The sequence below is a fragment of the Dendropsophus ebraccatus genome, chromosome 2, assembly GCF_027789765.1.
Source record: "Dendropsophus ebraccatus isolate aDenEbr1 chromosome 2, aDenEbr1.pat, whole genome shotgun sequence".
NCBI lineage: Eukaryota > Metazoa > Chordata > Amphibia > Anura > Hylidae > Dendropsophus > Dendropsophus ebraccatus.
In genome coordinates this window covers 48,973,552-49,261,909 of record NC_091455.1, presented here as the reverse complement: position 1 = coordinate 49,261,909, position 288,358 = coordinate 48,973,552, and the positions used below count along the sequence as shown (strand labels likewise).

The window sequence follows — 288,358 nt, the reverse complement described above, 5'->3', positions numbered from 1 at the left end:
GTCAATAGGGATATTAAAATCGCTGACTAGCTGAGTGGCCAGTTCATGCCAGTTCATGACGTGTCAGCGACGGAGATCCTGGAGTCCGGCGGGGGTCCCGAGGCCAGTCCTGCTGTCACTGTCGGCACGGGGACAGGTAAGTTACTTAGTAGGTAAGTAATCAATATCCCCCCTGCCTTTGCCAGATTTTAAAAATCGATGGATTTCTCCTTTAATAAAAAAAAAAAATCTGGTAAAAAGTCATAATACATTATTCAGAATAAACAACAGAGTATGTGTTCATCATAACCAACAAGTTTGAAAATAGAGGACTGAATCCTATTGACTTCTTCTCTATATCAAAACCCATATTTCTTGCTCAGGTTTAGAATTGCTGATTGACAAATGATTATTTCACAAATCGGCCAATGTGTTTCTCGGAATGGGTCCCGGGTAATGGTAATGAGTCAATCAAACATTCCCTGAAAATTGAACTCTAGATTTCTCTATTCAAGTATTGCGTTAAAAGAATAAACAGTTTTGTGTATAATAGTTTATTTTGTAGTGCAAACATTTTACATGTGATTTCCCATGACACACTTTCCCTGGGAAATGTCAGCCAACTTTTATTTTATCAAATTTCAGTAGTGTTTCCAAATACACTTACCAAGACATGAGTCAAAGGCATGTACTCTGTAAAGAGGTAACGTCACATAAATATTCATAATAATTGTTACCGGTAATGGTTGGAAGAGTGAAATAACAAACACATTTGCAGAAAACAAAGCTCTCCAATTCAATCCACTGCAATATAAAGCACAATCCAAAAAGGGGATTTTTTTTCTTCAATAATTTTCAACTGAAAATGTCATCAATGTGTATCCAACTGGCAAACTAGTGAAAACAAGTGACCCTTAAAGGGGAACGCTGGCGAAAATGTTTTTCTTCCAAATAATGTCCACTATGTCAGAAAGTTATAAACTGTAGATTTGTTATTTACGTCTATTTAAAACTATCAAGCCTTCCATTACTTATCAGCTGCTATATGCCTTGCAGGAAGTGGTGTATTCTTTCATATACATATGTATATGTATATATGTGCTGATTAATCACCAACATTTCTATCAATCAGCGACAGTGATTTTATAACCACCAAATCTACAGTCCGTCAACCCGAAATAATAAAACAATTTATATGGCCACTGTTGATTCAGGCATTAGATTCCTTACACATTTGTAAGTTGTTTCATTAAAAAAAAAAAAAAAAAGATAACTCCTCAGAAATCTAGTTTGACATGGTGCTCTCTGCTTCCACCTCTGTCCATGACAGGAACTGCCCCAAGCAGGTAAGGATTTCTGTGGGGATCTGCTATCACTCTGGACAGTTCTTACCATTCAGGAAGACTCTATGTTAATGGTCTCAGCCATTTAATCTTACTTTGCATAATTTAATAGTATAAGCGAATATAGGAAACTTTGGAATGTATCAGAAACAATTGCTAACTTCTCCTTTTATCAAACTTCTTTCTTACCCTACTAAATCTTCATTCAGCCTAATTATGTCCTATGTTTACCAGATAGACTAACAGTTCACTGAGAGATCAGATTGCGTGCTTGATTCACAGCTTAGACTGTTCATTACTGCTTTATAGTGGCCACTATGCTGCTGTTGCTGCTTAATAAGATGTGTAAGAGCATTTAAGAGCAGTATCCTCTTCTGTACATGTGCTATGGGAGCCAAAGTAGACAACAAGACAACTGAGTATTAGAGATAAAGCCTGCAGAGCAGAAATCTGATGCAACATGCCATATACAGGTTATGGAATACAATGTTGGACTGGCCCACCAGAGGACTGGAGGTTCCTCCGGTGGGCCCCCAGCTTTAGAACCTGCACTAACACTGACTGGCATGTACTTTGTCACTGGTTCTTCATTGGTGGGCCCCCAGGATAATTTCCTCTGGTGGGCCCCAGATACCCCATACCAAAACTGATGTAATAGCCAGAAATAGTGCTGTATGTCATGTACACACTACAGCTTGTCCTGAAATGACAGGTATGCTTTACATTCTAACAGTCATTTACAGTGGGAGATACATTATTTCCCATCTCTCTCTTTAATACTTACTTCTCTTTCCAACAAATGAATGACTTGCCCAGCTTCTTCAGGACGTGATAAAATGCACCTCTGCTACTGCAGAACTTCTTTATTTGAATAGCAGTTTCCCAGTCAAAATTCAAAAAAGTCTGTAGTAGTATAGCTCAAAGCCCTCACAGTTTAGAAAGGAGATGGATTATGGATTATAGTATCAATATCCTTTTGACAAGAATCCGGTACTGTAAAAACTCCTGCTGAATGTTTCTTAATCTTCTTTTGGCGCGTACCAAGAATTCACTTGTTGACTTGTTGTCAGCGCTGGAAAGGATGACTCATCTGAATATAAGTTTATTCTGCGCTGATTCTATTGCTGCCTGTGAGTCTTTGCACCTCTATATTCACAGAAGGGAATTGTTAAATGTGAAAAACAGAAGTACTTACTCACAATATCCCTTTGTAAAGTTTTGGTGGATTGGCTGGTCATGCTCCACCCAAGACTGATGTTTGTGAAGTTGATAATTTCTCTCTCTCTCTCTCTCTCTCTCTCTCTCTCTCTCTCTCTCTCTCTATATATATATATATATATATATATATATATATATATATGTATATGTGCTGATTAATCGCCAACATTTCTATCAATCAGTGACAGTGATTTTGTAACCACCAAATCTACAGTCCGTCAACCCGAAATAATAAAACAATTTATATGGCCACTGTTGATTCAGGCATTAGATTCCTTATACATTTGTAAGTTGTTTCATAAAAAAAAATAAAAAATTACTCCTCAGAAAAAAACTTTAAGTCTTGGCCACTCTGTATTTTATTTTATGCAAACTGCTGTCCACTCCTTTGTATTAAAGGATTTCTGTCTCTATCAGCAGAGAGACCATAACAGTACCCAAGAATTTAGGGAGGGGCTTAATTGGTGCTATGTGCAGAAGAAAGCCTGGACTGTGTGACAACCCCTAGAGACAGTCTGCTTCATTCAGAGGATCCATGCTGTGCCTGAAGGGTAAATCAAATCTTCCCTCTCATCTCTTACAGTTCTAGGCAGATGTCCCTTGTGCAGTTTGTCATCAGCATCAGCTGCAGTGTGTTTCTGCTTAGATCAGTGCTTAGACCTGGGCTGCTTTTGTGATGTAACTTCTTTCTTGCTGTAACCCCCTCCCTTTAGCTTGTCAGTATCAGCAGGAGAATTTCACTGCTTAGATATTTAATGACCTTTCCTTGCAGTGAAGCTGTTGCTGTTTTCCTTTTTGCTCACAAAGCACATTGCAAACTTAGTTCCTCAATAACCCTCATTGCTACCTGTACTGTTTAATCCCCTAGCATAGTGCAAACCTATTCAATCCAGTGCACTTTCTCCAGCACTATGCCATGGCTTGGCAGAGAGGAGTAGGTGCTGTCCTGTGAGTGGCCAGAGAAGTAAGGTAAAGGAAGCCCTGGTGTAAATACTACTGGCAAACAACCCAGCTCTGGTCCTATCCTCTGAAGTTAGGACTCACAGGGGATTAGTAATAGCAGCAAGAGCATTAAAATCACCTTGATATAATGCAGATGAAGACAGGAAAAATTTGCAGAACTTACCAGAATTTAGCTTAGAAAAAACTTTTTTTCAGCTTTACAGTTTTAGGACGTGGACATCATGCAAGTACAGGAAATACTGCTGTTTGTACACTCAGGGACAGCTATGTGGTCACAATTGGAAATCACAATATAAATCATCCAACCCTGGTATTAACCCTTAGAGGACCGGGCCAATTTAAATTTTTGTTATTTGTTTTTTCCTCCTTGTGCTTAAAAGGCCATAGCACTTGGACCTAGAAACCCACATGAGCCTTTATTTTTTGTGCCACTAATTGTACTTTGCAATGACAGGCTGAATTTTTTTCATAAAGTACACTGCAAAACCAGTGGTGAAATTGAACAAAAAACGCATTTCTTTTATTTGAGGTTTTTTCGTTTTTACGCCGCTCGCCCTGGAGTAAAACGGACTTGTTATTTATGTTCCTCAAGTCGTTGCGATTATAACGATATGTAACATGTATAACTTTCATTGTATCTGATGGCCTGTAAAAAATTCAAACCATTGTTAACAAATATACATTCCTAAAAATCGCTCCATTCCCATACTTATAGTGCTGTTATCCTTTGGTCTATGGGGTGTCAGGTGTCATTTTTTGCGCCATGATGTGTTCTTTCTATTGTTACCTTGATTGCGCATATGCGACTTTTTGATCGCTTTTTATTACAATTTTTCTGGATTTGATGCGACCAAAAATGCGCAATTTTGCACTTTGTTTTTTTTGGGCGCTTACGCCATTTACCGTGCGAGATCAGGAATATGATTAATTAATAGTTTGGGCGATTACGCGCGTGGCAATAGCAAAAATGTTTATTTATTTATTTTTATTTATAACATGGGAAAAGGGGGTTTATTCAAACTTTTATTAGGGGAGGGGGATTTTTATTAATAACAACACTTTTATTTGTACTTTTACACTTATACTAGAGGCCCCCCTGGGGGACTTCTAGTACAAGTGCACTGATCTCTCATACAGATCTATGAGGTATACATATGCAGCATAGATCGATGAGATAGGCACATCTATTGCTTCCGGCTGGTTCAGCTGCAAGCAATTGAGTGCCAAGCCATTACGGCGCTGACCCCGGGCGGGGTAAGAGGTGTGGATCGCTCCTCCAGGACAACGTCCCGGAGGAGTGATCCTCCCCACTAGACACTAGGGAACGGCTGCATCAAGTAATTTAGTGACTTAGCGGTCCCGGGCTATGAGGGGCAGCCGGGACCACGGCGGTTCAGAGCGCGGCTGCCACGCGGCCCCGCTCGTAACACATGGAGGCAGCATGTCCAGGGTCGCCTAGGGGTTAAAAGAGCGAAGTCGTTAATTGTAACCTCTGAAGATCCTGGAGCCCAGCGATGGTCTGACGGCCATCCCCTCCGCTGACTGTGGGCATGGAGAGAGGTAAGTTAGTACTTGTAATCAATTTCCCCCCTGCCAGCTGCAGGATTTTATAATCCGACTGGCTTTTCCTTTAATGGTCATTACATCTATTACCACTCTCTGAACTTGTGAGGTAGTGATATCTTACAAATTTGTCTTATGTGGTCTTGTCAACATTTGCCACAGGTGATAGTATCTTTTCCTTTGACAATAGCGCGTGTAGATCTAAGGAACCAGCTTGGTATAGCAAAGCACAAAGGCAAACTTCTCTAATGTTCAACAGAGAGTCTATTGAATCCCAGGAATTTCATTATGAAATAGCGGTGATCCTCATGAATGAGATTCACTGATGTGGTTCTTGGAATAATCAGCTTAAGAGACAACTAACAAATACAATATTTGAATGATAATAGTCATGGTCAATGACAAACAAAGTCAAGAACACAAACAGGCCAGCAAAGTCGGGATAAGCTAAGCTCAGGGATGTAGATACTATAGTAAGATCAGACCACTAGGAAAGCATAGAAGGACACATCAATGAGGATGATATTTTTAAGCAAACTAGGTCACGGCAGTAGACTTGCATGTGACAAATGTTCATATCCATTAGACAGACATAGGTTGATGGTTGATATTTGTTCATACTAGCTATGATGAATGACATCGGTTGCAGGATAAACAATCTTTCTCTGAATATTCTGATAATATTTTCCTGAATGTTTACTCGTCTTTCCTGACCAAAAGATCTTCTATCTGACTTTTAGCTTCAAATTTCAAATACTGACTACTTTGTTTCAAAGGATAACAGTGTGTTATCAGCGGGCTATCTTATAGATTGTAAGCACTTGTGGGGAGGTTCCTCACCCCCCATGTACCAGTCGGCCATTTACCTTCAATGTGTTCTGGTCTTGTAATGTTCCTGTTGGTTAACCCTTATCCCTTGTATAGCATTCTGGAATTAAGGGCACTTTATAAATGAATAATAATAATAATAATAATAATAATAATAAAAGGGTCATTTATTGTTAGATTTTACCTGATGAACAACAGTTTTGTTAGAAATTATTTATTTTCATCCACTTTAATTTAATGTGTATGGGTACCTTTAGAATTTAAGTCTAGGGTCAGTGATGAAACATTATGTAACTTATGTTATATACCTGCTATGGTTACATAGAACATAAAACAGTGCAGATAGCTCCATCCATGAATCTTGAATCACTTGTGGACCATGACCCCCAGTCTTGAGCTAAAGATCCCCATATGCTTTATACCTATGTTGGCTAAACCTGCTGCTCGTGGCAGGTTGGGCGATCAGTATAAAGTATGAGGGTCTTCTGACACTCCACCAACAGATGACTGCCAGACCCCTTTGTTCTGAGAGGGATATGCGACCACCAGAGCAGTCTGGCTGCTGCTTATGCCTCCTCATGGAGAGCACTGAAACTATCGCTTATGCCTAAAGTTTATGAGTATGCGGAGGACAGAAGAAATAAATGTCGGCCGACTGACTGTTCTGCTCACAGTTATTGAAGGTATATGGTCATTGTTCAGTATGTTACATAAGTGTTTAACTGGGAAAAAAAAACATGGTTTTACGAGGTAACCAATATGCTTTGGTAGAACCTTCTGATAATAAGACGCACTATGAGACCATGTTCGCATGGCGTGAGACTCCGACCGTTCTGTGACCCGGCCGGGTCACAGAACGGCCGGTGTCAGAGAAGATCATCCCGGACGGTACTGCAGTACCAGCCGGATGATCTTCACTGCTGCTGAATTGGGATGCGGGCGCATCTGTGCACGCCCGCATCCCTATTTGCCGCTACACACAATGGAGCGTGCAGCCGGAGCTGCATGCTCCATTGTGTGAACTGACAGGTTCTCTGCGGCCGCTATTTAATCCTGGCCGGAGTGTATACTTTGTGTATACACTCCAGCTGGGATTTCCTTAGCCTGCAGCCCAATGTAGGTTCTGTAATCTGTAGTAATCACGGCTGTTGTTGAAAAATCGGCGAACAACAGCCGCGATTACTACTGAATTTACGTTGTGTGAACATAGTCTAGGGGTGCATCATGTGTAGTAAATGACTTCCAATCTGCTAATGTAACTTTTATTATAGACATGCCATCATCTCTACTCCCCATGTTATGACATAGATACATATTGCTGTTTTAACAAGTAGGTCTGGTAAACGCCTGGGCTTTGCAGAGTATTACTTTTTCTTTCCTAGGTCACAGAAAACAGACATAAAATGACTATAACAAATATTAACTGCAGTCAAACCCTTTGCTGTTATATACTATAAAAGTTATACAAGCCAGACAAGTGGTAATAGAACTATATTAATATCAAAATTATAACACGTAAGTAAAATCTGGGCTGTAATTGCTCAAGAAAACCCAGTGCTTTATTTCAGATTGACGCCATGCATCATATATTTCTTTTTTCTTTTCTTTCTTTTTTTACTTTCCAGAGACCTTCAGAATATTTAAAATCAAATAGTAAGGGTAGTGACAGAATCCTGACTCATACAAAATGGTTCATTGGAATATATTTTAAGTGCCAGGTCTCAAAGGACTTGCATAAATAAATAGTGAACAGAGGTCTATCCAGCCCTTAGGTTATTATAGACTTTAGCTTTGTACATGGCTCAGGTTACATTTTGTGCTGGAGGTTGCAAATATATCACAGTTATGAAAAGCTTTTTTTTCTGTATTATGGTACGTGCAAAGTTGTATGAAGTTAGAAATAGAACAGAATGCATTATATTTTTAAAGCAATGTATTGTCCACAAACTTTTAAGGAACCATCTTAGTAGGGTAGAGGAGGAAACATAGAGACAGATGAATGAGAGCATGCAGGGATACACGTACAGTCTGTGCCCTTATAAGTCCTATGACTATGCCAACTGCAGTGCCAAAATAACATTATTATAATAATAATAATAATAATAGTATCAATTATTATCCCGTCACCCTTCTTACCTAATTAGTATTTAGTATTATGATTTACAGCAAGCCTCATGGACATAGGTGACAGTAGACATGAGTGAAAAACATTACTAGGCATACTCTCACAATTGAAGTGGTCATTCTCCAATGAGGGGGAGGCTGAGCTGTGAGATTCATCTATTGTATTTCCCATCTACTGGTGTCACCTTTCAATGTAATTATGTACAGATCAATTTCCAGGAGCCCCCTCTTTATATCATGGACAGCAGAAGAAGGCCTAGCCTGGATCTTTGAATCCTGAAAGCTCTCGATTCTAACAGTTTTTTGTTGTCCAATAAAGGTATCACATCTGAAATACTTTTATTGAAATTATCTAGTGTACTTGAAAATGAACTCTGGATCTGCAGTCTAGTGACCCATCAGCATCATTGTTGGTACATGAAACACAATTAAAGAAGAAGTCTGGTGATTTAAAATAATTTCAAACAGCAGGGGGGGGGGACATAATAAACTATCATTACTGAGATTATCACTCGGTTTGGCTGAGCGGGCAATCCATTAACCGGGTCGGACATTTTCCCCTAAGTCCTGATGTCATTGGAACTCAGGGAAAAATGCCTTCCAGCACGGGTGGACGTGAAGGTCAAGCCTGCGAAATGGGCATGAGGAGAGGTAAGTAATGATTGTTCTCCCCTGCCCATGCCAGCTGACAATTTTTTTATATTGCTGGACTTCTCCTTTAATTTAAAAGTGTTTGGTTGCAGACATTTTATATATAATTCTGCATGCCCAGAGCATAGGCTTATTATAGGCCATGGAGAGGCTAAAGTACAGTGTAGGGTCCACCCTGAGCATGAGGCCATCTTATCATTGTTGGGATGATTTACACTGTTTGCAAATGGTAACCAAGAGCCTCATTATTTTTGTGGAGATTTTTTTTTAGCAGTTGGGGGGCTGTTTTTAATGATTTTCATATCTGTATTGGGTCTGCATCTTGCCATTAGCGGTGTTTTTATGTGTTTGCAATTTCACCCATAGTAACGTGCTCCTGCCTAGTGTGAATGGTTTTTTAGGAGAGCTGACCAAATTTGTCTTTTTCCCCGTATTTTATATATAATTTGTTTATATACATTTTCCTTTTATATTTTGCAGGGAGCACAATAAAGTGTACCCGTTATTATAAAAAAATAAATAAAATATAATAAACACTTTTCACATGTCACAGAGACGAGTCAAAAGTTTTGAACGGTGAGTGTTCAGACCACAACCGATCAGGAGAATGAGTGGGGGGATGACCATACTGCTGTGTGCTCCTCCCCCCACTCTGTGTCTGTGTGAGCAGGACAGCCCTATAGACTTACATTATGTGGCCGTCCAGTTCACATGACACAGAGTGGGGAGAGAACATGCTGAGCACAGACGACTTCTCCTGGCATGTTCTCCTGATCGATCATGGTCTGAACACTCAGTCCCCTGACCAATAAAAACTTTTGACATGTCTCTTTGACATGTAAAAAGTTTTTTGTTTTTTTATTATAATGACAGGTTAAAAAAAAGGACAGGTCTGAAATAAAGAGGGGGAGAGGGGACGCCTCCTAATGTGCTATATGAAAAGTTCTGTAAGAACCTTCTAGATGAGAAAGCAAAACACTCACCTGGTGCTACAAGATTACACTATGATACACTTTATGGCAAAGGCACCGCAGCCTGTTGAGAATAACCAACAGAGATTTCCGAGGCATAGAGGCAGAGTTAACCCAGACCAGGCTAGGAAGTACACAAAGGATTCCTCATTAGGTCGAGCGCAGGTGAATATATAGCACCAGCTCAGCGGGATCACAGATCCATAGAGTTTACATAGGACGAACCCCACTGGCGGTATGCCTAATACAACCAATTTATTTTAATAAAAGCAATTTGCTTCAGCTTAAAGATCAAACCGAGCCTTCCTCAGGCATGCGTTCGTCCTATGTAAATTTTATGGATATGCGATCCCACTTGGTTGGTGCTATATGTCGCCCTGCACTCGACCTAAGAAGGAATCCTTTCTTCACTTCTTAACCTGGTCCGGGTTAACTCTGCTATTCTTAAATATGTAAAAGAAGTCATACTAACCTACACCCATCCCCAACAATGTTGTATAGTTACAGAGTTATATAGTTAATACGGTTGAAAAAAGACACATGTCCATCAAGTTCAACCCAGGAGGGGATGGATGCAGGGAAGGAAGGTATACAAGGAGGGGATGGATAAAGGGAAGGGGGACAGATGAGGATAGGTATATTAAAGAAGTTTTGACACGTGAAAAGCTCTGATTGGTGGGCGGCTGGGTTCTCTGCCCCTACATTTCTGATTGTCTCTGCTTGCCTCTCCTTGAGGAGCTATACATGCAGTGTAGACTCTAAAGAATTCTTTAGATCCTTACACGGAAAAGTGATTAGACATGAAGGGGCATCGCATTCCGCCAGGCGCTTCCGCCCCATTATTTTACTTATTGGTTAGGGTCTCCGTATCCAGACCCCCATCCAATTAAAAAATCTGATATATCAATATGGTATGTTAATCTTTTTCGTTTTTATGTTGTGTACCCTTTACATTCAGTTTAAAGTTTCAGAAAAATCATCAAACTCACCTTTTGCCTTACATTTGATCAAATTATTTAACATTGTTTTTGTTGAAAACAAATAGGTACATAATGATTTTTTTTCTTTTTCTTTTTTTTTTTAAGAATACTGAAGGGGAGGGTGGAAATATGTCAGTCTGCCAAAAAATACATTATGTCAGCTGCCATGCTCTATAAACACATTACACACACCTTAAACAAATAATCCGTGGTAAGTTAATCATAGGTGCTGGGCTGCACGCTTTAGGGAAAGTGTCTGTAAAACTGAGTTATAGATTTTTTTAGTCATTCAGGTATGTAATAAAATATAAATGAGTAGACCAAAAATCAGAAAGTGAAGAAAATAAATCAAATATAAAAAAATAATGCTAGCCACTTGTTTTTACAGAGTTGCCCTTACGGCATACAGTGAGCTAACCACTGTGTAAGCCAAGAACTAGTGTGGAAACCATACATTAAACCAGATATTGAGACAGGTGTACAGAGAACACTACTTAGCTTTTTAAGATATCACATTGATGCTTTTTGAAAATTACAACCATCAAAAGTGCCATACGTGAATTTAATTAAATATTTCTTATGTGATTTAAGCATAATTGATTCCATCTGAACGCGAACTTCATTATGTTTTGTAGGTCTAAATGGATCTAGGTGTGATTTGTCCACTTATGTGACCAATTTTTTTTTTTTCTTGATGTGTAAAATATAAGTGTAGTTTGGGATTTTAGATTTTGCCCCAAATATTTCTAGGTCTGTTTTGTAAAACCTGTTTAAGCATTCTTAAACATGTCATCAGAAATGAGCTATTGGTTAGAGAAGTACTCTGGAGAAATTCTTATTTTTTTTTTAATCAACTGGTGTCAACAGTTGGAGCAGTATGTGTTGCTGCACTGCTGTCAGTTGAGTACAGTTATAGCAGTGTTTATTTATTCACTACGGTGTTACTTTACTACAGGTGGAGCAGTATTTATTGGTGCACTGTGGTGTTGGCTTACTACAGGTGGAGCAGTATTTATTGGTGCACTGTGGTGTTGGCTTACTACATGTGGAGAATTATTTTTTGGTGCACTACAGTCCTCGTTTACTACAGGTAGAATTTCTGCACTATGGTTTTAATTAATTACAGATGGGGCAGTATTTATTGGTGCACCACAGTACTGGTTTATTACACGTGGTGCATGATTTATTTCTGCATTATGGTGTAAATTTACTACAGGTGGGGCAGTATTTATAAGTGCACTTGGTTTTGGTTTACAAGGGGAGAGTTATATGTTGTGCATTGCTATGTTAGTTTACTACAGTTAGAGCAATGTTTATTGCTGTACTGTGGTGTTGGTTTACTACAGATGAAGCAGTATTGGTGCACTGCTGTCTTGTTTTGCTGCAGTTGGAGCAGGATTTATTTCTGCACTATAGTGTTCAAATTTTTTTTCTAGAGCCACTGGTTTAGCCTACATTTGTACGAAGTTGTTTTAGACCAGAATTGTGTGTCAATATTTTGGCACAATGAGGACACATTTGGACCATGGCCCCGATTTTTTTTTAACCAAAGCGACAGCCCCTTTTTGCTATACAGAAAAGTATATAAAATGCATCTAAATCTCAAAGTAAACTAGTGGTGCACTAGTAAATCTTGGCCATAGAGTCCACATGTTGTGTGAACAAAGAATAAAATACTTTATTCTAATATAATAAAACGCATAAAAAACAGTGACACAGCCACAACAAAAAGAGAAAGCAGGCATATATATATATATAAATATATATATATGCCTTAAATGTATCATCTATAATCCAGTGCAATGCTTTTACGCTTTTGAATAAGGATGACAGGTCACCCGTAAAGGATGTATGGCATATAATATTATTAGTATTATTACCATTATCTTCTTAGCATAAGCAGAATAGGACAATAGAGGTAATTTTGTCAAGATGAATTCCTGCTCATAGAATCCTTGTCTTTTCTGTAAGAACTAGAAGAGCCTCTGCAAGTCTCCAGCAAGCAATCATTACCTTCTGATCATGTTGTAAATGGGCCTGGCCTGGTAGAATGGCTGAGATGCATTGCTCTGTTATATGCACTCTTCCATTAAACCAATTTGATCCTTTACATTGTGTCCATTAACCTAGAAGTGCACAGGCTGTAGGTTGTTAGTGTGCCTGCATATTTCGCATATCACCGAGTTGTCCTAGCAACTCCCAGAATGTTGACCCTCGAATCGGCTTCACTGAATGACAAGCAAATACAGGAGAGCTGAATAGAAATAAAGAACCATTTACAGAAGGTCAGCTCTGAATGTAGACACCGGAGCACTGCACTTCTGACCCATGCCCAAAGTGACAAAAACATACTTGTACAGTGTATTTACTGTTGTCAAGGAAAAATGAGTGCCTGCCTCCCGCCCCCGTCACCTCTTGTTGTGTGCTGCAAACAGCTTCTATTTTCTCATATATAAGGTTTAAAAATACATTTGGAGAAAAATAATTTGATATCGACCTGTGACCTAATACATGAGATGAGTTCAGAAAGTGAAAGCAGCCATGGTGGAACCATACACTTCAGGACGGGCAAAGTGTTGTCTGCTTATTTTTTTATTTAAAGAAGTCTGGTGATAGCCAAGGGGAAGGGGAGAAAACAACATTCAGAGATTGCTTACCTGTCCCCGTGCCCGCAATGCACTGCTGCACCGGTCCAGCGACCCCCGACGGAAGGCATTTTTACAACTCGTCCCAGCTCATTGACAACAGGCTTAGCAAATCAGAGACTGGAGCGGTGTCCCGCCCCAGTCACTAAGTGGCTGAGTGGGCTGTCCATCAACCAGGTAGTGACTAGAGATGAGCGGACCGCCAGACTTTTGGTCCAACGGCATCGGCGCTCTCTCATTATATACCTGGGATCCCGGCCGCATACCTGCACTCCCGCGAATATGCGGCCTGGATATTCCAGGGAATTCACCGTGGATTCCCTGAATATCCTGGCCGCATATTCCCGGGAGCGCAACTATGCAGGGATCGCAGGCATAATGAGAGAGCGAACTGCTTTCGGACCAAAAGTCCGAACAGTTTGCTCATCTCTAGTAGTGACATCGGCAGCTCAGGATATCTCAGAGCCGGACTGGGGATGCGGAGCTACCATCCATCGCTGCAAAGGCATGGGGAGAAGTGAGTTAACATCATTTTTTGTTATTTTCCCCCCAGGCCCTGCCGCTTCTAAAAAAAAATGTTCTCACCTGACTTTTCCTTTAACCCTCTAAGTTGCTCTCAGTTGTTACTCTCCTTACCTAGTTCCAGCATTGTATCCTGATGATCGGCCATAATACCAGGAAGGTAACCAAATGTTCTATTACTAATCTTGGCCAAGACTTCCCTTCCTAGCTAGCAGCATTGATTTGCCAGACAACTGGTGCATAGACATCAAACGTTACAGCCTATTTAAAGGGGGCTGCATTGTCTGCTGATTAAAGGAGTTATTTGGAGAGCAAAAAGGTCCTTCCTGTTCAGCTCTCTGGCGCTCCACTTCCTTCCTCTGACTGTCTCTGATGATGAGATGGTCAGAGGAAGAAGTGGAGGTAGGATATTTTTGGCCCTCCAGATAACCCCTTTAAGGTTAAAGGGGTTGTATGGGGAGCACAATACAACTGATGCCTTCTGCTTCTCGGCACTTATTTCCTCTCTTCCCACATCTTATAAGTATAAATTCCCAGACGTGAGGGGGTGGGTATAGATCCCCATCATTGCATGTAGGTGTAGGTGCAGACAATGATAATGTTAGATGTTGTAGTGACACCATGCAGCTACTGGACATCGTGTGTGGGTGAAACCACATGAAGTCACTACAGAGATCCCTGTCTGATGAAGAAAGCACCACAATTCTAAAAATGCGTTGTGTGTGTGTCTGAACAGCCATACAATTTCACACTGTACATGACATAATCCAGAATAATCCAGATCCTTCTGTCCTTCTCTCCTCACATTGTGGACCTGACCTGTATTTCTCAAGCTTACTTACAACCTCTTATCAACTACCCCTTCTAGTTGGAGAGAGATTAAACCTGATGAAGAGGGGCGATACCCCTAAAACACGTTGTCCATTGTACTCACTAAATCTTTTTTTTTTTTCTATTTTTCCGGTTGTCCATCTGTGTTCTTTTCTTTTCTTTTTTTTAGTTACTATTCATGTCCTTTATTATTCATCTCTCTTCAATAGAAATATAACTGCTTATAAGCTTTATATTAGTCAACCTACATAGACTTGATCAGTGGTTATAAAGTAGTCAACTGCAAACTGTATTCAAATTCACTCCAGACAGGGGTATAGCTAGGATTCATGGGGCTCTATAGCAAAAGACTGTATGGGGCCTATTGATCCTGTACACCCCCACCCATCCAAACTCACCAGGCCCAGTATTGCTTTATTTTTTCAGCTCGCCGATGCACAAGTGACGTCACTCATGTGGCGGGGAGCTGGGAGAATGAATCCTGGGAGAGTGCGTAGGGCCAGGTGAGTACAGTATGCGTATGTGGCTGGTGGGGGAACTGGTGTGAGCCACAGTTCGGGGAGGGGGGGACTAGGGGTGCTAGTTCTAGCCACAGTCTGGTGAGGGGGGTGCTGTCAGTGGCATACCATGGAAGCAGACCACGCTTCGTCGGGCCCCCTTACCACATGGGCCCCATAGCAGCTGCATGGTCTGCCTTTTTGGTATACCACTTTTTTTCCCCATTTGCTTAACTTCCCCCTATGCTTCTCAGCACTCACACATTCCTTCCCACAGTCCTGTAAAGTGACCTTATACTGTTTCATCATTTCCTTTTACAAATACAGTATAACTAGTTCTATCTAGACAGTCCTGTTAAACTGGGATTTACATGAATATTGGCAAATTACAATATTATTTGTTCTATAAAGAAACATAAAGTAATACCATCCAGCTAATAAATGTCAGGCCTCAGCCCTCTAATGGTTTCCAGAGCCTGTGAGGTTATAGTTAATGTGGTTTTGACACATTTTTGCTCTGACATCTGAAGCACTTCATTTCAGAGGACTTGTTAATAATATGCTGAGATACTGAACAGGAAATGACGCCATGGCGAGTTATCTGAGGTGATGTGATAGGAGGGGGACTTTCTGTATAAATATTTGAGGTCAGAAATGAACATTTTTATTAATTACCTACAGATCATGTATAGAACGTCTTGTGGTTGATCCCTCAGACACCGTGCAAACCAGAAACAAATGTTTCTATGTTAAGTAATAATCGACATCCTTTCCAATTTTCCCGCTAGTCTTTGCATACCTCAGCATAATTTGTCTTCAAAGGTTTCAGGCTTTATAGGGAAATAAAATGCACAGAATCAGGTTTCTGTACTACCGGTGACCCCAGCACACTAAGGTTAGCTAGTGATGAAAATATAGGAAGCGGTATACTACACCTGTGCGTCTATTAATTTATTGTGCTTCAAACAATTATACCTGTTACAGGGGGAGTTTTCATGTGGGCATAGGGCTTCACAATATAATTTGTTTTCAGAGTAGTAAAGGAATTGACTATCTTAAAGGGGTATCAAGGCTTTCAAATGATAGCAATAGATTTGTAAATTACTTTTATTAAAACAAAAAAAAAACCTCAAGCCTTCCAGTAGTTATCAGCTGCTGTATGTTCTGCAGGAAGTAGTGTATTCTTTCTACTGGGACACAGTGCTCTCTGCTACCCCCTCTGTCCATGTCAGGAACTGTCCAGAGCAGTAGCAAATCCCCATGGAAAACCTCTCCTGCACTGGTCAGTTCCTGACAGACAGAGGTGGCAGCAGGGAGCACTGTGTCAAACTGGAAAAAATACACCATCTAAAACATAACTTAAATAGGAACTACTAATATAAAAGTTTAAAGAGTAACAATGTACCATATCGATAATCACATTTACTAAGCAATACTTCAGCATAGTCTTAGAGTGCTAGCACCTAAGGTAGAAGATACAATGGATGATACCAGATGTGAATCACATTATTCAATGCTTGGAATTCCTGTATCTTATCAGGTATGAGAGTTCTACTTCTACATTCATGTTTTTATGCCAAAAAATGTAGTCCATGACAATTCATTTCTGGAAAGAAATTGTACCAAACACTGTCCCTATGGTCAGAGGTGTAGCTAGGATTCATGGGGGATTCAACTGTATGGGGCACCATGAATCCTGTATGAGCCCTTTCCCCCATATACTTACCTGGAGCTGCGCAGTCCTCCAGTGTCCCTTTGTTCTCCCAGTTCCATGCACACAAGTGACAACACTCATGTGTCAGGAACTAGGTGAACAAAGGACCAATGCACCAGGTCAGGGGAATATGTTGGGGGGGGGGGGGTTGTATCCACTTCCCTGCTCTTGCTGGGTTGCTGTCAGTGGAGTACCATGTAGGCAGACCATGCTTCGTGTGTGTGTGTGTGTGGGGGAGCGCAGACCCCTTACCGTCCAGGTCCCGTAGCAGTTGTGTGGTCTGTCTACATGGTAGTTATGCTACAGTCTATGGTGGCCCCATTGTTGCTCATTCTATTAAAGGAGTATTTGCAGAGGGCCTCTTTAAATTCCTGGTACCTGCAGAGGATACAGACTGGGGCTTCATGGCTGTCAAGTCACATCTTTACACAAACCTGCATCCTCAACCTTCATAAGGAACTGCAGCTCAAACTTTGTGAGTACTACATTCTTATACAATCTATCAATTGACAGCCAACCAGTGAAGATCCCTTTAGGGGAGCATTTAAGGACTTATACCAGTGTAGAGGCTAAAAGAGAGATATCTTCCTAATATTCCCACCATATACTTGTCTGCACTACCTCTACAGCCGGGTCCCCCTCATATGCACTATTGCACTACTGTATAAAAGAAACTCTTCTTACTAAAGCATGTGATAATTTCTATTGTCAAATTACTGTTCAGTTCTGGCTATGTCATTGCAATTTACACAATGGACACCCCAAATGACAATGACCAGACTCAGGGTGTGCCCCAGGGGATAGAGACGATCACTACCAATGCACCCTTATTTATCACTGCTTGCCCTCCATCACCCCCAGTATCTGTAAACCCCAAGAATTAGTAGAACAAGTATTCAGTAAGTTCCCTAGTATATCTGCTTCTTTCTCTGGCAGCTGTAAATTCTGTATAGGCCCCCAATAAATACCCTAGTAAGTCTTCTTCCCTCTCTGGCATCCCTAAAGTCCCCAATAAGTTCCTTAGTCAGTCTGCTTACCTCTTGTCACAGCCACAGCTTCCGTCGTCGGCCGAGCTTGCCCTCCGGTTCCCAGCTGCGGATGTACTCCTGCCCCTGGCAGGTACCAGTTATCTTGTCTCCCTCCCTGCACAGCTCTCTCTTCCCCCATTTGGGCCAGCACACGTCCCCGCCCTCTAGGATGTGTGCACCGGCTCTGCTATGATTTAAAGGGCCAGTGTCCTGATTATTGGCTCCTTGCCAATAGTCCACACCTATCTACAGTATTTCCTGCCATTCCTGACCTCAGTGTCAGATCTTCAGTGCTTCAAGCCTATAGAGAAAGTGTTCCTTTAAGCCGTTTCGCTACAATGTGCCAGCTTCCTTTCTTACGTCCCTTGACTTCATTTTCGCCTGCCCATGCCCTGACTTACTTGCCTGTCCCCAACCATGCTTCTCCCTCACATTTCTGTACCTCACCTCACCTTGCCACCTACATAAACAATCATACAATGGAAAGCAACCTCGTGGTGACCTGCCACAGCAAGCCAATCCTGCCTTGCTGTGGGCTCTGGTAAAGACTCTGCTCGCTGTTGCGACTTACCACCATAGTCCCTTCATTTTCCAGCTAAGCCCCTGTACCACACAGCCCAGCAGCATGCTCACCAGAGCTCAAGATGTGCAACTGCAGTAGGACAGCCACCAGCCATTATCATGTTCTCCAACCTGTGGCTTTCTAGGTGTTTCAAACCTGCAGCCTTCATCATGCCGTGACCGCCTACGGACGGAGAGCCACAAGTTGGTGAACACTGAATAACTTACATGAGCACAGTTAGCTATAAAATAAAATAAGCCTTCCAGTCCTATGTACGTAATTAAACAACCCACACCCAGAGCCCCACCAGTTCCCCTCTGGCCCTGCGCAATAATTACATATAAAACATATATTAAACATATGTATACACATATACAAATAAAAGAACTTTAATAGCACAATATACCCTGATCTCATCCCATAAACTGGCAAGATTTTCATTATATAGAATTAAATAAAAGAAATTGGCCTAGGATGGAGGCAAAATTAAACCCCATTGTGGCCCGCCTAAAAGAAACCAATTTTCTGTGGAACCATAGTTCCATACTATTATCCGTAATAGCTGTCATTTGGCCTAATAGCTTCACAATAAAATGGTGGATGAGCGTATTTTTTTCCTTATGATACATTTTAATACACTTCATATAGTCTCAGACTTTCCAGTCAAATCCTTTTGCGAGAAAATAGACATTGAAATAAAATAAACCATCAAAAATACGTTGGGATGTGATATATATTAAAGCAAACATTTCACCATACAGTAAAAGTCATGTTTATTTTGAAGCAGCCATTTAGTTTTGCAATGATCTACAAAGAAGTAGGTCATTGCGCCGAGCTGGGAGGATTATGCTGACATGGCATTTATCTGAGAAGAAAAAATAAGTACTGTGTTTGAGAAATTAGCCATGCATAAAGTAAGCAGTGGCCCTTGTAAAGGATCAGAGTGGAGGAATGAACATGACTCATTTACATTAGGCCGTGAAAAGGAATCGTAAAAGGCTGAAAATCTGCCTGAATAATGTTACCGATGCACCGGCATTCTATTCTACTCATCATCATCCTGACCAGCGCAAATAGATGACATTTTGTAGTCCTTTTTAGCTTTTTAAATATACCAGTAGTCCAATATTTTTTTTTAGGTTGAGCATTTCTATATAAAAATAACTGATTTTTTTTTTTTTTTTTCACAATAAATTTTCACAGTTTTTTTTTATAATTTTTTCACAGGAATTTTAAATGGTTGGTTTTGATGTTTTCTCTTTTTTTTTTCTAGATACCAAGTATGTATAAGGCTATGTTCAGACGACGTTATTCTTTAGAAAAGAATAGTCGCTGATTGCTATGAAATCAGCATCCGTTCCTTTCTGTAGCTGCAGCATTACATTGAATCCAGTGCTATGCTGCCCGCTGTGTTCCGACATTATAGTCAATAGTTAATTGAATTGGGGGCACACCCAACGGTGCCTGCAAGTTCAATTGTAAAGAGATAATTTTCCTGCAGCCGATACAGCGGTACTGGCGGCCGGCAGTATAACACCGGACAGAGTTAGATTTAGTGTTAATATAACCTACAAATTTTGTTTCATGTGTTACCTAATTAATAAAAGCTTATGAAAAAGTTGCCATTTTCTCTACTTAAAACTTCAATTCCCTTTATATTCCATTAGCGATTGTTTATTTTAAAAAAAAAAGGACAAGAGAATGAATTGTGTAATTTCCAATGCCCTAGAAAAATCGAGTGCGTTCATTCAGCATTTGAATAACAGTACCCAAAGAAGTTGGATGCAGCCCTAGAAAGTCATAGGGTATATCATGTTTTCCAGGACTTTCTAGGGGGCTGCATCCAATTTCCTCAGCCATCGGTATTTAACAATGACTCTGTTAGTTGAAAAATAAATGTTCAGAGTGTTAGAAGGTAAGGAAGTAGAAGATCATAAGTAGGGATGGTCCGAACCGACTTCGGTTTAGGTTCGTATGAACCCAAACTCTCGGTAATGATTCCCGCTGTCTGCCCGCTCCATGCAGCGGGCGGATCCAGCGGGAGGACCGGCTGGAAAACTGGGATACAGCCATAGCCATAGGCTGTATACCAGTTTTCCAGGCGGTCCTCCCGCTGTATCCACCCGCTCCACGGAGCAGGCAGACAGCGGGAATCTGATGTCAGGCGTTCGGGTTCATACGAACCCGAACCTCGGAGGGTTCGGCCCATCCCTAATTATAAGCCAAAAAGTATTTATATAAAACCTACGAACCTGCCACATAGAGAACACATGAGTATTCTTCCCTGATAAACGTACATGAGTATGGGGAGGACGGGAGAGATAACAGTGGAATGATATTCACGTGAACTCCCTTCAATGTATTTCCAATAAGGTTACTAATGATCAATATGAGGAAAACAAAATCTCAGACGACTCTTTCACCATTGTTTTGCCTTGGCAAACTTTCCTGTAACCCTCATGTTCTTATTGTTGGAAAGTATTTTGCCAATATTTGCCTCCATCAGATGTGCTTCAGCTGTATGTGCGCCAAGGTATTGGGAATCCAAATTTCCACATAATAAGTGAAAGAAGTTGTCTAGGCCGTATTAATATTTAAACCCTTGTTAACGGTAACATTTTATGACTAGATAATACTCGCATTGAGTTTAATCCGCTTTGAATAACTCTGCCTTTAGTTTCCTGAGGGGAGATGGTTTAATCCACTCAAGCAGAGGAATGAATGGTTTACAGCAATCCAGTTCCATTTCTGTCTGTTTTGAAGTATTGTATTCAAAAGCCAAGTACATCCTACAACATATGTGTTTAGAGTGGTAGACCGCAGCTTCCAATGTGAAGCACAGATGTGCGGTAACTAGCCACACATGCACCTGCAACGTCTTTTCCTAATATTAAAAAATAATGTTAATCCATTTAAAAATCGAGCCAAAACATGAAGTAAGTTTAATTGTTTTTTCCCAATGATTTATGGACATGTTCTGGCTTTAATCAAAGGAATGCACATGATGCTTTTGTAGAAATACTCCATCCATTGACCATATACAACAGGGATGGGGAACCTTTGGCCCTCCAGCTGTTGCAAAACTACAATTCCCATCATGCCTGGACAGCCGAAGATAAACAATATTGTTTCTTGGTATTTTTTTAAGCATACAATATACGCCTATATCAGTATACACTCCAGGAATATAAAGTTATCTGCAGACTAGATTCCCTACATATGTTTCCTGGGAGGCATTTAGACATATCTAAATGTTAGGAGAAGGTGTCGGGAAAGTAGTGTAGAGTGCAAAGCGTAAACCAAGACATATGGAGAGAACATACAAACTCCAAGAACTTGGAGCTAGAAGGAAATGTATTGCATTGCTCCAGTTTAGATGTTTTAAAGCATTATTGTCATTTAAATAAACTCAAGCCATGTTGCACAGATATTTTAGATTAGTTGGACTCTCACTGCTTAGACCGTCAGTCACTATGTCACTCCCTAGCTAAGCCCTCAATCCAACCGACTGCAGGATAAAGGCTCCATAGACTGAGGGCTAGCTGAACTATCCAGCCCATGTTCAGTATTCACACAGCTGACGAATAGGAGAGAATCTGCCTGGAGCATTTCTAATGATGAGGAGGGTGGGGAGGAGGGACAGAGAGGGTGTGCCAGCCTAATGCATACACAATCTAGGCCACAGCCGTTGGGCACGGGGTTGCCAGTTTATAAGTTGTTTTATAGGACAATAACTGCATCACCTGCCGAATGGACCCCAGGACAGATCTTGCATTAAAAGCAGCTATCCGAAGGTACAAGTGGTTTGGGGCGGTCAGATTGTGAGTCGCTTTCAGCCCTGATTCCTCACTGAAAATTCCGCCTGAAAATATAGTGCAGATCCAAATTCCATTGAGTTCATTGGAATTAGCGTTCGGCAGTTCAAACAGCAGAATTTTCACGGCGGATCCAGTTTCTGCAAGAAGAATTGACATGTAAATTTTTTTTGACGGATTCCGCTGGCAGAATCCCATTGAAATGAATTGAGCAGTGAGCAGTGAGTTTCTGCTCTGAAATTTTTAAGCGTGGAATTTTAAAAAATGAATGAATTTGATTAAATGAAAATGAATTTGCATGGAATTCTACCAGAGGTGATTTAGGGCAGAACGCTTTCCTCGCAGATTCTGCGAGAACACTTTTCCGCCCGGAACACCTTCCTTGCTGATTCAGTGCTGATTCCTCAGTGTAAACTGGCCCTTATAATGGAACCTACAGTATGTCCTGCAGTTAGTTGTAGTTAGCACTAAGCCAGCTATATCTATTGATCTGAGGGAGTTTCAGCACTGAGACCTCAACCAATCTAAGCTTTTGACATGTCTGTCAGATATCTGAAAAGTTTATTGAAATGATGTACTCATATAACATGAACAATTACCTTACCATACCAAGATCCTGCCATACTTGAGGAGTAAATCAAAACTTTAACATTTGAAATTGCTGTTCCCAGCAACCATTTTAGGTGATACCCTACTTGGGGTTATTAGGACTTACTGAACTGTTGGCATTTGACTCCCTGGAGAAGTTGGTTGCTGCCCTAGGGCTGCCAGGAAAACATGGATACAGGCTTAGGCCATAGGCTGAATCAATTTTTTCCAGGACTCTCTAGGGCAGCAACCAACTTCTCTGCCAGGAGTCAAATGCAGAGTGTTCAGGTTCTGAGAACGTTACCGAACCTGAAGAGTTTGGAAAGACACTAGTTGTAACCAGTTACCTGCAAGCTCTGTCCATGGACACTACCAGACACATGGGTAGTGCTGCAGTCCTATACCAACCATTGGGGATATTATGTCTCTATAAAATGTCATTTTGGTGCAACAAAGGGAAGAAAGCAACACTGTAACAGAGCAGGAATGACAGAGAATTGATAATACCTGTGGACCCTGACAATGACTGAAGGACCAAGCGAGTAGGTGAGTCTGAGACAATTGTACATGTTGCTCTGTTCAGTGCCATAGAAGGTTGCTGGAAGCTGAGGGGCCTGAGGAAGACAGACGGACCATCTTGCCCTGCCCTACATCAGTGGATGACTAGGAAAGGTTGAACCTGAGAGCCAGACTATCTTCAAACAGAGTTGTCCACTATGAAGGCCAGGATCCTAAATCAAAGAGTGAGATAATCAGGTGAAAGGGATCACGGTGTAAACATTATGGCCGAGCACACCAACCAACCACGGTTGAGAACCATGGCCCAGTTGTGGCACTGTGTGGTTAACGCTAAGGCAATTTTAAACACCATGGGGAGCCATAAATCAGAACTGTGCGCTGCTTATTGGTAGGCCTAGTCTTGGCCTTGGGTTTGCATTGACCATGTCCTGAAGGCCTGGACCATGCATTCTAGAACATTCTACCTCAGATGTAAATAGGTCTAAAGGGAGGCTATGGCTGAGCTCCTCACCCTTACTGTAAGAGTTTCCAGCCACTCTCTTATATGTTGTACCAGGACCATAAAGTAGTTATCAGCTGAGCAGAGAAAGAAGAGACGCAGCACTCAGCCTAGTCATTGGTGGTGGTCTCAGCACCCTAAACCCCAACAATCACTATGACACATCACAATATGTCAAACCGTACTTACCCTTCATCCTTCGCATGGATTTCCCTCTGTACATGTCTGGGGCCAGATATATGCGGATGTCAAGAAGGAAAAATAGTGTAGAAACTTGAAATAAAAAAAGGCTTTCAGGGTTTGTCCCATTCTATTAGGCAGCCCTGCCCATGCTACTCATACATTTAATCACTTTTATTACTTATGTCATTTTTGTAAAATCCAGATAATGACGTATTCCAAGTAATGCATCCGGGAGAAGAGGCTTGTGCCAGGAACCACAGAATTTCATGTTATTTTTAAACCTCTTCCTCATTTACCCTTTCCCTTGTATTACATTATTGTGCAGACCACAGGACATCTTTAATTATAGGGAAGGGAAATTCCAGACATGGTTTCCAGAAATACAAATGAGAAATTAATAAATATGGCAAATCTGGCAACACTTTAGTTTACAAATTCTGTGTTTTATAGGAGTGCCGGAATGTACTGTCCATTGTGGTTTGTTTCCCAGTCGATTTTCCCACGTCACTAAGTGAGTTCCGCTTCTGTCTATAAGCAGTCTGTGCAGACAATAAAAGAACAAAAGTGCACATGTTCTTACTGGCAACCATTAAACCAAAAATATGATGCAGGATCATGAAATAATTAGACAGCAGACAGCATGGAGGGGCTCGCTCAATGCCTCACCCCCACACAGGTGTCGGCTTATTAGTGGTAGATGTTTTATGCTAGATGTCTACAGAGGGATGTGGCTATAGGGCATGCAGAGGTAGCACATGCACCCTAATGGAATTTATGGCCACCAGTATTGTAAATTACATCTTAGGTGTGGGGACTTGCCATTGATTTTTACTGGGTCTTAGGAGCTTTAGGATTTACTTCTTTCATCACATAGCTGTAGGTGCACTGTCCCATAGCAGGTGTGCTATTGCTGTGTTTAGTACATGTAAGTCAGTATCTCTCTCTATATATATAAATCTTCTGGGATGAAGGTCATAGTATGCACCCCCACCACTAGGTGTCTTCACTTTTCTTAATCGAGCACAGCTGAAGGAAAGTTTTTAAAAGGGTTAACTGTATACGTGATATTTCTTCTGTACTTTTCTATTTGTGTGGTGTCCCACCCCTGATGTTTTTCTCTCTCCTGTGCACCTGTCAAAAAGCCTTTTTTTCTCTCAGGTTAAAGTGGTGATTAGATATTCTAAAGTTTCACCACTAGGTGTCAAGTGTTTTATATTTGCATGTATTGCCCAGCTGAAGGAAGTCATGGGTTAATGTTTTACTTATACCATGTGTTTACTGTGACCAATAGGAGGTGCTCTTCTCTTCTAACCTATCCCTTTCCTTCTTGCTCCTGCACACACACATCCACACCACTCACAGGCAGGCATACAGAGGGCCCCTGTAGGGGATTTTCAATGAAGGAGGAAGTGCAAAGTAGTCCTTACTAGATTCTCAGGGAGGAAGGACACAAAATGCAACAGTCCCTGCAGAAGTTAAGCCAGGACCTGGCTTATGCCAGGACCCCTGACAGGAATCAAGCTCAAATGCAGATAAAGACTCTATTCTCTATGAAAGCAACCTTCTTTACTATGCAGTGCTAAGCAACATTAAGGGAGAGCAGTCACCGAGGAACACCCTAGCCCACGCCAGGAGGTCCAGGGCCACTGCTGAGGGACTATTCTCTTTCTCAAAACCTTGTAACAAACAGGAAGAAAACACTGCAAAAAAGCAGGAGATGCATCTTCTCAAATCCCCAGCTGAAGGAACTTACACAAGGCCCTTATTCTTACAGTCTGGTCAGACACAGTCTATACACAAGTACAAGTAACACTTCACTATTGAAGATATCTCCAGGTTCCGACAGAGTACATAGTGTAGCTACACTGGATAGGGGCTCCGCTGGCAAACTCCTCTACTCTACAAGCACCGCTACAACTACCTCTCTCTTACTTCTCTTAAAGCACCCCCTCCAGCACAAAGGTCAAGCACTCCAGTGCGTGTAAAGATTCATCTATTTTGTGAAAACGTGTACTGTTATATTGAAAAGCCTGACAGTAAAGCTGTTATATTTTTATACTACTGGGACTCTGCCATCTTCTATACACACCAGCACCTATACACACAACCGCACTTACCTTTGGTAATTTTTCCCCTTTCTGTGGGTGGCGGTAATGACAGTCCGAGTGGGTCAGTTGCCACTCAGGATTGCCGTGACAAGAGCCCAAGAGACCCACAGCAACCCGGCAGGTTACTGACCATCTTGGGAACACAAACCGGCCATCTACAAAACAGGTACCAACATCACACTTGTGTGCTGGACTAGCACTAGCGTCACGACAACTAACATCCCTGACCATACACCACAGAACTGGTGTCACGGTTAGTTCAACTACTGGCCGAGTACCACATGCGTGCCACTGTTTGTTCCATTGACTGAGAGCCAATCCCTGAACTGGGTACCTCACAATTGTCTTTGTCTCTCTAGCCTATTGTAAGCTGGTGTGGTGTGTCTCCTGATGCCTTCCTGCCCAATCAGATAGCTGTCTGAGGTTATATAATGGGAAGTACAGCTAGTTGGGTGTGTGGTCTAGTCAGTGTGTTTAAAGACAGAGAAAAAGCAAGAGTGTGTTCCTACTCAAGGACTTTGTCCAGGGCTAAGTTAAGTCGAAGTCAAGTCAAGCTTAAGTCTATTAAGTACTAATAAACCATCTTTTAGTAGTAAGAATTAGCGAACGCAAACCATTCTGCACTCTAATCCCTGCAGGTATATAGAGGGGGTAAGATTGCCCAAGCCACAACTTTGCAATTGGGATCATAAGGCTTTAGCTATGCATCACTATACACCATGCACCAACCCTGATGTTCCCCACAAGGGCTGCCATACCTACTTTTAGGAACAAAAGTGTAGAACCTCCAAAATGAGAGAAATGTTTTGTTCAGGACAATTATTACAGACTGTCACTTTGCAACACTAAAAAATGGTTCAGATAGCACATTTGTATATGTTCCCCATCCTATCAGTAGAGAACTGACAAGGCTGAGGTGAGCTATTGCACATTGTGATCCCTCCTGTAATTAAGGAATCAGAGGAAGATTATATGTAATGACTTTCTGAGGATCAAAACTGACAAAGAGAATCTTGGTAATTCTGCCCCGGGTGGTTTAGAGAGATTAAAGGAGTATTCCAAGAAAAATGAACGTGACCTGTGGCTCTATTCATTCCTGTGGAGGTGGAGGTTGTCTCTAAAGAGCTCTTTACTCGTCTTTCTCCGGCATCTCCATAGGAATGCAGATGCATAGGCATCTCCATCCTGTCGATAAGGGACAAGTAAGAGACCAAGGGGGTCCGACCTCCAAACACCCTGGTGATCTTCGTATCGGTCCCCGGTTTCTGTGTTATGAATAGAGCCATGGGTGCGGCTTGAGACCTGCGGCTTTATTCATTCCTATGGAGATGCCAGACAGAGCCGAGTAAAGAGCTCTTCCAGCTTACTCGTCTTTTTCCAGCACCTCCATAGGAATGAATAGAGCCGCAGGTCATGTGGAAGTCAAAATCTATTCTTGCACGACAGGTCAACACTTTCTCTAAACAGAACGCAAAAAGGGAAACCCATAAATCCCATCACAAACGCTACGACTGCAGTTAGACGCACAGGTGAGAACAGTCACACTACACTCCCAGCCACGGACCTCAAAAGAAACTGTGATAAAAAAAACATTACAATATTACTAGGCACATATCCTCCTATTGGTAACATTACAGAAGGGTGACGGGTGATTATTTACAGCAGTTATTGATCGTCATGTCTCTGATGAACCACAGTTTCCATGGTGCACAGGAAGAATGTAAGACCGCTGCTGTACATCTGTTGCACACTGTCAACTTTCTCACTACCTATTTATTCCAGTCAGCTGACCTGCAGATGGTCTAAATGGAAGAAGCAGGCCAACAAGCAGCTGCAAGTGACAGGAAGGAAGGAAAATTGCTTCTTTGGTTTTATTTTATTTTTTTTATTTTCTTATTACCAGTATATCCTCTCTGCCAAATTCATATATAAATCCAATCTAATCCTACATGATGTAGATTTCCTAAATATACTGCTGGACAGCAAAAAAACTGTAAACTTTATAAGCATCATTACTGGCATTTTATGGGTGTGTTCACCAGTTTAGGTTTTAATTGCAAGTTATTGACTAGAAAGCAGAAATGGATTTGGTAGAACTATGACTCGTCCACACATCAGTTTTTCTCTTCAAACCTTCAAAACCAGGATCAATGTCCATATGGCATCCATGGTGCATCCGTTTTTGCAGATCCGTAAAGATTGATAGAATGGTAATAAATGGCCGCTGTGAGAAGCCTGCCTAGGGATTGACGAACAATGCATCAGTAAATACAGAGGGCACACAGTTTTAAAATCAAACCATTGACTTCTACAGAAGCCTCTGTGATGTTGATAAAAAAAAGTCAGGTCCTATTTTTTTGCAATATGGATAGAAACCTCATACAGGTTCATTATACATTAAAGCGAAGAAGGCTTGTTAGGCTGTGGCATTTGAGCAGTTCAGCACCACCTCCTTGACACTTGGCTGAGAAACTAAAATAAGATTTTATACCTTGGCAACCACCATCAGCTACAGGTAAGATACAGGTTACTTTTATATTCTAACAGTTATCCAACCATGTCTGCAAGACACAAACCTGATAGATGGCCTTTAAGTTCTGGTGCCTGTATGAGTGTCCCACGGATTCCCCCGCAACTGAAGTGAAAAACAAAGTATCACCAACACCATATTCAGACTGCAACTATTCAATAGGCTCATTGTGATCTAGAAGCAGCAAGAATATGAGCTGCCAAGAGAATAACACATAGAACTAATAGAAAATGGATAGAAACTTTAGTTTTGGTCAAGTAAGAACTTCAGCACCTAATGTAAAGAATCAAGGAACACAATTTTGCAACATTGAGAGATTTAAAATTATTTAAAATTGTTCTCTTGCAATATTTATGCAGATGGTGCTGCACTCAGCGGTCACTTGCCACCACAGAACTCAACTGTAAAATTCTCCCGGCCTCCTGGCAGTAATAGGAGGGTCTGTATCAGATTGATTTTTGCACATTGTACTTAATGAGGGTTTATATGTAATGAGCTCCTCTTAGTGGCTGCTTTACCAACTCAAGGACAATGTGAAGATAAGCGGGGGATTTGCAGTTCTGCAGCAGAGCTCTGACCTCTTTAAAAGTATATTATGGTGAAGAAGTTTGCACCTACGGTATCTGGGTGACAATTGGATTATTGATACTGTACACCAATGTTACTGCCCCAGCCCACTAAAAATAATACAGTTGGACCTTACCAGAAATCTCATGTATGAATGCAGCTAAGTTATTTTTCTTGCTCTATGCATTTCATTAATAGTGCACATTACAAGCACCATAGGGGCGTATCAGGCTGTCCCGGCAGTGTAAATTGCAAACAGTTGCAAGATATTTAAGAATGTTGCAATCAGGTGATCAGAAATAACCAACTCTTTCTCTCTCTCTTTAGATATATATACATTTTTCATACCTTGCTATCTTATAATTTTAAAAACATAACAACTATGAGGTCACACTTGAGTCTGTCTGAACCCGGGAGTCTTGGCATTTGATTACTGTTGTCTGAAGAAGTTGCATGCAGCCCGAGATAGTGTTGAAGAAGTACTGACCATATTCAGCCATGCTTTAGTTGTGCTCATCTCTAATAAGAACCTAGATTATGAACTGAAAATTGCTCCTTTGCTTGTCTCCTATAAAAAGAATAAAAAGTGAACAAAAACATAAAAAACAAAAACAAGCCATTTAACAGAAAAAAAATTTAATATCATGGGTCACACAGATTTTTCTTTTTTTAAAAAAAGGTGTGACTATTGCACTAAATAAATAAATTGTCATATGTAGCCCAAAATGGTACAAATTAAAACTACAGTTTACCAGCAAAGAACAAGCCCCCGCACAGTTATGGCTCTCAAAATATGGCAACGCAACAACTTTTTTCGGAAAAGATAATAAAAACTTATAGACCATATAAATTTAGTACAAATGAAATTATGCTGTTACATATGGTGTCCTGAAAAAAAAAACTTTCAACAAGCACTTCGGCACAATAAAAAAAAAGAAAAAAAAGAAAAAGTCTTGTCAGCCCTTTGGACTCCTGGCCTCTGGTGGTTGCTGACTCTATCCTCACAGCACTGATAGGAAATATTAGCACATTGTGATGGTTCGGTGGTCAGTGCGAAAGCTATATTATTTTTAAAATCACAATTTATTAAATACTGTAAATATTGAAAATATATATATGGTTTGCCCCCGCGATGCTGTGGTGGAGGTACGGCCGGTTACTTGCTAGATGGTAGAGTGTGACGCCACTCCTATGGTGGTTGGTCGAGATGTAGCCAAACCCTAGTGTATTGTGTTGTGACGCCAGTGTCGGTTGTGCACATAGGTATGGTGGCACACCTGCTTTTAAGTTGGAGGGCCAGATACACCTTGTTCCTCTGTGGTCAGTGACCTGCCGGACTGCTGTGGGGTCCCTTGGGCTAATGTCACGTTGGGCCGGAGTGGTGTAGTGACCCTCCCGGACTATTGGCACTGCCAACCACAGAAAAGGAAAATGTCCCAAGGAGTGTGTGTATACTGTGTTGGTGCTGGGAGAAGAATCACAGACCTCTACACTTCCTCTACCCATGTGATTTCCTATCTACAGCTCCCTGTAAGGCGGGCTGTGAATGGGTGAAGAATGAATAAAGAAGAAGTAAAGTAAGAAATGATAGGACAAAAGAAGAAGATACTCCCATAGGTTGACAGATCCATGTGACATATAAGCAAACAATAACCCTTTTCATACTTCAGCCGTGCAGTACACATACCTACAATAGCGACATCTAGTGGCAAAACTTTATCACTACTACATCACCACTTACTCACAACAAGTACAGGCTTTTGCGAAGGGTGTAACCAATAGCAACACCCGTGGTGGGATATATGTAATGAAATTTTACATAAAACAATTAGCTATTTTGTTGTGTTACATTCCCTTAAAGAGAACCAATCACGGAAGAAATTTAAATTTTTTTTATTTTCTAATTCAATGTAATTATTTATTTAATTACATTTGTAAATACTTTTATTTATTTTTTCGGCCGCGTTTTTGTTTTATTAACTTTTCAATTCACTGTCTCGCGCCGGCTCTTTTCAAAAGAGCCGGCTCGAGACAGGAAGCTCCCGTCATCCACAGCGGCAGCAAGGCCGGCCGCCGCCATCTTGATTACGTCATTTGCGTTCCAGTGGTGGAACGCAAGTAACGTAATCAAGATGGCGGCGGCCGGGCCGAACAAGAGGAACAGGTATAGTATAAGATACAGACTGCAACAGCAGTCTGTATCTTCATTTTGTCTATTTATGAAGATACAGACTGCCTTTGCAGTCTGTATCTTATACTTTACCTGATCCTCTTGTCTGTTGCAGTCTGATGCCGGGCGCCGCCATCTTGAATACGTCACTTGCGTTCCAGCGGTGGAACGCAAGCGACGTAATCAAGATGGCGGTGCCGGCCTTGCTGCAGCAAACAAGAGGAACAGGTAAAGTATAAGATACAGACTGCAAAGGCAGTCTGTATCTTCATAAATAGACTGCCTTTACAGTCTGTAGCTTATACTTTACCTGATGCTCTTGTTCGGTGCTGGAAGGCCGGGCGACGCCATCTTGAATACGTCACTTGCGTTCCAGCGGTGAAACGCAAAGTGACGTCATCAAGATGGCGGCGCCCGGCCTTCGTTCAGCTATCAAGAGAATTGGGTAAAGGGATAAGATACAGACTGCACAGGCAGTCTGTATCTTCATAGATAGACTTAGGGAGAGATTTCCTTTGATAATAGGGACAGTGATTTTTAGGTGATTGGTCCTCTTTAAGGAAACATAGCCAGCCAGATCAGGTCTAATAACTAGTAATTTATGAAGAATATATGATCATCTCAGTTATTTAGGTTCAGACATAAGAAGGAGAAGTTCTTACAAATATCATTTACCGCCATGTCTAGGGAAGTTTCCTTGCTGTGCATTATCCATATACCAATACCTGCAGTTACTATATACATATGCTAATTCCATGCATTCATAGATCAATGTCAAGTAGGTATTACACAGAGACGGCCCTGCAACGGAGCCGAGCTCCCGATGGTTAATCTCATTGTCATGCATCTTTTCTAGGGTTCCCAATTAAGAACATATTTGTTATCCTTATTACATAAACACTATTTGTTTGCTAAATACGTTAACACAAGGCAAGTTTTATTTTTAAAAGAAAGCCCATTTTCCTGACACAAACCTCCCTATTGTGCCTCCCTTGACAGCCTTTCGCTTTCCTCCAAACAGCTCCCGTGCCTTCTAAACTGACCATTGAGCTCCTAACGCCCGACATTCAAACCCTGAGCGCTTTCCTGGACTCGGTAAAATTCCTTTTCATTTCAAGCCGGGTTGCCATGTCTTTTCAAACAGAGACAGAAAAGCCGGCCCTCTGTGTCAGACAGATTTTAATTTTCCATCCTCATCCATTTGTATAATGCAGACAAAGGCAAACAAACCATACTAAAAGCCTAGCAACCCTCCGTTTAAGCAGTCAATGCATATGATCTGCGGGATGAAGGCCGGGACCTGTTCACACATGAATAAAGAAGATTAAGATTTTCTTTCAAAGACGTGAAGCCTTTTTGACAGCCAATGTCAACAGTTCTGTCTGCTTCTCAATGTGAAACAGTCATCTATCACAGGTTCCCACAGGGAGGTCTTGCTTATTAGAATGCTTTACATTACCACAGCTTGTCACCATTTTATGGAAGAATAAGGGGGCAAATTCGACTTGTAAACCAGGCAGAAAGGAGAAATGACAGGGAATTCTCCAGCAGATTTCTGCTCTTATGTACTTGTAAAGCTACAGTATCTGATCTATGGCACGGAAGTATTAAGTGTTCATAATGTAACACAAAGAACAACATTACACAATTTACATATTACTTACAGTTCATCCAGCAGACTTATATAGATAAAAAAAATAGTATAAGCAGGAAAAAAAACCTGTAAACAACAAAATAATTTTTTTTAATTATCTGGTACCATAAAGTTATAAAGATTTTTAAATTACATCTATTTAAAAATACTCAAGTCTTCCCATACTTATCAGCTGTGGCATGTCCTGCAGTAAGTGGTGTATTTTTTCCAGTCTGACACAGTGATCTTTGCTGCCACCTCTGTCCATGATAGGAACTGTCCAGAGCAGTAGCAAATCCCCATAGAAAACCTCTGCTGCTCTGGACAGTTCGTGACATGGACAGAGGTGGCAGCAGAGAGCACTGTGTCAGACTGGAAAGAATACACCACTTTCTGCAGGACATACAGCAGCTGATAAGAACTAGAAGGCTATGGATGTAGTTATGTTCAGTTTGTTGTCACACAAAATTGCCTAGATTCTCTATTGTATTGTTTTCAATAAGAATCTACTGTAATATATTGGCTAGACACCGTGTCCTCTGCCCCCCACCATGCTGGAAACCCTGGGTTAGCCAGTTAGAGAGCAGGGATACTGGGTGAATCACTTTTTTGCCTCAGTGACCCATACTTATAGAGCCTGGTCTATGTAAAACAGTCATCTACCTTAGGCCAGGTTTACACAGTATAAGACACCAGCCTTTCTGTGACTCGGCCGTGTCAAAGAACGGCCGGTGTCAGTGAAGATCATCCAGGCCGGTACTGCAGTACTAGCCAGATGAACTTCATTTATGTTGAATTGGGATGCGAGCACATAAGTGTGTGCCCGCATCCCAATTCACCATTGCACACAACGGAGAGTGCATCCAGAGATGCACTTTCCATTGTGTGAACTGTCAGGGTTATGCGGCCGCTATTCCGGCTGAAGTGTATACTATGTGTATACACCCCGGTCGGGATTCCATTGATTTCAGCGCAATGTATATTTTTAATTAATCACGGTCGTTGTTGCAAATCGCAATTGCAAAAATTGTACTTTTTACTCTGTATTTGTCTTTTGATTGGAATCCCTGTTTACTATTCTGCCTCCCAGTTTGGATCCTGAAGTTACCTCCTGGCTACCGGACAGTGGACTTGATCTGACTATGCAGTGTTTCTTGATTCTGCTCAGACGTGATCTCCTGGTTTACAGATCCTTGGACTGTGTTCAGCCTAACCAGTCTGCTAATCCTGTTACCTCCTTGTTAGTTAGACTCTGTTTTTTCCCATTTTCGCTCGAGTTGTCTCCATTGTTTGAGGGCAGCCTTACTGAGGCAAGTTCATATACAGCTACATCTGTACAGGGGTTCATGTACATTTTAGAGCTGCACGTCCATTTTATTCCAATCCATTGTAGATTATGCAGTGCAGATTTTTATTTTTTTTAGGCTATGTTCAAATAAACTAAAATTATAGAAAAATACAGCTGTAATTTTGAGAATAAAACAATGTTCGAACAGGTGAAAAAAAAACTGTTGTTTTTTTTATATGGTTGATCATACACAATCATGGCCATTATTCTACACAGTGTGTGTACTACTAACCAATTTTCCATTGACTTCAATGGAGCCCATTATTACATTAAAAATACAGCTGTACTTTACCTCAGAATTACAGCCGGATTTTGGTATTAATTTACTGCTCCTGAACATAACCTTTATCTGCATTGCAGAAAAAAAAATAGCAGGTCATTTTTTTTTTTTTAAACTAGGAATCTGCATGGATTTCACGTCAAGCAGCTAGAACGTTGATAAGCTCCATTGAATATAGCAAACCGCAAGAACCTCATCCAAAACCCCAGAAATCTGTAGCATCCAAGCTGCAAATCCATTACACAGACCGACACTCATACAGCTAACATTGTAGCGGAAGAAAATCACATAATGTGCATAGCAAGAAATAATACTACTAAAATATAAGAACAGCGCGCCAAAATCCTTGCCAAAGTTAAAAACTATATTTACATGCAGATACATTCAGAGTAAGTAATAATTTGAGTCAAAAGGAGCAATGTTTCGGAAAATTATCATCCTTCATCAGCCAACAACATAAGCAAAATAATTAGACATTAGAAACAGAAAGAGCATAAATATTATGTTGGAGAAACATGTGGGCACATTCACCAACCACTTAGCGGCATGCCAGGAGATAATTACAGTTTATCATGCTGCGTATTCCCCGACATGGCGTGCGTCTATTGAGGAGCATGGTGCACGCTACTGAACAGGTTGTATACCTTTGTAAAAGCTCTGTAAATGACTCACACAGAGTATGGCTTCCTATGGCCAATGTTCTCCAAAAAGGTTAAAAAATATATACTGTATATGTTGCTATTTGTTATTTGTGATTCACATATCTGTACCTCCTGTAGGCTTGCTTGTACTGTTTAACCCCTTAATGATCTGTGCCTTACATGTAAGATGCACAAGTGGGGGGGGGCTCCTCTCAGCAGCCGTCACTCATTACTAATGACTGACATCAGTGATGATGCTGATGTCAGTCATTTAACCACTTAAATTCCATGTTTAATAGAGATCACAGCATTTAAATGCCTTACTGACTTGGCACATCGGTGTTCGGTGCCCGATCGGTATCTCCACAACATGGAGTGTAAAGGCCCTATTTCACAAAGCGATTATCAGCCGTACTTGGCTGATTACTGACAGTTCTAGCCGATAATCGCTTGGTGTAATAGAGCTTGCTCACTTCTCCATACTCAATGTTTGTGCGCATAATAGCACAGGCAGTGAGCGGGGAACGAGGAGGAAGCAAGCCCTGATATGACAAGTCGGCACTCGCTTCCCCCTTCACATAACTAAACTACCTGTATACAATTAAAAACATACATATATACATACATTGTTAAATAATTACATCGAAGAGCAATTACAATTCAAATTATATATCACATAACAAACATATCAGATCGCTCTGATCGCTCATTTAGTCCTAATGGGCAAAATGCGTCCACTCTGAGTTTCATCTCTGTTTACGGAGTTCAACAATCATGTATGGTGATCTCCCCCTGCCGGTAAATTAGCAACATGTCTATGAGCCATAAACCACATATCTCTGACCGATCCCTCATGTGAATTGCACATATGCTGTATTAATTTGGGGCAACCTTTCCCTGTCCTCATGGACCACAGGTGTTCAGCAAACCTTTCGTATAGGGGGCAGATTGTCTTTCCTATGTAGTAATACCTGAAATCTCATAGGATAGCATATACCAGGGGTCCTCAACTGGCAGACCGCAGTCTGAACCCGGACTGCAGAGGCCAGCTGTCCGGACCCCTGCTGCAGCTCAGTATACCTGTATACTGAGCTGCGCTGCTCCCCTCTGCACACTTACTATGAGCGATCGTAACGAGCGCTTATAGTTACCATGCAGCAGCAGCACTGACAATCAGCTCCCTCCCTGTCAGTCACTCTTGTGACCGCAGCGGTCACAAGAGTCCGCTCTGTCCTGTCTATGGTTTCGGCACTCCAGTGACGTCACTGGAGCGCGGGCGCCAGGACAAGGCCACTGCAGTGCGGCCACAAGAGGGAAAGAGAAGAGGAGACGCCCAGACCCAGGTGAGTATAAGTGTTTGGTTTCTTTATGTTATATGCTATATGGGAGGGGGAGCACTGGGGGGCTATATAACTGGGGGAGCATACAGAAAGGGTGCTATATACTACTGGAAGATCACAGGGGATCTATATACTAAGTCTATATACTACTAGGGGAGTGCACAGGGGGCTATATACTACTGGGGAGTACAAAGCAGGGGTCTATATATTACTGGGGGAGCACACAGGGGGGCTATATACTAATGAGGAGCACAAAGCTGGGGTCTATATACTACTGGGGGAGCACACAGGGGGGCTATATACTACTGGTGGAGCGCCCAGGGGGGCTATATACTACTGGGGGAGCGCACAAGGGTCTATATACTACTGGGGGAGCGCACAGGGGTCTTCAATATACTACTGGGGGAGCAACAGGGGGGCTATATACTGGGTGAGCACAACATGTTTAGTAATGATGTTCAGCGTGGAACTTCACCTGACAATAGACCCTGGTAAGTGGACCTTCACTAAAAGTTGTTAAGTACCCCTGGCATATACCACATAGGTAGAGCAGCATGTGATATATGTGTTTTTCTTTCTTTCTTTCTTTTTTTCCACTTTACGTGCTCGGCGGCATTTTGTTCTTGTGTACTGGTCTGGCTCTATGCACTGGGAGCAGAGGTGGTGCCCCCCCCCAGTGTGACGATATCCCCTCCCTTCAGTGAAGTAGCCACATTGATTTTAATGGAGGTGTGTCTCTGAGGGGAGGGGATACTGTCCAACTGGTGGGCACTGGGCCTGCCTCCAGTGCACTGAGCCAGGCTGGTGCACAAAAACCGAGTGCAGGAACCGGACGGCATTTTTTTTTAGAAAAGGACAATACCACTGGGATCCTTGTGCCGACACAGACTACGTGATGAAAAAACAATGACTTTCCTAATCGTACGTTCATTTTACTACGCCAATGCATTGCGTGCTACAGCATGCCTCTCTCCCCACTACGGTTCTTTGTGAGATGGCCCCATAGACAAGCATTATGTTTACGTGTTGCACAAAAAACTCCGGTCCATGCGTAAAATTTATCATTAGGAGTGTGGGTCTTAATAAATCTTGCACAATTGCTGTGCTTTTTGGGGGGTGAGGGGGGTTAATAGCTTGACTAAACAAGTGACTGGAGTACTGCTGCACAATTTTTTTTTTGTGGGGGAAAAAAAAATTGAACATGATAAATCTGGCTAAAAAAGCAGATTAATTTACCATGGTCTCTCTAAGTGAAAAAAATTTTGAGCAGCCAGCATAAACTGCTCAAAAATAGTGCAAACACCTTGATAAATGTTGTTTAAAAATACACTACAAATACACTGTAAACAAAAACACCAAATTAGCCAAAATAATAGTGCAAAGACAATGATAAGTGTGCCCCTTAGACTCTGACCCATCAAAACTTTTGATACGTCTCTATGACATAGCAAAAAAATTTTTTATTGAGAATGGTCAGTGGGTATTCTTAACTGTTAAAATATTTATATGTTATAGTTAATGCAAAACTAAGCAACTTTGCTAATGCTGTTCAGCAGCAAAGTTGCTTAGTTTAGCATTTTGACTAACTTCTGTTACTATAGAGTTCAGCGGTGGTTCGGCCATTATGTTACTTGGGCGTTTGGGACCTGGTATGTAGGTAACTGGATCTGAGAGGACTGGGGTGTAAATATGATGGGGATCAGGGGTCCTAAACCTTTTGTACCTAGTGAGCCCCATGGTTGGGAGACACATTAAAGAAAAAATAGGGGAGATATACAGATATATCCTCCCTAAACTGTAAAGAAGATATCTGGGGAAAAGAATTTCAGATAACAGTACAAGCAAAGGGCGTCTTGGCACTACTATTCCAGAGGAGCCGGACCATGTGAACAGCCGCTAGCAGGGGCGTAGCTAAAGGCTGATGGGCCCTGGTGCAAAATTTTAGCTTGGGGCCCCCCATCTCACCCGATCAGGCAAAGTCCTATCTAACGTTATATCCAATTACTCTAATGTGCCACCATGTTCTAATGCCCTGTCACTGCCTCCACCTCATGTACTGCACTACTGCCCCCTATAATTAATGGACTGTACTGTGTCATTGTCTAATCATTGTATTCCAATCTTTGACTCTCCAGCTGAAAAACTACAACTCTCATCATGAACTGCCAGTTGGATATGATGGGGGTTGTAGTGCTGCAACCTGAAGAGCCACATGCTGCAAAACTCCCATAATCAGCAGGGCACGATGAAGTTTGAACTTTTGCAACCTGGAGAAGTCACCTGATATCACCTGCAGTCCTATGTAACACCACAGATAACACAGTAATATCTGAGTACAGATAATGTAGTAGTCACCTGCAGTCCTATGTAACACCACAGATAACAGTGATATCTCTGAGTGCAAATAATGCAGTAGATGTCACCTGCAGTCCTATGTAACACCACAGATAACACAGTGATATCTCTGAGTACAGATAATGCAGTAGATGTCACCTGCAGTCCTATGTAACACCACAGATAACACAGTGATATTTCTGAGTACAGATAATGTAGTAGTCACCTGCAGTCCTATGTAACGCCACAGACAACACAGTGATATCCCTCTGAGTACAGATAATGTAGTAGTCACCTGCAGTCCTATGTAACGCCACAGACAACACAGTGATATCCCTCTGAGTACAGATAATGTAGTAGTCACCTGCAGTCCTATGTAACAGAACAGATAACACAGTGATATCTCTGAGTACAGATAATGTAGATATAGACCCCCTTTGTAGCCCCCCCATAGTATAGACCCCCTGTGTAGCCCCCCCCACAGTATAGACCCTCTGTGTAGCTCCCCCACAGTATAGACCCCCTGTGTAGATCCCCCACAGTACAGACCCCCTGTGTAACCCTCTCATAGTATAGACCCCCTGTGTAGCCCCCCTCCCATAGTATAGACCCCTTGTGCAGCCCCCCCAGTATAGACCCCTTGTGCAGCCCCCCCAGTATAGACCCCTTGTGCAGCCCCCCCAAGTATAGACCCCTTGTGCAGCCCCCCCCCAGTATAGACCCCTTGTGCAGCCCCCCCAGTATAGACCCCTTGTGCAGCCCCCCCAGTATAGACCCCTTGTGCAGCCCCCCCAGTATAGACCCCTTGTGCAGCCCTCCCCCAGTATAGACCCCTTGTGCAGCCCCCCCAGTATAGACCCCTTGTGCAGCCCCCCCCAGTATAGACCCCTTGTGCAGCCCCCTAATCAGTATAGACCCCTTGTGCACCCCCCCCAGGATAGACCCCTTTTGCAGCCCCCCCCAGGATAGACCCCTTGTGCAGCCCCCAGGATAGACCCCTTGTGCAGCCCCCCACCAAGTATAGACCCCTTGTGCAGCCCCACCCCCCAGGATAGACCCCTTGTGCAGCCCCCCCTGGATAGACCCCTTGTGCAGCCCCCCCCAGGATAGACCCCTTGTGCAGCCCCCCCAGGATAGACCCCTTGTGCAGCCCCCCCAGGATAGACCCCTTGTGCAGCCCCCCCAGGATAGACCCCTTGTGCAGCCCCCCACCCAGTATAGACCCCTTGTGCAGCCCCCCCCAGGATAGACCCCTTGTGCAGCCCCCCCCAGAATAGACCCCTTGTGCAGCCCCCCCAGGATAGACCCCTTGTGCAGCCCCCCCCAGGATAGACCCCTTGTGCAGTCCCCCCCCCTGGTTAGACCCCTTGTGCAGCCCCCCCCAGGATAGACCCCTTGTGCAGCCCCCCACCCAGTATAGACCCCTTGTGCAGCCCCCCCCAGGATAGACCCCTTGTGCAGCCCCCCCCAGGATAGACCCCTTGTGCAGCCCCCCCCCAGGATAGACCCCTTGTGCAGCCCCCCCCAGTATAGACCCCTTGTGCAGCCCCCCCAGTATAGACCCCTTGTGCAGCCCCCCCCCCAGGATAGACCCCTTGTGCAGCCCCCCACATCGCAACATTTATGTAAACAATGAAAAAAAAAAAAACTAAATAAACTCACCTCACCTGGATCCTTGATCTCCCTCAGGCCTGGCAGCTTCTCTTCAGTTCAGTGAGCTTCCGGGATGCCGGCCCTGGCCGGAAGCTCACTGATGCAGGACCGCGGCGCCCGGATTTCTCCTCTCTACTGCACGGCGGCTGACATGTGACGTGATGACGTCACATGTCAGCTGCCGAGGAGGAGAAGTCCCGGCGCCGCGGCCCTGCATCAGTGAGCTTCCGGCCAGGGCCGGCATCCTGGAAGCTCACTGAACTGAAAGAGGTCCGGCGCGGCTATTTAACTGCACGGGGGGCGGGGGGCATATACCCTGCTGCGGCCCCCCCGGATTGGGGGAGCACAGGAGGAAGTGGCAAGGGGGGCCGTGCCGACCCCCCTAGCGTAGGGGCCCGGTCGCCATGGCGACCCCTGCGACCCCTATAGCTACGCCACTGGCCGCTAGTGATCATACACGTAGGTGGAGCTCTATCATCCCATGTAGTCCACACGGTATCCATAAAGCAACAAAGTCTCTATAATGATGAGGCACTCACCACTCCTTAAATTTCAATGAGCACAAGATTTATTCTAGCAGGTCACACTGGACGTTGACAAGTGAACTGGACGACAGCCTGTTTCGCACTCTGATTACACGCTTCCTCTCGGCCCACAGGAAGAGGCCGAGAGGAAGCGCATAATCAGCGTGCGAAACAGGCTGTCACCCAGTTCACTCGTCGCGTCCAAGGTAGCCTGCTATGAGATGAATAAATCTTGTGCTTATTGAAATTCACGGACTGGTGAGTGCCTCATCATTATTTACAATTTTAGCCCAACAAAAGTTATGAAAATTACTAATAGACACTTATTATGGGAAATGCATTAAAGCAATGTATGGCGTCTGTCCCACCACTGCAGCAGGTGTCAGCAGTTTATGTGACGTGACATCACTAAAGTTACAAAAACCTGAACAGGCCATGCTGTAGTAAGTGCAGGGAAAATACACTATAGATGCGTTTCCTATAATAAGTGTCTATTAGTAATTTTCATAACTTTTGTTGGGCAATAACATATCTTAAAATTTTTTTGGTCGGACTTCCCCTTTAAGTTGGTTAAAGGGGTATTTTAAAAACTAACAATTTTTTTAAATACATTGCTTAAATAAAGGTCAGCAACCCCCCCCCCCCCCCCCCCCCCCGCGTATACTGTATATTCTAATTATAATATATACAGTATCCAGGGGAGCGCTGCCTGTCACTATTGCTATGTGCAGCATCCTTTGCACAACAAGTGGTGATTACTATCATCACTTTCTATACCAAAGCCACTACTAGAGGAGAACTAAAGTTTATTGGCCCAAACCGCAATTTGGACCATAAGCGCACGTCTTTTTGCTGCCTGGACTTCAGAGAAAAGCGCGGACAATACAACCCACAGTGGTGTGCATTGGCCCATAGACTAGAATGGGTCCAATACTGTCCATATTATTCTAAGACCATGTGAAGGAGGCCTAACTAGCATGTGGTTTACTATTACCCCTTTTTCACCCCATTGACTTTGGCTTATAGGCTGTTACTTATATGCATTGGAAAGTATTTGGAATCCACATAAGCCATAACCTAATAGCGGAGAGACTGCAGATGTTTATTAACATAAGGCAAATCAATTTCATTTGGGCTTCGGTATAAAAATAAAAGCGTTTAATTGTGTTCTTAACTTCATATATTCTGAAGGTTACAGTAACTATATTTGATAGATATTCAGAAACAAAACAGAAGGGTCCATTAAATGAATGACAGTCATGGAAAACAGCTGAGAGGCGCATGAGCTATCTCATGTTTTGGATGATCTCCAAGCATATTACCCTGCAGTACTGTCATTTAAAAGCTCTATGATAGATGAAATGGTTCGGGATGTATTAACTGTTTCATGCACATCAAGTCTCTTTTGTTTTATTGATTTATCCCATTTATGCTGCAGAACATTGCTCCTACTCTGTGCATTAAGGAAACAGCGCAGGCCATGCTTAGTGCTTAGTCCTTGGTATGTGTTAAAAACTATAAAGAGTGTAGCTCAGTTAAATAGAGCATTATTGTACAGGCAAACGTAATACTGTATAATGCATTATACAAAATAATATCTCCAGTATACAGAATTCATTTACCTAGAAATAGCTATTCTGAAGTTTGTATTAAAAAAAAAGTGACTTTTGACCATTAGAACGTAAGTCAGATCTACCATATAGTGCATGTGGGGGCAACATGTACTACTGATGCATTGTACCATTTATTACATTGTTGATAGAACGCATCTGCTGAGAGAATGTGTCCTTGGGTGTAGTACACGTTTCATAGCATATACATTTTGAGAGAAGTACAAATATCCTGAATGATTTCCATAGACATGAATTATTTTTTAGTGTTGAGCAAGCTCTAAAATGCTCAAGTGCTCATATACTCAGGCCGAGCATTTTTCAAGTAATAAATCTATTGAAATCAATGGGAGACGAGCATTTAACCAGTTGCCCCCTGCTGAGCAGCGTGGAGGGTGCCCAGTTAACCTTCAAGGGAAGCGTAAATGAAATGTACAAAAATTAGAACTAACAAATACAATTGGTTACTGCAAGACACCGTTGGTATGCTGTCAATTTTTACGTATTCCATATACACGTCCTTTCAAGCGACAAAATATACAAAAATCAGAATAATAGAACGATTTTGTTCAGTACTGCATTTTTACTGTCAAATATCCTGTACCCGCTGGCCATCCCATCTGGGTGCAATTATCTGTCCATGCCACAATATCATAACCCGGTCCAAGGCTTGCTATACATGTGAGACAGCTTTAGCTTCGGCTGTCCAGGCATGATGGAAATTGTAGTTTTGCAACAACTGGAGGGCTGTGAGTTGGACAACTGTGTCCTTCAGGAACAAAGCATTGACCATGTTGAAAGTCAACATGCCGACACATTAGATCATTGGCCAATGAAAAGAATCTTCTAATTCCAATGGGAGGAAACCTGGAATATAGGAATGTAGATCATTGCCTAGTTCATCTACAGTTGGTAAGTACAATAGGTTGATCAGAATGGCACAATTTTCATAGATCACTCTCCATCAACTGTCGAGTGCTCTCTCTTGGAGTTTCCTTAAGGCAAACAACGTGTTATAAAAATTTAAGTTTTTGGAGAAAGCAAGTTTATTTTCATGTTTAATTAATTCTAAGCCGGGCCCCGCACTGCATACGATTTAAGCTGAACTTTACTTGGCCTGAGTAAAATAGCTGTACACTTACGTTCTTCACCTTGATTCAATTTATATTTTAAAGTGATTCCACAAAGGGAGAAGGTTATATGAGCCAACACCTATCAAAATAGATCTGCACTTAAATGCCTGGGACGCTATTTGTTCAAATACACAAATTCCACTAGAAGTGCGCAGTACACAAGAGAATATTCATTAAAACATCATAAAATGAAAGCAAGAAGTAACTCGCTTCTCACCAAAAATGTGGTATTGATGGAAAAATAAATAGAAATCATCCGAGTGTGTCTAGTCTAGGATACAGAATAACATGAATGCTAAACACCAGTGTCTGTATAAAGGCCCTAGGGAATAGCAGGACAGCCTTGACCCTCTATATGTTAGAACAATATTATCATAAAATTATGAAAGAGACGAGAACTACCAGCATTTGTAGTATAGTCAAAAAGGGAAATTGGAAATAATAGACCAAAAAGCAACCTGTGTGAAGTTTCATTACCAAAATGATGATTTGCCACCTCCCGTGCCTTATTATTTTAGCAATTTAATAGCTTCGCTCTTAACTTTGTTCCTACATTTCTTGTAATTGCAGAGATGAGAGGTTTACTTGTATCTTTGGTTTGTTGAGAATTACTGTATACTATGGTAAATTTTTGCAGGGTTTCACCAGAGACCCTGTTCACCTCCAGGGGGTTACACAAAGTTACTACCTGTTAAGGTGGCCATACATCTTCAATAAGTGTCAGATGACAGTTGCTGGAGGTTGCTGCGTCAGTGACTCTATTAGACCTTAAAACAAAGGTAGAAATGCCATTGAGGCACGCAAGATCCTAGAAGTGAGCAGTGTACAAGTTAGGCATATATATAGTTACTTATTATACAGTATCTTGACAATGCTAGATGGAGAGAGATAATCAAGATATTAAATGATGGATAGATAGATAGATAGATAGATAGATAGATAGATAGATAGATAGAGTGGATGGGAAGGACCAGTCTGACATAAGCATGGATGTATGTAGATGAGGATCAGCTCACCCGATGGAGATGATTATGCAGCTCCAAGTGAATAGACAAGATGGGTGGGGTGCACAAGTTCTGGCGTGTGCTAGACGCTGGATTCAAGGAATAGTGGATAGGCTGTGAGTCAGCACTCCCCGAACATAGAGGTGAGATTAAAACATAACTTTTAATTTATAAAAATTCATTAAAACCAACGCGTTTCACGCTACTACGCTTAATCATGGTCACAATTAAAAGTTATGTTTTAATCTCACCTCTATCTGACCTACTCACAGCCTATCCACTATGCCTGTCTGACATAGCCCTAAGAGGCATTTACACGTTCCATGCATGGTCCGTAATTACAGACTGAACAGATTTGGGAGATCCCGGCATCATCATTCATCGGGAGCTCCGAAAATTGAGATTCGGCAGATCATCGCTGTGTGTAATAAAGACAATGATCAGCCGATGACAGAAACCATCTGCTGATTGTGTCTTTAGGTCTTGACCTAAAATCATTGGTGCACATTGCTACGTGTAATAGTGATGTGAAGGCAGACGGCTGATCTGTAAATAAAATAATCTTTAAATAAAATAATAAAGTTCATACATTAACTATGCTCCCTGGTGTTCTCCTTGCTTCTTCCTACTTACCTAGGGGGTCACCTAGGTAATGGTGACCATAACATAGTAAGTTTTCAATTATCCTTCAATAAAATGATTAGTAGAGGGGCAAAAAAAACATTGAATTTCAGGAAGGCTAATTTCCAAAAACTAAGAGAGGACCTTGGGGACATAAACTGGGACAATGCCTTCAGAAATAAAAGTACACAAGAGAAATGGGACATATTTAAGGGCATCCTGGGTAAATCGTGTGAACGACACATACCATATGGGAATAAAAGTAGAAATAGAAATAGAAATCCAATGTGGTTAACTTCAGCTGTAAAGGGTACAATAAATGATAAGAAACAAGCATTCAGACTACTAAAACAAGAAGGTAGTAGGGAAGCATTGAGCAACTATAGACAGAAGAATAGAATGTGTAAAAAACAAATAAAAGAAGCAAAAATTGCAATAGAAAGAAGGATTGCCGCAGAAAGTAAAACGAATCCCAAAATGTTCTTCACCCATATAAATAATAAAAGACTTAAAACCAAAAATGTTGGTCCCCTCAAAAATAATCTGGGTGTAATGGTGGAGGGGGAAGAGAAAAAGGCCAATCTACTAAATACATTCTTCTCTACTGTATTCACAGAGGAGAATCCCATAACAGACGACATGACTAGGGATAATGTAAATCCTGACATAAATCTCACCTGCCTAACACAACAAGAAGTGGGGAGACGCCTTAAAAACATTAAAATCCATAAGTCACCGGGCCCAGAAGGTATCCATCCTAGAGTTTTACAAGAATTGAGTACTGTGTTAGACAGACCCCTATTCCTAATATTTAAAGATTCTATAACGACAGGGATTGTTCCACAGGACTGGCACATAGCTAATGTGGTACCAATATTTAAGAAGGGGTCAAAGAGTGATCCTGGAAACTACAGGCCCGTAAGTCTAACATCTATAGTAGGTAAAGTATTTAAGGGGTTTGTAAGAGATGCTATACTGGAGTATCTTAATGATAATAATCTTATGATGCAGCATCAGCATGGATTTATGAGGGATCGATCCTGCCAGACTAATCTGATCGGCTTCTATGAAGAGGTAAGTTATAGACTGGACCGGGGGGAGGCTGTGGATGTTGTGTATCTGGACTTTTCAAAGGCATTCAATACCGTGCTGTCTGAAAGGTTGGTCTACAAAATGAGGATGCTGGGACTCGGGGAAAACGTATGCAAATGGGTAAGTAACTGGTTGTGTGACAGAAAACAGAGGGTGGTCATTGATGGAACATATTCAGATTGGGTTTTAGTTACTAGTGGGGTACCACAGGGGTCAGTGTTGGGTCCACTTCTTTTTAATATTTTTATTAATGATCTTGTTGAGGGGCTACAGAGTAGAATCTCCATTTTTGCAGATGATACTAAACTGGGTAAAGTAATCAGCACAGAGGATGATAATATCATATTACAGAGGGATTTGGAGAAGCTGGAGGCTTGGGCGGTGAAATGGCAAATAAAATTTAATATGGAAAAATTTAAGGTTATGCATTTGGGCCGTAGAAATAATAAGTACAGTTATGTGTTAAATGATAAAACACTGGGTAAAACTACTTCCGAAAAGGACCTGGGGGTTTTGGTGGACAGTAAACTCAACTTTAGTGATCAGTGCCAGGCAGCAGCTGCCAAGGCTAATAAAATAATGGGATGCATCAAAAAAGGTATAGATGCTAAAGATGAGAACATAGTTTTGCCTCTTTATAAATCACTGGTCAGACCACATATGGAATACTGTGCACAGTTTTGGGCACCGGTATATAAGAAGAAAGCTGAACTGGAGCGGGTGCAGAGGAGGGCAACAAAGGTCATTATGGGAATGGGTGGGTTACAGTACCAGGATAGGTTATTAAGCTTGGGGTTATTTACGCTAGAAAAAAGACGTCTTAGGGGCAATCTGATCACAATGTACAAATATATGAATGGACAGTACAGAGGTCTTTGTAGTGGTCTTTTTACTCTTAGGTCTGTAACCATGACAAGGGGTCATCCTCTACGTCTAGAGGAAAGAAGATTTCACCATCAACATTGACGGGGGTTCTTTACTGTACGAGCAGTAAGACTGTGAAACTCTCTGCCACATGATGTTGTCATGACTGATTCATTAAATAAGTTCAAGGGAGGCATGGATGCTTTTCTTAAAAAATATAATATTACAAGTTATGGGCATTAGATTTCTGGTGATACGTTGATCCAGGGATTATTCTGGTCGCCATTGGAGTCGGGGGGGGGGGAAGAGTTTTCTCCCTGTGGTGGGGCTATTGTGGACTGCCTCATAGGGGTTTTTGCCTTCCCCTGGATCAACACAGTAGGGTTTCCCTAGGTTGAGTGATACAAGAAAAAGTTTGCCAGCTTACCGCCTCCTCCTGAGCCTCGCTGCACGGACTCTCACTCCGACAGGTGCATACGTCAATAGTAGAAGAAAAGATGAGTCCAGCTCCCGGCCAGGTGGATGAATGAAAGAGCTTTATTTTTCACCTAAGCACCGTGCACACACTGCGGCAACCCCCCCAACAGAACCTCCAACGCGTTTCAGCTGCTGAACGCAGCCTTAATCATGGCTGAGGACCCTCTTATAGCTTCAGGTTTCCGGCGTGTGGGGTGCAGGGCGCCGCCCTGCTCTGCACGTCAGCACCGGAACACACCTGAGCTAATTAGTCTGGGCTGCACTTGGGAGTCGTCTGGCAGTGCAAAGTTAATAACACAAACGTGTAAAATACAAATTGCAGCTAACTATACAAATCCATAACAATCCATGACAATTCATCATCATGTGTAAAACAATAACCTAATGCATCTTGCAAATTAGTAGCAGAATAATCCAAACGGAGATTCAGTAATATGACAGCAACCTGAATATCCTAGTGGAGGAAAGCTGGTATCACTGCATACATAATTCAACTAGTAGTGAAGCATCATTTCTCGGCGCAGGTTCATACCATGCGGCACATATGTGTTGAGGCAGAACATCCAGAAAGCCTCTCTATCTCTCAATGATGACTGTACGTCTCCACCTCGAAATGAGGTGAAGATTTTTTCTATGGCAAAAATGCGGAATGTCTTGGTTGAACCTAAGTGTGCCTCAATGAAATGGCTTGACGCGCCTGATAGCGTCCTTCTACCTGGATGTTCGATGTCATGCAAATGTTCGCAGGCTCGAATTTTCAGCTTGCGTGTGGTGCTCCCTACATATAGGATATGGCAATGTGTGCACAAAATAATGTATATTACATTGTAACTGTTGCAATTGAGAAAGGACTTGATTTTAAATGTTTTGTTACCAGCCGTGTCTTTGAATTCTTTACAGGATGATACGTAGGTGCATGTTTTTCAAGGGTGGTGACCACATTTATGAAAACCCTTGACATCTAGCCATGTTGTATGCTGTGTCTGTTTCTTCACTCTACTGTTGGGTACAGACGGAGAGAGTGTATCTCCTAATGTTTTGGCCTTGCGTGAAACTACATCTATCCCTCCTGTTAAGATGTCATTAAGAGTACAGTCTTCCTGTAATATTGGCAGAAGTTTCCTAATATCGGTGAACTGGGGACTAAAACGGGTGATAAACATGGGTTTGCTTATTTTTGATTTGGTCATCAAAAAACATTTTCTTAATGATGAATCTGTGGACCAATCAGCGGACAAGCAGACACCCACCAATGTGTACAGAGGCTTAGATTTTCAAGAACAATTTGCTTTAAAGACCCTCATAGACCTGCAAACTACATCAGACCTTGGATCAGACAAGGTATCAAGGACTGACAAGTGTCGGATACCTAATCCATTATATTACCCAATACAGTCACGTACCCCCCAGATGGATCAATACCAAAACTGTGTTTTTCGTGACCTGAAAATCTTGTCGGAACAGACTGCTACGGCACGGAAAAAATCCAATTTAACGCATAAGCAACAACAAGCTTTGGAAGAACTGATGAATCTAGATCAAGTTGTCATAAAAAATTCCGATAAAGGAGGACTAGTAATTGTAATGGACACTCATATGTACAATTCCCAAATGGACAAATTACTGTCAGATACCACAGTGTAACATAAACTTGCTGGTAATCCCACTAGCGTGTTTAGCAGAGAGCTACAACACATACTCAGCGAAGGGCAATCATTAGGCATATTGTCAGAGAGGGAGGTTGAGTATTTGTGCCCAAAAAATCCAGTTATTCCCAGTACACCAGTACATCTATTCTATGTCCAACCACTTTCTCCGCTCCATACAATGGTATGGGAGGTACATAGATGACCTCCTCATTGTATGGAGACGGTTGAATTGGACCAATTCATACAGTATGTTAATTGCAACACATACAATCTACGATTCACTGCCAACATTAACTCTACCACTATGGTCTTTTTGGATCTAGAATTAGTGGGTACATTGGGACAGACAGTCCACACTAAAAATCATAGAAAAACTATTTCAGGCAATACCACACTACATGCTTTGAGCCATCATCCATCACATACTATCAAGTCCACCCCTGTAGGGGAACTACTACGGATGAAACGTAACTGTGATCAGCAGAGCAGTTACAACACAGAGAAAGCTGTTTGCACCCAGAGACTTACTGATAGGGGCTATAAGAAGTGGATGATAAACCGAGCCTGTAAGATAGCTGATGCAAGGGACAGACATTTGTTGCTACAGGGACAAGAAAAAAAGAAAAACAAACAAAAAATAAGCAAACCCATGTTTATCACCCGTTTTAGTCCCCAGTTCACCGATATTAGGAAACTTCTGCCAATATTACAGGAAGACTGTACTCTTAACCCCTTAAGGACAGAGCCTGAAATGGCCTTAATGACAGAGACAAATTTTATGAATATGACCTGTGTCACTTTAGTCATTAATAACTTCGGGATGCTTTTACCTATCCGGCTGATTCTGAGATTGTTTTCTCGTGACATATTGTACTTTACATTTCTGGTAAATTGGAGTCGATACTCATAACAAATCTTTATGAAAAAAACCCAAATAATGTGAAAAAATGTGAAAAAATGCATTTTTCCAACTTTGAAACTTTTTTGCGTATACAGAAAGTGGTTATACCACATAAATTATATATTAAATAGCATTAGCAACATGTCTACTTTATGTTGGCGGCATTTATTAAACTATCTTTCATTTTTTTTAGACAATAGGGAGCTTAAAACATTAGCAGCAAATTTCCAAATTTTCAGTAAAATTTCAAAATCAGATATTTTTAGGGACCTGTTCAGGTACAGGCTGGGTCACACTATGTATATTTGAGGCTGTATTTGGTCCTCATGTCAGGTCCACATAGCAACCAAAACCAGGAGTGGATTGAAAACACAGAAAGGCTCTGTTCACATAATGTTGTAATTGAGTGGATGGCCGCCATATAACAGTAAATAACTTCCATTATTTCAATACAACAGCCGTTGTTTTAAAATAACAGCACATATTTGCCATTAAATGACGGCCATCCACTCAATTACAACATTATGTGAACAGAGTCTTTCTGTGTTTTCAATCCACTCCTTGTTTTGGTTGCTATACAGCCTCAAATATACAGCCTCAAATATACGTAGTGTGAACATAGCCTTAAAGTGTATTTGAGGGGCCTGTATGTTAGAAAGCCCCACAAAGCACCCCATTTCAGAAACTGCACCCCCCAAACTCTGCAAAAGCATATCCAGAAAGTGTTTTAACCCTTTAGGGGAGTCACAGAAATAAAAGCTAATTGTGTAAGGAATTTGAAAATTTTTATTTTCTGTGCAGAGATTTTATTGTAATCCAATATTTTTCATAATTATAAACCTATTACCAGAGAAATGCACCCCAATAATTATTGTCCCGTTTCTGCAGTTTATAGAAATACCCCATATGTGACCCTATTGTGCTATTTGACGCAACCACAAGCCTCAGATATAAGGGAGCGCCTAGTGAATTTCAACGCCTCCGTTATATTTGGTCATTTTTGACTGTACCACTTCAGGTTGGCAGAGGCTCTGGGGTGCCAAAACCTAAAAAACACCCCTAAAGGGACACCATTTAGAAAACGACACCCCTCAAGGAATGTAACAAGGGGTGCGGTGAGCATCTGGACCCCATAGGTGCTTCACAGATTTTCCGAACAATATGGCGTGAAAAAAGAAAAATTAATTTTTTACACTAAAACGTTGTTCTAGCCTTCAATTTTTCATTTTTTTTAAAGGGATAAGAGGCAAAAAAAGACACAAAATGTGTAGCGCAGTTTCTCCCGAGTACGGAAATACCCCACATGTGGCGATAAAGTGCCAAGGGGGCGCAGGACGAGCCTCCAAAGGGAAGGAGCGCCAATTGGCTTTTGGAAGCTGAATTTCACTGAAAAGGATTTCAAGTGCCATGTCGCATTTACAGAGCCCTCGTGCTGCCAAGACACTGGAAACCCCCCACAAGTGACCCCATTCTGGAAACTACACCCCTCAAGGAATCTAACAAGGGGGGCAGTGAGCATATGGACCCCACTGGTGACGGGCACAAATGTGGAACAATGTGACGTAAAAGTAAAAAATGTCATTTTTTCACTTTCATGGCACAAATGTGCCCGTCATCAAGGGGTCCATATCCTCACTGCACCCCTTGTTAGATTCCATGAGGGCTGCAGTTTCCAGAATGGGGTCACTTGTGGGGGGGTTTCCAGTGTTTTGGCAGCACGAGGGCTCTGTAAATGCGACATGGCGTTCATCATCCATTCTAGCCAAATCCAACCTCCAAAATCCAAATGGCGCTCCTTCCCTTGGGAGGCTTGCCCTGCGCCCACATGGCGCTTTATGTCCACATGTGGGGTATTTACGGACTCGGGGGAAATTGCTCTACACATTTTGTTTTTTTTTCCCTCTTTTAACATCTTGTGAAAATGATAAATTCAAGGCTAAACCAACATTATAGCGTAAAAAATGTAATATTTCATTTTCACGCCACATTGTTCCACATTTGTGCCCGTCACCAGTGGGGTCCATATGCTCACTACACCCCTTGTTACATTCCCTGAGGGGTGCAGTTTCCATAATGGGGTCACTTGTGGGGGGTTTCAACTGTCTTGGCAACACAGGGGCCTTTTGAATGCAACATGGCCCCTCGAAATCCATTCCATCCAAATCCAGCCTTCAAAAACCAAATGGCGCTCCGTCCCTTCGGAGGCTTACCCTGCACCCGAATGGCGCTTTATGTACACATGTGGGGTATTTCCGTACTCAGGGGAAATTGCGCTACACATTAAATGTTTTTTTTTTATCTTTTAGCCCCTTGTGAAAATGAAAAAATCATGACAAGATTAATGATTTAGAGTAAAAATTTTACAAAAATTACACTAAATGTTGGTCTAGCCTTGATTTTTTCCATTTCCACAAGGGGTTAAAAAAGAAAATGAACACAAAACGTGTAGGGTAGTTTCCCCTGAGTACGAAAATACCCCACATGTGGGCATAATGTGCCATATGGGCACAGGGCAAGCCACCAAAGGGACAGAGCGCCATTTAGAGGCTGGAATGGAGGATGGAGGCCATGTCGCAATTACAAAGCTCCTGTGCTGCCAGGACAGTAGAAACCCCCGACAAGTGACTCCATTCTGGGAACTACACCCCATAAGGAATCTTACAAGGGGTGCAGTGAGGATATGGACCCCACTGGTGACGGGCACTTACGTAGAACATGTGCTGAGAAAATAAAAAATACCACTTTTTTCATTTTCACGTCCCAAATGTGGCCGTCAGCAGGGGGCCATATCCCCGCTGCCCCCCTTGTTAGATTCCTTATCGGGTGTAGTTTCCAGAATGGGGTCACTTGTGGGGGGTTTCTACTGTCCTGGCCGCACAGAGGCTTTGTAATTGCATCATGGCATCCTCTAATGGGAATGGCGGCCATACCTACTTAGCTGGGGAAAAGGGACAATTCTAATTTATTTGGGGGTATTGGGCTAATTATTAGTTTATAAGGTTGAAAATGACAGGTGTCCATCAAACTCAACCTGTGTTGATCCAGAGGAAGGCAAAAACCCCTCGTGAGGCAGACGACAGTAGCCTCATCACTGGGAAAAAATTCCTTCCCGACTCCATAATGGCGATCAGAATAATCCCTGGATCAACGTGACCCCTGAAATAGGAATAAGGGACAGAATTTACATAATGTAGAACCCCAATGACGTGTGGTACGCCTTGGAGCGATTCAGTATGCAGAGGCCGGCGGGATCAGGACAGGTGTCACACTGGAAAATGGTGTCCTTCCTGATCCCCCTGTTACGCCACACTCTGCACTTCTTCTGGGGTCTCCCGTTCTCCTGTGTGCGGGACGTCACCTGGAAAATGTTGCCCTGGTGTGATAGGGGGTCCTTCATATCCAGAAGCGCTGGGTCCGCTCCATGGCTGCTAAATATTAGGGCTCTATTACTACTTCTGATATGTTCGGATCGTGCCGCAAGCTACAGGGCAGCGAGGGACTGGAAGAGGGGGTGCTGGTATAAAAGTTATCGCCGTACAGGTGGTGACCTTTATCCAGCAGTGGGAAGATCAGTTCCCGGACGATCTTCCCACTTGTTCCGAGGATGGGGGGGGAGGGGGCATCTGGGGGCATCTAGGGCTGGATTCGGGTGTCCCTTCCTACATACACTCTAAGGGTACGTGCACACTGCGGAATCGCGACAGATAACCCTTCGTGCAATCCGCAGTTGGCACCCGCCGGCGGACTGATGCAGGCGCACGTCTCCATCCGTGTCATAGACTCCATTCTATGCATGGGCAGATTCCGCTCTCCGTCCAACGTGTTCATTCTTTGGACGGACGATGGAATCCGCCCATGCATAACATGGAGTCTATGACACGGGTGGAGACATGCGCCCGCATCAGTCCGCCGGCGGGTGCCAGCTGCGGAATGCACAAAGGGTTATCCTTTGCCATTCCGCAGTGTGCACGTACCCTAAATCTGTAAGTGTACCCTGAGGTACTCTCACAGAGTTTGGAGAATTTCATGCCATACCGTGATCTCTTATTGGGACGGTACTGGCGGAAAAGACGTGTCTGGGAGGCAGCATACGCTACGCTACCCCCAGACACGTCACTGGATGATGAGGATGAATGGAGGAACGAAGGATCCCCCCATTCATCCTTACTGGCTGTTTCGGTGTCGGAGGCAATAATAACGTATGCGTCCGACACCGAAAACACCCTGGGGGCCATCTTTATATGGGGACTAGTATATGGGGTATGTAGTGGTGTAGTGTCAAACTTTATTCAATGTAGTGTGGTGTAATGTAGTTTACAGTTTTTTTACAGTAAGTATAAAAAAAAAAACCTACGCCAACAAAGGAGTTGCTGATAAATGCCGCACTTATGTGCGGCACTTATAAGCAGGCCGTGGCAGTAGAATATAGAAAAAAAACACCCTACGCCAAAAAGGAGGACTTTCGTGCGATGCTGATCAACACTCAGCGGCGATAGGGTGCGGAAAATAGGAAAAAAAAAAAAAAACTTTTTCTACATTCTGAACATCCCTGTAGCTGCTCATAAGTGTATTAAACATATCAGCCGCTAGAGGGCAGCAGAGCGCAGAATACGGAAAAAGCCGACGCTGGAGCCGAAAATAGCCGAGAGAAGCCGAACGTGACGTCACGGAGGAAGCCGAAGACCCGAACGAACACGAGGACGCCGCGAACCCGGAGGACGCCGATCAGGAGCCTGGGACAGGTGAGTAATGTACAAATATCTGCTCTGGACCCCTCGGCTACCCGTTCACGGCGATCGGGCCGGTGGCACGGTGACCACCATTACTTTTTACAGTAATGGCGGTCGGTGCCGTCCTCGGACAGCACCGACTGCCATTTTTTTCCGGGTCATCGGGTCACCAATGACCCGGAAAGGTTCCGATCGCCGCTATTGGCTGATCTGAATTGATCAGCCTATAGCGGCGATCGTAAGCACGGGGGGTGTTAACCACCCCCCGTGCCGTGAAGCTAAGATGGCCATCTTCCCCGACCGCTGTGTGTGAACACACAGCGATCGGGGAAACATCGGGCGTACCTATACGCCCGTTTGCGTTAAAGCCCACCCTGCGGGGGCGTACAGGTACGCCCGATGTCGTTAAGGGGTTAATGACATCTTAACAGGAGGGATAGATGTAGTTTACGCAAGGCCAAAACATTGGGAGATACACTCTCTCCGTCTGTACCCAACAGTAGAGTGAAGAAACAGACACAGCATACAACATGGCTAGATGTCAAGGGTTTTCATAAATGTGGTCACCACCCTTGAAAAACATGCACCTACGTATCATCCTGTAAAGAATTCAAAGACACGGCTGGTAACAAAACATTTAAAATCAAGTCCTTTCTCAATTGCAACAGTTACAATGTAATATACATTATTTTGTGCACACATTGCCATATCCTATATGTAGGGAGCACCACACGCAAGCTGAAAATTCGAGCCTGCGAACATTTGCATGACATCGAACATCCAGGTAGAAGGACGCTATCAGGCGCGTCAAGCCATTTCATTGAGGCACACTTAGGTTCAACCAAGACATTCCGCATTTTTGCCATAGAAAAAATCTTCACCTCATTTCGAGGTGGAGACGTACAGTCATCATTGAGAGATAGAGAGGCTTTCTGGATGTTCTGCCTCAACACATATGTGCCGCATGGTATGAACCTGCGCCGAGAAATGATGCTTCACTACTAGTTGAATTATGTATGCAGTGATACCAGCTTTCCTCCACTAGGATATTCAGGTTGCTGTCATATTACTGAATCTCTGTTTGAATTATTCTGCTACTAATTTGCAAGATGCATTAGGTTATTGTTTTACACATGATGATGAATTGTCATGGATTGTTATGGATTTGTATAGTTAGCTGCAATTTGTATTTTACACGTTTGTGTTATTAACTTTGCACTGCCAGACGACTCCCAAGTGTAGCCCAGACTAATTAGCTCAGGTGTGTTCCGGTGCTGACGTGCAGAGCAGGGCGGCGCCCTGCACCCCACACGCCGGAAACCTGAAGCTATAAGACTGGTTCTCACTAGAGGGTCCTCAGCCATGATTAAGGCTGCGTTCAGCAGCTGAAACGCGTTGGCGGTTCTGTTGGGGGGGGTTGCTGCAGTGTGTGCACGGTGCTTAGGTGAAAAATAAAGCTCTTTCATTCATCCACCTGGCCGGGAGCTGGACTCATCTTTTCTCCTACTATTTCCCTAGGTTGAACCTGATGGACTCTTGTCTTCTTTCAATCTTATTTACTATGTTACTATGTTCCCGGTGTTCTCTTCTCCCAACTCCCCACAGCCTCCGGCACAACTTCAGACCCGGTGTTTGAAGTGATGGGACCGACATGGCTAGTGATTGTCTGAGCAGCCTGCCACTTCAGTTCACACTACGTATATTTCAGTCAGTATTGTGGTCCTCATAGCAACCAAAACCAGGAGTGGATTAAAAACACAGAAAGGCTTTGTTCACACAATGTTGAAATTGAGTGGATGGCCGCCATATAACAGTAAATAACGGCCATTATTTCAATACAACAGCCGTTGTTTTAAAATAACAGCAAATATTTGCCATTAAATGACAGCCATCCACTCAATTTTAACATTGTGTGAACAGAGCCTTTCTGTGATTTCAATCCACTCCTGGTTTTGGTTGCAATATGAGGACCACAATACTGACTGAAATATACGTAGTGTGAACCCAGCCTTAGTAAGGCTGCGTTCACACTACGTATATTTCAGTCAGTATATGTATATTTCAGTCAGTATTGTGGTCCTCATATTGCAACCAAAACCAGGAGTGGATTAAAAACACAGAAAGGATCTGTTCACACAATGTTAAAATTGAGAGGATGGCCGCCATTTAATGGCAAATATATGCTGTTATTTTAGAACAACGGCTGTTATATTGAAATAATGGCCGTTATTTACTGTTATATGGCGGCCATCCACTCAATTTCAACATTGTGTGAACAGATCCTTTCTGTGTTTTTAATCCACTCCTGGTTTTGGTTGCAATACTGGCTGAAATATACGTAGTGTGAACGCAGCCTAAGGCTATGTTCACACTGCGTATATGTCCGGCCGCATATTTTCACGGGCGGACATATACGCGGTAAACTCCGGCCGGAGATTTAAGCTACTTGCGGCCGGCTCTGTACGGACCGCGAACTTACGCCCGTAGTCTACTTACGCTTCCCGAGCGCCCTACGTAGCGATCTGACAGCGGTCTTTTACTTGGAAAGCTTCGCCTAGCCCCGGAAACCCCACAGAACCTTTTGGATCGGCACAAAAAGCTGCAAAAATGAAGAAATCACCACTACGTACGGGACCGCATGTTACGCTACGGGCGTAAGTTACGGCATTTTCGTCCGCAAACAATGGTCTGGTTCATTTTTTACGGCGCCGCGTACGATCCGGGAGTAAGTTCGTACGTAGTGTGAACTGTGCAGCCGTACATCGTATACTTTCCATTGTACGCAAACTACGTAAGTCTCCGGCCGCTTATTCACGGAACGCGCTACGGCCGGAAACTTACGTAGTGTGAACATAGCCTAAAGCTACACTGGCGGCTGAGGGGGGGGGGGCATGGACAAGCAAAGAGAACATCGGGGAGCCTAGACAGGTAATGTATGAATTTCAAAGCATGGGCAACATGGACATTTCTAACGATGTTTATATAAATCCCTTACTGCATGCTTAGTGAGCCATGTAATAGACCGATTTACTTTTATGATTGCACTATGTAATACAGCTTACATATGGTCCCTTCATTAGCTAGAATCAGACGGAGTAAACGATTGTAGTAACGATTATACAGCAACTAACGACTATCGTTCTGTGTAATATGGTGAATGACTTTAGGTTACCAATAAACAATCTCGTTTGTAATCGTTTATCGTTAATTGCTAAAAATCGCTTTGTCTAATAGAACCCTTATGGTGCGTTTACACAGATTTATCTGACAGATTTTGGAAGCCAAAGCCAGGAATGGATTTGAGAAGAGAAGAGATCTCAGTCTTTCCTTTATGGCCTGTTCTCTGTTTATAGTCTGTTCCTGGTTTTGGCTTTAAAAACCCGTCAGATAAATCTCTCTGTGTAAACGCACCATAAGTCTTGTGCTGGCAAGTCTGACTTGTACCATGAACAGGGCCATTATGCATCTTAATTGTCTTGAGTAATTTGATAAATCTTACCATAGACACAATAGACCAGAACGCTGCTGGATGTAGTGAAGCGGGGCTTCCTCCTGATGTTAGTTATGCCATAAAGGGCATCTGACGCTGCCAACTCACACACACTTTTGGACAGTAAATAAAGTAACACCTTGTGAATTAGGGAAAAATACACAATAAACTTTGGTTTCCAAAATAATTTGCCAAGCAGTTTCCTGCAAAGTTAAACGCCCAGTATTTGAGAGCAAAACGCAGTAACTACCTGAAGAAGTGCCAGTGAATCTATGCCAGATATGTAAATTAATAAAGGCCAAAAAATGATTTTTATAAAATGGTTTCCGCCCTTAAATATGACCTAAAATATGCAGCTCTGAACTTCCACTAATCCCTAATAAAGTGGTATTACAGGGAAAGTTTCTTGTTCGGATGCCAGATCACAAGCACAATTAAATCCTATTTCAGAAGTATGCTTTGATTATAATTAATATATCATCACAGGCTGAATGAAAAGTTAAACCACGAAGGCTTGGGCTTAGCCGACTTTATTATACTGTAAGATCAGAGAGCCCAGCTTCCAAGGGAAACACACTGTGGTCTCCTCTCCTGTAAGATTGTCTCTGTATCAGTAACATGTAAAGAAGGAAAAGAGCCCTAATTAAAGTTAAATTGGTTTGGAAATTACCTGTCAGATTCTAGATCTGTATAGTAAATTAATATATAGATGGCGGACATAATGAATGGATTCTAAAGTCACGTCTTTATGAATAAATTCAAGATCTAGCCTCATATTCACTATATTTCTTGATTACAAATTAAGGAACCACTTATTTGTAATGTTGAGTGGACCTGTTCGGGTTCGGCAATGTTATCTGAACGCGAACACCACCCTGAGGTCCGCAGAAATTATTATTTTACAGGAGGCTGGTGCAGGAGGGGGGGGGGGGTACATAAAAATGCAAACTACTTACCTCTCCCTGTGCCTCTGCAGTGCCACATTACTTCTCCCTGACTCCTGCTGGGCTCCTGGATCTCCTTCACAGCTGACATTCCAAATCAGCTGATAGATTGTCTGCTTAGCCAGTCAGTGAGTAGGGTGGGATACCGATCCAGTCACTGATAGGCTGAGTGAGCAATCCATCAACCAGGTCAGGTATGTTCCCCCGAGTTGTGACAAGAATTCTGGTGGGGATCCTAGGGCCTGTGACACAGAGCTGTGGAGGAGAGGTAACTAGCACTTTTTTTTGTGTTCTCCCTGGCCCCTGACCTGCTATGATTTTCATCAGACTTCTCCTTATTGTTGTATTTTGCCTCCTCTCCACCTGTCGGTGATCTCTCCACCTTTCCATCTGTCAGTGATCTCTCCACCTCTCCAACTGTCAGTGATGCCAATGGAAAGAGGTAGAAAAAAGAGCTAAAACAAATATATGCAACACGTAACCAAAAGAATCTTCACAGAATCCATGGGCCAGTTAGTAGACTGAGTTAACCCTATGGTTGCTTGAGAGCTGTCTTGAGTTGATTAACATGTCTATGAGTGCTGGAGACTACAGATGAGCGAATCTTGAAGCACATTTGGGTTCGTCCGTACCTGAGCGTGCAACATTTGATTATTGGTGGCTGCAGATGATCTATGGCTGTATCCATGTTTTCCAGGCTACATCCACTTTCTGCAGCTACCGGTATTCAAATTCTGTATGCGGGATTGGATGAACCTTGCTTGAAATTTGCTCATCTCTATTGGATATCCATCAGCCTTATCAGGCTATGTGGTTAGCACTGGAGAATAATTCAAAGTGACACTTTCACCCCCTTTCTGTATGAGGACTTCTCTACACATCTGTAAATTTATCATTTTTCATACCTTACTTTATTATAAATTTCTTGGTACTTAGTCCAGTGAAAAATGCTTTTTTTCGTTGGTGGTTTGTGCCACCTGGGCGGGGCTTCATGGCCGTAGCGCTACTTAACCACGCACACATCGGCACCATATGCCCCGCCACTCGGTGATGTCATTGGCCTATAAGCCCTCAGCAGCCATTGTAAAGAGATGACCTAGAGCTCTAGGCCTTATCCCCTCTAGGGCGGCCCATTCCAACAGCGGCTGAGGGGGCTGGGCCTAGATGACATCATGGAGGGGCGAGGCCTATGGTGCAGATGTGGCCGGGGCTAAGTGGTGATGCGGCCATGAAGCTCCTCCCAAGTGGCACAAACCACTAACATTAAAAAAAAACAACACATTTTTTACTGGACCAAGCACCAAGAAATCTATAATAAAGTAAGGTATGAAAACTGCAGAATTTAGGCTTTACAGCTGTGTAGAGACGTCCTCATACAGAAAGGGGGTGACAGTATCACTTTAAGTGGAAACGCTATGAAGGTGTGTACTTGAGCAAACTGTCTGTATGGTCATTATTAGTAGAACTTAGAGTATTTCCTACACAAACCCCCTGACAGTCATGAGGATAGTCATGTTATTTGGCACTTACTAGTAGAATTAATAGAATTCATTTCCTCTGTTCATTACTGTTAGGATCTGGCAACGAGGAGGTCAGCCCCCCATGGGACCTGTAAATCTAATATCTGCTTCTTGCTTTATCACATCCTCATTATAATAATTGCAGCAGCTCATCCCTTCCTAAAATAGCTTCAATGTTTTATATTATGTGATAGAAAATCATGTCCTTTATTTCCAAACTTACCATTAACACTTGAAAACTTCAGTCTAAATTTAAGGATCTCTACAGAACAATAATCCAATAAATGGCACGGACCCAGCAGGAAGCGGACAGGAAAACACCTGTCACACCATAAGGCCGCACTGTCCCTGAGGAACTTTAAAGGAAGTTCAACTACTGTAATTGAATGTGGATATAAGTTTCAGTCCTCTAAACTTCTGCACCTGGATAGCTAATGCCTGCAGCACAGAATGAGTAGATACACAGCAAAGGACATTGAAGGACAAGAAGGGATATTCTTCCATTATTATACCTTTGGAAAGAATTTAGATATATGTGCTAGATAAGTACTGGCCAGAAGACATTGATGAATAATAACCTGACAAAGAGGTAGATGATGCATCAATTAAAGTATACCTAGAATTCAAAATAGAAAATCCAGGGTTAGATTTAAAGAAAAGTCTACAACCTGACATGCCCTCCACAAGTATATTAAGAAAAACAGATCGCTGATCTCAAGGAGACCAACCAAGCGATAACACTGCCGGCTGCCGGTTAAAGCACCCAATGCAATAAAATCCTAGGTGCATTGCTTCCTGGGAAACATGAATATGCTAAAGAAAGCATGTGGAGCCTCATATAAGAGTCTCAAAACACAGGACTAGCCAGATATCCCCCCAGGAAGGGCCCAGCCAAGGGGTAGCTCCTGTAGGGAAACCACCAAAACCACCATATTAAGTGGCCCTATAAGTCAATGTAATGACAAGGGAAAACCAAGGCCAGGTATCCGTCCACAGACAGCTGTTCTGGGGAAATGCCCCTCATCAGTGTGGAGCAGGATTCTGGCTAGGCAAGTATACTAACAGAGGTCTGAGATCTGGTCTGCTTTCCTTACACTGTATACCTACATCAGGTATGTCAAACTTACAACCCTCCAGCTATTACAAAACTTCAACCTCCACCATGCCTCAATAACCAAAGCTATGATGGACATTGTAGTTTTTAAACAGCTGGGGGGGAGGGGAGGGGGAGGGAGGTTGACACCCCTGACCTATAGTAGGTTACCCCTGATTGCCAAACGGGCATGGAGAGTACAAAATAGACATAGCTGATTTTTTTTACAGCAGTCTAAATGACATGATAACATAATCATGTAATTTTGGTGGGGGGTTTTTTATAGATTTTTTTTTGTGCGGGTTACATCATGTGATACACATGACATACACGGCGATACCAAATATGTGTACTTTTTTAAATAAATGAATTAATCATTAATAATGTGGGGCATTGCCCTTAGTGGGGGAATGTTATATTTATGTTTTTGTTTATTTACTGCTTTATTTTATTTTTACTCTCACTATGGGATTGGACTGCAGAGCCTGATTGGCTTCCATAGCTAGGACATCAGAGGCCTCAGTGAGGCCTCTGGTGTTCATGGCTACTATCGGGACTCTGTGATTTATTTGCAGAGCCCCCATGGTGAACAGAGGGAGATTACTCCCTCCATAATGCTACCCGTATTAACACTTCCATTTGTGGGAATGGGGCTTTAAAATAGCCGTTAAGATTTACAATGACACGGATAAAGAAATATATGTTAGTAATTTGGGGAGGATTAGAGAGTAATTAAGAAATTCAAGGACTTTTCTTACCTTCATTCTCAGCACCGTTTTCAATAAATCTTCAGTATTATTAATATGTAAATTAGGCGGTTTGGTGCATCTGTAGTTCCTGTTACCATTGGAACATAACAGACAGTTATGTACTTGCCTTTTATCCTAAGGCCCCAACAATCAGTAGAAAGAGCCAGAAGTAGCAAACAGTAGCACATTTCACTCCCTAGCTCACAGGGATCTCCATAGCAGTCACGGCATACTGTGCAGAGGCTGCCATACTCTGCTATAACAATCGGCATCGAACCCCCCCCCCCCAGTAGTGTATATAAAATTATACAGTACATGGGGGAACAGGACCCTGTCATGTGTATCCATGTGCGGCAGCACTTGATCAGAGCAGTTCCCAACACAAACATTGGTGGCAGCGGAGGGGCTTTGTGTTGCCACTTACTGCTTCCACTCAAGTTGATTTTTTAAACCCACCCCTGTCATTCCAAACCCCACCACCCATCTTGAGAGAGAGGAAGGAAAAGGGGAAAAAAAGGAACTAAAGACCTAAAAAGAAAAACAAGGACTACAAGAAGTGTAAGGTAAGGGAAGCTACCGGTATTTATATTCCACAATTAAATCCCAACATTCCATTATGACATCTACAGTTTTCTCATCCAGTAGGCCAAAGGCCCCAGATTGTAATATATACCTTAAGTCCCTTCTTTTTATTCTGATAATAGATCTTCTTATAAATTTTGACCTTTGCTACAACATTCACCCAGTGTTCCTTTGTTGGGGGAGATGGAGCAATCAAATTTTGCTAAATCAATAATCTAGCTATAAAAAAAAACTTGGATAGAAGTTATGTCCCTATGTTAATTTGTACTGTTTATCCCAGAATAACGTATGGCGCATTGTATAGAAGTATCAAACATATGTTGGACCTTATATATGCCACAATTTCTTTAAAAAAAAAAAAAAAACATATTTTTTCACAGTTCCAGAGCATGTGTATATAATTTGTGCTTAGGTGTCCACACCTTAGACACAAGGCATCTAGAGCCCTACCCATTTTCCATATAATAGTTGGGGGTAGTGCAACCTGTTAAAGGGGTTATCCAGCGCTACAAAAACATGGCCACTTTTCCCCCTACTGTTGTCTCCAGTTCAGGTGTGGTTTGCAATTAAGCTCCATTTACTTCAATGGAACTGAGTTTCAAAACCCCACCCAAATTGGAGACAACAGTAGGGGGAAAGTGGTCATGTTTTTTAGCGCTGGATAACCCCTTTAATAATCTTTAACTGTACCAACCGATGATTCCTGTTGATTGACACTCTCCCAGTCTTCCTCGGAAATCGGGCCAAGCTTCCTTTCCCAGGACTGTCTTTTAATCATCAATACACTATGATCTTTCATTTCTCTCAGTGTTCTATACATAACTGAAGTTGATTATTATAGAAAAAAAACTATATATTTGTTTTAATAAAGTTATATTACAGAGTAATATAACTTTATTAAAGCAATGTATTAACAAAAAAAAAAAAATCTGGAGCACCCCTTAAAATAAGTCCAGCCCTTAAAATAACAGTGCAGCCAGGTGGTAGGGAAATTTTTGTCTGGCCCTTTTATTATTATTGATGTTGTTGTAGTAAAAAAAAAACATGTTTTACTGTACACAATAATTTTGTGATACTGCAAGAAAAAGAAGTCAATTGAGTTAAATTATTATTATGGGACCAATCCCGCACTCATCTATTGTAAAGAGCCATTTACAAAGATTTATGGAAATTTCAATGATAATAGTGCTGCTATTAATACGCAGGAGATCGTAGATTGTTTTGCTTGTCTTGAGATGCAGAGTACTGAATCAGCATGGAACATTTTGGCATGTTCATTATTTCACATCAGTGATAAAAAACATGCACCTTTAATTGGACTGGCGACTTTCTTCCACATTGTAAATCTCAATATGTGTCTCACAGCTGCAGAGAGGGAGGTGTGGGAAAGAAAAAAAGTTTCCCTCACCTTCCATGCCTGGAAATATAGATAGTCATTAAGTGCAATGACTGTATGCGGAGCAGGGATAGGGAAGAATCGCCATCAGACACTTAAAAAAGCTTCAATGTAATGTATCCTATATTTTCTTAAGGCTGCAGAACGTTTTTACCACAATTATAACACTTTTACTTGGCAATATTCTGCATTAATATAGCATGTGAGGATTAACATTAAGACTTGTTGCTGCTGGCTTGTGTTTCCAACACCTCTATTCAAGATATGGGAAAAAGACAAAGTCTATGTTGTACACTGGAAATAAAAAAATATATATATATGTATATATGGTAAACCAAGTAGGATTGACCTATAAGAAAATATATGAGTGTTTTATGACGCAAACCCAGGGAAAACTTGGACCTTTGCTTAGGGTAGACGTTTGTGGGATCTTTAGATACGTTAGTTACCAATCTTGTCTTTTTTGTGGTTACTCCATGGATTTATTGTCAATCATATTTATAAACAGTGCAAATTTTTTTAAATGAAATATATTGATTGGTTTTGTTATTGTTAAAGGGTGCTCACATCCTGCAGTGGAGGAATAACAAGCAGATTTGTGGGGATCTGACAGCTGGGACCCACTCTAATAATGAGAAATTATACCCTATAATGAATGGCGCACCCCTCACATGAGTGACAAATGCACCATTCATTCTCTACAGGGTATTTGAAGACTGCCAGGTGCAAGCCATTCATTTAGGGGGTATCGTTTTTTCTGAATTAGTGGGTGTCCTAATGGTTAAAGGGAAACTCCAGGTAAGAGAGATTTAAAGCGACTTTGTACCCACAATCTGACCCCCCCAAACCACTTGCACCTTCAGTTAGCTGCTTTTAATCCAAGATCTGTCCTGGGGTTCGTTCGGCAGGTGATGCAGTTAATGTCATAAAAAACAACTTTTAAACTGGCAGCCCTGTGCCCTTTGGCCGTGGCTTAGTTTGTGTATGCATTAGGCTGGCACAACCCCTCTGTCCCTCCTCCCCACCTTTAGGAATGTTACAGGCAGATTGTCTCCTATTCGTCAGCTGTGTCAGCCCGGCACATGGGCTGGATCGTTAAGGCACCTGTGTAGTTTGCAGTGCAGAGGAAAAGGAAAAATGGTGAAGAGGGCGGGGAGGAAGGACGGAGAGGTTGTGCCAGCCTAATGCATACACAAACTAAGCCACGGCCAAAGGGCACAGGGCTCCCAGTTTAAAAGCCGTTTTTTATGACAATAACTGCATCACCTGCCGAACGGACCGCAGGACAAATTTTGGATTAAAAGCAGCTATCTGAAGGTACAAGTGGTTTGGGGGGGGGGGGGGGGTCAGATTGTGGGTACAGAGTCGCTTTAACCCTGTTCAATTACCACCCATAATCTAAACCTCTTTATGAAAGGTTTCTATTGCACAAATTGGGTCATTTATCTGCACTGCAGCACATCCTGACTTACACCCTGAATCTGCTGAAAATCCTCACTTCCTGGTCCACTCTGTCTCCACTCCCCTGTCCTCCCCCTCCCTTCTGAGACAGAGGTCACATGATCTCTTTCTCTTTTGTTGCCAGACTAGCAGTAACATATTATCGATAACCCCACCTACCACTAACATTACCCAGTGATCACCTGGCCAAGAGGCGGCGAAACAACAGCCTCTCCTGAGCAGTATAGGGGAAAGAAGACACTGCTGTTTCATCTTTCTCTAATCTATGTTTGGGATGGGGAACCTTCGGCCCTCCAGCTGTTTCGAAACTACAATTTCCATCATGCCTAGACAGCCAAAGCTAAAGCTTTGTCTGTCCAGGCATGATGGGAATTGTAGTTTTGCAACACCTGGAGGGCCGAAGGTTCCCCATCCCTGATCTATGTAGATGAAAAAATAGATGGATAGATAGATAGATAGATAGATAGATAGATAGATATTGTGTTTACTGTGCAAAGCAGAACAAGATTGAGCCAGTGGTGAACAGATACTACACAACAGGGGCAGGTACCTGGTAGTTGGCTCTGAGGTGCAATGCATGATAGGAGATTTAGTTTCCCAGGTAGATGCCTTGATGTGAAACTGGAATCATTTATAAAAGTTTGAATCTGGGGCTAGGAGCAGCATAGACAAGTGGAAAATATGTCAAACAATCGGTGGGGTTCACTGAGTGCACCTATATGTTTTTTTGTACATCTTATTTTAATGGGACCACTGGAGTTCCCCTCCAACAATCAGCTATTTTTCCACCGATTCTGTGGCTGGGGATAATTTTTGGAGATGAAAATACCCTGGGGTATCTCATTGGTAGGCACTTACATGTGAGTGTATTTATGCTATAAGTCAATGGGCCATCAATGTGATGCTTGGATGCATAGCAACCCACTTTGAACTTTGGCTTACAGATATTTGGGCCAAAAAGGGACCCCTTAACCGACTATACACAGAGAATTGAGGGGCCAGTCTAATATGTGGTTTCCTTCTTAATTCCAGAGGTGCATTAGTCTCAGTTTGACCTAGCTAGTTTTCTGAACATTCTTTTTGTTTGCTGCCTGCCTAGCCCTACTGCTTGTTACCCATGTTGACTGTACACCACTCAGCTTGACATTCTGCATGTTACATATGTTGACTAATTTGCACCTCCCCTGACCCTAGCTTGATAAATTGCATCTTTTGTCTGCTTTTATGGTACCACGCATAAGTCAGCTGTTACTATGGTAGCCACTTTTGGGTTCTTTACTTCAAAGCCAAGATCTTTATTTTTTCCACATATAATCCATTCTCACCACCACTTTTCCTCCAGTGCCAACTGTTTCATTCTAGCTCAGCTGCATTCATATATCTAATTATTGCAGCTGGGCCATGTGACCACTATACAAACCACTAAAAAGTAAATAGCACTACAGTATGTGTCACAGAAAATGGTCTTTCCTGTAAAGTACATCATCACTTAACAGACCTCTTCGTGCAGCATTAAGACCTCTTGCCTCCCAGCTCTGTATGTCACTCCATTTATAGAATGCTGTCTCTATAGGGCCAGGATATATAGTAGTATGTGAATCTAAACATGATTGCTACACTTTTTACACATCACCTGTGTGATGGAGCCTGATACTCCTCTCCTGTGTGTAAGATTTACAGTAATAAGGAGAAATGCAGACAGACTATCACAGCCTATAGTGTGTAGAATTTCTGTCACTGAACACCGACTCTAGTTAGACAGTGATGACACCCCACCCCCTTCTCTGCAAAGCAAGAGGCATTATGGGAAAGGAAGGCAGTGTTAGGAAAGTTTCAGTAGCAAAATAGTAATCAAGATGGCAGAAAACCCATCAGCTAAAGCAGGTATACTAAAGGCATATACAAGAATCCTTTCAGAAGTTTTTTTTTAAATGTTGAATACCAGGAGGGAGGGGGGGACTTAAAGGTGACCTTTTAGCAGCCTTTTAATATGCAAATTGTAACAGACAGCAAGTGTAAACCCACTGTGCTACTCAACCGGATTGGCTTTGGGCCACACCAGGGAGCGGAGTCTAAGTGTCCTTTAGGTCTCCACCCCATCCCACTCCAGGATGCGGAAGCTGGACTTCTGCGGCTAGAAAACACCAGGTCACTCCAAATGTGGGCCTGATATGAGCAGCAGCTGGTTCCCTACTAAGAACAGGACAGTGTCAGTGCAAAGCACCAGGGAACAGGCAGGGTATATGTGGTCAGCAAGCTGGGTCATCAGCCGTAGAGTCAGCACAGTACCAGGGATGACTAGCTTAAAAGGCAAGTCAGGCAATCCAAGTTAGCAACGGGAGAGGCACACAGTACATACAGCGGGTCAGTCAGAAAACATAATCCAGGCACAGGTCAGGATATAGAGCAGGAATAGAGCAGAAACAACAGGCACATTCATTTGGAATGCTAGAATCCAACAATGTTCAGGTTAAGAAATGGCAGGTGGATCTAGTTTAAAAAAGGTGGCTCTGGATTGGCAGATGGTAGTAGGATGGCGCCAGGTGTGGTAACGGAATCCAGTAGCATTACATAAATGAGGCTCAAGTGTCCAGTAGGTGTTGCCCAGCATGGTAAAAGCTCAGGGCTACACTTAACCTCCCTGGTGAATAATAGGCGATCTTCCCAAACCAATCCATCAAATTCACTACTACGGCCAGGTAGACTTTTTGTCACAAACATAAAATAGTTACAAAGTAACTTAAGCAACGAATTGCAGACAAAACACTACAAATATAATAGATGCTTTGTTCATCTCTTTTATAGAAGAAATATTTGTGTTTGTTATAATTCCCATTAAAATCTTTGGCATGTTTGTATATGTGCAAGGAGTTCACTGACATATAGAATATTCGCAATAGTTCACTCAAATGTGAGGTATAGAATCAGAGCAGTGTAGTCTCATTCCATGGAGACACAAGACTTCATGTTTAAAACCATGTGCAAAGCCAAGAAATACATTGAAGTTGTATTATACCTAATGAAAATAAATCAGGACTTGGTTCATTGCTCCCCAAATAGCAACATCTGCTCTGCATGGGTAGGACGGAGCCCGTGTGAGTACTTATAAATGTCAGATTGATTTAAGGCATATGTCCTACATAGCAAGTCGATTTTTTATGGGGGGGGGTGGAGATTTTTAATATAATAATATGCGATCGCTGAAGGCTGCTCAATAGAACAATTGAATTTTGGAGTAAAGTATGCAACCTGAATCCACCATGATGCATCCTACACTTTTACTTAACTGCAAATTAAAGTGATCCCAATATGACCTCTATATGAGGAAAGAACGTAGATGGGCTGTGTGCTTTGAATCATCATCGTGCTGCATGATCCAACTCTGCTTTTAGATCACACTGACATTCTCTGTCTAAGATTTGTCTCACAGAGAACAGAATTTGTGGTTTTATCAATTATGTCAAGTCAACCAGATCCTTAAAGGGAACCAGTCACCTCCCTGAGGGAGTGAGACCTGGCCCTGTTCCTAGAGATGAGCGCTACCCAAGCATGGTCAAGTACGATCATTTGGCATTTGAATACCGGTGGCTGAAGAAGTTGTATGCAGCCCTAGGGAGTCCGGGAAAACATGGATAATAAACTGTATCTTTGTTTTCCAGGACACATTAGAGCAACATCCAACTTCTTCAGCCACTGGTATTCAAATGCCGAAGGATAAGCCTTTTTACAGCTCTTATTAAGGGTCCTTATTCTAGGCAAGAGCCTTTTTTTATGGCAGTATGAGTCTCCCGAGCGGAGAGCTCGTCTGTCAGTATGGCAGCTGGATGTCTGGCTGCCATTTGCAATAGTAAATCTGCCACTTAAAGGGCAACTCCCATAAAAACCTTTTTCCCAGTAATTGAAGCACATTACAAAGTTATATAACTGTGTAAAGTGCTTCAATCACCTATCTGCCTCCCTTCCCTATCTTTTCGCCCCTCCATCCCCCACCAGGAAGTGTAGAAAACTCACACATACCTGATTACTGTCGTCACCAGTTTCTTCTCTCAGCTCCTTCTTGTGACGATGAGTCATCAGCAGGAGGGCTGCTCTAGCTCCTGTTTCACCAGCTTCCCCCTCCCCTGCCTTGTCAGGTGACTCAGCTTGCTCGGCTCCCATTGGCTGAGCAACTGCAAGCCATCTGAGTCATGTCACTTGCTTATCTTCCCTCGTGACAGACTCTGGGCACATAGGCAGCTCCCCCCTCCCCTCATACTCTCTCCTGCTGCCGAGTGGACTCAGTGAGTGAATGAGTCATGTCACTAAGGAAGATAAGCAAGTGACATGGACTCAAATGGCTTGCAGTTGTTCAGCCAATGGGAGCTGAGCAAGCTGAGTCACCTGACAAGGCAGGGGAGGGGGAGGCTGGTGTAACAAGAGCTAGAGCAGCCCACCTGCTGATGACTCATCGTCACAAGAAGGAGCTGAGAGAAGAAACTGGTGACGACAGTAATTAGGTATGTGTGAGTTTAGTGCACTTCCTGGTGGGGGGTGGAGGGGGGAAAAGACAGGGAAGGGAGGCAGATAGGTGATTGAAGCACATTACACAGTTATATAACTTTGTAATGTGCTTCAATTACTGGGAAAAAGTTTTTCATGGGAGTTGTCCTTTAATGTATTTGCTAAAGGGGTAGTTCAGGGGGAATTTTTTTTTTTAAATCAACTGGTGCCTGAAAGTTATATAGATTTGTAATTTGCTTCTATTAAAAAATCTCATCTTCCAGTACTTATCAGCTGTTGTATGTCCTGCAGGAAGTGGTGTATTCTTTCCAGTCTGAGACCATGCTCTCTGCCGACATCTCTGACACAGGAATCAAAGGAGAGGTTTTCTATGGGAATTTGCTACTGCTCAGGGCAGTTCCTGACATGGACAGAGGTGGTAGCATAGAGCATTGTGTCAAACTGGAAAGAATACACCACTTCCTGCAGCACATACAGCAGTTAATAAGTACTGGAAGACTGGAAATTTTTAAATGAAGTAAATTACAAATCTCTGGCACTTTCTGGCACCAGTTGATTTGGGAAAAAAAAAATAAAACAATTTTGAACTACCCCTTTAATACCTTAATTTGTGTTAAGATCTGTATCCTTAAAATGAATGCAAATATAAATTTTTATTATCCGCCCTTTTCTTAATATTGATAAAGAATTTTTTCCGCAAGAAAACTTTTTATAAACATTTTTTTTTTATTGTAGTAGCAGTATCAAGCACATTCATTTAATAAAATCAATATGAAAAAGCATTCATCGGTTGAAAAACGAAGTAAGCACAAATCATGCTTCACAATACGAGTGCACACAAAAAGATTCTTCCAATGTAATACTTGAGTACAAAGTCACTAAATTCATTATAAATCTGAATGCTGAAGGTATAAGTATTTCCCATACAATTTCTAATTATATTTCTTATACCGAGGTTTACAATATATTGCACATTGATTTCTACATTCAGTAACAATTGCTGTTTTTAGCACACTTTTGGGTTTATAATAAAATCTTTTTAATCCAACCTTAAAATATCCTACTTAGAGATGAGCGAAGTTGGGGTTCACAAAACCCTGAACAGTTGGCATTTGACTCCCGGTGGCTGGCGAAGATGGATGCAGCCCTAGGGCTGCATCCATCTTCTCCAGCCACCGGGAGTCAAACCTGAACTTGTAAATTTGCTCATCTCTAATCCTATTCTATTATTAGTTTCTTTCTATCTACACTGTAAGTCAGTTAGTGATATATGTGAATGCCATGCAAGAAAAATTTTATTTCAAATATTTTTTTCAAACCTAAATAATGGTATAAAATAAATAAAAGAACAAATGCAAAAAAAGGTAATTAAGGCAACTACTATAAGGCTCTGTGCACATGAGCATCAATGGAGTCCATCAGGCAGAATAGGACAGTCTGCATCTCTATTCTTGCCATAGAAAATACCAGAACCCCGACTAAACCCTCAATACCCCATGAGGTTGGGATAGTATCCGGCTAAAACAGATCCTCCATGACTGTCACATTTACGTTCTAATATGAAAATGTAAAATATTTTCCAAAAATGGAGGCAAATATTAATTTTGTCTACAAAATACTTATGCATGCTCCGCCATTATGCAACACCGACCTCAGTTTGCCTTATTGCACATAAACATTTGGCTAAATAAAGTTTCATTAATTGTCTTTTCATTGAAAATGTTTTCATAGTCAATGCTGGATACATAAGCAAATATACAATACAACGTGATATAAGCTTATAATATGTCTCGTATCAATTCATAACAAACAGGACTACAGTATATATAGCCAGTACATAGTAGCCTACTGTATATTCTCTTTTAATATGCATTTTAAAACATTATAGGATACCTTCATATCTGAAAAGTGGCTAACATTTGGCATATGCATTGGCGTACTGGCAGAAAGTCATGATCACGCATAATGTGGTTTAACTTTGCCAGTTCCATTGTGTATAAGTGACTAAGTTCGGTTCACTTTGCTTGGAAAATAACTGAACGTAGTCACTAATAGACTGCATTCAGTCTTTGAGCTCAAGGGACCATGCAAGGTATACCAAGGTATATGTCAGCATACAGTTCTACTAGCATGCCTTAAGGTTTTTTTAAGACCTTAAAAAAGCTCTTTATATTTGTGCCTTTGGGTGGAGGGTGCTTATATTTACCTCCAGGGATCACACTGCCACCAGGCCTGGTAGACATTTGCCACGGAATCCCGTCTGCTTCAGTGTCAGACGGCATCTCTTTGAGAGTGCCTGCGCACCTTCGCTCATTGCTTAAAGAATTGACATGTCAATTCTTTGAGTGGAGAGCGGAGGCATGCAGAGGCGCGCAAGCCCTCTCATAGAGATGCCGTCTGAAACTGAAGCAGGTGGGATTCCGGGGCAGAGAGTTTCGCCACGGAAGTCTGCCCCATTTGCTCAGTGTGAACATACCCTTTGGGGTCGGTGCGTGCAGTCTCTACTCTTACAGTCAGTGGCGGAGTAGTGTCCCGCAGAGATTGCACAAGTCGACCCCAAACACATCAAGCACTGTCTACCGAGTCTGGTGTCGGTAAATGAAGGTGCGAGCCCCAGAAGTAAATCTAAGTACCCCCCCACCCAACAGGCTCCAATATAGAGAGCTTTTTCAGATTGGAAAATATCTTTAACGTATACCCTAAATGTAGGTTTTAAAACACCTTATCATACTTTGAAAAAAATAAAAAATTATATATATATATATATATATATATATATACACATACATATATATATATATATATATATATATATATATATATATATACATATATCCCAGTAATAGAGGTATGCAATTTTTTTTAAAATATCTAAGTCTATAAACTTTTAAACAACTGTACAGATAGACGTTTTGTAGGGATTTACAAAGGGCCATGGACACTGGTAAATGAATAAATGCAATTCAGTTTTTTATTATTTCTTAATGTCTATGGTGTTGAAAATTTTTCATTAGTAAAAATTCTGCTACATTACTCTCATGCAGCCAGCCTGGTTTTTTTTGCATAATATGTCTAGTTCAGAGTAAAATCTGTCAGAAGAGCCGCCTGATGACTCGGTCTCCAGCTCTTCTCTCTCCTCTCCTGAATAATTTTCTAAACTAATGTAGGATCAAATCCAAGCTGACTTTTGATTTTGTTATAAATTATCATTGAATATCATTTAGGAGAGAAGGGCTGAAAACAAACTCCACAAACAACAATTCTTGATAAATTTCACTGTGAATTACACAGCGTAGATTTAAAAACACAGGTGCAGAAGAGAAATCAAGTAAAATATTTAATTAAGACTTCATGGAAGAATGTTTTTTTCACCATAGTAAGTACAAAGAAATAATAAAAAAATGCCTTTAATGTATCCATCGCTTTAATTAAAATAAATGTGGTAAAATCTACTTTACACATGTATACACCAGTTGGTGTCTTGAAAGATACAAGGCAAAGCCTGTCTAATAGACAGACAATGGGGGGAATTTACTATTCACTAGAGTAGAGTAGAGTTTCCAGTGAATAGCAGTAAAGGCATCTACTTCATTTTATCAATCAGACACAGACCATCTTTTTTTATTAGTGTATCTCACATATTCTTATATTCCATCTAGTTCCAGTTTAAATATTCAGATTACACAATAACTTGCCTGAAATTCAAGTTTTTGGAATAGGTAGTGAGCTGTGAAGGAAGAATGCCTTAGACAATAATCAGAATATAAAAATACTGTCATTCATCAATAGTGATACCATGGAGCCAACAGTATTTAAAGCGCATTTAAAAAAAAAACAGAAAAAACTAGCTACTTGACATCCTTCTGCATACATTATAAAGCTAAAGCACAAAAACAAACCAATAAATTGCTTCAATCTAGTCTAGTGCAAGTTTATGAAGGCTACAATACTCTGCACTTAAAGGATATTATCCACATTCTTGTAGTAGGCAAGCAAAGAAATTGTTCAGTTCTCTCTTTTTGGTTGATATTATTACTTTGTATGACATTTTGATCAGCAAAGTTAATTCTAGATTGTGCAAAGCATAGGTGTAACATTAGTAAGCATGCATACAGTAAAAGAGGCAACGATCTTCAGCCCTGCAATATTAATTCATCCAGAGGACACAAATGTGAGTGCATAACTGCATCTGGGACCACTGAGATCTCTCTGGAGTCTCAGAACTAGTAAAGGTGCTTAATCCATTCCACTGACAGATTCGGGTTGCAGTCCTCACCTGGGTTTCAACATCCACATGAGTTAGAACAGGGACATGAAAGCGTCTCAACTGCCAAGTTCACCCCTGCATAAAAGGTATTCTAATGTAGGACCAATAGGGGACCTGGTATTAATAGTTAGCGATATGAAGACATACTGTAGATCAGTGGGATGCACAGAGCAAACATTAAGGCCAGGATTACAGCATATTTGGCCATGCAGTTATTAGTATAAATGAAAAAAAAAAGTTCTCTTCAGAACAATGCTAAGGCAAACTAGTTAGATTTGTCCACTAAGAAAATCCATAAGAATAAAAAATATATATTATACCTTCAAGTAATGAATTTTAAGGCCCAGCATTGTGTTATTTCTTGACATACATTTAATACAGAACTCCAAATCTCCTACATGTTTAATAGATCGTATGATCACTATCTGCAGCCACCACTAGAGGGAGCTCAGTAGCCTTGTGAACACTGGGCATCTTTTAATAATTAATGCAAATGCACCAGATTCCTGACTCAATTTGAGTCAAAAGCTGATGTATACATCTTGCCAACATGTTTTGTTAAAACAGCTTTCTCCTCTCTTTGTAAGGAGCATGGCTTAGAAAAATTGGGTATGATTTTATTTACTTTTGTTGTAAAGTATGCCAAATGATGTATAGATGTGCCAAAAACATCAATTTGTATGAGCCACTGTAATAAACCTGGGACCATTTCATACAGTCTAGTATAAGTAAATCTGCCGACACAGCCAGATGAAGCGCCAGATGGGTGTGAAACAGGTCATCGCTGTTTGATGTACTATGACTTGCTCTCTCCACCGTGCTATGTAACCCTTTTCTGAAGCACATTATTTTTCACTCTCTACTTGGACTATATCAAAATCTGCCCTGCTGTCGTCAATGAAAGTTCCTAACCCCCTCTAGTGGCTTCTGCAGGCAACTAAAATTTTATAGGGAATTAAAGCATAGTCCCATACGGAGCTCAGATCTGTGCTAGATTTGTCCATATAAACTTATAGAAGCTACGGTCAATGCTGACTTTATCATCCAAGTGGTTAAACAGAGGAAGGGGGTTCTCAGAGCGCCGATGCATTGCCAGAGCAAGCTAACTATTGTCTTCAGGTCCTTCATTTATATATGCCACATGAGGCGTGAAACACTTATACCATCAACCACATGGCCAAATAAGACTCTAGCTCTGGCCATCAATATATGAGGTCATTTAAGATATATGATACCATTTACAATTATTATCAATGGGCAAACAATGCAACAATCCCTTGCTCACTCCTCTGAGGGCTAATACCTGTTGATTTTATTAGTACAAGCCATAGAAGTGCAACATGCAATGACATTTTTTTTGTACGTGTATCTTTTCATCAAAAACTTCCCAAGATATGCTCCGTACCCCTCCCCTCAAAAAACCTATATGTAATTACAAGTTACAGCATCTCAAATACTTTAAAGAGTGAAAGTTTCCAAGAATACACACTTTCCATACAAGAAAACATTGTAAAATTCATGTCTAACAAATTAACTTGGAAGGTGCATAAATGTGGCCAGTTACAGTGTAAGAAAAGCTTCCCGTAACTGCAGATTATTAAATAAGAAAGTTAGTTTTTCTTATGATTAAGACATTAATTCTAATATTAAACACGCTAAAAAAATAATCATTCTTGCAATTTATTGCAGTCAAAGACATTAGAAAAGAATTTGTCTTCTGTCCTAGTGTATATTGTTCATTGGTTCACAGTTTGTCTTGTGGCATCACAAACCTAAAAAAGAAAAAGGAACAAAGACGGTTATAGCCTTTACGTCAAATGTTCATAACATATTATTATATGTTATAATTTCTTAATATTTTTATATTAGAGAAATAAACACCTGAGTTTTTGTTGAATAAAGCAATATAATAACATAAACCGCTCTAAAACTTTTACTGTTATGACTGGTATTCCTAGATTTGTCTGTATACATCTGTATACAGTTTGCTCCCCCTAGAGGCAGCCTTGCGCTGCAGAAATGTACTTTCTTACAAGGATTGTGTCAATAGAGAAAATCTATATGAGATGGCAGCAAGTGCAAGTTCTTTGTATCTCTAACAGCAATATTGAAGCTATTTAGGCCTTTTCCAGACCAGCTCTTCTTTCTGGCTCACAGAACCTATAAGAGGGAAACCCTTTTATGATGTCCATATGACCTAAAAAAGGACTTTAATTCCTCACCTCACTTTGTGTACACTATGGGTCACGACAGGAGCAGTGGCACAGGAGGAAGCAACATGGTGGCAGCCAGAAGAGGTGAGTGGGACGTGGTGTGGGGCATGGCAGGGGTAAGTGATAGGATGCCAGTGAGAGCTGACCATACTTGTCTCCACCCATATTGCTGATACTTGTGTACCAACCTCTAAAGATTACTGACTGCACCTTGTTTCTTGTACACTCCAATGGAAACTGTTCTGGTTTGGGATAAAACATCCTTGTCTTTCTGACTCCTTACAACCCTTTTAATTTCCTTTGCAGTGGCAATTTTTATGAAAAGTACTTTTAGACGATCCCTTAAAAATCACTAAGCAGCAGAGTGGCCAGAAGAAATAACTCAATGTTATACTGAGCTCTGCTACACCTGTCCGAATGCTTTCTGTGCACTGGATTAGCATGTCTGTCCTACTGTAAAACAGCAACAAGTTCTTTTACTTTGATAGCTTTTTTTTATTTATATATGTATTTCACCAAATACGCAGAGTGTCTGCAATGGGATTAACATGTAAAAACATACTTTGTGCTTCACACTTTGCTATGAAATTAGAGAATATTAAACACAGTAGCTGTAACCACTTCCATGTGAAAAGTGTGTGGGAAAGAAAGTCCTCCAGGATTCGTAACCACAACTGAAGGGGGAACATTACGTATCTGAAACAAATGACATGTTTACTTAGCAGGTTTTACTTTCCCATAAAGGAGCTCTAGGAGAGCCAAGCACAAAGTCATTCTTTCATAAAGGGAAAATAAGACAGCAATTTGGATAGTTCAGCAACGGGAAAGAAGTAGCATCCTCAAGCTGTGGTAAATGCTCTTATGGACTGCCTAAGGACTCCCTAAATGGACTGCCTAAGGACTCCTTACATGGACTGCCTAAGGACTCCCTACATGGACTGCCTTAGGACTCCCTACATGGACTGCCTAAGGACTCCCTACATGGACTGCCTAAGGACTCCCTACATGGACTGCCTAAGGACTCCCTACATGGACTGCCTAAGGACTCCCTAAATGGACTGCCTCGGACTTCCTACATGGACTGCCTAAGGACTCTCTACATGGACTGCCTAAGGACTCCCTACATGGACTGCCTTAGGACTCCCTACATGGACTGCCTTAGGACTCTCTACGTGGACTGCCTTCGGACTCTCTACATGGACTGCCTTCGGACTCCCTACATGGACTGCCTTCGGACTCCCTACATGGACTGCCTTAGGCAATAATTAGTCATTCGATAAAACAAGTTTATATGAATTTGCAATGACTTTTACATTTTATATTAAAATGTTTTCATATAAATTGATTAAATAAAACTAGCAGAAATTGAAAGTTGTGTTATTTTAGGAGAATGGACGTTTAATTATATTCACCCCTAAAGGTGTTTTCATATTGATAGCCAACCACTGAATGTCTGATCATGAGGGTCCAAAACCTGCCAACCCCTACCAACAAGCTAAATGAATGGGCCAAGGTGCAAGGGCAGTTGTTCTTTATACAGGTACAACACTGTACAATTGGTTGCAGCTGTGCCTGGTAGTATAGCTTGCAGAGGCTTAGTCCCATAAAATAAATGGAACTGTGCTGCATTACCAGGACCAGCCTTATTTAAAGGTATGGTCCAATCAAGGGGATACACTGTGACCCCTTCAGTCAGACCTTAACCAATCAAATATAGATGTCTTATTTTAAGCAGAAGTCCTGCAAAAATGTTTATTAAAGTAGTGTATTGCCCCCTAAAAGTTATACAAATTACCAATATACACTTATTATGGGAAATGTGTGGTGAGGTGGAGGTCTAGGTGGTGTTGTGTCAGCTCAGCCAAAGATGGTATTGTCGTCATGCAAGTGATAGTCCAGCACACAGGTATGATGGTGGTACCTGCTTTATGTTGTGGCAGGCTGTAATCCCCAAATGGTCGGTGACCTGCCGGGTTGTGATGGGTCCCTTGGGCTCTTGTCACGGTAGTCCTGAGTGGCAATTGACTTACCCTGACTATCGGTAGTGCCATCCAAATGAAGGGAAAAAATAACCCAAGGTATTATGTTGATGTGTGTGGTTGCTGGTGTGTATAAAGGATCAGTCCCAGTGATATCAAAAATAGAACAACTTTACTGTGCAGTCTCTTAGTAGTACAATACACTTTAGTAAAATAGATCCACATAAACTTTAGTGCTTAGAAGAGAGGTAACTGTAGCAGTGCTTAAAGAGTGGAGAGTAAAGGAGAAGAGTTTGTTGAGGGAGTCTTAACCCAATGTAGCAATGTACTCTGCCGGAAATACTTGTAGAGTGAGCAGTTTACTTTTACCTGTGTATAGACTTAGGTCTGACCACCTTGTGCCCTACTGTGTCAAGTGATCCATTCTAATAGAGTGATACAAGCCCTAGCTGTGATTATCTGGGTGAAGCTAAGCTCCCGGGAGTGACCCAGTTACCTGCACTGCGAGATAGGACACATAGACTTTTTTGGTAGCTTAGTCCTATCCAAGCTGCACTTCCTCCACCAAGCAACAACTTCCTACAGGGGCTAAGTAATCTACCCTGTGAGTGGTTGGGGTAAGTGTTTGACAAAGAGAAAAGGATAGAGATAGGTCAGAAGTAGATAGCACCTCCTATTGGTCAACAAGAGCACATGGTACACAGAAAACAGTAATCCATTACCCTCCACAGCTGTGCAATACATAGAAATACATAATACTGACATCAAGTGGGGAGACTATAAAAATACCTTTATCACCACCTAACCTGGAGTAAGAAGCTTTTTGAGAAGTGCACAGTAGAGATATAAAACACCCATACTGGAACACCACAAATGCACATAAAGTTCTTTTTTCCTGCACTTACTACTGCATCAATGCTTCACTTCCTGGATAAAATGGTGATGTCACGACCCGAGTCCCAGAGCTGTGCGGGCTGTGGCTGCTGGAGAGGATGATGGCATTGGGACACTGAGGGACACAGGGCACTGGAGGGACACTGAGCATCCCTCTGCCATCATCCTCTCCAGCAGCCACAGCCCGCACAGCTCTGGGACTCGGGTCGTGACATCACCATTTTATCCAGGAAGTGAAGCATTGATGCAGTAGTAAGTGCAGGGAAAAAAAGGACTTTATGTGAATTTTCCCTAATAAGTGTACATTAGTGATTTCAATAACTTTTGGGGGGCTATACAATATTTAAATAAATTTTTCACCAGACTTCTCCTTTAAGGGGTATACTGGAGAATAATTTTTTTTAAAACTGCCTCCGATGTTGGGGTTGGCAAATGCAGTTTCCTGCTCAGCCGAAGTGGCTGAGGTGGGGCACTGCTGTGGCCACTGAGTGGCTAAGTGGGCAACTGCAAGTATTGAACCAGATTCTATAAATGCTACATAGTGAACCAGGAGCTCCACAGTGGCAGTGGTGGCAGAAGAGTGAGGATTATATGTTCATTTTCAATTTTCCACCTGCTCAGGCTTATTTCTTAAAACAAAAAAGTTGAAGGGTACCTGCCATTATTTGCTGCCATGTGCTCTCTACATTTCAGTGCGGAGAGACGCAGCTCACACCAGAGAATCACGTTGCTGAGGCAATGTCCTATGCCCAGTGTGCTTGGTGTATGAGCCCTATTCTAACTAGCTAGACAATGTAAATCTCCTGCCATGAACTGCGTCATTGAGCTGAAGTGAGCACATAGTGACACAGGTATCCTTTTGGAATACTCCTTAAAAGCGACTCTGTACCCACAATCTGACCCCCCCAAACCACTTGTACCTTCGGATAGCTGCTTTTAATCCAAGATCTGTCCTGGGGTCCATTCAGCAGGGGATGCAGATATTGTCATAAAAACAACTTTTAATCCAGCAGTGCTGTTTCTAATGGGCTTACATTTGCGCTGTGTCTGTGGCCAGGGCTTACATTTGTATATGCATTAGGCTGGCACCACCTGTCCGTCCTTCCTCCCCGCCCTCCACATCATTAGGAATGATCCAGGAACATTTACTGCTGCTTGAGCTTTGCACAGGTGTATTAATGATCCAGCCCATGTTCATTATACACACAGGTGGGGAATAGGAAGCAATCTGCCTGGAGCATTCCTAATGATGAGGAGGGTGGGGAGGAAGGACAGAGAGGGTGTGCCAGCCTAATGCATATACAAATGTAAGCCCCAGCCATTAGACACAGCGCTGCCGGATTAAAAGTTGTTTTTATGACAATAACTGCATCCCCTGCCGAATGGACCCCAGGACAGATCCTAGATTAAAAGCAGCTATCTGAAGGTACAAGTGGTTTGGGGGGGGGGGGGGGTCAGATTGTGGGTACAGAGTCGCTTTAATGACCAGACTAGTTTTAGCTACTTTCCTCATATGCTAGTCAGATGACTAAAACTTTTTAGGCTAATAAAGTGATTGGTGTAAAGTAATTTTGGGAGACCTTGAAGTATCATGTGAAATGGAACGTAGCTAACAACATATTAGGCTAAATGTAATTGTGCCTCTATAATGTATCACAGATGTCAAGGATAAATACATAAAGAACAAACATAGATGATAATGATGTTGGCAGTGGAGAAATGTGTAACTTCTACTTTAAACTACATAGTTAGACCCTACTACTATGGCCAGTTACGGTAACCGTAACCAGTTCCAATAGTCTAAACATATATCCATGGTGGTGGTATGGAGGGGGGGGGGGGGGGGCTGCTGGAAATTTAAAATAATTTTATGTAAACCTAAATGGCCAAACTGGTTTGAAGTGTAAAAAAATGGATACAATTGCTCCATTAAATTGACTTCTTATATATTGTTCCCTACATCCAAGTGACTGATATAAAGCATATCTCTAAATGCTGAGCAGGAAAACTCAGACAATACGACTGCCCCTCCTCACACCAATAAATAAATAAATAAAATACTGTACATTAAAAAAAATTATGAGAAAATATAGACAGATTAGAATTAAATTAAAGAGGTACCCAAGCAAACATTTTCTTTGAAATCAACTGGTGTCAGAAAGTTATACAGATTTGTAATTTAAAAATATCAAGTCTATCCATACTTATCAGCTGCTGTATGTAGTGCAGGAAGTGGTGTATTCTTTCCAGTCTGACACAGTGCTCTCTGCTGCCACCTCTGTCTGTGTAAGGAACTGTCCAGAGCAGTAGCAAATCCCCATAGAAAACCTCTCCTGCTTTGGACAGATGGCTTACCAACTGGTCCTATGTGCCTAGGAAACCAAATTTCACTATAAACGTTTGAGCTTTTAATGAGAGTTTTAATACTGGCTTGTAGCCAGAGTTACATAAACATGTGTTAAGGGCAGCTCCCTTTCCGGCTTTTCCCTGTCCATTCCAGCATAAATGACAGCTATCTCTTATTTAGTGTAACATGAAATACCTGTCAATCAAAGTGATGTGGGTAGGGGGGCAGCCGGAGGGCAGTTACTTAGAGGATACATCTCCAAGACCTCAGCACATAACACTGGCTTGTGGCGATTTATTTTTTCCTAAATGCTTCTATGCTTTACAGCAAAATGTAGTTAAATAGGATTGGCATATCCGTCACTAAATGATGCTGCCCATGGTTATGTCTGTATGATCTTGCTGACAGATTCCCTTTAAGCTAAAAGGGATAATGTAGAACCTCTAATGTCAAGCTAGTCAGGCATAATACCTGCTGGGGTAAGTTAAGATGGACTTAACCTTTTAGCATGATATGACCTAAAACATGTGGCCCTTAAGACCTGTGGAATTACCTAAAAAGCGTTGTGCACTGGAGATCCTCAAAGGAGTTCATGGATCTCCAATTCACTTTAATTTGAGAGAGTGAAAGGATCTTGCAAAGTCTAAATGCTGCTCCATATTTACACAGTCCAGTCAAAAGTTAAAGGGGTTATCCAGGGCTACAAAAACATGGCCACTTTCTTCCAGAGACAGCACCACTCTTGTCTCCAGTTTAGGTGGGGTTTGCCAATTAGTTCCATTGAGGGTATAAACCCTGCGTATTTGCAGCGTACCGCAGCAGTAAATACGCTGCGTATACGGTGTGTGGGTTTATACCCTGAAGTGAATGGAGCTTGATTAAAAACCACACCTGAACTGGAGACAAGAGTGGTGCTGTCTCTTGAAGCAAGTGGCCATGTTTTTGTAGTGCTGGATAACCCCTTTAATGTATTACCTAGATTTTTTTAGTGATCAGAGCCATGTACTCAGACATGTTCTTTCTTTTAACCTGCTTCTATTTTATGATTGTAATTTTTTTCTTTCCTTTTTTTTTTTATACAGGGGCTGCCATCTTTCCTGAGCTACAGTATGTTAACTGCATTTAGTGATATGCTTTACAGCAAGCCCCATGGACTATAGGACACAACAGAGAGAATCTGTCCTATTGAGTTGCATGAGAAAGACATGCTCAGTGACTTTTATTGAAACCTTTTTACAGGGAGGGGGGGCTCGGTTGTAAGCAACAGCTATTGTGTGTACCTCGGTTATCTATATACTGGTCTCAGCTTTAAAAGGATGGTGGAAACATAATAATGAGGTGATACTCCCGATGCCCTTGCAGTCACAGGGCGTCCACTCACGGTCTCCCACTGGTCTCCTGTATCTCCCGATTTCTGTGTTATCAAGACCGGGAGATACAGGAGAACAGAGGGTGAACATGACTGGTGATTCATCGACATGGCTAAATACAACTTGATTGTTACGATTCCACCACCCCCTCCCTAGTTTTTCCCATTTAAGCCTGGTAAAGAGAACGTAAACTGCAATATTTCAGGATCATCAAGACATCACAAGAACTACCTGCTTAGTCAGTCAGTGACTGCACAGATGTCCCATCTTAGTAACTGACTGGCTATTTCGGAATATCGGAGCAGGGACTTACAGGACAGGAAGACTGATGTTACAGGACCGGGAGAGACAGGAGAACACAGGGTGACCATGAACGATGGTTCATCAAGATGGCTAAATTCAACTTGATTGTTATGATTCCACCACCCCCTGCCCTCCCTAGTGTTCCACATTTAAAGGGGCTATCCAGCGCTACAAAAACATGGCCAATTTTCCCCCTCTCATGGAAATTTTGAAAAACACCAAAAAATCTTAAAAAATATGTTTACCATAAAAACTTGATTTAAGCAATAGGTTGCAGCCCAAAAACAAATTGTGTGAACATGCCCCAAATATGCATGATCTGAAAAGGTTTTGATTTTCTATGCTAAAAACTGAAACTATCTAGCTATCTAGCTACCTAACTATTAATCTGGACCTATTCTCACCGGTCATTTTCCGATATATATTTCTTGCATTTAAAAAAAATATTTACAGTAAAATTAAACAAAATATTTAAAGGAAGAGGACTTGACACACGATTCCACCATTCCTTAATCAACAGTGACAGAGAACATGACATTGTGTTATATTTTTCTAACACTTCATTGAGAGACTTTGGCAAGCCATTAGAATTTTAATCTGATTTGTTTTGTGAATTTCCTTTAGGATTAGTCTGAAACTTAAATCTTTGTTATGACGACATGCAAGAAATTTTTGGAAAGGCTACCCTGCAGCAATAAGAAAAACATTCCACCCTGTTCAGATATTTTCTAATGATGTGAAAAATATTCTTACATATATTAATCAAAGCTATAGAGAGAATTTTTGTTTAAATATCTTAAAAGTGACATTCATAATTTTTTTTTTTTTTTTTTAAAGGCAAATGGTTATATGAGATGAATAACTCAAGATGCACAACATCCTTAGATACAGGGAAACAGACACCAGTTTGTGTGACTTTAAAAAAAAAAATTTAAATAATAAAATTGGGATTTATAATCCCAGATTATGTGAATTTTTGGGTGAATACTCATAACAGTCTGATTAAAAAAGACCCGAAATGGGTGAAAAATCCAACTATTCACCTAAAAATTGGCACAAAGTCCTTGATAAATTTCCCCCTTTGTCTGGCAACATAGCTACATTTCCAGTTTCATTTATTTTACACAGTTGTGAGCTGTCAGGTATTTATACAGTTATTTTATGGACCTCTGATATACTGTAACTGAGTCTATGTGTTTTCCCCCACCCCCAGGCCAGACTTTTTAGGGTTTTGCTAGTATGTAGCAATATTTTACTGATATTATACCTTGAGAATTTGGAATCCTTAAAGGGGTTGTGGAATGAGGCAAAGATGGTAGAATCAGATGTGTATCACATACATTTATGTAATGAAGTACAAACGTACTGTTTTTCTCCCTCCAAGGACCTAATCACTCTTTATATCTCTCTATTTTTCTTTATAGAGACTAAAGCTGGTGATAACAACAGGGCCATCTTAACAAAACTATGGGCCCCTGGGCACAGCTGCGAACTGGGCCCCCCGACCCAAGGTCAAGTCCCCGCATCCACCACCCCTAACCTTGTGCTGTGCAGCCCCATGTGGGTGTGTATTGTACTGTATGGTTCTGTATGGGTGTGTATTGTACTGTATGGTTCTGTATGGGTGTGTATTGTACTGTATGGTTCTGTATGGGTGTGTATTGTACTGTATGGTTCTGTATGGGTGTGTATTGTACTGTATGGGTGTATATTATACTATATTGTTCTGTATGGGTGTATATTGTACTGTATAGTTCTGTATGGGTGTATATTGTACTGTATAGTTCTGTATGAGTGTATATTGTACTGTATGGTTCTGTATGGGTGTATATTGTGTTGTATGGTTCTGTATGAGTGTATATTGTACTGTATGGTTCTGTATGGGTGTATATTGCTCTGTATGGGTGTATATTGTACTGTATGGTTCTGTATGGATGTATATTGTTCTGTATAGTTCTGTATGGGTAAATATTTTACTGTATAGTTCTGTATGGGTGTATATGGTTCTGTATGGCTCTGTATGGGTGTATATGATTCTGTATGGGGGTATATGGTTCTGTATGGGTGTATATTGTACTGTATAGTTCTGTATGAGTGTATATTGTACTGTATGGTTCTGTATGGGTGTATATGGTTCTGTATGGCTCTGTATGGGTGTATATGATTTTGTATGGGTGTATATGGTTCTGTATGGGTGTATATGGTTTTGTATGGGTGTATATGGTTCTGTATGGCTCTGTATGGGTGTATATTGTACTGTATGGTTCTGTATGGGTGTATATTGTACTGTATGGGTGTATATTGTACTGTATGGTTCTGTATGGGTGTATATTGTACTGTATGGTTCTGTATGGGTGTATATGGTTCTGTATGGGTGTATATTGCTCTGTATGGCTCTGTATGGGTGTATATTGTACTGTATGGTTCTGTATGGGTGTATATTGTACTGTATGGTTCTGTATGGGTGTATATTGTACTGTATGGGTGTATATTGTACTGTATAGTTCTGTTTGGGTGTATAATGTTCTGTATGGGTGTATATTGTACTGTATGGTTCTGTATGGGTGTATATTGTACTGTATGGTTCTGTATGGGTGTATATTGTACTGTATGGTTCTGTATGGGTGTATATTGTACTGTATGGTTCTGTATGGGTGTATATTGTTCTGTATGGCTCTCTATGGTGTATATTGTACTGTATGGTTCTGTATGGGTGTATATTGTTCTGTATGGCTCTCTATGGTGTATATTGTACTGTATGGTTCTGTATGAGTGTATATTGTACTTTATAGTTCTGTATGGGTGTATATTGTTCTGTATGGCTCTGTATGGGTGTATATTGTACTGTATGGTTCTGTATTGATGTATATGGTACTGTATGGCTCTGTATGGGTGTGCATCGTTCTGTATGGATGCATATTGTTCTGTATGAGTGTGTATCCTTCTATCTGGAGCAGTTTTGCAGCATCTGGGGGGGTTCATTCTTCTCCTTCAATGCTCAGGAGCAGAAAAAAAACACAAATGGGAACCAAGCCTAACATATGTAAAGAATATATATATATATATATATATATATATATATATATATATATATATGAAAAAATGATTGCGTTGAACGGCACTGTGCTGACTTAACGTCAAATGGCTTCCAGCCGGTGGGTGCACGTCCTTGGCAGTCGACCCCCGACTCCACAGAATGTAGAATAAAGCAGGTAGACGGCACTCCAATAAAGTAAATAGGTGCAAGTTTATTCACCCATGCTGTACGTATACGGGTGAATAAACCTGCACCTATTTACTTTATTGGAGCGCCGTCTACCTGCTTTATATATATATATATATATATATATATATATATATATATATATATATATATATATATATTCTTTACACATGTTAGGCTTGTTTTTACATAGTGCAAACCTGGCCATACATGCAGTCTGGGGTGGGGTGGGGTGGGGGGTACAGCACCCTCAAGTGTGTGGGGGCACAGCAGCCTGAAGGGGAGAGCACAGCAGTCGGGGGGGGGGGGTGCACATTGCAGCTTGGGAGTTACAGATCAGCTACTGGTGGACAGGGGCAAAGCAGCCTGGGGGAGAGGGGGCAGCTATACGGGGAACAAGGGTAGGGGTGTGTGTGGGTGTGCTTCTCAGCCGGGATCTGCAGACTCCCCCCTCTTCTCTGTCCCGACCTCCCTGCTATCTACAGCCCCAGGTACCTGACATCTCCTGCAGTGGAGCCCAGGACAGCAGGGGGATGGTCAGGAAGCCCTGTAGCTGGAGGCCGCTGTGTAGCTGGAGGTTGGCAGCCTGTAGCCTCCTGCTCTCCACACTGCTGATCTCCTGCAGCTGCTGTGAGGCCCCACACATAACCATCCCAAGGCCTGCTGGGGGCAGGAAGTCCCAGGCCAGGAGGAACATGGGACCAGTCCACAGGGGGTGGGGCTTAACAGGGGGGGGGGGGAGCTTCAGCCGCCCACATCACAGACCGGCCCTGCAGCTTATTTATGTGAGGAGAGGAGAGTGCTGGGGCAGTGCGGCCCTGTAATGTACTGGGGAGAGGGGGGCACAGCGTGGCTCATCAGCTTCCCTTCCTTTCTGCAGGGTAGGCGGCTGCCACTGGGGCCCCCCATGAGTCATAGGCCCCCCGGGCAGCCACCTACCCTGCCCAATGGGAAAGACGGCCCTGGATAACAAATAGATTGAAGTCAGATGGAGCTGCTGTTTTTGGAAGGCTTGTCTAACCTTTTAATATATATGGAGACATTCAGATTTGATGCTATCTTTTTGTTCTTGGGGAGATTAGCAGCTGCCAAAGGAATCTTTCAATTTCCTCCTTTCTTGAATATCTCTTTTCAAGTTAACAGTGGACACATCTGTATTGAAATGTGTCAGATTTCAATATGCTATCCCTTTGTTCTTGGGGAGAAAAGCAGCTGCCAAAGGAATATATAAATAAATAAATATATATATATATATATATATATATATATGGCTTTATAACCATAGTACTTTACACTTCTAGCTCCTACTAGACTTTCTTCTGTTTCCACTATCCTCTGACATCAATAATATGGTTCTACAAACACCATTATCACCACTGCCAGTCTTATAGTGAAAGCAACATGACAAGATGTGTCAAAAGTAGTATTTATAGAAAAAGGAGGGCCATCACAGAAGAAAAAAAAAAAAACCCTTATGATGCTGCGACCTGACAACAATGGACTAATATTCTTGTTTGCCTTCCTGACACCTATTACATAACATTGTGCTAACTTTCTTTATCCAATATTAATATTGGAGGGAATCTTTACGTGCTCTCAGTACTTGGTTATAATGGGATGGCACCTGCCTTAACAGGATCCTCACTCCCAGCATCACATAGCAAATACATGGCCTTTTACTAAAGGTACAAACCCCCCGACATGAGGCCACCTTATCGTGGTAAAATGGTTTACACTATTTGCAAATGGTAACCAAGAGCCTAATTTTTATGGAGATTTTTTTAGCAGTTGGGGGGGGGGCTGCTTTTAGTGATTTTCATATCTGTATTGGGACTGTATCTTGCCATTACGGTGAGCTGTTGCACTTTTTGTGTTTTTGTATGTTTGCAATTTCAGCCATAGCAACGTGCTCCTGCCTAGTGTGAATGGTGTTGTAGGAAAGATGACCAAATTTGTCTTTGTCGTCCCCAAATGTCAACAAATTCCTCATGTCTGTGGTTTGCATTTCTCATTGACAGCCTAATACTGAGTTTAGGATTTTACTACATAGATGGTTGAGATGCTTACCTAACCCACTTAGCCTTCACATAGACGATTTGTCTTAAAGTGTCACTGTCATTATAACTTTTAAAGCCTAAATCAACAGGAGATGTAACATAAAACAAGTTTGCAATTTACATTCATTATTTTCCTTTTTTTTAGTTATGTTTTATAACTTGTATCCAGGTCCAGTCTCCTGAAGGCAGCTTTTTAGTCTTGTGCTGCTTAAAACAAAACAAAAAAAAAACTAAACACATGAAGTCCCGGCCAGTACAGAGTCACAGCTCAATGCGTCCATGAGTCACATGACTGCCTTCTCTGTGAGTGCACATGACCTGGACTTCCTTTTTTTAGTCTTTTTTTTTTCAACCAGCAGAAGACTAAAAAGCTGCCTTCAGGAGACTTGACCTGGATACAAGTAAGTATAGCTTGTTATAAAGCATGATAACAAAAATAATAATGAATTTAAATTTCAAATATGCTTTAAAGGAGATCTGTCACGCGGGACAGAGCCCGGGCGACGCCCCAGTGCAGACCCATATACTCACCGCTTCCGAGAAGTCCCGCTCCTGGACCCACTCCCGCCGCCAAGATATCTTCGTCCGAAGCCGACGGCTCCAGTCATTCTCTATGGTCGTCGGACCCATCTCTGGGTCTTATGTCTGAGACTTCTCGGAAGCGGTGAGTATATGGGTCTGCCTTCCGGCACAGGGGGTGACAGGTTCCCTTTAAATTTATAATGGCAGTGCCACTTTAAGTAACTGATATTCTAAGCAGCTCTCTATGAATACGTTGGTCTCAGAACTGTGGAACTGTCTTGTAGAAAACAATGAGACATTATCATGCCTTGAATACCAGAGAAGTGACTCGAGGTGCTGTCATATAAATTGCATTCTCCTCCCCTGTGTTGTCATTAAGCTAAACTGTTGTCGGCACTTAACCCACGGTCTGATCAGAGGACACCAGAGCCTCCTACACAAAAATTTGATACTATCTATGGGATTACTCTCTTGCATAGATTGTCAATAAGTGAAAACCTATTAAAAAATTCAAAATGAGTCTTAGGTTGACATCCTTATCCCCATTAGGAATGCTGGAGTCTCCTATAATTATCACCTTCCCATTCACTGACATCTCAGTCATGTGTGATTTCCATTACTAATACCCACATCCAATTACTCATACTGTGCAGACCAAGGAAATGATTTTTCATTCTCACCCAATTTCTCACTGTCTAAGCATGCACACTGGAAACATTACACTGATAAGCATGTGCTGGTTTTTATAATAAGATTTAGGTTTTCATATAAAACTATGTTAAAATGTATTTTCTCTGGTCATTTCCAGCTATATTGAGCGTAAACCTCAATAAGGTTGCAGGGAGTCATGGGAAGTGGCTATATTCAATACAGAAGCCTACACTCTGTTAGGGTATATGCACACAGACTAATTGTCACCGAAAACTTTGTGCAGAATCCGCCGCTCATCCCCATGCGCTCCCGCTTCCCTCTCTGCCGGCTCCATAGGCTCCATTATATGCTCGGGTGGATTCCATCGTCAGCCATCGGACAGCGGAATCGGCCAGAGCATATAATGGAGCTTATGGAGCCAGCTGAGAGGAAAGCGGAATCGCGCAGGGATGAGCAGCAGATTCTGCACAGAGTTTTCGGCGACAATTACTACGTGTGCATGTATATGTCTGCAATTAGATGTCAGCACAATAAGTGAATATGGTAGATGGACACCCTAACACGCTTTTCTGAAACTATGAAAGAAACAATTAGGGTGAGAAGAAAAGCTAAATAGTCAATTCTTCTGTTTTATTCCGTCACTAGCACTTAAAGGGAACAGTTATTTCCTAATGGAGTGTGAACTGGTCCCAGTACCTTATAGCTGCCGCACACAGCTCTCACACACTGTGCCTCACAGACACCGGTGGAGTGCCAATTAAAAAAAAAAAAAAAGTCTTTTGTCTTTCCCGGCACCAAGCAACCGGGCATTGAGCTAGAGCAGCAGCAGCATGTAGTCACACTGCCTTCACCCTCTTCCTGGCCACTCACACTTGACTGTCAATCAAGTGTAAGCAACTGGGAAAAGGGGTGAGACAGTGTGACTACATGCTGATGTGGCTCCCCCCCAATGTCTAGGTGCAGTTCCACCAGTGTCTGTGAGGCACAGCATTGGAGAGCTGTTCTCTTACCAAGGACTCTAAAACACTGCCCAATCCTAGGACTAAATGGTTGCATTTAAGAGGTTTTCTCTTCATAACATATCATTATTCATTGGTAAGTAAGGGGAAGACTGCCTACAACCTGATCAACATTAAAGGGACTATCCAGCGCTACAAAAACATGACCATTTTTGCCCCACTCTTGTCTCTAGTTCAGGTGTGGTTTGCAATTAAGCTCCATTTACTTGAAACTAAGAGGGTCTGGCTATTTTTTCTTTTAGGTACATTCAAACTTACCGGTTCCGCAGCTGATTTTCTGCTGTGGATCCGCAGCAGATTTCATTTAAATAACTGAACACAGCATCAAATCTGCACCATCAAATCTGCTGCTGATCTGCTGCGGTATTCCGCTCATTTTAATCTTAATACGTTTCTGCCCTGGAAGAGAACATGGCAAACAGGCTATCCTTACTATTCTGTGCTCCCCCTGACCTCCTATAGAATCTTCAAGTACCTGTCTGAACGATCCTGCCTCCACTTCCGAGACTTTTCTCAGCAGTGACAGCCAACTCAGCCTATCACTGTCTTCAGCACTGTCCTATCTCAGTCAGTGATTGGCTGAGCAGGCTGTCAATGTCTGACTGGCTTGTCTCAGAATTGGCAGGGAGATTGTTCAACCGGTGTAGGAGCACACTGGGGGAGTGCGGAGAGGCAAGAATAGCTTATTTGTTATGTTCCTCACTAAGGCAGCAAGATATTAAAAGTTTAAAATGAGTGGAATAACCCTACAACTTTAGCTATCGGTCTATTTAGACAGGTCTGTACCTGATATGGGAGCCAATCCAGTTGATCAACACTTTTTTTTAATAAAGCCCTTGGTTTGTCGTAAAAAAAAAAAAAATCTAATTGCATTCAACTTCCCTTCCCCTCAACTTTAACTTTCCCTCCTTAGGCTGAGTTCAAACTACGTTTTTGCAATCCATTTTTTTCATCTGTTTTTCGGGGGAAAAAATGAAAAACAGAAGAAAAAAACGGATGCATTCATTTTGATCCGTTTTTTTATTACTTCCATTATAAAAAAAATTGGATTGCAACGGATCTGTTTTTTTTTACGTACACAAAAACAGTCAACCTTATTTTTGTGTCCGTTATAAAAAACATATTTTTTACATATCTGTAGTTTTTTTTAAAAAAATATCAGTTTTTTATAATGGAACAATATGGCGTTACTATGGAAGTGTATAAATGCAAACAATAATGGTAAATTTATCGGTAAAATTTACTAAAGCGTATATATGACACCATATACATGCAAAAATGATCACATAGAGCAAAAAAAATATATATATAATTAAAAAACATATAGGGTTAAAAAAGTACGTATCTGTAAAATATAAAATATAAATATCTATAGCATGATTCTTGGGATGTCCATAGAGAAATACATAGTTTTATCTATTGGCGACTTTGCAGGGCCCTTGCAGGTCGCCAATGTTTATGACCACTGTGTTTGTATTTGGTTAGTTGTCAGTCCACTATTTGATTTTCTGGTATATATTGTAACAGTTAATGATTGTTGTTTCCATTAATAAATAAGATGTATATCATATAAAGGATTAGTGGATATCCTCCTCTCACCAGTCCCGTGGCTCTAGGTCTGCGCTGTCTACGGCCGTAGACTGTGGGAAGCATATAGATGAATTTGCAGCTTCCCCCGTTAGTAGATGTCTCGGTAGGAGCTCTCTTTTAGGGTATATGGCAGAGTTCTTATGTTGGGAGCTGTTAGATTCAAGGCAGTGTATTTGGAATCTGGCTGCCTCTCCCAGTGTGGCCAGGTAATTACCCTTTGCTGGGAGTTTCTCCTGTAGCTGCTGCTGAGATGGAGGTATTCTCAGTGCATCCAATGTGGACAAAACAGGTGAGAAATGAGGACTGATGGTAGTATATGAAACACAGTGCGTCTCTATATTGTATTCAGCAAGTTATTGCAACAATTTTTTTTTTATAACGATCAGCGTTTAGACAGAACGATATATAGTACGGAAAATTCACTTTACGATCGCTTAAGCCTATCTCGCACATAGGAAAAATCGGTGAACTACTGTTTACATGGAACGATCTGCGAATTTTTTACGAATGACGATTTTAGAACATGTTGTAAGATCAAAATGAACGATTTCTCGCTCGTCGCTTGATCATTCGCTGCGATCGTTCGAATTCGATCATTATTATGCAAATTCGCACGATAATCGTTCCGTGTAAACGCAGCAATAGACTGCTTGAAATGGAATAGCCATAATAAACAATATTGCTTTACTGCCTGTCATAAAAGGGAGAAGCTGTACCACTTTTAGAACAATAGGAAGTATATATCATAGGTTTTTCTATTTCCAAGCATGTCTCTGACACATATTCGTGACTGGGCAACACCTGAAAGGTTTTAAAAGAACAGATACTTTGATAAATGTTAGAAAATTCTGAGGTTCATCTTCATAAGGAGGATCATGTTAGCTTTATGTAAGCATTCCTATATAAGATGCAATACCACACGTAGAGGAAGTTCACCCAGGGTTTTTTTAACTTAGCAGAAAAAAGCACAAAACACACACCTCAAAACTCTGTTTTATAGCAGAATATTTTGGCGTTATAAAAAAAAACAAATCACAGCAAACTTTACAAAACTTTACAGAACTGTTTATAACTTGTATAAAATTGCAGACAAAATTAATCACTACTTAGACTGGGTTCACACAACGTTTTTCTTATCCATTCATTTCATCCGGATGAAAAAACAAATGGAAAACGTAATCATTTATGTGCACCCGTTTTGATCCGTTTTTCCATTGACTTATCAAAAAAAAAAAAAAAAAACACGGATCAAAATGGATCCTTTTTTTCGGATTTTGGAATTGGTGTAAACGAGCAAACGACAAAGGCGAAATCGTTATACTGTTGTTCAAAATTGTTTTTCAGCATGTCGAAAAAAAAGTCGTTGGTCTTTGAAAGATAATTCGCTAATCTGTTCGTAAAATTAGAAATCTTTCAGTCGTTCGTGAAAAGGTTTAAATAAAGTAGGTGTGTCGTATGGTCATGATCACCCCGGCAAACGTTTTAAACGACCATGTAACGACCGCAAAATAATCGTTACACTACATATATTGTTCACGTTATGTGTTATCGTTCGCAAAAAAAAAAAATCGTTTAGTGATCGTTAACGAGCGGTCGTTGGAGCGAGTTTATGAACGATAATCGTTCAGTGTAATAGGGTCTTAAGTGGTAACACTTTTTAATGAAGTACCCTGAAAAAAAATTACTGAAAAAGTAACCAACCCATTCAAAGATGTATGCTTTTCCAGATGAAATAATTATGGAATAAATTATATAAGTAAAATAATCCCAGTTATTACCGTATTTTCCGGCGTATAAGACCACTGGGGGTATAAGACGTCGCACAACTTTTACAGTTAAAATATAGAGTTTGGGATATACTCACCGTATAATACCACCCCCTTTTTCAACACACACCAAATAAAAATTAATAAAAAAACATCAAACAGCAGCGAGATCTGAGAGGCAGAGAAGGAGGTACAGTAATACTGATAGGATACAAGGGCGGGCCAGGCGGCCAGTAGTGTTTTTTTTTGGGCACAGCGCCACTGTATCTCTTTTTTCCATACCCCAGACGCCTGCAGTTTACTCTGCCCTTCATAAGGTTGGAGCATGCAGTGGGATGCGGCCTGTTTTGAGCTTCCCCCACCATATGGGTTGACCGCAGATTCTCCGAAGTTTTTCAGCACCCGCCCTATAAGATGACACCCGGCGTAAAAGACGACCACTGACTTTTGTGAAGATTTTCCTAGTTTAAAAAGTAGTCTTATATGCAGGAAAATACTGTACTTTGTTCTTCCTCCTCTGGAGTTCATGATTAGAGATAAGCGAATTTACAGTAATATTAAAGTAAAACGATTTGTTATCTCTGCAACCCACTCATAAGGTCACTGCCGCTTAACTCACTGCCGCTCCGTGCCTCCTCCCCGGCTGCTGGGAAAAGCTAGATCCAGTCCTGGGAAACTTCTCCCAGAGATAACAAAGCACTTTGCTTTATTATTACTGTAAATTTGTTCATCTCTATTTATGATGCCTGAATGGTTAGGCATTGACTTTTCTAATAAACAATAATAAACATGACGTTTTTCTAACTTTCTTGAAAAGTAAATTATTGTCGTCTCTCATCATCCCTTGTCCTTTAATATGCAACCCCCTTATTATAATTGAGGGAGGAAATGTGTTTTTTTTTTCCCTTTAAGAATCATCTTGAATTAGTTATTTTAATATATTCTCATTCAAATGTCACCAGACAAAAGTTCCAGCATTATGTCCTTTGCCAGTGCAGATTTTTTATACATCAGAGAATATCACTTTCATCCAATCTTCCAAACTCCATGATTGCTTCTCTTTAGATGGCTGTAACCTTGTTTTCTTCTCTTTCTGTGTTAATTCTAGTTTTCCTTTGGATTTTACAGACTTGTCTTCTTTGGTCTACCCGTATACCTACAGCTAAATTTTACACCCAGATAGCAGACTAATAACAACCAACAAGTCCCAAAGCTCAGCTATTAGCTTTCCCTTGAGGCTGTGTTATCACACGGTGAGCCCATATTCACATGGCATAAGGGCCCATCAACGATGTAAACGAGCGCCGATCTGCTGGATTTGCGCTCGTTTACCGGGCCTATTCCACAGCCCGATGGTCATTTAGCGAGGGGCTGCAGGGACATCATTACCGATGTCCTTGCAGCATACTTTACCTAGCAGGGCTTCTCCTCCGCTCCGTCTTCCTTCCCGGGTCCCGAAGCGCAGCATCAATCCCAGCCAGTGATTGGCTGAGCAGTCTGACAGCTCAGTCAGGCCGCACCGAAGCTGATGCTGCTCGGCGAGACCCGGGATGAAGATGGAGCGGAGAAAAAGCCCTGCTAGGTAATGTATGCTGCTTCTCAAATCGTCGGTCGCCCGCCGCGCATCGCTATTCCACACAGTAATGCCCAGTGGGTGACCGATGATTTTAGGTTTGGGCCTAAATAAATGATTAGCCGATGACACGATCATCAGCTGATCGTTTTTTTCTATTCCACCGAGCGATAATTGGCCGAATCGGGCCGATTATCACTCCATGGAATAGGCCCCTAAGACAACGGCCGTTCTGTGATCCGGCTGGGTCACAGAACGGCTGGTGTCGGAGAAGATCCCCCCGGCCGGTACTGCAGCACTGGCCAGATGATCTTTATTTCTGATGAATTCACTATTGCACACAAAGGAGGGCACGGCCGGAGCAGCCCGCTCCACTGTGTGAACTGAAATGTCTTCTGTGGCCCCTATTTAATGAATAGCGGCCGCAGAAAACCGACATGTCAGTTTTTCGTGCGGCCAGATGAAATCCCGGCCGGAGCGTATACTATGTGTATACGCTCCGGCCGGGAATTCATTCATTCACATGCAACGTATGTGTTGTATAAATTATGGCCCTTGTTGCAAATTGCAACAGCGGCCGTGATTTATACAACACATACGTAGTGTGAATATGGCCTGAAGTACTCTCATGGAACTGTAGCGTATTTACAGAAATTATGCAGTACTGCAATGAAATTATACAGAACCGCAATGTGAGAACACACCCCATGGCTAGGTTCACACAACCTCTTTTTTTTGGCCATTCGATGGACGTCTTTGTGGACATTCGTCATTTTGAGGTCAACTAACCATTATTTTGAAATTAAGGACATTTCAAAATAACGGATGTTATTTGACCTCAAAATGACGAATGTCCACAAACAACGGCCAAAAAAAGACATTGTATGAACCTAGCTTATGGCTGCAACCACACAACGTCTTTTCTGGCTGTTTGACAGCTGTTCTTTTGGACGGCCATCATTTGGAGCCCAAATAACGCCTGTTATTTTAAAATGACGTCCATTATTTGGGCTCAAAATGAGGGCCGTCCAAAAAAACGCCCGTCAAGCGGCCAAAAAAGACATTTCACGCTCATGGCCTATAACTGCAAACTGTAACTTAAGATATATGCTCATATAATTACAAATGAAAATTACAAGGCGATTCTATACTTATTCCTTAATACTAAGTGATTACAGGTTTTTCTGTACTTTTACAATTAACTTTCAAAAAATTTTTTTTTAAAAATTAAATAAATCACTTCTATTTGTATGCGATTTTTCATAAGGCCACAATGTTCAGCTATGAAACCAACACTGTCATTCCTTTGTATCTATTACAAATTTAAACCGTGTGCTACAAAGTTTGGGGCTTCTATAATTTTTGTACACACATTACAGGATGAGGGCATTTTTTCCAGCAGCAGGTTTCGATTTCACTGTTATTATTGAACAGCAACATGATGAAGTCTGTATTCTTTCCACAAATCTATGGCACACTCAGTCAGAAAACAGGTGTTGGGTAATGTTTATTTTTTTATTTTTTCCCAAGTTCATAAATTGTGAATGCCTGGCTCCCAGAATCGACCATCACAAAAAGAGTGTTGTATGGCAAGTCCGAATACAAGGCTATAATATATGCCAGGTGACATATTTATCAGCGAGCTGTTACACAAGTATGACAAAAGCAGACTGCTGAGATGATGGCTGGGCATCTTTGAACTATTGATCTAACCACAATACACACATTCTAATTCCAGGTGGATCCTATTACTAAATAATTATATTGGATTGGTAGTAATTCCCTGTATTTACATGCCACCTGCAACAGTTCTGAACCATGCTCCTTTCTCTGCACAAGAGATGATCTATCAGAAATATTCACCAAATGCCTACGAGACTCTACTGTGTCTAGAATAATATGAAGTTTCCTTCTTACTAAGGGTATATATAACTCCGTGTGGATTCTGTCACTTGCCCCCTCATCCCCCCTGCACTCCCACTTGAATTCCGTTCGTCACATAGACTGCATTCTATGCTCAAGCGGATTCCATTATCCGCCAAAAGAATTGATAAGTTAATTCTTTGGGCGGACAGCGGAATCCATCTGATCGTAGAATGGAGTCTATGGGACGGGCAGAGAGCCACGGGAAAGATCGGCAGAATCTGCACTGACTTTTCCGCCACATTTAACAAGTGTGCATATACCCTTATACTGAGCTAATGGAGGATCATGCAAATGGCACAAACCTGTGCAACGACCCTGAATAGCAATACATGAATCCTGTAAGGCCCTGCCAAACTTTGTACGTAGATATTCTTTTCTAGAACCAATGATTGAGAACCGAATCGAGATAAGACTGGTGTCTCTTATAAAGCTACATGCCGGTACAGAGACGCTGTAAATGAACATTAATAAATATTATGGTTGTTTTGGATGTTTTTCCTAACAGAAATATAATATATTTGTAGCAGTCATATACCCACTTAAAAGCCTCCGCTACTAAAGGAACACTAAAGTGTTTCTGTCCTGTTCCCCATGGAATTAAAGTTCCATTAGACTCACACCTACCTATAGAAAATTTCCATTAGTCCTACATCCAATGTTCAGTAATTCCCGAAAGTCCAACATCTGTGCAAAAAAGTCCCAATATATCTGGTTAAACTTGTTAATGTAGAAAAGTTTATCATATGCCATTGTCTGATTATTAAAGGGGTATTCTGCTGAATATATTGGAGTAGGGGTGATTTAAAAGGAAAAATAAAAAACCTCAAAGCATATTGACCTGCTCTGATGCCCCACAGCTGACATTTCGACAGTGCTAGGTCCTCGCTGCTCACCGATGACCCCAGCTTCCCACTATGTGTTGACCCTGCAGGAAATGCCACTCAGCCAATCACTGGCTAAGGCTAGGTTCACACTGCGTTTTCAGCATCCGTTTAACACATCCGTTTTTTGCAAAAAACGCATGAAAAACGGATTGCAAAAAACGGATTCATTTGTGTGCATCCGTTTTTCCATTGACTTCCATTATTAAAAAAAACGGATCCGTTTTCTTTGACGGACCAAAACGGACAAAAAAACGTTGATGACCCTATTTTTCTGGACGTTAAAAAAAACGGATCCGTTAAACGGATGCTGAAAACGCAGTGTGAACCTAGCCTAAGCAAGTCACTGCTGTGGACAGTGATTGGCTGAATGGATACTTCTTGCTGAGTGGAAATGTCAGAGGAAGGAGGGAGCATTGTTTTTTTTTTTTTAAAGCACTTAAACTCATATATATATATATATATATTTAATGATTTCTCTTAAAAGCATGCCCTTAAAAATGGAAAACATTGCAGATCAAATGGGCTTTAAGATTTCCAATTTGAACATGACAGATGGAGTTTAATACATGCATAGAAATATACAGTAGAATGGCTTACTTTTTTCTTTTTCTGGCTCCACACCTTCACTGTCTGTGTCACTTGGAAGAGTCCATGGTTGACGAGAACCTTGGAGTTGTTCATACGATTCCTCCTATTAAAGAAAGAAGAAAAGTGGTAAAAGGCCTGTGCTATTATTTTTAAGTGCAATAGGTGTAACTCATCAGATTAATCTCATCCCTTGCTTCATCAAAATTTTGTCTATAATTAAGTTGCTTGCGAGTATACTTTGTATCAGGTTACAAGGCTGGCTACTATGGCGGTTGGCTGTGCTAAAACACAAGTCATTGGGACGAACCCAGTGGCTTTTAACACGACTCACCAGCCTTGACTGCTATACCTCTCCCTGTTTGAGTATTGGGAGAGTTCTATCAATCAAGGCTGGTGGGACAGGCAGAGGACCACTCTGATAATTTGTGGTTTAGGCAGCAGGAAAATGATAACAAGTTCCCTTGCCTATACCTTACATCTTAGACATTCCCTTGCCTGGTCATACAATGTGGTGAATTTTTGTGAGACTAAAGGTCAGGGTCAGTGTGTGAAAATCTGTACTGGTTTGACACCACAATAGTTCCTAGGCTATGCTGATACAGTGTATTTTGTGGCTCAAAAATATACTTGTTTAACGAGCAAAATTAACCATAATTTTTTTTTTGCTTGTTTAGGTTTTTTATGTAAATAATATATTTTCTTAAAAATGTAGTGAGTTTAAATAAAAAAAAAGAAAAAGAAAAAGTTTTTGTATGAAAAACTGCCCAAAACTACTGACATAATTTTACGGCTGGTATAATTAGGCTTTTGTTAAGCACTTTTAAGCAATTAGCATTTTTTGGCAAGAAAATATTTTGCTAAAAAGTACCTGCACCTTATAAGACTGAAGACAGGGTGGCCCGACACGGTCAGACCACCCTGACTCCTTCCCTAATGGTCGGGCATGGTGCTAATTCAGCGCTGTGCCCGGCTACTGGGGTTCCCCCCTCTTCCTGCCTGTACCGATCAGTGAGATGAGTGCCCTGCAGGAGAGGAATCTGGATGCGCATCACATCCAGACTCCTGTGTGTGTGTATGAGCTGGGTGTGTACTCTGCATGCAGTAGAGACGTGTATATGTGAGTATAAGGTACAGTCATGGAGAGTGTTAAAGGGGACCTGTCATTTCAGTAAACTTTGACTCCTTTACTGCATTAACCCCTTAGGCCACCAGGGAAGTTTATTAACGTAAAAAAAAAAAATTCTGTTTTTAGTGATCTAAATCAGGGGTGCGTCTTATAGTCAGTTGCATCTTATTAGGTGGGAAAAAAAACCTCTACATATAAGCCGTCAGGTGTATTTCCAATTACTGCAAATGATTCAATAAAATTTAAAAGAAAAAAAAAAAAACTTTGTGTGAACACATCCAGCACAGCACAATGTGCTAGTGCTGGTTGGGCAAGTATATTTGTGTGTAAGTACTTTTGTACTGTATATGAATACTGGATTTTTTTAAAATCGATATTCGTTCCGATTTGCAATATAAAAGGGAAGAATACAGCGGAGAGTGGAGCAGACAAGGCTGTTGGAAAACTTCACCTCATGTATCACATGAGACATTCCTGTGGCAAACAACCAAAGGTTACAATTTGGAGGTAAAATGGGACAGGAGCCTGAGCCAGGTAACATCTCACAGATGACAATTTGCATGTTCTAGGGCCCTGAATCCTTTGCTTGTGTGTGTTCTCCCTAATCTTCAAATGAGATCTTGGCATATGCTCTAAGAAATAATTACATTTATTTTATCTCAGCGGGAAGGCGCGGAGGAGTTGATCCAGGAATTCCACATCTTAAACCCCAAGCTAACATGATATCTGCATTTTTATGCAAATCAAATTATAAATAAAAATGTTGCTGCTTCCTGTAGCTGAATGCAATCAGCTTCTAAGTGTTTTTGGATGGCCATGAAGATAAACTGTATCCAGAGTATGGAATAAGTAAGACAGTATGACAAAACATATAAAGGTTCAGAGACTGTGGTTTACCAATGTGTTCTGGTTCATCAACAGGTCAGTAACTAAAAAAAAATATTTTTATGTTTAGCATATGCAATAAATGACATATACAATCTATAAATCAAAATTTAAGGGATACTAAAAAAAAATGTTATCACAAGTTGTCTGACTACATCAGAGTCATGTTGTCAGGTGCACACATTGTATTATTCTAATAAGCATTGGGGGGAAAGATTGAAAAAATGTCATAGCTGGGAAAAAGATTCAACCTATCATCATTGAATATTGATGTAGACGAAGGAAAAACTAAACCATATGAGGAGGCCACCAATGGTCCTGTGTTACCAGAGAAGAAATTATTTCATGACTAAAAAATAGCACTGCAAAGAAATCATTGGACTTGTTGTATGTAATCTAGTACAGATAGTATAAAAAAACTATATGGTTCAAGAAAGGAGTGTAGGCCCCTTTAAGAATTGTTTGTGTCTTCCATTAGAGATCCTATGTCAAAGAGTTCCAAAGTGTTAAAAGGGGTTGTACCGGCAGAAGCAAAATTTGCTTCCTGGTTGGCTTTGTATTAAAAAAGAAAAATCTGATATACTCATCCTCATCCTAACTCACACAGCTGATGTACTGATGTTTCTGGTCATTTGCTGGTCGTCACTTCTGGGTTGTGTGTCATCCTTCTCCCACAGGACCTGCCCACTAAGCCAATCAGTGTTTGAGGACCCCGCTGTGGCCACTTATTGGCTGAGAGAGCAGTTCCTGTTTGGTCGGGATGAAACAGAAAAAAAGAGACCAGCTGAGGGCAAGGAATTTTAGCACACAATCTGTGGGGGATCAGGGGAAAGGAGTATAGTCTCAGATGCTAGATGATGTCATCCTAACTTTAGTTTAGCTATAGCTTACATACTATACAACACTGTAGTAATGTAGTAGAATGAAAATGCAACACCTAGTTACTCAACTAGAACCTCTTCTTCTACAATAAACCATACTGTAATGATTACAACAAATGTTTGTTGTATATAAAGAATTCAATAACCCAAAGCTACAACAAGAAACATAGTTTACAAGATATGAAAGGTTTTGCTGCTTAAGCTGCAATCTCATTGTCTTTCCATTTGGGAACGAACGTTCTAGCTCCCAGATTTGTCATATCCCATAAGTCGCCCAGTACACGGTCTGCAGACATCATTTCACTTATTACAGGTTGTCCAGGTGGAAATGCTTTAGCAATGCAATCATTTCTAATAAGACAAATGCAGCTATCCAGCTGTGCGGAAATGCCAGTGCGGTCATCATTTAGTATGTACAAACAAATACAAGAAGCCCGGAGCTCTATGTGTCAGTGCAAAGTGAATCATATCAGTGCTGACATCTCCTCCCGGCTACAGAGGAAGCCCAAGGTTAAAGAGTCCATTGTGCTTTAATCTTCTGTCTAATTTCCAAATGTATTTCTACTGTATCTGCTTCATGACAAAGAGAATCAGGGTTTGCATGTCACATTGATTGTATTCTTTGTTTGGAGACCATTCTAGCTTGAAATGTGTAAGGTTATGTTTGGGTACTGGCAATTGGCACCATTACGTTCAGTACTCATTATGATAATTAGGGCCTAGACTGTCAACTGGGCAGTCACCACCACTCAATTCTCGATGGGGTAAGAACTCATCCAAGGATCAACAACACTTCCTCTGCCCATTAGTAGATGTGTGGCGCATTTCTCACCCTTATTTAAATATTCCATAGGTAGGTGTAAGGGAGACTAACAATCATTCTATACAGATGTAGCGGCTTCCAACATGATTGGCAGAGCGCTGCTCTGTTCCTGTGGCTAATGAAGTGGCGCCATGGAAGGTATGTAGAGGAGGACTCCTGTCCAACACTAGATTCCCTGCTCTTGCAAGTACAGTATTGAGCAATCCTATCCACCTGAAAAGCTTTAAATCAAATATGAAATAATTATTTGGACTTTTAACTTCATCAGATGGTGAGTGGACGCATACAGTAGAGTGAATGCATCTCTGATCACATACATTGGTCTGGATCCAAAAGCCATTTGTGGCACCATGGGGAAGCACCAATGCACTCATGATGGCAGGCACTACATTTCTAGATGGAATCTTGTATATTCAGGTGACATAGTGAAGTGATAATACAGCCTAATACAAGGCCTGTACCAAGAACTAGGCCTATATCTGTGCTTGTTAAAGGCCAAAACACTACATCCGTTTATAACTGGAATTAGCAAGACTTCTCGAAAATTCCAAGTCTGTAACAAATAGACCATCAAGTGGGTGACACACCATTGCTCTATTGTAATGAATCTAAATGCTTTTCTAACTGAGAAGTAAGTGGTGATGACTGTTCTGTTGACAGACTAAGTACTAATTAACATATCAGGAACTGAAATTAATGTCACCGAAAATTGCCCTGTTCACATCGTATTTGATATGTCCATAAACCTATATGATGGACATGAGTGGCAGGTATTGGAATGCCTTTAAAAAAATATATAATAATATTCCAAAAAGTGCAACCTGTTGCCCTTTATACATAGTTGGCTTCCTCAAAAAAGATTATAACTTTTTTTTTTTAGAATGGTGGAGGTAGTGAACTGCTTGGTATAGATGTTCACAGCACACTTAAATTCTTCTAGGTGTTTGCACTGAGCATGAAGCCAAAAGAATAAACATAGGGGGACATTTATCAAGTCCGGCGTTTTTTACGCTTACAAATGTCCCCGGAGCTCAGAGGATTTATGTAGAGGCGCACTGTCTCTACATAAAACCCGTGCGCACAGAGCCAGTCCGTGCGAATAATTAGAAACCTGTTTTAGTATGATTTTCCCCATGTAAATGCAGCACGCACAGAGGCCCCCTCTGCATGCTGCAGCACCCCTTGTAACGTCCCCTCTCTGCCCCACTGGCGAAGGAGGCGCAGATGGGCCCAATGCAAATAAAATATTTGCAAAAAGACCATTTGCGGATATTTTTCCGCCGATCGGGCCCATCTGCGCCTAAAAAAAAGGCTTTTTTACCTTTTAATAAATGTCCCCCATAGAGTATAATAGATTTTGGGTTAATGCACCTTTAAAGGCTGGGTTCACACTACGTATATATTTCAGTCAGTATTGTGGTCCTCATATTGCAACCAAAACCAGGAGTGGATTAAAAACACAGAAAGGCTCTGTTCACACAATGGTGAAATTGAGTGGATGGCCGCCATATAACAGTAAATAACGGCCATTATTTCAATAATAACAGCCGTTGTTTTAAAATAACAGCAAATATTTGCCATTAAATGGCGGCCATCCACTCAATTTCAACATTGTGTGAACAGATCCTTTCTGTGTTTTTAATCCACTCCTGGTTTTGGTTGCAATATGAGGACCACAATACTGACTGAAATATACGTAGTGTGAACCAAGCCTAAAGACTATCATACGTAACAATTCCTTGGAAACACAGTCTATATAACCATGTAAAATAAGTTTTAAAGCTGACCTCTGCAACACTGTTCCGATGAGAAAGATTTCCCGGCGTGTCTGCTGGAATCTGAACAGGAACTCCTGATAGCGTACTAGCAGTCCACCCAACTTGACTTTTAACAGTCACAGATCTGCTTCTATGTCCGGGAGAGATTCCGTCTTTGTTTCCCTGATTGCTCGGAGTTAGGGGTCGGTTCAACATGCTATTCGGAGTTGCTGGTCTGGCCAATGGAGTCACAGGTGTTTGAAGTCTACTTGACTGTGAATTTGGAGTCTGCGGTCTACTGTTTGGTGGATTTGAGCCATTAGTTCTGCTGTTACTCAGGGGAGGCGACTTGTTCCCTTGAAGTTGAAGCTGTAAGTTTTTCGTTGTTTGGTTTGGCACTTGTGGTTTTGTGTTTTGCACATTTGAAGCGTGGTAACCTCCTTGATGGTCACTTACAGCCGTGCCAGCTCCTTGTTGGTTTGCTGGGCTCCGTGACATACTTGCCTCAGCCATAAGTGCCAAGTCTTTTTCAATATCTGCAACATCAAAAAGGAAATTGATTTGTTTTATCGAGGCAGTGAAAATAGTTTTGAGATTGCTATTTTTATTTCTATTTCCTTTTCTGACACTTTTTAAACTTTGCATTTCCCACAGAGCGTGTCTTTGTTGTCTGTGCCACAAACCTCTGAGGTCTGGTTAAACATGAACTTTCTGGTGGTATTGTCTTTACAAAACACTACACCAATTTAGTCTAAAAAAGCAGTCAATACCCTAATAGACAGCATATGATCTGAAACAATGCTGCACTTGAATAGACGTCTACAAGTTTAGACATCCCAAGTTTCCAAATTCAAAAATATCCACAAGATAAAAGTTGCCAAACCATTACACTTAAGTAGCTTTATGTAGGAATGGAAAAGAGGGCTGTCTTCAATAATACATTGCTTTACAACATTACATAACAAGACAAAGAATTACATTTCAGAAATGTAACAATATTTTTATATTTCATTGTAGAAACGAGGCACTAAAAACATCTAAGCAGTATTAAACGTGTTTATATTAGGAGAAAGTATGGGCCTGTGAAATAGCTCTGGTTATTGTCTGAGCATGGTGTGTTTCAGGGAAACCTTAAAATAATTACGTGGGTAAATGAAGAAATAAACTTTATGAGGCATGTGCTGGCAGTTACAGGAGCGGGAACGCCTTGTTGACTAGATGGTTATTTTCATCTCTTTTCCATAACTTAGGTTTGGACAAACAGTAACATTCAAAGATTGTTGGGCAGGACACTACTGAGAAGCATATCATTGACTTCTTGTACAAACTCTGGTAGCTCTTCAACTTTGGTCTATAAATTCCTAAATCATCTAAATTTAACTTGTTAAAAACACCTGGAAGCTTCCTCCGACCTCCCTGCACTTATGGATCGGACAAATGGAGAAGTTTCTGACAGACCCAACAATGCAGTCCTACTAAAAGGGTTCACCTGAACACAAACTCTCTTCATTCTATTATCGATGGCTGAAAAAGTTGGATGCAGTCATAGGGAGTCCTAGAAAACATGGATACCACCATACGACAACCCTAAATGCAGTCTTTTATAGTGAAACCCATATTACCTTTACTACTGCAAAGACAATCTAGAGCGGAGAATACTAATCTGACTAAAAAGATGTCTATCCTAGCCTCCTGAAACCAAGCTTATAACACTTTTAAAATACACAAGGTTCCTCCTGACCTACAATAAATACTTGTATTCTACATGAAATTACATCTCTGCAACAATTCTTATTAGAAATATATATCTAGACAACTAGGTGTTACCAGTTGGGATGTACCAGAAAAGGGCAGCTCTGATTGGACCATCTTAGACAGTAAAGGGACACGCCCTCAGCTGTTAACACCCAGTTAGCTACACATTTCTAGGCATAACCGAGGAACAAAGAGCAATAAGAAAATATGATCCAGAAATTTTAATTTATGGAGAATACAAATACTAAAACAGACCTGGAGAAACCACAAGTACTTTTTATTTTTTAGCAATTAATAAATGACACGGAAAAGAAAAAGAAACAACCTAAAAATAATTTTTTTTAAATTTAAACGGTTGATCCTCATCCTTTTTCCAGGTACAGATGTAGCCGGGCTTAACATGAGTTGTAGCCAGGGTTAACTTGATCACAGTAACGCTTTAACTCAACTTTCTAATTGACTTTACACAGCTCCCTGACACACTTGTGACCAAGTTAACCCTGGCTACAACTCATGTTAAGCCCGGCTACATCCCTTATGGCTGTGCTAGGCTGCTTGATTACATTCTATCCATGACAGTTTTGCAGCCTATGAGATGAAACACAAATATTACCAATGGGATTTTATCAATGACTGCTAATCATTTATCAATGTTTTCGAACTTCAAAGATCCATCCTGTTACAGTATATGAAAACACAACGTTTTACCTGTTGTACAAGCCTGTAAAGAATTTCATTCTCTGCAAACTATAATCAGTGGTTACCAAATAGTTGGAAATGTAAGTTCTCCCTTTTCCTCCACACACACACACACACACACACACACACACACACATACACAGTGTATACAGGTATGGAATTTTTCTGTGCAAAACCACTCTAATACTAGAGGGAAAAAATGAATTTTTATTCAATCCATGTGTAAAATTCTCAGTTTTTGAGAAATTACACTCATGGTGATAAGGACAGAGTGCCAAAAATAATTTTCAGGCTCCTGTGATAAATCCGGAGACAGATGGAACAGATTTCCATTGGTCCAAAACAATCACTATAGAAGCAATGATTGTTAAACTTGTGGTGAGGCAGACTGATCTAGCTGTACATGTATGGTCCTCTGACAAAACCCCACAAATAGCATGTATAATAAAGCATGAAGAAAGGGAAATGTATATAAGAATGCAGTGTACGTAATAACTAATGTGTTCCAAACAGAAAATGAGCTCAAGCTGGCTTCAAACTGAATTTTTATTCTAGCCTTAAAAACAACTTTTTATAATGCAAAAAGGCTAAAAATTTTCAGACTTATTTTCAGCTGTTTGTGCACGAAATATAGCAGTTTTTAAAGGCTTTAAATACCAAAACAGCAGAAAAAAAAGTACAGGTTACTTAATTTGCCAATTTTTTTTTATTAAAAGAGCTGTCAACTAAAATTTTTAGATTAACTGAACTTATTGAAAATATGTTTTAAAAAAACTGTTTTGGGGTCATTTTATGAGCCACAAAAATGTAATTTTAGTCAATGTTTTATAGCTGGAAAAAAAAATGGATTTAAAATACTTGGTGTGAACATAGCCTTAATTTGGAAAGTGATGCCAATTAAGCCATCAACTATCGTCCCTTGAAGTAGAGGCCATTCTTTTTTTTCTTTTAATTAAAAATACTGGTGAAATTTTATAAAATGTTACTGACGTGGTGGAAAAGATCTGACTTCATAGACTGCAATGAAGTGAATAATTTAAAATTTAACTAACTGTAAAAGAAAGAGGTGTGCTAAAAAGTCCACCTGTATCTCAGGATTGTAGCAGATCTCAGAAATGAGACCAGGTGTGATCAGTAACCTCTGACATGCCAAATGATGGTAAAGCCTTTCAAATCAACTGGTGTCAGAAAGTTATATAGATTTGTAGTTTACTTCTATTTAAAAATCTCTAGTCTTCCAGTACTTATCAGCTGCTGCATGTCCTGCAGGAAGTGGTGTATTATTTCCAGTCTGACACAGTTCTGTCTGCTGCCACCTCTGTCCGTGACAGGAACTGTTCAGAGCAGCAGCAAATCCCCATAGAAAACCTCTAATGCTCTGGACAGTTTCTATCATGAACAAAGGTGGCAACCGAGAGCATTGGAGAGAATACACCACTTCCTGCAGGACATACAGCAGCTGAAAAGTACTGATAGACTTGAGATTTTTAAATAGAAGTAAATTACAAATCCATATAACTTTGTGCCACCAGTTGGTTTGAAAGAATTTCTTTTTTGTCAGAGTACCCCTTAAAGTCAGTTAATGGAAATAATTCCTGAACTAATTTCTTAAATAACATTTTTACACAAAACTGAGAAATACTTAGGAGCTGGCCATATCCAACACAAAATATGTTATAGCTTCCAAGTGCTCGCTTTCTTGTAGTGCTATTGTTCTCTAGGGCACAAGTAAAAGCAATTCACTAGTGGGCAGTTAAGGCAGTCAAGTCAAATGGAAAGGAATACATAGTGCTGTGTCCATGGAGAGAATGATGATTCATGTAACCCACAAAAAAACGTAACCTTTTCATATGACCTGCCAACTGTTTAGTCTTGTCCACGAGCACAACCATTTAGGAAAAAATTCAAAGGGTGAAATCGCTTTATGGAATCAAATTTAGTAACATAGAAATGCTGGATTTCCTTTTAAATGATAACTATTGATGTCTGACTTTAAAGATAAAAAGAATGACATTTTCTTATTTGATGCTGTGCTAGAAACATGTAATATGCACCTAAACATACGTATAAGCATTGCGTATAACATACACATAAGCCTTTTATATACGCCAGCATGAGCTTAAAGTGTACCTGTTGTTATAACTTTCAAAATCTAAAACAAAAGTAGATGTGATATAAAGCAAGTTTGCAATTTTCATTCACTTTTTGGAGAACACGGCACTTCCTGTTTTCTGACTAATTTTTTTCTCTTGAAGAGTCAGAAAACAGGAAGTCCTGTGTATCCCAGGCCATCTGAGCACTCACAGAGAGAAGGCAGTCATGTGATTGATGGACACATCGAGCCGTGACTCTCTGTACTGGCCGGAATTCTTGTGTTTAGTCTGATTTTTGCAACCAGCACAAGTCAGAAAATCTGCCTTCAGGAGACTGGACCTGGATTTCTGGTAAGTATAGCTTTGTTTTACAGCATGATAACAACAAAAAATAATGAATGTAAATTGCAAACTTGCTTTATATCACATCTACTGTTGAGTTAGATTTTGAAAGTTATAATGATAGTGAGACTTTAAGCAGATTATTATTATATATTTAAAAGCATGAAATATACCAAGCACCCCCTCTCACCTCTCATCTTCATATTAACTTAGAGCCATAAAGTCCGCTTCAACACGAGACTCTGGCTGCAATTTATTATTTATTATTCTTTCTTACTGCTCCAGTAACCTCATTGTCTAATCTGATGAAGGGATTTGAACAATACTCCAGCCTTTCTAACTTTAAAATCAATTATTTTGAGTGTGTACAATGTATAAATATATGAATGGACAGTATAGAGATCTTTGCAGTGGTCTTATTACTCCTAGGTCTGTAACCATGACAAGGGAGCATCCTCTACGTCTAGAGGAAAGAAGGTTTAACCATCAGCACAGATATGGATTCTTTACTGTACGAGCAGTGAGACTCGTTCAAAGGAGGCCTGGATGCTTTCCTTAAAACATATAATATTACAAGTTATGGGCATTAGATTTTTGGTGATACGTTAATCCAGGGATTATTGGAGTCAGGAAGGAATTTTCTCCCTGTGATGGGGCAATTGCCATCTGCTACATAGGAGTTTTTGCTGTACTCTGGATCTACAAAGTAGGGTTTCTCTAAATTGAACCTGATGGACTCTTGTCTTCTTTAAACCTTGTTAACTATGTTACTATGTTAATATCTCACTTCCGGAGCAGCTGGTTTCCTCCCTGGAGACCTCCTTCTCATTCCGGTGGTCCACACAAACCATCAAATATTTAGTGATCCAACTTTCTTCTGCACTGTCTTTAGCCCACCAACTGAACTTTACCTCCCTGCAATCCTAAATTCAAGCCAGTTGTATATCTTGGTCCAATGGAACCTTTACTTGGTTTGGCTGATAAAGCGACTCTGTACCCACAATCTGTCCCCCCCCAAACCACTTGTACCTTCAGATAGCTGCTTTTAATCCAAGATCTGTCCTGGTGTCCGTTCGGCAGGGGATGCAGCTATTGTCCTAAAAAAAACAACTTTTAAGCTTGTAGCCCTACGTCAAACGCCCGTGGCTTGGAGTATCTGTGCCCTAACTTTGCACCACCCCTCCGTCCCTCCTCCCCGCCCTCTTCATCATTAGGAATGCCCCTAGAACATTTTCTCCTGTCTGAACATTGCACAGGTGCCTTAACGATCCAGCCCATGTGCCGTGCTGACACAGGTGATGAATAGTAGAAAATCTGCCTGGAGCATTCCTAATAATGAAGAGGGAGGGGAGGAGGGACGGAGGGGTTGTGCCAGCTTAATGCATACAGAATCTAGGCCGTTTGGCACAAGGCTGCAAGTTTAAAAGTTGTTTTTTAGGACAATAATTGCATCACCTGCCGAACGGACCCCAGGACAGATCTTAGATTAAAAGCATCTGAAGGTACAAGCAGTTTGGGGGGGACAGATTGTGGGTACAGAGTCGCTTTAAGATGAGCATCCTGCCCAAAATGCTTTATACATTTTAGTGTCTGCCAATTAAGCTACCTCCATCCTTATGGCACGAATAAAACGCTTTATCCCATGCTTCTCAAAGGACCAGCCAGGAGTTGGCCTGCCAGATTTCAAGGGGTACTACCAGGCCACACATTTAGCTAGAGTTATAGGCTGGTGCAGGCATGCCCAAGTCAAGCCATGGACTATACTGGAACAGTTTAACAGTTAAGTGCTGACATGACAGCTTGGTTCTTGCTTCCTCCTTTTAATGTAATATGGCTCTTACTCTCATCAAACGGATGGTACGTGTGGTTTAGGGTGGTGGGTTAGTGGATACAGTATTGCTTTAACAGCTTGTTGTTAGAGGAAGTCCATTTCTATTAAAGGGAAACTAAACTATTAAAGGGTATGTACAAACCTGCTGTTACGTACCTGTAGGGGATGAGATTCCCATTCCAGTCATTATCTTCTTAGCTTTCTCCATAGCAATGTAGCTCGTATGGTGCGCTAGGGGTGTTCCTCATCCCCATCCAATGGCGAGTTCATTGTCTACCCCTTATGAATATTCATATATGCATAAGTAGTAACGTCTCTGTTACTGCACAAGATCTATGCATATGCATATATGAATATTCATAATTAATAGGCAATGAAAAAGCCAATGGGTTCGTTGGAAGAAGCACTGAGGGAATGGGGAACACCCCCAGTGCACCATACAAGCTAATCTACAAATTTTCTTTGGCAAAAAAAACCCCAAATGGCGCCATGAAGGAAGATAAGAAGACCGCTGCTGGAATCTGCATATCTTCCCCCACAGGTACATAGCAGCAGGTTTGTATGTACGAACCTGCTGTCAGTTTCTCAGTCACATCAAGACAGAACACAGAAAGTGGGGGATAGGTCTAAACTTATGCTATGTTCAGGAGACAGGTAGGACCTGGGCTTTGCACCTGTAATCTGTGTCTGTTCTCCAGAGGATCCTCACTGCTCCTAAAAGGTAAATCAAGGCTTCCCTATCATCTTAACATTAGCAGCTCATTGCTTAGGTTAACCCCTTCTTTTCTGTGTTGCTGACTTATGTAAACCATGTTGTCTCACATATCTAAGCTCCTCCGCCCCCTTCTTTTGATCTGCAGGATTGTCTTTTGGCCACTTTTGCTGCTAAAATATATCTGCGGAAAGCCCCTTTAAGGACAACTATAGTGCACAATACAGAAAGAAAATCACAAAAAAAAGTGTAATATATTTATTATATGATTCTGTAGTGATTCATCCAAAGTGAGAGACATGCAACACCTCGATGATCCATTCCCCTCAAGCTACAGCTAATGTCTGAAAGGTGCAGGTGCTGCGATTATGAACTCTTCACCACCGGCAGGAGTCATCCTGTTATAAGATTTACAGATAGCAGGGCTCATATGAGGAATCTATTACAGTTCGTAGCTATAATGCAGCTGGATGTGTTACTGAGCTCCCACTTTAGTTTCAGACGAGTGAATGATCCCATCCACCTAGCACAGAGTAAAGAGCAGTTTTCAGCACATACCAGCTAGATGCTTTTCCATGCTCTGCAGTTCCTTTGCGGTTAAAGCTTCTTTCAAGAGTTTTTGGTTCGGTGAGCCCCCACTTCTGGCAGACAAGACATCCAAATCCCAGACTGGTTGACGCTAAAGAAGTTCAAAAAGTGAGAGAATGTACTTTTACAAACACGTTGAAAATGGAAATAGGAAAGCAATAATTATATGTTCCTTGCACACTGAGATTTTTGGAAACAAGTGGTTTCCTATTAGAAGTGTCTGGTATCCTGAGCACTTTCAGGAATAGGATGTTAACTCTGCGAAGCATCAATAATAAATTCTCCATTGGGTTAGTCTGTAGATTTATCACCCACTAGAAGCCAGGAATAAGTTAGACAACTTCCATGTCAGATGATCTCTATCTTCCTGACAGAGGTATAAGGTTTCATCTTGGACCAATCAGGGCACAGTTGGATGTAGAGAATCCTTTTATTTAGAGGGACTTTGTGTCCTGCATCAGCAGTATTTGTCCAATTTCAATACCTCTCCATCTTTACCATGAGGGTGTATAGACTTCATCTAATGTAAATGTATCATCAGAAATCACCTGTTCTTTAAATCAATTTTTAATGCATGTATAACCTATTTTTCCAAATGTGGTTTTTGTCCCTAATTTTTCATATATATATATATATATATATATATATATATATATTCTAAAGTCATGCAGTTTTTATTTTGGTCACTAAGCCTAATAACAATAACAACTGACCTCTGCACAGGGCTTGCAGCATGTCTAGAGAACTCTACTATAGAAGTCATTGGGATCAGTCATTGGGGGAAAGTAAAGACAGTACATGATTCTAATGAAAAGAAAAAAATCTACCGGATCCCCTATTCTGGAAGACAACCATTAGTAAGCAGCAGTTCTTGTGGATCCAGTCCATTATATTGACTGACAACTGAATGGCTGCATGTGTTATTTCATTTCCCCTGCAGTGGCCACTACACGAGAATACAAATTTGTTACAGTCTATGGCTTTGTTCACACAACATAATTTTAGAGTAAATAACGGATGCTGATTGCAATGGAATCAGTATCCATTCTTTACTGTAGGGGCGGCATTGCATTGAAGTCAATGCAATGCCGCCCGCTGTGTTCACACAGCATTATACTAAAAAACGGGTGTTAAAATAATATACCTGCCTATTATTTTCTGACGCTATTCAGTGAACAAAGTTCGGAAATAATAGCTGTTCACACAATGTAATGGCAGCGATGCCTGCAAGTCAGTGTTGGAAAAAAATAACATCCCTGCAGCTCATATAGAGGTATCGGATGCAGGAACGTCCTGAATGCACCAAGGTTGGCGGCTCTGCAATGGACGCTGTTAAACATATTGTGAATAAAGCCTTTCCATCACCAGCTGGCTTCCTCTTATATGTAAGGGTTTATGCCTAGGTTATAATTTATCACCTAACAACAGGAAAGGTGATAAAAACATATTCGGCAGGAGCCCAACTGATCATAAGGATGGTAGTCCCTTGTTGTAGTAAGCGAGCAGCAGTCAAGCATGCATGCTACCACTCCATTCACTCACTATGTGACTGCCAATGATGGCTGAGCAGACTACAACTATTATTTTAAAAAAATCTACTTTATGTGGAAAATATTTACAGCAAATTCAATTCAGGAAGACTACGTGCAGTACAAGGGATTTAGGAGAATAGGAGCTGAAGGATATCTGGTGCTAGATCTTAGTTAAAGCCTTGCAATATTTATGCAGACTTTTTGGCCAATTTTTAGAGAATATCAGGTGTGACAAATCAGAATTGTCATTATATTTTCTGCTATCTAGATTCTTTTGTTATTATTCTTATTGCAGAACATTGGGTGAGATAAAAACTTACTGTACATACGAAAGACTGCTGGAAACTAGTTCCTATTGTTCTATTGCTATAAGAATAACCAGAAACTTTGAATGTCTGTTACTTTGCCCAACAGAACCACCAGCAGAGGGCACACTGCCGTAGACAAACTATAATAGTGTTTAAATAAATATATATTAGTATTAATATATTAGTGAACAGAATAACTAGCTTTTTCCTTATAAAATACTGAATAATTGCTAGAATAAAGTTTTCTTTAGTAACTTACAGTCGGCATATACACCAATACTAGAGCCACACCATTAGATTGTATCACATTATTGCTGCTGTGTTATGCACAAAATTTGGATTCTGGGAAGAACACGGTTTTGTTTTCTTGTGGTGAATCCCACAGATTTCAGGCACTTAGACATGTATCACCATGTATTTTATAAATTGGGTAATGTAAGGCTTTCCGAGGAGGCTTTGGTAATGGAGCCACTGGAAGTGTGGAGGAAATGTAATGATAGTTTGTGTATTTATCTTCAAGCCATATAATTGTACTTTTCCTAAAGTCTGGACATGTAGTGGCTGAAAAACATCAGGAGATAAAACGCCTGTAGAACATTCTCGTGGGAGCGGAAGATTTTGACTTGTCAGCCATCTTTCAGGACTGGTTGATGTTTCAAAGTTTTTAGCACTTTCATACAGGAGTGAAAAAGCAAGGGATTGTACAGTACATAGCAAGAGCAAAAGATTTCCCTGCAAACATTTCCCTATTTCCCTGCTCACATCATAGTGGTAGGCAGTACAGTCCATTGTACAATGTAACACAGTAACAATATTGGAGAAAGTATACATTTTTTTGAACATTGCTTTAATGAAGATTTCTGAGAATATCACGGATAACCATTAGAACAAATAAATGGACCCACTAACCAAAGCAAGTCTGTTAATTAGGCTGGGTTCACACTATGTATATTTCAGGCTGTATTTGTGAGGCTGTATAGCAACCAAAACCAGGAGTGGATTGAAAACACAGAAAGGCTATGTTCACATAATGTTGTAATTGAGTGGATGGCCGTCATTTAATGGCAAATTTTTGCTGTTATTTTAAAACAACGGCTGTTATATTGAAATGATGGCAGTTATTTACCGTTATATGACGGCCATCCACTCAATTTCAACATTGTGTGAACAGAGCCTTTCTGTGTTTTCAATCCACTCCTGGTTTTGGTTGCTATGAGGACCTGACTTGAGGACCAAATACTGCCTGAAGTATACAGTGTGTGAACCCAGCCTTATAAAGGTGTATTCTATTCTCTATGGAGCAACTGAAAAGAGTTAAATAAAGCCCCAATGGTCGGACCTCTTAGTTGTGCCCTGTCCTGTGCCTACTCTGGATATGGCATAACTACCCCAGGTGGAAATACCTGTTTTAATAGTAATTGTGTATCTGCATTAAAGAGAAGACACTTCCGTCTGCCCATCTGGGTATGATTGATAGATCTCTCTATATACTGTACCAAAACTGGCAGAGAGCTATTGATCAAGGCAAGTGGGATTTGAAGAAAATATTTTACCTATTGCAAAAAAAAAAAAAAAAGACTTTAAATGTAAAAACATAGCCCAACTGGTTGCTTAGAGTGTGTATCTGGCTGCTAATGTTTGGAGCTGGCAAAAGTTTGTTAAGTGCTAATTAGAGATGAGCCATAGGCCGTATCCATGTTTTCTAGGCAGCCTTATGGTGTGTTTATAAAGACAGATTATCCGACAGATTTTTGAAACCAAAGCTAGGGGAATTGATTTGAAAAGAGGAGAAATCTCAGTTTCCCTTTATGACCTGTTCTCTGTTTATACAGTAGTCAGTTCCTGGCTTTGGCTTTAAAAATCTGTCAGATAATGTCTGTGTAAACGCACCATAAGGGCTGCAACCAACTTCTGCAGCCACAGGTAATAAAATGCTGCACGCTTGGGTTTGGATGGACTCGAACGCTCTTTGCTCATCTCTAGTACTAATCTATATTGTATACATTATAGATATATGGGTATGTTCACCCTGGGCTTATACATAGTGGATCTTGCGCTGCACTTGTTGTGCTGCCTAATCATACAACTTAGCCTCCCATTCAGAGGAACGGGTTCATAATGTGATCCACAAGTAGCCAAGACTGCTTTTATTTAGCAACAGCGGGGTTGCGACCACTGGCAGACACGGCCATTTCTAGAGGCAGCGGGCCTGGCAACTGCACGAGGTGCCGACAGCTTGGGGGCACTGGCGGCAACCCCTGGACCTCACTTAGCGGCGCGCACCCCCGGCTGTCAGCCCGCCCGCCCCATCACCTGGCCTTATCTCCCTATCACCTGCCCCGACCACTGGACCGCCCGCCAGACCGCAGCTCCGCTCTCCCGGATGGTTGCTGCCGCCCCCTTACATATCGTCTCCATAGAGACGTCATAGCACTGTGCTGGAGGGAGAAGATGTGTGCAGGGGCGGCAGCGGTCTGCAAGCAGGCCGGATGAGAAGAACAGACAGGGACCCGCTCTATCTATTGAGGTGAGCATAATGCTTTTTGTTTTTTTTTGTGGGTGTGGGTGTGTGCGGTGAGGGGGGTTGCAGAGCACAGGGGGAGATTATTACTATAAGGACAGCTTGGGGGGATTTTTACTATGGGGCAGAGCACGGGGGGGGGTTAATATGATGACAGCATGGGGGGGATTGTTACTATGGGGGACAGGGCACAGGGGGATTGTTACTATGGGGGACAGGGCACGCGGGTTATTAATATGGGGAAAGGACAGGGGGGATTTTTTCTATGGGGGCAGCACAGGGGTTATTATAATTATGGGGGCAGCACAGGGGTTATTATAATTATGGGGGCAGCACAGGAAAAGATTAGTACTATGGGGACAGAGCACAGGGATGATTATTACTGTGGGGACAGAGCGCAGGGGGATTATTACTGTGGGGACAGAGCACAGGGGGATTATTACTGTGGGGACAGCACAGGGGGATTATTACTGTGGGGACAGCACAGGGGGATTATTACTGTGGGGACAGCACAGGGGGATTATTACTGTGGGGACAGCACAGGGGGATTATTACTGTGGGGACAGAGCACAGGGGGATTATTACTGTGGGGACAGCACAGGGGGATTATTACTGTGGGGACAGCACAGGGGGATTATTACTGTGGGGACAGCACAGGGGGATTATTACTGTGGGGACAGCACAGGGGGATTATTACTGTGGGGACAGAGCACAGGGGGATTATTACTGTGGGGACAGAGCACAGGGGGATTATTACTGTGGGGACAGCACAGGGGGAATATTACTATGGGAACAGCACAGGGGGCATTATTACAATATGGAGGCAAAGCAGGTGGCATTATTACTATATGGGGACAGCACAGGGGGCATTATTACTATATGGAGGCAAAGCAAGTGGCATTACTACTATATGGGGCACAGTAGGAGATCCTACATACAGGGGGCAACCCCCATACCTACCCACTTTACTGCACATTACACAAAAAAAGTGAGCCAGGCCAGGAGGAGAGGAAAAGGGAACAAAGAAGATGTCACCTGTGAGTCACTGAATGACTTTTTTTGCCCCAAGTTGAAATGGGTAACACTGCTCTATTCCATCATACACACACTTTTTCTCCCTAGTAACAAACGCCCCCCCATATCGCTACACAGTGGTTCCTAGTCACACCACCCGGAATCTCCGTGTAGCCTTAGCCTTATTGTAGCTTATCCACTTTATTTGCAGACACCTCAGGATTTTTCATGTGTGTGTGTAAAATATTTATACTAAGAGAACTTTCTCTATATCTATATCACTGTATGGTAAGTACATTCTACCTGCTCCACACTTAAACAATATAGAATTATTGTTGTATTAGGCGCCGAAGGCCAATTTCTTAGAAGGGAATGTAATATTGGCAGATACGCTTGGACAGACCGTTCAAACAAAAAAGTCAATTTGTGAATCAATCTGCTATAACATCTCTGTTCTTGTTTAGACTTTATTATCTTTACATAAGTAACAAGGATTACAAAAAATTCAGAACCTCCTTTCTGGAAAATGTATCTGCCCAGAACAGTTACTTGGTAATGAAAGATACCTTTCTGCATCAGTGGAAATTACATAAGCGAAACCATAGTTTGGTTCAGTCATTTGTTTTATATTATTTCTTGGTTAGCAGGTTTGGAGATTGAATAGTCCTGAATAAGCCAAGAGTATAAAACAAGAGAACAAGAAATGTCTGGCTGGTGTACGGTGTATATTCAGATGCAAAGTGGGGCATAAAGAGGGCAGCAGGGAAAAAGGGAGGAGATTAGAGGCCACTATGGAGGGATATATAATTTAGATTGTACTGGGGCTACATGATATCCTAGGATGCTCCCACTTACATGTCAATTATATGAGACATATTTCATTTATATTACTGATCTTATCATCCCCCTGGCATCCTGTCACCCTTGCCAGCGCTGTCCTGCTCTATGCTCAATTTTCTTGTTCCAGCCCCCACCATGCTGTTTCCTGCTCCGTTTCTCTATGTGTTTTTGCTGCTAAAGGCCAACACACAGAATCCTAATCTATCCCAACTTATGCTAGCACTACTTATTTATGGCTGCTGCCCCTGCCCGTCTGCTGCTTGAGCGCAATACTGTGGTTCCCAAGTGTCCATTGTGCCGGTGTGCCGAATTCCTGTGCCTGCGTCTCTTGACTACATTTGTTTCGGACCGCTCTATTATCGTTTGCTTCATCCAGATCGATAACTAAGAACCTGAGCCGCCTATCTTGACTCTTCTGCCCGTTTATAACCACCCTGTCTTTCTGCCTATCCTCAACCTACTTCTGGATCCTGCAGTTTTAACCTGAGTGTCTTGCACCAGTGCCTTCTGGTCCACTGGGCCAACTACTTCTCACACTGGGACTTCATTTGGTGAGCACCCTGGCACACTCTGGCAGCAGAAGTCCAACTTCTGCATCACAGGGTAAGGGGGTAATGGCCCTATTACACGGAACAATAATCGGCCGAATCGGCACAATTCGGCTGATTATCACTCCGTGTAATAGAGACGACAATCAGCCTATGACGATAATCATCGTCTGATCATTGTTTTAGGTTTGGACCTAATGATACCCCAAAACCCCTGATACCCTACTTCTCCCCGCTCCCGGCCTTCTCTCCTGTGCTCCGCAGCTATCCAGTCCTGGTGGCAGCAGTGGGACTGGGAAGCTGCGGAGCGAAGGAGAGAAAATCGGGAGCGGGGAGAGGTAAGGTATCAGGTATCTGACTCGGTATCTGTATCGGTCCAGTAAAAGAACGCCAATCTCGGCACTCGTTTCCTAAATTGATTGGGCCATAGTAATAGTACCTTAAGGATGATTACCAACCAAAGATGTTGATATTGCCCTGTATAATAGGGCCAGTGATTATCCTTTTGCCTGGTATAAACTTATTGCATCGTTCTGACATGCCAATGGCTAACTGATCTCTGTGTAGTACAGTATGTGCGCCTAAAGGTTGCAGGGCCACATGATCTAGCAATTGCTTGTGCGGTCCTCCCTGCAGGATTGTCAAGTGTTATAACAGGCTCTGTAAATTAAGGCAGATTAACATGATCAGTGATCATTTACTGTACTTCTCGGCCTGTGTAATAGGCCCTCTAGACTCCACTCCTGGACATGACCGTAAGCCAAATCGATAGGGTAGCACAAGTCCACATTCAGTTTACACTTGAGTTTTAAATGGCGGTTATCACTAGAGCTCCCCTCCCTACAACTTTAACTGCACAATATCAGACTTTCAGTGAAAAATATATCAACCATGTCTACCTCAAACATGGAAAAGATCAAACCTGCAGACCTGCAATAAACTTACCATTAAGGTAAAAGTCAATTGTACTGTATTTCTCAGATCACGTCAGAATTTTAGTGCTTCTGACATTTGTATAAATTGACAGATTGTATTACCCTGAATTAAACTTTAGATTCAGAATTACACTTTAAATTATAAATGCCCTCTGACATTTTTGTTATTTCTTAAATTTCATTTTCAACATTTTCTGAACTATAAGTAACTTTTCCAACTCCCACACTTCCTGGATGCCGTCCAATCTGGCATTGAACTCACATTCCCTCACTGTCCGTGCTAGCAACCATCTTCATAAAGCAATGCACAAGGTTTCCACATGCGGAATTGGAATTGTGGGAAAAGTCACACATAACAAAAAACCTTTTTAAATTAGCCTTTCGTCAAGTGAAATTAACACAATGCCGTTTGGTCACACGGGGTCTGCATCTGCAATAATACTGTGTCTATTGACAGATTATTTTAGGCACTGTTGTTTGCTCTAGATGTTTCTCTTCATTCTTGAGCCAAGTGTCTCCTATTCAAATTAAAAAATCCTCAAGACACTTTGCTAAACTTATTAAATGCACAGCATGAGATCATCATGAGATCACTGCAAACATCCTCTAGAGAATTGATGCATACCCTGTGGGTACATGCATTGGAATTAAGAGTTGCGCGAACTTTGAGCATGCTTGAGTTCGACTGAACCCATGCGTGCAGCATTTGATTAGCAGTGGCTGCAGAAGTTGGATAGAGCCCTAAGGGTGCCTGGAAAACATGGATACAGCCAATGGCTAATAGCTGTATCCATGTTTTCCAGGCAACCTTAGGGCTTTATCCCACTTCTGAAGCCACCGGTGCTTAAGCATGCTCGAAGTTCACGCAACTCTTATCGGAATAATCAAGTAGGGTATTTATATGACAGGAACTAGAGGGAAAGGGGGGCATTAGTGGTGTTGCCTACAACAGGCATCCAGAGCACCTGCCCCTGATCCCCAGGACACAGATCAAACTGAAAACTATGGCAAAGAAGACAGACAATTGCTTCCTGCTCTACAATTTACTTTTGTAGCCTATGAGAGGTTGGAAGTAAATGGAGACTATGAGCACCCTAGGGCAGTTGACAAGAAACATTCACTGAATCATGTGCTTGTACTAGGACTAAGCCACTTGCAATGGTGATTTTTCCAAGGCTCAAAAGGTTCTACCAGGTAACCCGAAAGCTCAGCATTTAACTCCCAGGGGCTGAAGTTGGGTGCCCCTCCCCCCAGGGAGTCCTGGAAAACATGAATACAACTATAGGCTGTATCCATGTTTTTCTGACAGTCCTAGGGAGGCATCCAACTTCTACAGCCACTGGGAGTCAAATGCCAAGTGTTTGTCAAGTCTGCGGAACACTATAGAACAGGGATGGATAACCACCATTTGGCAGCCACAATAATATGAATAATGGCTAGCTTTATTTAGAAGCCTCAGTGATGGAAACAAAGAATCAAGAACTGCAGCAAATACGGTATTTCAGATGTAACCTTCATCCCTCCAAAAAAAAAAAGCCCTGCTTGTCACTTCAGTAAGTTATTCTCATGGCCCTAGCCCTTGAAATGTTTCAACTTGTAATGTTTACTTAAAATTGTCTCCATAACATAACTTAACAATACTTTCTTACAGTGCTAAAACTATTGTTACAAAAAGTTGGTTGCTGAGAGTTATTCTGACCAATTTGACTTGAGTTCCTGGCCTCTAGCAATTGTTTTAAGCATTTAACAATTCTTGCTAACAAAATTATTGTATGACAAAAGTATTGTAGGACACCCTACAACTGGAGTAAGCGATATATACCAAAGAAATATTTCCTTTTACTATGTAATTAGCAGAGAGAAGAAAAGACCTTTACAAAACATGGATTTTTTGTATTCGATTAGCTGCTTCAGGAAGCCTAAACAGAGTAAGGTTTTCATTCCATTCTCTGAGCAAAAAGGCATTCTTCTTAAGAGATGGTACAACCATCTTGCTATTTCCCTCTAACATGGTTGATAACATTTTTGTTATTATAATTTTGTTTGGTTCTTTGACTTGCCTTTAAACACAGACCTGATGCTTCTCCAGTATCCTTACAGTGCTTTATCTATATGTCTACTAGTCCTGTTCCTTAAATGGGTTATCCCGTTCTACAAAAACATGGCCACTTTTCCCCCTACTGTTGTCTCCAGTTCAGGTGCGGTTTGCAATTAAGCTCCATTTACTTCAATGGAACAGAGTTTCAAAACCCCACCCAAACTGGAGACAACAGTAGGGGGAAAGTGGCCATGTTTTTGTAGCGCTGGATAACCCCTTTAATGCCTTGGTGACCCCATGTCAAAAGCTAATAACTCTGTAGTCAAATAATGGAGACCTAATAATAACAACCTAATAATAACTATTAACTATGTACAAAAAAAGAGAGAGAAAAATCTGACCACTTTATTACGAATTCAGCTAAAGCTCTGTTCACACTAATGTAATGGCTTCCATTTATAATAAGCTTAAACCATTGTCCAACAGATCTGAATCTGGAAACGCTCACCATGTTCATCACTGACACCTCCATTCTCTGGGAAAAAGGAAAGATGAGAATGGAGGAAGTGTAGCTTAAGAGACATGTTGCAGCCCAGTTTCCTTAATGTTGACTGAAAGAGTACAACTACACTCACCGGCCACTTTATTAGGTACATCTGTCCAACTGCATGTTACCACTTAATTTCTAATCAGCCAATCACATGGCGGCAACTCAGTGCATTTAGGCATGTAGACATGATCAAGACAATCTCCTGCAGTTCAAACCGAGCATCACTATGGGGAAGAAAGGTGATTTGAGTGCCTTTAAACGTGGCATGGTTGTTGGTGCCAGAAGGGCTGGTCTGAGTATTTCAGAAGCTGCTGATCTACTGGGATTTTCACACACAACCATCTCTAGGGTTTACAGAGAATGGTCCGAAAAAGAAAAAACATCCAGTGAGCGGCAGTTCTGTGGGCGGAAATGCCTTGTTGATGCCAGAGGTCAGAGGAGAATGGGCAGACTGGTTTGAGCTGATAGAAAGGCAACAGTGATTCAAATAGCCAACCGTTACAACCAAGGTAGGCAGAAGAGCATCTCTGAACGCACAGTACGTCGAACTTTGAGGCAGATGGGCTACAGCAGCAGAAGACCACACCGGGTGCCACTCCTTTCAGCTAAGAACAGGAAACTGAGGCTACAATTTGCACAAGCTCATCGAAATTGGACAGTAGAAGATTGGAAAAACGTTGCCTGGTCTGATGAGTCTTGATTTCTGCTGCAACATTCGGATGGTAGGGTCAGAATTTGGCGTCAACAACATGAAAGCATCCTGCCTTGTATCAACGGTTCAGGCTGATGGTGGTGGTGTCATGGTGTGGGGAATATTTTCTTGGCACTCTTTGGGCCCCTTGGTACCAATTGAGCATCGTTGCAACGCCACAGCCTACCTGAGTATTGTTGCTGACCATGTCCATCCCTTTATGACCACAATGTACCCAACATCTGATGGCTACTATCAGCAGGATAATGCGCCATGTCATAAAGCTAGAATCATCTCAGACTGGTTTCTTGAACATGACAATGAGTTCACTGTACTCAAATGGCCTCCACAGTCACCAGATCTCAATCCAATAGAGCATCTTTGGGATGTGGTGGAACGGGAGATTCGCATCATGGATGTGCAGCCGACAAATCTGTGGCAACTGTGTGATGCCATCATGTCAATATGGACCAAAATCTCTGAGGAATGCTTCCAGCACCTTGTTGAATCTATGCCACGAAGAATTGAGGCAGTTCTGAAGGCAAAAGGGGGTCCAACCCGTTACTAGCATGGTGTACCTAATAAAGTGGCCGGTGAGTGTATATGCTGTGTTAAAGGGGAATCAGAATGGCAGAAATAAGGTAAGCATTACATAGATATTACAATGATCGGTGTAAGCGAGTGCCAATATGCCAGATGACACTTGCTTACAGTGCCTATTAGATTGCTTCATTATTGTGCAGCAAAGCCTGCAAGGACATTGTTAGTGATATCCCTGCAGTCCTTGCTTTAAATGTGTAAAATAATAAAGATGTACTTACCTTCCCATGCTCCCCTGGTGTCCTCCAGTCTTGTCTATCAGATTCCCCAATCATTGCAGCCATTACTGAAACTTCTAAAGTGACAGACCCTTCACCCAATCACTGAGTGAGACAAGACAGTGCCACGGCCAGTGATTGGCTGAGCGGGCTGTCACTGCAGAGACGGGTTAGGAAGCAGCAGCTGCAGTCAGCAGGGAATACCAGAGGCAAGGCTGGAGGACACCAGGGAGTGTGGACAGGTAAGTACATCTTTATTATTTTTAATCCCCAGTCAGCCATTGGCCACACATCAGCTATTGCACAGAGGAATGCGCGGACTGTGGTCGATGATATTTTAACATGTTGAAAGATAATGATCAGCCGATGATCGGCTCCTCATTCTCTTTGTTGCATGATGCATTATGTGCCCAATTCTGCCTAATTTGGCAGATAATCGCCCTTCGTAATAGAGCAATTACCTAATCAGCAATCCCCGATAAAGGTTCTTAGTACCAGTGTGAACAGAGCCTAAGCAAAGTCTCTAGAAGGCTAAATATTCCTCAAAACACTTAGAATTCTCACCCACTCATTGTGAATTATTTATTCTATTTTCTCTTCTGGTAAAAGAAAAATAAAGTATATTGCGAGTAAAATCCAGCTGCCAAAACATGCTCTGAAGTTGCGATTTCTGAGATTCAGCCAGAAAAGACGACAAGCAGCTAATAAAAGTGGTACAACCAAAACACTTCACATGCATTAAAACACTAACAGAGACTCCTCTAAATTACGGAAAAGACTTTGAACAACACTGGTGGTGTGAAAAAGTGAGACTGCTAGTGAAAACAATCGACATGTAACATATAGGACTGTAACTTTTTAATTGGCGCCGAGATTTAATGAGCTACTTGCCTACATATTCAAAAAATAAAGAAAACACATTTCTGTGTATGGTGCCAGCCAATTGTCTGTGAACGCTGCCAATCATGAAGGAGAAAGTTCTGGAATTTACAATTCTCTTTGATTCCATATTAGAAGAATGTATTAGTACAGCTGGAGCGCAGATGACAGTTTTTTATTTTCTATTTCTTTTGAACGCTATTTCAATATGGTTTGTGTTCTTTCCAAACCACCAATGTGAAGATACAGCATATACAACCCTCCAGACAACTTTTACATACACTCAGTAGAAAGTGAGTTTCTTCAGTTTTTTTTACTTACAGATTTATTGGTTAAAAATACTGGGGAAAAAAAAAAAAGATAAGAAAAATCAATTATGGGCTATGTTCACACATGGGGGCATTTATTATATGGTGCAGTGGCCATTTTCTGGCACAGAAGGCCCACATGTGCACCAGACGGGTAGGGTGGTGGTGTAAAGGGGGGTGCGGCAGTACACCGAGGGGGCCCATCCCCTGCTAGAACCTCATTTATTTTTATGGCAGAAAAATGAACAAAAAAGAAAATGTCACAAGTCCTGCTTGGACCTGTACCGACTGGTAGAGGTAGAGTGATCGGGTAGAGGACCACGCTGCAGTATGTCCCTATTCTCACTCTTTTTTGTAACTTAGGGTACAAACCCACTTGACGTATTTGCTGCGTGAATAAGTCTTAAAAATAAGCAGGCAAAACGCAGGTTGGCTTTATACGATTGTTCTGCGTTTAAATACGCAATAGCGTATTTTTGAAGCGTGAAGCTTGTTCTTAGCAAAGCATCAGTTGTTAACATGTAGCTTCACGCTTCAAAAATACGCAATTGCATATTTTAACACAGAACAATTGTATAAAGCCAACCTGCGTTTTGCCTGCTTATTTTTAAGACTGATTCACGCAGCAAATACGTCAAGTGGGTTTGTACCCTTAGTGAAACTCCAGCAGGTGCATAAGATGCATGCAATGTTTTTGTAATATCAGGCAGCTATTGTATTGGATGTCTGCAACATGCATACCTATCCTCCCCCCCCCCCCCCCCCCCCCCCCCCGGCTTGGAAAGTATACTAGTGGATTGCCAGAGAGCAGAGCAGGTGAAACTTCTCGGGATAACCCCTTCAAGGGTGTGTATAGTCTTATCTCCAGCACCCTATATTCCTCCTACTTCCTCCCTACAGAGAAGCGCACTGTTAGGCCATATTCACATGTTCCGTGTTCTGACGTGGAAGGACTGCAACAGAGTTTGTTCCCCCCGTGCGGCTCTGTAATTACAGCGCGGCACATATCTGTACATTTTCCCAGCTCCCAGCAGTATAGCAGAGATGCTGCCACGTGGGGGAAAGACACCGGTACAGGGCTTCCACATCCGTGTTCCGTGCGGAATACGGAACGCGTGAATGCGGCCTTAGATATGTGCGCAGGTACATCATTTCAGAAGGGAGGAGGAGTACTTCTAACAGAGCAGAGTGACATGATATGGCAATAGAAGCTGAAGAACGGCAGCAATATCAGCTCACATTTACTCTTGGAATAAAGAAATATATTAATAAGTAACTTTTTTGTATTAAGGAACTTTTGTGTCTGGAAAATCACTTTAAAGACTAGATATAAGTTCTACTGTAGTTCTAGTTCAGCACAGATATGTGCATGTAGATAAGCAGAAGTGCGCATTTTGAACTTTTTAAGAGGTGTTGTGTGTCCTATTGTCTGCCTGGGTCAGAATTTTTCTGCATTGTTTATGAAAAATTACAATTTATCACAAAATTGCATGAAGGCAAATGAGAAATGGCATTTGGACAATGTGTCGTTTATAGTGTTGAGTGAACTTCAGAAAAGTGTCCGGGTTCGGCATTCAACTCCCGGCATTTGTAAATATTGGATGCTATCCTAGGCCTACCAGGAAAATATGGATACAGCCTATGAATCCCAGGTCTGAAGTTCGCTAAACACTAGTCAAGTATCTACTTTCTGAACATACATATGTATAGGGCACAGGTGTTAAACTCGCTGCTCTACGCTGGTTGCAAAACTACAATTCCCATCATGCCTGGACAGCCAAAGCTAGAGCTGGGAATTGTAGTTTTGCAACGTCCGGAAAACTGCTAATTTGACACCCCTGGCATCTACAGTATAAGGCTGGGTTCACACTATGTATATTTGAGTCTGTATTTGGTCCTCATGTCAGGTCCTCATAGCAACCAAAACCAGGAGTGGATTGAAAACACAGAAAGGCTCTGTTCACATAATGTTGTAATTGAGTGGATGGCTGCCATATAACGGTAAATAACGGCCATTATTTCAATATAACAGCCGTTGTTTTAAAATAACAGCACATATTTGCCATTAAATGGCGGCCATCCACTGAATTACAAAATTATGTGAACAGAGCCTTTCTGTGTTTTCAATCCACTCCTTGTTTTGGTTGCTATACAGCCTCAAATATACAGCCTTAAATATACGTAGTGTGAACATAGGCTAATACCCTACAATATAAGTTGTACTGGCCATCAGAAGTGCAAAAATGTTCAAGAACTCATGGCAGCAAAAGAGTTAAGCAATTCTTCGAGCCAGTGAAGAGCGTCATCAGGATTTCCACATTCAGTGAGGTCACCTGAAAATAAACTTTCCCCCCCCCCCCAAAAAAAAAGATCAAGTTTCAAATGTCATAAAGTTACAATACTGGCATTAAGTTCCAGGTAAGCATGCAATAATATTGCTCTTATCTAAATACTGCAGTTTCCTTTAGCCGATTCTTTAATAAACTGTGACAAATGCCAACACTGCTTTATTCATTTCTACACTTAAATTTCAACCTTCAAAAGTTTACTTAAAGTTTTGATAGGCATTAAGATTCAAATGAACACCTGCAGCCTCATATTTCTTTCCATTTTATATCTGGCATATTCCACCTCGATGTTAAAATGTATCCAATGGCATGGCCTCATTTATATAGTGTCGGGTCAATTTATTAATTTAGTTACCCGAAATATGTCAGGGGATAAGGTCAGCCATGTGTCAGTAATTGAAATCATTATTTTATGTCCCTATTAATTTTACTACTCAGTTTCAATGGCTGAGTGAAATTTGAAGCATTATTTAAAAAAAAAAAATGTACATCATATGACAAATTGGAATGTTAAATAGAATTCTGGCAAGTTATCAGTTTAGACATCTTTGGACCAAATAAGCGGAACATAAGCAGTCAGGGGTCGGGGTCTAAATTACAACTTCTAGAAACTAGAAGCAATGCGGAGTATGTGTCCTTTTGGAACATTTGGATACTTCAATACTGTGGCCAGTGACTGGCCCAGTGGCCTGTCACTGCGGAAAGGGTACCAGAAGTGACAGCAGCGGCTGTGGTGAGCAGACAAAGCTGGAGGGCACCGGGGGAGCTTGGACAGGTAAGTACATCTTTATTATTTTACAAATATAAAGCAAGGGCTGTACAGACATTGCTAACAATATGGACTGCACGATAATCGACCCATCTAATAGGCTTTGTAAGCGAGTGCCAATCTTTTAAAACGTGGGTGAGTCTTGGCTTACAGGGGGAGAGGCTGCTGTCCAAATGATCTACTACAATTAAGCATAAATTAGCAAATATAAATTATAGCTGAAATCTATGCCAGGTTGTAGCATGTGTGGCTTTCTAAGTGTAACACAGACAGCCATCAATGCCAACACCTGCACCTACTTTTATTTTTTGCCCAAATAGCACCTTACTAAGACAGTTTAAGTAACCCCTTTTACCATCTATAGTAAATCCTACCCCAGCACAATTACAGTGTATTCAGGCAAGTGGACATTCACCAGCACTGTGTCATGACATGTCAGTAAGGAGTATGTGCTGTGCTGTGCTGTGATTGGTCAGAGAAGTAGGGTAAAGAAAGTGGTGATGTGAGTACTACTGGCAAACAGCCTAGTTCTGGTCATGGAGATAATGAGAACTAGCTGTACACCATAAAGGAGTCTTTCATGGGCATAGTAACATAATTAGAAGCATGCAAATCCCTTCAGGGTAGTAGGAAACAATACCGTGCACGTTTTTAAAATCTTTTAAAACTAAAGGTGCCTTAAAGACAATCAATTCTGGTGGGATCTGCCAATCATCTACTGTGTATGGAGGCCTCCTGATTTCCCCCCTACATCAGATGTTAGAAGAGAGTAGGGTCAGGAATGGTGGATTTTACTATGTCTAGTGATGATGTTTATGGGGAGATAAACTGCCACCAGGGGTGCCTGGCAGCGGCTTTCTTCACTCTCCTGACTTAAAATACATGAATGATCAGCTGAGTCAAGGACGTGTATGCGGAGATCCGGAAAGACAAAAAAGACTTTGACCAGCAGCTATCTAAAAACCATGGCCAGCTTTAGTGTTCTCTGAATTTCGGTGACATACACCACCCCGATACACTTTGCTCGGAGCGCTCCTTTTAAGTGATTCCAGTTGAGGATACAAGAGGAATACATCCAAGGTTTAAAATGGTCACCAATTTTCAGCAAGCATTATCCTATTGTAAATGACTTAATTCACGGTTTACACTACGTTGTGAGACATGAAAGCATTCTGCCCATATATAATAACAACTTCATTACATTTCATGAAGAAGGGATATGCAAGATATAAAACCCTACTTAGGTTGTCGGCTTTCTCCCACCAAGAATGTGCTCATTTCTACAAACACAGATGCCGGCGGATTGTACATAGTAATTAATAAAGGATGTATAATAGGAGGGTGTGCATCTCATATCTGTAGTATAGAAGAAATCCTGGAACATGCAGTGCACGGATGGAGAGGACCGTGGGACTGGCTCATCTGGGGGCTTATGCCATATATTACACATGTGGTATGCACAATGTCACAGGAATACATTATTTTCTAGTAAATGGAAATAACACACTTCCCTGTTAATCTAGCAGTGATCCAACCATCATCCCAACCTGTCATAGCATGCTATTAAAATAAAGCATACGGTCTGAAAGATACTTTACACCTAAGCCCTATAAGCTTCATTTAAATAAAGAATTTGACTAAAATCCTACAAAAACATAACCAAGTCTCAGAAAACAAAGATATTGGGGGAGATTTATCAAAGGGTGTAAAATTTAGACTGGTGCAAACTGCCCACAGCAACCAATCACAGCTCCTCTTTCCTTTCAGCACTGCCTAAAGCTGAGCTGTGATTGGTTGCAGTGGGTAGTTTGCACCAGTCTAAATTTTACACCCTTTGATAAATCTCCCCCATTGAGGTCTGGACAGTCCAGAAACTCAGGAGACCTATATGCTTGTTATAATACACTATGAGGGGTATAACTATAAAGGACCTTGCACAGATCTGGACGTTTTTCTTATAAAGTACAGAGAGACGTGCGATATAAACAATCCTTGTCAATGGTGCTCAGTTACTGAGGCTTTTACAAGGCTTGAGCACAGCACACAAAGGCCTTACCAGCGACCCCTGGATTGTTTGGGTGGCTCCCCTGTTACTTGGGAAAATGTGTGGTCAAAGAAGGATTTTTTTTTTTACCACATGAGAACACAGTGCTAGGACATCGGCTGATCGCTGGGCGATAATCGTATCATGTAATGGATATCTTAACTTCAGAGACCCTTTCTAACAAAAAGGATTGTCCAAAGCAGGCAACCCCTAAATAAGTGTAAATTAATATAACTTGACTTGTTGAAAATTATTGATCGTAACATGTTTAATTTCTGAGACCTGCTGTGATCAGGAGATATAGCTGGAGAGAGAGCATGGCAGCACAGCCATCTACTTCCCGGCCAAATGTCTTTAACGGTTAATCCCGATAATGGAGGTCTATAAGGCTACATTGCCAGAATTAAGGGCCATCTGGGGAATGGATCTTGCTGCTGCCACACTCTCTACCGGGCTATATGTCCTCATCACAGAGAATGTCAGCAGTGAGACCTGTTGCGATCATTCACTTTTGACATTACGACTGATGACATGTCAAAAGTCATTTTAATGACAGGTTCTCTTTGGAGCTGGATCTGGATCTACAAGGAATTGCACAATAATCTAATAGTAAGGTCATGTATATAATGATAGAGGATGCAGCAGTAGCTTTTTGACATATGAGGGTAGGTGCACACTACAGAATAAGTGGGGATATTTCAATCAAATTCTGCCACGTGGCCAGTGTTGGACTGGGGTATCTGGGGCCCACCAGAGGAAATGATCCTGTGGGCCCACCAATGAAAAACCAGTGAGAAACAACATGTCAGTCAGTGTTAGCGCAGGTTCTTAAGTTGGGGGCCCACCGGAGGATCCTCCGGTCCTCTGGTTGGCCAGTCTGACACTGCGCGAGGCCTCCACTTAAAGTTCCGCCCATCCAATAGACTCAATGATATTTGCCGTCAAATTCCATCGTTTGCCATGTCAATTCTTTGGGTGGATGGCAGAATTCAACAGTGATCATCATTAAATCTATGGGGTGGATGGAACTTCAAGCGGAGGCCACGTGGCGGAATCTGTTTGAAGTCTTTGCATGTATTCTGTAGAAGGCACATACCCTGACTGTAACACACAATATCTCTGTCCAATATAATAGTTATCTCTTGCTGCTGCTTTCCTGTGAGGGGTTGCCAGCTTTATCTGAATGTAACCTAATCATTTTATCAAAAAAACAATGACCAAGGGAAGTGCCTCATTCACCAAAAATGTACTGTAGTTGTCGATAAGCCTTTCCCTCTTTGGGAGAAAAAAAATCAGATTTGTGTCCACCTACATAGTTTTAAGAAAAGCCAGACATAGAGAGAAGTTAACTCCATTAACCCAGTCCTACATGCAAAAAGAGGGAGGGGCGTGTCTAGTCAAGTCAGCAGACATATAGGCTCTGATTCCTCAAAGTGTGCAATATAGAAACTGGTGTGGATTGCTCATATCAACCAATCACAGCTTAGCTTTCATTGTACCAGAGATGTAACATGAGCTGTGATTGGTTGCTATGGGCAGTGTACACCTGTTTCTTGGTTGTGGCTTATATCTCCCAGAGCAAAGGGGTCGGGCGGTGATTTTCCATCATGCCCTATCATCTGTCAGTGGTTGTTCAGGTTAGCCTTATACACTTTATACCGAAAGCTGATCCCACCAATAACAGCGGGTACGGCTGATAAGGTGTATGTGGCTCTTTACAGTAGGAATGTACTTTGTTGTCAACCGCAACCAATCACAATGGAATATTTTAAAGCTGGGCTGTGATTGGTTGTTATGGACAACAAAGGACATTCCTACTGTAAGACTGCTTGATAAATCTCCACTTATACATATAATTTCAATCTGTTTTTATTTAAGAAGCACATCATATGACAATCTGGCACATAAAAGATGAATTTATGGATTGTGTTCTGAAAGAATATTCTGCTACAAAGGAAAGTTACAAGAATTTAATTAACTAAATCTAATGATTTCTAAATCCATATAGTCTTGAACATGAATACTGGACTTATTATGATTATTCTTGTCTAAAGAATTAAGTGCAATTATCATAGATTTACATATCACAAGTACTGACATAAAATACATACCTATGCTATGCAAATACTAGCATAAAATATATACCTATGCTATGCAAATACTAGCATAAAATAAACACCTATGCTATGCAAATACTAATTTAAAATACACACCTATGCTATGCAAATACTGACATAAAATATATACCTATGCTATACAAATACTAACGTAAAATATATACCTATGCTATGCAAATACTAACGTAAAATATATACCTATGCTATGCAAATACAAACATAAAATACACACCTATGCTATGCAAATAGTAACATAAAATATATACATTTGCTATGCAAATACTAACATAAAATATATACCTATGCTATGCAAATACTAACGTAAAATATATACCTTTGCTATGCAAATACTAACATAAAATACACACCTATGCTATGCAAATACTAACATAAAATATATACCTTTGCAAAAAAAAAAAATGTCTTGAATGTAAAAGCTTGAAGACTGTACTTTATATATTCCCATGCTGGGTCTCTGACACTTAAGTGGGCTAGTATGTCACACCTCATGCATCTACATTCCTGAGATTAAAATGTCACATTTCATTATGTCAACTAGCAGAATTATATCTTAACCTCCAAACTGCAAAAGCAACGCAAGATGAGATGTCGTCCTGGAGTCACTTCAAAGTCAGTATTTAATGCAGAAATCATTATGGATCCTGAATGCAGTTCTTTACTATGCAAATTAGACGCCAGCATTTCCCATTACTAGTATCAAGGGGCAGAATATCTCCTTTATTATAGCAATACAACCGAATATACATTACACTCTTCAACTCAAAACTTAATGTAGCCTAAAGACTCAAAATAGAGACTATGCGGTCATATAAACAGATAATTCACACTAACTTATTTTGGCCTTGAGAGTAGAAGAACTTTTTTTTTTAATAGCATTTCACAACCTTGTAGCTGAACGAGTCCTTGCTTTTAAAGGGACAGTGGGTAACTTGTCCTTTTAAAAGCAAGGACTTGTTCAGCTACCATATCAGGATACATATAAGTAAGGATTTAACGTGGCACAATGCAAAAAAAAAATGTAAGTAAATAAAAAAACAATAATAACTATGAGAGAGAGAAAGTAAGAGCTACTTTGGTAAAAGGCTGGACACGATGAAAAAAACTGACCTATTAAATTCAATGTCATCCATAAGGTGTTGTTGGTATCGGCATAAGAGAACTGGCACTGTTGTTAAAATCAATGTTCTGTTCTATTGATGCAGGGCAATAGAAAAAAATCTAAGGGCGTAAAACAATCCTTATCCAGTTTTTATTAAGTTTTTATTAAGATTTTATTAAGCTTAAAGCAGTGGCGTAGCTATAGGGGTTGCAGCGGTCACCATGGCGACTGGGCCCCTAAGCTAGGGGGGCCCGCACGGCCCCCCTTGCCACCTGTCTCTGAGCATCCCGAGAAGCTGCGGCCGCGCAGCTTCATCGGGATGAAGAAATCGCTTTGATGTTCCGCCCGCACAGTGAGCGGGCGGAACATTAAAGTGATGAGAATACAGGAGCAGGACCTGTCAGCGTCCTCCTCCTGCATTCCCTCCCATAGGCTGCCAGCACTTCATACCAGCAGCCTATGGGACGTCGGGACGTGACCTCTCCGGCAGGCGTGATGATGTGACGTCATCACGCCTGCCGGAAGTCCCGTCCCTGCGGCTCGCAAGATGAAGCAAAAGAGGAGGAAGAGCTGCTGCCTACAGCCACAGCGCGGATTAGGTAAGTAGTTTGTTTTATTAGGGGCACCTCTGGGGGCATTATTAGTTCATGGGGGGCACCTCTGGGGGCATTATTAGCTCATGGGGCACCTCTGGGGGCATTATTAGTATATAGCGGCACCTCTGGGGGCATTATTAGTATATGGGGGCACCTCTGGGGGCATTATTAGTTCATGGGGGCACCTCTGGGGGCATTATTATTATATGGGGGCACCTCTGGGGGCATTATTAGTATATGGGGGCACCTCTGGGGGCATTATTAGTTCATGAGGGCCACCTCTGGGGGCATTAGTTCATAGGGGGCCCCTCTGGGGGCATTATTAGCTCATGGGGGCACCTCTGGGGGCATTATTAGTATATGGGGGCACCTCTGGGGGCATTATTATTATATGGGGGCATTATTAGTATATGGGGGCACCTCTGGGGGCATTATTAGTTCATGAGGGCCACCTCTGGGGGCATTAGTTCATAGGGGGCACCTCTGGGGGCATTATTAGTTCATGGGGGCACCTCTGGGGGCATTATTAGTATATGGGGGCACCTCTGGGGGCATTATTAGCTCATAGGGGCACCTCTGGGGGCATTATTAGCTCATGGGGGCACAGCAGGGAATCCTACATACAGGGGGCACAGCAGGGGATCCTACATACAGGGGGCATCCCACACAGCGCAGTTACTATGGGAGCCGACAGGAGGGAGAAAGGAAAGGAAGTTGCTAGAAATGTGCGGAGCCTAAATTGTTTGTCTCGCAGGTTCTGAAAAGATGAAACATATCTGGAAGGAATCATCATGGAGGTCTGGGCCGGATGGAGAGGAAAAGGGAAAGTGACGCCTCAGATCAAAGAAGACGTCACCTGTGAGTCACTGTATGACACTTTTCTTATTTTGTAGAACATCATTTAGTAGGGGTGCCCCGAGGTGACAGCTACTACATTATCTGAACTCAGAGATATCACCATGGCGACCGGGCCCCTACGCTAGGGGGGCCCGCATGGCCCCCCTTGCCACTTGTCTCTGAGCATCCCGAGAAGCTGCGGCCGCGCAGCTTCTCGGGATGCAGAAATTGCTTTGATGTTCCGCCCGCACAGTGAGCGGGCGGAACATTAAAGTGATGAGAATACAGGAGGAGGACCTGTCAGCGTCCTCCTCCTGCATTCCCTCCCATAGGCTGCCAGCACTTCATACCAGCAGCCTATGGGACCCCGAGACGTCGGGACGTGACCTCTCCGGCAGGCGTGATGATGTGACGTCATCACGCCTGCCAGAAGTCCCGTCCCTGCGGCTCGCAAGATGGAGCCCGAAGAGGAGGAAGAGCTGCTGCCTACAGCCACAGCGCTCCTCTGGGGGCATTATTAGTTCATGGGGGGCACCTCTGGGGGCATTATTAGCTCATGGGGGCACCTCTGGGGGCATTATTAGTATATAGGGGCACCTCTGGGGGCATTATTAGTATATGGGGGCACCTCTGGGGGCATTATTAGTTCATGGGGGCACCTCTGGGGGCATTATTAGTATATAGGGGCACCTCTGGGGGCATTATTAGTATATGGGGGCACCTCTGGGGGCATTATTAGTTCATGGGGGCACCTCTGGGGGCATTATTAGTATATGGGGGCACCTCTGGGTGCATTATTAGTATATGGGGGCACCTCTGGGGGCATTATTTCATAGGAGGCACCTCTGGGGGCATTATTAGTTCATGGGGGCACCTCTGGGGGCATTATTAGTTCATGGGGCACCTCTGGGGGCATTGTTAGTATATGGGGGCACCTCTGGGGGCATTATTAGTATATGGGGGCACCTCTGGGGGCATTATTAGTTCATGAGGGCCACCTCTGGGGGCATTATTAGTATATGGGGGCATCTCTGGGGGCATTATTAGTATATGGGGGCATCTCTGGGGGCATTATTAGTATATGGGGGCACTATTAGTATATGGGGGCACCTCTGGGGGCATTATTAGCTCATAGGGGCACCTCTGGGGGCATTATTAGCTCATGGGGGCACAGCAGGGAATCCTACATACAGGGGGCATCCCACACAGCGCAGTTACTATGGGAGCCGACAGGAGGGAGAAAGGAAAGGAAGTTGCTAGAAATGTGCGGAGCCTAAATTGTTTGTCTCGCAGGTTCTGAAAAGATGAAACATATCTGGAAGGAATCATCATGGAGGACTGGGCCGGACGGAGAGGAAAAGGGAAAGTGACGCCTCAGATCAAAGAAGACGTCACATGTGAGTCACTGTATGACACTTTTCTTATTTTGAAGAACATCATTTAGTAGGGGTGCCCCGAGGTGACAGCTACTACATTATCTGTACTCAGAGATATCACTGTGTTATCTGTGGTGTTACATAGGACTGCAGGTGACATCTACTACATGATCTGTACTCAGAGATATCACTGTGTTATCTGTGCTGTTACATAGGACTGCAGGTGAAATCTACTACATTATCTGTACTCAGAGATACCACTGTGTTATGTGGTGTTGCATAGGACTGCAGGTGACATCTACTACATGATCTGTACTCAGAGATATCATTGTTATCTGTGGTGTTACATCGGACTGCAGGTGATATCAGGTGACTTCTCCAGGTTGCAGAAGTTCAAACTTTATCGTGCCCTGCTGATAGTTTATTATGGGAGTTTTGCAGCATGTGGCTCTTCAGGTTGCAGCACTACAACCCCCATCATATCCAACTGGCAGTTCATGATGAGAGTTGTAGTTTTTCAGCTGGAGTGTCAAAGATTGGAATACAATGATTAGACAATGACACAGTACAGTCCATTAATTATAGGGGGCAGTAGTGCAGTACATGAGGTGGAGGCAGTGACAGTGCATTAGAACATGGTGGCACATTAGAGTAATTGGATATAACGTTAGATAGGACTTTGCCTGATTGAGTGAGATGGGGGGGCCCCAAGCTAACATTTTGCACCAGGGCCCATCAGCCTTTAGCTACGCCCCTGGCTTAAAGTGGTTTTTTAATGAACACAACAGTGGAATAGGGTACTATCTAAATAGCAGTGGGGGGAAAGAGGGCAGGTGAGTACAATTTTATTTATTTTTCTCCTACTTTTCTTCTACTTTTATAGAATATTATGAAGTAATTGAACTACTGTATAAGAACCCCCATGTATTTGTACAAGCACTGTGTAAAATTTCATTTTTTTCTACAATGGTCTCTGAAGGGTAAATTTGGGGCTGGCTGTGGATTACCTTTTTAATGGGTTGTGTGGAGTTTTTCTTTTAGGGCTCATTCACACTACAGACTGTTCTTGAAATCCCCCCTGCTATCTGGTTCAATGGGATGCCTCGCGCTCCTCCGCTGAAAGAGTTGAAATGTCAGTTCTTTGAGCAGAGAGGTGCAGAGAGTGGAGGCTTGCAAGGCATCTATCGAACCAGATAGCAGGCGGGATTTCAAGCGGAGACCGCGGGCGGGGGTTCCACTTGGAATTTGCTCCTGTGTTCTGTAGTGTGAACGGGCCCTTACAGTTCCATGTGCTTAGGCTTGGGTGTAGAACAATATAAATGTGTACTCACCTTACATGTTCCTGTGCTGTGGTTTAGATGGTGCTCTGTTCCACTGCATAGCACTTTGAGGAAGTTACCCAACAAAATCACTAGCTGAGTGGGCACTTTGTATTGAGACAGTAGCCCGGAGGTGCTACACAGTGGAATAGGGTACTATCTAAATAGCAGTGGGGGGAAGAGGGCAGGTGAGTACAATTTATTTATTTATTTTTCTCCTTCTTTTCTTCTACTTTGAACTTGTTACTGTAAAAAAAAGAATTCCCTGCACAACCCCTGTATCCAGCTTGTATGTGATATTACAATTAAGCTCCATTTGCTACAATAGAACAGAATTGCTAAATCACACCCAAACTGAATGGTACTGTTTCTGGAAGAAAGCAGCCATGTTTTCCTAAGCCTGGATTACCCCTTTAAAGTCTACAGCTTTGTCACTGTGTTAAATGAAGCCGATGGTCAATGAAGATGTATTGTACATTCTACATGACGTGGAAAATCTTGTCTCTCGATGATTTCACTTTCCACAAATGGATTTGACACCATGCCACGAATAGGTAGAAGTCAATAAACACTAATTCCATTGAGGTTACTCGCTAGATAGTAAAAATAAAACAATAGTTCAGAAAAGAAACCCACCAGCTGCATATGACTTAACATTTGGTTCCAATCTGAATCGACAGACTGAATAGGCAGTGATATATCAAGTAGTCAAAGACATTGTGCACGCTTCTAATTGGATAATCCCAGAAATAAGCTATAATAATGTACAACAATAACATCAAGGCGGTGGATGTTCTACTTGCTTATGTTGGTTTCAGTACAATGTTTAATTGCAGGAGGCACAACGGAAGGAAAGCGAGTTGTTGAAGGTCACAAAGTGCCATGAGAAAATCCCCAGAGATCTAATCACCGATTCCAGTTCTAGCATTAACCTGCTCACCCTGCTGAACTCTTCAACTGAACACTTTCTTATAAGTGGTTGTTCCCACAATCAAGTGTCCTCTCTACGTCCAGCCCAAGACAAATACGTCCGTCCAAAGTAAATGCCAATTACATAATGTGGGCCCCTAGGTGGGATATGATTAGCCCATTATACAAGGTCACTTGTCATCAAATGGTACATGAGCTCAGATTTCTTTAGCAGACATCAAAAGATATTAGACGCTTAAAGACGCTTGATGCCAATAATTACAAGGAGATAATTGTATGTCGCACGTCTGGCTTTTTCCAATCACTAAGGTTTTCCCATTAATCACTTTTAGTGCTTGTCTGACAAAAAATTCACTTGTTGATATATAACCATGAAGAAAGGATATTGGAGATCATACTATTTTTACCACTGGTTAATCTATCAGCAGATGGTTTGGAAAATGACTAGACTGTACATTTATGAAATATTGCACCACTTAGGCTATGTTAGAAACATAGAAGATTGCCGGCAGAAAAAGACCACTGGGCCCATCTAGTCTGCCCTTTTAGTATTTCCCTTCTTATTATCTTAGGATAGATATATGTTTATCTAAATATATTTTTTAGGTGAGGTCTCCAGAACTGGACACAGTATTCTAGATGTGGTCTCACCATAGCTCTATACAGCAGGATCACAATCTTCCTCTTGCTACTGGTTATACATCTAGCTATACAGCCCAGCATATGGTTTGCTTTCTCCACTGCCTGGTTGCACTGGTGACTCATTTAAAGACTGTCAGAAATCACTACTCCTAAGACCTTCTCTTCTGAAGTCTTTTCCAACACAGAACTGCCAATGTGATACTCAGAGAGAGGATTCCTCCTCCCCAAGAGCATTATTTTACATTTGGAAACATTGAACTTCAATTTCCAATGTTTGGACCACTTATCTAGCAAAGCTAAATCATTTTCCATATTACTTTCAGTAATATCAACCCTATTGCACACTTTTGTGTCATCAGCAAACAAAACTTTATCTACCAAACCTATGTCACTATCCTTACCTGCCAAACCTTCCCCTTTGGCACTTACAAACATATTAAAAAGAATAGGACTTAGAACAGACCATTGTGACTGCCTATATATTTCACCAGGCAAGGTGTAATTCTTTATTTCTGTAGGGAAACTGAAAACTCAATCAAGACAGGTGGTACAGAGAGAGGCCACAGGTTCTCTTTAAAGTGTACCATTTCAAATTGAATTTTTTAATTACTACCTCTTCATCACCGGTGCCCCCAAAGCAAACCAGAGCGCGGACCCGGTCAGGGCCGCTTTAACCTAGGTGCATATGGTGCACGTGCACCGGGCCCCCTAGTTCAGATCACGTGACACGTGATCACGGCTGAGGAGAGCAGTGAAGGGGAAGGAGCTGAAGACACAAGTGTCGGCGCTCTGTGACACCTGTAGCAGTGCGGGGCTGGTGGTGGCCGGGAAATAGGAGGACTGTAGCTGCTTCCTGTGAGACCTGTGAGACAGTGCACAGTACAGTGACCGGGTCTTACAGGAAGCAGCTACAGGCTGCACTACATGCTCTGCTGGCCCTGTCTGCGGGGCAGCCCAAGAGGCAGTGCCGACTTCAAAAGCACCCAGCCTCTCCCCAGGCAGAGTGTGTGGGGGCTGGGGAGCAGCACCTGCACCATAGATGTAAGTAGTAGCGAGGTGGGGGGGGGGGGTGTGGAGGGGGGGAATTGAAGCTGGGGGCCCACTGACAGAGGATTTGCCCAGCGGACCTGTCTGGAGTATGTCCCGATAAGCCCCGCCCCCTGGTCACAAGATCTTACAGAGTAGAAGGACTGAGTCAGTCCTCCTAGTCTGTAAGCTCTTGTGTCCCCCCAGTCCTCCCCCTACTCTGTAAGCTCCTGTGTCCCCCAGTCCTCTTCCTAGTCTGTAAGCTCCTGTGTCCCCCCAGTCCTCCTCCTACTCTGTAAGCTCCTGAGTCCCCCCCAGTCCTCCTCCTAGTCTGTAAGCTCCTGTGTCCCCCAGTCCTCCTAGTCTGTAAGTTCCTGTGTCCCCCAGTCCTCCTAGTCTGTAAACTCCTGTGCCCCCCAGTCCTCCTCCTAGTCTGTAAGCTCCTGTGTCCCCCAGTCCTCCTAGTCTGTAAGATCCTGTGTCCCCCCCCAGTCCTCCTCCTAGTCTGTAAGCTCCTGTGTCCCCCCCCCAGTCCTCCTCCTAGTCTGTAAGCTCCTGCCCCCCCAGTCCTACTAGTCTGTAAGCTCCTGTGTCCCCCAGTCCTCCTCCTAGTCTGTAAGCTCCTGTGTCCCCCAGTCCTCCTCCTAGTCTGTAAGCTCCTATGTCCCCCCAGTCCTCCTAGTCTGTAAGCTCCTGTGTCCCCCCAGTCCTCCTCCTAGTCTGTAAGCTCCTATGTCCCCCCAGTCCTCCTAGTCTGTAAGCTCCTGTGTCCCCCCAGTCATCCTCCTAGTCTGTAAGCTCCTGTGTCCCCCAGTCCTCCTAGTCTGTAAGCTCCTATGTCCCCCAGTCCTTCTCCTAGTCTGTAAGCTCCTATGTCCCCCAGTCCTCCTAGTCTGTAAGCTCCTATGTCCCCCCCTCAGTCCTCCTAGTCTGTAAGCTCCTGTCCCCCCAGTCCTCCTCCTATTCTGTAAGCTCCTGTGTCCCCCAGTCCTTCTCCTAGGCTGTAAGCTCCTGTGCCCCCCCAGTCCTCCTCCTAGTCTGTAAGATCCTGTGTCCCCCTAGTCCTCCTGATCTGTAAGCTCCTGTCCCCCCAGTCCTCCTCCTAGTCTGTAAGCTCCTGTGTCCCCCCAGTCCTCCTAGTCTGTAAGCTCCTGTCCCCCCAGTCCTCCTCCTAGTCTGTAAGCTCCTGTGTCCCCCCAGTCCTCCTAGTCTGTAAGCTCCTGTCCCCCCAGTCCTCCTCCTAGTCTGTAAGCTCCTGTGTCCCCCTAGTCCTCCTAGTCTGTAAGCTCCTGTGTCCCCCAGTCCTCCTCCTAGTCTGTAAGCTCCTGTGTCCCCCCAGTCCTTCTAGTCTGTAAGCTCCTGTGTCCCCCAGTCCTCCTCCTAGTCTGTAAGCTCCTGTGTCCCCCCAGTCCTCCTAGTCTGTAAGCTCCTGTGTCCCCCCAGTCCTCCTAGTCTGTAAGCTCCTGTGTCCCCACTCCTTCTAGTCTGTAAGCTCCTGTGTCCCCCCAGTCCTTCTAGTCTGTAAGCTCCTGTGTCCCCAGTCCTTCTAGTCTGTAAGCTCCTATACCCCCCCCCCCAGTCCTCCTCCTAGTCTGTAAGCTCCTATGTCCCCCCAGTCCTCCTCCTAGTCTGTAAGCTCCTGGGTCCCCCCCAGCCCTCCTACTCTTACGCTCTTGTGTCCCCCCAGTCCTCCTCCTACTCTGTAAGCTCCTGTGTCCCCCCCAGTCCTCCTCCTAGTCTGTAAGCTCCTGTGTCCCCCAGTCCTCCTAGTCTGTAAGCTCCTGTGTTCCCCAGTCCTCCTCCTAGTCTGTAAGCTCCTGTGTCCCCCAGTCCTCCTCCTAGTCTGTAAGCTCCTGTGTCCCCCCAGTCCTCCTTCTAGTCTGTAAGCTCCTGTGTCACCCCAGTCCTCCTCCTAGTCTGTAAGCTCCTGTGTCCCCCCAGTCCTCCTAGTCTGTAAGCTCCTGTGTCCCCCCAGTCATCCTCCTAGTCTGTAAGCTCCTGTGTCCCCCAGTCCTCCTAGTCTGTAAGCTCCTATGTCCCCCAGTCCTTCTCCTAGTCTGTAAGCTCCTATGTCCCCCAGTCCTCCTAGTCTGTAAGCTCCTATGTCCCCCCCCCCCAGTCCTCCTAGTCTGTAAGCTCCTGTCCCCCCAGTCCTCCTCCTATTCTGTAAGCTCCTGTGTCCCCCAGTCCTTCTCCTAGTCTGTAAGCTCCTGTGCCCCCCCAGTCCTCCTCCTAGTCTGTAAGCTCCTGTCCCCCCAGTCCTCCTCCTAGTCTGTAAGCTCCTGTGTCCCCCAGTCCTCCTCCTAGTCTGTAAGCTCCTGTGTCCCCCCAGTCCTCCTAGTCTGTAAGCTCCTGTGTCCCCAGTCCTTCTAGTCTGTAAGCTCCTGTGTCCCCCAGTCCTCCTAGTCTGTAAGCTCCTGTGTCCCCCCAGTCCTTCTAGTCTGTAAGCTCCTGTGTCCCCAGTCCTTCTAGTCTGTAAGCTCCTATACCCCCCCCCAGTCCTCCTCCTAGTCTGTAAGCTCCTATGTCCCCCCAGTCCTCCTCCTAGTTTGTAAGCTCCTGTGTCCCCCCCAGTCCTCCTCCTAGTCTGTAAGCTCCTGGGTCCCCCCCAGCCCTCCTACTCTTACGCTCTTGTGTCCCCCCAGTCCTCCTAGTCTGTAAGCTCCTGTGTCCCCAGTCCTTCTAGTCTGTAAGCTCCTGTGTCCCCCCCAGTCCTCCTAGTCTGTAAGCTCCTGTGTCCCCCCAGTCCTCCTAGTCTGTAAGCTCCTGTGTCCCCCAGTCCTCCTTCTAGTCTGTAAGCTCCTGTGTCCCCAGTCCTTCTAGTCTGTAAGCTCCTATACCCCCCCCAGTCCTCCTCCTAGTCTGTAAGCTCCTATGTCCCCCCAGTCCTCCTCCTAGTCTGTAAGCTCCTGGGTCCCCCCCCAGCCCTCCTACTCTTACGCTCTTGTGTCCCCCCAGTCCTCCTCCTACTCTGTAAGCTCCTATGTCCCCCAGTCCTCCTAGTCTGTAAGTTCCTGTGTCCCCCCCAGTCCTCCTCCTAGTCTGTAAGCTCCTGTGTCCCCCAGTCCTCCTAGTCTGTAAGCTCCTGTGTCCCCCAGTCCTCCTAGTCTGTAAGCTCCTGTGTCCCCCAGTCCTCCTAGTCTGTAAGCTCCTGTGTCCCCCCAGTCCTCCTACTCTGTAAGCTCCTGTGTCCCCCCCAGTCCTCCTCCTAGTCTGTAAGCTCCTGTGTTCCCTAGTCCTCCTCCTAGTCTGTAAGCTCCTGTGTCCCCCAGTCCTCCTCCTAGTCTGTAAGATCCTGTGTCCCCCTAGTCCTCCTAGTCTGTAAGCTCCTGTGTCACCCCAGTCCTCCTCCTAGTCTGTAAGCTCCTGTGTCCCCCAGTCCTCCTAGTCTGTAAGCTCCTGTGTCCCCCAGTCCTCCTCCTAGTCTGTAAGCTCCTGTCCCCCCAGTCCTCCTCCTAGTCTGTAAGCTCCTGTGTCCCACAGTCCTCCTCCTAGTCTGTAAGCTCCTGTCCCCCCAGTCCTCCTCCTAGTCTGTAAGCTCCTGTGTCCCCCAGTCCTCCTCCTAGTCTGTAAGCTCCTGTGTCCCCCCAGTCCTCCTAGTCTGTAAGCTCCTGTGTCCCCCCAGTCCTCCTAGTCTGTAAGCTCCTGTGTCCCCAGTCCTCCTAGTCTGTAAGCTCCTGTGTCCCCCAGTCCTTCTAGTCTGTAAGCTCCTGTGTCCCCAGTCCTTCTAGTCTGTAAGCTCCTGTGTCCCCCCCAGTCCTCCTCCTAGTCTGTAAGCTCCTGTGTCCCCCAGTCCTCCTAGTCTGTAAGCTCCTGTGTCCCCCAGTCCTCCTAGTCTGTAAGCTCCTGTGTCCCCCAGTCCTCCTAGTCTGTAAGCTCCTGTGACCCCCAGTCCTCCTCCTAGTCTGTAAGCTCCTGTGTCCCCCAGTCCTCCTAGTCTGTAAGATCCTGTGTCCCCCTAGTCCTCCTAGTCTGTAAGCTCCTGTGTCCCCCCAGTCATCCTCCTAGTCTGTAAGCTCCTGTCCCCCCAGTCCTCCTCCTAGTCTGTAAGCTCCTGTGTCCCCCAGTCCTCCTCCTAGTCTGTAAGCTCCTGTGTCCCCCCAGTCCTTCTCCTAGTCTGTAAGCTCCTGTCCCCCCAGTCCTCCTCCTAGTCTGTAAGCTCCTGTGTCCCCCTAGTCCTCCTAGTCTGTAAGCTCCTGTGTCCCCCCCCAGTCCTCCTCCTAGTCTGTAAGCTCCTGTGTCCCCCAGTCCTCCTAGTCTGTAAGCTCCTGTGTCCCCCAGTCCTCCTAGTCTGTAAGCTCCTGTGTCCCCCAGTCCTCCTCCTAGTCTGTAAGATCCTGTGTCCCCCCAGTCCTCCTCCTAGTCTGTAAGCTCCTGTGTCCCCCCCAGTCCTCCTCCTAGTCTGTAAGCTCCTGTGTCCCCCCAGTCCTCCTAGTCTGTAAGCTCCTGTGTCCCCCCAGTCCTCCTAGTCTGTAAGCTCCTGTGTCCCCCAGTCCTCCTCCTAGTCTGTAAGCTCCTGTGTCCCCCCAGTCCTCCTAGTCTGTAAGCTCCTGTGTCCCCCCAGTCCTCCTCCTAGTCTGTAAGCTCCTGTGTCCCCCTAGTCCTCCTGATCTGTAAGCTCCTGTCCCCCCAGTCCTCCTCCTAGTCTGTAAGCTCCTGTGTCCCCCTAGTCCTCCTAGTCTGTAAGCTCCTGTGTCCCCCAGTCCTCCTAGTCTGTAAGCTCCTGTGTCCCCCAGTCCTCCTAGTCTGTAAGCTCCTGTGTCCCCCAGTCCTCCTCCTAGTCTGTAAGCTCCTGTCCCCCCAGTCCTCCTCCTAGTCTGTAAGCTCCTGTGTCCCCCAGTCCTCCTCCTAGTCTGTAAGCTCATGTGTCCCCCCAGTCCTCCTCCTAGTCTGTAAGCTCCTGTGTCCCCCCAGTCCTTCTAGTCTGTAAGCTCCTGTGTCCCCAGTCCTTCTAGTCTGTAAGCTCCTTTACCCCCCCCCCCAGTCCTCCTCCTAGTCTGTAAGCTCCTATGTCCCCCCAGTCCTCCTCCTAGTCTGTAAGCTCCTGTGTCCCCCCAGTCCTCCTAGTCGGTAAGCTCCTGTGTCCTCCCCAGTCCTCCTCCTAGTTTGTAAGCTCCAGTGCCCCCCTCCAGTCCTCCTCCTAGTCTGTAAGCTCCTGTGTCCCCCCCAGTCCTCCTAGTCTGTAAGCTCCTGGGTCCCCCAGTCCTCCTAGTCTGTAAGCTCCTGTGTCCCCCCCAGTCCTCCTCCTAGTCTGTAAGCTCCTATGTCCCCCCAGTCCTCCTCCTAGTCTGTAAGCTCCTGTGTCCCCCCAGTCCTCCTCCAAGTCTGTAAGCTCCTGTGTCCCCCCAGTCCTCCTCCTAGTCTGTAAGCTCCTGTGTCCCCCCCAGTCCTACTCCTAGTCTGTAAGATCCTGTGTCCCCCCCAGTCCTCCTCCTAGTCTGTAAGATCCTGTGTCCCCCCCCAGTCCTCCTCCTAGTCTGTAAGCTCCTGTGTCCCCCCAGTCCTCCTAGTCTGTAAGCTCCTGTGTCCCCCCAGTCCTCCTCCTAGACTGTAAGCTCCTGTGTCCCCCCAGTCCTCCTCCTAGTCTGTAAGCTCCTGTGTCCCCCCAGTCCTCCTCCTAGTCTGTAAGCTCCTGTGTCCCCCCAGTCCTCCTCCTAGTCTGTAAGCTCCTGTGTCCCCCAGTCCTCCTCCTAGTCTGTAAGCTCATGTGTCCCCCCAGTCCTCCTAGTCTGTAAGCTCCTATGTCCCCCCAGTCCTCCTCCTAGTGTGTAAGCTCCTGTGTCCCCCAGTCCTCCTAGTCTGTAAGCTCCTGTGTCCCCCCAGTCCTCCTAGTCTGTAAGCTCCTGTCTCCCCCAGTCCTCCTCCTAGTCTGTAAGCTCCTGTGTCCCCCCAGTCCTCCTCCTAGTCTGTAAGCTCCTGTGTCCCCCCAGTCCTCCTCCTAGTCTGTAAGCTCATGTGTAACCCCAGTCCTCCTAGTCTGTAAGCTCCTGTGTCCCCCAGTCCTCCTAGTCTGTAAGCTCCTGTGTCCCCCCAGTCCTCCTAGTCTGTAAGCTCCTGTCTCCCCCAGTCCTCCTCCTAGTCTGTAAGCTCCTGTGTCCCCCCAGTCCTCCTAGTCTGTAAGCTCCTGTGTCCCCCCAGTCCTCCTAGTCTGTAAGCTCCTGTGTCCCCCAGTCCTCCTAGTCTGTAAGCTCCTGTGTTCCCCAGTCCTCCTCCTAGTCTGTAAGCTCCTGTGTCCCCCCAGTCCTTCTAGTCTGTAAGCTCCTGTGTCCCCCCAGTCCTCCTCCTAGTCTGTAAGCTCCTGTGTCCCCCCCAGTCCTCCTAGTCTGTAAGCTCCTATGTCCCCCCCAGTCCTCCTCCTAGTCTGTAAGCTCCTATGTCCCCCCAGTTGTCCTCCTAGTCTGTAAGCTCCTATGCCCCCCAGTCCTCCTCCTAGTCTGTAAGCTCCTATGCCCCCCCAGTCCTCCTCCTAGTCTGTAAGCTCCTATGTCCCCCCAGTTGTCCTCCTAGTCTGTAAGCTCCTCTGTCCCCCCAGTCCTCCTCCTAGTCTGTAAGCTCCTGTGTCCCCCCAGTCCTCCTCCTAGTCTGTAAGCTCCTGTGTCCCCCCAGTCCTCCTAGTCTGTAAGCTCCTGTGTCCCCCCCAGACCACCTCCTAGTCTGTAAGCTCCTGTGTCCCCCCAGACCTCCTCCTAGTCTGTAAGCTCCTGTGTCCCCCAGTCCTCCTAGTCTGTAAGCTCCTGTGCCCCCAGTCCTTCTCCTAGTCTGTAAGCTCCTGTGTCCCCCAGTCCTCCTCCTAGTCTGTAAGCTCCTGTGTCCCCCCCAGACCTCCTCCTAGTCTGTAAGCTCCTGTGTCCCCCAGTCCTCCTCCTAGTCTGTAAGCTCCTGTGTCCCCCCAGTCCTCCTCCTAGTCTGTAAGCTCCTGTGCCCCCCAGTCCTCCTAGTCTGTAAGCTCCTGTGTCTCCCCCCCCCCTAGTCCTCCTCCTAGTCTGTAAGCTCCTGTGCCCCCCAGTCCTCCTAGTCTGTAAGCTCCTGTGCCCCCAGTCCTTCTCCTAGTCTGTAAGCTCCTATGTCCCCCCAGTCCTCCTAGTCTGTAAGCTCCTATGTCCCCCCAGTCCTCCTCCTTGTCTGTAAACTCCTGTGTCCCCCAGTCCTTCTCCTAGTCTGTAAGCTCCTATGTCCCCCCCATTCCTCCTCCTAGTCTGTAAGCTCCTATGTCCCCCCAGTCCTCCTCCTAGTCTGTAAGCTCCTGTGTCCCCAGTACCTCCTCCTAGTCTGTAAGCTCCTGTGTCCCCCCAGTCCTCCTCCTAGTCTGTAAGCTCCTATGTCCCCCAGTCCCCCTAGTCTGTAAGCTCCTGTGCCCCCAGTCCTCCTCCTACAGACTAGGAGGAGGACTGGGGGGGACACAAGAGCTTACACACCCATACTCCCTACAGTGGGAACCTGTTATAGCCAGAAAATGTTCCAGTGGTGATATTAGGTCTGTACGTGCCCCCACTAGCTTCACTCTCCATTATTCATAAAGATTTAGGGGTATTGTACCTGACATAGGAATGCTCCCCGACCATATTCCCTTTTTATAACTCGTGATAAAACCTGAGGCACTGAGTATAATGCACCAGTGATAATACCTGATAAATATAATTCAGTTAAGCTTTATAAGGAGAGGGGGCCCACTCTTGAGGTCTGTGCACTGGGCCCACCAGTGTATTAAAACGGCCCTGGACCCGGTAATGTGGTGTGATCTGTTTTTCAAAACAATGCCTGGTTTCTATGCTCGGGCACAGTTTCTTCATGTGCACCAGCCTGTTCTATCAACTGGAGGCAGGCCCTGCGCCCTCAGTGTAATGATATCCCCCCTCCTAGGTGATGCGCCTCTATTACAATCAAGCCCAGCCATGTCACCGAGGGGAGGAGATATCATTACACACTTGACCTGCCTCCAGTGTGTAGAGTGGGTTGGTGCACACGAAGAAACCGACCCAAGCACCGGAACGAAGTGGCTTTTTGAAAAATAGACCACACTGCCAGGATCTCAGTGCCGGCGGTGCTAAGGTAGTGAATCAGCCATTTGCAGTCTTTTCGAAAAAAGGGTTTTACCGCCACATTGCCATTATATACTGTGTATATATATATATATATTTATTTATTTATTAGCAGTACCCATTCTAATTTATTCACTCCTAATGAGCTACTGGAGGGGTCAGTACTGGACCCTATTCTCTTAAATACATTTATTAAAATGGTTTTCCAGAGAAAGATTTATACACTTAAAAGCTACAGAAGTAGCCACCCTGAGGATGGCTAAATATAATTCTTTTCTACAGAAGACTCCTTTAATGAACTGTTAAAAAAATATGTAAAGTAAAATTAAAATTTTGTACATATTAAAGTGTTTTTGTAAACATTTTTAAAAACTTCTGACATGTCATAGCGACATGTCAGAAGTGCTGATCGGTTGGGGTCCGGCTGCTGAGAACACCGTGGATCACTAGAACAAAGGGGCTGCAGCGGGCAGGAGCACACACTCTGCCCCTTCATCTCTGCCGCAGGAGGTGAACTCCGTAGACTGCTCGTATTAGCAGTCTATAATGTACTTTACAGAAACTACACAGTAGGTGGCACCACAGTTTTCTTCCTTTTAGAAAAGTTCTATTTTAAATTCTCTGCACCCCTGTAGATATTTTTTTTTTCATTTTTGATTTACTGTATTAACCCCATGTATAGATTTTTTTTTATTAGAATATTAAACACAAATAAATCATGAGTTCTGGAGGCTCAGGTAAAACATTAAAGACAGTGCTTCAGGGCAGCAATGCTAATGATGTGCTATTCTGCAATCTGCCGTCTTGGCCAAATTAATTTTTTGACTATTAGAACTTTGCATAATCACTTGGTCGCAAAACAAGTAGATAATTTCTACTAAGGAATCAGCTGAAAGCCTACCACATCCTCACATTAACAGTGCTGCAGTACAAAAATGCTTGTCTAACACTATAGTACTTCCCTGGTATAATTTCACTAGTAAACACAGCTACTTTGTACCAGTGAATTACTATATTTTAATTCATACAATTGTGATATCATTGGGCACTGCAGTGGATTAACAGTCATGAGCTCCAATACATATTGGCAGTAACACCCCACTGCCTAAAGTGTATTGGGCATCCTGACTGTTCCCCAACAAATGATGTCTGGGAGAGAAGGATTTGATATGTAAGATTTACACTGGCAGATTCTTTTGTTCTCTGAAATACAAGTAACTGCCAGAATCTAAATGTTTAAAAAAGAAATTGGCAGTACTCCAATGTCTCTGTTCACACTGCAGGTTGCACGCCACATGTGGCTGAAGTACAGAAAAAAACAAAAAAAACAAAAAGTGCAACAGCAACCTACAGGTGCAAGTGCTTACTGTACATACTTCCCCTGGCATACACATGATAAAAACCTGCTCTATGGGTATTAACAAATGTACGGTAAGCTCTTGCATGTGCAGGTTGCTGTTGCACTTTTTTTGTCTGTACTTGAGCCACATGTGGTGTGCAACTTGCAGCGTGAACAGAGGCATGGGAGTGCTGCCAATTTCGGGGGTGGGTAGGTGTTCTGTTGTTTGTTATGGGTGTTCCTACCTCCTGTTGGCTTGCACTCCACCCATGTCCCAAGGGTTCTATAAAAAGAGATTAGTTGGATCATATCTGACCAGTTTGTAGGCTTAATGTTAGCCCAGGAGAGGCCATTGCTAGTGTAGGAATGTTAAAGTAGGACCATGTCATTGAGGACACCTTAACGTGGTGACATGGTATACTCTGTTTGATCAAACGGTTTGCTAAGATCCTCATTTTTTAATATCTATAGAGCAGGGGTTTTTTATTGTGTGCGCTCAAGGGAGTATGTACAGTAAGCACTTGCACCTGTAGGTCGCTGTTGCACTTTCTGTTTTCAAATTCCAAATGTTGCTTACCTTTTCTCTCTACGCTCAGATCATATGGCTCTGCCAAGTGTTCATGTATATGGAGGGGTCAAAGAGATAGCTATTGGCCAAAGGAGCATTCATACAACAGCTATCACATGTGTATGGGTACCTTAACACTCCTCTCCTGCCAGAAAAGGAACTGAGTTCCATCAGAGGCATAGTGTATGTGTGTTCTTCTGCGCTCGAACAGATTTCATATGGTTTTCTCCAACACACCAAAACCATACTGGTATCCACTCGTACATACAATTCGGTAACAGATTTTATAGCAGTTATGTATATTTTCTTTGTTATTACCATCCATATTCTCTATGCCATTTTTTACACTGTTATACTTGTCAATCTGGCAATGTTCTTTACTTACAGGTCCCGTCACTTGAGATGCACTTTCAAATTCTTCATCATCCTCCATTAATGTTTCTGCTCCAGGCAACAAATCTGTTCCAGAGACAAAGAGAAAAAAAAACTTCATGTTCATGTAATTACTTTAGAATAATTAATCTCTTGAAATATGTAAACCTCCAGTTTTCATGCCAAGACTATATAAATAGGTTTAAGAGCAGGTTTTGGATTACACAGGGTCCTATGTCTTATATCTTGCCTTCCACGGAGCACATTTTGATGAGTGATGTCTTAATGGATTGAAGCAGCCCATCTTATTTGATCATGATGAAAACAAAAAGGCTGTAGCGCCAAGAATTACCAGTGGTTGAGCCCAAATATTGTGATATAATAATAGATGCCTGCAGGATATTTAAGGTAGCAGAAGTGCGCTCTTCAGGTTTAATGACAGCCTATCATCCATCGTCTTTCACAAGTGATGAGTGTAAGTTTTCCATCTACAAATAAAGGCTGCATGTATCCCATTTACTTAATCACTACATGAGGCAGATCTAAACATGTCTGTAATTTTATCATTAGGTTAACCTAGTATAATTGAATTTAATGACCAGGAAAAATTGATCTATTATTTAGCCATTAAAATGACAGTAACCTCGGATGCTTGGGGGCAAGACTTGTACGTACTATTGTACCTATAATACATTCTAAAGACAGCATAATTGACTGTGACAGAAGATGCCACTGATATAGGCTAGAATACAGCCATATGCAGGCTTTATAGGACTTATTGCCTTGATTGCTATAGAAGCAATACCTGCCTCATGGTAGGAAAAAGAAAGAAAAAAAAACGTTGAGTTTAAAAACCTTAACCCATTTCCAAAGTTGCTTGCAAGACAGCATGACAACAAAGAACTTAAAGTGACTCTGTACCCACAATCTGCCCATGCCAAACCACTTGTACCTTCGGATAGCTGCTTTTAATTCAAGATCTGTCCTGGGGTCCATTTGGCAGGTGATGCAGTTATTGTACTAAAAAAATACTTTTAAACTTGTAACCCTGTGCCAAACTGGCTTGGCCTAGAGTGACTATGCATCAGGCTTGCACAACCTCTCTGTCCCTCCTCCCTGCCCTCTTCATTATTAAGAATGCTCCAGGCAGATTTTCTCCTATTCATCAGCTGTAAGAACACGGCACATGGGCTGGATCATTAAGACACTTGTGCAGTGTTCACTGCAGAGGAATAGGAAAAATCCTGCCAGTGGCATTCCTAATGATGAAGAGGGTGGAGGGACGGAGGGGTGGTGCAAAGTTAGAGCACAGATACTCTAGGCCACGGCCGTTTGGCACAGGGCTGCAAGTTTAGAAGTTATTTTTTAGGACAATAACCACCTGCCGAACTGACCCCAGGACAGATCTTGGATTAAAAGCAGCTATCCGAAGGTACAAGTGGTTTGGGGGGGACAGATTGTGGGTACAGAGTCGCTTTAAAAAGGAATGGCTTATAAAGGACAAAAGTGTTAAGGTGAATCTGTAGGCCCTCTGACCCCCAACAAACCTTTGGTGCAGTAATATTGCAGCAGTCTTTCCAGGTGTGGTCCCAGGGTCCAAATAGCACCTTGTACCATCCATTTAATTAAAAAAAAATTTAATCCGAAGAAACTGTGTCTAAGAGGCAGGGCCTAGAGTGCCCATGCCCTAGGCCTGTAGTGCCTCCCTCTTTTTTCTGCCTGCCCTCCTTACTGATTATGCCCCTGGGGCGGGCAGCTAGAAGGAAGAGAGGCTGCAAGCAGCATGGTGGCTCTAGGCCCCGCTCCACTGACACCACTCCTATAGATTAAAAAAAATAGTTTTTATTAAATAAAGGGCACCAGCTGATATTTGGAACCCTGGACCTCGCATGGAATACCTGCGGAAATGGAATGGTGCCGGCAGTTTAGTGGTGCCTACGGATTCGCTTTAAGGACTTTGCGTCCAAAAAGCCATCTCCTTATTAGTAAAGACGTGTCTGTGATGCTTTAAGTAGGTGTAGGCTCATGGTTTGACAGTTAAGGGCATTATTTAAATGGTCCCCTACTTATCTTTAACCCTTATACAGCAGGGGACCACCAGGGTGTTACCTCTAGGTATGGTCTTGATGTAGGTAACAGCTGGCCTTATGGGTCAAGAGACACTGGGGCAAAGAATCAAGGGGTCCGGAAACGGAGGAGTATGGTTATAGGGAGAATTAGTGGTTAGGCAATAAGTCAGGGTGGGTCGTATTGATTCAACAGTCCTCAACAGGTTGGAAGTCAGACATAGGAATACAACAGAGTAGAGGACATCAGAGAAGAGGTTAGGTAACCAGCCAGGGTCAAAAATAGTATCTGATCAGTAAACAATATATCACTCTGGCCGGACATTAGCAAAATAGGAACCTAATTGCTCACGCAGAGTGTGGCTAGTGAAGTTGTCTAGTGTGGCTATAACAACAAATCTATCTGGAAAAAGAACTTTGTGACCTTGTAACATCTAGGTTATGGATCGTTTGTAATAAAGCATCTGATGACGTGTGGAATAATTCTGTCAGTGGCCTCCAGATGTACAGTGGATCCCTAAAACCTTCTCCAGGTTCTGTATCATCATTCTTTACAACTCACAAGATGTACGGAGCCATCATATGACTATGTGCCTGAACTCTAAGCAAAGAGGGTTCTCATCATCATCATCATGGCTGGAAATTCCATAACATCAAGCAATAAGCCATTATAATGATGGCCCATACAAACAGGACATTCCAACATCTATCCATTAACATGATGACATTTTCCTGTTCTATATACAACATTTTACAGAATTTGCCGTGTGTCATTATTTAGTAATTGCAGTGTATATATACATAAAATTAAGTGGATACTGCACCTGCTTCTGGTTATTATAGAAATGCATATTTACTTATCAGCATCTTATAGAACATAGCCACAGGGCTTCTGCTGGTGAGAGAGTTCTTTTTACCCCAACCTCACCACGTTTAACTTAAAGAGACTCTGTCAGTAGGTTTAGGCTGTCCTATCTAAGGGTAGCATAAAATATAGACAGAGAAGCTCAACAAAATTATGTATCACTTACATTGTTCTGTGCAGCTGGTTTAGAGATATCCTCCTGAGTACTACAATACAATAAGTATTATGTGCATGAGCCGAGTAGTCCTGGATATTCATGAGAAGCAAAAAAATTCCACCCACCAGCTGCTGATTGGCAGTTATCTATCCATGCTGTGTATAGACAGTCACCTGTCAATCAGCAGCAGGAGAGCGGGGGGGGGGGGGTGGCAAGAATCCTATTCCCCTGCATATTAGGAGAACGGCTGAAGAAATTGCAAGTAATACATTGATCTGTTCAGCATTTCTGTCACTAGTTTATGCCGCCCTCATTTAAGTCACCATAAACCTAGGGACTAGAACAGATTTTCCAGACAACCATAATATCATGTAACTATGCAACTAAGTCCAGCACAGTCTTAAATTTCCCAAAAAACAGATGAAGGTGCAAAAATAGGTGGTTATTTTATATCCTTCTGAATGTATTCCAATATGTTACTCCTCTAACACAGGCAACAAATGTAGCAGGATTGAAGAACTGTCTATATTTGGATTCAGGAAACTTCCCCAGCATTGGTGAATTATTGAATGTAGAAGATAAGATTTATAAAGCAGAGTAATATGCTGTCGAGAGGGCTTGTCTTTTATATGATTGCAGTAGATGAAAGCAAAGCAATCTATCCATACGTACAGACTATTCAAGTGTCAGGCTGCTTTATTATGGCTCTAGATATGAACTCCCTGTGGTCCATTTACAGCAATCCAAGATGAGTGTCCTGTATCTAGGGAGATGGCAGCTGATAGTCTTATCACAGAAGGTGATAGTCCAGAGAGGATCTGAAGCTACTGATGAAGGGTTGAAGGTTAAGCCCTTGTTTGATGTGCATGTTCTGCTTTGTGTTCATTTACAAAAAGTGCAATGCATCGTTCTGGAATGTACTGTATCTAAAAAAAAATAAAAATCTATTTTTTAAATATATATATATATATATATATATATATATATATATTTATACAGCACCATATTATCTTGCAGCAGTTAACTATGTACAGTTACATGTACAAACAAGGGTTGATACACAGTATAAAACTAACACCAAAGTGAGGGCCCTGATTACAAAAGCTTGCAATCTACAGTATAAAAAACTAGTTAGGACAATGTTTGACCAATCCTAAAATTAGGCTATAATGAACACTTTTTAAGAAGCCATTATTTGTTAATACAGTTTGTCTCTCACATACAGTATAAGCAGTCTAAGGCTACCCATATACATGCCAGAGGATAGGCTGCATTAGGCTGACTATGCCAAACAAGGGTGACAACATTTTTGATCGTGCCTGTGAATTTAGTTTAGTTGCAATGTATTAAACACACATGGTTGTATACCAGTCTCAGTTTCCTAAGGGTATGTATTAATAGTTTTATTTTTTGGGGGGTTGTACATATAGCAAGTTTTACATTTGTAAAAGTACTTTGCCTAATTTTACTTTTCCACGCCGAAGGCAGTACATAATAGAAACTGGATGACATGCAGCTTTTGGTGTATAACCGAGGCTGGAGAATGATTATTTTACCTCATAACTGGTGGCCTTTAAAAACGTTGAAGACCTGTACTCACCGCTTGCATTGGTTGCAGCTTTCATAGAAGAGGAGTTTTCCTTTGGCACCAGCTCTTCTCCCTGAGCTAGACTTTCTCCTTGTAATCTAAAACACAGATGCACCATTACAGAGGAGCCCCATTAACAACGTGTTACTATATTACAGGCTCCCTATCAGTACTGTGGCCTACATTTTAGACAGAACACAATAACAAAACAAGCCCTAGAGCCCTTAACTAGATTCAGGTATTTTAAAGGGGCCGTTTACACTTGAATTTGTTTGCAGAGATTAGGCTTAGTGAACTTGCTCAACGTTCGGGTTCGGCAATGTTCCTATGACCCTCGAATGCTTTGCATTTGACTCCCCAGCAGCTGGAGAAGTAAGCTACAGCCCTAGGGCTACCAGAAAAACATGGATATAACCTATGGCTGTATTCAGGTTTTCCAGGACTCACTTGGGCTACATCCAACTTCCTTAGCTGCTAGGAGTCAAGTGCCAAGTGTTCGGGATCGGACAAACGTTGTCGATTGAGAATGTTCGGCAAGTTCACTCAAAACTAATTAGAACTCAACAGCCAATGAATTTTATTCAGGCCGGTTTCAGACAAGTGTATTACAGAAGGATTTTTGGCCCAACTGTGTGTCTAATGACCTATAATGAAAGCATCATTGGCACATCAGGTCTTTAGTTTGGATTTTTGTGTCTATATTACATTCATCTCAAAACGGCACTGTATGACACCAATGCTGGATCCTGTAAAAATTTGTGTTTTTTTCTTCCTTCTATTATTCAGGCCAATACAAAGTTATTAGTTTGTCCTGTAGCAAAACTACTATAAAGTTATATAGAATGTACAAATAGAAAGCACTAAATCATAAAATGGTAAAGTCAATTATACTCAGTAGTATGAAGGATCATGTTCCACACACTTACATACTTGTTTACTTATTGATTTGCTGGTTGTTTATGCTTCCTAATAACTGTTTGTTGGATTACTGTTTTCACAATCTGAACTACATATTTGTCCTTTATCAAATACGTGTCTATTGTGACCATAGGGTACGTGCACACTACGGAATGGCAATGGAAAACCCATTATGCATTCCACAGCTCACAGACTGTGGCGTGCGTGCGTGTTTCCACCCGTGTCATAGACTCCACTCTATGCACGGTGGATTCCGCCCTCAGTCCAAAGAATGAACAGTTTCATTCTCTGAATGGAGGGCAGAATCCACCCGTGCATAGAATGGAGTTTATGGCACGGAAGGAGACACGCGCCCACCACAGTCAGTGAGCGGGTGCGAGCTGTGAAATACGCAACAGGTTTTCTAATGCCATTCCGCAGTGTGCACGTATCCTTAAAGGGAACCAATCAGCTGAAATATCCAGGGACACCAGGAAGCATCGGGAGCGCCATGCTCCCTGAGGGGTGGGGGAGGGCTGACGCAGCCGACATGCAGTGCAGACTGGGAACCAGTATGTAGGAGCAGAGAGCGGCGTCCGGTGAAGGGGAGTCAGCGGCGGAATAGTGTAAGAAGCGGCGGCCGGCGGCTGGATAGTTACACGCTTGAAGGCGGGAGGAGGGGCATGATGAAGCAACCCCTTGTGTAAGGAGCGGCGGCGGCGATGTGATGGGGATAGCACAGGTACTACTCCCCCTTCCTCTGCTCATACTATGAGCAGATGATGGGAGGAGTAGTACTGTGTATATGTGCCCAGCACTGAGCAGGGAGGGAGGGGGGAGGTAGATGCACAGGCACCTTTCTCCCTCTCTGCTCAGTGCCCTCCAAATGTATTCATTGAATACATTTATGGGATACTTTGGGGAGCAAGGACACTTGCTCCCCAAAGTATTACATAAATGTATTCAATCAAAATGTAGTGTACATAACATTTTTACATACACATTTATTGATTCAATAGAGTGTCTAGCAGGGGTGCACTATATATAGAAGTCAATGGTACTCATTGACTTCTGCTGGACACTTCATAGGAATTACACCCTTCGTCAAGATGTCACGGTTTCTAAGAGAATTCTAACACTCCATGATCTAATAAATTAAGGGAAATAGCAGTATATGTGCATTTCCTATAATTAATGTACATTTATTGTACATTTCGTAAGTAATAACATATTAAAAAATACTTTTGGCCGGACTTCTCCTTTAAATACAATTTTCCAAATACTGTACCTATCACCCCAAGATATATAATTCACTAATATAGTAGTATCACTTATAGTGCTGGCTTTTTGTGTTTTATCACTAACAGGTAATGAAAATAGAAGGACTACAAAATTTGCATTGTTTCCAGCATTGTCCCGTGACACTGAGGTTTGGCTGGATCTCATCTCCCACCCCCTGGAATGGTTTACCATCTCGGCCCCCTCCAATCTAAATCACCATCACTTTGAGCTTCACAGTAAAGCTCCCTAGACCCCGTTAAAGGAGAAGTCCAGCAAAATATTTTATTAAACTATTGTATTGCCCCCAAAAGTTATGCAAATCCCCAATATACACTTATTACAGGAAATGCTTGTAAAGTGTTTTTTCTCTGCACTTACTACTGCATCAAGGCTTCACCCCCTGGATAACATGGTGATGTCACAACCCGACTCCCAGAGCTGTGCGGGCTGTGGCTGCTGGAGAGGATGATGGCAGGGGGACACTGAGGGACACAGGGCACTGGAGGGACACTGAGCATCCCCCTGCCATCATCTTCTCCAGCAGCCACAGCCCGCACAGCTCTGGGAGTCAGGTCGTGACATCACCATTTTATCCAGGCAGTGACATCACCATTCTATCCAGGAAGTGAAGCCTTGATGCAGTAGTAAGTGCAGGGAAAAAGCACTTTATAAGCATTTTCCCGTAATAAGTGTATATTGGTGATTTGTTTAACTTTTGGGGGGCAATACAATACTTTATTAAACATTTTTGCTGCACTTCTCCTTTAAGTAGGAAATGAGAGGGGGGGGGGGGGGGGTAGATATTGGGGATAGGTACAGTTATACCTGGATTTTCAGGCCTCAAGAGAAGCTGTTCTTATAAATCATCCACTAGAAGATATAATCTCTATATGGGCCAAATAAACGCTAGAAAAAGATCTGATCAATGTTAATGTATTGCATATTAGAATAATGCTTTGGCAGAGATTGAAAGACTTGGCATTTATGACCACTGGGATAAAAAATGACAAACCGTAAGCAGCTTTTCTGTGAACAGGTCATTTTCTAATAATTTTACACAACCATTCTGACTTTCAGGCAAATTAAAAAGTGATCCTGTAGTGTTATCAATGGCGCAGTTAACCCCTAAATGACCTTGGCATTGTAAGCCCTGATGATCAGAGAAATTACAAGATGTATCAATACAGCTGAATAGTTATTCCCAAATCCCCATACAGTTTCATGTGAGCGGCAAACACTAAGCGAATACAGGGAGTACATTAAAAGGCTGTTTTAACCCTGTAAGTATCTGGAACTTGGTTTTTTTAAAACTGCGTCTGGCAGGGATCGGCAAAATTTGGTGCCTTTTTGCTGCCATACGCTGATCACTAAGTGGGTGGGGCTTACAGCAGAGGTGGCATGGCTGTTAATAAATAAACATTTATTCATAAGTAAAGTTATTTTACTATCTTTCTGTTGTCCTTCATGCTTTTCTTCTTCCTTTGATGCAAACTGTCTGCTATGGTGTCTTTTGCTCCACATCTTATCTGGTGTACATGCTGTACAAACTTCCGGTTCATGTGTACAGGACACTCTTGTTAGGAATTAAAGGGGCTGTCTGCAACAAATTCATACTTGGCCATGCTGCCAAGGCTTTGGGGGACATGTCAGTAATGTATACTTACCGATCTCACTTCCCAGGCCACCTGCTCTTTCATAATATTCAATGATGTCCCATTCCCATAGGAAATGGCCAATCAGCATAGTCTCTATGCTATTTCCATTGGGGGTGGCACGTTATTGGATGTTTTGAAAAGACTGACAGCGGCACAGAGTAAGCCAGGTAAGTAGACATTACGGACATGTCCCCCGTAGCCCTGGCAGCATGGCTAACTATGACTTTTTCCTTGACAACCCCTTTAAATCAACTCTATCTACTTCCCACTAGTTATAACCAGTATGGTGGGAGGGAGATAGAGTTAGCTGAATTAATAGCTAGAGTGTCTGGCAAGAAATGGGAAGTCTGTTACAGGATTGAAGACAAAGAGAGCAGACAGCTTGCATTAAGCATAAAATACCCCAGAAATTGTAGTAAAATATCTTAATTGATTAGACAGTTAAAAATAGGTTTCATTGTTGGACAGACCCTTTAAGACTATGTTGTGGACGGTCGGTCTTAGTAAAATAACCCCTTCATGCAGACATACCCCAGCACTATCCCTTTAAGTATTCTTCATAAAAAAAGGCTATTAAACTCCCTGTGATCCAGCCAATGCCCATTGCTCTGTCAAACAGTGGTCCCTGCTTACCAGTAAATCACAGACGTATAGCAAATACACTCCCTATGTTCAAAGAATGTGAAAAGGTCCTAACTCTAACTGGCTGAAAGGTTTTATGGATTTATGAAATAAAAGATGATGAGATGGTGAGTGCTGTGGTATTGGAAATTATGTGGTATACTGACATATTATAAATGTATAGCTGCATATCTGCTTTTTAGCTCCTTTTCATTGAGATCATTGTGATCTGTGACTTTATCTTAAGCCCCTTTTACAGGGGCCGATATAGAGGAGCAAACAAGCGCAGTCAGCGCTTGTTGCTCCTCGTTCCCCGCTCGCTATTACATGCGGCGGCATCGAGCAGGTGAATGCAGGGGGGACCGCGGTGAGCTGCAGGGGGGCTGCCGGGTGATTGCCAGATCGTCCAGGCAGCCAACAGAGGATAGCGGCGGTCTGCTGCCGCTGCACCTATTCCACAAAGCGATGGCAACAGATTACTGCTAAAACATGTTGACATCATTTATGCCGGCTGATCGTTGCCTTCTGCCAATAATCGTTCCATGTAGTACGGACTTTGGTTATAGTGGCTATAGGGAGTCGTAGGTACAAGTACAAGTTGTTGTTCGCTTCCATCCCACCCAAAGCTCTGCCTCTTCAGATTGGCTTCTGAATCAGTCATCAGCTTACAAGAAAGTCGGGGCAAGGAGAGCCACTAAGAAAGACGAATATAAGATAACTGTCCTAAATATCTTGAGAATGAAGTGTTGCTTTAAACATTATTTTCTCCATCATCTTTCAATATACTGTAACCAACAAGTAACTGTAAATATGCTAATTGCACGTATTTACTTATTCAGATATACGCACGCACACTTTTGGAATGTTTTCTACCTTTCTTGATCCGGTAGTAAGCCTGCAGCAATTGAGATGACAAATAGTTTTGTGTCTGTTCCATCTTCCCAGCCATTTCAGACCACAAGGAATGTGTCTGAGGGCTGCAGCTCTATACCTAACATGGCCTTAGGTGTAACCAAGAGTATACTCTATAGACATGTCTATAGACATGAGAGCAGGATAGTAACAGGAGTGGAATGTCTCTCATTCAATTGCTTTTTAATTCTACTTTTCTTTTATAGACGCGGTAGTCCCTACACAAGTATCCTCTCAAGAACAAATGAAGAAAGATAATCTTCAAGACTGATTGCTTCTCAAGCTTAAAGAGAGCTATCCGCCTGCTCAGCCCTCGAAACACTGTGATTCGCAAAAAGAAAAGTGAGATGTAATTCATTAGCAATTGTCCCATATAGGAACTGTGAATAATGTGTGTAATTTTTCTTTAATGAGAAATCAATCAATGATGTATATTGTTTAAAAAACAAAACACGTATTGGTATGCTCAAATATGGAACATATGGAATATTTGCTAATTTAAAGGGGTATACCCATTTATGAAACACTCAGCAATGGAAGTCCCACCTCTGGGACCAAAACCTTAAGATCGAGGGCTTATTGGCCCCCTCCAGCCTGTTCGTGGTCAGGAAGCTGAAAACAGCTAAATCCAGCATGTTACACTGTTTGGGTTACTAACAAATGGCATAGCCCAAAAGCTACAGAGTTTACGTACCTCCTGAAGTAGCCATAAAAGTCAGTCAATGTAACACGCCATATTCAGCAGTTGTGAACAGGCTGGAGGGGACTAGGGATGCCTAGTATCCCAGATGGGTATACCCCTATGAGGTAAAAATTGACAGATTATCCTCTAGACAGGCTGTCAATGTTTGATTGGTGGGCATCTAATTAACAGCACCCCAACCAATCAGCTGTTAGAAGGGCGTTTGTGCCTTGGTACATAGTGCTGCGGCCTCTTCAATGTTTACTTGCACTCATCCTTGCATTAATGTACTACTCGTAGCAGCGGTGCAAGGAACTGAAGTGCTGTGTCATTCAAGTCAATCATGACATCTGATCAGCCCCTTGCAACACAATGGCCGGATGCCAAGTGGTTGACATGGTAGACTTCAACCTCACATGTTAGTACTTCTATAAAAACTTTCCAGAGTATCATAGGAGAGCAATGAAGAATATAGTGTAGAATACAAATAACTACAATGCTTTGCAGTGTATTAGCAATTTGGTTCCCCGACGGTCAAGTACCCTCCCAGGACCCAAAAAATTACGTAGAACTGTTTGATAAAAGTTTTAAAAATATACATAAAAATTATATCCTGCAGAGTAAATGCTGTGCACATACAAAGTCTATACAACTTTTTGATTGCCTTGCTAACTACAAAACTTGAATAAAAAGTGTTAAAAAAGTTGAATGTACAGCAAAATCTTATCATCTTATTATCTGAGCAGTTGTAACCTGATCCATCAGTGTGCTGATTTTTCTCAAGACAGACTTGAGCAGTTTTGCAGAGTGAACAATGAGTTTAGAATTAGGGAGAGCAGAAAGTATCTAGAAGCGAAAGAGGCATTGATAAGATATATTACAAACCTACTTACATACAAATGCTTTATGCAGCGTTTGTTGAATAGGAGTGCTGTTTAAAGGGCCCCTTTAAGTCCAATCTCCTGTTTTATATAACATTGGGTAAGAAGATAGAGCGCAAGGGGTGGTACAACTGCCTTGGTAATAGTATCATTAAGCATGCATGAGCATATCTCCATGCCTAATATCAGATAAGACAGGATATACTGGAGTGATACTTTAAGAAACTAAGTGACAATATTTATGGGCATTTGAATGGCTGTCAAATAGTCATTCCCTCTCATTAGACCATCAAGATTTCTCACACACACATAAATATTATATATATATATATATATATATATATATATATATATATATATATTTATTTATTAGAGATGAGCTAACCTGGAGCATGCTGGAGTCCATCCGAACCTGAGCGTTCGGCATTTGATTAGCTGGGGCTGCTGAAGTTGGATAAAGCCCTAAGACTATGTGGAAAACATGGATATAGTCATTGGCTGTATCCATGTTTTCCAGACAACCTTAGAGCTTTATCCAAGTTCAGCAGCCACCGCTAATCAAATGCCGAACGCTCAGGTTCGGATGGACTCGAGCATGCTCGAGGTTTGCTCATCTCTAATATATATATATATATATATATATATATATATATATATATATATATATCACAAACATTTTAAAAAACATAATTGATACCTTCAATTGCATTTTTGTTCATGTTCTTTAAATAGAAGACTAAGCTACAAATCATTATCTGAAGACAACTTCACTAGTGCCATGAATAAGATTTATTAGAAACGTAGGAGCAAATGCTTTAACAGGAAAAGAGGTCTTAATGTAACTGGGGTGATATAATTTGTTTTTCATGGTACAAGCAATGCTGTTCTGCCAGATGCTATCTACTATGTTTACCTTGCACACCTTGAGCAGATGTTTAGAGTGACTTTTGCTTGAGGTTCAGTGGTGTAAGTGCTACGACCTTGGCTAAATTTGCTTCCAGATGGCATGAGACTGGTAACACCTTCCATGCGTAGATCATCAAGGTCTTCTGTAATATAAACATCCAAGGATACATTACAATGATGCCTTATTAAGCTTGTTGGAAAACAATTTCCATGAGTAATCACTTGGCCGTCTATTCATAATTATTTGGGTTCATATAAAATCTGGATGCCGAGGACTGGCAACACTATGTAGAGCATTGCATGAACAGAAACATGAACAAACATAAACAGGAAGTAAATTCCACGATTATACCTCACTATTTGACATTACAATATCAGTCAAGGTACGAAGCAAAGAACATACCAACCGATTAACTGGAAATATTTATAGGAATCCTAAGCCTTAAGATGTTATCTCACTATAATACAAATACAACATGTAACATGGGTAATTTCAGAGATTCAGGCAGACATATAAAAACTAAAGAAATCCTGTAAAAGATTCTAGGTAGAATAGTATTGAAACAAATACAATAGAATGAAATGTCTTTTTTTTGGCAAGTGCTGGGGAGGGGACGATAAACAAAATAACATGCTCCTACTTCCCCCACACCAGCACTGGTGGCCGCATCCTGCCGCTCCAGTCCCTGGGTCCCCGGCCACTTCCCGGGGACCCAAGTCGTGCCCTGTGAGGTCTGCTCTGCCAGCCAGCGGCCAAGGAGGAACCCCACTACAGCGCTGACTGGCTGAGCGGGCCTCACACATCACAAACCATGTCCCTGTTAGCATCCAGGGACCTGGGGATTGGTAAGAGCATGTTATTTCTTCTATCTTCCCCCTCCTCAACACTTGCTAAAAAATATATCTGGCGGGACTTCTCTTTTCAAGTAAAACTAAAACTAATTTTAGATAGAGATAACAACACACTAAGATAGAAAATTGATAGACAATTAATGATAGATTAGATAGATAGATAGATAGATAGATAGATAGATAGATAGATAGATAGATAGATAGATAGATAGATAGATAGCACCAGGTTGCTGCACAAGTGCGGCCCAGGTGTGAGCAGCAGCTGGTTCCTAAGAACCAGAGTCACTGCAGGGAACCGGAACACAGGCTATATGGTCAGCAGGAGAGTCAGCGCAGTAACATAATGTATTTTATATGGTGGCTATTACATCATATGTTTAATAGTAGTTTTACATTATTATTATCACAAAACATAAAGGAAATGTTTTATGGCATAATTCGGCAGATTCTCCATTTGGGAGTCTGGAAAATCTGGGTGATGATCCGTAGTGAAGCTGCAGTAGCAACATATCGCCAGTAGAGAGTCAGATTGCTTCGCATGTAAATAACGGTGGCAGAAGTAGTTTGCTGCAGTCCTAGGGAGTCCTGGAAAACATGGATACAGCCTATGGCAGTGTCTATGTATTCTAGGCAGCCTTAGGACTGCATCAAACTTTGTCAGCCCCTGGCAAACGCCGCGCGATCTGACTCGAAAATGCTCAAGACGCACTCATCTTTAATGACTAGTTTTAGCATTACTGAGGAAGTGAGACAATGACATGACTATGTGTACGGGGAAACTGAAAAGGCTAAAGAGCTTTCTTACTTGCATTAATACTGCATACGAACCCCCACATACAAGCCCCCGCCCCCCCCCCAGTGACAGAAAACAATAGCTGAAAAAGTCAAACTCAATCAGCAAATCCGCTAGGTATTTGCTGTCTCAGCACGCATTATGCATAGAGATCAGAGAATTGGGACAGCTCTTGATTGATTACTTGATAGTTTGTTGTTTCTTACACAGTCGCTCTCCTCCTATGGTAGAATACGTTTATAAGCCCTGCTAAAAGAGTTGTACAAATCTAGACAGGTAAAAAGAACGAAAAAACAGTTAAGCCGCTAAATAACAAAAAAAAAATCAAAAACAAAACTCCACATTCTAGAGCTACAAACAATCTAAATCACAACTGTCCTTTAAGGAATTGTGAAGCCCCTGAAAGGGATTGTGAGCTCCTTTTTTCACAGCATATAAGATATCCTCTGGACCTGTGCCCTCTGCAGCTATATGAATGTCTCCAAACCACGTCACCTTGGTAACCTATCGCCATGCATCGTGAGTGCCCTCTTCTCAACACTACTGAACAAGGAATCTTTTGGCAATACCAGTTTCCCATGCTTCTCTATCAATTGAAATGACCTGGCTTTTTGACAGACACTGTTTAATTATGAATGGGCCTGAGACTTCTTTAAGACCTGACAATCCCATTACCTTCCACTTGCACCAAAGAGAGATAAAAAGGCCGCACTTTTCATCTATATTTATTTGTTCTCAGGCCTTAAGATTTATACTAGCTTGTGTATTTTGTTGGATTGGTAAATATAAAATTACATTTTTTTCCCCCTCAAATCCCCCAGAGCCCAACAGAAAAATACAATCACGTTTCCGGCCCCTGGACAGCTGAGAAGAGTTGCAGTGTACGTTGTGAACATGCAAATTGCGCTGGTGAGTCCCTTCTGTATGGGGCGGCTGACAGCGGGAGAAAAGATAATCCAGGTCCGAGACAGGACGATTCTAAGCATAAAGTATAGCTGCCAGTTTCTTTGGACCTTAGCATCTAAAACTAATGTCAAGAAGTAACAAAAGCTGTATATACCAGATATGTCCTCAGAGACAAACGCACAGTGTTAACTGGTATTTGTCAACTGGTGGAGATCGCATGACTGCTACTGTTAGGGCGCAATGTCCTAACAACAAGCTGCACCCACTGAACCGGCCCAGGATCCACAGATCAGTAGTCCGCACGTTTTGGCATGCCATACAGAGGGGTTCTCTTCCTCTCAGAGACAAATCTGACTTGGCTTCCTAGTCATGTTTCAAGGCTTTTTAAGGGGTCGCTCTTGGATTTCTTGGGCAGATAGCAATGGAGAACCCGTTCTTTTCCTTCTGGAGGAAGTTACTTTGCATGTGCTAACTAGGGTTGCACATGGATTTACAGGGCAGCGTCCTCCAATAGGTGGTATCGGAGAACCTTCTTCTCTTTTCCTTCTGTAGTAGAGCTACGGTACTTTTCTCATGGGAACTACCCAAGCCCTCACAAACAAATTTCCTATAAAAACTCAAGTAGATGAATGAGTCAGCATATAGGGTGTCTACTTAGTTTCTTCATTTAGTGAACTGTTATAGCTTCCAAAAGACATTCTAACTAGAGATTAGCAAATTTACAGTATTAATGAAGTGAAGCACTTCATTAACTCGGCAGTCGGCTTATCAGCCTGCTCTTTTGGTTGCTCTTCCCCAGGTGCCAGGAAAAGCTGGATCCAGTCCAGGGAAACTTGGAGAAGCTTTTTCCAGCATCCAGGGTAGAGTGGGGTGGAGTGGCACAGATTTCAAAGGCAGCAGGCTGATAAGCAGACTACCGAGCCAACAAAGCACTTCGCTTTGTTAATACTGCAAACTTGACTAAACGTAGGTCTGAGGCAATTAGAAATGGTTGGACAAAGGATTTGAAGACTTCCCTTCTTTAGCTACTGCTTTACAAAATCCTCTTGTATGTTGGCTGAAGAATTGTCCACATGTTGGCTCAATTGGGCTTAGAGAAACTGGCCTAGTCAAAGATGGGTTAAAACTTGGGTTAAACAACCCCAGATGTTTGTTCCCAACAGTTCTTCACCAATCTCTAGTCACCAAACCATCTGCTTTCTCAATCCTATTCCCATTTCCAGTGTTTGTTCACAGAAAATATATATTATACCACAAATGTACAAATATACACAATATACATTTTTTTTAAGTTAAAAGAAAAATAAACAAACTGTGTTAATCTGGGTAAAAACTGTCCTTGGCAGCTGATACCTTTTTATTGCTAACTCAAAAAATGATAAACTACAAGCTTTCGAGACTACCAAGGTCTCTTTATCAGGAATGCTTTAATATGATAGTTACTTTGACACACTATAAAATACAATACGAATCATACTAAGGCATTCAACTATTTTATTATAATGAAAATATAAAATTAATCCTCCAGCAATCTCTGTGATGGTCAGTCTCTCTTTAAAGAGTTTTCTCATTTTTGAGGATTCATAGATTTTTCATTGATATTTCTTATTTTTATTAACATTACTAGAACTTTAAAAGGAGTGAGCACTACTCATGTATAAAGGGCTCGGATAACAGCTGTGAGGCCAAAGGGGATAATTTCTCTCTGGATCACATTTGGCCCAACAGTTAAAGCGACTCTGTACCCACAATCTGACCACCCCAAACCCCTTGTACCTTCAGATAGCTGCTTTTAATTCAAGATCTGTCCTGGCATCTGTTTGGCAGGTGATGCTGTTATTGTCCTAAAACCACTTTCAAACTTGCAGCCTTGTGTCAAATTGGCATGGCCTAGAGTAACAATGTCCTAGGATTGCGACACCCCTCCTCCCCTTTTCACCATTAGGAATGCCCCTAAAACAATTTCTGCTATTCATCACATGTGTGAACACTACACATGTGTTGGATCGTTAAGGCATCTGTGCCATGTTCAGACAAGTTATGAATAGTAAAAAAACTGCCTGGGGTGTTCCTAGTGATGAGGAGGGTGGGAAGGCGGGGCTATGGGGTGTCACAATTCTAGGGCATGGATACTCTAGGCCACAACAACTTGACACAGGGCTGCAAGTTTAAAAGTAGTTTTTTAGGACAAAAACTGCATCGCCTGCCAAATGGACCCCAGGACAGATCTTAAATTAAAAGCAGCTACCTAAAGGTACAAGCGGTGTGGGGGGTCAGATTGTGGGTACAGAGTTGCAGGACAAGACAGTGGGCACTAGGTCTGAACCCACCCACTGTCCCTGCCAACTTGCCTCAATCGGCCCTAGGCTGCCGTGGACAACTACAAACACGTTCCCTATGCTGAGTATGTGGAACACAAAACAAGGCAGACAGACAAACACAATATAGGATAGTAAACAAGCCAAGTCAGAACCAAACAGGCAACGCAGTACAAAGTCAGTAGGCAATCGGATAGTCAAAGGTCAGGTGAAGGGTCGGATAACTAGGCGAGCAAGCAAAGGGAGTTTGGAAGGGGATCGCAGGAATAGACACAGGGGAGCTGGGACCAGGGTATTAACCTAATAGCCAGCGATCAGTGAATGACCGCTGGCTCTTTAAATACAGGACCAGGAGCCCGGACCAGAATGTAATTGGTCCGGGCTCTGGAGTCCTGCCAACCATTAGCTGCAGTGCTACAGAGAGAGTGTCAGAGACGCCTGCCACTCACTCTGAGCACCGATCGCCGTCCAGCTTAGCACTATACCAATCAGCTGGGCAGCCGTACGTCACTGGATCCCGTGGCGCCCTAGGTAATTAGGGATGCCGTCGGGTCTCCGTGAAGTCACGCGGCCCCGGGCGGAGAGGCAGCTCTACACTCGAGCTGGAGAGGACGCCGCTGGAGCGAGGTCAGGTAAGTTCTGGACACTTAGTAAGTGAAAGGAGTAAAATGCAACATTGTGAAGAAATTGTGGCAGAAAATAATAATCAGAATTAAACAAGTTATTGTTTCAGTTTAGTTTTTTTTTTACTATTAGCTTAGCTGATTATTAGCTTGTAAATCTTTTTGGATATCTTATCAGTCAGACTGTTACACTGATTCTATAAATATTTTATATATATGTTGGTGACAGGCAGAGTAGATATAAAGCACTAAAGCTTGAATACGTACAGTACAAAAAAAGGTGCTTTGGGAAAGCACCTGCACACCACCTTCCCTGTCATGGCTCTCAAAGTTTTGCAATAAACCCTTTGCATTGCTTGGATTGGTGAGTGCTGGACTCTTCTTTGCATTTATTTGGACAATAAAAGAACACTTCTTAATAATGTAATAATGTATATCGTAGATTAAAAAAACATCCCTCTAAATGCTTGTCTGTCCTGGGCAGCTCCATCTTGGTGTAGCCATGATTGTGTGTCATATTGCAATTCAGCTCCATTCACTTCAATTGAGCTGAACTGAGCTACAAGGCCGCACCCAAACTGGGGACAAGAGTGGTGCTGTTTCCAGATAAGAGTGCCCATGTTTTTGTAAGCCTGTATTACCCTTCTAAAGGGGTATTTTGCTCAAACTTAACGTTTCATATGTTGCTACCCATGAGACTAACCATTCATTTCATACCTCTTATTATCTAGTCTTCTTCCCCCAATTTTGGGCTGCTGCTTTCTTCCAAAGACACAAAATCTGTGTGTGAGCCTTTCTCTCTGCCCCCCCCCCCCCCCCCCCAATCTGAGGAAGCTAATGTAAACAGGTCCCTAGCAGGCTTTCTCTGTAATGCTGGGAGGATTAATCTGAGGTCAAGTTGCTGATGAACTCACTGTGATTAACCCCCCCCCCCCAGTATTACACAGTTGCTTAAAGGTTGCAGATAGGGACTTCTCAAATGGGTGGGGGTAGGAGGGGGAGACAGAGACAAAACTTCACACAAAGTTTTTCGTGTCTTCACAAGAAATTAGCAGCTCAGAACTGGTAAAAGGAGATAAAAACAAATATATAAGGAATTGTAAGCGTTAGTTCACACGGAGTAAATTCAATTCTTCTGAGCAGAGAGGTGTGAAGAGAGGAGGTGCGGGAGCCTTCCCATAGACTGCCTGTATGACACGGAGGCTGGCAGGATTCCTCCAGTTTTACTTTGTGTGAACTGGCCCTCACTCTCACAATGGGAAGCAACATATGAAAAGTTATGTTTCAGTGGAATACCCCTTTAAGGCTCTTGGACCCCAGAGAAAAACTGTAAAAAGCCCCTCACCATGTGCCATTTATATGACTGTTGTTTTTTTATACTACCTGAAGAACTATAGGGCGGCCCATATGTGACTGCTACCTCTTCACTCCTTATAGTTACACTATTATGCACCGCAACACAAATGAGAACAAAAACAGTGGGAATGAGGTACATTTAGGGGGACATTTATTAAGATCGGTGCACGAGTATGCCCGATCCCTTTTCCCCGGCTGAATTCACTAAAGCCGGCTGTGCACCCGGCGCAACAAATCCCTGCCCCCCCAGGGGGAGGGACGAATCTGTGCCTTACCCCATGGTGTATGTCGGGGGCAGTAATATTGCGCCCTCCTTAGAGTTCCCATTTTCCCCAGTTTGGACCACAGTCTCTCATTGTGAGTGGCACATTTAGTTATATAGTAAGGTTGAAAAAAAACAAAAGTGGCTAATTCTAGTATGTTCAAGTACATTAACCTTTATAAACTCTTGCTTATATATTACCTAAATAGCAACTTCCTAAATACTTACTGCTATTGTTCCCTTTAGAATAATACAAAGCTCACATTGAACAACTAATAAAAGCAAATGCATAATAAACAGGTACCACATGCAGATAATAATAATAAAGAAAAACATCTTGGCATTTCAATTGAAAGTCCCAGCAAAAAACAGGGGTCCATTACTTTTGTCTGCCAAAACCCACACAAGTGAACCTGTTTGTATTCCTAACATGTGCCGCGCATCATCCAATATCATTTTACATGGAAATCCAATTAGCGTCCTGTGATGGGCCACCGTTCCCTAGCACAATAGAAGCTGATCAATGACATGCGTTTGGCTTTGTGTAGCCCAGATCACAGGCAAAATAGGGGTGATTCATTGCAATTGTTATTCTATTTGCTATCTACTGAACCGCACACATTAAAACGAGAGGAGGCGCCCTGATACTACTGGATTATTGAACCATCCTAATTTCTTTTCAGCTCTATGCAGACCACACAGACACACTACAATAAGGTGATTGCAGCAGAGGCAGCTGTATTCCTTTAAGAATCACATGATATATATAAAAAAACAAGCTGTTAAAATATGGATCATTTGCGTTTGTAGTTTTAAGCATATTTTTTTACATGTATTGTCCTGGCGGTGACCTGTCTATGTGTAATACACTGATAATATTTTAGTGGTGACAATCAGGCAGGCAATCCAATTAAATGCGCTAGTGCCCCCTTGTGGCAAAGCCGTTTTCATACATGTGAATATCTTACTTATATATACGATCCATAGGATAGTGGTAATATATACAGTAAGCTAGTGTTTTATTAATAAAACATTCAGTTAAATGTAGGTGTAATTACTTATAATACAGATTTGTTTGTGGTTAAGCATCACCCATAGGCAGTGACTCAGGTCATGTTCACACATTCAGGATTCTGTGTGAATTTGGTGCCTGTATCTTATTGAAAGTCACAGACATCTATCAGCTAATGCAAGTTAATGGGGTATTTTACTTTATGATCACCCATCAGAAAGCAATATAATTGTTCACTGTGTCCTTGCTAACTCGCTACTAATAAGCTATCAATACTATAAAGCAAAGTAAAAGATGGCTCTCAAGCTGGCATATTACTCAGTATTACTGTCTAAAGGGGTATTCCCATCTAACAAAGTGATGGCATACTGATAGTTCATTCAGCTTTGTCCTACTAGTACTAATTTGGAAACTTTAGTAACTTCAGCACTATTAACTTGGAAACTAGTATCACAGTGAAAAGGGTTAGCGCCTCCTAGTGGATAATCATAAGTTATAATAGAGGTTGTTCGACTCCTCAAAATAATCGGTTTGAGACGGCATTAAAAAAAAAAAGTTCTCACTTGCCTTAACCCCCTGACCTTGTCTGCTCTGACCATCCATGGTCCCCTCTGAGCAGCTTACATCTCATTAAGTTGGAAATGCCTGTTCGCCGAATCGCTTGCAAAGTCGGGTCACTATTATTGTCAATGACTGACTGAGCAGGGATTGTAAAAATGAATGCAAGAAGAGCATAAAATTTTTTGCTCTGAGGCCCTGTGAATCCTAGCTACGCCCCTGACGGTAAAGATTTTAACATTAAATGACAGGGCCTCTATGTCACCCACCAGCTGCATGTATACCATATATATCAACAGTGGTTGATATAGGGGGTCCTCACCTTTGTACTAATGTTCACATCAGCTGAAGGTAAAGTAATCGGTCTTACTCAGGATCTGCACACCTGCATTTTGGAATAAAGGAAAGGGGAAAAATTCCTTACACAAATTACTATGGCCCCCTGTGCAGTAATATAGGTATATAATGTGTTGTAGTAACAAAAAGCAAGGTTGCCAAACGGCACTGTGTGGCTCAAGGCTCAGGTAGGGTGCTCTGCCCCACGGTTCCAGACCCAGGTCCCAGGCTTGACAAAGATCTCATTGAGTAGATTGAAACGTTGCATACTGTGTGAATAAACTTAAACCACGTTTTGTTCACTTTAAGCTTGGAGTGCCACCTCTTGCCTTCTTCTTAATGTGTTGTAGTAAATATTACATTTGCCATTGGTCCTTAAAGACCCACACTTGGCTCTTACAAATATAGAAGTGAGTCCAAGACTGAACTTTATTAATGGGGTTCTTTCCACCCAAATCCTGGGCTTATTCTACAAAGCGGAGCTTGCCCAGCTTGTTTCCTTTACCTCCTACATTTCTCCAGAGGACACCTAGCCCGACACAGGCACAATGGCCCAGGCCTAAATCAATCTCTGTGCTGTAAATGTATCTTACATGTAGCCTGCCAAGCATCCCGCCATTGTATAGCTCCCATTAAGAGGCCATAAAACACTCTCTCAGGTGCAGAATTTCTATAAATTTAATTAACACTTTTACTGAGAATCAGATTAAAGGCGAATATCCAGATACTTTTTCTTTTCTTTCTGCCCAAGTTAAATCTGCCAAAACGTGTTTTATACATTAAGGAGCCCTGGCAGGAACACACAATGACACTAATTTTACTACCAATCTCTCCAAAGCCAAGAAATCCTCTGAGAGCAGCGGAGATGCCAACTGCAGCTTATGGGAAACATTCCCACTACTATGGGGCTTGTAAAATGGGCAATTTTACTTTGAAACAATATCAAACATGATGAGCCGGGTGAGGCGTCTAACACAAACAGATATTCCATGTTTCCTCCATTTTTAAATATATGTTAAAGGGGTACTCCAGTGAAAACTGCCTGATTTCAAATCAGCTGGTGTCAGAAAGTTATACAGATTTGTAAATGACTTCTATATAAAAATCTTAAGCTTTCCAGTACTTATCAGCTGCTGTATGCCCTGCAAGAAGCAGCATATTATGTCCAGTCTGACACAATACTCTCTGCTGCCACCTCTGTCTGTAACAGCAATAGTCCAAAGCAGGAGAGGTTTTCAATAGGGATTTGCTGCTGCTCTGGACAGTTCCTGAAATGGACAGAGGTGGCAGCAGAGAGCACTGTGTCAGACTGGAAAGAATCCTGCAGGGCATACAGCAGCTGATGGCATTCAACACATAGATGGCATGTGGAGGGAGAATGGACTGTTACATTGGCATCAGAAGTTACTGATGAACTCTGCATGTTGCTATGTCAGGAGAGAGACAGAAACAGACATATTACAGCAAGAAAGCGCAGAACTGCTTCTGCTGCAAATGCTGGGAAGCCTTGATGTACTCTCAGGAAGAGTTTTGATCGTTCTTGAGGAGGCTGACAGACAAACAGATATACACCCCAGACTCTCCCTCTCTCTTGAGCATAGCAGTACCTAAGCCCCGCCCCTTAATTTGTTTTCTTTTGCTGTTTCTGTTACTAGAGACAGATTTTCCCTGACAACCGGCTGTGGACAGTAGATTGCAGAGAAATGAAACACCTAGTGGCCAAGAATGTAGGGCTTTTTCTGGGGTAAGGAGTCATTTTTGGTGAATAAAGTCATTCACAAATATGTTACAGTCATTATGGAGTCCTTAGCTTCAATGGGAAGACATAAGAGGCAGAGTCGTTTTTTTTTGTTTCAAATATAATAGAATCTCTAACCGAGGTTTAGAACAAAGCCTCCGGATCAGATGTGAGCAGGGTCCAATAGCTGCAAATGTGTACTGTTGTCTTCCACTGGTAGTTTAGTCTTTCCTGTTAGGTTTTGTCAATAAAGAACTGTGCAGATTATTGTTATATAAAACATATGCAATAGTAGACTGCTTACAGGCAGGGTATATGAATCAATATGGACCTTTACCTGCAGCTGCAAGTAAGAATAAACGGACCCTTAGGAATTATTTGGGTTTCTTATCTTACTACTAATAAGATCTGATTGTTATCTATATCGCAATTACAGACAAACACAATCTAAGTGAATAATAACACCTAAGCAGATGTACTACATGTACTCTTCATGTCTTTTAAGAGCCTATTGAGTAAATGTCCACTGTGCAGGGAGACAAAAAAAACAAAAAAAAAAACACGAATCCTTAATCAATAGCATATACTGTAGATCCGCTTCAGCAGCAATCTCCTTTAAAAAACATTTCCTACAGTACAGGTGCAAAAAAAAAAAAAAAAAAAATTTTTTACTGTTTTGGGGTGTTATGTGCACAGCCCTCTTTGGGTCATGAATAGAGATGAGCAAACCGGGTTTGGGTTTGAGTCGATCCGAACCCGATTGTCGGCATTTGGTCAGCGGGGACTGCTGAAGTTGGATAAAGCTCTAAGGTTGTCTGGAAAACATGGATACAGCCAATGACTATATCCATATTTTCCACATAGCCTTAGGGCTTTATCCAACCGCTAATCAAATGCCGAAAGTTCGGGTTCAGATGGACTCGGGCATGCTCAAGCTTCGCTCATCTCTAGTCATGAATAAATTCAACTTTGATAACAACCAAACCGTATTTATTAGTAACCGATGCACAGATCTTGGTAGGTTAAGCTTGGTTCACACTACCTTTTTGCAAACCGTTCTTTTCACCTTTTTTTTTTTTTTTTTTAAATGAATGCAATTATGTGACTCCGTTTTGATCAGTTTTTCCATTGATTTCCATTATATATATAAAAAAAAAAACAGATCACAACGCATCTTTTTTTAACATACACAAAAACGTACTTCACTTTATTTTTGTGTACGTTGAAAAAAAAAAACAGATGCGTTTTGTTCCCCCCCGTTTTTTTTTTTAAATGGAAGTCAATGGAAAAACAGATCAAAACGGATGCACATAATTGCATCCATTTTTACATCCGTCAGTGTGAACCCAGCCTAATTTCTTTTATTTACCATATTTATTTATTTTATAGAACCTGTGTAACAGAACAGCTATGACTGCAGCTGCTTACAGGTAGGGCATTAGCAATAGAATATAGAATGACTATACTGCAGCTGCTTATTTATCAGCAGCACAAGTATTGGCTTATACCTGTCCCTAATAGAATACCTTCCACTGCATCTTAGTTATGTTATTATAACTATGTTTTCATTCTGAAACCAAGATGCAGAACTGATGTGGATGTATGCAAACACAATATATAATTCTCTCTTGAAATTCTAAGAAAAAAGAAAATTGTAAAATTAATATAAAAGAGTATAAAAAAAATACTGCTGTAATATGTGCATGGCTTATAAAGTCCCTAAAATTAGAATCTCCTCTGATCAGATAGATATAAATCGAATGCGCAAATAATACTCAGTTTCATGTCATTTACTGGACAAGGACCCTGCCCGACAACACTGAGCGGTAACGACTGCCGCCACCTACAGCCACACCCTGCTTGGAAATGCCAGCGGTCTTACCACATGCATGGAGCTCGTAGCTGGCAGAACCATTGGCACTGACTAATGGTTTATAATAAGTGTCACACAACTTGTATTCCAATTGACACCCTGCCTAGTTGTCCAAGTTCCTAGTTGCCAGTCCACTCAACACGTTTTGTTGGCATAATCCAGTTTCCTATTACGGGAAGGATGAAAGTCCTTTGGGGAAGGAGATTTTCCTTTTTCTCTCTGTTAGGATCCATTTTTAGAAAAGAAGTATGGATGGAAACAAAGGAGCAGAAGTATAAAATAATAAACCACTTTTACTAGAAACAAAATGTACAGTACACATATCACACACAAACAGCATCTTACAGTCATCTGCTACATGTATGTAACATAGCTGAAAAGGTGATACTAGTGTAGGAAAGCCATGCAAGATTCCAATGTATGTTATGGTCCTTTTACACGGAGCGATAATTCGCCCAATCAATCGTTTAAACCATTTTGAGGCAACGATTTGGTTTCAATAACGATCAGTGTTTAGACGAAAAAGATCAATCGTTTGAAAAATCCTTAAGCCTATCTCACACATAGGGTGAATCTTTGAAAGACTGTTTAGACGAAGCGATCTGCGAATTTTCAGCGAACGACCAACGGCGATTTGAAAACATGTTGAAAGATCACGATGAACGATTACTCGCTCGTCGCTTGATCGTTTGCTGTGTTTACACAAGACGATTATGGCTGAAATGTGATCATTATGGCGAATCGTTCACCAATAATCACTTCGTCTGAAAGCACCATTACACAGTAAGGTCCATCTGGTTCAACTATGGGAGGGGTTTTCAGCCTCCAGTCTTCTAGGTTATTGTTTCACAGGTTTTCCACGTCCGTATCTGAAGATTTTCTGCTATTCTGTTCCCAGGTCATCTCCATCTCTGTTGGACTGAATGGGCACCATTGGTGAATGCTTTTTTCAGGTCTCTCTAGAGATGTTCCATTGGGTTTAGGTCTGGTTGGGTCATTCAAGGACATTCACACAGTTGTCCCTAAGCCACTCCTGTGGAGTTTTGACTGTGCGCTTATGGTCACTGCCTTGATGGAAGGAGAACCTTAGGCCCAAGTCTGAGGTCCAGAGCGTTTTGGATCAGGTTTTCTTTAAGAGTATATCTGTACCTAGCTTCATTCAGTTCTCCCTCAACCCCGACCAGTCTCCAAGCCCCGGCTGCTAAAATCCATCCACACAGCATGATGCTGCCACCACTATTACTGCTTCACAGGTAATGATGGTATTACACAGGTGACGAGCAGGACATTATGCTTAGAACTGAGACCAAAAAAATCTATCTTATTTGTATCAGACCAGAGAATCTTGTTTCTCACAATCTGAGAGTCCTTTCTTTTTGGTGGGGGCTGCAGTGATAGCTGACCTTCCAGAAGTTTTTCCCATCTACACACAGGATCTTTTAAGTTCAAGCAGAGTGACTATTGGGTCACCTCTCTTACTTCTCCATCAATTACTTAGTTTGGTGAGGTGGACAGTCCTGGGTGTTCAGAAATAAGAATTCTGAAGGTCCCTGTGCTCTTGGGAGCTTTCAGTCTAGCATTTTATGTATCCTTCCCAAGATCTGTGCATCTACACCATCCTGTGTCTGAGCTTTACAGACAGTAATTTCCTCCTCATGACTAGTTTTTTGCTCTGATGCATTGTCCGCTGTGAAACCTTATACAGACAGGCCTGTGTCTTTCTAGATCATGTCGAATTTAACACAAGTGGCTTCAATCAAGGTGCAGAATGATTTCAAAGATAGGGTGTCTACACTATGGAATCGGTGTCGAGATTCTGTGTGGAGCCCTCCCATTCAAACTGATAGAGGACACAATTCCATAGTGTGAACGGGCCCATAATAAGGAAATGGGAGACCAAGAGGTAAATTGTAGATGTCACAGCAAAGGCTCTGAATACTTATGTCCATGTGAAGGACGCTGTAGGGAGTATGTTGGTGACATGTTGGGGCTGGATATCAGCCATCATCTAAGTCAACCTTCTCTGTCCTAAATACAGCTTGAGGCTAGGTTCACACTATGTAACTGTGCGGCTGTATTTTTTATGCGGCTGTAAATGTGCGGATGAAACTACGGCCGTGGGAAAAAATAGACATGCAGCTCAAAACATACGGTCATTTACTTGAAAATCTGGTTCAACTAAAAATAACAAATAAAATCTTAAGAAAGTGATGGAAACACCTCTGGATGCATCTGGGAAAGCAGGGAACACAGTTTACATGAATTGCTATTACCGGGGTTTGCGATCCTCTGCAGTATGCCGATGCCGCTCATGGTTAATCTATTAAAATAATAAAACACATTTTCGTTGTAATAAAGTCCCTTTCGTTGTTCAATAATTAAATTTAAACTAATCCATCATTTTGCAATTAAATATACTGTTCAAATAAATAGATATATAAATAAATGTATATTTATATATATATTTATTTTTTGACAGTATATTTAATTGCACAATGATGGATTCGTTAGAATTAAATTATTGAACAACGAAACTGATTTTATTTCAACGAAAATGTGTTTTATTAATTAAATATTAACCCCTTGCCTCTAAAGCCTGTTTTGGCCTTAATGACCAGGCTCATTTTTCAAAATCTGACCTGTCTCACTTTATGCGCTTATAGCTCAGTGATGCTGTAACGTATGCTAGGGATTCTGAGATTGTTTTTTCGTCACATATGGCACTTTATATTAGTAGCAAAATTTGGTCACTACTTTGTGTATTTTTTGTGAAAAACATCAAAATATCATGAAAAATTTGAAAATTTTGCATTTTATGAACTTCTGAAATTCTCTGCTTCTAAAAAAGCAAGTCATAGCACATAAATTAGTTGCTAAATCACATTACCAATATGTCCTCTTTATTCTGGCATAATTTTGGAAACATATTTTACTTTTTTAGGGTGTTACTGGGCTTAGAAATTTATTAGCAAATTATCACATTTTGTGAAAATTTCCAAAACTGATTTTTTTTAGGGACCAGTTCTTTTTTTAAATGGATTTAGAAGGCTTGTATACTGGAAACCCCCATAAGTGACCCCATTTTGGAAACTAGACACCTTAAAGAATTAATCTAGGGGTATAATGAGCATTTTAACCCTACAGGGGCTGGAGGAAAGTATTCACAATTAGGCCGTAAAAAAATTGAAAATTTAAATTTTCAAATAATATAAACGTTTAGATTAAAGTTTCTCATTTTCAAAAGGAACATGAGAAAAAAAGCATGCCAAAATTTGTAACGCAGGTTTTCCTGAATACAACGGTACCCCATATGTGGGCGTAAACCACTGTATGGGCACACAGCAGGGCTCAGAAGGAAGGGAGCGACAATTGGCTTTTTTAATGCAGATTTTGCTGAAGAAGTTTCTGAGCGCCAGGTGCGTTTGCAGAGCCCCTGTAGTGTCCGCAGAATAGAATCCCCCCAAAAGTCACCCCATTTTCGAAACTACACCCCTCAAAGAATTCATCTTTGGGTAGGATGAGCACTTTGACCCCACAGGTATTAGAGGAAAGTATTCAGAATTAGACAGTAAAAATGAAAAACACGAAATTTTCCAATAATATGTTTGTTTAGTTTGAAATTTCTCAATTTCACGAGGAACAAGAGAAAAAAAGTACCCCAAAATTTGTAACGCAGGTTCTCCTGAATACAACGGTACCCCATATGTGGGCGTAAACCACTGTATGGCCACACAGCCGGGCTCAGAAGGGAAGGAGCGCCTATTAGCTTTTTCAATGCAGATTTTTCTGAAGAAGTTTCTGAGCGCCAGGTGCGTTTGCAGCTCCCCTGTAGTGTCCGCAGACGAGAAACCCCCCATAAGTCACCCCATTTTGGAAAGTACACCCCTCAAGGAATTCATCTTTGGGTGTGGTGACCATTTTGACCCCACAGGTATTAGAGGAAAGTATTCAAAATAAGACAGTAAAATTGAAAAACTAGAATTTTTCCAATAATATGTTCGTTTAGTTGGAAATTTCTCAATTTCACGAGGAACAGGGGAGAAGCTGCATGCCAAAATCTGTAACGCAGGTTCTCCTGAGTAGAATGGTACCCCATATGTGGGCATAAACCACTGTATGGGCACCCAGCTGGGCTCAGAAGGGAAGGAGCGCCAATTAGCATTTTCAGTGCAGATTTTTCCGAAGAAGTTTCTGAGCGCCAGGTGCGTTTGCAGCGCCCCTGTAGTGTCAGCAGAATAGATCCCCCCCAAAAGTCACCCCATTTAGGAAAGTACACCCCTCAAAGAATTCATCTTGGGGTGTGGTGACCATTTTGACCCCACAGGTATTAGAGGAAAGTATTTAAAAGTAGAGAGTAAAAAAGAAAAACTCAAATTTTTCCAATAATATGTTTGTTTAGTTTGAAATTTCTCAATTTCACGAGGAACAGGAGAGAAAATGTACCCAAAAATTTATAACGCAGGTTCTCGTGAGTAGAACGGTACCCCATATGTGGGTATAAACCACTCCATGGGCACACATCAGGGCTCAGAAGGAAGGGAGCGCCAATTAGCATTTTCAGTGCAGATTTTGCTGAAGAAGTTTCTGAGCGCCAGGTGCATTTTTTAGTGCACCTGTAGTGCCAGCGTATTAAAATCTCGCCATAAGTCATCCCATTTTGGAAAGTAAACCCCTCAAAGAATTCATCTTGGGGTGTGGTGACCATTTTGACCCCACAGGTATTAGAGGAAAGTATTCAAAAGTAGACAGTAAAAATGAAAAACTCGAATTTTTCCAGTAATATGTTCCTTTAGTTGGAAATTTCTAAATTTCACGAGGAACAGGAAAGAAAACGTACCCCAAAATCTGTAACGCAGGTTCTCCTGAGTAGAACAGTACCCCATATGTGGGCATAAACCACTGTATGGGCACACAGCCGGGCTCAGAAGGGAAGGAGCGCCAATTTGCTGGAGCAAAACTGCAGCTAGAAACAGTTATTAGAATAGCGCAGTTACTAAAATACAATAAAAAAATTAGATTACAGGTAATGTGGGGTGGTTACGGGTAATCTGGAGGTGGTTACGGGTAATCTGGAGGTGGTTATGGGTAATCTGCGGTGGTTACAGACAATCTGGGGTGGTTACAGGTAACCTGCTGTGGTTACGGCCAACGTGGGGTGGTTACGGACAATCTGGGTTGGTTACGGATAAACTGAAGTGCTTATATGTAATTTGGGTTGGTTACGGCAATCTGGAGGGGGTCTTTGGCAATTTGGGGTGGTTAGAGGCAACGTGCGGCCGTCAGTGGCAACATGCGGCCGTCAGTGGCAACGTGCGGCCGTCAGTGGCAACGTGCGGTGGTTACGTGTAATCTGGCGTGATTACGGGCAACCTGGGGCGATTAGGGGCAACGTGCAGTGGTTACGGGTAATCTGGTGTGATTACAGGCAACCTGGGGCGGTTAGGGGCAATGTGCGGTGGTTACGTGCAATCTGGCGTGATTACGGGCAATGTGCGGTGGTTACGGGCAATGTGCGGTGGTTACCGGCAACGTGCAGTGGTTACGGGCAACGTGCGGTGGTTAAGTGTAATCTGGCGTGATTATGGGCAACCTGGGGTGGTTACGGGTAATCTGTTGTGATTACATGCAACCTGGGGTGGTTAGAGGCAACGTGTGGTTGTTACGGGCAATCTGGCATGATTACGGGCAACGTGCGGTGGTTACGGGCAATGTGTGGTGGTTACGTGCAATCTGGCGTGATTTCGGCCAACCTGGGGCGGTTATGGGCAACGTGCGGTGGTTACGGGCAACGTGCGGTGGTTACGGGCAATGTGCGGTTGTTACGGGCAACGTGCGGTGGTTACGGGCAATGTGCGGTTGTTACAGGCAATGTGTGGTGGTTACGTGCAATCTGGCGTGATTTCGGCCAACCTGGGGCGGTTATGGGCAACGTGCGGTGGTTACGGGTAATCTGGGGGGGTTAGGGGTAATTTGGGAGTAAACTGCAATTATTACTATAATAAAAAGTGTGTGTGTTTTTTTTTTGTGTGTTTGTCACTTTTTGTACTTTACATATTCATTTTCACTATATTACTATGATTACTGTGATATTTTCTATCACAGTAATCATAGTTTAGTGACAGAGACCAAATTGGTCTCTGTCACTTTAAATTTTCAGAGCTGGATGCTTCTGGCGCACATGCGCACATCAGAAGCAGCCAGGACACCGAAGAGGAAGGAGCTCCAGGATCAGGTAACGTATAATGGGAAGGGCGGGTGACTGGGGGACGGGGGTGACTGGGGGGGTGGGGGGCGACTTGGGGGGGGGCACGGTGACACTTTTTATCCCCTGTCACCAATGATTTATGGTGACAGGGGATAAAAAGTGCCGGCAGCACTGGGAACAGGCGATCGGCGGTATATAGTATATACCGCCGATCGCCTGTTCCGGGACCCCACAGGGGGGTCCCCGATCACTGCCCCATGCTCTCCGCTACCTCCGGTGGCGGAGAGCATGGGGCTTTGATCATTCTTTCATTTCCATCCCTGCGAATAAACATCGTTTATTCGCAGGGATGGGGGCGGCCATCTTGGATCTGATGGCCGCCCGGGGAGGGAGCGGGTTAGTGATCGGGGCACTAGGGGGGCTGATCTGGGGTCTGATTATTACATTTTCATCTCCCCCCACCGTGGATTCACGGTGGGGGGAGATGAAAGCTGTCGGCGGCGCCGGTACCGGAGATTGCCGGTATAATGTTGATATCGGCGATCTCCGGTACCGGCGGCAGTGGAAGGGGGGCCAGGGGACACTGTGACAGTGGCGGCGGGAGGAGGCAACGTCTTGCAGCCTCCTCCCGCCGCCCGATCGGCGGCAAACACCACATCTCCCCCATAGACGCTGCGGTCGCATCGACCGCGGCGTTTATGGGGTTAACTGCCCGGGGGGAGCGCGGCTCCCCTCCGGGCAGAGGCAGCAGGGGGATGTGGTGTGATCCTGCCTCCTCCCGCTGCCCGATCTCACTTACGGGCTGCGGGGGGAGGCAGGAACAACATGACGTTTGGGGAACGTCATGTTGCATTAAGTACCTACTTTACATGACGTTCCCCAAACGTCATTTTGCGGCAAGGGGTTAATTAGTACAGGAAGCTCCATAAGCCGTTAATTCATATTGCCGGCAATAGAGCTTTCTGTACTAATCATCACTTTACTTTAATGAAAACATCAAATGTTTCTTCTAATTATGTTATCACAATAGCATTATTAGAAGAAACATTTAGAATTATATGTGCGCTCAGCTGATTGGCTGTTCGGCTGAGTACACATATAATGAGCCGGTCCGCAGTACAGTGACTTCATTGTGCTGCGGACCAGCGAAAAGGACACATCGGGGTGAGTATACAGCTCTCCCCACCCCTCCCCAGCACTGCACCCCTCCCAGCAAGGAAGGGGGGTCACTTAACCCCTTCCTTGCTGGGATGGGTGCAGTCTGACATCAGTCTGGCCCCCAAGGGGTTAAGGGGGATGCAATACATCCTCACTTAACCCCTTGGGGGCCAGACTGTAAGCAGCGATCTGTAAAGATGCTGCATACTGTAAGGAGCACAACACCGCTCACAATGATGGGTGTTGTGCTCCTGTTTGTGTGTTTTTTGTGTTTCTCCCTTTTTGTTTTTCAGATATCGGTATCCTGGGGATTACGTCGGATTCCGTGGACTACGTCGATGACCAGCGGTTTTTTTTTGTTTTGTTTTTTATAAAATGGTCAATGAGGGGTGTGGGGGTGTTTTTATTTGAATAAATTTTTTTTTTAACTTGTGTCTTGTCTTTATGTCTTTACTTTATAGACTTAGTAGTGGAAGCCGTCTAATAGACGGAATCCATTACTAAGTTGGGGCCTAGTGTTAGCCGGTATAAAATGGCTAACACTAACCCCCTATTATTACCTCAGTACCCAATGCCACCAGGGGTACTGGGAAGAGCCGGGTGCCAGTGGTCCCGGAGCGTCAAAATTGGCGCTCCTGGACCGGGCGGCAGCAGGCTGGTAAGATTTAGGCTGGGGAGGGCCTAAACCAATGGCTCTTCCCACCCTGGTGTTACCAGGCTGCTGTCGTTTGGTTTTTAACCCGGCTGGTTATAAAAATAGGGGGGACCCTATGCGTTTTTTTATTATTATTTATTTATTTAAAAAAAACGCAAGTTAAAAAAATTTTTTATTCAAATAAAAACACCCCCACACCCCTCATTGACCATTTAAAAAAAAAAAATAATAAAAAAAAAAAAAACGCTGGTCATCGACGTAGTCCACGGAATCCGACGTAATCCACAGGATACCGATATCTGAAAAACAAAAAGGGAGAAACACACAAAAAACACACAAACAGGAGCACAACACCCATCATTGTGAGCAGTGTTGTGCTCCTTACAGTATGCAGCATCTTTACAGATCGCTGCTTACAGTCTGGCCCCCAAGGGGTTAAGGGAGGATGTATTGCATCCCCCTTAACCCCTTGGGGGCCAGACTGATGTCAGACTGCACCCATCCCAGCAAGGAAGGGGTTAACTGACCCCACCTTCCTTGCTGGGAGGGGTGCAGTGCTGGGGAGGGGGTGGGGAGAGCTCTATACTCACCCCGATGTGTCCTCTTCGCTGGTCCGCAGCACAATGAAGTCACTGTACTGCGGACCGGCTCTTTATATGTGCGCTCAGCTGATCAGCCAATCAGCTGAGCGCACATATAATTCTAAATGTTTCTTCTAATAATGCTATTGTGATAACATAATTAGAAGAAACATTTGATGTTTTCATTAAAGTAAAGTGATGATTAGTACAGAATGCTCTATTGCCGGCAATATGAATTAACGGCTTATGGAGCTTCCTGTACTAATTAATATTTAATTAATAAAACACATTTTCGATGAAATAAATTCAGTTTCGTTGTTCAATAATTTAATTCTAACGAATCCATCATTGTGCAATTAAATATACTGTCAAAAAATAAATATATATATATATAAATATACATTTATTTATATATATATTTATTTTAACAGTATATTTAATTGCAAAATGATGGATTCGTTAGAATTAAATTATTGAACAACGAAAGGGACTTTATTACAAAGAAAATGTGTTTTATTAGAGGCATCGGCATTCGGCATCATTGCCGGCTATTTTTGAAGTACTCCGTACGGACCGCCTGTCAATCCACGGCCGCGTTTCCAGCCGCAAACAATGGTCTTGTTCATTTTTTACGGGTCCGTTTACGATCGGGCCGTAGATTCATACATAGTGTGCACTGTGCAGCCGTATATCCTATACTTTCCAGCGTACGCATGAACCACCAAAAATACCGCCGCACAATTACAGCCGCAAATACAGCCGCACACTTACATAGTCTGAACCTGGCTTAAGGCTGGGTTCACACTACGTATATTTCAGGCAGTATTTGTCACTTGGATCATGAACCGCAGCCATCCCTCGGGTAGCCAACCACCAGCGGTGGGTATAGAAATGTAGAGATGTGTCCCAGAAGGGTCACAGGAACCACATAAATCTCAGGAGCAGCGACAGTGCAGGTAGATGTCCAGGATGTCGGCACAGTCACAGTCAAAGTCAAACCATCTTTGACCTTTATCAAGCAACTGTGACCCAATATACAGACCAAAACGCGTTGCAATGAACGGAATACTGAGTCACTTTACCGTGCGATGGTTTGACTGTGAGTGTCGACATCTTGGACGTCAACCTGCGCTGACCCTCCTCCTGGGTTTCTTGTGGTTCCTGTGACCCTTCTGGGACACATCACTACATTGTTTGTAATGGTTTGTGTACACTAGCTTCCATATATAAGAGAATAGAGACCCCATAGGATTCAGAATGCAATTCAAGTCTTCCTAATATAGCTATGTTTTAAGAGTTTGCAAGCAAGAAACTGCTGTTATCCTATTTAACAGGGCAATGAGATTATAGCAGCTTTGTCAGGCATCCTAACGTGAGAATAGTATAGAATAGAATCAACGTTAGGAGAAATACCGGCAGGTTTAATTGTGGACAGTAAATAATCAGAGACAATTCACTTTGCAATATCAGCGTCTTGTGATGCAATATACTATTTGCTCACAAGAGGGCAGTAGTGTATCTTTTTACATTGTATTCTACTGACGGAATTCGCTGATTTTTTTTTTTGCATTCTACATGCGGCTGACTGACTGTCAGTTTTATCTCACAAAATCCTAACATAATCTTCCAATTTTTTTTTGCAGCTAGTTTTTATTTGACATATTATGCATATTTAATAAAAGCTATAGCATACACCAAGGTAGGCAGCCTGTGGGTTGAGTTCAACAGGTACTGCACATCTCTGACATGTCCAGAGTAAATCACTTCTGTCTTTTATGAGCAGTGAAAATGGTTTAGTCCACGTGTTTGACTAATGCTGCAGAATATGAAAAATACTTACTTATTTTGCACTTTTGGGACTAATCCTTTACATATAATTAAGGCATCTTTTTTTAACACCTGTTGACCCAGTTTAGCCAATTTCTACTTGCTTGAAACATTGTCATGTTTCCCGCAGTGATCAGCTGTAGTCTATAGAAGAACTTAGTGTTCATACTCCCTGCAGCACCCCCACAGGTAGAACTAGGTATTACAGAAATGAGATTTAAATCAACGGGTCGTACAAATAATAAAACTAATTCTTCAGAGCAAGAGACGCATTTCTTATTAGGTATATAAAATGGGTTTTCCAAACTAGACAAACTATTTAACCCGGTGTCAAAGTAGTACAAGACCTGCACAATACTAGTTAACAGGAGGGCAATGGCTGTAATACACAGATGGGTTACTTCTGCAACTGCAGCTTGACCCTCTGGATGCTATGATTAATGGTGATCATAGCATCTTTTTCGTATTTGACATAGGCAGGGACAAGAACATGGTTTTGAAATCAATAAAATAAAAGCGCACTGGGGACGTTTTTCTTACACCATCTAGTTTAAGGCAGTGTAAACTTAGACTAGACAGTGTAAAAATGCACTAGATTTATTACGGTGGCTCATCTAGTGCAATCTAGTGCATCCGTAGACTAAAGTCTGCTGAACCCACCATCTGTCTAAGGTGTATGGTAGCCTCCCAACCTTAGGCCCCGTTCCCACTGAGCAAAACTAGCAGAATTCCGCAGCGGAATTGTCCGCTGCGGAAAGCCATTAGCCTCCCGCTCATAATGGGAGTCTATGGGAGGCGCGCGCTCATGCTCTATCCGCGCTGAAGAATGAACATGTTCATTCTTCAGCGCGGACAGGGCAGGAGCGCGCGCCTCCCATAGACTCCCATTATGAGCGGGAGGCTAACGGCATTCCGCGGCAGACAATTCCGCCGCAGAATTCCGCTAGTTTTGCTCAGTGGGAACGGAGCCTAACCTGCTGATAGATTCTAATAGGGCAGGGCTCAGAGAGGCTGCAGGTATCTTTATGATGTGGATGTGCTGCAGCGATTTTGAAAAATTTTAGGTTTTGTTAAGATTTAGGTGAGGTGTTCAGTGCATTGGGGGATGGTCAACAGATTGTTTCAAAAAGTCACAATAGAAAAGGATTAGAAAAACAAAACACATATACTGTATACTGTATGTGTACACAATCTAGTGCTGCCTATTAATATACACACACATTATTGTGACATGACAACAGCATGCTACATAAAATCACACACACACACACACACACACACTATAATATGGCAGATATATAAGCTGGGAGATATCAGGTACACATCATCTTACAACTCATCTTCATTTGTTATGGAGACCAAGATACCACTGAACATCACCATCTGTGCAGCATTTCTCAGCAGCTCAATACAGTCAGCTCTCCCAGGAAGGGGGATATCAGGCACACCACCATAATGCATCACCTGTGTATTGACTGTATTTACAGGGTGGACAGAATGTATGTAACCATTCAGGGGGATGGAAACAATCTAGAATAACACTGACTGAAAACTACCTACTGCAGTTTCAGAGCCAAATAAAGACAAGAGAATTAAGATCAAGTCTGGGATTTTTTTTTATTATTATATTTAGGGACCTGGGGTATAGATTCATTTAGAAGTCCGATCTATGGACTGAATTCATTTTGAGCTCTAAAGTCAGATTTAATTTGTGGGCTGGTCTTGGGTCTTTATTTGGAGGTCTGCTCTGGGGAATACAATTAAATATGGGGTTTAGTCTAAGGGCCCTATTACACGGGACGATTATGGTGCGGAAAATCGTTATATCGTTCGAATTTAAATCGTTCCGGGTAATTGCAGGCAATGATCGAAAAATCATTCGTGTGTCGTTAATCGTCGATTCAGATCGGAAACTAAAATTATCGTTAATCATTCGCTGTATTTCCACACTCGTTCGCTCAAGTTCCGCATTTGTTTACTAATTGTTCGGTGTAATTGCACATTGTCCATTGTTTTGCTGGGATGAGAAGGAATAAACGATCATAGTAACGATCGCAATAACGATCGTAGTAACAATCGTAACCGACGACTATCTTTCTGTGTAATATGGTGAACGATTTCAGGTTAACGATAAACAATATCGTTTGTGATCGTTTATCGTTAGTTGTTAATCATTAAAAATCGCTCCGTGTAATAGGACCCTATGTCAGGTCTGGGGTAAAGAAAAGTCTAGCTTGGGGTCAGAATTTGTTTCGGGGATCTGGGGTGAAATTAATTAAAGGGGTTGTCCGGCGCTAAAAAATTATTCACAGAATAACACACATTACAAAGTTATACAACTTTGTAATGTGTGTTATGTCTGTGAATGGCCCCCTTCCCCGTGTCCCACCACCCCCACCCGTGTACCCGGAAGTGTGGTGCGCTATACTCACATGTCACGTGCCGACCACGGTCTCCGATCCTCAGCAGTGACGTCTTCTTCGGGCGGACGGCGGATCTTCCCGAGTGCCGGCCGCCCTCTGCAGCGTCATCCGAAGCTCAGCCGCGATTGGCTGAGCATAACTGTGCTCAGCCAATCGCAGCTGAGCAGCTGATGACGTGGCCGCGTCATCAGCCGCTCAGCCGCGATTGGCTGAGCACAGTTATGCTCAGCCAATCGCGGCTGAGCTTCGGATGACGCTGCAGAGGGCGGCCGGCACTCGGGAAGATCCGCCGGCCGCCCGAAGAAGACGTCACTGCTGAGGATCGGAGACCGTGGTCGGCACGTGACAGGTATGTATAGCGCACCACACTTCCGGGTACACGGGTGGGGGTGGTGGAACACGGGGAAGGGGGCCATTCACAGACATAACATACATTACAAAGTTGTATAACTTTGTAATGTGTGTTATTCTGTGAATAATTTTTTAGCGCCGGACAACCCCTTTAAGTCATCTCAAATGAAGATTAAATTAATTTAGTGGTCAGGTTTAGGGTCCAAATCCATTGTGCAGAGGTGGGGCACATGGACCAAGTCAGGGGGAGGAGACTCAGCAGCAGAGAAGCTCCGCCTCAGTGACAATGACACCAAAGTTTAAAACTTGTTTTCTACAAAAAGAAGCCCTGGACCTACTGAACAGTGAATCTATATCGGGTAATAGTATCACTTTAATGGTCTGAGCTGGGCTATAAATTTATTTTGAGATTAGGTCTGGGGCTTGATTTTCATTAGGGCATCCGTGTGGTCTGCATTAATCTATGGTTCTAGTCTGGAGTCTGAAATTATTTAGGGGCCTGGTTTGAGGTCTAAGTTAATTTTGGGTTCTTTCCTTAAAGTTCTGGTCTAGGGTCTGCAATTTATTTTATCTGAGGTTTTTTGTGGTCTTGTTTGGGGTCTGCATTCATTTTGGGGTCTAACAGATGGGAGGAGCAATAATTTCATTATCTGGTCTTGGATGAAGGGATCTGGGGTTTGAGTTTATATGTGTTGCTATACAGCCTGAGATTACAGAAGGGAAGGGAACGTGTCTTGGCAACAAACATTGCAGGCGTCAGAGAAGCTGTCAGAGCAGTCTAGGATAGATGAGGAAGAGAAGGGAAATATATGCCTACAATCACAGCAGACAGCACCTGTCACGCACTAGATTTATTGAGGACCTGTTGGCTTTCCTGACCTCTGGGTTTAACCAAACACTTGTATTCCCCATGAGATAATTCTGATGGAACTTTACTAGTTAAAAACTATTTGTAGAGCTACTAAAAGTCTCTGTGTTGCCACTTACCATTGCCCTTGTCGACAGGATGTTTCTCTACATCGAAACATATTGTTAGCGATGGTCAGACGATGCCAGACCCAGACCCTTGACAAGTGGAATGGTTACAGCCAGTCGGCAATTGATTCATACCTTTTCAGTATAAATAACTATATAGCAGCAGCAGGAGAGTGGGGAACGGAAGGGGGGGGGGGGTAATTGGCTTTTTTAAATTTTGAAAGAGAATCTGTCAGCTCCAATTCACGTTTAAAACTGCTGAAACTGTTAGATAGCTGTTAGGTCAGGAAGACATACGGTATCTTTCATATATCTGTCTGTGCATGCACAAAAAAAAGACCGAATATCAGCACGGAGGAAGCATGAACCGCAATTTGACAGGAAGGGAGACACCTAGTGGCCATATGTATAACGTTGATTTCAACACCTGTTGATTTCTTTAAAAAAAAAAAATTCACAACAGCGTCTGTTTCAAAAAATAGGTTTATCCTAAAAATTTGATCCAAACAATAGATCACTTTCTGATGACACATTTCCTTTAAGCTAGAATTAAAGGGCCAATGATTGTTATAGAGGAGCTACTTTACTGTGTTATCTGTTAAAAGATGACATCACATATGTTGTCCTCCCTTATCATTATATACGGTCTCTTCCATAACTATTACAGTAGTCTACCTTATATATAGTTTCCTCCTCTAACATTACATAAAACATCCTTTTTCTATTACTGTATATACAGAACCAACCTTATTCTATGCAGCGTCCTCTATTACATATCATTCCTATACTATACTGTATAGTGTACAGTGTATAGTGTATAGTGTACAGTGTATAGTGTATAGTGTATACTGTATAGTGTAGTGAGTATACTGTATAGTGCCCTCCCTTATTATTTTGTTATAATATTCAGGACCCCCAAACCCCTCAACTCCTCACCCAATCGTACAATACCATACAATATAATCATAAAGTGCCTACATATCAGAGACAAGTGGCAGGTGGAGTACCAAGAGTGACGGCACAGCCCGCACACCTCTAAGGCCACTCTGCACTATATAGCCATGATCCAGAGATCCCTTTAACACATAAATAAGAAATCTTTAGTCTCCAGTGTACAGAGAGCGCATTATACACCTCCACAAATCACAGAGAAGGGATCAGACTGCACGCCGTGACCCTCACCTGGACTTTACTCACTTAACATGAGAATCAATCCCTCCTCTATAAATAAATGAGTGACTCTGTAAATTACCTAGCAGTTCCATTGCATCATCCTCATTATCAATATCTTCCTCTGTGACAGACGCAGGAGCGCTGTGTACCGAGTCAAAGGAGTCCTGGGAAAGCATGGCCGCCAACAGCTTCTTGTGTTGCTGCTGCTGCTGTTTCAGACCTTTGTTCTTTGGCTCCATCTTCAAACTAGAAGAATAGATAGCGTTAGTGGCTGGCACATCAATGTCGCGGGCAGAACGACAACCGTAGGCAGATTACAGAATCATGGTCATGTACAGTAATGTGTTCTTAAAGGGACCAACATCAAGGAATCAATCAAGTCAACCGCACAGTACTTACTATAGTGGCCTAGTCCAGATAACAGTCTCTAAAGGGACTATCCAGAAATAGAAATACACCATTTCTGTCTCCCAAACCCAGTGCCACATCTGTTTACAGGTTGTGGGTGGTATTGCAGCTCAACCCTATTCACTTCAAAGAAATTGAGCTGTCATACCTGATGTCACCCATGGACAGGAATGGTACTCTTTTCTATAGAAAGCAGCAATGCAATTAAAATCCCAGACCAATACCTTCAACAAGAGCCGCAGCTTAATGTTTGCATGCTTGATATACTGTATAGTTGTAGTGCCCACCATTCTGAGTGTGGCAGTGCTACAGTGCTCCAGATGGGCTGTGATGGCTCAGCTGACTGTGCTGTATATAAGGGTGGCAGATGAAAAGATGGATCACCGGCACTAACCAAGGTGAGCGATGATGCTCACAGTACTGTATGCATCACTGCTCACATACCTTAGAGGCATTTCAGGCTATAGGATCCCAAGTGTCTCCACCTGCTGCACAATGAACGTGACAAGCTAAGCAAATAATGTAGAATGTTACGCTATTGGTACAGCGCATCACCAAACTTGGCAGCTGCTACATGTATAAAAGTTATTGTCTGATTGTTTTTTTAAATAAGTAATTTATAAAACTGTATAACTTTATAAACTTTATAACTTTTATTCTCTAGAGTACCCCTTTAAATAATAATATATGATACTATTTGACAGTCCCTTAAAGTTATGGTCTCCAGCAGCTGCACAGGGTTGTGGTGTCCCAGCTGCTGCAAAATAATATAATACAGGTTTCCAATGCTGCAGACCTTCCTCAGGTCACTCAATCAATGGTAAACAGGAAGGTCCTCCATAGGCAGAGTTCACACAAATCAATATAGCGGCAACTTTTGGTTGCTGCATTTGCTGAAGTACTGTGCAATGCAAGTGTATAAAGTTGTTTAAGGGAAACTATCAGCAGGTTTGTTTATATAAAAATATAGATACGTACCTGTTGCGGCAAAGTTCTAAAAAAAATATGCTAATTAGTCTATTTGGTGCGCTGGGGATGTTCCTCTGCCCCTCACTGCACTGTCCCACCCGCCCAATGCATAGGAGGGGGAAATGCTTACCTATGCATAGACACAGGGGCGTAACTACCACTGTAGCAGCCATAGCAGCTGCTATGGGGCCCGGTTCCCTGCTCCTGCAATACAAATGGGCCCCCCTGAGCTGTCATTATTTGCAGCAACGGGGGGACAGGTGGGCCTCCTGGGTTCTGCAAATGTCCCTTTAACTGCAAGCTCTCCTGACAAGTGCCTGCAGTTATGACTACACTTGGTGGCTTAGTGGTCAGTCGGAGGGGGGGGGAGGGGGGGGGCAAAAAAATGTTTACTATGGGGCCCGGCCGTTTCTAGTTACGTGCATTAAACTGACTAGATAGCATATTTGTTTTAAATCTAAATACTATAAAACTGCGCCGTGAAGGGAAATCATAATAAGTGCCGGAATGTGTAGCCCTGCCACAACAGCTACATATCAGCAAGTTCATATGTACTAACCTGATTTAAAAAAAAATATATATATATATATATATTTAGCTCTGTGGTATATGTTATATGCCGCTTCCCATCAGACAGATGTTTTGCAGCAGCTGAGGTATAAAATATATATATGGAATAATTTTATATTAAATTATAAAGACATAACAGTCACTTCAAAGTTTTGTGACCTTATAAAGTTGTCAGTGATTTCATTAGGTCAGACTCCTTGGTGACTTCTACCACTCTTCTCATTCGCGCTAGCATCTCACATATTATGCATTTCTTTTATTGGCAGACATATTTTTAACACAAGTTTTTTTTTTAATCCTTACAAGACACCTGTGATTACATCAGTTATGTTTTCTGAGCTGTAAGGGCTCCTCTTTTAGCTTGTAAATGGCCTTAACAGATGGGCCCATGCACTAAATCTCATAAAATCCTGCAAGATGTGTGAAGACATGCCATCTGCTTCATGTATAAATATTCAATGCTGGGCAATCTGAAGAAGGACCTGAGTGGCATTCTGTATGTTACAGACACAGAAGAGCAATGCTATTTACAGCCTCTGATGTCTACATACTGAACTCTGCAAATGAAAGTTTTTTTTGTTTTTTTTTTGTTTGTTTTTTAAATTAAAATCAGGATTTATGCCATAATATCTTCCCGGAAAAGGGAGATTCAAGCAAGTTTACCTGACACCCGGCATCCCCACCAATCGGCCCTATTCCAGAGCTGTGGCTTTTAGATGGGCCAATGAGGTGAACAGTGATCTACTACTGTAATAAGAATAATTACATTTTCCTTGGAAAGCTCTTAATCCAGGAAATTTAAGGAATACTTGTGAAGTGGTGTTTTCTTTCAAGTCTAACACAGTGCTCTCTGCTGCTCCCTCTGTCCATGACATGAACTGTCCGGAGCAGTAGCAAAGAGTAGACAAAGAGGGCAATGAGTGACACTGGAAAGAAAACACCACTTCCTGCATGACATACAGCAGCTGATAAGTACTGGAAGGCTTGAGATTTTATTAAATAGAAGTAAATTACAAATCTAAATAACCTTCTGACATCAGTTGATTTAAAAGGAGTATTTTCTTCTGGAAAACCCCTTTAAGAGGTTATGAAGAGGGTTTAGGAGTGTTTGCAGTGTTGGTTACTTGGCCCTCTACATCAATAGTGGGGAACCTTTGGCCCTGTAGTTGAAAAACTACGATTTCCATCATGCCTGGACAGCCAAAGCTTTAGCTGCTGTGAAAGTCAACAGAGGCAGGAGTCAGCTATTGATATATAGTGTGCAGATGTCATGGATCAATGAGGTACATATGTACTGCATTGATCTCTATGAGCAATCTAATGATTCCACCTCTTTAACCCCTTAATGACACAGGGCATACATGTACGCCCTGGCGTTGTTAGGGGCGTTCAGAGGTGGGGTCGCCTTAATGGCGCTGATCCCAGGTCGGCGATCTATTGTTCCTGGCTGCAGCAACATAGATCTCTGCTATGCTATAGATCTGCTATAGATATCTATACTGCATAGATCTCAATGAGAGATCAGAGCAGTAATACTAGAAGTACCCCCAGGGACTTCTAGTAAGTGTGTATTTTTTTTTTTTTTATGTATTAATAAAAAATCCCCTCCTCTAATAAAAGTTTGATTAACCCCCCTTTCCCCATTAATTTCCAAATAAAAATAAATAAACATATTTGACATCAACGCGTGTGTAATTGCCTGAACTATTAAATTATCACATTCCTGATCTCACACGGTAAACGGTGTAAGCGCAAAAACTTACCAAAGTGCACAATTGTGCATTTTTTGTCACATCAAATCCAGAAAAATTGTAATAAAAAGTGATCAAAAAGTCACATATGCGCACATAAAAGTGCTATAAGGATGGGAATACAACCATTTTAAGGAATATTTTTTTTTTAAATGTTTTAAATTTTTAAAAGCCATCCAATAAAAGTTACACAAGTTACATATCCTTGCAATCGTACTAACTTGTTTTATTTTTAATTTCACCACACAGATATTTTTGATAGCGTATTATATGCAAAAATTAGGCCTGTCATTGCAAAGTACAATTAGTGGCGCAAAACATAAGGGCTCATGTGGGTCTCTAGGTGAAAAAAATGTGCCATAGCCTTTTAAGCACAAGGAGGAGAAAACGAAAGCGCAAAAATTGAAATTGGCCCGGTCCTTAAGGGGTTAAAAGTGTCACTAACGTTATATACTAATGCAACACTAACACAGCAACACAATTAAGGGCCCTATTCCACCGGACGATTATCGTTCAGATTATCGTTAAATCATTCGAATCTAAACGATAATCGTTCGGTTGAAATGCAGTTAACGATTAACGACCGAACGAGAAATCGTTGATCATTTTATAAGACCTGGACCTATTTTTATCGTTGCTCGTTCGCAAAACATTCGCAAATCGTTTGCATTGAATAAGACGTCGTTCGGTCGTTCGCAATAGATACGAACGCAATAGCGAAGAAATAGTGAAGAAAAAACGATCGCAATTACGATCATAAGTAACGATTATCGTTCCATGGAAATGAGTGAACGTTTTCAGGTCTTTCGCAATAGAGGTCGTTTGAGATAGTTAATCGTTAACGATTATGCAAATGATAATCGTCCGGTGGAATAGGGCACAAACTTGTACTTTTAACCTATAACAGTATCTCATGTGCCCCATTAATTAAGAAAGGTTTTAGAGTTTTCTACGTTTATTAATTTCAGGATTTACAATAGGTTTACGCTTTTTTTGCTGTTCTGTGATAATAACAAGCAACCTCTAATCCTCGGTTTATTTCTTCTCCTTTTCAAGTCATCAACCCTTGAGTTTTGCACAAAATCTTCACTGTTTGATCTGCAATCTGTCACCGATATCGATTCCATCTATAATTTGTAATGGAAATTTAGTTTCTTTGGGGAATATAGGTTTGTAGTGGAAAGAATTAGAGATCTTTCTCCTCAAAGGACACTTCATGCTTAATAAGCCTGCAATATTGATCCGGATTATAAAGCCACACAGACCTTTTCTGATGCATTATGGGCCAGATTTACGTAACCCGGGAAGATGTGCGGCCAACTAGCAAAGATATGAATGGTCACACACAGAAAGATGCAATCACTGGCACTTTTACACAGGCTGAGTATAGGCAGAGAGTGTTTATTTCACATGATTGTGTTACATATTTGCTTTTTTATAAATAACAACTCACAACTCACTATAAACATAATTAAACATTAGGGTTGCTGGACTGCTGAACTGCTGAAACCCCCCACCCCCGTGGGCGCTGGCTTTGTGGTAGTGATGGTCACCGACTGACACTGCACCATTGTTAGAGTACGAATTTATGTGTATCAGAAGACCTGCACGTTGGTACATGAGGCAATATGGTTTAATCAATTGATATACAAACTTCTGATGTTGGTTTTTAATGTAGCTGAGAAGCTTTAGTATGAAACATGGGTGCGATGTGCAGCCATTTCTGTCCACCAGGCTTGTGCAATTCACTATGTACATCCTGATCATTGACCATTTTCTCCGATTACACAGACCCCACTGAGATATCTATCCATGGATAAATCATAAGTGACCAGCGGTACATCGCTTTTCTGTTTTTACCATAAATAGATGGAACCGCGGCCCAGTTCCATCGCACGTTGTCGGTCTGTTACCGAGCACCGGTCTGGCCTGAAGCAGTGGAGACGAGCCGCCCGCCCCCAATGGGAGGAAACCCCCTCTACTCTAAGAGCGTCAGGGTCTCCTCCTGTGCCAACGCCGGTCTATTCACGGTAAAAATAGAAGATCGATGTACCGCTGGAACATTCTCTTTAAAGACTACCCCCTTCCCTCAAAAACAGTGGGAAATCGAATATAAAAGTTGCCCTCTAGAGTCCTTACTAACTAGGCCCCTCTTACCACTGTCCAGTCCAGCCTGCTGAAACGGAACTAACCAAGACACAACACAGACCTCAAAGCTACTATACGCTCCTCACCAACCATCACAGATTGATGCCTCCTATAATCCCTTCCCTGACGTAGCCATCCCCAAGTCTGAGTCGAGCTCCACACAATCCACCCTTGCTTTCTCTAGGGTTACGTTTCCCACAGTACCAGCAGACTACCCAGAAATAGCAGCTGCTTTCCTCCATAGCTAGACCACCCGTACTGTAGATCTTACCACATGGCAGGATAAAAGGTATATTTTTTGTGGACACGCGGCCCTGCAATTCTCCACACACTTAGGTGGACACTTGAGCGGCCACCTGGTGACTTCTGTCCTCCACTCCACACTCTGCAGTACTACTCCAATCTGCATCACTCCTAACTGTCACTGTTAAAGCGACTCTGTACCCACAATCTGACCCCCCCAAACCACTTGTACCGTCGGATAGCTGCTTTTAATCCAAGATCTGTCCTGCGGTCCGTTTGGCAGGTGATGCAGTTATTGTCCTAAAAAATACTTTGAAATTTGAAGCCCGTGCCAAACGGGAGTATCTGTGTCCTAACTTTGCACCACCCCTACGTCCCTCCTCCCCACCCTCTTCAGCATTAGGAATTCCACTGAAACATTTTCTCCATGCTGAACATTGCACAGGTCCTTAACAATCCAGCCCATGTGCCGGGCTGACACAGGTGGGGAATAGGAGGCAATCTGCCTGGAGCATTCCTAATGATGATGAGGGTGGGGAGGAGGAACAGAGAGGTTGTGCAAAGTTAGGGCACAGATACGCCCGTAGGGCAGGGGGCTTCAAGTTTAAAAGTATTTTTTTATGACAATAACTGCATCACCTGCCGAACGGACCCCAGGACAGATCTTGGAATTAAAGCAGCTATCCAAAGGTACAAGTGGTTCGGGGGGTCAGATTGTCAGATTGTGGATACAGTCTCACCTGTCTATATAGGGACCTAAAGTACATGGGATAATGAACAGTGTGCACAGTAAGAATATCGGCCTCAGTTTACTGTTCTTCAGAATCATCCTTAACAGCGTTACTCTATGAATATTTCATGACATGAAGTAATTTGTTGTTGTTTGTTATGCGCTTAGATTTCTATCCACTTGTATTAATAAGGTTTGTAGAATTTTCATTTTATATTGCATCTACAGGTCCTTCCATTAAAGGCAGATTATAATATTGTGTTGTGCTTCAAGAAGCTTAGATACATTATTAAAGAGAGCCTCGGATATCAATTTGTTTTGTTGTTTTTGTTAAGGCGAACCGCAACTTCCCAATTAGAGGCGCCTGGCACGAGTATTATAAATCTCTATACCTGGTAAATATGCCAGCCAGGATTATAAGGAAGAGCAGGATGGGATGATAGGTGACACTATATTTCCTCTTTGGAAGAATAGGTAAATTTATTTATGATTTTAAAGAAATTCCTTTCCATTAATTTAAAGTAAACATGTCACTAGTTTTATGCAGCTCAATTTCTTTTTATAGCATAGTGCCATCTCTTATGAGCGAGTCAAACCATATTTAAAGGGGTACTCTAGCAAAAATCTTTTTCTTTCCAATCAACTGTTTTTAGAAAGTTATATAGATTTGTAATTTACTTCCATTTAAAATCTCAAATGTTCCCATACTTATCAGCTGCTGTATGTCATGCAGAAAGTGGGGTTTTATTTTCAGTGTGACACAATGCTCTCTGCTGACATCTCTGGCCTTGACAGGAACTGTCCAGAGCAGCAGCAAATTCCCATAGAAAACCTCTCCTGCTCTGGACAGTTCCCGTCTCGGACAGAGGTGGCAGCAGAGAGCACTGTGTAACACTAAAAAGAATACACCACTTCCTGCAGGACATTTAGGAGCTGATTCGTACTGGAAGACTTAGAGATTTTTTTTCATAGAAGTAAATTACAAATCTTTATAACTTTCTGAAACCAGTTGATTTAAAAGAAAAATATTTTTGCTGGTAGACCCCTTTAAGAAGTAACTGTACAGAATCTTTATTTCTCCAACATTGTAGCGTATAACCTTGACTGCCCTTAATAGCTGGTAAGAGTGACACATAATACACACTAGCTGCACTACGACGCTTACCTCCCAGCAGGACTCCCACTGCCTTCATCCTCTTCCCGCTGTTCATTCTTATTTCTTGGTACAGGAGGTTGGATCATTTCTGAAGCTAAAGGGTCAATGTCATTGTCTTCCCGGCCCACCCATTCTCCGATCACACAGGGTCTCAGAAGTGAGGAGTTAAATGTTCTTGTGTCCTCAAGAGAGAAAAAATTTAAGATAATTTTAGTGACACGCATAAGATCAGTAGAAAACATGTATGTTAAAGGAGATTTAGAGGGTTTTAGAGGGTGTTTTTTTTTTTTTCATTTTTAGATTGCAGGTCCCACTGTGTCACGTAATCGACCGAAGAGCTGGAAGCTAATATCTGAAGGCGTATGTTACACAGATGAGAGCCACGTCCTATACAGTGTAGTGAGAGGCTGAGATTACAGGCCATAGGGAAGCATCAATATAATCCCCCTAGGGCACGTCAGCTTGTCACATATAAAGGATATATAAAATGACTTAAAGGGGTTATCCAGCGCTACAAAAACATGGCCACTTTTCCCCCTACTGTTGTCTCCAGTTCAGGTGCAGTTTGCAATTAAGCTCCGTTTACTTCAATGGAACTGAGTTTCAAAACCCCACCCAATCTGGAGACAACAGTAGGGGGAAAGTGGCCATGTTTTTGTAGCACTGGATAACCCCTTTAAAATGCATGGGAGTAAATGCAGGGAATTTGAGAGTTTGGGCATCTTAATACAAGAAATCGAAAGCTGCTAAAATGGGACATATGCAAAAATAAGAATAAATTGGTGTTTTGAAACTCAAATACAAAACTTTTTAATGGTCCATATTGAATCGGGTAACATGGAAAACCCCTAAAACATTCATGTTGAAATAAAAATTCACCAGCAGTGAAGCACATATAAATTGGCAAGAATATAGTAGAGTACAGCACCTGTCTATCTTCACGCAGCCTATAAAGCTGAATGGAATAGCGCCACACATGTCCCATAATGGCTTTATACAATAAGGATGGCTTGAGACCACTGCTCACATGATTATGGGGGGGTCCCATCAGCCAGTTAGGGTGCTATTACATGGGCCCATGGTGGCCCGATCAATACAGTAAAAAAGTGCCAATCTGCTAGATCGATGCTCGTTTACTGGGCCCATTACGTGGCCTGATAATCATTTAGCAAGGGCTGCACTGACATTGTTAGCCGTCTGTGCAGCCTTTGCCTAAACAATTCTTACATTACCTAGCCACGGTCCCGGCCAGTGATTGGCTGAGCGGCCTGTCAGCTCTGATGGGCCGCTCTGAAGCTGCAGTGTGCGGGACCAGGGAGGAAGCATGCAGAGCGCAGGAGAAGACCGGGAACATGGATAGGTAATGTTAGGTAACGATCAGCCAATAATCATTTCATCAGCCGATCATTGTCTCTATTACACAGAGCAATAAGCGCTCGATGTAATAGGGCCCTTACTTACTAGCTAATGTATGCCCTGGAAAAAGTTCTTTCCCTGCTGCCACCTCTTTCCATGACAGGAACTGAACAGAGTGAAGTGGTTTTTCTATGGGGATTTGCTACTGCTCTGGACAGAGGTGGCAGAAAAGAACAGTGTCTGACTAAAAAGCTTGAGCCTCTTTTCTATAAAAGTTTGCAAATCTGTGCAATATTCTGGCATTAGTTTATTTGAAAAATTTTACTTGTCTTTGAAGTACCCCTTTAAATGAACCTGAACATGTAGAACTTATGGCCCTTTTACATGACCATAAGCGTTGCTAGAAATGCTTTTTGCTGTAAAATTGACAGCAATCAGCCAAGGACCAGGAAAACACCAGATCCTCAGCTGATTTTTTGTGCAGGCTTCAAAATGTCCCGTATAGCAATAGATTCAAATGGCCGCACAAATGATACAGTGATTGTTCGTGCAGCCTGGTTGCTTGGTTAATCTGGCCTTCTTGAGGCACTGGAAAAGACTGCCAATCTCGCTGATCTGCTCTTGTTTGCGGAGGCATACGCCAGGAGAGGAGAGCATCTAAAAGAACTCTTTGGGGGAGATTTATCAAACTGGTGTAAAGTAGAATTGTCTTAGTTGACCCTAGCAACCAATCAGATTCCACTTTTCATTCCACACAGATTCTTTGAAAAATGAAAGGTGGAATCTGATTGGTTTCTAGAGGCAATTAAGACAATTCTACTTTATACCAGTTTGATAACTCTCCCCCTTTGTCTCACCTAATTTGGATAAACATCATGGTATTCATTAATGGGATGCAGTAGCAGGATCAGGATGTGGGTAATGAAGTTAACTAAATATGCCTTGGCTAATTTGATTGCTAAATAATTAATTATTTTTCAGTGTTTTACATAAATTTCTAGGCTTATTAACTAAAATTAAAAGTAGAATAAATGTATCTCATATAATTCAATTTTACCTGTTCCAATTCCTCTGAAACAGCAATACCTGTGAAAAACAAAATTTTACAAATTGAATCAATGTAAAATACAAAAATCTTTTGGACAAGTCAAAAGTTTTGATTGGTCAGGGGCTGAGTGTTCAGACCGCGACCAATCAGGAGAATAAGTCGGAGGAAGTCTGCATGCAACGTGAGAGAGAACGTGTTGCATGCGGACTGCTCCCGGCTCAATCTCCTAAACACTCTTTAATGTTGCGTTCACACCTACAGGATCTGCAGCTGATTTTCTGCTGCGGATCCGCAGCAGATCTGCAGCAGATTTCATTTAAATAACTGAACACAGCATCAAATCTGCACCATCAAATCTGCTGCAGATCCTGAAGGTGTGAACGCACCCAAAAGAAAAAAAAAAAACACTACAATTTTACAAAGTTTCATCATTATTGTACATATTTAGTGAAGCAGAAATGAGTCATTTTATCACAAAAGAGACATCAGCTTTGCATTTACACAGGGTTACTCTGTACTTACTCCGTGACAGATTCTCCAGAGCTTTCCCCAGTTTTTTGCTTTCTTGAAGGATATGGTTTAACTCGTCAAAATCTCGACTTTCTGGTTTTGTTCGCCAGTCCCATTTTGGGTGTTCAATAGATCTGGGCACTGTAAAATAAAAAATAAATAAATTAAAAAAAGACAAGGTGTTAACACGGCCTTAGACCCAACATACTGTACATGGCAAGCATTTTTTTGGACAAAAGTCTTTATTATGCAACAGAAAATCTTTCATATATTTGCTTACTGAACAGTGGAGGGCGCAACCGCATACTATGGTAATTGTTGTTACTGCAGTGAAGAAGCAACAACAACAACAAAAACAGGTACAGAAAACCATGCAGTTTTGCAAGTGCTGTACCATTATCACCCCTTTATCGACTAATACTCTAAATTAGTTTTCTGGAAATCAATTTTGCTTTTTGATCTTCATTATTGTGTTTCATTTCTTAATTAATAGGCCGATGAATACAAAATATATCTTGTACAGATAACAGATGTTTTCAGAGAATAGTGATCAGGCAGAGTGTTGCTGAATCGCTCTGCTCGATTAAAGAAAGAACTGTGTGTATAGTTACATCTGCACATTCATCTTTATTCCCTAAAGACATTGATATCGCCAATTAGTGCAGGGGAGATAAAGGAAGCTAAATACAGGCTGGACAACACTGAAAGCGACCATGTACCCACAATCTGCCCTCCCAAAAAATGAAGTACCTTCAGATAGCTGCTCAAAGATCTGCCCTGGGGACCATTCGGCAGGTGATGCAGTTATTGACCTAAAAATCAACTTTTAAACTTGCAGCCCTGTGTCAAATTGCCATGGCCTAGAGTATCTGTCCCCTAACTTTGCACCACTCCTCCCGTCCCTCCTCCTCCCCACCCTTTTCACCATTAGGAATGCCACTGGCAGAATTTCTCTTATTCCTTATTTGTCTAAACACTGCACAGGTGCCGTAATGACTCATGTGCAGTGCTCAAACTGGTGATGAATAGTAGAAAACCTGCCTGGAGCATTCCTAATGATGGAAAGGGTGGGGAGGAGGGACGGTGCAAGCCTAATGCACAGACACTCTAGGTAACACCAGTTTGACACAGGGCTGCAAGTTTAAAAGTTGTTTTCTTGGACAATAACTGCATCACCTGCCGAATGGACCACAGGACGGAACTTGGATTAAAAGCAGCTATCCGAAGGTACAAGCGGTTGAGGGGGCAGATTGTGGGTACAGAGTCGCTTGACGCCTGGAGAGGTAAGTATCCCTTGGATCCAAAATATGAATGATTAACCCTTCCACTGCCTGAGGCCATCAAGGATTTAGACATCAGTCATTTCTCTTAGTTGCCTTAGACCACACGGATTAGTGTATTTAATCCATACTCTGCTCTAAACATTGATGAATACTGTTAAGGTCTGCCCAAGATCGACAGAGAACCCAGCGGTAACCAGTAACCAGGTGCCACGTACTGGATAATAATACCATCCAGGAGCATCAGGATCTGGTACAATGGTGTCTGGAACGTAAGACGGGCCAAGGGACAAGCAAGATAGGTCGTATGTCTGAACTTTGGGGTTGGGTTTGGCATTTAGTGCACAGTGGTGTTGACTATATACAAGGCATAGCAGGGCTGCAGTGGGGATGCAGGGGCCCAATTTCAGGGCACAGTCTATGGCTTATGGTCTTCTTATTCCATCACTGAATATCAGGACTGGTTTTGTGTAACTTAGACTGCACTGTTTATGGCTTTAAGTAATTACTAAACGCGGGTTTACCCGGGGCGGCGGGCTGTGCGATCCTCTTATCAGGCTGCTCATTCAGTTACACAACAAACAGTTCTCTTTTATAAATATATTAATGACCTGCATTACCAGGAACATGATAATCTCAGTAGAAGCCACTCCACTGCACAGCTAATTCCGCTACTGGAAGCCGCCAGTATGTGCCAACTGGGAAAACCTCTCCGAACAGCAAATTTGGTCATGACAAAGCTTAACCATTCATGACAGTGCAGAGACTGCTTAACCCTTTACAGCTTGTGACTTCCTACTATCTATACTCAATCCTTATCTGCAATAGGAGTATATAAAAACTAACTAAATCATTAAGGAGCAGGTTCCTTTATGCAGAATGTATCAGACTGTAGTCAGAAATTATTGGGGAAGATACTTGTTTGATGCAAAAGGAAACCATATGCAATTAGTTCAAATTAAAAAGCAGCTGTGACAGTAACATGATGGGTGCTGCCATATAAACAATTCTCTTATATAAACTTATAGCTCTATACAGTCTTAAAGGGGTTATCCAGCGCTACAAAAACATGGCCACTTTTACCCCTCTCTTGTCTCCAGATTGGGTGGGGATTCAAACTCCGTTCCATTGAAGTAAATGCAGCTTAATTGCAAACCGCACCTGAACTGAAGACAAGAGAGGGGGAAAAGTGGCCATGTTTTTGTAGCACTGGATAACCACTTTAACCCCTTCGTGCTGCAGCTAGTTTGGGCCTTAATGACCAGGCTAATTTTTCAAAATCTGACCTGTCTCACTTTATGCTCTTATAGCTCAGTGATGCTTTAACGTATGCTAGCGATTCTGAGATTGCTTTTTCGTGACATATGGCACTTTATGTTAGTGGCAAAATTTGGTCACTATTTTGTGTGTTTTTTGTGAAAATCAAAATATCATGAAAAATTGAAAAAATTAGCATTTTATGAACTTTGAAATTCTCTGCTTCTAAAAAAAGAAAGTCGTAGCACATAAATTAGTTACTAAGTCACATTACCAATATGTCTTCTTTATTCTGGCATAATTTGGTAAACATATTTTACTTTTTTAGGGTGTTATGGGGCTTAGAAATGTATCAGCAAATTATCACATTTTCGTGAAACTGATTTTTTTAGGGACCAGTTCTTTTTTTAAATGGATTTAGAAGTCTGGTATCCTGAAAACCCCCATAAGTGACCCCATTTTGGAAACAACACACCTTAAAGAATTAATCTAGGGGTATAATGAGCATTTTAACCCTACAGGGGTTGGAGGAAAGTATTCACAATTAGGCAGTAAAAAAATTGAAAATTTTAATTTTCCAATAATATATACGTTTAGATTAAAGTTTCTCATTTTCAAAAGGAATATGAGACAAAAAGCACCCCAAAATTTGTAATGCAGGTTCTCTTGAGTACAACGATACCCTATATGTGGGCGTAAACCACTGTATGGGCACACAGCAGGGCTCAGAAGGAAAGGAGCGCCAATTAGCTTTTTCAATGCAGATTTTGCTGAAGAAGTTTCCGAGCGCCAGGTGCGTTTGCAGAGCCCCTGTAGTGTCCGCAGAGTAAAATCTCCCAATAAGTCACCCCATTTTAGAAAGTGTACCCCTCAAAGAATTTATTTTGGGGTGTGGTGAGCATTTTGACCCCACAGGTGTTTGAGGAAAGTATTCAAAAGTAGACAGTAAAAATGAAAAACTCGATTTTTTTCCAATAATATGTTCCTTTAGTTTGAAATTTCTCAATTTCTCGAGGAACAGGAGAGAAATGTCACCCCAATATATGTAAAGCAGGTTCTCCTGAGTAGAACGGTACCCCATATGTGGGCATAAACCACTGCATGGGCACACAGCCGGGCTCAGAAGGGAAGGAGCGCCAATTAGCATTTTCAGTGCAGATTTTTCTGAAGAAGTTTCTGAGCACCAGGTGCGTTTGCAGAGCCCCTGTAATGTCTACAGAATAGAATCCCCCCAAAAGTCACCCCATTTTGGAAAGTGCACCCCTCAAAGAATTCATCTTGGGGTGTGGTGACCATTTTTACCCCACAGGTATTAGAGGAAAGTATTCAAAATTGGCCAGTAAAAATGAAAAACTCTAATTTTTCCAATAATATGTTGGTTTAGTTTGAAATTTCTCAATTTGACGAGGAACAGGAGAGAAAACGTACCCCAAAATCTGTAACGCAGGTTCTCCTGAGTACAACGGTACCCCATATGTGGGCATAAACCACTGTATGGGCACACAGCAGGGCTCAGAAGGGAAGGAGCGCCAATTTACAGGAGCAAAATTGCAGCTAGTAATGGTTATTAGAATAGCGCAGTTACTAAAATAGAATTAAAAAAATGAGATTACAGGTAATGTGGGGTGGTTACGGGCAACCAGGGGTGGTTATGGGCAACCTGAGGTGGTTACAGGTAATCTGGGGTGGTTACGGACAACATGGGGTGGTCACGGGCAACCTGCTGTGGTTACGGCAACCTGGGGTGGTTACAGGCAACGTGGGGTGGTTACGGGCAACGAGGGGTGGTTATGGGCAACGTGTGGTGGTCACGGGCAACCTGCTGTGGTTACGGCAACGTGGGGTGGTTACAGGCAACGTGGGGTGGTTACAGGCAACGTGGGCTGGTTACAGGCAACGTGGGCTGGTTACGGGCAATCTGCTGTGCTTACAGACAATCTGGGATGGTTACAGGAAACGTGGGGTGGTTACGGGCAACCTGCAGTGCTTACAGACAATCTGGGGTGGATACGGGCAACGTGGGGTGGTTACGGGCAACCTGCAGTGCTTACAGACAATCTGGGGTGGTTACGGGCAACGTGGGGTGGTTACGGGCAACCTGCAGTGCTTACAGACAATCTGGGGTGGTTACGGGCAACGTGGGGTGGTTACGGGCAACCTGCAGTGCTTACTGACAATCTGGGGTGGTTACGGGCAACGTGGGGTGGTTAAGGGCAATGTGGGGTGGTTACAGATAAACTGAAGTTCTTATAGGCAATCTGGGGTGGATACCTGTTATCTGGCATGGGCACCGCAATCTGGAGGGGGTCATTGGCAATTTGGGGTGGTCAGAGGCGCCGTGGCGTGGTCATAGGCGACGTGCGGTGGTCATAGGCGACGTGCGGTGGTCAGAGGCGACGTGCGGTGGTCAGAGGCGACGTGCGGTGGTCAGAGGCGACGTGCGGTGGTCAGAGGCATCGTGGCGTGGTCAGAGGCATCGTGGCGTGGTCAGAGGCAACGTGCGGTGGTTACGTGCAATCTGGGGGGGTTACATGTAATCTGGCATGATTACGGGGAACCTGGGGGGTTATGTGCAACCTGGAAGGGTTACAGACAATCTGGGATTGTTACTGATAAACTGAAGTGCTTATAGGTAATCTGGGGTGGGTACATGTAATTTGGGGTGGTTACGGGCAATCGGGAGGGGGTCACTGGCAATTTGTGGTGGTTACGGGCAACGTGCGGTGGTTACGGGCAACGTGCGGTGGTTACGGGCAACGTGCGGTGGTTACGGGCAACGTGCGGTGGTTACGGGTAATCTGGGGAGGGGTTAGGGGTAATTTCGGAGTAAACTGCAATTATTACTATAATAAAAAGTGTGTGTTTTATTTTTTTGTATGTTTGTCACTTTTTGTACTTTACACATTCATTTTCACTGTATTACTATGATTACTGTGATATTTTCTATCACAGTAATCATAGTTCAGTGACAGAGACCAAATTGGTCTCTGTCACTTTAAATTTTCAGAGTTGGCTGGTTGTGAAGCGCATGCGCACTTCATAACCAGCCAGGACGTCGAGGAGGAAGGAGCTCCGTGGATCCGGTGAGTATATGGGGAAGGGGGGGTGACTGGGGGACGGGGGTGACAGGGGGGTGGGGGGCGACTTGGGGGGTGGGGGGGACATCACTTTTTATCCCCTGTCACCAATCATTCATGGTGACAGGGGATAAAAAGTGCCTAGATGCACATGGCACAAGCGATCAGCGGTATATAGTATATACCGCTGATCGCTTGTACCGGGACCAAACAGGGGGGTCCCCGATGACTGCCCCATGCTCTCCGCTACCTCCGGTGGCGGAGAGCATGGGGCTTTCATTCATTTTAACTTTTACATCGCTGTGAACAGACATTAGTCGGTTCACAGCGATGGCGGCGGCCATCTTGGAAATGATGGCCGCCGGGGGAGGGGGGTTAGTTATTGGGGCACTAGGGGGGGCTGATCTGAGGTCTGGGGGACACTTATTTCATCTCCCCCCGCCGTAGATTCACGGCGGGGGGAGATGAAAGGCGGCGGCGGCACCGGTAATCTCCTTTACCGACGGTCGCCACTATAACGTTAATAGCGGTGATCGTCGGTAAGGGGGGGGGCGGGACGGACCCCACACACTGCCCCAACCCCTCAGCTACCTCCGGTAGCCGGGGGGATGGGGTGGGGGCCGTCCCGGCCCCGCAGCCTTATTGTCTGCCATCGCCGTAAAAAGCTGATGGCAGCAGAATAAGGACCATTAGTGACCGCCGTAGAAAGACGTATCGGCGGTCACTAAGGGGTTAAATTTCATGGGTTGCCTTGTGACAAAAAGCCCTGATCATTTCTATTGATGTGCAAGCAAAAGGGCCTGTCAAGTAAATTTTGGAGCATTACTGGGTGCATCTGGGGTTGGCATCCTGTCCCAAATGACCCTCAAATGATTGGAAATTAACAAATTGTGAGTTGAGTATTCTAAAGGTTCGTTTCTGACCTGTCAGTTAGTAGTAAATACTTTTATTCCCCATTAACTAACAATTCTGGAACACATTTTCTTATGGCTCTGTGTTGTGACGTAACTGGCTGTCACCAGTTAAGAGTGTGCCCCTACACTGCCTGGCACTATCCAAACAGAGATGACAGTCTCAGACAGTGCATGTCCCATTCTTAGACAGGACACACGCCCAACTGATAACACCCTCTTGTCTCTCAGCTCTGATTGGATAGTGTCAGACAGTGTACGGACACCCCTCCAACTGGTAACACCCAGTTTGCACTTAAATGTTACATTTCTAGTAAGAATAACAGAGGAAGGGTACAACACAGAAATTATGAATTTATAAGAAATTATGTTACAAAATTATTATTTTATGGAGAAAATAGGTATTTACTAAAACATAGATATCAGGAAAATTCCCTTAACACCTTTTTTTTTTAATTCAGTAGTTTTTATTGAAAAAATAGAACAACAAATGTATTTCATAAATAAAATCATAATAAAGCACACAGACATACAGGATGGATACCAATAAATAGTCATTTCAAAAGAGGAATAAACATTGTCCAGAAAGGATCCCAACCCCATAACCCCACCCCCCACCCCCCGTTGTGTCTAATACGAAACACCTTTAATTTGATTTGGGGGGGGGGGGGAGGATTTAAGCTCTGTTCCATGGTCTTCACTCAACAGGAATCATCAACGGTCTACAGCACTAATGTCTGAGCACATGAAGATGTGGTCATGCTACAGCAAATACTCAATGTGAAGACTTCTATTGTGCTCACAGCAGTGTAAATTGTCAAAGAGTATCGTTTACCAAAAACTCTTTTAATACTCACCCTTTAAGATTTGGTGTGTCACACACAAAACATTACTGTGGTTTGTTATATATATATATATATATATATATATATATATATATATATATAAATTTTAATAATTATTATTATTTTTTTTTTAATGTAGTAAATGGATTAAAAAACAGTGCCCGGTAACCTCATAATACACTTATCATTTACTTATATTATCTTTAACTACAAGGCTTCTTAGGGTCACCAAACAACCAGGAATAACAGGATATGGAGGCACCAAATTTGCTAACTCTGCATAGTACTCTTGAAGCACAGATGCAAGTGACCTTTCTGTAGTACCGCAGGCTATGAGACACCCATGATCTTCTCCTGAAGCTACAGGGATTTGTCATGCAGTTTCCTAATCCAAGGTCAGTAAAATATGCAAGGCATGAACCTTAGCCATCCTACCAATTGCTATACTAGACCGCATAAAACTACCTTATTAATATATAGTACTGTACTATGCAAATGTTTTTGTCATGTCTTAATACCCCAGCCAGCCCATTTGTTTAAGAGCCCAGCTTTAAAATCCAGTAAAATAAAACTTTTCTTAGCTTTTTCCTGGATTTTAAGTATATGCTTTTTTGTCTTTTTTCCAGTTTTTCTGCATGTCCAACATAAAAAAAAAACTTAAATTTTGTTGTACATTCAGGCTCATATTAACGATCAACATATCAGGCCTATGACAGTCCATGAGTGCATCTGGTTGGATAATTTTATCAAATATGTCATTCTTTACACTTTTATATTACTCTGAATGTTATTGTCATTCCCCTGTAGACACAAGCTACATATATATATATATATATATCTCCTTACACTATATCTGTGTTTCGGTATATGGTATAACATAGCGGTAATAACAAATGGCACAGCTCATTTCTTCAAAAGCAAGCGCAGATCTCTTCCATCTGAAACTGACAGTCTCCTTTATTGGGTTGTCAGATTTAGGGCTGTATCCAGAGTCAAAAGGAACGGCAGCCACAAGATACAAGAGATTAGAAGTGTCAAGTGCTATCAAGTCTCAGTTTCCTCAATCCGAGAAGAAAGAATGATCAACTCTCTTGATATATCATGAAATAATAAGTGAAGGGAACCTGACGGAAACCATTATTACTGGGTGTATTAGGAAGCACCAATGTTCCACCACATTATCTGTTGTCTAAATGCCAGGAACAGGAATATACATCGTATATGTCATTAGCTGAAAAATGGGGAAGGGTTCATTTTTATATGAAATAGGATGTATCAGTTCTGTGCTGGTAAATACTTGTATTCATGATAAAATAATTCTCGAGCATCTATCGTCTACTACTAAATTAACCAGTCCCAGACTGGGCCCATTAACCACCTTCCAGACTTATTTTGGTTTTTTAAGTTCATTCAAATTTGAATTTTTGTTCAATAATTAGTTTGTCCAGGAAAAAACAGGAGTAGGAGATCACAGGATAGGTCTAACCTCGGTACCCCCTGCTGATTTTCGTATCCGGCCCTGGCTTTTGTGTAATGAATAGAGTTGGGGTACAGCATGTGACTCGCAGCTCTATTCTTTCCTATGGAGCGAGGGAAAGAGCAGAGTACATTGAAAGAGAGATATACTAAGCTCTTTTCGTCAGCTCCATAGGAATGAATGCGTGTAGAGTTGAAGATAGGGGAAAAGTTGTTTTTTCCTGGAATACCCCTTTAAGGAAAGTATTTTTTTGCCTGTTTTCTATATAAAATACAATGCTATACATTCAGCCACTAGGTGTCTCACTTACTGGAAAACTGCAGTTGAGGCTCCATCACTAAGGCCATTTAGTCTTTAGTAATGGCCAAAAAAAAAAAATGCAGGAAATGATGTCAGTAGTCCTTTTGCTCTGCGCGGACTGGCCAAGTAAAGATGAATGCTGATTGGCCAGCAGCTGTGCATGCCCCTGTGCTGAAGAATCTAACTGATCTAAGGACCCCCACCAGCTCAGAGTGAAATGTAGAAGTATGAAAAGCACAACTGGGTCCTAAACAGACTGTTGGATTACAATAATATACAAAACTGACAGCATACATAAGGTGGGCATTAACTATTTATTTGCTGTATTTTTTTTTTATATGTCATGACTGATACACTTTAAGACTGGATAGCCCCTTAAAGCAACTCTGTACCCACAATCTGCCCCCCCCCCCCCAAACCACTTGTACCTTTAGATAGCTGCTTTGAACCAAAGATCTGTCCTGGGGTCCATTCGGCAGGTGATGCAGTTATTGTCCTAAAAAACAACTTTCAAACTTGCAGCCCCGTGTCAAATTGGCGTGGTCTAGAGTACCCGTGCCCTAGGAATGCAACGCCCCTCTGTCCCTCCTCCCCAGTAATGCCACCGGGCAGGATTTTTCCTATTCATTACTTGTTTGAACACTGCACAGGTGCCTTAACGATCCAGCACATGTGCAGTGTTCACACAGGTGATGAGGAGGAGAAATTTTTCTAGGGGCATTACTAATGATGAAAAGGGAGGAGGGACGGAGGGGTGTCGCAAGCCTAGGACATGGGTACTCTAGGCCACGCCAATTTGACACAGGGCTGCAAGTTTAAAAGTTGTTTTTTAGGACAATAACTGCATCACTTGCTGAACGGACCCCAGGACAGATCTTGGATTAAAAGCATTTTTCTAAAGGTCGCTTTAATGCTTAGGTTAACATATCAGGAAATGGGATGTATTCTCAGTTCACCACTATTACTGGAATGACTCTGAGCAGGAGCCATCTAATAAAACAGTAGGATAAGCATTGTAAAGACTATAAGATAACTTAATGACAGTACTAAAACCGAAAACAGGCAGAGCCGCATTCATTTACTTTGGTTTAAACTTACAAGATTTGGATTCTGGAGATGGTGGTGAAATATTGCAAACTGCAAGATCACTCTTTGACTTTTTTGGCTTCTTTGCATTTACTTGCCAGGGTTTGTCATAGCACCGGAAATCCCTCCTGATCCCTTTGTACTCTGTGGGGAATAAAGAGTATTATGAGTTGTCCGTATCAAGCATAGTAATAGAAGTAGAAACAATGTAGATAAGATAAAGGCAACAATCGCATGCAAAGCTTTCCATCTGCCATTAGGCTTCATACACAAGCAATGTGTAATCTGTATCCTATAAATAAAGGGTTGAATAGCCAATACCAAGTGCTGTAAAATTTAAAGGGAATCTGTCAGCACCTGGCCTCTGAGGTGCTGGCAGTGTAGTGATCAGTTCGGTTTTCGTGCTCCTGTGCCCAGGATCGCGCATGCGCTGTAGTGCAGAGAAGAAGCACAGGTGACGCTCCTCCCCACTACAGCGCATGCACGATTACGGGCACAGGAGCACACTGACCCGACTGATCCAGGACACAGACGCCGACTGTGAAATTGGTGCCCGCGGGCCTTGGCACCAACGATGTGCGTGCCAGAAAATTACATCAGAAGGAGGAGGCCAGGCCAAAAGAAATATGCAAGCAAGCAGGAAGGAGGAAGTAGTGGTGAGGCATGCCGAAGTGCGGCACAAACGCCTCTCCACTACTCCTCTTTGACACTTGGATCCAATGTGTTGGGCAAGATTGTGACAAATCTACAGCACTGTAACACACACAACAGAGAACACTCACCAACACTACACTGCCAGCACCTTGGGGCCAGCCCAGGCGCTGACAGATTCCCTTTAACCATATTTAGAGATCAGTGCAGCTCGAGTCTGATTGTCCAGCATTTCAATACCGGTGGCTAAAGATGTTGGATGCATTTAGGGAGCCCGGGAAAACATAGATACAGCCTATGGTATTCAATTGCCGAACAATTGGACTCGAGCATGCTCGAGTTGTGCTCATCTCTCACCATATTGAGATATATAGAGGGATTAAAAGGATTCATCACCTGCATGATGCCTGAACCTTGGGTCATTGGGATGGACCCCTGTAGCTTCTCGAAACCTCCCAGCCTTGACAAATAGATATTTTTTGATGCCCAAAAAGGGAGAGATCTATTGAGCCGTGTTGGTATAAAATTTGGCGAAATTGAAAAAAAAAAAAAAAAAATTCATGATGCCTAAACCTTGAGTCATTGGGACTGTTTGGTGTAGCCTCTACGAACCCCCCATGAAGGGATCCTGAAGGGGTCTTTAAGAGTCCTATTACATGGGCCGACTACGGCTAGATTAGGTGCTCATTTACTGGACCGAATAGACGGCCCAATAATCGACAGTAAGGGCTGCATGAACATCATTAGTGATGTTCATGCAGCCCTTGCCCAAACACCTGATACCTTACCTCTCCCCACTCCCGGTCTTCTCTCCTATGCTCCGCAGCACCAGAGCACAGGAGAGAAGAACAGGAGCAGGGAGAGGTAAGGTATCAGATGTTTGGGCAATTGTCATCCGTTGGCGCACATCACTATTACATGTAGCCATGCGTGGTCGGCACCCGACAATTTTAGGTCCAAAACGAACCCAACGATCAGCCAGTGATCGTTTCATTGGTGGATCATTGTCTCTATTACACGGAGTGATAATAAAGTCTAATGACCACAAGTCTAATGACTTGTGGTTCAGGAAGCATAAAGGAAAGGATATGTTCCCTTTCCCTAGGTATACAGAAAACATACACAGGAACCTCTACCTTATTCTCTAATAACTGCATATGCCAAACCACATTACCCAGAATGCCTGGACTGCATCCAATATATTTTTCTTCTAGCTAGTGCCACAGTTTTCTGCTTCTATGAATTACACGTCTAGTTTGGAAACCTACACCCACCAGCCTACAACTAAAGATGACATTTCTTTATGCAGATGCTCTGTATTTAACCAATATGCATATAATTTACATGATACAATTAATATAATATCATAATAATAATAATAATATCATCTGTAGGTTGTACAGTGGTGGTCTTTGGAATGCCTCACCCTAGTAAGCTTAGATTGTGCTGTGCACTAGCCAGTCTATAGGTACACCGTTTCTATAAATGTTTGGTAAAGAGAATGTACCATCAGGTACATTCGATCAAAGTATTGCCCATGTACAGAATGGCACCGGTGCTGCAGTCCTTTTTTTTGAACCGCGGCCTGGTTCCCATGTACGCCGTCATTCTATTCACAGGTACCGGGCTGGGGGTCAGGCACTGGAGGCGACCCACCCCTCTATGACGTGGCTCCATTAATTCTACTGAAGCCGCGTCATAGATGGTTCCTGTGAATAGAAGGGGGCCGTACACGGGAAGCGGGTCGTGGTTCAAAAAAGGACCAAGGCACCAGCGCCGATCTATAGGGTAAAACTTAAAGTATACGTACCTGATGGTACATTTGCTTTGACCATACAAATATACTGTACAGTGACATCATTACAGATCATTATTACACTAACAGCCAGTTTAGGAAGCAGATGAACAGCATTTGTACCATAGCTCTTATAAAAAAAATTTATTATTTTATTTTAGGAGGAATATGGTTTCTAAAATGAAGTATTAAAACAATTGCTCTAAGTCCTATTCACCTCTAATTATCCCAACTGTAAAGTAATGCTGAACTAGAGATTTCCCAGTGATAGATGGGGCTTGTTCGGAGCACTGAAGGTGTTGCAGCATCGCCAGCATTTACACTTTACTGCTACCAGCTGCAAATTTTATAGCAAAAACATACACGCCTCAAGCAGGGCTACAAATTATCATTCACACAGTGCTCCTGGAGGAATTAGCGTATGATGATACCGCAGACTGATCAGTGCTAGAAGTCAGGGCTGTAAAACTGGGACAGCAGATGTTTGATTTTAACCATTTTTGGCCATACAACCAGCAATATTGCAGCACTCACCAAGAAAATCAAGTCCTTCTCTATTTAAAGCATGGTCACATGATCATGGGCATTGTGACGTCTGTACCTGTGACCATGCTATATATATGTGTGTGTGTATATATATATATATATATATATATATATATATATATATAAAGAAGGACTTGTCTTTATCAATGCTCTTTATATGGCTGAAGTTTTAAATATACAGCAGCCTCTGAAATCCATGCGATAAGCAACATTATTAAATGTTGGCATGAAGCCTTATTTAAGACCTGGTGGCAATACAGGGGTAGGTGGCGATAGTTCAGATCGGCTGGTGGACCGAAAAGCTGATTGGTCTAAGTAGGAAAAGTGTAAGGGCCCTATTCCACCGGACGATTATCGTTCAGATTATCGTTAAATCGTTCGAATCTGAACGATAATCGTTCGTTTGAAATGCAGTTAACGATTAACGACCGAACGAGAAATCGTTGATCGCTTTATAAGACCTGGACCTATTTTTATCGTTGCTCGTTCGCAAAACGTTCGCAAATCGTTCGCATTGAATAAGACATCGTTCGGTCGTTCGCAATAGATACGAACGCAATAGCGAATAAATAGCAAAGAGAAACGATCGCAATTACGATCATAAGTAACGATTATCGTTCCATGGAAATGACTGAACGTTTTCAGGTCTTTCGCAATAGCGGTCGTTTGAGATCGTTAATCGTTAACGATTATGCAAACGATAATCGTCCGGTGGAATAGGGCCCTAAGGGTCCTATTACAGGAGCCGATGGGGGCCCAATAATAACTGTAAACGAGAGCCAATCTGCTAGATCGGCGCTCGTTTACTGGGCTTATTACACGGCCCAATAATCATATAACAAGGGCTGCATGGACATCGTTACCGATGTCCTTGCAGCCCTTGCTTAAACTATATTCATTACCTATCCATGGTCCAGGGCTCCTCTTGCGGTTTGCTTCTTCCCGGGTCCCGTGCGCTGGAGCTTCAGAGCAGCCTATCTCAGCTGACAGGCCGCTCAGCCAATCACTGGCCGCAGGGGCCGCCAGTGATTTTCTTTTTTTTTTTTATGAACTAGTGTCAGAAAGTTATACAGATTTGTAAATTATTTCTGTTTAAAAATCTCAACCCTTCAAGTACTTATCAGATGCTGTATGTCCTGCAGGAATTCAAGTCTGACACAGTACTCTCTGCTGCCACCTCTGTCTATGACCAGAACTGTCCAAAGCAGAAGAGGTTTTCTAAGAGGATTTGTTACTGCTCTAGACAGTTCCAGTCACGGACAGAGGTGGCGACAGAGAGCACTTTATCAGATAGTAAAGCAAAATCCACTTCCTACAAGACATACAGCAGCTAATGAGTACTAGAAGGCTTGAGATTTTTAAATAGAAGTAATTAACAAAATGGTATAATTTCCTGACACCAGTTGACTGGAAAACATTTTTTTTTTTCAGGAGCACCCCTTTAAGTCCAAGCCTGATCTCATTATGATGTTGTTAAAGGGGTTATCCAGTGCTACAAAAACATGGCCACTTACTTTCAGAGACAACACCACTCTTGTCTCCAATTCAGGTGCGGTTTGCAATTAAGCTCCATTCACCTCAATGGAAGTGAGCAGCAAAACCCCACCCAAGCTGGAGACAAGAGCGGGGCTGTCTCTGGAAGTAAGTGGCCATGTTTTTGTAGTGCTGGATAAACCCTTTAAACTTGTGGTTGTACTGAAATTGCTGCCGTAATACTGGCACAAAAAATGCACCTGTACTGTGCCCATATGGATCTTGCCTTCCAGAACATGTAAAGGAAAAAATATAAACAAATAGATGTGTTTTTTATAGACAGGTTTAGTTTCTATGGAGAATATGGGCAGGGAACAATATATTCCTTCATAGAACTACTATGATGTATTATAACGTCTTTTCAGGCGCCACAAGACAATTTCCTTTCCTATCCCATGTTATATTATACCGGTCACTCATATTGTACATCAAACCTATTTTAGGCAATGATCTAATGCTTATAAAACATACATACATTAAAGGATAATTTTATTCTGATATCCACTAGTGGAATATTTCTGCCATCATTTCCTGTTAGTAGGAATTGCTCAGTGATCAGAAGTTGAGCTTTGCATTAAATATACAGGAAAATGGGTCAATTATGCTCTCATATTACTTTGGACATCGTACATTTCTTTGAAACATCATTTTCTCATGTTAGGAAATTCAGTTCGTGTAATTGCTTAACCCAAAGTATTCAACCGGCTATGTAAGCACATTCAGGTTATTTAATTTACAAAATTCAATTTGCATAGTGGATGCCGGCAGTGCGGCATGAATAGATGTAAACTGACCGTGACCATGTCCCTCGGCCGCCATTTATTCTATTTTCCTACTTAATTGATTGCCTAAACTGAACATTTAAAGGGCACCTGGACGGGAAAACTGTTCAAATGTCACAATATATGAGATGGAATCAGCCTCTCAATACAGGGGCAATTCTGCACTGGACCCTGGTTGGGTGTCTTATAAGCTGCTGCCTCCAGTTTTTTGCAAGTATCAAGCGTAGAATGATAAAAAACAAGGGAAAAAAACTGTGCATTCTTGTGCTGGAAACCTGCCAAACTGTTACAAAGCTCCATCAATTCCTTAGTCTTAGTATATATTGTGTTTAAAGGGGAACTATCAGCAGGTTAGACAAATCTAACCTTCTGATAGTTCCTCCCTATTGTGCACGGGCGCAGAGGAGGAAGTTATGTTTTTTACCTTCCTCCTTGGCACCGTTTCCATGGTATTCGCAGTGTAATCCTTGGTCTAGAGCACCGTTAGGAGCACTGCCCCACCCCCAGAGTGCAAGTTGGGCTGTTCCTTCTAATGATAATCAATAGAGTGGGCGGGCCGAATCTGCACTCTGGGGCAGGGCAGTGCTCCTAACGGTGCTACAGAATGAGGATTACACAGTTAACAGCACAGGAACGGTGCCGAGGAGGAAGGTAGACACATACATTCCCCCTCACTGCCCTGAGCGCAGTAGGGGGCTATTAGCAGGTTAGATTCATCTAACCTCCTGATAGTTACCCTTCAACATTACTTTTGGCATCTGTACCAGGTATACACTGAATTTATTCCACAGGGTCCCATTGGGGAGTGCCGTAAGAATAATCTTTGGCAAACAGTAGGCATTAGCATATTAGCCATTTCTTTATTGGAATCTGTACTAAATTATGCTCAGAGCTGCAGACATGGAAATATAGCAGTGAGATAAAACAAATGATACCTGTCTCATAGCTGATCATTTTTGATATAATGATGTAGAGCTGGGGCTGAGCTTCAGCATGCATGCCTCTTTCATTGCCCATCCCTCCCCACCCTGCACTGTTGATGTACATCTTTAGGCTGGAAAGCAAACCATATATATCAGATTATACAGAACAAGGAGAGGTGAGGGAAGGAGAAGGTGTGCATGCTGTAGCTTAGCACCATCTCTAAGACACTTGAGCTTGAACGGAAAACATGAATTTATTACTATGCAAAAAGCCATCAACTATGAGAAAAGTATAAATGGTTTATCTTCCCAACATTTATCTGCCTGTGTCTGCAGCTTTTTTTTCACTATGAAGCAAGCTCCATAGCTCCCTCTAATGGTGGCCGCCAAAAGCTTGAATAATTGCACTGTATATTTACTTAGGAGGATGAGCCCTGTATCAGAAAAGCAGAGCTACAACCATTATTGAAGTATATTAAGAAATCATGTAACACGGAATGAAAATGACATGGTGTTAAAGGTGAGCATTCACACAAACATGATCCGCAGCAGATCTGCAGCAGATTTGATGCTGTGTTCAGTTATTAAGATTGATTATGCTGCAGATCTGCAGCAGAAAATCTGCAGCGATACAGTGTTTGTGAAGCAACCCTAAGGGTGCATTCACACGTACAGGATCTGCAGCAGATTTGATGGTGCAGATTTGATGCTGTGTTCAGTTATTTAAAGGAGAGGTCCGGTGAAAATTTTTATTTAGGTATTGTATTGCTCCCCAAAAGTTATACAAATTCCTAATATACACAGGGCACTGGAGAGACACTGAGCATCCCTCTGCCATCATCCTCTCCAGCAGCCACAGCTCGCACAGCTCTGGGAGTTGGGTCGTGACATCACCATGTTATCCAGGAAGTGACATCACCATGTTATCCAGAAAGTGAAGCCTTGATCCAGTAGTAAGTGCAGGGAAAAAAAGCACTTTATAAGCATTTCCCGTAATAAGTGTATATTGGGGATTTGTATAACCTTTTTTTTTGGGGGGGGAGGGGGGGGTAATACAATACTTTAATAAAAAAAATTTGCCTTACTTCTCCTTTAAATCAAAGCTGATGAAAATCCGCTGCAATAAGGTGTGTGTGTGTGTGTGTGTGTGTGTGTGTGTGTGTGTGTAACTTCCCTAAAAGGCTAAGGACTGAAAAGCATTTTTACATTCTTGATTTGCTTTTGTTATAGTGCAAAAACATGTCCTCCATATATCTTTGTTTAAAAGAGACTTTTAGAGACTTTTCAGTTTTCTGTAGGGGCTCTATGTTATCAGCCTATGTGAGCTGTCCTCCATTGTTTCTCTCCCACCTGTCTACTATCTATCTGAGCTGCTATGCATCCCTCCACCCCCACCCCACTGTTCACTAACACAGATAGTAAAAAATGGATTCACTTTATCTTTGTTTAAGTGGCAGTTAAATGGTAAGAAATGTTTAATAAAGCCTTCAGGAAACAAACAGTAAAACAATTAGTGCAGATGTGTCTATAGCCTTTGGGCTGCCACCTAATCTTTGCTAGTTAGTGGCCTAAATGATCCCATCACTCATTCTTACAGCTGCTGAGACAAGTTCAATTAATATATGCTAGCCTTCAGGAATTTTTATTCCTTTGGCACGAAAAGAAATCTTGACTTGTCTTCAGGAGACCTGCAAGCCATCCCTGTTGTATGTATGTGAATATCAAGTTATTTAAACCATTGTTCAATTGTTTCTCCTCATTGTTAGCACAGCGAGTAACTCACCTTCGCTTTCTGCCCACAGAGCAGCTGATCCAGACAATGTCCTAGGAAGTGGGCCAACATTTCCCAGTTTTGATTGGAGATGATTAATTAAAAATGGAATTGGCTGGTCCGGAGTCTCGGTGATAAGCTTAGTCATTAATTCCTAGGGACAAAAAATAAAATAAAATAATGAAATCAGACAGCAAGACAAAAAAATGCAAAGCAGAGTCAGACTTGCATTTCTATGGACTGTGTTAAAAATCAATTAAAAACAGTTACGCCTTGAATTTATTCAAATGTGTAGCCTTTTGACCATGTGTAGCTTTATTAAAATTCAACAGAAGAAATACAGTCAAAGATCAACATCATTTATCACTACTGTATATGCACCGAACAGCTAAATTTTACTATAAAATGCCAAAAATAGCCCCATGATGCACCAAAGGTACATCTACCTTCTGACCTAAAATCTGGAGGTAATAAAAGTTTTGAGTGAAACATGTTACAAGACACAAACTGCACCTTTTTACTTTGCATAAATTTTAAGGAGTATACAAGTCCCCATGCAGTGTCCAAATACCTGTTTACCTGAACTTCATTTAATGGTATGTATAGTTCTGTTTAGAAATGTTAGTTTAGTTCCTGTTTTACAGTCTTTGCAGTATCCTGTTATGAGTAAAAGCCATCAGAGAAGCTAGTCTTTGTTGGATATGTTATCAGCCCTTCTCTCCTCATCTGAAAGAACTTTAAGCTGATTTACAATATAGTCACATCAAAGTTGGCTCAGGAGAGGTGAGATAAGGGCCCTATTTCACGGCACGATATCGTTCGGATAATCGTTAAATCATTCGAATTAAATCGATAATCGTTCGGTTGAATAGCAGTTAACGATTAAACGAGAAATCGTTGATCGCTTAATAAGACCTGGACCTATTTTTATCGTTGCTTCTTCGTAAATCGTTCGTACGGAATAAGACGTCGTTCGGTCGTTCGCAGTAGCTACAAAAGCAATAGAAACGACAAGATGACCGGAAGAACGATCATAAGTAACGGTCAACAGTTCCGTGTAAATGGGTAAACCATTACAGGCTGTTCGCGATAGCGGTCGCTTGACAACGTTTATCGTTAATGATAATGCGAACGATAATCATCCCGTCGAATAGGGCCCCAAGGGCTGAGGGAAGATGCTACAAACTAAAGTCTCTGACGGCCTTCACTAACAACAGTACACAGAGACTATAGAGGAAAAGATAAACAAAAATTTTAATAAAGGTTTATTTAGAAAGAGTTTTTGGACCATAAGAAAAAAAAAAATCACATACAATGGTGTCCACAGCCTTCAAATTACATATTCAGATCTTCCACAGCTCCGTGAAGACTTCAGTTGCATATGTGACTAATATGAAACTTGGGGTCATTTGGGAATTGTGCGATTTTCATCTAGATGGATTAGTGTGAATTTCAAGCAACGGAGTGTCCTAAGTGAAAATTGTATTCAAATGATTTTGTGCCTGCGTGTCACAGGAGAATAATACGATGTCATATCATGTTTGATATCCTTGTAATAGAATCTGCAATGTTCATAATTACCGATTGTGCTGTGCCCAGTCACTTGTATTTTTTATACTTTGTTATACAGTTTACTTGTCATGAGGGGTCACTGCTAGCAGAAGTTCGGGTCTTCATGACACATGAGAAAATAATGCATGCGACCCCCATTCTGATCTAATGGGGGTCATGCAAGTTATGCTCTTATGCGTGTTGGTTGACATAGAGACCCGAATGTCCACTATCAGCGTGTAATTCACTGCCGACCCAGCAGCAGCCCCTCATGGCACTTTAAAGGGAATCTATCAGAGAGAGAGATAGTCTTTTACTTAAAAGGAATTTGTAACTAGGTTTATGGTGCCTTAAATGAGGGCAGCACAAACTAGTGACAGAAATGCAAAACAAATCGGTGCATCACTTACATAATTCTGTTCTACCAGTCTCCCAATATGCAGGAGAATGGGATTCATGCTGCGCCATTCCTCCTGCACTCCAGCTGCTGATTAACAGTTGATGACAGGTCACTGCCTATAGACAGCATGGATAGATAACTGCTAATCAGCTGGTGGGCGGGGTTTGCTGGTGGTCATGTATATTCAGGATTACTGAACTCACACACTTAATGGAGAGGACTACTTATTGTCCTAGTTATTCAGCATGATATCTCTGAATCAGCTGCATAGAGCAGTGTAAGTGATACATCATTCTCTTCAGCTTCTTTGTCACTAGTTTTTGCTACCCTCAGACAGAGCAGCATAAACCTACTGACAGAGTCTCTTTACTTCTAAATATGAACTGTAGAATGGATATTTAGCCCCCAGACTTTCAAGCTCTTTAGATACAATCGAAAGAATACTAATTTTTGTTAAGGAGAGTGTCATAAAGTGGGGACTCAAATTTTTGGAAGAATAGATATGCAAAATATCTCTCACGTGATGTTCCTTGAAGGGTTTCACTCTATCTGTGAATCTTAGAATACTGACTAGGGATATATGCCAAGCCAAAAACCTCTCCAATAGGAAAGACAACCCAGATAGCGGTTTAAACTCTGCCCATTGGGTAAGCCTTAACATTAAAGGGCTTAAAGACAACCCCTGTTTATATGATCTATAAGGGCATATGAGCATTTTGTATAAACATCTGTTCTGGCAGACTGAAACCATGTTTGCATTACAAAACCAGCCATCCCTCTGTCCAAAAAACTGTGGCTTCTCTGGGAAAAAAATGAATAAATCAGCAGTCATCCAGGGGTCCTGAGAGATAACGGTCTGGTTCAACATTCTTAAAGGGGTTATCCCTACTGAATAGTTATAAAACAAAGCAGAACTTTGCCATCAGCGTCTCACGCCATGTAGCACCCTGTTCAATTTTTCACTTGTCTATCTCTTTGATGTCCACCCTCTTACAGTCTTACAGCCTAGTGAGTACATAATTAACATATACATACACATATTTACTTATGACTATGTAGTATTCAGTATATTCATATGTAGCCGCTTCCCCTGAATAGGCACCTTCTGGCCACTTTATTCACAGCCTCAACACTGGTAAAAGAAGAAATCCGGTCATTTTTAAAATCTGGCAGCCTACAGGGACAGGGGGGAATATGATCAGCAGTACAAACTTACCTCTTGCCATGCCCGCAGTGATTGGCTTCAGGAATCTCCAGCACTAACTTGTCATGACCCAGCTGTGAATGGGGCGAGATGCCACGCCAGTCACTGATTGACTGAGCGGCCAGGCAGGACAGGCATTTCACCCCCACCCCCCAAGTCGTGACTTCATCACAAGGAAAATTCTAGTGGGGGTCCCGATGCCGGTCCTGCCACTCACCGCGTGCATGGGGAGAGGTAAGTTGGTATTTGTCATCAAACTCCCCCCTGCTCCTGTTGGCTGCCAGATTTTAAAAATGGCCATGCAGTGTTTCAGAGCGGGTGTGACCTCTGATATTTCCTGCCCACCTGAAATTATCTGCACTCTGAAAATATTCCCTGTTTGTACCAGTATTTTATACTTGTGCCTGCACTACTTATTTTATGCCACTAGATGTCACTATATCATATGAATTGTATGCACAGCTAAAGGAAAGGGTTAACTGTCTAACTGTCCGTAATGTATGAGGTGATGTATGACCAATCCCTGATTTGGATACCTCAGGTGATCTAGCCAATCCCTGTCCAGTATTAAGGCCTCCCAGTCTGTGTCTGGCCAATCAGGGATTAAATTATTCTCCTGAGGAAAATCAGTCGAGAGAGAGAGACTACATCACAGAGAGCTCCTGCTGGGGTTTTCCTTCAGGGCCTGGCTAATGCCAGGTCTCCTGTGCAGGACTATGAGGACAATAATTATTTTATTTTATATCTTCTGAGGATAACCTACCTACACTGGGTGGCTACTTTCTCTCCTGATAACAAAGAAAGGACTACAAGACAGTAAATAGGTAAAGTGGTAAGCTGAAAGACTTCACTGCGATTTGCTAGGTTCCTTAGGGGTCCTTAGCCTACAGATACCCTGTTCAAGGGATTGGATTATATATATATATATATATATATAATATATATATATATACACACTCACCGGCCACTTTATTAGGTACACCATGCTAGAAATGGGTGGTCTTTTGCTGCTGTAGCCCATCTGCCTCAAAGTTCGAGGTACTGTGCGTTCAGAGATGCTCTTCTGCCTACCTTGGTTGTAACGGTTGGCTATTTGAGTCACTGTTGCCTTTCTATCAGCTCGAACCAGTCTGCCCATTCTTCTCTGACCTCTGGCATCAACAAGGCATTTCCGCCCACAGAACTGCCGCTCACTGGATGTTTTTTCTTTTTCGGACCATTCTCTGTAAACCCTAGAGATGGTTGTGCGTGAAAATCCCAGTAGATCAGCAGTTTCTGAAATACTCAGACCAGCCCTTCTGGCACCAACAACCATGCCACGTTCAAAGGCACTCAAATCACCTTTCTTCCTCATACTGATGCTCGGTTTGAACTGCAGGAGATTGTCTTGACCATGTCTACATGCCTAAATGCACTGAGTTGCCGCCATGTGATTGGCTGATTAGAGATTAAGTGGTAACGTGCAGTTGGACAGGTGTACCTAATAAAGTGGCTGGTGAGTGTGTATATATATATATATATATATATATATATATTACACCTATATTGAAAGAAAAGACTTACTACCCTCTTTGCTTTCAAGGGATTACAGTAAAATGGTTTTCCTGTTTAACTTCAAACTGGCGCAAAACTTTTGACAAAACGTTTGTCACAGTGTCATTTTGGGCGTTTTGAGCTGAGTGTCCATATGCTGAGACCCCCACTGATGACTGAAGCAGATAACTGTGCTTCATCAGCTGTGTTTTCTCTGCTAGGCTAATCCTCAAGGAGGGAAAGGTAGTAATGTACAGGCTCAAAGAAAGTATATGAGCTCATACACCGCTCTGCAGGCATTTCTGATAAGAGTTGAGCAAAGCTGAACACAGCCAAAGGGGCACAGCGCTCAGCTGAGTGTTTCTACTTCATTTCAGGGACCAGTGGGAGTCCCAGCGTTCGAATCCCCATGTATCCAAACTTCTAACAATTCACTGTGACATGCCAATAATTTTTTTAAAACAGGCTAAAGGCAGGCTAAGAGGTCTATCGGCTCAAAATGCGCTAGTCCCTGGAACCACGGTATGAGCTGTTTTTAAAAGATTCAAATTTAATGTTTAATTTTTTTTTAACAAATAAACCAAATACCATAGAACATGAAAAATAATAAGAGAAAGGTGTATGTTTGCAGTCGTCTGTTAATTTTTGTAGCTCCAATGTAGAATATTAGAAAGCTCTTGGTGTCCTGAGTAGACTGAGAACTAAAAAAAAAAAATCCCCACAGGCATTTTAAAATGTGAAATTCTATTCTGGGCATTAAAGGGTTATTCCAAGATAAAATGACTTATCCCCTATCCACAAGATAGAAAATAAGTAAGAATTTGTGGGGGTCTATCCTTCATACCCCCTGGCGATATCAATATCGGCCTGTGACTCCTTTGTTTTAAATAGAGCCTCGGGTATGACACATGACCCACGGCTCTATTTATTCCTATGGAGCTTTAGGAAAAAGCCTGGTGCTGTACTTGTCTCTCTCCAGCGGCTCCATTCATTCTTTATGGAGGCGCCAGAGAGAGCAGAGTACAGCAATCGGCTCTACGGCTACATAGGAATGAATAGACCTGCAGGTTGTGTGCTGTACCCACGGCTCTATTTAAAAGAAAGGACCCAGTAGAGAGATTGCGAGGGTGTATGGAGGTCCGGCACCCCACGATCCCTTACTTGTCCCCTATCCAAGTTATTTTATCTTGGAATACCCCTTTAAGTTCCAAAACAACTCTGATCATGAAAGGGTTACGTAGCATGTTAGGTTACATGCATGTCACTCAGCTTATACATTACTTACACCGCATCTGTTCAACAAAATAACCTTAGACAATAACCAATTAAAGCCTTATGAACAGCTTCTAAATGGCTGTGTATGAAAAAATCTGCATACAAGTATATCGGCTAAATACCCTCATTACAGACTGTTACATAACAATGGACCATTAAAAGGCCTTTCAGCGGTGCTGTACAGATTTGCATAAACATTCAATTAATCATGAATGTCAAAACTTAATGTGGAGTTTGCTGAAGTGAACTTTAGCAATTCACCTTCATTATACACTGAAATTATACATAACCACAATGGAGCGGTCATGGAGAGACGAGTAATTGTGTTTTGGAGGCTCTAGGCTTGTTAGAAGCTTAAGGACACCATATGTGTTATGTAAAACAGGAAGTGTAATATTAATTGTTCTTAGTAATGTTATACTTGGGATAAATACCTATCAAGAGGGAGAACGTGTTCATCCGAGAGCTATTTGAAGCCAATGCCGGAAGTGTGACTGCTGGTTTGGAGCGAAGGGCTTCTTGACAGGTACTCTTTAAGGTACAGTCATAGCTGATGTTGAAAGTTTGGGTTATTGCTGATACGTCCTAGTTCTGTGCATTATTAATTAAAATACAGTAGTATGGGTAAACAGAACTTGGCCAACATAGGAAATACCCACAGTAACTCGAACTTTCAACATCAGCTTTGACTGAACACTAATAGTTAGGAGCCTCTTGGCGGGTACCCTTTTGGCTATCTCTACTGATCTCTCTATAGCTGTTCCTCCCGATCTACCCAGCTTGGTATGACCAAACGTTAATATGTTCTCAATGGAAAGAGTAGTAAGCCCCTTCCAGACAGTTCTTGCAGTGACTAAACACTCTTTAAAAACTAAATACAACACGCCTGACCCTTCTTTCCCTCAACATGATCTGTCAGGAAGCCCCATACATGCTTAGTGTTGGCCGCAAACTTTTTACTAAAATCTATGTAGGCAACTATTTAGGATGTATGGGCACCTTAGGTCATCTTCTGCAATGAGGATGGTGTGATACTACACTATATTGCTATGTCCCCTCCTGTGTATGGGTTAGGTAACCAAAAATCCTGGAACAAGTAACAATAAGATATATAAGCTATAGTGTTAGGACTAGTCGCTAAGAAAGCAAGATAGAAAGACTTGGCTGAACCCTTCCCACTGTCCCTGCCTACTTGCCCTAAACGGCAGTGAGCAACTGGGAGACCATCCCTCGACTGAGTAGGTGAAACAAATAATGCAGACAAGAGGCACAAACACAATGAAGAGAAGTCGACGATCCAGGTCATAACAAATGGGCAACTCAATACAAAAACAAGATCCAAAAAGCAAAATGGTCAGGGCAGGCAGCAAGCTAGGCAAATCAGAAAATGAAGAAAGGTTAGAAAAGGCATGTAATAGCAAGAACACACTAGCAGGCAGAGACAAGCTCAGTAACAGGCAGACACAGTGGTACAGGCAGATACAGTGCAGGAAATTTATTAAACATGGTGTAAAGTGAAACTGGCTCAGTTGCCCCTAGCAACCAATCAGATTGGAATATTTTCCAAAGAGTCTGTGAGGAATGAAAAGTGGAATCTGATTGGTTGCTAGGGGCAACTGAGCCAATTTCGCTTTACACCATGTTTGATAAATCTCCCCTAGAGACCTTAAATAGGTGACCAGGAACCCGATGCAGAAGGCGATTGGACCACAGACTAAACAGAAACAGCAAAGGGAATGGAGAGACCAGCTGTCAATCAAAGAGGCAAACCCAGGTTAACCATGACATGACCATAGGAAACATAGCAGAGCAGACATGCATGGGGCAGATCACAATCAGCAGATAGAGCGCGTTCACACTACAGAATCCACGCAGATTCTATATTGTGAACGCGCCCGAAGAAAGAAATAGAGACAGTGTTCCCACTAGGCACAGACAAATGCAAACAAAACAGTAGAAAATTATGGCTCAAAGCAATGTCTTAATGGATGGACGCCAGAATGCCAATGGCATGGTCCTTTTTTTATTGCCTCCCATTTCCTTCGCTCAGGGACGGTCTTTTCAGGAGTACCGTACCGCCCCAGAGCACTGGGGGCAGGCCCGCCAGCCCCAGTGTGACAAAGCCTCCTCCCCTATGTCACGCAGTTTCATTAGAAGGGGTTAACAAACAGAAAGAAACAAAAAATCAAGAAGACAACATGAATAAATGAAATGACAGACTGGAACATAGGGTGAGGCCCCTGCCTATGAGGGCTTACAATCTACAGTAGTGAAAGATAACAGATGACAAGCTCACAAATACAGTAATTGCCATTTTAACTACCTGTCACATGACTTATTTGTTACATTCTATTGATGAGGGAGACTCTTTGTACTAGACTGCATCTCTACCATAGTTATTTTCTATCCCTTCAGGTATGCTCCAGGATAAGCCTCTTACGGCTGAAGTGGCCTATGCTCTTCTCTTGCTTTGGAGTCTTGATTTGCTCCCATGGGATCACTGAAGTCACAGCAGTCTGCAATGGTAAAGTCTCTGACAGCTTCCCAGTTCTTTATGCCCAGAAGGAAAATATTATTATGTGCATTCACCTCCTTGAAATTAGCATAGGCTGCAACGGTCATCCTGAGTAAATAAATGAGAGGCCCAAACAAAAAAAGATTAAAGTTGTGGAAAGTATTTTTGTAACAGAGCCAGGGTTCAGCATCCTCCTTTTCCAGTGTCACTGAGCATAAATCTAAAAAGGATGGTTATCGCAGAGATTTTTCTATTTGGGGATGTCACATATCTTTACATGATGCTTAATGTTTTAATACTTTAGAGGCTAGGTTCACACAACGTCTTTTTTGGCCATCTGACTGCCGTCTTTTCAGACACACGTCATTTTGAAATTACGAACATTATTTCAAAATAATCGACGTTATTTGACGGACGTCCACAAAGACGACTGTCAAGCATCCAAAAAAAGACGTTGTGTGAACCAAGCCATACTTCAGGTAAGAACATTTTAATACATGGTTTGGGGGCAAAACACAATATTTATGAAGCCTCTGCAGCCCTTTTACAGTAAATGTCAGATTTGCTATTGAGTCCATTACTAAATTTGGATTAGTGAATGTTTGAAACAAGTGCATACTAAATTCAGCTGTGTAAAAACATCATATAAAAGAAACGCCAGATACAACCTACCTGTGGTTCTGGTACATCAAAGTGTGATTTATCAATAAGGCATGCATCCTGTTCATGAAATCGACATTGGGGGTGAGAAATTGGAGCATATTATAGCATACAACTATGTTATTACATGGGTGTTTTAAAGGGGTATTCCACTCAGAAATAACTTTTTAATATGTGTTGCCCTGGCACAGAACATAACAAACAGGCTATTCTTACCTTTCCGTGCTCCCCCAGTGTCCTCCTGCGTCACCTTAGGTTCACGACTGAACAATCCCACCTTCACTTATGAGACGGACTAGTCTGGCAGTGACAACTCACTCAGCCAATCATTGATCATGGTGCTGTCCTGTTTCAGTCAGTGATTGGCTGAGCAGGATGTCACTGCCAGATAAGTCTGTTTTAGACGTGAGACCAAAGATGACATAGGAGAACACCAGAGGAGCATGGAAAGGTATGAATAGACTGTTTTTTATGTTTTGCACCTGGGCAGCAACATATTGAAAGTTATTTCTGAGTGAAATCCCCCTTTTATTAGATTTTTCTCCCAGGCCTAAGTCACTCTGGGGATTTCCAAGTGGTGGCTTGATATATGGACCATAGGAGAAAGCTAACACATATTACATAGCTGTCCTTCTTAGAAAGATGATTAGGTGTGAGCACGCGTAAGCAAGGTCTCACCAGGAATCAGATTTTCTCTAGAAATATTAGAAACAGGTGACCCAGGATCTAATATATATCTGTAGTGACCCTGTATGGGGCCCCTAAGTTCTGTTTCCCTTTAGTAAGTAACTTTCTCAGGCTCACACAAGTGGGATGAGGTGTCCGCTGTACTTAGCATGTTTTCTCACTAGGTGTTGCTACTGTGTTTTGTGTAACCTGTCTTTTGCACAACTGAAGTCTTCCAGGGGTTGACTATTGTATGTCACATGTTGCCTTTTGTCCGCTCACAGGTACAGGTGCTTTCCCTCCTTTCTCTGGCCTATGTTTTTAGCTCTCTTCTCTGCACACACGCAGCCCATCGATCACAGCCAGGGTTGGTTAGGTCCCTCAGGTTGGGACCTGGTGGGAGAAGTTAGTCTAGTAGAATATTCAGTGAGAGAAGGAGCTAGACAAACAAGTCTCTGGAGAAGCTAAGCCAGGGCCTGGCTTTGGCCAGGTCCTGTAACAGGGACACTACTAGCAAGTTGACATTTTCTTCTAGGAACATTAGAACCGCTATGCAGTGTTAAGCCTTCATAAGGGGAGAGAAGCCTAACAGGGATCATCCTGCCCAAAACATGAACATCTCTAAACCGTGCAGGGCAGTTACCTTCAGCAGTAATAGGAACTGACCCCAGTAGAACAAAGATACTAGGAAAAGTGTACATATTCCTCTGTGCAGCGCAGGACATACTCAGACCCAGATAACAAGGCCTGGGGCTGGTATTCCCCACCTAGGGCGGGTATCTCACAACTAGAGGGCATACGGCGGTCAGGACTAGAAAAGTCATCCGTGAGTACAAGTATTCTTTATTCTCTTCTACTACACCTCTACTGTTCTGGCAGAGTACATTTTTACATTGGGTAGGGCCCCTCTGGCAACTCCTCTCTTCTCTCTACTGCAAAACACTTTCTTACTACAAGCACCTGATCTCTACCTCAACTGTAAGCACCTGAGTTATTAAAAGACTGTAACGATTGTATTGCACTGGACTTTTTTTGTTGCCACCAGTATTCTTTGTATTGCACTATGGTTAATTCCAGTAAACTATTCTATTTTTTGAAAGCACCAGACTCTAGCTTATCTCTTTCACACCCGCACACACATCACTACACTTGGGTTAATTCTCTTTTGAGTCCTGGTGAGGTGCCAATACTTTTCACGGTGGGTCATATGCCACTCCAGGCTACCGTGACAAGTGCCCAAGTGACCCTAGACCCACTAAGCTACCACACCACCGTAGCAGCTGACCCAGAGGCAGTTGACCCCAAACTAACACTCCCCTCGTCTCACCGCATCTCAGTACCATTAAAACCCACTATGTGCTCTTCGCTCCCAAGCAGTACACTTATGAGGAACCCTTTATTCATGCATATAAACTCAGTCACATAAACATTTTAATTATATAATTGGATTTTTACTCGTTATATTAAGCAATATTCATCAGTATGCTTTATTACCGAGTGCCAGTAAGTGGGCTTGCTTTCTCATACATTAAATATTATCATCCTCTTGTGCTGGACTATTATTAGCAGAACAAAAATGGCACACACACCTCCTACGTGACAACAGATAAAATATTTCCCTAAAGCTTTGACTGCCATAGATTATACATTATAAATGTAACTGCATCCACACTAAAGTGCAGACTATTGATGGGAAGGAAATAAGAGCGCCGTCATTTTACCATAAACCCAGGTGACGGAGCCGCGCACTGCGTATCCACAATAACGACCGATTAATTGTGTAGAACATGGAGGTAACTATCTGTAATTGCTGGAGGCCATCTAGTCTTCACACATCATTACTCATCGTGCCACGTGCATTCTACGCTACAGACGCTGCTCGCAATACTTTATTAGGATTCGGCTACATAAATTCTACTCTAAAAGAAGTGGACCTTGTAAGGAAGCGTGCGGCTAGCTAATGGTTAACATAATACAATATTAGGGAACTTTACTAATACTTTCCAAAAGTTAACTGACATATCAAGCCACATCTAAAGCCTCTGATGTCTCTCAGCAGCAACCTATTTAGGGGGAATTTGCATGTTCTGTGCATGGTCCATAAATACGGATAATGTGCTGCAGAACGGAATTCAGAGTTTTTATGGTGCATTTATGGACCGCGCACAGAACGTGTGAATGCCCCCTTAGTCTGTATGAAACAAGTTCTCATGAGCAGCAAAGGTCTTCAGGTATAAAGAAGCAATCCCCCAATTTTTTTTTTTCCCAAACAATGTACACTCATCACCACTATTTCTGCCAGTGTGTCATGGCCGCGGCGGCGTCCCGTGCTCCGGACCGCCGCCGCGACCTCTCCATGCAGCTGCCGGGGTCCATGTACAGGGACCCGGCGCTGCCACTAGTTCGGCCCCGGGGGGCCCCGCTCCCGTCTCCCGCTGTGCCGGCCGGCCCTAGGAGGCGGGGACACGCGTGCGCCGGCTGTCTCAGAGTTAAAGGGGCAGTGCGCTCCTAATTGGTCCATGTGTCAATCACCCCCCTATAAGTTCCAGCTCTGCCCCCTTCCAGGTGTTGGAGCCTCTACATGCTTCCCATAGCGTTTGGCCCAGCTCCCTGTTGTTCCTGTTTCCTATCCGCTACCTGTTCCCTAGTCCTTGTTCCTGATTCCTATCCGCTACCTGGTCCCTAGTCCTTGTTCCTGGTTCCTGCTCCCCTGTCACACCATTGCTCCTGTGTTCAGCCTGACTCCTGCGGTTACGCCTACAGGCCTCTGCCAGCACCATCTCCTGCCTACTGCTCCTGCCACGCCTCGTCCGCCGTCACTAGCAACCAAGCCAGGGGTAGCGACCTGCCGCAGCAAGTCCATCCCACCTTGCGGCGGGCTCTGGTGAAAACCAGCGGCCCCTTAGACTCCGCTCCCTGGTGAGGTTAGTGCCATCGCTGGTGACGGTCCAGTGGATCCACTACTCCAGGCGTTACACAGTGTCATCTGTTACCTCACAGCTGTGCGGTTTAAAAAATTTCAATACTGAATCTAGGTCATGTGACTACTAACCAACCACTGTCTTGACTTTCAGTCACACTGCAAGGGTTCCATTCAGTCAGTGACAAGTACTCTTCCTGTCACTGACTCCCTTAAACACTACCATCACTATAGATCACAGCGTTTAAGGGGACAACAGCATGCCATCAAGTACAGCTACTGGGACACTAATGTGTGAGGCGCTGCTTTCACTAAAGCAGCCCTACACACATTAAAACCCCTTTTACGCCGGGAATGTTTATATATGTTCCTACTTCACGGCACATTGGTAGTAGAAACATATATAGCCATATGGCTGGAACATAGCTGCAGAACAAGCAACTGCTTGGTCGGCTGATCCTGGTTGCTTTGAACCCGTCAAAAAAAATAAAAATTTGGTCGTCTGCCCCACATTTTTCCATGTAATAAGGGATGTGCAGCTGATGACTGATCATTTAGTGATTGTTCATGCAACCCTGACCACACCACTACCGGGCTGTGTAATAGGCTCTGTAAGGGAGCACTGATCTAAGAGATGCTATTAATCTAGACCTAAGACACCAGCAACCAAGTCTCGGCACATTGGCTGGTGCTGTATGCCATTTCTATGACTACGGTCAAAATGAATGAAATGTATGCCATATGGGAGCCGCAGGCACAGAGACAGTTTTTATAAATGTGCTACAGTATGTATTAATTAATTTAAGTAAATGATCCTTTACTATTTGGTCACCAGAAGGCAACAAATATCATTTGGTTCTCCTTCTGTTGAGAGCATCTGTCCCGCACATATTGGCCTCCTCCTGTATGACAGCTCCCGCAGATCAGTGCACCTGCAGGCTGTGTGCCTGTATCCCATCATACTAAAATAAATAGCTGATCCTCATAACATGTTCTTCAATGTGTAATGCTCATCGAGTGCAAAATATCTGCAACTTGGAAGGTAAGAAAAATGAATAAATTGTCAAATACATTCAGTAGGAAGACGCTGATGAGCCATACGTTAAAATAGGTGAAAGCAATGACATCGATTGCCTTGTTACAGCATCATGTCAGGGGTCGAATATATAGAGAAGGAACTCAACAGTCAGTCGTTAAAGTTCACGTGCTCAAGGCAGAAAATCTGGCCAAGAGTAAAGGCCTTATTACATAAAGCGATTATCGGCCGTATTTGGCCATTACAGATGATAATCGCTTGGTGTAATAGAAGACAGCGATCATCCAACATTTAATATGCTTCAACATGTTGAAAGACAAGCAATGATCTGCTGCCTTCGCTTAATGCAATAGGAACGGCGCCAGCAGACCACCACACTCTCCTATGGGCTCTCCTCACCCCCCTTACCCGCTGTCAGCGTGTAATAGCACTGGCAGCAAGTGGGAAACAAGGAGCAAGCGAGCACTGACCTGACAGGTTGGCACTCGCTTGCTCCCAGACATAGCCCAGTGTAATAGGGGCTTTAGGCTCTAAAAGGTCCTTTTCCATGTGCAGATCATCAACTGTCCGTGGCCACAAACAAGTGCTGATCAGCAAGTTCGAGGCTCATTTGCAGAGAACAAAGAATTGAGTGGTTGGGCAACACCAACCATCCCTGTATTGTTCATGTGGCTATTTAAATGTAAAGCTATGGTCCATTTACATCTCCTGTTCCCACACCGTTCACACACTGTGGCAAAATATATCTGATTATCGGCCAAAGGAGCTCCTGCCTAAAAAAAATGGCCCATGTAAAAAGGTCTTTACTGAAAAAAAAAACAAGGGCCAAATTGTGATGGGTAGAAGACAGGGGCATCTCCACAACACAGACCAGTGAGCATGCCCATTCTTACCCTTGCCAACTGAAAAAGTGCATGTGAGCATCACATTTGGACCATGGATCAAGGAAGACGGTGTAAATTAGAAAGCACAGACAAAAGTAAACCAAGTGTATATCTATAAAGGGAAAAAAAGTCCGGAAATGTTTTTATACCCTTCACAACAGGCACAGTCACTTTTTCGGTTATGCTGTTGACACCGGAGGCAGGGGAAGGGATCAACAAATTACATAGCAGGTTTACAGTAAACAGTAACAACTCTATTATAACACAACCACATGGACAGTGACCTCAGGACGTCCCACAAGCACACCGACAATCTCTAATTTTCTTATATCCAGCAGTTATTCCTTATTCTGTGGATAGGAGACAACTTTTGATTGTTGGGTAACCTAAAAGATTTAGAAAAAACATGGCTGCTCTCTTCCAGAAACAGTACCGCTCTTCTCCTCCCTCACCTTAAGTGTAGTTTTATAGTTAAGTTTTATTGAAGTGAATGAAGCTGAACTGTAATACCGCATGCAACCTGGTGTTATTCATAAATATCATCTATCTCAGTCCACATTTTATTCTGCTTATTTTATTGAAAAACCATCTTGATAACACAAAAGTCAAGTGTGATGTTATATAAGATGTGCAGTAATCCAAAAGAGAACACAAGTACACTCTAGCCATACAAAGAAAAAATCAAAATCACTGTAAGTTACTTGGGTGTAGAATATGCTACACTGTGTACAATGTGCCCTGCAATTCCACCAGACAGTCTGGAAGTTTCAGATTGTTCAGAATGGCGGAAACAAAGTCATTTCATTTGTTAGTTCCCAAGAAAATTGTTTTCAAGACATAGACACAAATAATATGGGTACAAAATTTCCGCTTCTTGTAAAAATCCATCTTTAACCTTGCGTGGGAAGATAATGTCGGCTGTTTACAGAGCGCTCCTATCTTCATTATTTAGAAAAACATATACAAAACCTAAAAGCAACTTTGAGAACATTCTTGAGATAATAAAGCAATAAACTTGAATGTGATAAGAAAACAGTTGTTATGCATATACTTAGCTCTGAAAATCTCAAACCATATAAGCAACAAGTTTTTGAGGAGATATGATATAAACTCGCCAATAATCAGATTCAAATTCTACTTAAAGTGTACCTGTCATTATAAAAAAAACTTAACATGTCACAAAGACATGTCAAAAGTTTTGATCGGCCTGGGTCTGAGTGCTCATATCTAGACCGATCAAGTTAAAAAAAAGGTCGGACTCCTTTTTAATAAATTTTTAACCATGCTGCAGCTGCGGTCCTATCTCCACTCTATCTCCTGATCGGTATGGGTCTAATCACTCAGACTCGGGCCGATCGAAACTTTTGACATGTCTCTATGGCATGTCAAAAGTTTTTTATAATGACAGGTACACTTGGGGGCTATGTTCACACTACGTAAGTCTCCGGACATAGCGCGTTCCGTGAATAAGCGGCCGGAGACTTACGTAGTTTGCGTACAATGGAAAGTATACGATATACGGCGGCACAGTTCACACTACGTAAGAACTTACGCGAGGATCGTACGCGGCGCTGTAAAAAATTAACCAGACCATTGTTTGAGGACGAAAATGCCGTAACTTACGCCCGTAGCGTAACATGCAGTCCCGTACGTAGTGGTGATTTCTTCATTTTGCCATCTTTTTGTGCCAATCCAAAAGGTTCTGTGGGGTGTCCGGGGCTAGGCGAAGATTTCCAAGTAAAAGACCGCTGTCAGATTGCTACGTAGGGCGCTCGGGGAGCGTAAGTAGACTGCGGGCGTAAGTTCGCGCTCCGTACAGAGCCGGCCGCAAGTAGCGTAAATCCCCGGCCGGAGTTTAACGCGTATATTTTCGCGGCCGGACATATACGCAGTGTGAACATAGCCTAAAGGGGTTGTCCAGCAAAAATCTGCTGTAAGAAAGTTATATAGATTTGTAATTTATTTCTATTAAAAAATCTCAAGTCTTTTCATATTTATCAGCTGCTGTAGGTCATGCAGGAAACATTTTATTTTCAGTCTGACACAGTGCTCTGACATCTCTGGCAGAGACAGGAACTCTGTCTCGGTTTTCTAGGAATCCCCATAGAAAACCTTTCCTGCTGTGAACAGTTCCAGTTCCAATTAACTATTGTCGACAATGTAAAGTGCAGCCCGAGCAGCCACACAAAACTGACATTTCAGTTTCCAGTGCGGCCACAAGGAATCTTGGCCGGAGTGTATACAGAGTGTATACGCTCCGGCCGGGATTCCATAGTAATGAATGGGATAGGTAAATTCATTAAATAACTAATGTCGTTGCAAACTTGCAACTACGGCTGTTGTTTAATGAATTTATACGTAGTGTGAACTTATCCTAAGGGTATGTGCACACTGACGAATAGGGGAGGAATGTGAAGTGGAATCTGCTCTTAATTTCACCTTGAAATTCCTCCTGTAAAATATGAACAGAGCAATGTTCCATTGTGTTCAATGGGATTTCCTCTATGATGTTTACATAGCAGAATTTTCAAGCAAAATTTTCTGCCACAGATCCGCTTTCTGCCCAAAGAACTTTAATGTCAATTATTTGGGCCCATACACACTGAGCAAAAGAGGCTGAAGTTACGAGATTCTGTCTGTCCTATTGCTTCGATGGGATTTCTCGTGCACCTCTGCTCTCTGCTCAAAGAATGAACAAAGCGCCTGGTGCTTTGGTTACAGCAAAAAATTATCTTTAAATCTGTAGCAGACAAGTTAATCTGGTGTGGCCTAGACTGTCTGTGCCCCAGGTCTGTGACGTCCTTCTTTTCTTCTTCCCCACTCTTCTCATCATCAGGAACACCCTCAGGCAGTATTTCTCCAGTCTAACTTGTCTAAACTGCACTTGTGTTGTAGCGACACAGGCGCACTGTTTAGATGAGCGATGAATAGAAATCCTGCCTGGGGGCACTCCTAATGATGAGGAGGGCGGAAAGGAAGAAAGGAAAGGTGTTGCGGACCTGGGTCAAAGACACCCTAGGCCACACCAGTTTGACTTGTCTGCTACAGATTAAAAAGATCATTTTTGTTCTAACCAAGGCACCAGGGGCATTTTAAAAGACACAACTGGTAAGGATTTACTCTCATCAAATGGATGGTCCTAGCGGTTTGGTGGAGTGGACTGGTGGATACAGAGTCGCTTTAAGAAAGGTTGATTGTAGCTGAAATATTGCATGTATTTGGCTGGGGCTACACAGCGAGACAGGTCGTGCATCCAAAGATTGCCGTGTGTCGGTCATGCTGCATCATAGCTACGTTAAATGGGCAAACTTTGACTCGAGATGGATTACTTGTCACCGTTTGGTTGTGGCCAACAGGGTTGGGTTGTAACTTAACTAATTTACTTACCTTAGCTGCAATACAGAGTGATCTACACAGCATAACAAAGCAATCTTTCATCTACCAACTCCTATAGTAGGCAAAAGCCCCTCCAAGTGATTTCTCCCCTCTCCATTATTTAGATAACAATCAGACCACAATTTATTATTAATCAATAGAGAATCCAGGCACTTCACTTACTTTTCATTGTAACTGTCTCTGCTTTCTAACAACCCTATGTGAATATACCCTAAATTACAATGACAATCTGTCTTTATCAGGCCAATAAAATTACTAACTGGATCCCCTCATATGATGCCATCTGCCGCCAGGTATAGTGTAATATTGCTATGACTCCGAACCTACAACGTTGCTGAGCTACATACTATAGAAGGTAAGAAAGCTTATAATCTCTTTATAAAAGAGTAAATGATGTGATGACTTTGTTCTAAACATCATTAACACAAACGACTTGACTTGATATAAAACCCTACCTGACTGGAATCAATATGATAGAGCAATATAAACTCTGCGGAATACCTGTTTCCTTATATTTATCAATTATGAGCGGAATGGATTAACCATTAGTTACCATCACACCTTACAGGTACACACTACACAGCTTATTAACGCTTCCTGGTAATTGATCTAGTAACTAATGGCCTGAGCCTTGGCTCCACATTATATTAAACGCCTGGATGGTCCAAAGAGCTGATTCCAAAGAGCAATATATGTAATGGACTGGATCTGAGAGCAAATGAAACATTATTAAACAGGACTAGATACCCAACACTGTAATGGCTTATTAAGACTAGTAACCAGGCATCTAGATGTTGCAAATGCCCATTTTTTTATATAGATATTGGCCAAATTGCTGGCACTGTAAAAGAGATACTGTCACCCCCTTTACCCTCAATTGATTTCTTTGGTGGACAGCGTCATCTAGACAGGGCTTTACAGCAGTTGGGCCCTATGTCGCAGCTAGGGAAAGGGCCCAACCATCATGAAGCCCCTCCTAGGTGTCACTTCTAACAGATGAAAGGAATCAATTTTTTTATATCTCAATTTATTTTATTTTTCAAAAAAACACTGACAAATACATTAACACCTTAAAGAAAAAAAATAAATCAGAGGTAGTAACATATACTTCCATCCCACACCTTCACTAGCTGACGTTACCTCCTTTCAGTATATTAATCTGATATCCTAAGCAAGGTTATCCAACTATTTCCATTCATCAGTTCCCAGAAGGCAGCCCTGGTTTCACCTGTCTACGCACCCGTTAATACATTACTGGACTCTATACCCACTTCAATTCTGACACCCTACTCCTTGCCATATCCTACTTTAACTGTCAACGAATGCCCCTTTTTATCTACCAGAGCACAAGAAAAAAGTAAACAAAATTAACAAGACAAGGTCATCACCATCCATTCTTCAGATTCACTCCTCCACATTCCATTATATATATATAATTTTTCTATATCACTTTTAGCCTCCCATTCATATTTCACGTTCATGACCCAGGTCAAAGTCTCAGGCCTCCCACCTGGACCCCAAAATGAATCAATTTTAAAGCAGAAAGAAGACAGACAAGGTTTATACAGGTATATCAGAGCTTGTGGATGGCGCGGAGAACTGCACATAAAGGGAGGGGCGGTGACAGTATCACTTTAAGTAAAGGAGATTCGTACAGGAAAGATATATAGTACAGGTGCCATTTATTGTTGAAAGTAGAGAAGAAAGTTATGAGCCCTCAACTGCTGATAGCACTATATAGATGGGGAGAGTAGCTCCGATGTACTAACTAGGAAGCCCAATTGCAAATGTCCAGGAAATGGACCCTTCATATTAAACAGGTTCTCCATAAATCTTTTTTTTTTTTTTTTTTTTTTTTTTATATATATGGCTGGGGGCAGTATAAAGGGAAACAAAAAAAAAAAAAAACCCATCCTGCCATCCTGGCAGTTGCTGCTAAAAATTTTTTACCACCACTGGGAAGTGTCATTAGGAAAGCCCTATATTTAGCCTTGCAGCGCTGGGGTCCTGGGTTCAAATCCCGCCATGGGTAATATCTGCAAAGAGTTTGTATGTTCTCTCCATGTTTGCGTGGGTTTCCTCCAGGTACTCTAGTTTCTTCCCACACACAAAACATACATATAGATCAATTTAGATTGTGAACCCTAATGGGAACAGGGACCAGAATTGACAAACTATGTAAAGTGCTGCAGAATCAGTTGGTGCTATACAAATAAAAGCATTTAGACTACTGTGAGGGATGTGTAAGGCCCACACAATGCTATAGCAGATCGTCGCCTAGAAATTTTTGTTCACTGATCATTTCTTAGTTGTGTGGATTGAGACAGTGGTTTACAACCTGTAGTTGTTTGCTCTTAACTTTTAGGCTGACTCCTAGATTTGGCTAAAGATGTTATCCATACACACTTAAAAAATACATAAAAAAAATACATATCTGAAAAAAGTCACCCTCTCTGCACCATCCCCACACCAATCACTTAACTGACTGAAAAAGTTTCATCCTTTGGCACAAGTATATACAGAGAGCGAGTATACAGAGTTTCTACACGGTCTAATTCCACACAGTGGTGAGCCAAATGGTGCATGATGGATTAAAACCACAAAAAGAGCTGACTACTGGAAATCTAGAGGACACTTAAAGCAGATTTATACGAATTAACATAAAAAGGAGAAAAAAAATCCAGAGTAACTAAAAACTGGGAAATGACAAATTAAATCATCGTGGCCATAAACAAGAGCAGAAAAGAAAAACTTAGCCGCTCATCATCCCATCTGTGATGCTCCCCAAGGTGCAGAATTTAAATACATATTACATGGAGCATAAAAAAGCACTTGAGGACTATGAAATATTGATGTTTCCAGTAGGGTAGTGTTCTCCAATTTCAGAAAATTGATATACTAAGCTAAACAGAGTGTGGTAAAGTGGTCTATTTTAAGATAAATTATATGTTTTCATTAGCTGGAAGTGCTCAATCGGAGAGATGGTCCTGTCAAAGTGACAGTCAATTGATAAAGACTAATTCATTATTGACACTTTTCTAATATTCACTACAGTGGATGACAGAGTTATGTTCATGGAATAGATAACTATCCTTTGGCCTTGTTCTAAGGGATCAACGGACCATGAAAGGACCGGAGGTAGACAGATGTCCTGTAATTTATATACATCTGTAAGGTCACTGTTTATTATTGCCAATTATTGCCAATTTATTAGGCAAGTTTTCACCCTATAAAGGTTGTATTCAAGCCATAGGGTATATATACTAAATATTGGTTTATACTGGTAAATATCTAACTGTTTCCACAGCATGTAAGATGACCCATCTTGTTACTGGAGCGCCCATCCTGCCCATGGAGGTGCCTCTAACATTGTAACCACTACATAAGCACATAAAGCATGTACTGTCTGTACAATCACCACAGGGTCCGATATTCTACCACCTGCAAAATCAATATAGAAACAAGTGAATTTACGGGACAGCTAAAAGTCCAATCGAAATCAATTCCATCTGACACCACGGGTCAATTCCAGCCCTTAATAGGGTTTTAAAAGCCTTAGGCTACAGTACTGGCCATTGACCATTTACATGTAAAGCTAGGTTCGCACTACTAAAGTACTCTATACTTGGGGTATATAGATTATTGTGCAAAGTTTTAGGCAGGGGTGGAAAAAAGCTGCAAAGTGTTAATAATTTATTCTATTAATTAACAAAAGGAAAAGAGAATGAACGGAAGGGAAATCTAAATCAAATCACTATTTGGTGCGACCACCCTAGGTACTGTAATTCCAAACATCTTGGAGAACTAAACTCAGGTCTTCTATGGATGTTCCTCAAGACCTTGTGTCCCTTCATGCAATCCCGCTTGCTCTTTACATAGATGGTTCTGAATGGCATTAGCTGCATGTTTGAGGTTGTTGCCCTGTTGTAGAATAGAATTTGAAGCCAGTCAGATGCCTCCCTGATAGTACTGCATGATAGATAGGCATCTGTCACAGGAGCTTACAGACTAGGAGGAGGACTGGGGGGACATAGGAGTTTACAGACTAGGAGGACTGGGGGGACATAGGAGTTTACAGACTAGGAGGACTGGGGGGACACAGGAGCTTACAGATTAGGAGGAGGACTGGGGGGACACAGGAGCTTACAGACTAGGAGGAGGACTGGGGGACACAGGAGCTTACAGACTAGGAGGACTGGGGGGACACAGGAGCTTACAGACTAGGAGGACTGGGGGACACAGGAGCTTACAGACTAGGAGGAGGACTGGGGGGACACAGGAGCTTACAGACTAGGAGGACTGGGGGACACAGGAGCTTACAGACTAGGAGGAGGACTGGGGGGGACACAGGAGCTTACAGACTAGGAGGAGGACTGGGGGGGACACAGGAGCTTACAGACTAGGAGGACTGGGGGGGACACAGGAGCTTACAGACTAGGAGGACTGGGGGACACAGGAGCTTACAGACTAGGAGGAGGACTGGGGGGGACACAGGAGCTTACAGACTAGGAGGAGGACTGGGGGGACACAGGAGCTTACAGACTAGGAGGACTGGGGGACACAGGAGCTTACAGACTAGGAGGACTGGGGGGGACACAGGAGCTTACAGACTAGGAGGAGGACTGGGGGGGACACAGGAGCTTACAGACTAGGAGGAGGACTGGGGGGACACAGGAGCTTACAGACTAGGAGGACTGGGGGACACAGGAGCTTACAGACTAGGAGGACTGGGGGACACAGGAGCTTACAGACTAGGAGGAGGACTGGGGGGGACACAGGAGCTTACAGACTAGGAGGACTGGGGGACACAGGAGCTTACAGACTAGGAGGAGGACTGGGGGGGACACAGGAGCTTACAGACTAGGAGGACTGGGGGGGACAGGAGCTTACAGACTAGGAGGACTGGGGGACACAGGAGCTTACAGACTAGGAGGACTGGGGGACACAGGAGCTTACAGACTAGGAGGAGGACTGGGGGGGGACACAGGAGCTTACAGACTAGGAGGAGGACTGGGGGGGACACAGGAGCTTACAGACTAGGAGGAGGACTGGGGGGACACAGGAGCTTACAGACTAGAAGGACTGGGGGACACAGGAGCTTACAGACTAGGAGGACTATTGGTATAGGAGGATTATTGGCATACCAGAAAAGGAAGAAGGGGAAAGACCTACTGAATTTGTATTTAAGTGGTTGAAGCAGCAATTTGGTGACTATCTCTCGCCTAGTTTTGAGGTGGAAAGAGCACATAGAATTCCGGGGAAGCGGGTGGCGGGAGGTAGGGGGGGGGGAGGGGAGGGGTTCGGGCAAGTAGAGAAAATTATGTTTTGGTCCATCTATCTGTTCTTTTCTTCTCTTCCTTTTCTGTTCTCTTCCCCTTTGTCTTCTCTGATGCGACTGGTAGGGACACTCCCTCTATTGCTGCGCGGATTAAAATGGATGGGGGGGTGACGGATGAGTACTAAAATAGTGGTATGTAACACGAGGGGGTTAAATGATAGAGTGAAGAGGCACACTGTATTCGAGGTTATTAAAAATTATTTACCAAGTATAATATGTTTATTAGAAACACACCTCACAAAAGACACAGTATTATATTTAAACAGACCCTGGTGGTCTGCTCAATATCACGCAGTTTATTCAACTTATTCAAGGGGTTTGTCAGTTTTTGTTCACAGGTCAGTTATGTGGGAATTATTGGATAAAGAAATAGATATAGAAGGGAAGTACATAATAATACACTGTAGGATAGGTAGATTAGAATGCATCTTAGTTTTTGTGTATGTGCCACCTCCGTACTCATCCGCCACCCTTAATCAGGTCCTGAGGAAAACTGCAAGGTGGGCGGAGTTGCCCCTTATGATCATGGGAGACATGAATTGCGTCATGGATGAGAGGAAGGATAGATTAAGGGTAAAAGTGGTGAAGAACATACCCGTAGTTACTCCTTTGAGCAAGTTATGTAGGGAATTTGGTCTTAGGGATGTGTGGAGAGAGAGAAATCCCGAGAGAGCTGTTTTCTCATGTTTTAATAAGACATGTCAAACCAGCTCAAGAATAGATCTGGTCCTGACTAATGAAAGATTTGTAAGATATATTAAAGATATTCAGTACAAAACACGTGCGGTATCAGATCATGGTCCATTAAGTATAGAAATACTGACGGGTAATGAAAGGGGTAATGGTGGTTGGAAAATGAACGCCCATTGGTTTAGACTAATAGGGGGAGAGGAGAGGATAGGGGAAGAGTTGGGGGAGATGTTTAGTAGAAACTGGGGGTCAGCTCCAGATAGTGTGGTGTGGGATGCAGCAAAAGCCTTCCTAAGGGGTTTATTAAATAAGGAAATTGTGAGAACTAGGAGACAGTTTGAGAGGGAGAGTAAGGGGGCGGAAGAAAGGGTAATAAAAACTGAAAGGGAATATGTGGCAAGCCCAAGTGAAGAGAGGAAAAATGATTGGACAGACGCGCAGAAGGAATATGACTCAATATTAGAGGAAAGGGCCCTTAATAAGTTGTTTTTCCTTGATAAGGATAAATATCTCCATGGCAGTATGCCCAGTAAACGGTTGATGGCAATTATATCAGGCCAGGCAGGGAGAAAGGCAATCTCAGCGGTAAGGAATAGTGAGGGGGAATTGGTGTGTACGCAGAAGGAGATTAGAGAGGCCTTCGTTAAATATTATAAAGAACTATATAGGTCAGAGAGAGTTGTGGCGGTGGAGGATATGGAGGAGTATTTGGATAGTATTAAGTTTCCCACGGTATCTGAAGAACAGAGAGGTGAGCTGGGGAAGCCCTTGAGAGTGGAAGAGCTAGAGCAGGCCCTAAGGGAGGTTAAGGGGAATACATCGCCAGGTAGTGATGGGCTGCCCTTCGAGACATATCGGAGATTTGGGAAAATCTTGGTCCCGGCGTTATGTAGGGTTATGCAAGGGGCGTTGGAGACAGGTCAGCTACCGAACTCAATGAAAGAGGCAGGGATTACCCTAATACCAAAAGAGGGGAAAAACTTAGAGGAAGCTGGGGCCTACAGACCTATATCCCTCTTAAATGTAGACATTAAATTGTACGCCAAAGCCCTGGCGAACCGCCTTAAGAGAGTTATTCCCGAATTAGTACATGAAGACCAGGGCGGGTTCGTTCCAGGGAGGGTAATCACACAGAATATTGCTAGACTGTTTCATAATATGCAGATGAGGGGGGGGGGGATCCCACTCCATCCTGTCATTGGACGCAGAGAAGGCCTTTGACAGGGTGGAGTGGGCCTTCCTTTGGAAGGTTATGGAGAGGTTTGGATTGGGAGGGGGGTACATAAATATGGTTAAGCTGCTTTATGAAGATGTTCAGTCACGGGTAATTGTGAATGGGGTGTATTCTGAGAGGTTTGGGTTAAGTAGGATGTCCCCTCTCCCCAATGCTGTTCATACTTGCTCTGGAGCCGTTGGCCATAAAGATTAGAGCGGATAGCAGTGTGCGGGGATTTGGGGTGAGGGGACATCTAGATAAGATCAGTCTATTCGCAGATGACATGTTGCTCTTTGTTAGTGACCCTAGAGAGTCAATAGGTTGTATCATAAGAGTCATAGAAGAGTATGGCAACTACTCCGGGCTTAAGATCAATTGGAGCAAATCTACTCTGCTCCCTATCTCAGAGGATTTGAAAGGGGAAAACCCTATTGAAGGGGGTAAAGTGAGAGTACTGTCTAAGGGGGAGAGTTTTAAGTATCTTGGAATTGAGGTTACCAGTAGAGTACAGGATTACCATGAAGTGAACACATTTCCGGTTTTGAAGACAATCAGCAACAAGATAAATATTTGGACTAGCCTAGTCTATTCTAAGGCGGAGAGAATTACATTGGCCAGGGCAATAATCCTTCCAAAGTTGCTGTACGTCTTCAACGCCTCTCCAATCTGGGTAGATGAACGAACATTTAAAAAAGTAGAAGCTGCTCTTAACAGATTGATTTGGGGTAGGAAACGAGTCAGATTGCGTATTAAGTATTTCTGCCTTCCCACGGGTGAAGGGGGAGTTAGCTTTCCTAATGTTAGATTATATTACTTAGCTGGTCAACTAAACTATTTGTGGAATAGAAGCAGAATAGAACTATACAAATATTGGGAGAGGAGTGTAGCGAGATCATGTGGATTAATTGGAATGTTGGAATTTGAGTGTTTGAAAGGGAATGAATGGGTAGAGTGTCCAACTGCGCATATAGTTATGAAAGTGTGGGAATGGGTGAAAAAAATTGTTTAGAGTGGAGCATTCTATGAGTAGCACCCCCTTGTGGAACAATGGTAGGCTAATAGAAGTATACAAAATGGGTGTATTGAAGGGGCTGATGAAGGCAGGAGTAGTGAGAGTGCTGGATGCCTTTGTGGGTGGCCAACTAAAATCTTGGCAGGTGCTGAAAGAAGAATTTGGGTTGAGTGAATGTGTATATTATGAATATCTGCAGTTGAGGCATGCCTTTACCGCTACCAGTGATAAATCTCTCTTTATGGTGGGGCAGACCCCGGATTTAATTGCACAGATTGGTAATGGAGTTGAAATTAGAAAGGGATTGTCACGTATCTATAAGAAGTTAATATCGGAGACGTGGGAGGAGAGTAGAAGAGGTAGGAGGGATAAGTGGGAAAAAGAGCTGGTGCAATATCTCAGAGACACAATGGGATAGAATCCTGAATAATGTAAAGAATGTCTCCAGTAATCTGAATCATCAGATAGTTCAGCTCCATATCCTTTATAGATTGTACTACACCCCGGACTTCTTAGTAAAAATCGGTAAGCGGGAAACGGCGACATGTGCAAGATGTGGAGAGGAAGTTAGGGATTGGATTCATGTCTTCTGGTCTTGTAAGGCGTTGCAGGAACTTTGGAAGGAGGTGTTAGAAGAAGTTGGGAGAGAAGTTGAGTTAAAAATTATGCCCTGTCCCATGTTGGCAATTTTAGGTGACGATACACGTATAGTAAATGCAAATACAGCTAAGAGGAAAACTATAAATAAAAGATTGTTTGTCCTTAGGTTGCTGATTGTCAGAAATTGGAACTCTGCGGGGAAACTACATGTTAAAGCATGGAGGGAGATGGTGACCATGTACAATAAGTACGAGATGGCTTATAAGCGTTGTATGGATTAATTTATTAAGAGAGCCCGAGGGGGGGGGGGTAGGTAGGGGTATGGGGGGGAAATATGTATGTATTGATTGTGTAACTATGATGTTTCATTGGTTTTGTATGTAATGATATATGAGAATAAAAATTGCTTATAAAAAAAAAAAAAAAAAAAAAAAGATCTTGTGACCCCCCATCATACTAAGACTAAGATCCTGGGAAAGCTGCGTGGCCTCAGTCATACAACAATATAAGATGCAGGAAAGCTGGGTGACTTTCGAATAGCAGTAAGTGTTAAAATACCACCTGTGGTCTGTGCCGGGAGCGGAGCTTGAGAACAGGGGGCGGGGCTTATCGGGACATACTCCGGACAGGTCCGGTGTCAGTGGGCCCCCAGCTTCAATTCCCCCCCTTCCCCCACCTGGCTACTACTTACATCCATGGTGCAGGTGCTGCTCCCCAGCCTCCACACACTCTGCCTGGGGAGAGGCTGGATGCTTGTGAAGTCGGCATTGCCTCCTGGGCTCCCCCGCAGACAGGGCCAGCAGAGCAAATAGTGCAGCCTGTAGCTGCTTCCTGTAAGATCCGGTCACTGTGCACTGTCTCACAGGTCTCACAGGAAGCAGCTACAGTCCTCCTCCTTCCCGACCACCACCAGCCCCGCACTGCCACAGGTGTCACAGAGCGCCGACACTTGTGTCTTCAGCTCCTTACCCTTCACTGCTCTCCTCAGCCGGGGGGCCCCTGTCACGTGATCTGAACTAGGGGGCCCGGTGCACGTGCACCATATGCACCTAGGTTAAAGCGGCCCTGTATAGAGGCAGTACTACCCGCCAACCCCTCACCGAGGGAACCTGCAGCAGATAGGAGCAGAGAACTTGCAGGATGAGTAAGCAACTACTCACTTATGATGTTTGCAAATAATAAGGTCCATAGTACTCACAAACTGATTCATGCAAACAAGCCGTATATGCTGGCCAACACAAATACACATAATTACTCAAATAGAAAAAAAACCTCAAGAGATGCTATCAGCAGTCCAAGGGTTAAAAAAACCACTGTGGCTAAACCAACCAAAGAGGGCAAAGAGCATAGACAAACTGAATGGCATAACTAAAATTACCAGCACCTGCACCATCAGCTCCATCATCAAAGTACCAGTAGGGGGATGTGAGGAATGGAGTCCCATCGGGGGAACAAGAGACAGCAGTGGCGGCCTTGTAAACACAGTGCTGATTGCCGGTTTGTTTGAATCTGCTGCCACCCAGGGGACATCCGAGCGTGTCCCGATGGGTGGGGTGGGGAGCAGGCGCACAGGGGGAGGTGTCCCCGAGCTGGGGAGGGCAGCGGCGGAGCCCCCTGCAGTGGGGAGATAGATATTTTTCAGCCCCCAAAAAACTGGCAAAGATTGGACATTACATAAAACTTTAGATAAACTGCCACAGCTAAAAAAAAAAAAAAAAAAAAAGGGATGGGGATGGCCCCTGTATGACGCGGCTCCATTGATTCTAATAAAGCCGCGTCATAAAGGGGAGGGAATTCCCTCCCACTGGGGGCTGGCCGGCCTCCTGTACTTCAGCTCTGGCCTGGGACCGTTGATAGAACGGCGCCGTACACAGGAACCGGGGAAAGAAAGGAAAGGGAAAAGAAAGAAAGAAAAAAGGAAAAGGAAAAGAAAGAAAGAAAAAGGAAAAGGAAAAGGAAGAAAGAAAAAGGAAAAGGATAAGAAAGAATTTTCCCCAGGGCCTCATCTTTGCATCGTAGATACATGGAATATTGAAAATATAGAAAGAATACATTTTGTAGCCATCCTCAGGACATTGCCCATATCACTGACCATAGGCATAAATCTGCCTTGCTGTCTTTGGGAATACTTTCATTGTTATGGCAGTCTAATACAACGCACCAGACAGAAAAGTAAATTGAAGTGTCTAGACTGTTATCTAGCAAGATGGTTTTGCTTCCCAGACCATAAAAATATTGTTATGCAAGAAATCCTCAAGGAATAAAACAAGGTGGGCTGCTTAGTACACACAGATTCTGAATTCACTAGCTTCACAAATAAGATACAAAAGGTGCTCGATACAATCACAATCCCAGGAACAAATCTGCCATAGAAATGAGCTATTTCTTCAATAAACATGTACCATGGTGTCTGAATAAGTAACTTCCTCATAAAGTTACAGGTGCTCACATTCTAGACTCCAGATAGGGAGGGCAGGGTGTTTATACAAAGCATACATGACATTGCCCCAGAGCTCAGGTTCTCATTACACAGCGCATTAGTCCATTCTGTTAATTGTAAAAATTTATTTTAAATTGAAAACAAAAAACTTGATTCCCATGGGAGTTTGTAATCAACTATTGCCCTTGCATTTGCATATCACATCCACCTGAATTACTGTAAACATTCACTGAATAACAAAGTTGTTTCTCCATCCTATTGTGTGACCTAGTCACAGAGAGATATTCCAGACTTTCTTGGCCCATTTAGGTAATGGGTGGTTAATGGTATAAAATCATCTATGTCCCAAAGTGCATCGGCCATCTTAAGCTCTACCACTGTGATACTTCATATACGGAAGTAGCCATTTCCAAATACATTCGCATGAAAGATAAAATGTTGACATTTATATCAATTTTTTGCGTTCAAAATATTGTTCCACTTAGCGATTTCTGGCATCCTTCTTTTTTTAATATAAAGGGCTGAAAAGTAGAGACCACCGTAGGTCAGAAAATATATAAAACTTAGCCTTTATTAAAGAGCAATTAAAAGAGGTACAAGCCTCAAAAATCACACAGAACTAACACGTATACAAAAACAAACGGGTGCTAAACACAATCAGCAAGGATGTACGTGGTGCCTAGATGTAAATAAGTGGGTAACTGAATAGTGGGATGGAACAAAGGGAAGTGTGCCCTACTCTCCTAGGTGCAAACTTTCCCTGCCTTTTGGGGTACCCACCTCCTTAATAGGGTGGCCCCAACCACATAGACAGTCCCTGCTCTATTAAAAGTGCCCATGAAAAAATAATAAATGGACAAAGAAAGAATAAATTGTGTCAAGAAAAAAATACACCACACTACAACAATATGCTTATATACAAAAATATACAAAGATGCACAGATCAATAAACCATAATGACGCTATTCATAAATTGCCATCATTGTTCCAACGCGTTTCGCCTGAGAGATGATACCCCAGGTTCATCAGGGAACATTATTAATAAAGAGCTGGTGGGAGGAGACACATGTGTTTGGAAAGTCCATGCAAAAATACCATGAAATTATTGTTTTCTGGGGCAGGTATATTGATGACTGCCTGGTCATCTGGTCTGGAATTTGAGGAGTTTATGAGAGCACTCAATACCAACAACATCAGTATGAGATTCACTTTTGAGGTGGAAACCAACAAGTTATGTTTCCTGGATGTCCTCCTTGAACGGGGAGCTGTTGGCCAGATTACTACATCGATATATCGGAAGCCTACAGCAGGCAATAGCCTGCTTAGATGGGAGAGCCACCACCCAGCCGCACTACGCTGTGGGATTCCAAAGGGACAGTATTTAAGAGCAAGGCGTAATTGCTCATCCCTTGAATCCTTCAAACAAGAGGCTCAGACATTGAAGGGGAGGTTTCTCGATAGGGGTTACCCTATGGATACTCTTAGGAGGGCCTACCAGGAAGCCCTAGGTAGAAATAGGAACCAACTTCTAACACCTCAAGCCAGGCAAGATGTTTTCCAGAAGATGAGGATCATAGGCACTTTTGATTCATCGGCACAACAAGTGAGAGATATTATCACACAATTTTGGCCCATTCTAACATCAGACCCCCTTACATCGCAACTAGTGGACACTAGACAGATGATAACGTACAGCTGTGGCAGGAATCTTGGGGACAGGTTAGTACATAGCCACTACTCCCCTCCACCTTCCACTATGTGGCTTAGACAACCCAAACCGGTTGGTATCTTTAGATGTGGCTCTTGTAAAGCCTGCAAATTTGTGCTTGCCACTAACACCTTCAGTGGCTCAGAAGATCAACGCACCTATACAAATAGGGAATTTGCAAACTGCAAAACTGAGCATGTTGTCTACATGGCCATTTGCCCCTGTGGTTTAAGGTATGTAGGGAAAACGAAGCGAGAGTTTCGACGCCGCATTCTAGAGCATATGGGAGATATCACGCACAAAAGGGAAAAACCTATTGCGACCCACATGCGCCGGGACCACCCAAATGACCCCTGGGGCATTAGATTCCAAGTAATAGAGGTCATCCACCCCTCTCCTTGGGGCGGAGACATTGACAGAAGACTAACACAAAAGGAGACACAATGGATTTATAGACTGCGCACAGTCAGTCCATTGTTTCTTAATGAAGCCCTCTCGTTCGTTTCTTTCATTGGATTTGCCATGCCCCTCTGATCATATTCTATCAGCCGTGTTGTTGTCACCTAGCAGTATAATTTATTAATTAATTTTTTATTTACTATTTACTTTTTATTTTTTACCTCTTTCAGTCTATTGGGTCCTATTTAGGCCTTATTTATTAAGTATCGTGTAGAGCTCTGTGTTCTCTATTCTGTATTATATGTTCTGTGCATATAGGAGATCCATTCCACAACATGTAAACGCTAATGGAACGCACTATGCGTTCCACTCATGCTGGATGGAGTGCGCATGCGCATTTAATACCCTCGCGTATCATAGGAATTAGATGGAGCGCAGCGTGCGCTCCAGGGGAGGCACACGCGGTCACGTGACATTCCACTGTGCTGCTGGAGCGCACTTTGCGTTCCAGCGGCGGTTTGCCCCTGTATTCCGGTCATGTGATTTCTGACGTGTCCGGATATAGCAGTGGTGCGGCGATATATAAAGGCCCTATATATCACATGGGCAACGTCCGGATTCACCGTCAGCCGGCCATTACAGGTACCGCACACTGTCCTTTTTTATCTGTTTGTTTACCAGCATTACCAGTGAACCTATTACGGGGCTCTTACGATCTCTTAATTTGATATGCTTATGTCTAGGTGTTGCTTTCCATTTCTTCTCATGGGGGCACTGGGTCCTATCGCTCTATCAATATCAGCTCCCCCAACTCGGACTACTAAAGCTAAGTTATCTTACTAACCTTGTGGATACATGTAGTCTTTCATATGTTAATGACAAGGTGTTTCTGTTTTGTACTTTATGCAGAGAGCTGATTGTGGCTCTATGGTTCCACACTGAGCATCCACATTAGGTCCACATTGTGACCAGGTAGTCCCTTTGTGATTAGCTATAACATATAAGTTTTGGCATAGGTGTCGCAACATACGCTCTTTACCGGCTGACAATTTATATTGGTTTATTTGGTTACTATCTGTCTATATATTAACAATATTATCATTAAAATTTTGGGGTACTATCCTTTAAAGCACATTTACCATATACGCCTTCATTCTAGCTCTTTATTAATAATGTTCCCTGATGAACCTGGGGTATCATCTCTCAGGGGAAACGCGTTGGAACAATGATAGATGGCAATTTATGAATAGCGTCATTATGGTTTATTGATCTGTGCATCTTTGTATATTTTTGTATATAAGCATATTGTTGTAGTGTGGTGTATTTTTTCTTGACACAATTTATTCTTTCTTTGTCCATTTATTATTTTTTCATGGGCACTTTTAATAGAGCAGGGACTGTCTATGTGGTTGGGGCCACCCTATTAAGGAGGTGGGTACCCCAAAAGGCAGGGAAAGTTTGCACCTAGGAGAGTAGGGCACACTTCCCTTTGTTCCATCCCATTCAGTTACCCACTTATTTACATCTAGGCACCACGTACATCCTTGCTTATTGTGTTTAGCACCCGTTTGTTTTTGTATACGTGTCAGTTCTGTGTGATTTTTGAGGCTTGTACCTCTTTTAATTGCTCTTTAATAAAGGCTAAGTTTTATGTATTTTCTGACCTACGGTGGTCTCTCCTTTTCAGTGATATATATTTAATAAAGTACCACTGGGTCACACCCATTTAGGGTTCACAGACCCCCCGTTTATTTCTGTGTTTTGGACTTTTTTTTTAATATAAAGGGGTCAGGCTGGATGAAAAAAAAACTCTGCAGGTGCTCCCCTAATATCCATGCCGTGGTACAGCATAGGCACGCTCCACCAGACCAGAAACTTGACGTTGCCATATGCCATATAGGATTTACGGTCTCATTACCTGTATTCTTATATACTCTGGTTGGAACAAAGACTTTGTCTTTCACTTTGCATTATGAATAAAACTTTATCTTCACTTGCTCAACTGAAGTGTGCCGTGGTTTACCTACATTCCTGCGATTGGTGGTGAGAGGTGTGCGGTTATAGAATACTGTTTCCTGGTCCAGCATTGAGACACAGAACATGGCTGCTCCGCCAATCACTTGCTCTACACCGTGAACCAGCATTAGATCCTTTTAAACTTCAGATTATCACTCAAAAATTCACCATACCAATGAAAATTAAGCAATTATCTGTTGATGTAAATGCAGCTAACGATCAAACGAGGAGCGATAAATCGCTAATCAGGGTCTTTCAATAGGTCCTAAAATCGTGGGTGGTCGTTTGATGATGATATTTCACAGATCGGTTTGTCCAAACAGTCGTTCACAGATTTACCCAGGTGTGTGGGTTGGCCTTAAAAGGCATGAATGATATTAGAACGATTAAAATAAAATTTTAGGAGCGATTTATCTCATTGTGTAAATGACAAACATATCAAACCACAAACAATTGCTAAACGATCTTCAAACAATCATTTAAAGATTCCCTGTCTTTTTTTTTTTTTTTGCAGAAATCAATAGTCCAGGTGATTTTAAGAAACTTTGTAATTGGGTTTATTAGGCAAATAGGCCATTATTTCCCCAGGGCCCCCCCCCCCCCCCCCTCTCTCTCATTCACTGCTCATTATCAGGAAATCTCAACTCTTTTACATCAGTCGGGCCCTGTGTAATCTATGGAGAGGGGAGGGGGAGAAGGGAGGAGGGAGATTAGTCGCCAGCAGAGAACAAAGGGTTACACAGTGGGAGCTGTGTAAAAGCCGGTATTCAGAAGACAGAGTTCAGTGCTAACATCAGAGGAGATAGCCCGGTGATGTAGCTTTAAATTAACTCTTTGTTGTCCTGTTTTGGTGTCTCATCTTCCTCCACCCCTCCCTTCTCTATAGAAAACCATGAAGACAGGGGGAAGAGCCTCAAACTGCTTTTTCATGATAAAAATGCATTTTTTGGCCCATAAACCTAATTACAAAGTTTCTTAAAATCACCTGTACTATTTCTGCAAAAAAAAAGAAGTAAATGACAGTGACACTTTAAGTGATTCATCTGCTCATCTAAAAGGACCGTAAGTTGGATCACCAGTTTGGTTGAGCACAGCTTTCCAGCCATGGTCTGTCTGTCAGCCTCAATGAAAAACTGGTAGTTTCAAAGCCCCCAAATTGATGTCCCTGAAGAGTATGTTTAAAAGAAAATCAGGCAGATAACTAATACAGATAAAGCAAGTGCTCACATACACAAGTCAGAAAGCGCTACTGGATAGTAAATAACTGTCTGTAGGGAGGACAGTAGCTTCTTCATGGTTATCCATAGTACATAGTGTGTGCCAGAAAAACAAAACTGAGCCGCTCTCACCTGGTGTCCTAAGGAGCATCCCATCCTGGCACAGAAAGAACAGTCACATTCTGCATGAACAGAGGAGGGGTAAGCCACTGCCAAAAAAAAAGCTTTGTTGGCAGTCTCTTTCTCCAAGAACAAAAGCAACCAAGAACCTATGAGACATCATTTGTTAGCTAGAGAGTTGGTTGGCCCCAATACCCACTAGACAGTTGACTGGTCCCATCGAAATCAGGGGTCTGGAGCCATTTTCTTCTAATGTGTCTGGGGATCTTAACAACGCCCCACTCATCTCTAACATCCGACAGCTGTTTACCAACAACTATTCCATTAAACCCCTATCTTTGGCCTATACTCCACTCTTCGGGAACATTAACAAAAGCTTGAATAATTTAAAGGTGGTGGCGGTTTGCTTATGTTGTAACCAATGCATCACCCATAGTTGTCATATAGTCATAGTATAGTCAAGAGATTATTTTAGACAAACTAGGGAAAAGTCTAAAATTTTGCCACTGGGGTACGACTTTCCTATGCCCTTAATTTGTTAAAAAATGTACATATATTGTAATTATAATGTACGCTAGCTCAGAGCACGGCGGTCTCAGATGCATTGGATTTATTAAGAGGCACAGGCCTCTCCATAACTCTGGCAGAGTATACACAAGAGGAATTTCAGATAAGAGCAGTGTAGGAAATGCAGCTGTTGATAAATTCCCCCTTTATGCTGTAGTAAACAATCTGCTAGGTACTAAATGCTACCCCGAGACACTGACCTGGAAGCGATTATTGAAAGAGTTAAAGGAGTTGTTAACCAATTTTTTTTTCCTTCAAATCAACTGGAGCCAGAAAGTGCCAATGATTTGTAATTTTTTTCCAGTCTGCCTGTACTCATCAGCTGCATTATGTCCTGCATAAAGTGTATTCTGTCCAATCTTAAAGGGGTTATCCAGAGCTACAAAAACATGGCCACTTTCCCCCTACTGTTGTCTCCAGTTTGGGTAGGGTTTTGAAACTCAGTTTCATTTAAGTAAATGGAGCTTAATTGCAAACTGCACCTGAACTGGAGACAACAGTAGGGGGAAAAGTGGCCATGTTTTTGTAGCGCTGGATAACTCCTTTAAAGGTGTTCTCTTCTGACACCTCTGACAGCATCCCTATAGAAAAACTCTCCTGCTCCCCAGACTGGAAAAAAATACCACTTCCTGTAGGACATACAGCAGCTAATAAGTACTGGAAGACTTAAGATTTTTTAACAGAAGTAAATTGCAAATCTCTGGCACTTTCTAGCACCAGTTGATTTTAATGAAATTTTTGTTGGGTGAACAACCCCTTTAAGTTGTGATCTACTGTATAATAAGGGCTATAGCTTGGAAGTTGTAAAAGATAAAGTCACACTGATGTAATATTTCTGTAGCTTAAACACAAAGGAAAATGTTAATATTGGCATCACTTTACAATCTCTAAAAAGCATGCTACCCAAGCTAGCGACCTGAAGACATCTTATACTCACATGCCGTATAGCTTCCTAAATTGCGCAAGCTTCCAGCACTGCTTAAAGCCTGTTCGGATCATAGAAGATCTAATAGCGTCGGACTAGATGAACTCGCTATTTTCAAGCTCACTGGCCATGATACCGGGTCATTGAACACTTCTCCATAATTCATAAAACAAGGGACATCAATGGTTCTTTGCTAAATAGATTTACTAATCGCACAGAAATGGTTTTATCACAGTGATTTTCCCGCTCACCCAGCGCAATGATGAAGCCCATTCTAAGAAATAAACTCAGCTCTCACTTTCCAGGGTAGAAAGCGACTCGGAGATGTGCAGGGAACATGACAGGCACATCAGCTTTCTGGTAAACTGCACTAATTCAGCTGTCATCCTCCACGGAACACAACTACACGAGGTCATGCTTGCCTTACTTCTTATAATGAAGTTCTATGGAGTAATAAACCAATGATCAGAAACACAGCAACTTGTCACTTCTGTACATTATCACATCTACACTGAATGTGCCCAAAAATTATTAGAGTTCAAGTATAGCATGCGGCATAGGCAATTTTGCATCTATTTTATTTTCTTCTATTAATGGGGTGTTCCTACATGGACAAGTTATGCAAACACAGACATGACCCGGGTAAGGCAGATTACGGGGTAGAAGAACAAACCCCATACCCAGCGTTACACCTCACTTTAACAGTTCCCTTTTTTGCCCACCCCCACCCCAATAACGGACACCACACTGAGTAACATTGGAAAATACTGGCCACAGCAGCCTCTTTATTAAGTAGAAAACATAAATAACTGTAAACATTATATATATAACTTTCAATTCCACTTTGTAAACATCGCCACAAAATGGGGAGGTAACGGATAGCCCAACCAAGCAGTACAAGTGTAATCTATAGAACCCCCAGTCGCACCGCGCCGGCTCAGGGATGGCAAATATGCCATGTACTGCTATCCACCTGGTTCCTATGGAACCTCAGAATAACCGCTTAAGCGGTAACCACCTGCACCAAATCCCAAACCGAACTGCAGATAACAAAACAGGGGTTTCCCATCACTTTAAATGGGCCCCTGAAGCCAACTCACTCAGGGCCATCCGTGACCACCCCTCCGCGGGCTGCCGCGACGATGATCAGGAACGAGCCCCACACCACCGGCCAGGCAAAACAATAGGGCGGGCGGGCGGGCTGTCTCGGGTCCGGACGCTGCTGACTAAGGTAACTCCTCCCCCCCAACCTATTTCTACCCCCCAGCCATGGCCCTCCCCCACGCTCCTAACACTACCCCTATTGGTCCGTTCCTAAAGCCCCGCACTTCTGACCGGCTGCTGCCCCCTCACTATAGCAACCCTGCTCGCCGTCAGCTTCCTTAGCTTAACCCCTTCCTACCCACCCTGTCATGTACGGGCTGCACTATACTGCGCCCGTTTCGCCCTCCCTGAATACAGACCCATTTATTCATATGGGCCATTATACAAATCCGTAATTTACAGATCTATATTGAGGCTGCAATCTGTGGCATGAATCACCTATAGTGTGGGTCCGCGGCTACGAATGTGTGAATGTAGCCTTGGAGTGTGTTTATTTGGGATGAGTGCAACTTTAGCATGCTAGAGTCTGATCGTTCGGCATTTGAATACCGGTGGCTGATGAAGTTGGATGAAGCCCTAGGGAGTCTGGCAAAAGGATACAGCCTATGACTGTTGTAAAAGCGTCCGTGATTAATAGAAATTTTACATAGCACTGCAGTCAGAGGGGATCCTGGACGGAGTGTATACACACAGGGGGACATTTATTAAGTCCGACGTTTTCTGCGCCGGACTTAAAAAAGTCTCCGCAGCTCCGGCACTATGGAGATTTATGTAGAGGCGGACTGCCTCTACATGAATTCCAACCGCGCCAGTGAGCACGGCAGGAAACCTACGCCAGCTAAGAGCTGGAGTAGGTTTCCTGCATATTAAACTAAAGATGAATCGCACGGACTCAGAGTCCGCGCCTCCCCGTTCCACCCCCTCCACACCTCCTCCCCGCCCCCCTGGCATATTCGTCGAAAAGTCTCGATTTGCGAATATTTCTTTCTCAAAATTACCATATGTGAATAAAATGTTCGCAAATCGGCATTTTCCGCTGAAAAAATAAAATACGCCGCTTGATACATGTCCCCCATAGTATACACTCCGGCTGGGATTCCTTGCGGCTGCAGTAAAAACTGACATGTCAGTTTTGTGTGCCTGCTATTCATTGAATAGCAGCCACACAACACTGACAGCTCACACAATGAAAAGTGCGGCTCTGGCCGCTGTATCATGGTCCATGTGTGATTTTGTTGGAATTATGAGAAAATCAAGGCAAAAACTATGATTTAAATATGACGTGTGACCACACTCCCAAAAAAAAAGGGAAACAAATGCTATGGCTAATTTCATCCTAGCCTAATATTTTTGCATTCATATTACAGCTGTCAGTTCATGTCATCAGCTCCACAGTCGGGCTAGGACTTACAGCTGGAAAGGAGATGTAATAACAAAATGTCCATATTGGGCGAGTGTGAACCCAGATTATCAGTGTTGCTGAATGCAACCAAAATCCATCCCCAGTTGAGGTGTGAGGTTTTCAACAAGGTTGTTAATTGCTGCAGGAGTTTGTGCCCTATTACACCAAAAGATGTCTGACAGATTTTCTGACAGATTTTTGTCAGCCAAAACAGACTATAAATAGAGAATATGTAATAAAGGAAAGACTGAGATTTCTCTTCTTTTCAAATGCATTCCTGGCTTTGGCTGAAAAAAATCTATTAAACATCTTTTGGTGTAATAGGGCCTTTGAAGATATACAGTTGTCTTATCTGCAAAACCCTGAGATCAGCAAAAAGGTTATACCAAGATCCACAGGAGAAGTGATAACTGTGTGATCGTTGAGGGTCTGACTTCTGGGACTTCTGTGAGTTTCCTGTGATAAAATGTAATCTTGCAATTACCCCCTTTAATAATCTACTTAAAATCTTACCTACCACATGTGGCCATGTTCCTCCCATGAATGTGGCAGGCCACTAAATATGGCCTAACCCTAAAACTACTGGGTGCAACTGGCCACTAAAGACCCCTCATATGTGCTCATTACAGCTAGAGAACAAATCTGTAGGGAAGACGTTTTAAATCCCACCCATGTAGGAAGTGTGTCCTCATCTTTAAGGTTCAGGGGTCTAACAACCGCCATAGCAGCTGCTACAGGCCCACCACATCAAAGGGCCCCGAGGTGAGATCCTGTAATAGACCGGGCCCCCTGAGGTTTCATCACACAGCCACAAGAGCCTGTTCCCTCCCCCGCACTCCAGCACGCAAGTGAAGTCACTCGAGCGCTCTGAGAAGGGAAGGGAAGAAGACGCTACATGCTGCAGCGAGGTATTGGTTTTGTTTGTCCCCGTATGGGGGAAATAGCAACTGGCTACTATATAGGGGCACAGTGGGGCCTAATGGGGGTCACAGAAGTGTCTAACTACTATATTAATACAGAGGAGCCGAAAATTTTGTCTGCCAGATCCTACAAGGACGACTCGTGACTGATTTCTCCATCTGGCCTGGGCAGAGGAAAAGAGAGGAACTTTGATCAAAGAAGAAACCACCTGTGATTCAGTCAAAGAAGACGCCTCCTGTGAGTCATTGGCTGCAACTGCACTGTAGTCATTTATGTTGTATAGAGCTGGTATCTGCTGCTTTATGGTCACTGTATGATGTGATATTATACAGTGAATTTTAGTCTTTTTTCCAATGGATTTTATTTCATTGCAGTAATGACATTAGTCAGTATGTGGTGGTAATATCTGTCCCTTGTAAACTGGTACTGTTTGTATTATTTGTCTAAGTATACTGGATTTAATTAGTATCAGTAATGTTAGTCATCATTGTATGGTGGTAATAGTTCCCCCAAGTATACTGGTATTATTGGTCTTGATATACAGGATTTGGTCAGTGTGACGGTGATATGAATGTTAATAATGTATGGTAATATTTTTTGCTTCTTATATACTGGTGCTATAATACATATACGTATTTCCAAGGGAGCAATGCACCTAGGATTTTACCGTATTGAGCACTTTAACCGGCAGCCAACGGTGCTCTTTGGCTGGTCTCCCTGAGATCAGTGATCTGTTTCCCTTACTATTCCTAACCATGTAACATAAGTTTTGAACAACACATGATGACTAAGGCTATGTTCACACTACGTATCTTTCCGGCCGTAGTACGAACCGCGAATATACGCACGTAGTTTTGAGGTTGATGCGTTCGCTTGAAAGTATACGAGATACGGCCGCAAAGTGCACACTACCTATGAGCTTACGGCCGGATCGTATACGGAGCCGTGAAAAATGAACAAGACCATTGTTTGAGGACGGAAATGTTCCAACTCACGGCCGTGGATTTACATGCGATCCCGTATGGAATACTTATTTCAGCCAAATTGAACTTGATTTTTCGATCCAAAAGGTTCTGTGAGTTTTATTGGGCTGGGCGAAGATTTCCAAGTAAATGACCTGCTTCAGATCGCTTCGAAACAAGCTAGAGAAGCATAACTGTACTGCGGGCGTATGTTCGCGGTTCGTACGCATCCGGCCGCATGACGATTTTTCCCACGCCCGTAGTTTCAGCTGCACATGTACGGCAGCGTACGAAATGCGGCCGGAATCGTACGCAGTGTGAACATAGCCTTAGGGTGTGAATGGGGATCTGATTGGACCATTCAAAACTGGACAATGGCCACTGACGGCTCATGAAGGAGAAGGAAAATATTATATCTGCTATATGTTACTCACCAAGGAACACTTTGCGGATACCCTGGTGATTATTAATTGAAGGAAGCCTGATTATTATCCAATGGCACATGATGGAATTGAACACAATGAAAGGTGTCAGCATACTAATCATGAACTGTAGTTTTGCATTACATAATTAAATATATTCATCTTATAAATAAAGAATCTTGTACTTTTTTTTGGGTCCTGACTCTTGTGAACGTGAGGATATTTTTAAGTCCGTCCCAGCGAGAATGAATTTGACATTTCTGCATGCAAGACGAAAAGTTTAATTAACTGCCAGAGCCGAGCTCAGTAATAAACATGGTAATGGAGGCTGGATGCCGCGCCACAGGAGACATCCCCATGGAGCATCCCTCGCTGAGCAGGATTACCATTGTAAGAGCAGATTCCAGCACTCTTCTCCAGCAGAACTATACTTGCTATTCGCCAACAAGCTGTACAATATTAGGCACATATCAGTAAGTGCCACAGGATTCCTCTGTTAGGAATTCTAAGAAAAAATCCCTAGATTTGATATTTTACGGGAAATACAATTTTAAAAAAAACTAAAATACATGTCAGGACAAGGGAGATGGAAAAAAAACAAAAGATCATAAGAGGTGTAAACCTTGAGGGGTACTCTATCTGTTGGTTGAAGGAGAACCCCAAGGCAGAGGTGATCTTAAAGGGAGAGAGTTATCAAACATGGTGTAAAGTGAAACTGGCTCAGTTGCCCCTAGCAACCAATCAGATTCTACTTTTCATTCCTCACAGACTCTTTGGAAAATGAAAGGTGGAATCCGATTGGTTGCTAGGGGCAACTGAGACAGTTTCACTTTACACCATGTTGCATAAATCTCCCCCATAGTGTCTACAGTATCTTCTGAAAATGTTACTCATAGTAACAAGTACGTCTTCCAAGATAAGAAGGGGACGGATGCCATATCACGATCATTGCATTTGGGCAAAACCACATCCGCATGCAATGGTTAACAGCTGCAAGATGCAAAGATCCCAATCGAAGATCCCCTTCGAAGGTGCCCTACGAAGACAAGTAGAACCCCCCTAAAAAATTCTTATAAACTCTGTAAGAGTCTTATTTATGGTGTGATATTAATATAGGAGGTCTTAATATATTAAGGCAATCTGAAATTAATATAGGGCTCTGGTCATGTTTCTGATTAAAGGACAACTACGGCAAAAAAAATAAATTAATTAAATTAAATTGGCAAACTGTCCCCTTTCCTATTCCCCACCTCGACCCCTGCCCCTGGAAGTATTAAAAAGCATACTTACCTGATCCCTGTCAACCATGGATGCCGAGGAAGGAAGACAAGCCCCCCTCTACTACGTCGCCAGATGCTCAGCTTCAATTGGCTGTATGTACAAGCTGTATGTATAATGTGTATAAAGTACAGTATCTTGTTTATAGATTGGTTTTCATATATTTTCAGCGAGAAAAGATAGAGGAACATGAAAACTATGCTTGCATAAGTGATGATTTAATGTTTTTCATGTTCAGAGGCTGCGTTCACACTACGTATATTTCAGTCAGTATATGTATATTTCAGTCAGTATATTTCAGTCAGTATTGCAACCAAAACCAGGAGTGGATTAAAAACACAGAAAGGCTCTGTTCACACAATGTTGAAATTGAGTGGATGGCCGCCATTTAATGGCAAATATTTGCTGTTATTTTAAAACAACGGCTGTTATATTGAAATAATGGCAGTTATTTACTGTTATATGGCGGCCATCCACTCAATTTCACCACTGTGTGAACAGATCCTTTCTGTGTTTTTAATCCACTCCTGGTTTTGGTTGCAATACTGACTGAAATATATGTAGTGTGAACGCAGCCCCCAGCTGTATGTCATCTGAGCCAATACATGGAGGGGTGGGAGTTTGAAAAGGCCAAACCAGGAAGTGGAGAAGAACAGAAGATGGTTGACCAGCATGCACTGGGAACCACAACAGACTCTGCAGTGAGTGAGTATGAAGATTGTCTTTGGGGGGCTTCTCCCTCCACCGGAGATGCTGTTTCATAAAGGGATCTAGTTTGGGGGTCTCATAATAAAATAGGGTTATACTTTGGAGTCTGATATTAACATAGGGGGTCTACGTATATTTAGGTGGTCTGATAAATTTATGGGTCTGGGGTCTCATATTAATATAGAGGGCCTGAATACGTCTAAATTTGATGGACACGCCATCTTTCAACCATACTAAATATGTAAAAGTGAAATATCTTCTCTTCAGTTATTCCTAAGATTTAGAAGAGCTGAATATGAATGATCCCCTCTCGGCCACACACAGCACCAGGGTCAGTATTTCACAAGAAGCAGGTGGTATACATTTCTGAACTCCTTTTGAAGAATAAATCTACAAATTGCTTATCTCACAGATTTCATCTGTCAGCAAACTGTGGAGATGATAAGTTACTCATCACTTCATTTACAATAGGAGTTAAATCATAAATGTAAATTTGATGTCTATGTAATATAGGTTTGTGTATGTGACCTGGCGTGAACATAGCTAGATCTCAGCCCAGGACTACAGCTATTTGAACTGTGTGCACCTAGATTTTCTTTTACAGGTGGATTTGTGTACTCAAACCATGTAAGGGCTATTTCTATTGTGCAATGTGTTGCTTAGTTACTTAGTATATATGTACATTGTCAACCATGTCGCTGCTTAGCTCCTCAGCAGTTTACACTGGCTTTCTGCCCTCATGCGTTACACTGGCTCACTATTCAGAGGTTGGCTAGGACGACATCTAATAGAAAGGGGATGAGACTTGTGAGTGAGTCCTGCTTGGCTGTCACAATGGAAGGGACATCACATAACCAGAAAAAAAAATTATTTTGACAGAGAAGTGGTGCCTTAAAGCAAATGTACCAACAGGTACATTACTATGGTTTTTTACAATAGTAGACCTGCACCAGCACAGGGATACTGGTGGCCACTTGGATTCTGGGCATGGTGCCGGTCTATTCCCAAGCACTGGCCTGGCACGAAGCACTGGGGGCAGGCCCGCCAGCCCCCTGTGTGACTCTCTCCCCTCTGTGACACGGGTCCATTGATTTGAATGGAGGATGGGGTTTCTTCACATCACGGGCCGGCATGCCTGCCCCTAGTGTTTTGTGCCCGTCCAGTGCTTGGGAATAGACCGGCACTGTGCGCGGGAACCAGGCGGTGTTTAAAAAAAAAAGGACTGGGCCACCGGCATCCCTGCGCCAGTGCCAGTCTGTTAATGTATAAAAACCATAGCGATATACCTGGTGGTATGTCCACTTAAAGAGGGTTTTGACCAACGTGTGGCCTCTAGTGTACCTCCATATAATTCTCTGATTATGTAGGAATCTGACCGATAATAAATCTAGGCATGTTCCATCTGATGCCATATGTACAGATTTATCCTGATATGTGCAACAGGTACCATGAGCTTTTCATGTGGCTCACCTATAAACTGATTCCAGTTCAGCCTTGCTTTCTCTTCTTCATAGCAGGTTTGGTGGTTGCAGTACTCAGATGAGGCACTAAATCTTGGGGGTTATAATACATATACCATGGTACTGTTTAACATTTCCAAAAGCAGTCAGGTGGATTTTTGTATATATAATTCAGTGCACATCCATTTGTGCCACCCCCAAACCAATACAGCTATGTGACTGGGACATAAAAAAGTATCAATGGGGCAATTGACAGTATACGGGTTGCCACAAATGGATTCCAGACCAGGATGTAAGCAGCTAAATCATTATATTCCACTCCAGGCACATAGGGAAGATGATATGCATTTACCTAATATATTCTTTAAAGCAGAAACAAAGATAGATCTCTCGCTAATGTTCTTGTACAGATTAATCAATATTACAGGTCTCTGTGCAAAGAACGTGAACACACACGTAGCATCCATAGCACTGAGGAGGAGGAGGAAAAGATGTCCTGAAAGGAGGGTGGCATTATTCATAATCCCTTTATCACCATCCTGACAATGGGGACATCTCTGGCAGCGTGCCAACACCTAAGTACATGGATGGTGACACGGGGATTAATCAGAGAAGACTAAAAGAATGACTGCAGATCATGGTATGTGCCGCTCTCCTCAATCTCTGGGAGCATTTCCATTTCAGAAAACCTATGTCAACATTATGACTGTGCATGTACTAAATGAATCGTTGTCGGTGCTCATTCACATTCTTAAAGTATTTTTTTATTTTACCTGCTTTGCATTTTTTTTTTTAAGAACGTCAAGAATATATCATCCCGCCATAAGGGTTGCTTAGATGTCTTATGGATAAAATTATGCCACACGCTCCAGACCCTAGGTCACAGATGGGCAACTGTGACCCTCCAGCTGCAGCAATACTATGATTCCCATCATGCCTGGACAGCCAAAGCTAAAGCTTTGGCTGTCCAGGCAAGATAGGAGTTTTAGTGTTGGGCCACAGTTTCCCATCCCTGCCTTAGGTGTCTCTACTGAACTAAACTTAGCTCACCAACCCTACTGACTTCTACAGGTAAAAAGTTATATTTATCCAAATCAATTCACACTGCGTATAAGACTACTTTTTAACCCAGGAAAATTTTCTCAAAAGTAAGGAGTCATCTTATACACCAGATGTCTGTTAGACACAGGGGCTGAAAAACTTCGGAATTGGACTGGAGAATTTGTAGTCGCCGCATACAGTAGGGAGCGCTCAAAAAACGGTCACAACTCCACCATAATAAGCGACCGAATAAAGGGCAAAGCAAGCTGAAAGCGTCCGGGGTATGGAAAAAAAGATATGGTAGAGCGGCGCTCCTTACAGATTCTTTAAAAAATTAAAGGTGGAATCTGATTGGTTGCTAGGGGCAACAATGACAATTCTACTTTACACCATGTTTGATAAATCTCCCCCAATGTGTGAAGGTAATCTCCAAGTGACATTGCGGTAACCCAGCAGTCTTGTGTGCATCGCCCACTGTATGCTACTGGGATAGAGAACACATCACTTCTGGAATTAAAGAAAGCTACGTCGGGATTTTCTCATTTCGCATTCATACAATATGCAGCACAAGTATCAATATTGTGAAGTAAACAAATTTATCATTCATTAACTAACCCGAACACTGTGCCCATTAACTCCTATGTTCTTTAAGTGCGCGCTGCCAACAATCCCTGGTTAATATTCAAAAGGCAAATGAATCTCAATGAAATACATAATGAAGTTTGATTGAGGGAAGTCCCGGCCAAAAGGCTGGTGATTTCATTTGTAGAATACCAAACGCTGATTATTTTCCAAAAACGAATCAATAAGGAAGGTGGAGGGAAGTGCGTTCCACAAAGGGTAATTTATTAGGGGACAACATTTCTGCAGTAATATACAACAGCTAAAATAATACGTTTTACCAATTAAAGGGGTACTCCGGAGAACAAAACAAAAAAATATTTCAATCTGCTGTCAGAAAGTTATACAAATTTGTAAATGACTTTTATTTAAGAATCTCGAGCCTTATACTTATATAGCCTTATATAGCCAGTACTTATCAGCTGCTGTATGTCCTGCAGGAAGTGGTGTATTCTTTCCAGTCCGATGTAGTGCTCTCTCCTGCCACCACTGTCCATGTCAGAGACTGTCCAGAGCAATAACAAATCCTCATAGAAAACCTTTGCTGAATTGGACAGTTTCTGACACGGACAGAGGTGGCAGCAGAGAGCACTGTGTCAGACTAGAAAGAATACACCACCTCCTGCAGGACATACAGTAACTGATAAGTACTGAAAACTGAAGGTTTTCAAATAGAAGTAATTTACAAATCTATATCACTTTCTGACACCAATAGATTTGAAAAAGAAAATTTTTCGCCAGAGATCCCCTTTAACCATCAGGTACATCCTCTTTAATCTGAACCAACGGATCGAACGGTGCCGTCACAGGGAAGCCGGTGCCGCAGTCAGTTTTTCGTACCGCGGCCTGGTTCACATGCACGGCGCCGTTCTAAGCACCGGAACCAGATGGTGCTCAAGCACTGGAGGTAGGCCGGGCCGCCCCCAGTGGGAGGGAATTCCCTCCCCTGTATGACGCGGCTCCATTAGAATGAATGGAGCCGCGTCATAGAGTGGAGGGAATTTACTCACACTGGGGGCGGCTCGGCCGGCCTCCAGTGCTTGAGCACCGGCCGGTACCGGTGCATAAAACGGCGCCGTGCACGGGAACCGGGCCGCGGTCCGAAGAACGGACCGTGGCACCGGCTTCCCTGTGACAGCGCCGTTCGATCCGTTTGTTCAGATTAAAGAGGATGTACCTGGTGGTACATCCTCTTTAAGTATAAGGAAATGCTGAAGATTACTCTATTCACACTGGTCACAGCATGGTATAGGGGGTTCTGTAAGAAATGTTACTCAATAGATTTGACATACAATGCAATTGTTTTCCCAACTATGGCAGAGTTTCCATTTCATTCCTTTCTTTGCTCTGCTCTATCATTGGGGCAAAATAGAGAGAACAGGGCACCTGCAGATCCATTATATGCCAGACACCAACAGTGCCCAAAGGACTCCATTGACTTTAATGAGGTCTGTCAGCCATACACCTTCTATGGCTAGTGCTTATCTGGTCACCACATAACACATATACATTCGGCTTGGTCATGCATGCCTGAGTTTTTAAAGGGGTACTCCAGCAAAAAAAAAAAAAATCTTTTTACACACCACCAGATCTCTTTAGGGCTACGTTCAAACAACGAACATTATTTGGCACGCAATAGATGTTTTGAACAAACTTCCAGCAGATGTGGTAGGTAAATATACAGTAACTGTAGATAAACATACATCTATCCTATAATAACAAGAAAGGAAATACTAAAAGGGCAGACTAGATGGACCAAGAGGTCCTTTTCTGCCAACAATCTTCTATGTAATACCACATACAACCTGAGGACAGGGGTGGGGCTGTTATTTGTAAAAAAGTAGATGTGCATCTTCTAATCCTGAACAATCCCTTTAACTGTCATTCCAACAGATTTCCTTATAGAACATTTCAGCAGCTGCACATATTAACCCCATCAATGTCATATCCATACTACACAGAAGTTTAACCTCAGGGTCCAAGGATTACAACTGTGCTGCCCGGAGCCGGACACAAATTGAAGTTCCTGCTAGAAATCTACAACTTCATGAATCGTGAACACATTTGATACTTTTATTTTAGTCTGGTGTATAGAAACAGAGGCGTAAAGAAAGGGGGATCTCTGACTCCATAGAGTTCTGGGCAGAATCCTATCTCACTATGGGATATGGTGTATACTGTAGCCAATGCATCTATCAAGCAAACAATACTAAAGAGATATAAACCCCACTCCTTACTATAGTCCTTAGTATCCCACTATACCCAGTACAGCCTGGTCCTTGCAAGCCAGTGATAAGTGTAATACAATCCCAGGCCTCACCAGTAAGCCGCTCCTATCATTCACTCCATTGTACAGAGCAGGTATTAGGTCTGGGATAAAGCTTGATATGCAGTTCATGGATTTGGACGGTCACGGGAAATACGTTCTACTGAAAAATATATAAAAAGGTGCAGACGGCCGACATTGTGTGCACAGGGATTGTCATGGCTCAGATTGTGAGGAATGAACGCTCCTTAAAGGATTTATACCATTGCAGTGATACATTTATTTGTGGTCCTGTAGCTCTAGAAAAAAGTCCGATTTACTGATACTATGTAGGTTCTTATTACAGAGAAAAGGAAATATGGCAATATACTATTTTCCTATTAGATATAGTGATATAGTAGAAAAGAAGAAGAAAGAAGAGGAAGGAGAAGAGGAAGAAGAAGAGGAAGAAGAAGAGGAAATATTATTATTATTATTATTATTATTATTATTATTATTATTAATAATAATAATAATAATAATAATAATAATAATAATAGTAGCAATATTAAAAATTACAATAATAATGATCTAGAATTATCACTGGAAAAAATCCAATACAGTGCTGGATGGGATCTGTTAATCTTTTAAAGATGATGGGAGAAGTCACCATGTGGCGCCCAAAGAGTTCAGAAGCGCTACACACCCCTTCTGTAAGGAAATTATTGGGGTCTCAGCTTCTAGACCCTCCGCAATGTCACCTTCCGACCCATTAATATAGTCGGTCAGTCATACAATGGATGTCCACATTGAGATAACCCAGTGAGGCTATACAGTACAGCGAGCGTCTGACACAGACCATATGTTCTGAGGAGGATTGGAAGCTGTACCAGACATGCATTTAAAGGGGAGGCATTTAAAGGGGTTATCCAGGATTATAAAAACATAGCTGCTTCCTTCTAAAAACAGCGCCACACCCGTCTTCAGCTTATATGTGGTATTACAACTCGTCGCCATTCATTCAAGGGGAAATGAGCTGCAAAACCACATAGAAACTAAGGATAAGAGGAGAGCTGTTGCTGTTTCTGTCCTAATCCTGGATAACCCCTTTTAATATTTTGGAAAAACATGACACATAGAATCATATTCACACCTGTCTGTCATCAGGGAAAACAGCAGATGCGTCACTTATTTATCCACCTTTGAAGACACTATGCCTGACTATGAGAATCAATGGGATAACAGGTGAATAAAATTCTTGACAACGTCAATTAAATTTGTTGCCACATAACATAATTGTTATAAAACACTATACAATGATAGATCACACTATACAGGCATGGTGCCACTATGCAAACCAGATCATGTATAATACTGTATCTACAAAACAATTCCTTTAAAAAATAAGGTGATGAAAAGAATTATAAAGAAAAAAATAAAAGCTTTACTGATCATGGGGCAGATAGGGCTAAAATGGCTGATACCAGAGAACAATTGATTGCAGATAGCAGAGGAAGCGACGTTAGGTGAGAGCAGACATTGCGCTGCGTACACATGGCCGCTAGGGGCGCTGCTGAGACTCCGCCATGCACACACTCACCTGGGCGCTGCTTGCTTCGCTATGGCAACAAACAGGACGCTTTGGAGTCAGCATTTTCCCGCACACAATGGCTCCGTGTAACAATGCCTGCCCGGGCTCTGCTGTCACCTACAGTGGGCGAGAGCACAACCGGGAGCGGGAATCCTCCTGCAGCCCTGGCCGGTGTGGGTGACATCCCCGGTATACACGGTATATACAGTGCAGCAGCAGCAGCACCCACATTTATTATGCATCCTCTCCCTCTATGTGCCATGGTAATGCTGGCTCCATGCATCTCTGTATGTGCTGTACAGGGAGGAGGGAGGATCGGCCATGTGATTTGCATTATGCATCCCTGTCTGCTCTCAGGCTTATAGCACATGGCAGGTTTGCAGTCCTTTGCTATAGGGAAGTGTGAAGCCACATTAACCCTATCAGTGCCTGGGAGGGATGAAGCTGCCCCCCACCCACACTCACCTCAAACAGAGGACCGATCTTATTGGTCTCCAGATAGACCTGAATCCGATTTTGCTGTCGAGACGCCATCAGGACCCCCCTAAATATATCCCGCTCTCCAGCTGGAGGGGTGCAGGGCTGTCACCCCCCTCTCCTCCCAATGCAATGCCAATAGGATCAGCCAGATGAATGGAGGAGTAGTGGAGGCATTGCTTTAGGAGAGAAGAGTTGCAATAAGGATGCAGAGAAGGGGAAAGTGCATGGTGAGAGCTTCCCTCCCTCTCCCCGCCTCTCTCCCTCTTATTGTAGGTGCCTGGTTACAGAACAACAGCAGCAGCAGCAGCAGCAGCTCCTGCCCACTCCCTGGCTGACACAGCACAGCCCCAGACCAGGCTGCACAGGGCAACTCCTGCCCACTCCCTGGCTGACACAGCACAGCTCCAGACCAGGCTGCACAGGGCAACTCCTGCCCACTCCCTGGCTGACACAGCACAGCCCCAGACCAGGCTGCACAGGGCAACTCCTGCCCACTCCCTGGCTGACACAGCACAGCCCCAGACCAGGCTGCACAGGGCAACTCCTGCCCACTCCCTGGCTGACACAGCACAGCCCCTGACCAGGCTGCACAGGGCAACTCCTGAACACTCCCTGGCTGACACAGCACAGCCCCAGACCAGGCTGCACAGGGCAACTCCTGCCCACTCCCTGGCTGACACAGCACAGCCCCTGACCAGGCTGCACAGGGCAACTCCTGCCCACTCCCTGGCTGACACAGCACAGCCCCAGACCAGGCTGCACAGGGCAACTCCTACCCACTCCCTGGCTGAGACAGCACAGCCCCTGACCAGGCTGCACAGGGCAACTCCTGCCCACTCCCTGGCTGACACAGCACAGCCCCAGACCAGTCTGCACATGGCAACTCCTGCCCACTCCCTGGCTGACACAGCACAGCCCCTGACCAGGCTGCACAGGGCAACTCCTGCCCACTCCCTGGCTGACACAGCATAGCCCCAGACCAGGCTGCACAGGGCAACTCCTGCCCACTCCCTGGCTGACACAGCACAGCCCCAGACCAGGCTGCACAGGGCAACTCCTGCCCACTCCCTGGCTGACACAGCACAGCCCCAGACCAGGCTGCACAGGGCAACTCCTGCCCACTCCCTGGCTGACACAGCACAGCCCCAGACCAGGCTGCACAGGGCAACTCCTGCCCACTCCCTGGCTGACACAGCACAGCCCCAGACCAGGCTGCACAGGGCAACTCCTGCCCACTCCCTGGCTGACACAGCACAGCCCCAGACCAGGCTGCACAGGGCAACTCCTGCCCACTCCCTGGCTGACACAGCACAGCCCCAGACCAGGCTGCACAGGGCAACTCCTGCCCACTCCCTGGTTGACACAGCAGAGCCCCTGACCAGGCTGCACAGGGCAACTCCTGCCCACTCCCTGGCTGAGACAGCACAGCCCCTGACCAGGCTGCACAGGGCAACTCCTGCCCACTCCCTGACTGACACAGCACAGCCCCTGACCAGGCTGCACAGGGCAACTCCTGCCCACTCCCTGGCTGACACAGCACAGCCCCAGACCAGGCTGCACAGGGCAACTCCTGCCCACTCCCTGGCTGACACAGCACAGCCCCAGACCAGGCTGCACAGGGCAACTCCTGCCCACTCCCTGGCTGACACAACACAGCCCCAGACCAGGCTGCACAGGGCAACTCCTGCCCACTCCCTGGCTGACACAGCACAGCCCCAGACCAGGCTGCACAGGGCAACTCCTGCCCACTCCCTGGCTGACACAACACAGCCCCAGACCAGGCTGCACAGGGCAACTCCTGCCCACTCCCTGGCTGACACAGCACAGCCCCAGACCAGGCTGCACAGGGCAACTCCTGCCCACTCCCTGGCTGACACAGCACAGCCCCAGACCAGGCTGCACAGGGCAACTCCTGCCCACTCCCTGGCTGACACAGCACAGCCCCTGACCAGGCTGCACAGGGCAACTCCTGCCCACTCCCTGGCTGACACAGCACAGCCCCTGACCAGGCTGCACAGGGCAACTCCTGCCCTCTCCCTGGCTGACACAGCACAGCCCCAGACCAGGCTGCACAGGGCAACTCCTGCCCACTCCCTGGCTGACACAGCACAGCCCCAGACCAGGCTTCACAAGGCAACTCCTGCCCACTCCCTGGCTGACACAGCACAGCCCCTGACCAGGCTGCACAGGGAAACTCCTGCCCACCCCCTGGCTGACACAGCACAGCCCCAGACCAGGCTGCACAGGGCAACTCCTGCCCACTCCCTGGCTGACACAGCACAGCCCCAGACCAGGCTGCACAGGGCAACTCCTGCCCACTCCCTGGCTGACACAGCACAGCCCCTGACCAGGCTGCACAGGGCAACTCCTGAACACTCCCTGGCTGACACAGCACAGCCCCAGACCAGGCTGCACAGGGCAACTCCTGCCCACTCCCTGGCTGACACAGCACAGCCCCTGACCAGGCTGCACAGGGCAACTCCTGCCCACTCCCTGGCTGACACAGCACAGCCCCAGACCAGGCTGCACAGGGCAACTCCTACCCACTCCCTGGCTGAGACAGCACAGCCCCTGACCAGGCTGCACAGGGCAACTCCTGCCCACTCCCTGGCTGACACAGCACAGCCCCAGACCAGGCTGCACATGGCAACTCCTGCCCACTCCCTGGCTGACACAGCACAGCCCCTGACCAGGCTGCACAGGGCAACTCCTGCCCACTCCCTGGCTGACACAGCATAGCCCCAGACCAGGCTGCACAGGGCAACTCCTGCCCACTCCCTGGCTGACACAGCACAGCCCCAGACCAGGCTGCACAGGGCAACTCCTGCCCACTCCCTGGCTGACACAGCACAGCCCCAGACCAGGCTGCACAGGGCAACTCCTGCCCACTCCCTGGCTGACACAGCACAGCCCCAGACCAGGCTGCACAGGGCAACTCCTGCCCACTCCCTGGCTGACACAGCACAGCCCCAGACCAGGCTGCACAGGGCAACTCCTGCCCACTCCCTGGCTGACACAGCACAGCCCCAGACCAGGCTGCACAGGGCAACTCCTGCCCACTCCCTGGCTGACACAGCACAGCCCCAGACCAGGCTGCACAGGGCAACTCCTGCCCACTCCCTGGTTGACACAGCAGAGCCCCTGACCAGGCTGCACAGGGCAACTCCTGCCCACTCCCTGGCTGAGACAGCACAGCCCCTGACCAGGCTGCACAGGGCAACTCCTGCCCACTCCCTGACTGACACAGCACAGCCCCTGACCAGGCTGCACAGGGCAACTCCTGCCCACTCCCTGGCTGACACAGCACAGCCCCAGACCAGGCTGCACAGGGCAACTCCTGCCCACTCCCTGGCTGACACAGCACAGCCCCAGACCAGGCTGCACAGGGCAACTCCTGCCCACTCCCTGGCTGACACAACACAGCCCCAGACCAGGCTGCACAGGGCAACTCCTGCCCACTCCCTGGCTGACACAGCACAGCCCCAGACCAGGCTGCACAGGGCAACTCCTGCCCACTCCCTGGCTGACACACCACAGCCCCAGACCAGGCTGCACAGGGCAACTCCTGCCCACTCCCTGGCTGACACAGCACAGCCCCAGACCAGGCTGCACAGGGCAACTCCTGCCCACTCCCTGGCTGACACAGCACAGCCCCAGACCAGGCTGCACAGGGCAACTCCTGCCCACTCCCTGGCTGACACAGCACAGCCCCTGACCAGGCTGCACAGGGCAACTCCTGCCCACTCCCTGGCTGACACAGCACAGCCCCTGACCAGGCTGCACAGGGCAACTCCTGCCCACTCCCTGGCTGACACAGCACAGCCCCAGACCAGGCTGCACAGGGCAACTCCTGCCCACTCCCTGGCTGACACAGCACAGCCCCAGACCAGGCTTCACAAGGCAACTCCTGCCCACTCCCTGGCTGACACAGCACAGCCCCTGACCAGGCTGCACAGGGAAACTCCTGCCCACCCCCTGGCTGACACAGCACAGCCCCAGACCAGGCTGCACAGGGCAACTCCTGCCCACTCCCTGGCTGACACAGCACAGCCCCTGACCAGGCTGCACAGGGCAACTCCTGCCCACTCCCTGGCTGACACAGCAGAGCCCCTGACCAGGCTGCACAGGGAAACTCCTGCCCACCCCCTGGCTGACACAGCACAGCCCCAGACCAGGCTGCACAGGGCAATTCCTGCCCACTCCCTGGCTAACACAGCACAGCCCCAGACCAGGCTGCACAGGGCAACTCCTGCCCACTTCCTGGCTGACACAGCACAGCCCCTGACCAGGCTGCACAGGGCAACTCCTGCCCACTCCCTGGCTGACACAACACAGCCCCAGACCAGGCTGCACAGGGCAACTCCTGCCCACTCCCTGGCTGAGACAGCACAGCCCCAGACCAGGCTGCACAGGGCAACTCCTGCCCACTCCCTGGCTGACACAGCACAGCCCCAGACCAGGCTGCACAGGGCAATTCCTGCCCACTCCCTGGCTGACACAGCACAGCCCCAGACCAGGCTGCACAGGGCAACTCCTGCCCACTCCCTGGCTGACACAGCACAGCCCCTGACCAGGCTGCACAGGGCAACTCCTGCCCACTCCCTGGCTGACACAGCACAGCCCCTGACCAGGCTGCACAGGGCAACTCCTGCCCACTCCCTGGCTGACACAGCACAGCCCCTGACCAGGCTGCACAGGGCAACTCCTGTCCACTCCCTGGCTGAGACAGCACAGCCCCAGACCAGGCTGCACAGGGCAACTCCTGCCCACTCCCTGGCTGAGACAGCACAGCCCCAGACCAGGCTGCACAGGGCAACTCCTGCCCACTCCCTGGCTGACACAGCACAGCCCCTGACCAGGCTGCACAGGGCAACTCCTGCCCACTCCCTGGCTGACACAGCACAGCCCCAGACCAGGCTGCACAGGGCAACTCCTGCCCACTCCCTGGCTGACACAGCACAGCCCCTGACCAGGCTGCACAGGGCAACTCCTGCCCACTCCCTGGCTGACACAGCACAGCCCCAGACCAGGCTGCACAGGGCAATTCCTGCCCACTCCCTGGCTGACACAGCACAGCCCCAGACCAGGCTGCACAGGGCAACTCCTGCCCACTCCCTGGCTGACACAGCACAGCCCCAGACCAGGCTGCACAGGGCAACTCCTGCCCACTCCCTGGCTGACACAGCACAGCCCCTGACCAGGCTGCACAGGGCAACTCCTGCCCACTCCCTGGCTGACACAGCACAGCCCCTGACCAGGCTGCACAGGGCAACTCCTGCCCATTCCCTGGCTGACACAGCACAGCCCCAGACCAGGCTTCACAGGGCAACTCCTGCCCACTCCCTGGCTGAGACAGCACAGCCCCTGACCAGGCTGCACAGGGCAACTCCTGCCCACTCCCTGGCTGAGACAGCACAGCCCCTGACCAGGCTGCACAGGGCAACTCCTGCCCACTCCTTGGCTGAGACAGCACAGCCCCAGACCAGGCTGCACAGGGCAACTCCTGCCCACTCCCTGGCTGACACAGCACAGCCCCTGACCAGGCTGCACAGGGCAACTCCTGCCCACTCCCTGGCTGACACAGCAGAGCCCCTGACCAGGCTGCACAGGGCAACTCCTGCCCACTCCCTGGCTGACACAGCACAGCCCCAGACCAGGCTGCACAGGGCAACTCCTGCCCACTTCCTGGCTGACACAGCACAGCCCCTGACCAGGCTGCACAGGGCAACTCCTGCCCACTCCCTGGCTGACACAGCAGAGCCCCTGACCAGGCTGCACAGGGCAACTCCTGCCCACCCCCTGGCTGACACAGCACAGCCCCAGACCAGGCTGCACAGGGCAACTCCTGCCCACTTCCTGGCTGACACAGCACAGCCCCTGACCAGGCTGCACAGGGCAACTCCTGCCCACTCCCTGGCTGACACAGCAGAGCCCCTGACCAGGCTGCACAGGGAAACTCCTGCCCACCCCCTGGCTGACACAGCACAGCCCCAGACCAGGCTGCACAGGGCAACTCCTGCCCACTCCCTGGCTGACACAGCACAGCCCCAGACCAGGCTGCACAGGGCAACTCCTGCCCACTTCCTGGCTGACACAGCACAGCCCCTGACCAGGCTGCACAGGGCAACTCCTGCCCACTCCCTGGCTGACACAGCAGAGCCCCTGACCAGGCTGCACAGGGCAACTCCTGCCCACCCCCTGGCTGACACAGCACAGCCCCAGACCAGGCTGCACAGGGCAACTCCTGCCCACTTCCTGGCTGACACAGCACAGCCCCTGACCAGGCTGCACAGGGCAACTCCTGCCCACTCCCTGGCTGACACAGCAGAGCCCCTGACCAGGCTGCACAGGGAAACTCCTGCCCACCCCCTGGCTGACACAGCACAGCCCCAGACCAGGCTGCACAGGGCAACTCCTGCCCACTCCCTGGCTGACACAGCACAGCCCCAGACCAGGCTGCACAGTGCAATTCCTGCCCACTCCCTGGCTGAGACAGCACAGCCCCTGACCAGGCTGCACAGTGCAACCCCAGCTCGCACAGCCCTGCAGCAACTCCAGCCTGATGGGATGATGGGTCCCAGGACTGGCAGGGGAGCAGCAAACCCTTGTCATTGGCATTGTTTGTAAGGTGTCTGTACACCTGAGAGTAATGGGCTCTCCTATGCAGAAGCACCTGTGTAAGTGCCTAGGCAGCAGTTCCTTTATATGTAGGCAGTACAGCACCTGTATCATCTGTATTACTACCTTTGGCAGAAACAGGGAGATTCCATTGTGTCCAGGAATAGCATGGTCATGCAACTAATAGGCTGAGACTACAGTATTTTTATAAATTGCACCTCTATTTCTGATGGGCAAAGGAGTACATAGCAAGGGTATCAAACTAAAGGCCCTATTCCACAGAACAGAAGGAATAGAAGGCAACAATCAGCCGACATCGTTCATGTCGGCTGATTGTTGCGGCGTTTGTCTTTCAAACATGTTGAAAACAAATGACTCATACAGCAACGATCTGCTGCTGTCGCCCCGTGGAATAGAAGCGGCGGCAGCAGACCGCTGCTGTATGCTATGGGCTGCCCGGACGATCTAGCGATCACCTGGGCAGCCCCCCCTGCACCTCCCCAGAACTACAGCGAACGATTAATGATAATTTTAGGTTCAGATCTGACATACAAACGATTTTTCGATCGTTGCCTGCAATTACACAGAACAATTATGGTTTAAATTCGAATAATATAACAATTTTTTGCACAATAATCTTCCCATGTAATAGGGCCCTTAGACCCTCCAGCTGTTGCAAAACTACAATTCCCATCAGGCCTGGACAGCCAAAGCATGATGGGAATTGTAGTTTTTTAACAGCTGAGGGCCTGAGTTTGACACTTGTGTACTACAGGGTCCCAGCTATTTCTAACTGCAGTGTTATTTAACCCAGTGCTTCTCAGTTCCAGTCCTCAGGCCTCACCAACAGGTCATGTTTTGCGGATTTCCTTAGTATTTCACAGGTGATCTAATTATACTCAGTGCATCAGGTATTATCACAGGTGTTCTTTTTATGGGATATCCTCAAAACATGACCTTTTGGTGAGGCCTGAGGACTGGAATAGCAACACTACAACTCCAAGTGCATGCTGAGAGTTGTAGTGTTGCAATGACTGGGGAGCCACAGGTTGGTGAACATCGACCTAATGTAATAACAAGCAGAACCTGCACAGGACTATAAATAATGTTAGTAATCAGTAGCATGAACCTGCATGAGAAGGCGGCTTCATTGTAATGTTGGTATGGGCCCCCATCATGTTCATGTGTGCCTCTGCTTATACAAGGTATTCTAGAGCAAACCATCATTGTGAAGATGATGGATAGAGCAAAAATCATTGTGAAATAGAACTATAATAGGGAATTGCAATTTCATAAAATACAAAAGCAATATAGTAAGTGGATTGTCTCCTCACAATACCCATTTGCTAATGATCTATTATACAAAATTTCCTCTGTAGCATCTTGGCAGTATGGGAAAAGTAGGGGTATCCACTTGGGAAGACCCCTTTATTACAGGAACCTCTGCCGTAAGCTGCACTATTTATGTTAATCATTTCATGTAATCTGGATAATAAGTAACAGTCACTTAAAAAAATAAATAACTGAAATAATAAATATTTGAATGTTTTAAAGTAAGTGTCTGATATCTCAATGGATATTTGCACATATTCTATGCGTGGTCACCTGTGTAGTTTATTAGATATGTAAATTAGGTGGTTTGGTGCACTGGGGGCGTGGCTACCACCCTCAGTGCACCAATCTGACCCAGCTTCTGATGAATATTCTGCCAGTGCATTGCAGTGATGAGCACCGGAGTGACGTCACTGCAGAGCATTACCCCAATATTCTTTAGAAGGGGCGGGCCGGCCAGGGACAGATCATAGAAGATTGACGGCAGAAAAGCCTGCCTGGTCCATCTAGTCTGCCCTTTATTATGTCCTTTCTTATTATCTTGGGATAGATATATGTTTATCCCAGGCAGGTTTACATTCATTTACTGTAGATTTACCAACCACTTCTGCTGGAAGTTTGTTCCAAGCATCTACTACTCTCTCAGTAAAGTAATATTTTCTCACGTTGCTTCTGATCTTTCCCACAACTAACCTCTCACAGTGTTCTCTTGTTCTTGAGTTCAGTTCTTTTTTCTAATAACACTTCCCTCCTGAACCTTATTTAGGGTGCCCTCACACAGATTTTCATCCATTTGAGTTTTTTATGGCATTTTTTTACTTCATGTGTGAATAATCTTGTTGTGGTTTAGACATTTTTGTGTGCACCAAGATGGCTGAACAGCTATCAAATAGTGCCAGCAGTTGGAAATGACACATTCCCTTTAAGTAATTGAAAATCTTCCTATTGTTAAGGTGACTCTGTATACCCCCCAAACTGCTTGTACCTTCGGATAGCTGCTTTTATTCCAAGATCTGTCCTGGGGTCCGTTCGGCATGTGATGCAAGTATTGTCCTAATTTTTCCTATTCATCACTTGTCTGCACACAGCACAGGTGCCTTAACATTCCAGCTCATGTGCAGTGTTCACACAGGTAATGAATAGGAGAAATTTTTCTTTGAGCATTCCTAATATTGAAGAGGGCGGGGAGGAGGGACAGAGGGGTGCCGCACCCCTAGGACGTGGGTACTCTAGGCCACGCCAATTTGACACAGGGCTGCAAGTTTAAAAGTTGTTTTTTTAGGACAATAACTACATCACCTGTCGAACGGATCCTAGGACAGATCTTGGATTAAAGCAGCTATCTGAGGGTACAAGTGCGATGCCCTGCCCCCTAGGGGCCACTCCGCAGTATAGGTGTTGTGGAATGGCAGGAACCGGGATAGCTGTGGGGCGGAGTGTTGTCACGGCATAGGCACAAGGGTGACACAGCTGCAGACCGGTGTACTGACCATGCGGAGACACTGGGCATGCGATTCCTCGTTGCACTTAGTCGGGGCACCAGATAAGACACCAATGCCAGGGTTCAGTAACAACGGTGGTTACAATTTTATTGTAACTGTGGTAACTATTAGCAACAGTCTCATCCGGATGCAACCGGGAATATGATGAGAGAGTAGGGAGGCTGGGTGAAATAGATTGAGAATGAATACTTGCGTAGAACAGCTTGAGTTGATGAGGAAGTTGATGAGAAACGACACCCAGATGACAGAACACTCCTGGCACTTGAGACAGGCGGACAGCCGGTGACTGGAACAGCAACACGCACAGACCTCTCTTCTGAAGGTGAAGAGGGACACAGACAGCCCCCTTCCCTGATGGTGGAAAGGAGAACACACACAGACAACCTATCCCCTCTATGGCAGGGAATAGACTGACTTGCAAGAGAAAGTCACATGGTAACCCCTGGCCAAAGCTCGACGGCCATTGGAGGTACCATGGTAACGGGGCATGGTCACGTGATCAGCAGCCTTTTGCATACCACTGTACAGATATATACATGAACCTAAGAGTTATAGGGACTATACAGCAAACAGTTGCAGTGCATATAGTTTCCAGGACAGGCATTGCTATAGCAATATAGGTAGACTTAATATGAGAAACAGACAGCCTGGTCTGGGACACTGCACAAGCGGTTTGGGGGGGGGGGGGGCAGATTGTGGGTACAGAGTCGCTTTAATAATACAGAGAGCTACATTAAAAAAAATAATAACATATAACTTGACAAATTCCACCACAGACCAAACAATTGTGCAGCGTGGGACTGTCTCTCATCCTCAACAACCAGCCAGGTACAGAGCCTCTTGGTCTCATAGAGCAGTGATTTTCAACCTTTTTTGAGCCGCGGCACACTTTTTATACTTAAAAAATCCCGGGGCACACCACCAACAAAAATGGCACAAAATGACACTAAAACAGTATATATTATACATATAGTTAATAATATAGATTCTAAATGTATTTATACTCACTCAGTGTGAAACCTGGGCCTGTTTTCTTCTCCCCCCTGTGCTTCTCTCCTGTGCTTCTCTCCACCATACTTCTCCCCCCTGCTTCTCTCCTGTGCTGCTCTCCACCATACTTCTCCCCCTGCTTCTCTCCTGTGCTTCTCTCCACCATACCTTTCCCCTCTGCTTCTCTCCACCATACTTCTCCCCCCTGATTCTCTACTGTGCTTCTCTCCACCATACTTCTCCCCCCTGCTTCTCTCCTGTGCTTCTCTCCACCATACTTCTCCCCCCTGCTTCTCTCCTGTGCTTCTCTCCACCATACTTCTCCCCCCTGTGCTTCTCTCCTGTGCTTCTCTCCACCATACTTCTCCCCCCTACTTCTCTCCTGTGCTTCTCTCCACCATACCTTTCCCCTCTGCTTCTCTCCACCATACTTCTCCCCCCTGATTCTCTTCTGTGCTTCTCTCCACCATACTTCTCCCCCCTGCTTCTCTCCTGTGCTTCTCTCCACCATACTTCTCCCCCATGCTTCTCTCCTGTGCTTCTCTCCACCAAACTTCTCTCCTGTGCTTCTCTCCACCATACTTCTCTCCCCCCTGCTTCTCTCCACCAAACTTCTCTCCCCCCTGCTTCTCTCCGCTGTTTCTCTCCCCTATACCCATGTTTCTCTCCCCCCCTGCTTCTCTCCCCTGTTTCTCCCCCATCCCCAGGTTTCTCTCCTCCATTGTTTTCTCCTGTTTCACAGGGGCACCATAGTTTGGGGAACTTTTCCCGCGGCACACTGGTTGAAAATCACTGTCATAGAGCATCTAATAATATCCTGGCAGAAGGGATAACAAATGTATTCTTGCACAGACTAGCTCTAGCAGTCTCTATAGGGGTTGAGCTGCACAGAAATACACATGTTCTCCCAATGGAGTCATAGATCACTATAGAAGTGACAGTGGTGGGCTAATCTCTATGCAAAGAGTGGTTGTACCTTCTCCATTTTAATTTTCAAGTGGATACAAATCAGGCCATATACCAAGACCATCATTTCCTATAGAGAATATCTACACATTCTGTGCATAATAGGGCTGGGTTCACACTATGTATATTTGAGGCTGTATTTGTGAGGCTGTATAGCAACCAAAACAAGGAGTGGATTGAAAACACAGAAAGGCTATGTTCACATAATGTTGTAATTGAGTGGATGGCCGTCATTTAATGGCAAATATTTGCTGTTATTTTAAAACAACGGCTGTTATATTGAAATAATGGCAGTTATTTACCGTTATATGGCGGCCATCCACTCAATTTCAACATTGTGTGAACATAGCTTTTCTGTGTTTTCAATCCACTCCTGGTTTTGGTTGCTATGAGGACCTGACTTGAGGACCAAATACAGCCTGAAATATACTGTGTGTGAACCCAGCCTAAGCGTGTATCATAGTATTAAGTAACTGCTACACATACACTTCTTTAGGTTATAGATGTGGGTTCCATAAAATTATATACACTACAAATGGTCAGATATATATTACTATGTTGATTCTCTTCACTTAAAGTGAATCTGACAGCTGTAATTAATGTACCAAACTGCTGAAACTGTTAGATAGCTGTAAGGCCAAGGAAACACATGGTACCTTTCATATATCCATCTGTGCTGCCAGAACGTAGAAAAAATGCTTTTTATCTTCTATGCAGTGTTATAAAGGAGGCGTTCCTAAGCTCCTGAAATGCTGCGAGCTTGAGCGCTTCTTTTCTTCCCCTCCCATCCCTGTTCCAGTCTGATTGACAGCTAACCTCTTCCACTTGTTCACTTCCTGTTTCTTGTCATTTCAGAAGGTATTTCCAAGACGAAGCCTTATAGAACCCACATCTATGACACTAAGAAGTGCATGTGTAGCAGTTACTTAATACTATGGTACATGCTTATTATGAGAATATACAGAATATATATACAGAATGTGTAGATATTCTCTATAGGAATTGATAGTCTTGATATATGGCCTGATCTTCATGCACTTGCAAATTAAAATGGAGAAGGCACAACCATTTGTCTTTGCATAGAGATCATCCCACCACTATCACTTATATAGTGATCTATGATTCCATTGGGAAAACATGTCTATTCCTGTACACTTCAGCCCCTATAGAGACTCTGTGCAAGAATGCATTTGTTATCCTAAATGGACAGTCTGCCAGGACATTATTAGCTGCTCTATGTGACCAAGAGGCTCTATACCTGGCTGTTTGTTGAGGATGAGAGACAGTCCCACACTGCATGCTTCTTTGGTCTGTGGTGGAATTTGTCAAGTTATGTGTTATTTCATGTGGCTCTCTGCTTTATTAACATAAAGATTTTCAGTTACTTAAAGAGAATCTGTCACTAGGTTTATGCTGCCTGAAATGAGGGCAACATAAACTAGTAATATAAATGCTGAACAGATCGATGTATTACTTACATCATTTTGTTCAGTCGTTCTCCTAATATGTAGGAGAGTAGGAATCCTGCCACACCCCTCCCCCCGCCCTCCAGCTGCTGATTGACAGTTGACTGTTTATACACAGCATGAATAGATAACTGCCAATCAGCAGCTGGTGGATGGAGTTTTCTGCTTCTCATGAATATCCAGGACAGCTAAGCTCATGTACTTAATGGAGAGGACTACTTATTGTCCATGTTACTCAGGAGAAGATCTCTGAATCAGCTGCACAGAACAATGGAAGTGATACATCATTCTGTTTAGATTCTCTCACTAGTTTATGCTACCCTGAGATAGGACAGCATAAACCTACTGACAGTCCCTTTTAAAAAATATGAAAGCTTCAATTTAGGTTTACAACTACTGACACTGGTAGACACTATAAGATAAGCATTCCAGCTTACTGCACTGGAGAATAAAAGCATTTTTGTATATTATGGGGGCACAGACTATATATTAAAGGTGTCTTGTTTTCTTATCTTAACAGCTATCTAACAGTGTCAGCTGTTTGCAACCACCAGCAGTCTTTTCCTTCCCACACACTTCACTGCAACCTGGAGTGAAGGAGATTCAAAGACGCCAGCTGGAGCTGACGGGGTCACAACCACCGGGAGATTCAGGCGGCGTCTGTCATCAGAGGGATGGTGAGTATAAAGTGTGTATGTGTCTGTGTTTTTTTTTTTTTTGCAATGCAACATTTCGACCCCCGAGGGTTGACCCATACTGGATGCTGTTGGACCCTCTTCTCTTCAAGTTCCGTACGCCTACATTTGGGATTGCATGCTTTCCAGCATACATCCACACTCTACTGTGGCTACCTGGACTGGGTTTTGTATGGTACTGCACTGACTACTGACTCTCTTGCTGACAACAAGACTTGCTGAATACATTTACGCAGCCTGTCCTCCAGTTCTTTGCACTGACTTTGTCTGGTCCTTGGTAAACAGCTGCTGTTAACACCAGGACTGCACTTGTGAAGTGATCTGGTGCCCTCTAACCGCAGAAGTCCAGCTTCCACATCCTGTATCAGGGTAAAGACCTAGAGGGCATATAGACTCCGCTCCCTGGCATGGCTCAAAGCCAAACCAGTTGGGTAGCACAGCAGGGCCACACTCGCTTTCCGTTACAAATGCTTTCACAGCTTATCTTCTGGAGAGGCAATCCATAGTAGATTGATGATGGGAAAGAAACATTGGAAAACATTGAAAAAGTGGCAGCACTTGCAGCCTATTGAAACAGTTGTTGGTGATGGTGGTGGGAGGGGTCAGAAGTTGGACCCTCTGATGATCTGAGATTTATATTTTAGAAGACTGAATATCCCCTTAAACTGCCAAATCACAGTGGCCCATAATACATAATATGCATAGTCACCATTAAAGGAGCTGTCAAAGATCGTATTAAAAATTTAAATTCCCCTAAAGATGTCTCTTATTAAGAAATAATTAGGATTGTAATTTATTCATCTTTAAATATCTTCTCCTTTCAAGTACCAGCAGCCCCTGTGGGTCATTGCCACATTGTGTATTTGTTGGTGATCTGGCAGTGATCTTGGCGTCCAGTGACTGGGCATCACATGCTCATGGATAATATGTTGGTATGGAGAAGATGATATTCACAATATGATTGCCATGGATTGATCCTAAGTCATTTTAACAGTAATCCACACCCCTATTCCTATCCCAAACACACTTGAGGTAGCGGTAGGTAAAGCGTTTTATTATTCGTGCTAAGCACATTTTATTACATTAGAAAAAGTTTGCTATGTTTATTGTAGAAGTGATAGGTCTTGCTGCTGTGTTCTCTATGACCAACCTTAAAGGGATTGCGGGGCCGTCCCCGATGCAGGAGTGACGTCACATAAAAGGCATAATGTGTAAAATATCTATCAAGGGATACAACAATAAAAAAAACATAGAATATAAAACTAAAATAGCAAACTTAGAAGAAATATAATGGGTTATACGTATCCTAAAAAGAGTGACAGGATCACGTGACAAGCTGAAATGTCACGTGATTGGGCTCAACGCAAACAAAATCACAATAGAATAATCTTACTACTAAAAGCCCAGTAAAATGGTTAGCATAAAATCTGAATCAGAGTTAAAGGGGTTATCCAGCGCTACAAAAACATGGCCACTTTTCCCCCTCTCTTGTCTCCAGATTGGGTGGGGTTTAGAGATGAGCGAACCGGGTTCGGGTTCGAGTCGATCCAAACCTGAACGTTCGGTATTTGATTAGCGGTGGCTGCTGAACTTGGATAAAGCTCTAAGGTTGTCTGGAAAACATGGATACAGCCAATGACTATATCCATGTTTTCCACATAGCCTTAGGGCTTTATCCAACTTCAGCAGCCACCGCTAATCAAATGCTGAAAGTTCGGGTTCGGATCGACTCAAGCATGCTCGAGGTTTGCTCATCTCTAGTGGGGTTTTAATCTCAGTTCCTTTGAAGTAAATGGAGCTTAATTGCAAACTACACCTGAACTGGAGACAGGAGGGGGAAAAGTGGCCATGTTTTTGTAGCGCTGGATAACCCCTTTAATTTTGCTTGCAGAAAGAATGCATAAACAAGAATACATAAAAGTATAATATATATATAAAAAAAAACTATAACAATATGTTGCATTGACCCAAAATATCTGGTGGCAACTATATCAGGTGAGTGCGACCCTCACCTCTACCTACAGCTTACCAATCTGTTATTGATTCACCCAGGAAGCGCCTCTTAGGTTTTCAGCTATTTTCTATCTTTGAGTTGATGTAATTTATGTCTATCTGGTGCTTTTTTAGCTCCACCTTCTCCATCAACTATTGGTGCTGTCAGAAACCAGAATGGCCTGACAGGGAAGCCAACGGCGTCCCTAGCGATCTGCCTGGTCGGTTCCTAGGGGCGCGCAGATGGCATCACCAGGCGATCTGCAAAGGTTTGGTGTGTTACAGTGATTATAACTGACAGCTGACACCACCAGAGTTTCAGCCCCAATCACACCTGGGACTGGGATTCCAGGCTCCATATGTATCTTCCCCTGTGTTCCATTCCTTGCCTGCGATAGTGCCTAGTTTACAAGTGTATCTTGACCTAGCGTTATATCCTGCATTGTATTTCTGGTTTTCTGACTTGCCTTATTGGCTTCTGGCACTTGCTGGACTTCGGCTGACTTTGTCTTATTGTGTGTTTTTGTCTTGTTTTGTTTTGTGTTGCACCAGGATTAGGTCAGGGTTTTCCGACCAGTTGTTCATTGCCACCTAGGGCTCCTGAGGCAAG

General features: G+C 43.0%; 1 protein-coding gene across 3 annotated transcripts; it reads right to left on the bottom strand.

Annotated features, from left to right (window-relative positions):
- Positions 1-73,810: 73,810 nt before the first annotated feature.
- On the bottom strand, positions 73,811-272,396 carry C2H8orf34 (chromosome 2 C8orf34 homolog). 3 transcript variants are annotated; one of them, XM_069957490.1, is made up of 15 exons: positions 272,173-272,396; positions 221,677-221,818; positions 213,676-213,807; positions 203,443-203,571; positions 202,930-202,958; positions 200,526-200,698; positions 192,621-192,787; positions 164,574-164,709; positions 156,744-156,829; positions 152,069-152,142; positions 113,602-113,722; positions 105,642-106,147; positions 100,149-100,242; positions 99,292-99,351; positions 73,811-77,006 (listed from the first exon to the last, which is right to left on the bottom strand). In XM_069957490.1, the coding sequence occupies exons 1-14, from the start codon at positions 272,239-272,241 to the stop codon at positions 99,314-99,316; spliced, it is 1,896 nt and encodes a 631-aa protein (XP_069813591.1). In that variant the 5' UTR covers positions 272,242-272,396; the 3' UTR covers positions 73,811-77,006; positions 99,292-99,313. The 3 variants fall into 3 exon arrangements, with proteins under 3 accessions (XP_069813591.1, XP_069813592.1, XP_069813593.1); XM_069957491.1 differs by having other exon boundaries at positions 164,583-164,709; XM_069957492.1 differs by lacking the exon at positions 99,292-99,351.
- Between the last annotated feature and the right edge of the window lie 15,962 nt (positions 272,397-288,358).

What these genes read in the sequence shown, in the direction of transcription:
- C2H8orf34 (XM_069957490.1), bottom strand. Translation starts at nt 272,241, where the DNA reads ATGGCGTCTCGACAGCAAAATCGGATTCAGGTCTATCTGGAGACCAAT. An exon ending in CATGGAAAAGCATCTAGCTG is followed by an intron (nt 106,148 to 113,601) that starts GTATGTGCTGAA and finishes TTGATGTTGCAG; the next exon opens with ATATTGAAAAAGACTTGGCA. An exon ending in ATCGGAACAGTGTTGCAGAG is followed by an intron (nt 100,243 to 105,641) that starts GTCAGCTTTAAA and finishes TTTCTTTAATAG; the next exon opens with GAGGAATCGTATGAACAACT.